At 43.4% G+C, this 221,506-nt stretch overlaps 1 protein-coding gene across 3 annotated transcripts; it reads right to left on the bottom strand.

Annotated features, from left to right (window-relative positions):
- Positions 1-44,733: 44,733 nt before the first annotated feature.
- ZNF518B (zinc finger protein 518B) lies at positions 44,734-178,811 on the bottom strand. Of its 3 annotated transcripts, none has more exons than XM_068267481.1 (4): positions 178,791-178,811; positions 139,599-139,652; positions 98,045-98,147; positions 44,734-47,213 (listed from the first exon to the last, which is right to left on the bottom strand). In XM_068267481.1, the coding sequence occupies exon 4, from the start codon at positions 47,144-47,146 to the stop codon at positions 45,341-45,343; it is 1,806 nt and encodes a 601-aa protein (XP_068123582.1). In that variant the 5' UTR covers positions 47,147-47,213; positions 98,045-98,147; positions 139,599-139,652; positions 178,791-178,811; the 3' UTR covers positions 44,734-45,340. The 3 variants fall into 3 exon arrangements, with proteins under 3 accessions (XP_068123582.1, XP_068123592.1, XP_068123602.1); XM_068267491.1 differs by having other exon boundaries at positions 98,075-98,147; XM_068267501.1 differs by lacking the exons at positions 98,045-98,147; positions 139,599-139,652; positions 178,791-178,811 and adding an exon at positions 74,480-74,641.
- Positions 178,812-221,506: the final 42,695 nt, after the last annotated feature.

The following is a 221,506-nucleotide window of genomic DNA, read 5'->3' as shown; positions in this document are numbered from 1 at the left end:
AGAAGCTACAAGTCCATATTAGACCAGAAATATATGTATTACTGATTTACTCACCAAAAAGGAGTTAATTGGCAATCCTAAAAAACAATTAAAAACAAGTAGTGCCCTGTTGGTCCATAGCAATAAACACATGCAGTACCTGCGCATGGCAGGAGGACAGTAATGGGGTCATAAATTAGCAAATAACTGATTCTACAAAGCAGTTTACAAGCTTGAATTTGCGATTTAATCTGAAAAACTATAATTATGTGGTCGCAAAGGTATAACTAAGCAAGTAGTTATTGCTCTATTGTCTCACAGGGCCAAACCTCAAATGTCCAGCCATCCTATTGGTGCATGGGTCCCTTGGGGGAATAGGGGATAACTGTCAATAGGCGAAGCCACTTCTCTTTTCTTCCCATTTGCATTCGGTATTTCTGCCGATACAAGGCTTTCTTGCAATGTTTATGATTATGTACTATGAGTGAATATCATTTCCAATAAATTGCCAGTGCATCTCAGAGGTTGACCTCTGGTATAGAGAGGATGATCATAAGTTCTATAGGCTAAATACATTCTTATGAGAAAATGTGAGATAAATGTATGTTGACTGCTTATGTAGGCTATCATGGATTATAGCTTTTGTGATAATCATACACACAGAGTATCATCACTTGTGTCTATGATGTTTTTAATGGTGATGACAATTAGTTAAATTTGCACTTACCGTATGTAAAATGTTCTGTGTATTGTTTGTGGCCATTTGTGCCACCTGAACTGCCTGTTTATCCTTTTTTTGTAATACTGAATATAGAATTGTTTGAAATAATGGATTTAATCTGAAAAAAAAAGTCTCTTCAGGCAATTTTGAGGACATTTACAAATGATCTTAGAGACCCTTCATAAGTACATTATGACACAAGAACCTGGGAAAATTCATGATCGGCTACAAGCTGGTTAAGTGAATGCTGGCATCAATTTCTTTACTTATGTTGTTCAAAGAACTATATTAGAATCAGCTGCTGTTACTCACTGAAGAACATCTCAAATCAAACATACCTTTATTCACATGACCAAGATTCATGCAGGCATTGCCAAAGCAAGGGGAAATAGGGGACATGGGAGCTATGATTAAGGGCAGATTGTAGGCCCGATACGCGTTAGCACTTTCTGTCTTTTTTATTGCACTGTTTGTGGAATTTTTCAAATAAATTTTTTTCAGCCTTTTTCATCTACCTGGTCTGGTCTGCGGATCCTTCTTCACATATTGACTGGTTTGGCTTCCCAGATCCTGCACCGACCGGTTGGAGGTGAGGGGGGTAGAGCGTATTTGAACTTTCCTACTTTACATGGGAGGGGGTGACATAGGGGAACAATGGGCAAGCAGTCTGTATGCCATTTTTAAGAGATACAGACTAACCAGCAAGCTCATGGTGACCCAGAACTTATTGAAGTGTGTAAGGGACTACAATGGTCCTAAAAGCCCCCTTACTAAGATGTTAAGAAAAACAAAAGTTTGCTTTCCTAAAACAGAAAGAATTTGCGATAATTCAGGTTGGAGTGAGCTCGAGATGTCTCCCAGAGCACCACTGCTGAATATATGCAAATTAACCATTGTACCCTTAGAAGCTAAACACACCTCCAGAACCGCTGGAATGCAATGATGTGTCAGCTTGTTAATATGTACAGAGCCATAATAATCCAACATGCATACAGACTGTTTCGGATTGTTTGATCCTCATCAGTGCATGGCATGGATTAATTTGGCTCTATGGAATAGGGCTTGTAAATCCGAGAGGCACAGACTAACCAGAAAGCTCATGGTGACCCAGAACTCATTGGAGTGTGTAAGGGACTACAATGGTCCTAAAAGCCCCCTTACTAAGATGTTAAGAAAAACAGTTCTTTTATGCTCCTCCCAGTCTGTGATGCACATAGTGTGCAGTGACTCTCACTGTGGATTCCTCTTCTCCCAGTAGAATGTAGTTTTCTCTCATCTTCTAATGTGTGAAAGTCTGGAAATACTATAGTTCCGTCCGTTTCTTAAAGGGGAACTGAAGTAAGAGGTATACGGAGGCTGCCATATTTATTTCCTTTTACTCAATACCAGTTGCCTGGCAACCCTGCTGATCCTCTGCCTCTAATACTATTAGCCATAGCCCCTGAACAAGCATGCAGCAGATCAGGTGTTTCAGACTTTAAAGTCAGATATGACAAGACTAGCTGCATGCTTGTTTCTGGTGTTATTCAGATACTACTGCAGATAAATAGACCAGCAGGGCTGCCAGGCAACTGGTATTGATTAAAAGGAAATAAATATGGCAGCCTCTGTATACCTCTTACTTCAGTTCCCCTTTAAATCATTTTCCCTTGTTGCAGTATATTTGGGATAGTGCAGCAGGAAGGGATTCTCATCCTTGAGAGTCTTCTGCTCACAGTGTTGGTATCTAGTTTTCATGTGTCTCCTGCAGATGTCCCTCTTGGACAATGCAGCCACTCAGGGGCTACATTTAGTGCCGATCACACCACTTTTCACTTTGCTAAAACAGGCGGGTTTCCTTGGATTTCTCCTTGTGTCATTGGTTTCTCTGCATCACATGATGCAGAAAGCTCGTAAGTAGGCAGCAGATACTGCAATGCTGATTGCATCATGCAGGGCAATTTTTGATCCTTATGCTGCATACACACTTGAGATAAAAGTCTTTGGAAAAGGCAAGATCACAGACCAATTTTACCCCCTTCCATGTAGTATGAGAGCCATACTCTACACAGTCTATTCTATTGAGCTGAACTCCCCATCAGATAAAATCTTTGCAAGATGCTGCACACAAAGATGCTGTACACATTCAAAAGATCATTATCTGCAAAAGATCTCTTCCTGCAAAAAATCCATTCCTGCAAAATGCATTCATAGTCTATGAGATCTGCAGATCCTCATACACACCTAGTTTAAAGGGGAACTGAAGAGAGAGGTATATGGAGGCTGTCATGTTTATTTCCTTTTAGACAATACCAGTTGCCTGGCAGCCCTGCTGATCCTCTGCCTCTAATACTATTAGCCATAGCCCCTGAACAAGCATGCAGCAGATCAGGTGTTTCAGTGGTTCAGACTTATAAGTCTGATCTGACAAGACTAGCTGCATGCTTGTTTCTGGTTTTAATCAGATACTACTGCAGAGAAATAGACCAGCAGGGCCGCCAGGTAACTGGTATTGATTAAAAGGAAATAAACATGACAGCCTCCATATACCTCTCTCTTCAGTTCCCCTTTAACAGACTTCATCTGCATATCTGGCAATCATCTGCAGATCTGAAAATCCATCCTGGTGGATCTGATCTGCAGATGATCTGCAGATGATTGCCTGTTAAACAAGGTGTGTATGATGATCTGCAGATATCATAGACTATGAATGCATTTTGCAGCAATGGATCTTTTGCAGGAACAGATCTTTTGCAGATAATGATCTGTTGAATGTGTACAGGCATCTTTGTGTGCAGCATCTTGCAAAGATTTTATCTGATAGGGAGTGCAGCTCCATAGAATAGACTGTGTAGAGTGTGGCTCTCATACTACATGGAATGGGGTAAAATTGGTCTGTGATATTGCCTTTTCCAAATACTTTTATCTCAAGTGTGTATGCAGCATTAGCAACAACAATTGATCAATGCGTTTGGAAAAGTTCATTCAATGGTATAATAGCACCCTGGTGACTCCAAGCTTCAGTGAACATTCACCATCACCAACACACACAGAGGCTTACCAGCCAGTCAGTGCCTGCATTACAAGTTTGCACAAATTGGAGAGGACGTGGGACTATGGGTAATCCAAATGAATGCAAATAGTATTATAATTCATAATATCAAAATTAACTTTATTAAATGCGCATTATAATCTTAAAACAATTAAAAATACCATGAAATGGTCATCCCACCACAATAGTACGTCCACACCAAACACACACTGGCCAGATAATCATGCACCACTAAGGGGAAACATCTGTAATAAAATATATAGCTAACAGTTCCATAATAATAATGATGCACTAGATCCGTGTTTACTCCAATGATAGAGTAAGTCACAATAAAGGATAGTCTCCGGCGATACACATAGGCAAGCAATAGCCAGTTCAGATGCATGCAGAGTCACACCATGCGCTGGAGATGCAGGCGGGAAGCAGAAAGCAGTTCATGCACACATGTAATTAGCCTGCACCACTTTATACTGAGCACAAACGCATCCAGCTGTGACCGCCCCGGGTCAATTCATGCAAAAGCTTCACAAGACCGCTAGCGGAGACAGCAGCAGATGGATATGGCAAATAATATACAGCCACTGGAGATATCCTCAAACATGTCTGGTATTGCAAAAGATGCCAGTGGGAGCGTGTGATACAGAGTGAGCTCGAGTAGCTCCACAGGGAAGTTCCTGGGCAAATTACTGCCATTTAGGAGCAGCAAGTCACTGAGGGCAACAGTAATACAACCACAGTCAGATAGGAATAGTGGACCGCTCACCATACAGATGTAGCGTTTCAATGGAGCAATGGATCCAGCTGGGTAGAATGCAGGTGAGGTTCAGGATGATAGAGAGCCAGAGAGGCAGTGTGGTGGCGGTGCAGGCTGCGTGGCGGGACGGCGTCTCATGAGGGTCACAGCCCTTACATGTTTTGCCGGCTTCTGGCGTCTTCAGAAGGCGTGTACCTGTACGCATGACATGCGTTCTTATCAGACTACGCGGCCAATCAGCCGCCGGAGGAGGCAGGGGCTGGAGATGGCGTTTGCGCTTCAGGGGAGGAGGAAGCAGGAAGCAACTCTCCCCTCCGCTGTTGCTATGCCGGGCCATTGGCACTCCAGGGGAGACTAAGCAACCGCACACATCATGCAACAGAACAATCATAACAAAATTTAACTATATATAATTACATCTGAGAAATAATACAACCATAAAGAAGAGGTGAGTGTCAAGAATCTAACTATAATAAATATTAATGGTGACTCCAGATAGAGGAATCACTCAATGCAATAGCAATCGCAACTATTAATTACGCTTCAAAAATAGAACACTCAGGTGCAGCCGTAGTGGGAGACAACCCGCCAATGAGGCAGAAAGCAAGAGGTCACCAAAACTAGGCGGGGAGCACAGCAAATTCCCATGTCTATAAGTATGAAAAACAAAATAAAATTAAATAAGCATAGAGAACTGAGAAACCAAAATACTGAATAACTAAAAACTATAAAAAACCGAAGCAGGGGTCCACTATAATGGCAGAAAGTGTGCAAAACCGAAAGACTCATTGAGTCCTGGAGATTGACAGGCTTTTAAGTCAAATATCCAGCATGTCTGGTGTTGTAATAGAAGGCGATCAAACTTGCCCCCTCATATGACGAGGCTGTATCTGCTGTATCTGGTGTGATAGAGATTCCCAGCATCTCCTTAAGGCGTCAACATTTGTTGATCCAATGGTCACCAGTCTTCGATAGCCAGGTCTTTATCCCTCCAATTAACACTCCAACAAGGGTATTCAATGTAGTGTATCAATGAGAGAGAATAAATAAAATGATCTACCGGTAAGTGCAAACTGTTTAATACAAAAAATTCCTTAAAACATTCCATAAAAAAAACAACTTACATTTGGGGCCCTACAGCATAGGGTGCCCCAGAAGTAGAACATGCTCTTTAACAAAGTATCCAGTGATCAGGAACAATAATGGTGCGGTTCATCTCCTTCCCAACTAGTTTCACGACCGGCGTCATCAGGGAATCCCCCCCCCCCAAAAAAAGAAAAAAAGATACACCAAAGTGTTATTTTACCATTGAATGAACTTTTCCTAACGCGCTGATCAATTGTTGCTATTGTCATTGGAACTTTGGACTGGTTTCTTTTTCAGCAGCTTTTTATGATTGCTGGCGCTAAATGATTGCTCGTTTTAATCTTTGATCCTTGATGAATGGCTGGAGGAAACCTAAAGAAGAGCTGTAGACAGTAGCAAAGAAACTGCAGGAAGCAGCCATGAAAAGAAAACCTATATAATACGGCAATAATAAATAAGCCCCATAGTGCCCCCAAAAAGAAGCAAAGCTAAATGACAAAGCAAAAAATGCTCACCTGACACCAGTTATTCACCAATGTATCATCAGTGTAAGCCCTCTATGCATTAACTGCACTTATAGAGGAAATATTTATAATTCCCTGTATACATTTTCTATATATTTTATATTACAGGAGTCCAATAAATCTGACTGGTATCTAAAAGAATTTGATCGCAGCAAAGCAGAACATGTTTTATACCAAGAATACAAAGTAAGATTTTTTTTTCCTATAATTAGAATACGGTGGCTGGAAGAGTATTTTCTTGATATTATTTCAGGCATGCCTTTTTTTGCATTAAAAGAATGGAAAATGAGTTACATAGCTAGTTATATCGGAAAAAGAACTATGTTCCTCAAAAGTGACAAAAAACCTAAAAAAAAAAAACAACAACTAAAAAACAATCTTGCACCCTCAGAAACCTCAGCTTATCAAAAAAAAAAAAAGCTAAAAAATAAACTCTTGAAAAATAATTTTTCAGTCTGTCTTAAAGGTTACCCTAAGTGGTATGAGACAGGATGTTTCATGTTTAAGTACAGTCCTAGACCTAGATAGAACTAGTATATGTTCCTTTTTTCTCACTGAAAGAGGAAAGAATCCAGGACTCTGCAGTTGGACTGTAGTCAAACCCTCATTAATAAATAATCAGAAGTTGTAAACAGGGATGAACACACAGATTTTGCAGATTTCCGAATTCTGACTTAAATATCAGAATTTTGCAATTTTAAGTTGGAATTCACTGATTTCCTACTTGTAAAATACGATTGTCACATGATATTACGTTTCTATAACATATTAATGTTTTTTCCAGCTTAGGCCCGGTTCACATTAGCGGTTGTTTGCCAAACGGACCGGATGACCTGACCGGATCCGGACCGGATCCGGATCGGAACCGTACGGTTCTGATCCGGATCCGGTCAGGTTGCATCAGGTGGCAATCAGGATGCGATCCGGATCCGTTTGGCAAAATATACGTAAAAAAAAAAAAAAAATGTTGGGGTCTGGGAGGTCAGCAGAAGGGGGACCTGTGGAATCAGGCCCTCTGCTGTTTAGCACTCACCTCCACCTCCGACATGCTGCCAACATCCTGCCAACACCTCCAGCTCGTGCTGCTCCACTCCAAAATGCTTGCCCATGTGTCCCCAGCCAATATCGCCGCAAAAATCCGCATAGGAAGTGGGGTAGAAGATCCGGATTTCTCAGCCAGTGTGTTGTGTGGCCTCCGGTTCCCATTTGTTTGTATTGGCCGGATGGTGCAGTCCGGCTCCGCCCCGGATACGGCTGCCGGAGGGGCCGGATGAAAAAATAGCGCATGTTGGAACGGAGGCCGGAGTCCGGATCCGGCCCGGATCCGGTCCGGCTCCGGTTCTGCAGAACGGACCCATGTGAACGGACGCATAGGCTTTAATTGCTATGCCGTGCGTCCGTTCCGTCCGTTCTGCAGGCGGTGCGGCTCCGGCACGGCGATTCCGGAGGGCCACCGCAAGTGTGAACCGGGCCTAAGTGAAGCTGCAACCCATTATGAACATATTTTCACAAATATAAACTAACCACAATTAATATTATGGGTAGCGTGAAAATGTATTTGCATTAAATTATAATTTTACAATGCAAACTCAGAATCCGCTAAATTCGTGAATTTGTTAGGGAATTCCAAAATTAAAATAAATTTTGTCAGATTTGGAATGCAGCAATTTTGACCAGAACTAATAGTAAACTGCTCCAGGGCTGAGAAAATTGCATCTGAGAGCAGAAATAGATAAACTCAATAGTTCAAGATTTGACTGTGTTTAGAGTTGGCCGTCTTTATGTACATGAGAAAGTCAAAACTTTAAATGTAGATTTTAATCTTTAAGTACAAAATAGAAAGAGTAAATTCTAGCAAAATCCTATTTGAGGATATGGACTATATATACAATTGTTTATTTTCATATCCAGTTTGCTTTAAAACTGAAAAATTCTATCCTGACCATTTGTAAGTTAGTTAAGATTCCGGGATCAGAGTTCTCATGTTTTGGATCATGAAAATATCCAGTGTTTTGTGCCAATGGCCCGGGCATAGCAACAGAGGAGGGGAGAGATGCTTCCTGCTTCCTCCTCCCCTGAAACACAAACGTCATCTCCGGCCCCTGCCTTCTCCGGTGGCTGATTGGCCGCTTAGTCTGAAAGTACGCATGTCATGCGTACAGGGACACGCCTTCTGAAGACGCCGGAAGCCGGCGAAACATGTAAGGGCTGTGACCCTCATGAGATGCCGTCCCGCCACGCGGCCTGCACCGCCACCACACTGCCTCTGCGGCTCTCTATTATCCTGAACCTCACCTGCATTCAACCCAGCTGAAGTGGCAGTTATTTGCCCAGAAATAAAAAAGGGCAGTTATTTGCCCTTTCAAAATATGCCAACATACCATACAGTTTTTTAATGAGGACATAAAGGAAGGTATTTACAAAACTTCCATGGTGAAGTACAAATCTGAGAAGGCTTAGAAGGGAGCCCAGTCCAAAATGGGGGAATACAAGAATACGTTGAAAGGTGTATTTTGGTGGAGAGGTAGTAATTTGGCTACTCCATAATAAAAATTCTGTGAAGAGACAAGGATAGATGGACACTCTTGGAGAAAAGCGTTTTGAAGAGATATAGATAATTTTTAACTAGAATTGCATTTCAAAAAGGGCCACCAGATGAATCAATGTCATGACAGTTCAGTAGATTTTTGTCTAAGTACTTGATTGACATGTATTTTAACAGGTCAAAGCTACAACTACAAGTTATTGAACCTCTTAATAAAACAGTTACGCTAAAAGATGTGTATAAAGGAAACAATTCACGTACTTACATGATGCCTAGAATTCCCATGCTTGATTGAAAGCTAAAATAATCTGGCATTGAATATGCAATTCACTTTTTCGTCTGCGTTTTCTCGTAGGAGATAATTTTTCATATTTGATTTAAAATAACTTTCCAGCACTTTTCAACTAAAAAAGTACCCAAAAGTAGGTGAAAAGGTACTATCGAAATTATTTCAAGTATTTTCTTGCTTTCTGGTAGCTTAAAAGGCATTTTATTAACAAGTTTAAAAATATCACCTAGGAGAAAACTCAGGAGAAAAAGTGAATTGCATATGGGCCAATGTCCCCTATTCAATCAACTTTTCTCCTGATTTTTCTCCCAAGAGATATCTTTACACCTTATCAATTAAGAACGTTTTAAACCACCATCAAGAAAGAAAATACTCAAAATAAGTTTGATATTACTTGTTTACCTTCTTTTGGTATTTTTTTTTTAATTGTCAGGTGTTAAAAAGTTACTTTGTAGAGAAAATGAAAATCATGTCCTGGGAAAAAACTCAAGAGTAAAAGTTAATTGAATATGGGGCTATGTATCTGCTATAAAATTACTACAGTGTGCCCGATCCAATCAACTTTTTCTCCAAGGCGATACTGTCACATCTTATCAATAAATGCCTTTTAGCTAACAGAAGGCAAGTAAATACATTTGACAGTACTTTTTCACCTTTGTTTTGGTACTTTTTCAGTTAGAGTGGCGAAAAGCTATTTTAATCAGAAGATGAAAATTATATCCTAGAAAAAAAATGTATGAATTGGATCAAGCCCTGGTAGCCAAACTTTTTGGCAACGCCATTCTATTATAAAATTAGCTCTAAACAGGCATTAGCAACTTATTGCTGTAGTCAAATTAGTACCATAGTGCATTCACTATAAAATGTTACAGTTAAAGTGGACCTGAACTCTTGCACAGGGCAGAAGTAAAACATAGAGAAATGCACTGTGTATGTATTTAGAGAGTTTAGCTTAATTCCCCCTAATATGTGCCTAATCACCACTGTAATTCGATCTCTCTGCTGTGTCAGCTCCAGAATCCCCTCTGCCTCGGCAGAGCTGCTAATTTGTAAACACAGGACTTTAATATGTCTGCTTCCATGAAAGCAGGAAGTAGACACACTGCAGATTTATATCAGCTGTAACAAAGAAATGCTTTTCTTTAAAGGTCATTATGCTGTTGCTTATCTTTTATAGCAGAGAGGAAGTTCTGAGTTCAGGGCCGTTTTAAAAAGTCTTAAAGGGAACCAGAGATGAACGATTCACACAAAATAAACATATCAGTTGATAGCTTGTAAAGAATAAATGCACTACCCGATAATTTCGCCACTCTGGTGTGCCTTTTTGAGTGCTTTTTATCCATTATTGCTCCAGGAAATATCCAATATGGCCGCCGGCTCATATTCCTTCTGCTTCCAGGTTATGAAGTGTTCTGGATGTGCTGTCTAGGCTATATGAGACTATAGACAAGCAGGGCTGCTGTAGGCTTTCATCTGTGTGCTTTCAACTTCATATTCTGGTATGCTTTGTGGCTGCCTGTAGGAAGTGCCTCTCATAGTAATGAAACTGCATACAGTAGATAATGATGACAGGCTGCACAGACAGAGCACACAGATCACACAGCCACACTTGTCTGTTAGACAGAGATTTTTCCTGCAGAAGCAGCCCCTCCCATGTCATCACAGCTCTCAGTATGTAAAGCATGAAATTTGAGCCAGGAGGGGGAAGGCTTGGGCTTGAAAAGACTCCACAGAAGAGTGACTCAGCTGTAATGATTCCAGGTCAAACCTCGACTGAATAGTCGGTGGATTCTTATCACAGTTGATAACAAATAGATTAGACTGAGAAGAATAAAACTAAAAGCAGGGTAGGTGTTTACTGTCATGTTCCCACTGATAAATGTAATAAAATACATGAGGTTGCTTTGTCTCTGGTTCTCTTTAAGTATTGTGAAAATTGTAATTTTTTATGGATTTGGTATTGCAGGATGGCGTTTTCTTGGTGAGAGATAACCATCATGACATGCTCTATGAACCTTATATTTTATCTGTCTTCTATGAAAATAAAGTTTACCACATAAAAATACGTTACCTAGAAGACAGTGAACAGTATGCCCTGGGGACAGGGCGAAGAGGAAACCACGTGAGTTACAATATAGCTTCTTGGAATTTTTGCTTAATACTTTATTACCTTATGTTGTAAGATAATCGTACCTTGGTATAATGTGCACAGAGGAAGGGGACTGCTTACTTTGCGGCTTCTGTACATTTTCAGTCCAGTTCACAATATAAAAAGGAGTGGAAACAACTTAAAAGCATAGCTTAAGTGACGTGACATAATGGCAAACATACAGTACATATAATGCCAAGCCTTGGGAGAAAAAAATACTTATGGCGGTCTACATTTTTTTTCTAAGATCTATTGTGGGCAGATGATATCGAGACGGCAAAGGAGTGATGGGGCCCAGTAGGTTTTTGCCCAGTATGAGGCCCCAAATATTTCTGCTGATGGCAGCAATCAGTAGTCAGGGAAAATCAGAAGCAGGAAACAGTTTTGACCATCTTAAAGGTGCCAGGCATCCTACTAGACATCCGAGTCACCTGGTATTTGGCCCCGCCCACAAGCTAGGGGAAGTACATTTTAGGTCCCTGTATTTAATTAGACCCCATTGCCATAGAACAGATGATTAGCTAGGGGAAATAAGTGACTCTATTGCTGCTAGGGGTTTTTAGGTGAGACCCCCGGGGCTTCATGTGAGATCTGATGTAATACTAAGTGGGGCAAGGTTAGAAACAATTAGTACCAGGTAGATATTAATCATTTGCCATATCTACTAATGTGTTCCTACTCCTTGCATTGTCTGACAAACAGGCGTGACCGTGAGAACCTTATGCCTTGAGCCTGGTCAGGCCCAAGTAGCCGGTGCACATAGCCGGTCCTCCTCTGGGTCCCCATTCCACACAACTTTCTGAGATTTGATAAATTAAAGTTTAAATAGCCTATTGGGTGCCTCCTTCTAATCGGAATATTGTCTGACAAAGCATGGTGGGCTTTTTCAGTTTCGGTTACACAGAGCCCAGAATGTCATGAGATTTATGGGGTGAGTGAGAGATGTAGGATATTAGTGATTGCATCAAGACGAGCTTATGTATAAGTAATAAATATAATACTCTTTCATTCTATAAGCCTTAAACTATTTCATCCATTATTACAAACATTAGTAAGTCGCACAGGGACTGTAATTGCTTAGCTCCATGCATCACACAACACTTTGGAGGAAACAGTACCCCATAAATCACAGGAGACTTTGGCAGCCAAAAGTAAACAGCAACAGAACGAATTACACGGGCTCAGTTATTAGAGAAACACTATAACTCAGCACAACTTCAATTTAAAAACTAATTTAACTGCACAAAACCAAATCAAAAACATGCAACCTATTGCCAGGCATCTTCTGAATAGCTCTGTACATGCTACATAACTTAATGTAGAAACATGTATTACACCTGGCCTTAAAGCCAGTCCGTTTATCTATGCAGACATATAAAGATTGTCTACACAGTATTTTAAAGTAACAATCACACTGGCAGTCTGGCACATGGATTACATAATGGTTCAGTGTTCATGAAACATTTTGAAATTGTAATGCCAATTAATGATTGGACCAGTTCCTTAGTGTATCTACGCACCTTAACAACCAATGAACCAGTGGCGTAGATATACGGATCTTCATATTTACAAGTAGTGCCAATAGTGAATGATCATCGGAATCCGTGAGATGCCTGTGGTCATTCACAAAATGAAAGTAAAAACACAGAGTGTGTGGGGAAATCTAGTGGCATAAAAGTAAACAGACATGTTACCTTCATTAAAATAAATTAAAAAATAAATCCCTCTTTTATCCCATAGTTATCAAAATAAAACACTTGTAAAAAAAAGTGACAGCATAAAAAGAAACAAGTAAACAAACAACCAAAAAAAACCTAAATAGTTAGTTTAGGGCCTTAGCGTTTTAATATGCAAGTCATGAGAGTATATTACTGTTATAAATAAGGGCTTGTAATTATTGATGTAGCGTAAAGAAACACAAAACAGAAAATACACATTTATTTAAAAACAAAATATTGTCAACATACTAGGAACACAATTTAAATATTGTAATAACTTGGACAAATGGATTAATAAAATGTGTGGAGTTTATCTAAAGTAGCACATTTTATTTTAAAACTATAATAGCTGAAAACGAAAAAACATTTTTTTTTCTATTTTTTCCTCTCATTCTCTTTAAAGTGCAGAAAAAAATAAAAACTTTTTAGTAAAAAGTACCACCCAAAGAAAACCTAATCTGTGACAAAACAAACAATGATCATTTAGCTGTAATAAAGTTATTGGTGAATGAATGGGGTGAGGACTTTACCCTCAATGCTAGGTACGCATGATAAGATTTTCTGGCAGATTTACTTTCAGATTGATTATTTCCAACATGTCCAATCTGATTTCGGATCATTTTCTGATCAATTTTCCATAGAAGTGAACGGAAAATGATCGGAAATCGATCAGAAAATGATTGGATATCGATCAGGAATCAGATCGGACATGTTGGAAATAATCGATCTGACAGTAAATCTGTCAGAAAATCTCATGTGTACCAGGCATGAAGCCTCATCTACACGGTACATGTTTCCATCAGATAGATGGATTTATTAGCTAGATCTAATAAGAAATTGCATCGTGTGTAGATGTCCAAATTGTTTCAGATCAATTTTGTGATAAGATTTTGCTTTGATAAGTACCCAAAATCTATTGAAAAATCTAACGTAATCCGATTGGATCAGGTGGTTATTAACGAATAGATCAGTCTAATAGATCAGATCTGATGGAAAATTGTACAGTGTAGATGAGGCTTAAGGCTCATACACACCTACCAACAATCTGTCCAACTATCTTCCAAACTTGTCTGTTGGAAGTTAAGTTAGGTGTGTACAGCTGACAAACAACCAGATGACCAACTGATAACATGCTGTTTTGCTAGATCCATCTGACCAACTATCAGGCAGGTTGGAAAGTGTGTACAAGTCTTTTGAACAACTTTATTGTTTTTTAATGTGGACATAATATTTAACAGAGTTGGTTGTTTAGTTGGCTGGCATGTGTGTACATTAGGTGAACAACTTCTTGTTTGGTTGGTCATGTTGTGCGGTTGGTTGTGCATTAAGGTGGACGTGTGCATGAGCCTTTAGAGGTGAAGTGGTTAAGGTCAAATTGGTAAAGTGGTTTAAGGACCCCCAGTACTCCAAAAGAGTTTTTCCATACTTCCCACAACCCCACTTCCAAAGGTCTTCATGTTCAGAGTCACTTGAATCCACCACCAGCCAGAAAGGCTCATAAGTAGAATCCACCCCAGCTGGTAAGGTCGTTGTTCTGATTTCAACTCATCACAAACGCCCAGCGTGACATTTCTGGAGCTTTTTTAGGGTTCCATTAAGCACAAAAAGGGAATTGTTTGGGGGGAAAGGAAGACTACTATTTAATTAGGAGGATTGGATTAAAAGAGGGAAATTGAAGTGTACATAGACTTTAAACCTGTCTGCAATTTTTAAGGCATAAATGGATCAGGGAAAATGTAAAGCAAATGGTTTCAACAGTATACACAATTATAATGTGCACACGGAGATTAAAAACAGGAAATAAGAAACAGAAACCAAAAATACCCAAATCTAGTGAGGCTTCATAAACACAGACAACACAGTTCCTTGCATCTTTAAGGGCTCGTTTCCACTATCGCGAATCCGCATGCGTCCAACGCATGCGGATTCGCACATGTAATGCAAGTGGATGGGCCTGTTTCCACTGTAGCATTGTTGAGGTGCATTTTTTCAGCGGTGAAAAAACGCACAAAAGAGCCGCAGAATTCGCCTGCGAGTGGAATGCATGCGAATCGCATGCAATGTATTTAATAGGGAAATCGCATTCATTTTCCCCATGCGTTTTTTGCCGCGAATTCGCATAGGTACCAATGTAAATTCACACAGGCAGTGACATGGTTAAAATCGCATATACCCTCACCTATGCGAAATCGAATGCAAATTCGCGGCAAAAACCGCATGGGGAATCGCATCCGAATGCGATTTCATCAGCGGTGGAATCCAGGCAATTCCGCACCGCAATAGTGGAAACGAGCCCTAAGGCAGTATTTTCCTTTAAACAGAATCGTTGGCAAGAAGCAGAAAGAAAACCGCTTTCTTTGCGGAAGAAATGAACACCTGAGTAGGAATGTATATTGGCCATACACATTGAGCTATACAGACAAGCACTATACTTATGTAACCTCCTAATAAAAGTAGCCCAAAATTTCAAAGTGAAAATCAGAAAGGTTATTTTTATAAACCCTCCTAAAGCGGATCCTGGTGTGGAGTAGTGTTGGGCGAACAGTGTTCGCCACTGTTCGGGTTCTGCAGAACATCACCCTGTTCGGGTGATGTTCGAGTTCGGCCGAACACCTGACGGTGCTCGGCCAAACCGTTCGGCCATATGGCCGAACTAAGAGCGCATGGCCGAACGTTCCCCGAACGTTCGGCTAGCGCTGTGATTGGCCGAACGGGTCACGTGGTTCGGACCCGAACGCGCTCTGATTGGCCGAACTGTCACGTGGTTCGGGTAAATAAATACCCGAACCACGTCATATCTCCGCCATTTGTCTGTGGGTTTAGCTTTGGGTAGGCAGGCAGGGTAGTTCGCGCTCCAGCCACGCTAGCCAGGGTCCCCCCCAGTCATTGTGTGTCGCTGCTGGGAATAGTAGTACACCGCTCGCTCAGCATTCTGTTTACTGCCACTCTGTGTACCTCGCTCAGCCACACTATATAGCATTCTGTTTACTGCCACTCTGTGTCTGCTGGGAATAGTAGTACACCGCTTGCACAGCCACACTATATAGCATTCTGTTTACTGCCACTCTGTGTACCTCGCTCAGCCACACTATATAGCATTCTGTTTACTGCCACTCTGTGTCTGCTGGGAATAGTGGTACACCGCTCGCTCAGCCACACTATATAGCATTCTGTTCACTGTTCTGTGTCTGCTTGGAATAGTGGTACACCGCTCGTTCAGCCACACTATATAGCATTCTGTGTACTGTTCTGTGTCTGCTGGGAACAGTAGTACACCGCTCGTTCAGCCACACTATATAGCATTCTGTGTACTGTTCTGTGTCTGCTGGGAACAGTAGTACACCGCTCGCTCAGCCACACTATATAGCATTCTGTTCACTGTTCTGTGTCTGCTGGGAATAGTGGTACACCGCTCGCTCAGCCACACTATATAGCATTCTGTTCACTGTTCTGTGTCTGCTGGGAATAGTGGTACACCGCTCGCTCAGCCACACTATATAGCATTCTGTTTACTGTTCTGTGTCTGCTGGGAATAGTGGTACACCGCTCGCTCATCCACACTATATAGCATTCTGTTCACTGTTCTGTGTCTGCTGGGAATAGTGGTACACCGCTCGCTCAGCCACACTATATAGCATTCTGTTCACTGTTCTGTGTCTGCTGGGAATAGTGGTACACCGCTCGCTCAGCCACACTATATAGCATTCTGTTTACTGCCACTCTGTGTACCTCGCTCAGCCACACTATATAGCATTCTGTTTACTGCCACTCTGTGTCTGCTGGGAATAGTGGTACACCGCTCGCTCAGCCACACTATATAGCATTCTGTTCACTGTTCTGTGTCTGCTTGGAATAGTGGTACACCGCTCGCTCAGCCACACTATATAGCATTCTGTTTACTGTTCTGTGTCTGCTGGGAATAGTGGTACACCGCTCGCTCAGCCACACTATATAGCATTCTGTTCACTGTTCTGTGTCTGCTGGGAATAGTGGTACACCGCTCGCTCAGCCACACTATATAGCATTCTGTTTACTGTTCTGTGTCTGCTGGGAACAGTAGTACACCGCTCGCTCAGCCAGAGTATATAGCATTGTGTTTACTGCCACTCTGTGTACACCGCTCAGCCAGACTATATACCATTGTTTACTGACACTCTGTGTACACCACTCAGCCACACTATATACCATTGTTTACTGACACTCTGTGTACACCGCTCAGCCAGACTATATACCATTGTTTACTGCCACTCTGATTCTGCTGGGAACAGTAGTACACCGCTCGCTCAGCCAGACTATATACCATTGTTTACTGACACTCTGTGTACACCGCTCAGCCAGACTATATACCATTGTTTACTGACACTCTGTGTACACCACTCAGCCACACTATATACCATTGTTTACTGACACTCTGTGTACACCGCTCAGCCAGACTATATACCATTGTTTACTGCCACTCTGATTCTGCTGGGAACAGTAGTACACCGCTCGCTCAGCCAGACTATATACCATTGTTTACTGACACTATATAGCAGACTATATAGCATTGTGTGTACACCGCTCAGCCAGACTATATACCATTGTTTACTGACACTCTGTGTACACCGCTCAGCCAGACTATATACCATTGTTTACTGCCACTCTGATTCTGCTGGGAACAGTAGTACACCGCTCGCTCAGCCAGACTATATACCATTGTTTACTGACACTCTGTGTACACCGCTCAGCCAGACTATATACCATTGTTTACTGACACTATATAGCAGACTATATAGCATTGTGTGTACACCGCTCAGCCAGACTATATACCATTGTTTACTGACACTCTGTGTACACCGCTCAGCCAGACTATATACCATTGTTTACTGCCACTCTGATTCTGCTGGGAACAGTAGTACACCGCTCGCTCAGCCAGACTATATACCATTGTTTACTGACACTCTATGTACACCGCTCAGCCAGACTATATACCATTGTTTACTGCCACTCTGATTCTGCTGGGAACAGTAGTACACCGCTCGCTCAGCCAGACTATATACCATTGTTTACTGACACTCTATGTACACCGCTCAGCCAGACTATATACCATTGTTTACTGCCACTCTGATTCTGCTGGGAACAGTAGTACACCGCTCGCTCAGCCAGACTATATAGCATTGTGTTTACTGCCACTCTGTGTACACCGCTCAGCCACACTATATAGCATTGCGTACTCTGCCAGTCAGTGTGTATATTGCTGGGATCAGTAATACTCCACTCACCGTCAACCACTATATGAGCTCAACATGAGTTCCCCAGAGACCTCCGCTGTGAGCAGCACTCCCAACAACAGCAACAGCCAACGCCCCACGCAAGCTATAACATCCACCCCAGCAGCCAGTGGTCAGCAGCAGCCCTCCCCGGAGGAGAACGTTGTGTCCATCAGTCCGTCGCCAGAGCGATTAATGAGGGCTGCCATTGAGGAGATGATGGGGCCTGATGTGGAGGAGGAGGTCTGGCTCAGGCCAGCATCCCAAGTTAATGTTGAGGACGATGAGGGGTCTGTGTCTGGGGATGTTGGGGTGGCAGAGGTGGTGGGTGGGTCAGACTCAGGAGAAGAGTTGTATGATGAGGATGATGATCGGGACCATCTGTATGTGCCTCAGAGTCCGACCCCGGAAAACATGTTGTATCGTGTGTTTAGGTACTAAAATCTGCGTTCCCTCCCAGTAGTGTTGGGCGAACAGTGTTTGCCACTGTTCGGGTTCTGCAGAACATCACCCTGTTCGGGGTGACTATATAGCAGACTATATAGCATTGTGTTTAATGCCACTCTGTGTACACGGCTCAGCCACACTATATAGCATTGTGTTTACTTCCACTCTGTGTCTGCTGGGAACAGTAGTACACCGCTCACCCGCCACTGTATAGCATTGTGCTCTGTGTCACTGCTGACAATAGTGGTACACCGCTCACCCACCACTGTATAGCATTTCTGTACTGCCACTGTACTGCTGCCAGTCAGCGTGTACTTTAAGGATAAGTGAAATGAGGAAGAAATCCGGTGAAAGAGGGAGGGGCAAGGGAAGAGGTGTTTCCCCTGACGGTTCACGTACAGGCCACAGGGGAGCACCCAAGAAAACCCACTCAATACTGCCCATGTTGTCCAGGACAACAACCCTCACAGATCCAAAAGAACAGGACCAGATAATTACTTGGATGACCTCTCAAGCGTCCAGCAGTGGGTTAAGCAGCACCAGCACATCACGCACGAGGTCCGAGTCCTCAGCCAGTTAAAGTCTGGGCTTTCTTTGAAGACTGCACTGAGGATGTTACCATGGCGATTTGCAAGGTGTGCAAGACCCGCCTGAGCAGGGGGAAAAGTATTAACAACCTCTCCACCACCAGCATGAGCCGCCACATTCTATCCAAACATCCCACTCTGTGGGCAAACGCGGCAGGACAGGGTACCACCAGCAACACTGCCTCCCTTGGGTTCACCAGACTCACCACCAGACCCGCCTCAGCAGCAGCAGTAGCCCAGCCATTGCGTGGTTCACAACATTCACAAACATCAGACGATGCTGACACTGTCACTTTCCGGACTAGTGCTCTTGAGGTCTCCCAGTGTTCATCAAACACAACAACCAACAGCCCTTCGGTGTGCAGCGCTACGGTTGAGTTGTCTGTTTCTGAGATGTTTGAGCACAAGAGGAAATTGCCAGCAAATGACCCCCGGGCCGTGGCAGTAACAGCCAGCCAGCATAGCCAAGCTTCTGGCCTGCGAAATGCTGCCATATCGAGTGGTGGAGACAAACAGCTTCAAGGGCATGATGTCAGTGGCCATCCCACGTTACGTGGTTCCCAGCCGCTACCACTTTGCGCGCTCTGCAGTGCCTGAGTTGCATGAGCACGTGGTCAGCTAAATAACCCGAAGCTTGAAGAATGCCGTTGCCTGCAAGGTTCACCTCACCACTGACACCTGGACGAGTGCGTTCGGCCAGGGTCGATACATCTCCCTTACCGCGCACTGGGTGAACCTTGTGGAGCCTGGCAGCGATTCCTCACCTGCTACGGCGCGGGTGTTGCCCACGCCGCAAACAGCTGGATAACAACAGCAGCACCTACCTCTCTGACTCCTTCTCCTCCAACGCATCTCAAAGCTGTACCTCATCCGGAAATGCTAACCCAGCACCAGCAGCAGTAGGATCGTGGAAGCAGTGCAGCACAGCTGTTGGCATGCGTCAGCAAGCGTTGCTGAAGCTGATCTGCCTTGGGGATAAGCAGCACACAGGGGAGGAAATTTGGAGGGGAATAAAGGAACAGACGGATTTGTGGCTGGCACCGCTGGACCTGAAACCGGGCATGAAGCTAGACACCTGGCACGAACTGGCAATGTACGCAATAGAGGTGCTGGCTTGCCCGGCAGCCAGCGTTATGTCGGAACGCTGTTTCAGTGCTGCCGGAGGCATCATCACAGATCGGCGTATCCGCCTCTCCACAGAAAATGCAGACCGTCTGACTCAAATTAAAATGAATCAATCCTGGATTGGAAACGACTACGCAACACTCCTGGACCCCAACCAAGTAACATGACCGATGAACATCTGGGATGGTTTAGCGTTTCCGGTCCCCGTTTATTGAACCTCTCATCTGTATTACATTTATGACTGCATGGCGGCAAAAAGCATTGCTGCTATATCCGCACGCTTTTTGTCCTCATGCAAGGCCTGGGTTGTTGTGTCTCACAAAGCGTGGCCTTCTCCTCCTGCGCCTCCTCCTGTTCCATCACGTGTGCTGCTGCTGCTGCTGCTGGGTTACCGTTGCCGCGTGGTCCCTGTTTATTGAACCTCTTATCTTTATTACATTTATGACTACATGGCGGTACAAAGCATGCTATCCGCACGCTTTTTGTCCTCATGCAAGGCCTGGGTTGTTGTGTCTCACAAAGCGTGGCCTTCTCCTCCTGCGCCTCCTCCTGTTCCATCACGTGTGCTGCTGCTGCTGCTGCTGCTGCTGGGTTACCGTTGCCGCGTGGTCCCTGTTTATTGAACCTCTTATCTTTATTACATTTATGACTACATGGCGGTACAAAGCATGCTATCCGCACGCTTTTTGTCCTCATGCAAGGCCTGGGTTGTTGTGTCTCACAAAGCGTGGCCTTCTCCTCCTGCGCCTCCTCCTGTTCCATCACGTGTGCTGCTGCTGCTGCTGGGTTACCGTTGCCGCGTGGTCACTGTTTATTGAACCTCTTATCTTTATTACATTTATGACTACATGGCGGTACAAAGCATGCTATCCGCACGCTTTTTGTCCTCATGCAAGGCCTGGGTTGTTGTGTCTCACAAAGCGTGGCCTTCTCCTCCTGCGCCTCCTCCTGTTCCATCACGTGTGCTGCTGCTGCTGCTGCTGCTGGGTTAGCGTTGCCGCGTGGTCCCTGTTTATTGAACCTCTTATCTTTATTACATTTATGACTACATGGCGGTACAAAGCATGCTATCCGCACGCTTTTTGTCCTCATGCAAGGCCTGGGTTGTTGTGTCTCACAAAGCGTGGCCTTCTCCTCCTGCGCCTCCTCCTGTTCCATCACGTGTGCTGCTGCTGGGTTAGCGTTGCCGCGTGGTCCCTGTTTATTGAACCACTTATCTTTATTACATTTATGACTGCATGGTGGTACAAAGCATGCTATCCGCACGCTTCTTGTCCTCATGCAAGGCCTGGGTTGTTGTGTCTCAAAGCGTGGCCTTCTCCTCCTGCGCCACCCTCCTCCTGTTCCATCACGTGTGCTGCTGCTGGGTTAGCATTACCGGTCCCTTTTCCTGGAACCTCTTATATGTATTACATTTATGACTGCATGCCGACAAAAAGCATGTTACCTGTGCAAAGAAAACAGACATTTCCCGCATTTAAAAGACAGTTTTCCCTTTGAAACTTTAAAATCGATTTTCTCAAAAACTATAAGCTCTTTTTGCTAAATTTTTTTTTCCTCTTGTACCCACTCCCAAGGTGCACATACCCTGTAAATTTGGGGTATGTAGCATATAAGGAGGCTTTACAAAGCACAAAAGTTCGGGTCCCCATTGACTTCCATTATGTTCGGAGTTCGGGTCGAACACCCGAACATCGCGGCCATGTTCGGCCTGTTCGGCCCGAACCCGAACATCTAGATGTTCGCCCAACACTAGTGTGGAGTTTCTGGGATACTTTACCTCTTATTGACTTGAAAAGACAAATAATAAGCCTCATATTCCATGACTCCTACTATGACCCAGGTGACATGCTTGACTTAAGGAGACACTGAAGAGAAAAAAAAAATATGATCTAATGATTTGTATGTGTAGTACAGCTAAGAAAAAAAAACATTAGCAGCAAAGACAAGTCTATATTGTTTCCAGTAAAGGAAGAGCTAAGAAACTCCAGTTATCTATGCAAATTAGCCATTGAGCTCCACGACTTTCAAAGTTGCAGAGAACTCTGCCAGACACTTGAGATAATAAGCTTTAAAGAGAGTCTGAAGCGAGAATAAATCTCGCTTCAGCTCTTATATATAGCAGGGGCATGTGTGCCCCTGCTAAAACGCCGCTATCCCGTGGCTAAACGGGGGTCCCTTACCCCTCGAGAAATCCCGGGGATCACTTCCTGATTGAGGCAGGGCTAACCACTGCAGCCCTGCCTCACGCGTGTCTGTCAGCGCGTATCTCCGCCTCTGCCACTCCCCTCTCAGTCTTCCTTCACTGAGAGGGGCGGAGGAGAGGCGGCGATGCGCCGCTGATAGACGCGCTGTGAGGCAGGGCTGCAGCCGTTAGCCCTGCCTCTAGGAGCAGCAAAATCTACGACCAAGTTGGTCGTAGATTTTGCAAGGGGGGATTTGGGGGGTAAGGGACCCCCGTTCAGCCGCGGGATAGCGGCGTTTTAGCAGGGGCACACATGCCCCTGCTATATATAAGCTCTGAAGCGAGATTTATTTTCGCTTCAGAGTCTCTTTAAAAGACAAAGACAATGTATCTTTTTTCCCTGTGCAGGGAAGATTTTCCACAGCAGGCTAGTAAACTTTTAAACCCATTTAGAATGCTGAGTAGTGTCTAAACTGCAAATATTAGAGAATGATGCAATGTTATAAAAACACTAGATTACTGAAAATAAAAATATTAGAATATTTTCTTTGCTACTAAAATTCTAGTAATTATCCGTATTATCATAATTTTTTTTCCGCTTCAGTGTCTCTTTAATATGCAAGACATGGGGCTCTATATTGGCAAGAAGTGGTTCCTTAGGTATTCTCTTATTATAATTAATAATGATGCAAATGTATTGGTTATTTTCTATATATGCTGGAATCTAGGATATCTGTTTTACATCTCTATGGTTCATTTCTTATGTCTAAAACTATTACTATGGAGGTGTGTTAAAGTGTACAAGAACTTGCTGAGTTCATCTTTTATCTTTTCAAAGCAAAGAGCAGTATTTGACATTAACTTGTTTCATAAAGTCAATACTGATGAAAAAAAAAAACGTCAGTGTGCGACCCGCAACCCACTTTTCGGCTGCCTAATGCAGTCATGCAGAGCGGGGGGCGGCGAGCTGTTATAGTTGCCTGTCCAGGCGGCTGGATCAGCTTCTGTTCTCTCCTCCACTCGTAGCAGCACTGCACTCCCAACATTCTCTTCTGGCTTTAGATCACATGATATGACATGATTATAACCCAGAGGATGATGTCAGCAGTGATTGAGTCTCTTCCATAACCCCTCTCCCACCTCTGGGCAGTGCTGTAATGCTGACACCATCCTCTGGTTTAAGATCATGTCATTTCATGTGATCGGAGGGCACAAGAGGATGTCAGGTTTGCAGCAATACTGCAGTGAAGGCGAGAAGCTGATCCAGCCGCCTAGACCAATAACAGCTCTCTGCTGCCCAGTCTACCCGTAACCAACCAGCACCTACAGCTCGCTACGCGTAACTCAACCCGCACACAGCGTAAAACAAAAAACGGGTACCCAAACCACATTTCGGGTAACCCGTGGATATTTGGGGGTGCCTGACCTGATGCAGGCCTCTACTTTGGTAGTACTCAAGGTAAAGAAGACTAAAATAACTTGGTCTTATGTATCAAGATTTTGCATGTGTGATATCACATTACTTTGTTCCTTAATCTGTTCATCATACACATATTTAACTTGAACAAGGAAATAACTTGGTTGAGGGTGGGAGGATCTTTAGACTTCCCATAACAAAAAAATGTGGTGCCTGATGGCGCAAAGCAATTGTGATATTTCAAGGCAATAATTAGGTGGTATATCATCTATACCTATATGTAAAATCACAAGTTGTGGTGAAACTTTAATATCAGCCCATATACGACTGGAAATATAATCTGAAATTTCCTGCCATAGGCCCTTAATATGGGGGCATTGCCAAAGGATATGTTGTAGCATCCCTGCTTCTCCACAATCTCTCCAACAGTTAGAAAAACCTGGTGAGAACTTGGATATGTTAAGTGATTTGACATAATCTCAATATTATTTTTTGGAAGGTTTAGCAAAACGGGAAATGTATGGCGAGGCTTGTCATATATATGTTCAAGTTATAGTTTTTTTTGCTTTTCTAGTGACCAGCTATTATACATTTGAAGCGGACAACCATTATTGCTTGTCAATTCCTCATTGCATAGGGGATGTTGGCGTTAAGAAATTGGAGTAGTCAGGCATATTTGGGAGCTAAAAACATTTTAGTGGGGCACTGCTCCAGTTAAGAAAAAATCCCACCTAAATGTTCAAATCAGTTTTTTTTACACATTGCCAATATTGGCCCTAACATGTACCAAACTTGGTGATGATAGCATGTATGAGGGATTTGCAATTACAGTAATCCTGAAAGTCGTCACCCTAGACTTTGATGAAAAATTTGCCTCATGGGGAATTTTGGCTTCAGATTTGCAAAAAAATTTAATCAAGTTCAGTTTGCCACGAATCTGACATCACAAATTTCACCTCCTCACCTCTAGTCAAAACTTTGTCAGAATTGTATTAAAATATAAGTATGCTTTTACTTGTAACCCAATGTTCATTTTAGATCAAAAGCATATCAAAGAAATATGCACAATTAAAAATATTAAATTCAAAATAAATGTTCAAATACAACTTTACAATTTAGGCAGGTCTTTATATAAAACTTCAAAAATATAAAATTTTAATGTGCATACTAGTTTAAATATTTGAGGTTTGATATTCATACTGCACATAGAGAAAACTGATACATCAGAAAAATGTCCCCTACAAAATAAGTAACTTGCAACGCTTGTAACTTTTTTTTTTTTCAGAAATTTAATTCAGTGGAAGACATTATTGAATGCCATAGGAAAGCTCCGCTAATGCTTGTAGATGGAAGAAGCAGAAGTGATAACGAGGGGAAAATGTGTTATCTTACTCGCCCACCTTTACAGATAAACTGAGGATTCAGAGATAATTTTTTTAAAATAGGAACCTTAATAAATGTAACCATGAATAAAATTGTTTATTTTTTTAATATTCCTTAATAAGTTAATTAGTCAATGTTTGCCCATTGATTTACATTGTTAAATGAATCACAGATGGTGGCATTTTTTTTTAACTGCTGGCAAGATGCATCACTGTGGGATGTTTGTTTGTTGTTGAATAAAGAAAAACAACAATGGCCCATAGGCAATTATTTTTTCTCCTGAGTTATCTCCTAGGAGATAATTTTCATATTCTCTTTCAATTAGCTTTTAAGCATTTTACAATAGGAAAAGTCCCCAAAGGTTGTTAAAAGAAAGTACTATTAAGATTATTCTGAGTATTTTCTTGCTTGCTGGTGGTTTAAAGAAAATCTGTAACTAAAAAAAAAAAAAAAAATTCCCCTGGGGGGTATTCACCTTGGGTGAGGGAAGCCTCCGGATCCTATCGAGGCTTCCTCCTTGATAGGACCTGTGTTTCACAGCGGCAACGATAAAGCTCCCCGAATGGCAGGGAAATATTTACCTTCCCGGCTCCAGCGCAGGCGCAGTATCGGCTCTCCGCTCAGAGATAGGCGGAAATAGCAGATTGCTGTCAGTCCGCTCTACTGCGCAGGCACAAGTCTCCTGTGCCTGCGTAATAGAACTGACAGAGATCTACTATTTCTGCCTATTTTCGAATGGAGAGCCCCAACAGCGCCCCCGCTGGAGCCAGAAAAGGTAAATATTGCACAGCCTGACAAATTGTCGGCTGTGTGATACATGGGCTGTAGTGAAACCGCTGTGGGACACAGGAGGACGGGGGAAGCCTCAATAGGATCCGGAGGCTTCCCCCTACCGAGGTGAGTTCCCCCCAGGGGAACTTTTTTTGTTACGGAGTCTCTTCAAAAGCATTTTATGACAAGGTGTGAAAAAAACCCCTAGGAGAAAGTGAATTGCATGAGCCCTGGTCTTTCAGAATGCTCTGAGGCAGAAGGCTGTGTGAAATAGCATCCCATCACTGGAAGAGTGGGATACATACCAAAATGCAGCAATAAAGATATAGGAAGTGTTTGATACTGAAATCCGTATAATTAACGTAACAATTAGTATCCTGAATTATGTATTACATTCTATTATAATAGTAAAAAGGCCCACCCGTAAAAAAAAAAAAAAAACGGGCACTAGGTCACAGCCGATACACCCCGCAATGCGCGCACATACGAGTCCCGCTTGCCCATTCCCCACCACTGTCCAAAGTATATGCGCACAGGGAGCTGCTTGCTGTAACGATCTGCGGGCGATTTCCAAAGTCAGCGCACGCCACGTGCGCTGAAACAGAAGGAAATCGCCACAGTCACAGAAGCAAAGTACCCAGTATAAGTTTGTATACTCCAACAAGCAGCTGGAGCTGTGGAGTACAGAGGGATAAGTCCTCTGTACAGCCACAGATGCCAGATTGGAATTGTACGATTAAGCAAGACTGTTAGGCCTCAGAAGAAGCACAGCAAAGCAGAATGGTCATCGGCTGTGCAGCATTGGCACCCACTGCCTTCCAAGCACCCCCAAATCTGCCATGATAAGTCTCCTTTCCCTGATGATGCAAGACTGCGAAACCGGTCGGGAAGGAGAGAGGCGGCACCTTTGATATTTTTCCTGGTTGAGGACCAGCATACACTCGCAAATTCATTTCGGGGTTCCCTGGTCCTGGGGCCCATATAACTGCCATTTGCTTGTTGTTTTATCTATACTAGCCCTCTGGATGTTATACCTGGTTGAAGTAGGGGAGTGGAGTACGTCTGGATGCTTGGGTGACCGTGGTCCGGCCCTTCTGCCACTGAATGCGATTCATACAACCTTATAATGATGGTTGTTGGCAGCTGGAAGTAAGCCGACACCTGGTTGGAGAGCGGTGAAACGCAGAGGGTGACGTCACTACCGGCGGATGTGGAGAGAGAAGGACGGAGTATCTCCGCGCGAGCTTTGAGCCCAGCTGCGCCATTGATCCTTCTCTTTTCTTCATATTCCGGAACGGATTACACCACAGGAGGAAAAGGCACCATCTTCGGTTGGGGTATTTGATCCAGTCTAGAGGTACTGTTACGAGACTTGTGTAAGACGGGCAATTCACTGTGGGTTGAGAGAGGCGTTGCCGCCCCTACAGTGCTTCCCCGCATTTGATGCTCGACTGATCAAATATTGTGACTGTCTACATTTTCTGCAGTAGTGTCTGAATCATGCTAGAAACAAGCCTGCAGCTAATATTGCCTGATTTGTTCAAGGTCTATGGCTAAAAGAATTAGATATAGAGTATCAGCAGGAAAGTCAGGCAACTGGCATTGCTTAAAAGGAAATAAATATGGCAGCCTCCATATGCCCCTCACCTTCAGTTGTCTTTTAAAAGGGAAAATGAGGCGAGAGGTCTGACTGATGCAAGTGTGGCTGGATTAGCCACACTACTTATGGCAGAAAGTTCAACAGGGCTGCCAGGCAACTGATATTGTTTAAACAAGAAATAAATATGGAAGCCTCCATATCACTCCAACCTCAGGTTTCCTTTAAAGGGAACCTAAACTGAGAAGGATATGGATTTTTCCTTTTTGCCTGACTCTCCTGCTGATCCTGTGTCTCTAATACAGTGGCTGGATGGTGTAATGGTTAAGGCTCTGCCTCTGACACAGGAGACCAGGGTTCGAATCTCGGCTCTGCCTCTGACACAGGAGACCAGGGTTCGAATCTCGGCTCTGCCTGTTCAGTAAGCCAGCACCTATTCAGTAGGAGACCTTGGGCAAGTCTCCCTAACACTGCTACCACCTATAGAGCGTGCCCTAGTGGCTGCAGCTCTGGCGGTTAGAGTCCGCAGAAGAAAAGCGCGATATAAATGTTATTTGTCTTGTACTAAGTTTTGGCCACAGCCCCTGAACAAGCATGCAGATCAGGTGCACTGACTGAAGTCAGACTGGATTAGCTGCATGCTTGTTTCAGGTGTGTGATTCAACCACTACTGCAGCCAAAGAGATCAGGACTGACAAGCAACTGGTATTGTTTAAAAGGAAACATCCATATCCCTCTCAGTTTAGGTTCCCTTAAAGTAAAAGACATAGGCCTCAATTCACTAAGATCATGCTAGAGATAATAAAGCAAGAGAAAACTTACCTCCACATGTGAGAGAGTTATCTTACCTCTTCATACCTTAAGTTACCTCTCCTGTAGTTAATTTACCTCCTCTGTAGTTATTTTCACACGCAGTTAATTAACAGCCTGTCTTTAACTCTGGAGTTATTTTAAGGATTGGAGAGTTAATTTAAAGACAGAAGAGTTAACTTTAGGCTTGCCTGAGGTAAAATGTTTCCTGAATACTGCATGCCTTATCACCATGGTAACAACTCTAGAAGAGTTATTAAAGACAGGAGATAAGCTTAGTGAATTGAGGCCATATTGAGATATACAGTGGTGTGAAAAACTATTTGCCCCCTTCCTGATTTCTTATTATTTTGCATGTTTGTCACACTTACATGTTTCTGCTCATCAAAAAACATTAATCATTAGTTAAAGATAACATAATTGAACACAAAATGCAGTTTTAAATGATGGTTTTTATTATTTAGTGAGAAAAAAAAAACTCAAAACCTACATGGCCCTGTGTGAAAAAGAAATTGCCCCCTGAACCTAATAACTGGTTGGGCCACCCTTAGCAGCAATAACTGCAATCAAGCGTTTGCGATAACTTGCAACAAGTCTTTTACAGCGCTCTGGAGGAATTTTGGCCCACTCATCTTTGCAGAATTTTTGTAATTCAGCTTTATTTGAGGGTTTTCTAGCATGAACTGCGTTTTTAAGGTCTTGCCACAAAATCTCAATAGGATTCAGGTCAGGGCTTTGACTAGGCCACTCCAAAGTCTTCATTTTGTTTTTCTTCAGCCATTCAGAGGTGGATTTGCTGGTGTCTTTTGGGTCATTGTCCTGCTGCAGCACCCAAGATTGCTTCAGCTTAAGTTGACGAACAGATGGCCGGACATTCTCCTTCAGGATTTTTTGGTAGACAGTAGAATTCATGGTTCCATCTATCACAGCAAGCCTTCCAGGTCCTGAAGCAGCAAAACAACCCCAGACCATCACACTACCACCACCATATTTTATTGTTGGTATGATGTTCTTTTGCTGAAATGCTGTGTTACTTCTACGACAGATTTAACAGGACACGCACCTTCCAAAAAGTTCAACTTTTGTCTTGGCAGTCCACAACGTATTTTCCCACAAGTCTTGGCAATCATTGAGATGTTTTTTTAGCAAAATTGAGACGAGCCTTAATGTTCTTTTTGCTTAATAGTGGTTTGCGCCTTGGATATCTTCCATGCAGGCCGTTTTTGCCCAGTCTCTTTCTTATGGTGGAGTTGTGAACACTGACCTTAATTGAGGCAAGTGAGACCTGCAGTTCTTTAGATGTTGTCCTGGGGCCTTTTGTGGCCTCTCAGATGAGTTTTCTCTGCGCTCTTGGGGTAATTTTGGTCGGCCAGCCACTCCTGGGAAAGTTCATCACTGTTCCGTGTGTTTGCCATTTGTGGATAATGGCTCTCACTGTGGTTCACTGGAGTCCCAAAGCTTTAGAAATGGCTTTATAACCTTTACCAGACTGATAGATCTCAATTACTTTTGTTCTCATTTGTTCCTGAATTTCTTTGGATCTTGGCATGATGTCTAGCTTTTGAGGTGCTTTTGGTCTACTTCTCTGTGTCAGATATCTCCTATTTAAGTGATTTCTTGATTGAAACAGGTGTGGCAGTAATCAGGCCTGGGGGTGACTACAGAAATTGAACTCAGGTGTAATAAACCACCTTTAAGTTATTTTTTAACAAGGGGGGCAATCACTTTTTCACACAGGGCCATGTAGATTTGGAGTTTTTTTTCTCACTAAATAATAAAAACCATCATTTAAAACTGCATTTTGTGTTCAATTATGTTATCTTTAACTAATGGTTAACGGTTTTTGATGAGCAGAAACATTTAAGTGTGACAAACATGCAAAAGAATAAGAAATCAGGAAGGGGGCAAATAGTTTTTCACACCACTGTAGATTTCCAAAGACATTAGCACATGCTTTATAAAAGTAAACAGAGGGGGGGGGGGGGGGAAAGTCCCTCAAAATATATATGTAAGAACACATTGAGCTTCATGGGCAAAATAAACCAAGCTTACTGTTGAAATAATTAAATGTGAGGACTTGTTAAATTACTCAAACATGACTTGTATATATACACACATATATTTACACATTAGTATACTTGGTAGCCCAATCTAGTTGTGTTTGGCTGGATCAGGAGATAATCACATGGATGTATCTATTCTCAAACACCCCTAACAAACAAAAGTACATTCCTTTTATAGCACCACTGTAATATATTGAGGATTCCTGAAAACAACCAAGCATCCACCCTTTTTGAAGGTATGGCATGTCCTTAAGCCAGTTAGTATACAATTAGGAATGCTCCTTACAAGAGGAAGGGCAAAAAGCAAACGCAGTCCTTTCATGGGTGATCTACCACACCCACCAATGAATACTTTTTAGAAAGGCCAGTCATTTTCAATTAAAGCACCATAGCAGTCTTGCAGTTCAAAACTTGATACAACTTTATTAGCATAAACACAAAAATGGCGTTTCCATAAAAACCTTTTTTGTGAAATTAATCTTCATGAATAGCAATATACCATGTCAAAAACAGACTTCCACGAGACTGTATGATCTGGCTTGACGTAATGAGCAGTTGTTTCAGGCAATGACACGTTCGTTTCGGGTGATTTATGCCCTTCATCAGGCCTCAGTATACGTAAACAAATTCTATTATGCCCAGTCAGCAACAAGCACCATATTTTCATGGTAAAGCATAACAAATGGCATCCGAACCAACCAGATGGAAATAAAACAATCCCACCAGCTGGCATATAGAGACAAGCCATGCAGCTAAACAGGGAGTGATGGTTCAGATGCCATGTTTTATGCTTTACCATGCAAATCTGGTGCATCAGAGCCCCTGATGAGTCCTAGCGACAAAACGTAGTGGGCAGAGCTTAGTGGCGGCACACTGAGGTGAACTATGTCGGATCCAAGACGTCTGTTTTAAATTGATATGCGCATTTTATCTGGTCACATGTGAGTGTAAACTCATTCTTTTAACCATATTAAAAACTTTATTACGCTATGGGAGCATCGGTTTAGTTTTAAGGATTCTGTCAATGTGGTGAACCTTATCAAGCTATGCTGGGAGTACCTGAGTAGATATCGAAGGAGTATATAAGCAGGCATTGCGGTTTGTAACTGAGCAGCCATTTATTCTGCTTAGCGCATTGCATTTATATTCTTGGTGGAGGAGACTGTTTTGAACTACTTGCTTCATACACAAGCTCAGTAGCTGTTTGTCACTAAACAGCCGATATTTCTGGTGAGCGGATTGCACATCTATGGTGAAGGCTTGGCCTCCGGATTACAAATAGTGCCATCACCATGGGAGAGGGGTGGAATACGATTTATATCAAGGGTATTGCACTGTGTTTATATGTTTGCTTTTGAGGAAAATTGCCAACCAATGATGATTGGAGCACCAACTGCGATTCAGATTGGGAAGAACACAGAGCCTGGGAAAGGATATTGAGCGTATCAGCTGTTTGTAGTTGAACAGCCTAAATATCTGGTGAGCCCATTCTCTGTAGTCAGTCAGTGGTGCTGGGCCTGTTGCATCCCATTTAATACACAAGGGGAGGTGAAAGTGTTGATATTTCTGAACATACTACACCATTATTCTCCCATTTTGTTTGATCTCCCTGAGGTATTCAGCTGGAATAGGGGTAGAAGAGGATTGAGCAAATAAGACTGTTAACTGTCTAAATACAAAAGAACTTTGGACTTTTTTGGAACATAGTGGTATTGTGTGGACCTTTTGGAACTGTATGAGCGTTAATACTTTGTTGATATTGTTTTAATTGTGCACAGTGTCAGGTAGTGTTTAAAGAGCAGGAGCGCAACATCTATAATTGATCAGACAAAATGTATACACCAACAATTGATGTTCCAGGATTCAACTTGTGGATGGGCCAATGAATACTCATTGTATGAATTAAAAACAATGGTGCACAAGCCAGCCTGGGGCCCCGGGAACTCTCACTGCCTGGGGCTCCAGAAGCAGCATGTAACACCATATGTGAGCGCAGTCAAGCCCTGGAGCTGCCACCCCCAAGAGCCTGTCCCCAACTGCTCTGAAACTTACCAAACACACAAAGGGAAATACTCACTTCCCAAACAGTTCTCTGCTGCTTATATAAAGCCTGCAGGCTGCTTGTAAGCCAATAAGAAGTGCACACACACGTTACACCTAGTCTGCAGTATTCAATTAAGCAGAGGCTGAGCAAATTCAGCCAGTCGGAGAGGGTTTCAGTTGCATATAGACTGTTTGGGAAGTGAGTATTTCCCTTTGTGTGTTTGGTAACACTCATTGTATGAAGAGATTTTTTTGATGGGACAATTTTTCTGGAAAGTTTTTTTTCCCAGGACAGTAGATTTTTTTTTAAATATATATTTTTTAACAAGCTTCTTCACTTTTTCTATAGCAGCCAATGCTAGCTGACCTTCTAGGATACATTGTGTTCCATTCTTAACATATGGGGTACTCCAGTCCTTGGTCAATATTTTGTATGTGCCAGCTCTTTTAGCACTATGGTGCAACATTTTAATGTTTACAGAATAAACGGAACCTGAGTGATCTTTTAGATTGCGTTAAGAGAATTCTTATTATACTCTGATTATTTTTAGCACTTGCATTAACTTGAGCCCTTTACATAGAGCATGGTAATGTCTCTAACTTTCCTTCAGAACTTACAATCTAATGTTCTTAAGTGCTGGTTCACAGTGAGCAATTGTGCTCAATTTGCCAATCGCAATTTGCCATAAACCCTATGGCAAGCAACAAAATATTTAAAAAAAAATACATTTTATGAGACTTTTAATCTTCATTTTAGTACTTTTTCACTCATGGAGTGGTAAAAAAGTTATTTTGTAGAGAAGATGGAAAAATAATCTAGGAAAAGCATCAGGAACAAAGTTAACTGAATCAAGGTCATTGAGTAACACATTTAGAAATTGAAAAAATTAGATGCTTTATTCTCCTGGTTTGCTTACAAATTTTACTGGAAAACTGTATGCTGTTTGGTATGCATATAATTTGCATGAAATGTTACATACAAGCTGGAAAAAAATAGCATCTCATTGACCAACTCTAGGATTCATCATACTCAACTTTAAAGAAAATTGTGCTAGCTTACAACATGGAGATTCTAAAGCCTTTAACAATGAACTTAATAGGAGGGCTTTTCGGTCTCTTTTATACCCCTATACATTCCTAGAGGTTTGGGTCACCCTGAGCTGCTCGGTTACTCTGTCACAATGAACTTCAGAAATTCTTATGATCTGACTTAGATAATTTCACAAATGTTGGCATAAAATCACTGAGACATTCCAGGGTTGTGGTAAATCATAAGCAGTTTGCTGCATAGAGTCAAGTAGGTGCCAACATTTTTGTTGATGAGAAGTCAAGTGGACATTTCTAAGTTACTTTTTTAGGCATTTTAGTGAGGATTGTTCTAGGGCGACTTGTCTCTATTGAAGAAACCTAGTTAAACCAGTAAGATTCTTACAACCAACAGTCCTTTCTAGCAATGGTGGCATTTGTGTTATGAACAGCCAATGGAATGTAAAACTCAAAAGTCAACATACTATCTTCACAGGAGCTGAAAAATTAATGCAAAACATGGCTTAAACCTACTGTGCTAATTAAGTCAGTATAAGAAAAACTGTGTTGCCTGTGATGTAGGATTTGAGTCTTTGACTAAAGTTTGAATCCCATCTCAAGTCAGTATTTAAAACATTAAAGCGGAATATAACCCTGCATTTCAACTTTGCTCTAAAACATTATTTACAGTATATTATATGCAACCAGCATTTTTTTTTTTACTAGACCAGCATTGGAAGGGTTATACAGGGCCTTAAAGTTCCTGGAGATTTCTGCAGACACATCCGAACTTGAGATAGATACATTTTGTTTACATAAATGTATCTAAGTGTTGAATGTGACTCATCTCTCTCACTGAGAAAGAGTTGGAGGACAGCCAAAGAGTGTGTAACATTTCTAAATAGATACATATAACTAAATAGAATGTAACTATCTGAACTTCTGCATATCTCTCCACGGAACTTAAAACCTCTGTGTTTAACCCTTCCAATGCTGGTCTAGTAAAAAAAAATGCTTTTTGCATATAATATGCCGTAAATAATGTTTTAGAGCAAAGTTGAAATGCAGGGTTATATTCCGCTTTAAGGAGTCTTTGGGCAAGGCTCCCTAATGCTCCTGGTTGCCTGTGCACCCCAAGTGGCTCCAACTCTGAAGCGCATTGAGTCTGCCAGGAGAAAAACACAGAATAAATGTTTGTTTTTTTTCACCCAATTCAAACTTTAAAAATACTATGAAGGTATTACAATTCTTGAATGACAGAGGAGCAGCTGAACAGTATTTCCATCAAGATTTTTTTTTTCTTGCAGCATTTAAGAAACTTGAGAAAAAAATGTGCCACGTGTTGAATTTTGGAGTCGATATGTGGAAAAGCATGAAAAGCTTAGGACTCTAGTTTATTCTCTTTCTGGTCAGGCATAAAATGTGTCAGATGGTATAGAAACATGTGTGTTAAGGTTACTGACCACAAACAAGAGAGTTTAAGACAGACATTCTTTTGTAGTTCAAAAAGTATTTTATTTCACAACTGAATTTTTTTCTAAAAATATTTTTTTTTTTTTACAATTTATTATCAGTCAAAGCAAAACCAAAAAACAACAGATGCCTTAAATAATTCAAAACAAAATGTTTTATCTACAAATAAAAAGTACTAAAGCAAAATCCATGAGGATCTATAATGTAACAGTATAACACTACAACTTGCCTGCAGTAGTATCACGCTATTTACTTATTTGGCAAATTAGTACAACCAATAAAATGTTCAATTTGAACAACTTCAATTTAAGTAATGTCAATAAACATTAACAGGAAACTACCATAACTTAACAAAATATTGTTGAATTTTTGCAATAGGTTCACTGGGTTTCCTCCTTTGAAATCCCCAATACATAGAAAGAATGTTTCCTTTTTCTTTTTTTTTGACTGGACTTCACAACTTGGAGAATTCTGAATTTGATAGTTTGATTCCAACACTACTGTGATAAGTACAGAAAATGAGGCAAAATGCCCCAAGACAGAAATTGGACACTGAATTTCCTTTTGCTGCTTGCTAATAAAATCAGATCTGACTGGAGTATTGACACGACAATGAAGAACACATCAGGGTTCCACAGCTTCCAGCGTCTTTACATATAAAAAAATAATAAACACAAGTGCTTGCTGTGGAAGTATGTTAAACTGGTCAGCTAACTATTGGTAAACACTGTGTACAGGATAAACTTATTAACTAAAATAAGGGGAGGTTAAATTTTTTTCTTGAAAGAGTCCAAGCATTATACAGTGACTGTTCTGCAAAATGTGTCTGTATCGCTTCAAAGTATCATGTTTTCTTTGAAAGATAAAAATACAGGAGGCAATATACTTTGAAAAACATTTCTTAATACCATTCTTGCATTGAAGATTATAAAAATTCAAACTACAACAGTTAATGACTTCTGGCAATAACAGCCCTCAGAGAACCAGCAATAGAGACATTTGCCTACATAAATTCTCTTACCGGTGAAGATGCATGTGATCAATTTTAAAGTATCAGGTTGGCTTTTGAACGATTTTAGCTTATTTAGGAAACGGAAGTATCACACGATTGCAGCTGGCCTTAGACTTAAAACTGATCACAAGATGAGGTTGCTTAAATCCTCTATCTACAAGAAATGAACCGTCTCTATAAAGCTTGTGCCTACTCTTTTCTGCCATACTCCATAAACAGATTATACTAGCAACTATGAGAACAGTAATTTAGAACAAAAAAAAAGTCCTGAGTATGAGTTTCCCTGCTCCATTTATGGGTATGCCTGCTCCAGGTATGAATGAAAAATGGAATAGCAGAAAAGCCAAAAGGCAACCCACTCTAGTGTTTACACCTTCAGATCAACTCAGTTGCTAATAAGTGGGGGCACAAGGCAGCACAACCGAGAAAGACATTAATAAGCTTGGTTTTGGTGCCTGAAAAATCTTGAAATATGTTAAAACTACATATCCATAACCTTACTATAAAGAATAATACAACATTTCCAGATTTCCAGGAAAATAGATATTGAAATAAACTGCCTACTAGAACTAAGTGTACATTTAACAGGTCCTTTAACACAAATGTATTGACAAGACAGATAGCCATACATGGAGAAATATGTTTACTCAAGCAAACAAAAAGTGACTGTCAAATCTATGGATTTTTCCTCATGTACAGAGCTGAGAGCTAAAGTATTATGAACTTTACCTAATCCCTATGACACTGTCCACTCGATCCTCAGACTTCAGTAGACATTTTTTGAGAATCTATTGACTTGCATGTGTGTCTCTCAATGCTATGAGGCCATCAACATGTCAGCTGATTGTCATCCACCCATTTGAGCTGAGATCTTACAACATATGTCATCAACATTCAAAAAAAATGACTAAAACCAATACAAAGTTGGGGGCTATGGTTTCTAGTCAGATTCAACCAAAAAGGTAAGTTTCAAATTATCCACTGAGGAAAAAAAAAAGTTGACTCCTATAGATGACCGATTAACAACCCAGCTCCAGACACTCCTATGGAATGATGGTTCAAGAGGATGGAATTAGAATCTCAGCATGTATGGCCAGTTTTAGAAACATTAGCAAAACTGTCTTTTAAAGGATATCTGTACTTTTAAACTATTCAAGAACAGATTCAAAAGTTAACTATTGATCAATAACACATGTTGTATTGCTGAAGGTTCTCCTACATGGAGATAAGCAGACAGCACAACCCATTCTATAAGCACTATAAACATAGAGCCCCCTTCTGCACCCATGGCAACCTGTCTTTTTAATAGTTTCCGGAGTGTATGATGTGGCAGCAGCAAAAGATTCTGGACAGGCTCTGTGTTTAAAATTTGCATACTACTACTTTCAGGGCAGAAATATTGAAAACATGCAGCTATGCTCTTATGAGAATACTTTCAGTATCACAGTTCTCTTTTCAATTATTTCATTTTTACATTTCTGAAGCTTGCCCAAATTAGCACATAGAATAGAACCTTATTAAAACTGGGGGAAACGTTTCTCTTTGACACTAAGGTGTTGGATGAATGGTGAACATAAAAGACCAATAGCACATACACAGACATGCAATACACAGGCATTAAATACTAATCTTTTAGTAAGGTACAGAATGCTTTAGGCACCCTAACTTATTTAAATGATAGTTTTAAGATGGATAGAAGGAAACCTATTCTTTGTGTCACATTTGAGCTATAAGTGGTGTGAATTGCTCAGCATTGCACCTATTGCAAACGAGCCCTTCCTAAGCCCTTTCTGTGGTGTCTCCTGATCAGCTAGTAATGTAAGGCATATGCTTTTCTTTACTTAAAAAAATAAATATGTTTAATACTGAGGCATCACTGACATATAGTCATTAGTCAATACTTTGATGGAGCCACAACTTGAGAACAACAACTCATGGAAGGCATTGACATGAATAAAAGCAATGTTCCTACTCAAGTACTGCTAAACATAGCCAATAGGCTTTAATTCAGGCAGCAGTGGAAAAGAAAGTCAAGGATCTTCACCAGTTTCCAATTCAGGAGTGGGCAAATTTGTGCTGAAGCGGGCCGCATTCCTCTAGAATGCCTCCCTCCCGAGTTTGTGCAGGCAAAGATAATTGGGTTTCACTCATACAATCGCGCATTTCAGCGACGATCTCCATGTCAACGGTGGAATCATGTGACAAGCTGGTACATACTGATGGCATGTCACATGATGCTCCTGTTGTCATGGAGATTGATGCTGGAACAAGCGACTGGGCGAGCTCCTTGTATTGTTGCGTGCTGCACGCAACTTTGAAAGGACGGCAGGAGGGAGAGGATGGGAGGAGGGAGAGTCCGGCCATCTAGCGGCAGGCCTGCTTTACGACCGCGGGCCATAGTTTGCCCAGGTCTAACTTATTTTTGGAAACACAGACAAGCCATAGTAGTGTGTAGTTTACAGCACCAAATTACGTAGTTTTCAAACCAATGACTATTCCGTTCAACCCTCTAAATGGTTCCCCTCTGAAAGTGCAATTTGTGATTTTTTTAAAAAAAAGTGAAATACATTCATTAGTGTAAGCATGTGTACAAATGGGATCAGAATTGACTAAGTGTGTTCCAGCTACTCTTATTTCAATTGACACTAACAAGGTTGTACAAAATGTATGCATGGACACCATTTCTCATGCATGTCTCAACCAGATATTAAAGTGTAACACTTTTTACTCTGCGTAAATACCATGTAGGTAGAGACGAGAGCATATATTTTCTCCGAAGTTTTCTCCTATGTGAGAATTTAAACCTGATCCATAAAATGCCTTTTAAGTCACCAGCAAGCAAGAAAATACCTTTGATAGTATTTTTCCACTCACTTTTTGGAGCTTTTTTAATTGCAGAATGCTGAAGAGTTATTTTAAACAAAAGTTGAAAAGTTATCTCCTAGGAGAAAACATAGGAGAAAAAGTAGAGAGAGTAAGGCCCAAATACTTAAAGGGACACTTAAGCCAGAAAACAAAAAGGAGTTTTACTCACCTGAGGCTTCTACCAGCCCCCTGCAGCAGTCCTGTGGCCTCGCAGCCACTCACTAATCCTCTGGTCCCCCGCTGCCAGCTAGTTTCGTTTTTGCCGTCAGGACTGGCCATGCGTAGCTTTTTCCGCATTCCCGACTGTAATTAGCGCTACTGCATTGTGTCCCGCAATAGTGCTAATTACAGTCGGGAATGCGGAAAAAGCTACGCATGGCCAGTCCTGACGGGCCTGTCGGCAAAAACGAAACTAGCTGGCAGCGGGGGACCAGAGGATTAGTTCGTGGCTGCGAGGGCACAGGACTGCTGCAAGGGGCTGGTAGAAGTCCCAGGTGAGTAAAACTCATTTTTTTCTGACTTCACTTTAAACTACCAGTAGCTTCTTGTCCTTAAAGTCATATAATTAAACATTTGTGAATATAGAATACATCTCCCTCTTATACTGGCCATACACATACGGTCTTGATTGAACGGTCTTACTTACTTACTGTTACTGTTACTGTTTCATGTAGTATGAAAGCTTACCTAAACAACCTGTTCACGGTATTCTCAATTTGCTGGGCCTTAAGCCCCATCTACACCACACAATTTTTTGTGCGATTCAATTCGATTAATTGATTTGATTCAATCCGACATGTCCAATCGGGATTCGATTCGATTCGATTCATTTTGCCATTGTTATGCAATGGCAAAATGAATCGAATCCCGATCGGACATGTCGGATTGAATCGAATTGATGAATCGAATCACACAGAAAATGTTATGGTGTAGATGGGGCTTTATACTACATAGATGTAGTATGATTGTTCAATCATGATTGTATGGTCACCATTAAACTGAAGCGGTAGTAATATCTAGTGTAGAGAGTGCATTCATGTGCTCAGCTAGGCAAGAGTTGTAACAACCACCTCTCTACAACTTCATGCAGCAACTGTGGTAGTTCTTTCAATTTTTGTTTGATCTGAAAATACTTAAATTTGTAAATCAACTTACTTTTTTTAAATAAGTGTTAGAGACTTAGACACTACAACACCAAACTGTGTTTGCTCCACACACCTCCAGCAGAAAGAGAGAGCACATCTTTTGTATGCAACACCACTAAGAGGTCGATAAGCAAAAGTGGCAGCTGAAGACCTGTCTGCTCCAAAGGTTTTCTCTTCTTCAGTTAAATATGCCACAATAGGACTCAACAGAAATTCAAGGTGGATGTGAGTCATTAAGATCCTACACAATGTGCTTACAGCAGGACATAGTCCCTTCTTCTACCGGCCCCCTGCAGTCGCCCTGTGCCCACGCTGGTACTCAACGATCCTTCAGTCCCCACGCTTTTGCCAACTGAGCCTGTCGATGGCCCCTGCGCGGCCATGGCCGCAAGCAGCGTCGATTGTGCTCCCATCATTGGGAATGTCCTGCGCAGGCACAGTATGAGAAAATCTCTACTGCGCCTGTGCAGGATGCTCCTGGCAATGGGAGCACAAACGAGGACAGGGCCATGCAGGCGCAGTGGTTGGTGACAGGCTCAGTTGCCAAAAGCAAAATTGAGCCACGGTGGGGGACCGGAGGATTGTTGCGTATTGGTGCAAGCTCTGGGCTACTGCAGGGGGCCAGTAGAAGCCACATGTAAGGAAAACTGCCTTTTTTATATATGACTTAAGTATCCCTTTTAAAGACTGTCAAATTACATTTCTGCCACAAGGGACTGGCAGACACATTTTTCACTTCTATATATGATCTGTGATGGCAAATTGAATTCCCCTAACACTTTTTTTTTTTTAATATCCCCATGTATAGTTCTGCTTTAACTAAATTGTACTGTCACAACTAATTTTAGTGCAATCCATGTTTTCCACTGTTAAAGAACACCTGAACTGAGTGGGATATGGAAGCGGACATTTCCTTTTGAACAATCTAGATTGCTTGGCTGTCCTGCTGATCCTCTGTCTCCAATAAATTTAGGTCCCTTTTCCAAAAGGATATTACATTTTAAATGAGTTTGTCTATATACAAATTTTTGCGTTTTTGAATGCAAATTTTTATAGAAATTTTTGCATGCTTTAGTGTAATTGACAATCATTAAATGGGAAACTGATGCATGGTGCAAAAATGTGCAGCAAGCTCTCTGATTTATTTTTCAAAGCAGAACAGACAATTAAAAAATGAATTAAATTGTAAAGATTGCTTTCAGTACGAATGTAAATTTTTACAATGCAAATTCGCACTCAGTGGAAATCGGCCCTTAGCCATAGACCCTAAACAAGCATGCATATTCAATGTTTCTGACTGAAGTCTGGATGCATTAGCCAGATTGCTCTTTTCCAGGTGTGTGATTCAGGCACTACTGATGCATAAAAAAATTATAAAATCAGCAGGACACCAGGCAACTGGTATTGTTTAAAGGCATATTCACAGTGGGGCGTGGCGGTTTAATGCAAAGTTTAAGTCGCAACACATCTGCGTTTAGAGGCAATGCACTGCTAGCAATGAGTTACAATAACACAACATTTTTCAACGCGGCGTTAACATCACACTGTGAACATTCCAAAGGTTCATTGCAGTGCGGAGAGCTGCGTTATAAGACTTTATAAAAAACGCAGCTCCGCAACATGCCACAGTGAATGCGACCTAAAAGGAATTAAATGTCAGGCACCATATCCCTTCTCACTTCAGGTGTGCTTTAAAGTTGCCACTGCCAGAAGGGTTAAAAAGTGGAGGTAAAAATCTGACCTAAAAGGTTTTGTTGCTTTAGTCTGATTGGACAATGTTCATCTCCAGTCTATACATAACTGAGGTTTCTTTCTCAAATGAAATACTTAAGGTCAAAGCATTCTCAGTAGTAATGGTCATGTCCAGGAGAAATCATGGAGAAGCATGTGATCAGTTTGGTCAGGTGACAGATATGTCTCTGATTTGCTAGTCATGCTTGTGTGCTAAAGCTGGATGTGATCACAGCAAATCAGAGCTTTGCAAATCTTTTAGGATATCAAACAAATCACATGCTTCTCTATGAGTTCTCTTAGACATGAGCACTAATACTCAGCTTATTAAGGCAGTTTAAATGAGAAATTAATGAGCTGTTAGAAGTTTAAAGTATTGGGTAAAGTGGGTAATAAATAAAAAGTTTTTAACGTACGCCAGTTAAAAACATTTTATCCTTCAAAAAATCCTTCAAAAATTAACAGATATAATGTCTGATATCCATCAAATTGTCTAGTCAATATTTAATCTCTTAAAGAGAAGTAAAAACATTTCCTCCCAAATATCTTTAATGAAACTTGGGAGATAATTTATTGCATCATTGAAACCCCACTGAGGCATTTAGAGAAAAAGTGGGAGGAAAATGTATTAAAAAGAGTACTTAAAGCGAACCTTAAGTCAAGTAAAAAAAAATGAGATTTACTCACCTGGGGCTTCCCTCAGCCCGCAGCAGCCGATCGGTGCCCTCGCAGCTCCGCTCCGATGTCCCAGGACCCGCCGGCGAGCACTTCCGGTTTGGCCGTCACCGGCCGACAGGCATGGGAACGCGAGTGATTGTTCGCGTTCCCAGCCTGTATATCGCCCCCTATGCTGCTATTGCGGCCAGGAGGTCGCAATAGCAGCATAGGGGGCGATATACAGGCTGGGAACGCGAACAATCACTCGCGTTCCCATGCCTGTCGGCCGGTGACGGCGAAACCGGAAGTCGTCGCCGGCGGGTCCTGGGACATCGGAGCGGAGCTGCGAGGGCACCGATCGGCTGCTGGGGGCTGAGGGAAGCCCCAGGTGAGTAAATCTCATTTTTTTTACTTGACTTAAGGTTCGCTTTAATGTATGACAGGCTCTGTCTTAATGATGGAGGAATGGGGGGAGGTCTCAGGGTTACTTGTTCTCTCGTAATCTCTCCAGATAGGTGATTGCTCTGCTGCCCCCCTCGTATTGCGGCCATGGTGTGTTTTTCTCCCAAATCCCTGTGAAGGTTCTGGCCATGTCCACCTATGTTGGCACGGCTCGCCTCCAGCTTACCAGCCATGGCCCAATTGGTGGCTGCCGAGCTGAAGGCCGGCTGCAGCAATGCAGGCAAAGGCTGTCAAAGAGCTTTTGCAGACTTCAGAAACATGGCCACAACATCTTTCCCGAGGAGGGGCAGAGTGTCACTTTAGTCCCAATGGCATCAGATCAGGTAAGTGTTTATAGGACAACTGTAGTGAGAAGAATATGGCGGTTGCCATATTTATTTCCTCTTAAACAATACCAGTTGCCTGGCAGCCCTGCTGATCTATTGGGCTGCAGAAGTGTCTGAATCACACCTGGAACAAGCATGCAGCTAATCTTGTCAAATCGGACAATGTCAGAAAAACCTGATCTGCTGCATGTTTGTTCAGTGTCTATGGATAAATGTATTAGAGGCAGAGCATCAGCAGGGCTGACAGGCAAATAGTATTGCATATAAGGAAATAAATATGGAAGTTCCACATACCTCCCACTTCAATTGTCCTTTTAGCCCGAGAGTTCACCCCACCACCAAACCATGGAAGTATTAAAGTAACTGTCGGGCATAAAATGAATTCTTTATTTTTATCTGGTAAACAAGTAATAAAGGATGCTAAGCAGGCAATCCAAAAGTTAAAATCTCTATTACCTTTCTTGTTTATAAATGATCATTCCCCAGTTTACCTGACTCTTATTTGGTACGTTGCCGCACAAAGGAAGTTGCAGGGCATACTGGGTTGTCTTTTTTTTTTCTTCTGTATTTCCCCTCAGACTTAAAGCGGAACTGTAAAGTGTTTTTAAACACATTGTTTCACTTACCTGGGGCTTCCCCAAGCCCCCAACAGCAATCCTGTCCCGCGCTGGTCCTGCCCAAGTCGCCGTTCTCCCACCGCCGCGCCGTCAACTTCTAAGTCGACGCCAGCGCAGCCCTGCCAAGCGTATCTTTTCATTGCGTTCCCCTCTGCAATAGCAGGGGACGCGAAGAAAGGATACGGGTGGCCAGAGCCACGCAGCCGCAGTGGCCCAGCGGCGAAACCGAAAGTAGCTGGCGGCGGGAGAACAGCAGCTCGGGCAGGACAGGACGGCTGTTGGGGGCTTGGGGAAGCCCCAGGTAAGTTAAACAATGTGTTTAAAAACACTTTACAGTTCCGCTTTAAGGGCTGGTGCACACCGAGCGGCTTTTTGGGCGTTTTCAGATCCGCTTGCGGCTGCGGATCTGCTTGGTCAATGTATCTCAATGGGGTGGTGCACACCAGAGCGGGGGGCGTTTTGCAGAAACGAAAAATGCCTGGGTGAGGCATTTTTTGGATTGCGGGTGCGTTTCTGCCTCAATGTTAAGTATAGGAAAAACGCAAACCGCTCTGAAAAACGGCACTTCAGAGCGGTTTTGCAGGCGTTTTTGTTACAGAAGCTGTTCAGTAACAGCTTTACTGTAACAATATATGAAATCTACTATACTGAAAACCGCAGCAGCAATCCGCAAAACGCTAGCAAAACGCCTCATAAAAATAAAAAAAAGCGTTTAAAAATCTGCTAGCATTTTGCGGATCTGCTAGCGGGTTTTGGTGTGCACCAGCCCTAACTAACGTACAGGAGCAAAAAAAGGAGAACCCAGCATGCCCTGCAACTTCATTTGTGTGGCAACGTACCAAATAAGTCAGGTAAACTGGGGAATGATCATTTATAAGCAAGAAAAGTAATAGTGATTTTAACTTTTGGATAGCCTGGTTAGCATACTTATTACTTGTTTACCAGATAAAAATAAAGAATTGATTTTTTATTTTATGCCCAACAGTTACACTTTAAAAGGAGTGATCAGGCAAATAAAATAAGTGCTACTTACCCAGGGCTTCCTCGAGCAGGTGCAGTACAGGCCTACCTGGAGGTTGTCCTGATGTCATCGCCGGGGACCGGGACGGAGCTGCGGCGAATGGCTGAAGGGAGAGCTGCGGCGAGGGACATGCTGAAAGATTGGGGCTGGAGGAAGCCCCGGGTAAGAAGCACGTATTTTATTTTATTTGCCTGATAACTCCTTTAAGACGGAGCCTGTTATGAGCCTCGTAAGGCTGGGAAATTGCTCCATTTTCCACCGCACTGGTCTTGATAAATCAGACTCAGAGTGCAGATGACAATATTTATGAATTTGTGTTACAGTGTATTTTATGCTTGTAAGAAGCAGGCTAAAGAACTCATTTACTTGCTAAAATAGGTCTACAGTACTGTATGCATAATGATCCTACATAAGAGACGATAAAGTAAATTGACCAATCTGTGCAAAAAAAAAAAAAAAAAAAATGTAAACAAAAATATAATGACCCATCTGTGCAGCCTACGTTATACCACTACTCCCTCCCCCACCCCACTTATTTTCGAATTAATCTCTTACGCATATGTTTAGGTAAAGTTACCCTTAAAACCTTGCCCTTAAACATGCTGATTGCATTCATTATAGAATAGATTTCTTTCGTATCCATTTCAGGATGGTTTAGAACAACCACTGGTTGGTCTTTACATGGCATTTCTATAAGCTGATTAGATTTAGCAGGATATAGTCGGAGCGTTTGCAATTTTGGATTTGCAAACCGTTTAGAAAGGAATTTGCTTTTAGTTTTGGCACTCTGAATTCTCACTTTAGGTGGGACATATTCGTTTTCTGCATTCATACCAACTCTTTGACCGGTTTGCATTACGCAGGACAGCGGCTGCATAACAATTCTTTTGTCACAGGACAAAAAGAGAGTCTGAGGCTTTACAAACAGATCAGTTTCCATTTCACTAAGGCGGTTTGTTTTACGTTCACCTCCCTTGTTACTCTGAGCCAAGGTAGACATCGGACTTTCAGCTTTCCTGCCATATGACAATAATGGCTTGTTAAGCGGCAAAGGTATTTCAGGATTTGTGTTTTTCATGGCCTCTAACCTGGGCAGTTCTGTTTGCTGTACAGTATTCTGATCATTTGACTTCTCCATATTAACCTGCTTGCTGGCTTCAGTTCCAAGGTCTACAGATCGACACTGACTTTCAGTGGCATTCAAAGCCATCATGGTATCCTTTGGAGCATTTGTGTCAATAGCAGGGGTGGAAGAATCCCACTGTATACCTTCAAAGACAGTTTGGTGAGAACTGAGAGAGAAAACAGATGAAATAATGGGTCCATCTGTAAAGTCTTCAATTTCCTCAGGAAGCTCATTGGGCACTGCACGTACAGTGTTCACATTTCCATTATTGATCAGTGGCCTGCTCGGGTCAATGTTGGCATTGTTCCCTGTTAAAGTGTCTGTATTCTGTTCACGCAACAGACTTTCAGTGCCACTGAGTAATGTACTCTCTTTTGTACATGGTCCATCTGAATTTCCTAAACCATTTTGTGATGGAACCATAGGTTCTGGCATTTTCTGTTCACTTTGGTTTTCCTTTGAAACGTCAACATTTCGCAAATTTGAATCGGTCACCTCTAAACACTTTAATACTAAATGACAGGTACTGTTAACAGATTTCACTTCTAGAACCCTAACAAGGCAGTTTTCAGGTACCTTAAATGATGTTGGTGCAACTACTTTTAATGGCATCCAAGAATAGAGTTGCTGGTCTACTGGTGAAATGACTTCAACTTCCACTTGCTCAGCAAGTGCATTACTCCCACCATTTCCATTCAAACAATGTCCATTACTGTTCGGAGTGGAGCTGTCCACTTCACTTGTAAGGTCTATGAAGTTTTTAGACGCAAAGGTAGTGTTATTTGGCAGAGTTTGGGTTTGCACTATATTAACGGAAGCATTTTTAGATTCATTCTCAATGGTGCTCACGGAACACTGTATCTTGCCATCACCATGAATTCTTTTGATGTGCTTCATGATGTAGTCATTTCTGATGGCTCCGTAGCCGCAATATCCACATTTAAATGGGAATGATCCAGTGTGTGTAACTAGATGTTTTTGAAACTCTGCTTTGGTATACGACTCAAAGTTGCAGTGTGAACATACATATTTCATTTCATTGTGAAGAGCAGCATGGATTTTAAACTTGTTGAGGTCCTTGGTGGAAAACCTGCATTTTTCGCAGTTGTATTTTTCCAAAATTGGAGTTTGTGGCACACTGTACATCATGTTTGTCGCAGCATTTGACCTCTCACTGTTGGCAAACGAAAAATGTGATTTTATGCCAATCATGAAGAGAAACTGTTACGTTTCTTTACATATGTGTTCTTCAGCTTCTTATACTAATTTTTCCAGGAACCTAAAGAAAAAAAAAAAAGTATATGTCAATTAAAAGTCTATGACATGTCTCAAATAAGCTGCATTAGAACTTCTACCTCAAAAATTCTAAATGTAAGCGCCCATAGGTATAGAAAAAACAAAACAAAAAAACATTTGTATATGCAAAATAAATTTAAAGGACATAAAAAGTAATAATAAAGTGTAAACAAATTATGAACAAACTAAAATCTCACATTAAAGTGTCATAAATGTATAATTCTGTAAGTTTGTAGATCTTCTTACAAAAACCTGTTAAATTAAAAAAAATCAAAAACCAGTTTTTAAAAAAACTGAAAGAATTTAAAAGAAAAAGGTTTTTAGGACTCAATTATAGGAGAGTTTGCAAAGCGTTAATTAAAAACACTCTTTATCTGGCCTCTATCAAACTAAAATGGTACATGAAATGATTAAAATCTCAACATTAACTTATCAAAACACCATACTAGCAGTGAGTAGCACACAGCTGTATTGTACAGAAACAATATACTTATGTCTGTCAAGTAAAAAAGGAAGATTCACAATAAAAGCTGCACCAATGCCAAGCAAAGAGTCTTTTTCTACTGTGTGCAGCTTCTCCTGAAAAAAAGACAACATAGAAATAGAAATTGTGTACGAACATTGTGGGTGGGCACACCATCGCTCAGAAGTTGGGTGCTTAATATTGTGGCAAATGCATGTTACAAACAATTCAAAAATCAAATGTATTAGCACGCCATTATATCCACAAAAGCTGCCAACAATTGTTTCTGGGGCCTTGCAGAGTCCCTCTTTATCAAGGTGTATGGTTACCCAACCACAAAACAATTGTTGGCAAAACAGAAGTTGGGTGCTTAATACTGTGGCGTAGGCGATGTCACAAACAATCCAGCAATCAAATGTATTAGCCCATCGTTGTTGAAGAAATCACACTTCTGATTGGATTTCCCATTTTTATTCGATAAAATTTGATCGGGAATGGTGAATTTTTCTGATCAATTTTCATGAAAACTGAATGGTGTGTCATTGGTGGTCAGTTTATTAATATATATACCCAAACAATTTTCTCTGAGTTTCCAATCATTTTTATCATAATTGGGGAAAAATTCAACATGTGCGGGGTACATGGTCAAATTTTTTTTTTATTGATTGTGATTTAATTGAACAGGTATTTAAAAAATTGTATGGTGTGTGTGGCCACTTTAAAGTGAACCTAAAGCCTCCTGGCCGCAATAGCAGCATAGGGGGCGATATACAGGCTGGGAACGCGAACAATCACTCACGTTCCCATGCCTGTCAGCCGGTGACGGCCAAACTGGAAGTCTTCGCCGGCGGGTCCTGGACCATCAGAGCGGGGCTGCGAGGGCACCGATCGGCTGCAGGGGGCTGAGGGAAGCCCCAGGTGAGTTAATCTCATTTTTTTTACTTGACTTTAGGTTCACTTTAATGGTGGCCATACATGGTACAATTTTTTCATCCAGTCTTACCATTTCTATGTAATAGAAGGGAACTGCCTAAATTATCCTTTCAGTATATTCACTTAATTTACACTTATACTACATAGAAATGGTTAGATTGGATGAAAAAAAGTGTACCATGTATGGCCACCATACGAGTGATTTTTAACTTTTGGATTTCCTGGTTAGCATCCTTAAATAAAAATAAAGAATTGTTTTTTTTATTCACATATGAGACAAATAATAAATCACCTTTTGGATTATGTGATCAAGGTAGCACTTATAATCCTGTCATTAGGTAACCTCTCAGCTCACAATTCTTTTAAGAGTCTTCCAAACATTTTGCTTTCACTTTTTTCTAAACTAGTTCCCCTTTAAATTCCCTAGAATTTTAAAACTACAAAATAAATTACCAAAATGTAATTCAAAATATTCTTCTTTCAAAATATGAATAATACAACAGACTTTTTTGAACCCATAAAATACAATACAAATTATAAATGCATAGAAAATTAGTATTTCGCAGTTCTAAGGATACAGAGAAAAACAAGCCCACCAACCAAATTATCTAGAAGCTGCTCCACTAAAAAGGATTTAAAAGCCACCATTTTAACAAAACCTATACTAAACTGTGACTACGTCAATAAGAGATTGGACAAAGGAGGAGATAATTACATTTTTATTCTTTTGCCCCCCCCCCCCCCCCTTACTGATAGAATCGTGCATTTGTTCAGCAATTCACATTGAACATTGTTAGTACCCAAAAAAGCCATGGAACAATAAAGAGGATTTCATCAAATTGACATTTCCGAAAAAATTTTAAGGGTTAAACAGAGCAATGGAAGCAATTCTGGACACAGGCCAGCTGTCAGCGAGCTTATCACAGCTCAGGCTAGAAAAACAAAGTCTGTCACCTAGAGTAATGGCTGTCCTTTGATTCATATGCAAATCAAGTGCAAATGCTGCACTTGGTATTTCTGAGTTTGAATACTGAGATGTGGTGATTTGAGGTAAGATTAAACTCCATCTTGATATGTAAATGTACCAGAACAATGCCACATTTATAGCTAAATACTCCAGACACCAGGGCATATGTAACCTAAACTAATGTCCAGCGCTACGTAATATGTTGGCGCTTTATAAAGGGGCCCATACACTCAGCCGATTTTCTGGCCGACCGATCGATCCCGATCGATCGATCGATTGAAAATCGGTTGGCCAATCGACCGATCGATGGCCGATTTCGATCGATTTAGATGGATTTCCATCGAACTGGCAGGGTGGGAAATTTAGGTCGATCTGATGAGATTGCTTATCAGTTTGCATTGGCCTTAATGGAAATCTGATGGCAAAAAAATGCCATCAGATCGAATTTCAATAGATTTCAAACTGAAATCTATTGGAATTCTATCCTGGTAAAAAATGTTCTTAAAACGCATCAGATAGATCATCAGATGCATTTCTTATCTATCTGCTGCCAATCTGACGAGTGTATGGGCACCTTAAGTACAATAAATGTTATTTTTCTTATACTGGGAATACACGGCTCGTTTTTAAGCCATTTATATGGCTCGATATTTTCAGACATGTCCGATCTCCCGCTTGATCGTTTCGCTGCTCGATTCCTGATAGCAATGAATGGAAAAAGATAAGAAAAACGAGTGGAAGATAAGAATTAACTGCAGAATCAAGCGGCGAAACGATCGAACAGGAGAATCGAGCGGCAAAAACGAGCCGTGTATTCTCAGCATTAAGGTGCCCATACACTCGTCAGATTGGCAGCAGATAGATAAGAAATGCATCTGATGATCTGATGCGTTTTTAGAACATTTTTTACCAGGATAGAATTCCAATAGATTTCAGTTTGAAATCTATTGAAATTCGATCTGATGGCATTTTTTTGCCATCAGATTTCCATTAAGGCCAATGCAAACTGATAAGCAATCTCATCAGATCGACCTAAATTTTCCACCCTGCCAGTTCGATGGAAATCCATAGAAATCGATCGAAATCGGCCGTCGATCGGTCAACCGATTTGCAATCGATTGATCGATCGATCGGGATCGATCGGTCGGCCAGAAAATCGGCTGAGTGTATGGGCTGCTTTATGCTAGGTACACACCATACAATTTTGTTTTAGATAGATGGTTCGATACATAATTTCCGACATGTCCGATCTTGTTTTCAATTGTTTTCTGATCCATTAGGTGAATAGAAATAGATAAGAAACGATAACAGAATCGAATCGGAAATTGATCAGAAAATCAAATCGGAAATCGATCGGACAGAAAATCGACTGAAAAAACGCATTGTGTGTACCCAGCATTACGCCTCGTTCACATTGAGTTCTGCTCGCGTTAGCGCTGGCCTTTTTTGACGCAACTTTTTTTCCCTGATTCCCAGTGCTTGGGTGGGCATTGTGTTTTGGTGCAAAGCGCTTTTCTAGGCGCTTTTTCTGAGCGTTTTTTTTATTCACTCCCTGACGGAAGTCAGGAAGTGAAGTCTTTGACCTGGAAAATAAATACAATGGGCTTGATTCACAAAGCGGTGCTAACAGTTAGCACGCTGGTGAAAAGCCCATTATCACGCCTAAACTCAGTTTAGGCGTGATAAAAAACTCGTGCGCAAAGTTTACGCGCGCAATGCCATTAAGCCCTATGCGACGTTTCGCGCGTGAGTTTTTCCCTTAAAGCGGTGCTGACCTACTTAGTGCAATGCTTATCACGCCCAAAAGTCTTTAGTGAATCAAGCCCAATGTATTTATTCTTAAAAACGCGAATGCAATCGCTGCACAAAGTGATTTTGTGAGCGTTTTGCATTTTCCCTGTGCCTTCCATTGAGGCAAAATAACCTCAAAAATGGTGCATGCACCGCTTTTCTGTGCGGATCGGAAACAAACCACTCAGATGTGAACTCTCTCATAGAGAACCATTGCACATGAGCATTCAGGGCAATTTTGAAAAACCGCCAGCACTTACAAAAAAAAAAAAAAAAATCACAAAGCGCCTCTATGAATGAGCCCTAAAGGAGTGTGCAGAACTAGCTAGGAACAATCATACAAGTTTTTTTTTTTTTTTTTTTTTTTTTTTTTTTTTTAACTGCTCCCATTAACTTGCATTAAAATCGTGGTAAAATATATTTTGACAAAGCTCCAATGGACAGAAAAGCACTCAGAAAGCGCTTACAGTAGGTCTACAGCCTCAGGGTCCGTTTCCACTTGTGCCGCACGCATCTGCGAGGCGGCACTTCCGGGGCTGCGGGTACGCAGACCATTAGCCATTCCATGCACGGCTATGAGATTCAGAGCCTCCCACACAACTTTGGATGGAAAAGCTGGGCAAATCGCTAGCGCAAGTGATTCAGCCAGCGGCTCTGTTAGTCCCTATGGAAGAGTTTCAACGCGCGATTTGCCTGCAGGGAAACTGCGGATTCGGTGCGGAAACAGTGCAAGTGGAAACGGGCCCTCAGAGTTGATGATCCCAATAGTGCATCCCTGGTCCTTTACAAAGTTGCTGCTTTCTAAACACTCTGTGATTCCAAAGCATCTAAAGATAAAATGTACTAATGACAGACAAGGAGAAAACTTCACGCGCTCATATACTTATTGATTTTCACATTCGATTCTAATGATCTGCTGGGAATTCTCCTCCCCCCCCCCTTCCCAAATGTCTGATCAACTGACTTTTGATCGATCAAGGGCCCATAGCGTTGCACTGAATCGAACAATGCAATGCAACAGTGGGATTCCCTACAGAAATCTATTGAATATCAATGTGCAGTGTGTGGTAGGAATAGATTCCTTTCTGAATTGAAGAATCAATTGTTTTGCCACATTAAATTGCAATCTATAACTGTATGGCCAGCAATTTTCCGATCAATTTCCATAAAAGTGAACGGAAATCGATCGGAAAATCAATCGAAATTCAGATCGGACGAGTTGGGTAACAAATTGATCAGGCAGGTAAATCTGCCAGAAAAGTGTATCATGTGTACCTAGCGTTGCACTAGAAAACCTTATAAACGCCCAGACATATCTGTTTTGATGCCTTTAATTATGGTCACAGATTTGCAGGTTAGCCTGGCAAATAATTATTACATCAATGGATGGCACAGAAGCATCCTGAATAGAACTCTTGTCTTACAGCAGCATGATTTCAGGTTCAAAACGGGGCCATCTCCATCAACACCAACTTCATAGAGTTTGTATGTTCTAACTATGGTAATGATTAGATTGTAGATCTAGTCTGAGGGACAATGGACTCTGAAAAGCACTGTATTTATCAGCACTATATGGGTAAGTAATACATTTGCTTAATTTTTGCAATTACTATTATGAGTACAATTCAAATGTAATGGGTAATCTTGATTTTGCTTAATTTTTAAGTAATTTCCATTATTTATGTGAAATTATGTTCATGGATTCAACTAACATATTTTAGCCTAACCTGTGAGAGCGATAGGCTACTGAGTAGCAGTAAGAAAATATGGCCATTTTAGTTTCAGCATAATTTTCATTAAAAAAGGTCACATTTTCACTGAGAAGAATACAGTATTTGTAAAAATATATTGTCATAAGAAAACATGTTTTCACCAAATGCATTGAAGGCTTTGGGCAAAATAAAACACATTTTCAATTAAGTTCTCATAAGTCATATAATCATAATTACAATTAAGCGCAAATCTAATTTAATTTTGGCATTTCACATTCAATCTTTGCACTGTAATTGCAAATTGTGATGCAAAATTATGACTATAGGCCTCAATTCACGGAGCATTATCAAACGTTTATCAAACACTTTATCAAACGTTTGATAATTTACCTCATGGGTAAAATCTCATTTTTAATTCACTAAGGTGTTATATATTTGTTGAACGTTTTATCGGTAAAACATTCGATAAATATATAACACCTTAGTGAATTTAAAATGAGATTTTACCCATGAGGTAAATTATCAAACGTTTGATAAAGTGTTTGATAAACGTTTGATAATGCTCCGTGAATTGAGGCCTATGTAAAATTTAAGCTCATCACTAATGATTTAACAGAAAAACAGAGAAGAAATGCAAATGCAGACTATACTTCAGAGTTATAATTTTAAAATATTAACTGTAATAAGGTTGCTAACCAGGCAATACAAAAGTTAAAATCCCTATTGCTTTTCTTGTTGATAAATGATCATTCCCCAGTTTATCTGACTTTTTTGGTACACACAAAATTTGGTATACAAAAAGGAAGTTGCAGGGCATGCTGGGTTGTCCTTTTTTGCTGCTCTACTTCCCCCTCAGGCTTAAAGGATACCCGAACTGACATGTTACATGAGGTAGATAAGAAATGTTCCTTTATATCTCTTTCTTGCTCTCAGAAGCCATTTTCTGCTAGGAAAGTGTTTTATAGTTGGAATTTCTTATCAGTGAGGGTCACACTGTAGTCACTTCCTGTCAGGACTGAGTCAGCTATTTACATACCTGATATTTAACTCTTTCAGGCAGAGAAAGAAAAAAAGGAACACAGCATAGCTATTTGTGTGCTAGACACTGTACATACCCATGTCTACCTCATGTCACATGTCAGTTCGGGTATCCTTTAACTAATGCAGCCTGATAGGCTGGAGCCTTTTTCCCTCATGTTTTCCTCTCCCTCACCTCTGTTCCTCTCCGATTGGCCAATATGTTTCATGGTGAGACAATGCACTATCTATAGTGAGGGGTGGGCAAATCAGGCAGAGGAGAGTAAGGGAGGAAATTACATCAGGATTGGCTTTAAAATAGCCACAGTTAATATGGAAAATGCTAAGATGGCTTTTCTCTTTTTTACTGTAGAAAAATCACTAAGATCAATACGTGAACAGTGCAATACATATGTTATGTTAGTAGAGCAAGTATTTATCTACTTATATGTTTTTTTTTTCCTGAGGTAGTATGGCTGACAGCTCCTCTTTAAGGTACTACGTTTTATTCAAAATCTATTTAATCTCTACAGTGTTTATAACTTAAAACTAAAAAATATATAAAGTGTTCAAGTTCATAAACTACTAAAAATTACCTATCTTTACAAGAGATTTTGTATTTAAAAATAAAAGTTAAAGAAATGTATTGCTCTGTTATATGCTGCTTTTTCCACTTCAAAAACAAAGTTTAGTCAATGCTAGTCACCAGATTAAAATGAAACTCAATTTTAGCTAAGAAAAAAAAAAAAAAAAAAAGTACAATCCTTATATGGTCAGCTATGTACATAGCAAAATATAAACATTTCAGAACCTCACCAGGTTTCTACATGCAAATGCAACCAGAAGAGGGTTTAATCCTGCTATAATCATTTAAAGGATAACAGAGTGACGTAACGAAACTAAACGGTGTACATACTTATTTCCATGCTATCATGACATGGACTGCGTCCTCCGTTTGCCCTCACATGGTTCCCTTCATTTGCAACTTGGCCCGAACTAGCCCCTGACCCCCTTGGGTCAGGACCTTTTCCCCGGATGCAATATTTGCTGCACGTGTGCAGTTTGGCCCCTTTCGGGTCATGATGCCAGTACTGTGAGTGCATGCACCACACCCAGGAGGCCTTCGGGAGTGTGGCCAGAAGTGTCCTGGAGGATAAAACTGCACTTACGCCTGAAGCAAAAGGGCCAAACTGTGCATGCGAAATGAATACTGCCTACAGTGAAAGGCAAAGGTCCCAACCCAAATGGTCTAGAAGTCTATCTGATCAAGCACTGAAGTTCCACTGTCCTCCAGGCTGCCACTGTCCCCTCCCTATGATCGCAGACCCCCAGCTGGGTTGTGAGTTTCTGCTTGTGCACATCTCATGTGGACAGAAGCATTTTGCACTTGTGCAGTTGAGCTGGATCAGACAGACTTCTAGGGACTGGAAGAAGCCCCACGTAAGTAAAGCATACTTTTTTTTTTTTTACCTTGGATATCCGTTAACCACCTGTGGACAAGCCTCTGCATTAAAACGTCCTGTTGGAGCCTTTTAACAGCTCGAGGACATTTTAATGCTGCACTCGCTCCCGCTGCCACGGTGTGCATGCGCCCCCTGCCGCTGTTACCCGTCGTCCCAATCAGTGGCCATATCCATTCATAAACCAGGAAGCAATAAGAAAAAAGTGAACACTTCTTGTAAAGCAAGAGAGTGTTTGCAGCATACCTAGTGGCCTAAAAGTTAAATTACACAAACATTTAGAATAATAAAATTATTCCCTTCCACTTCCAAAGCCCCCACGGGGCTCGTAAATAAACAAAATGTAAAAAAAAAAAAAAAAAAAAAAGTTTAAAAAAAAAATACATAGTTGCCTTAAAGAGTCTGCTTTTTTAATCTGTATTTTATGGGTATATTGCTATTATTTTACTACGTAGGGGTTTTTTAATTATGGACCGGAATAGAAGAACAAAAAAATAAAAGAAAAAATACACCTATATTTTCAAATAATATATTGTTGCCATACATTGTGATAGGGACATAAATTAAACCGTTTAATAACCGGGACAAATGGGCAAATAAAATGGTTGGGTTTTATCCACATAAAAATGTTTTATTTTAAAACTATAATGGCAAAAAACTGAGAAATGACCTTTTTCCATTTTTTTTATTTTTCCTGTTAAAATGCTTTTAGGATAAAATAATTCTTAGCAATATTTACTACTCACAGAAAGCCTAATTGGTGGTGAAAAACACAAGGTATAGATAAGTTTATTGTAATAAGTGGTAATATTGTTATTGGTGAATAAAAGGCATGATCGCTGACAGGTAAAAATTGCTCTGGTCCATTAGAGTAAAAATCCCTTGAGGATGAAGTGGTTAAGAATTGTGCACACACAAAAAAAAAAAAAAAAAAAAAAAAATTCCGGAAGGCAAAACAAAAAAATAAAAAAAAGTGGAATTTTATATATTTTTTTTTAATAAAAAATAAATCAACCAGCCTTTGGGGTGATGCATGAGCATAGGGATGGCCAATGAAATTAGAAGCATTCCAAGTTTACGCTGTTTTTTTATGATCATGTATATTAAGGCCTGGTGCCCACTGGTAGCGCTTTACGATAGATTGGAAAGCACCTGCGATTTCCAGAATTGAGGAGATACAAGATATAGATCAATTCATTGTGATAATTAGTGATAAATTATTGGTGAATGAATGGGAGGTGAAAATTGCTCAGATGCATAAGGTGAAAAACGACTGAAGGCTGAAGTGTTTAAGTAGACCATTTCATTTCAGGGTCAGTACTGTCACTTTGAAAATTAAAGGACTTCCGAGGCCAAATGTTAAAACATAAAAAAAAGTTATATACCTGTGTAACTTTGTAGGACACCGTCCACGCCCTCCGTGCCGTTCCGCCGGGTCCCCGCCGCTCATAGCCCCCCCCCCCCCGGACGGCTCCCGACCCCACGGCCAGGCTCTCTGCCTGTATCAAGATGGCTGCCGGCCCTGGTCGCGGCTGCGCACTCCCCATTGCCGCTAGTGCGGCTGCGCAGCTCCAGGGCCAGCCCCCCGATCCACGCATCCTGTTGCAACAGAGGCGCTATTCGTGACCTTGAGACTGTACTGTGTACTCCTATCTGTTTATTGCCTGAGGAAGCGACAATTTATTCACATACTCCATAAACAGAACCGCAACGCGTTTCCCGGGTATATTCCCGCTTCCTCGGGCAATAAACAGACAGGAGTACACAGTACAGTCTCAAGGTCACGAATAGCCATTGAGCGGCATTTTTCAAGTGCAGTTCATTTTTTTAAACGGAGAACTTGTTGCTGGCCAAACCAGGAGCAAGAGTGGTTGTTTTTTTCTGCCACCAATTAGGCTTTCTTTGGGTGGTACATTATGCTAAGAATGATTTTATTCTAAATGCATTTTAATGGGAATAATAAGAAAAATCATTATTTCTCAGGTTTCGGCCATTATAGTTTTAAAATAAAACGTTCTACTGTGGATTAAAACCACACATTTTATTTGCCCATTTATCCCAGTTATTGTAACGTTTAAATTATATCCCTAGTATAATGTATGGCAACAATATTTTATTTTTTCAGTTTTGCGTCAATCAGCAATTACAAGCACATCATTTAACTGTAATATACCCTCTTGACATACATATTCAATGTCAGCCCCCAATGTATGGAGGTATAATTTTACTATTTGGCCACAAGATGTCCTCATACATTATTTTCTATTAAGTATAGGAAGTAACGCTTAGCTATGTTACTTCGGAAGTGATGCAGGCATCTCATCGGCGATCACAGGGACTTAGAGTGTAGATGAATGAATGGGAACAAAGTTCCCATTCATTAATCTATCGGCGGCAGAAACGAGCGAGCAGGAGGGACCGCAGCGGCACCATTTGAGAATGATCACAGTTTTTTAATCATTTTCACTGCACAAGTACGGATTGGCTCATGGGACTTCTGTCCCCTGCCACCAATCCCCCCCCCTGTCACCAGGACCATCGCGATTGCGGGCTTCTGCACGATCGCACACACTGCTGCGCAAACTGTACAGACGCGAGTCTCATTTCCCTACGACTTTAGTAGCACCAGCCACGGAAGTAAAACTCACATCCGTGTGGCAGTAATGGTTAATGGCATCAACAATGCTGGTGTCAACTGCTCTATAAAAAAAAAAAAAAAAAAAAAAAAAGTGTTTTGTTTTGCAGTTTGCATCCCCGATTTACATTGTGAAATGCATCACCGGTGGGGACATCTGTAGTCCTGCCAGGTGATCTCTTTGGAATGTTCATTACTGAGGGTTCTATGCACAGAGCGAGATACTGCTTGCTTGGCCGTTGCAAAAAAAGCCATTTCCCACAATGCAACAAGGGTCACATACAGCAAACTGTCAGGACCTGACGCACGGATACAGGGGGGGCAGGAGTTTTATTCAATAGGAAATCTATCTACACACAGGCACAGACTAACCAGCAAGCTCATGGTGACCCAGAACTCACTGGAGTGTGTAAGGGACTACAATGGTCCTAAAAGCCCCCTTACTAAGATGTTAAGAAAAACAAAAGTTTGCTTTCCTAAAACAGAAAGAATTTGCGATAATTCAGGTTGGAGTGAGCTTGAGATGTCTCCTAGTGCATCACTGCTGAATATATGCAAATTAACCATTGTTACCCTTAGAAGCTAAACACACCTCCAGAACTGCTGGAATGCAATGATGTGTCAGCTTGTTAATTTGTACAGAGCCATAATAATCCAACATGCATACAGACTGTTTCTATCTACACACACACACACACACACACACACACACACACACACACACACACACACACACACACACACACACACACACACACAGAAAAAGGCAGAGGAAAGGATGGATTCTGACAACCATAGCCAAGGGAGTGAGAATGGTTTACAGCCAGCCAAAAAGCTCAAACTGATAAAGGGAGGGCTCTAAAACCAATCCTAAACATAGCTCAAATTCCACAGTGAGCTACTGCAAGGTGAAGGTTTCCGAATGACCCTCACAGGCTCCTCACTCTTATTTTAATAAACCGTGTTAGAACTTAAAACATGCTGTACAGGCTAGAGACTGAGGACAGGGAATAACTCGGCATTAAAAACTATCAGCAGGAAGTTAAGAGTGGGCAACATTTTTTAAGAGAACTAAAATATCCATAGCTAGAACAGTCATATCAAATTAAGGAATTTGCCTCAAATATCCGTTCACTCCTACAAACCCATGTCACACAGGCACTTCCAATGCTAGCAAGGTGATCACTCAAATTAACTTTTTTGCCAGCATAGGATCACTGGCAACAAAGTGGTGCACTGCACCATTGTTAGAATAAGTGCTGCTAACATTCAAATGCTGATTTGTGTCACTTTATTGCCATTGACAGATAATATTTACAAAAAAATATAAGGGCATGCAAAAATATTTCCACCTGGACTGAAGTCTATGGCCATGAGATAAGTAATTTTTGTATAAATGAGAATAGTAAAAAAAAAAAAATTAAGAGCATGTAAAAACATGCATTCGTTCAGAATTTGGCGCAGGATATCACCAATAATTACAATATCGGTAATATCTGCACAAACGTTAATCTAAAATGTGAACACTAACTTTGCGCCCCCCCACCCACCCACCCCAACACTTAACACTAACCTCCCTCTCCAACCAAAATACTAACCTCTGCCTTTTTTATTACTAACACTAACCTCCCTCCCAGCTACCTTATCAGCTACAACACTAAGACTCTGGGGCTTCGCTATATTACAGCCGAACCCAGATCCTGTCCCCTCTTACCAGCCTACCGGTCCTGGCCATATTTGATTTTGGTTACAGTGTAGCCCAACTCAATACAATGCCGCAGAATATGGTAGTACTTTGTAAATCAATAATAAATAAATACTGTTCCGTTTGGCTGGTCCAGCCACTCGGCTAGCCCTTAGCCAAGTGCCCACGCCTGTGGATCATGTGCCTTTTAATGTGGATTGCACATTCTCAATAGTACAGCCAATCAAACAATTATAGTATATACACAAATATTACCTACTATGCAGTGAATGACTGGTATGTTACTCAAATTACACCAGAAAATAAATCCATTTAAAAACACACTTAAAACGGAAATTACACAAAAATAGTTAAGTAAAAAGACATGATCTATTGGATAATAAAACTCATCTCGAGGTAAAACATTTGGCTATTGGAGGTATATAAATAGGAACCAAATATATACACAACTATTACACTCCAATCTGACAGAAGAAGAAATTGAGAGCAGGGAAAAGTCCAGGAACAAAAAGTAACGATTTCATCCAGTCCAATACTATTAGAACAATCGCGGTGTTCTCCCCTTAACTTATTTCCAGCCGGATGACATAAAAAAGTAGCTGTGGGGAACATTGGGGGAATGTAGGGCTGGTGCCACTCTGCTTACAGCACAGGAGGAGGACAGCCGTTGGCAGGCTAAAAGAGCCTGGTGAGAACACGGAATCAGTCAAAATGTTCAATCTGCCAGATGTCTTTACCAAGACAGAGAGCCAATATTGAAGTGAGGGTGTTCCTTTTCTACAGCAACTCACTCAACACAGCTGATCATTTAATAGACCAAGAAGCCTCTATACGAAAACTATTATTGTAAAGATAGTTTGCCAATAAAATCCATCCAATACTATTTCAGTAGTGGACACACTTCTCTCTCTCCAACTAAGATGGCAAATTTAGGTCACTACCCTCTATATAAAAAAAAAAAAAAAAAAAACATATCTTCACAGATCTAAGAAGGTAAATCTTCATGTATACCTATCTTAGGGGCGTACATCTAGAACTTTCAGGCTACGTTTACAGTGCTTAGTTGCATTGCAGAATAATTCTGCATGCCAACAGACTGCCTATACAATTTTATGGGCCTTTACCCAGTACTGCTTCGCAATGCATCACGTTATTCTAACTTCCTGCATGCAGGCTTTGTATTAAATTATATGTCCGGTCCCAATTGCAGTTCACACACATTTTATGCAACTGACCACTGTGAATTCAGCCTCAACAGCTTAATGATTGAAGACATATTGCAACTGAAACTAACCCTTATTTACCACATAAATGGAAAGTGGAAAGGAGGAAGGACAATGTGGAGTAGCTCCTGGTAGGTGGGGTAAGGAGAGTAACAATGCATCCAGCCATTGCCATTCAGTTTGGCATGAATGAGACTATAGACTACATTAAAATTGGACCGTGGATGCACACCCAGAAAGTCACTGGCAACTGCCAGAGCTGTGGAGTCGGAGCAATTTTTCATTCCCCACTATCCATGTCGGCCTGGAGGGGGAATAGTATTTAATACGGCCGGGACTTGTGCTGCAGCAGGATCAGCCATATACCGGCTGAATCCTGCACCCAAGTCTCCAGCACCGTTGTCTCTCGTACGCTTTCTGAAGGCCAGGTGCAACACAGCAAATTGTAGAGAGGCAGCATGAAAGAGCTAGCATCACAATCAATCAGTCCATGTACATAAAGTTAGGCGACAGACATAGGCCTCATGCGGTCTTAGATGCAACACTGCCCATTATCAAGCCAAGAAAACAGTGCAGATGTAAAGCGGTTACCTTCCTACAGCAACTTACTGGGAAAAATTGCTAAGTGGAATCTTGCCTTTATAGATATAAAGCATAGACTGTTAATAGGTTTGGATTAGTGATCCTTCAGCAAAAGCCAAATGACCATTGACCAACTGACTCTCGTGCCGTACAAATTACATTTCCAAAAAAAAGTTGTTCAAAAAGTGTAAAAAGTAAATAAACAATGTGCGATTATGTGCCATTCTGTAAATGCTACATGTGAAAGAAAATAGTCCAAAGCCAGCAAGTGTTGAAACAGCTTATGAAAAATAAGTTCTCATTTGGAAATTGATGACACAAATATGTTTTTAAAAAAAAGTTGGAATGGGGCATGATCATCCCTGGGTTGGCATCACCTCTTATTTTGATCAAACACTATATACATTTTAGGGAATTGACGAGTCTGAATGCCGTTGTTTTGAAAGTCAACCTGCCCCATTGTTCTACTCACTGAAATTCTGCACTCTCTACACCAGCTGCCCCAATGTGCTCGACCTGAACTGGTGCTAGAAGTCTACAGACAGCATGGATTCTATCCTTCAGTTACATGGCTCTAGAAATACTAATCAACATGGGCGCAAAAGTGAGGGTTATTTAATCCCTGGCTAACAATACATAGTGGTGATTGCTTGGAACATCCCCAGGGTATTCCATGTTATTTTCCCCGGCTTCCTCTGCCAGCCATTCCAAAACCCAACCTTGCTCTACTTCCCCTGACCTGTTTGTAAGTCCAGGTCCCAGCCTTGCTCCAGCTATCCTGTCTTGCCCATCTGTTTGGTCCAGTCTTTTACCCTGTACCCTGCCAGCCTGTGTAGCACATGAGCTGTCATTTTTCTACTGTCTTGCCAGCTGATCAGTCCAGTGAGCAATCTGTCATTCCTCTCTTTTGCCAACCAGACCAGTCCACAAACTGTTCTCCTCGTCCTGCCAGTCTATCAACCAGAAGGCAACTCGTTAGGCCATCCCTAACAAGTTGCCTTCTGGTTGATGGCAACTCGTTAGGCTTATCCCTGTCCTGCTAGCCTGTCAATCTAGTCCAATGTAGTCAGCCTTCACTTGTTTCTACTGTTTCTAATATCTACAGTTAGGTCCACTGTGTCCCATACTTAAACATAGGCCGATCAGTTTACAATTCCCTTGTCCAGGCCCTGGTCTCATCCTCTCCTGTTCTTCACCAGTGAGGGCAATTGAGAGTAGCGACCTGGTTGCCAGTTGCATCAAAGTATTCTGCTGCCTCCTATGAGTAGTTGCCAATCCAGAAATTGTATCTGATTAACCAGTGGTCATTTAAAATATGAGCTCCAGGGATGTGCCGCATTAGTGCCAAAATCAACAGGGCCCTGACAACTGTTCTTGTCTGATGCTGAATTTCAACTGCTCAACATTCTCCCTTGTCATATTCTTTGCTTTACAATGCACCGAATGGTGAAAGGTCAGGATTGCCAGGCATGTTTGGCACCTGGACTCTTACTATGGAGACATACTCTTGTAATACATGCAGAATGCTGTTTAGCATTATCTTGTCAGAAAAAAAAAAAGTAAAAAAAACGGTACATATTCTTGAGCATGACTTAAAGAGACTGAAGCGAGAATAAATCTCACTTCAGAGCTCATAGTTAGCAGGGGCATGTGTGCCCCTGCTAAGCCGCCGCTATCGCGCGGCTAAACGGGGGTCCCTTCACCCCCAAACCCACCCCAGCAAGACTTGGTCGCAAGTTGGTCGTAAATTATCTTCTTCCTGGAGGCAGGGCTAACTGCTGCAGCCCTGCCTCCAGTCGCGTCTATCAGACGCGCATCGCCGCCTCTCCCCCGCCCCTCTCAGTGAAGGAAGACAGAGGGGCGGGGGAGAGGCGGAGATACGCGTCTGACAGACGCGCGTGGGGCAGGGCTGCGGCGGTTAGCCCTGCTCCAACCAGGAAGCGCTCGCCCGCTGCACCGAAGGGATTTGGGGGTGAAGGGACCCCCGTTAAGCCGCGGGATAGCGGCGTTTTAGCAGGGGCACGCATGCCCCTGCTAACTATGAGCTCTGAAGCGAGATTTATTCTCGCTTCAGACTCTCTTTAAGACTTCCAATTAGTGTACTCTACAAACTTCATGTGCAGTAACCAAACCATCACAGATGCCAACAGATTCTCTATCTCTTTAATACAATAGATCTGCTGCCCATGATTTAGAAGAATAAAAATTGATTCAACATACCAAACTACAGTTTTACATTTCAGCTTCGGTGAGGGCAGCATAGTTTCTGAACCACATTCATACATATGGTTTCTTCTTTGCATGTTTCTTTTTTAACTGGAATTTCTAGGCACTTAGGCACAGGGACAAAAGATGGATACCCTCATATAGATGGGGACTATGAGCAGCCCCCACGCAGGTAAGTAAATGCATGCTGCCACCCCCCCCTTCTGCATCGCTTAACTTAGGTGCACCCAGGAACTCTTCATGCTGCTAGTTGACTGTGTGGTCCCTTCTGATCCCAATTCCTATTTTTAATAAATGGGCCTGCAGTTGAATCCTTTCCACAGAAAGCACCCATGGCTATGCATAAGTGGTTTCAAACTGGGCATGCACAAATTCTTACTGACGTATACCCACTAAAAAGAACCGCTAAAGCAGGGGTGGGCAAACTTTTTTAGGATTCGACCGTATTCCTCTAGAATGTGGCCCACTGCTACTGCAGCTCTGTCTGCCTCCCTCCCACTGGTAAAATGGCAGGGAGGGATTGGGTATAACTCTCGCAATCTCACTCTCCAGTGCCAATTTCCATGGCAATGTCAGCATCATGAGACACGCTGGTACAAAATGACAGCAGGTTACATGATGCCACTGTTGCCATGGAGATCACAGTGCAGAGTGTGATTAAACTGGTTATTTTTCTTGCACATGCTCTACACATATTTTTCTAAAGCTGGAGGGAGAAGGGAAGAGGAGCGGAAGCCAGCCATCTATCAATGGGCCGGCTTCATAGCGGTCGCGGGGTGAATCGGGCCTATGAGCTGTAGTTCGCCCACAGCTGAGCATAATGCATGAAAGACATATGATGTGCACATGCGCTTCCTTTTACTGGACATGCATTTTTTTGAAATGTATGCATGCTCAGTTCAAAAGTGCTCAAGCACGCCCACGGGAGCTTCCTGTAGAGAGGATTCAACCGCTGATCTGGTCAAATATTTAAAAGGACTAAAAAAAAAAAAAAATTAGATAATAGGAGGAGCCCTGAGGACAACTAGCAGCTAAAAAGTGTCAGGAATAAGTTTGTTTCTTTTACAGTGTACTTGAGGCTGGTTTCACAGTGGGACGTTACAGGCGCACGTTAGAGCAGCCTGTAAACGCACCGCACCGAAAAATCAATGGGCTGTTCACAGTGCCCACGTTGCGTTACATAGTAACGCTGCGCCACCAGACAACGTACTGCATGCAGTACTTTCTAAGCGGCAGAGCCGCGTTAGACTGCTTGCACATGCTCAGTAACGTTGGGGAGGAGCGGAGAGCGGCCAGGCACATGGCTAATTAATATTCACTGCACTCAGTGACGTGCAGTGTTTACTTCCTGGAGCGGCCGCTCTGTGCAGCGATTGGCCGGCGGGACCACGTGATGCCGCATGCGCACAAGAGTACGCATCACGGACGCCAGAGTGAGCTGCACAACGCGGCTCACTCTGACGTCCAAAGCAGGGAGCACCAGGCGTTGCGTTAGGGGCAAGTTATGCGACCATAACGTCCCCTAAAACGCAACGTCCTGGTGTGAAACCAGCCTAAAGCCTTGTGAACATGCAATATAAACCTCAGCCAAAAGTTTGTGTAATTTATTATTATTATTTTTTATTTATATAGCGCCAACATATTCCGCAGCGCTTTACAAAGCCCAATAAGACGACAAGGGGAACATGGATATACTAACAAATTGTAAAACAGAGTTCCAAGCAGCACAAATATTGTGACAAAAAACAGTAAACATTAGGAGGAGGACCCTGCCCTTGCGAGCTTACAATCTAGTGGGTAGTGGGGGACACATTAGGTAAGGGGGTGAAAGATGGATGAGGCAGTGACCCTTTGCCTCTGATTACATTGTGTCAAATAAGTAAATAAGGGCTATAGAATGTTATAAGCTTGTCTGAAAAGGTGTGTTTTAAGAGTGCGTTTGAAGATGTCCAGGTTTGGAGCATGACGTACAGGCTGTGGAAGAGAGTTCCAGATAAGAGATGATGCTCGTGTAAAGTCTTGGATGCGAGCATGAGAGGAGGTGATCAGCTTAGAGGCCAGGAGAATTTCTTGGGAGGAGCGGAGGTTGCGGGAGGGACAATATCTTGAGATTAGTGAGGAGATGTATGGAGGGCACAATTCATGGAGGGCTTTGTATGTTAGAGTCAGGAGTTAGAATTGGATCCTCTGGGTAATAGGTAACCAGTGGAGAGAACGGCATAGTGGGGCTGCATCGGAAGAGCGTGTGGAGAGGTTACTGAGGCGGGACGCTGAATTTAGAAGGGATTGGAGAGGTGCTAGCCTTTTTTGTGGTAGCCCACAGAGCATGGTGTTGCAGTAGTCTAGGCGGGAGAGGATTAAGGCATGTACAAGCATCTTGGTGGCCTCTTGTGTGAGGAAGGGACGGATACGGAATATATTTTTGAGCTGGAAATAATGCTGTAATGCTATCCCACAATGTAATTTAGTGATCTACCATAGCAAAACATGAACCTATTGTGCTTGTATTTATCAGCACAAAATGCTGCTCATTCACGCACTTGTCCAGACATACCTCCTGCCCTCTCCATTGAGCAATATACACTCTACCCAATCAGCGTATCTGTATAGTACTCATTCAAAGCAATGTAACCCTAATGATCAACCAATAATCATGTACACACCCATATACATCCCATAAGAAACTCAACCCTCAGTGGATTCTTATCCAACGTGCACTTTTATTTTTATCACATGGTGGTTATAGAGCATAACATGACAAGCACAATGTTTCGGTGGTGGTGCCCTTTTTCAAGTGCTCTGGAGCACATGAAAAAGGGCACCACGCCCAAAACGCTGTGCTTGTCATGTTATGCTGTATAACCCGCCATATGATAAAAATAAAAGTGCACATTGGATAAGAATCCACTGAGGGTTTAGTTTCTTATGGGATGTATATGGAATTGACTGGAATGGAGGTTTGATGACCCTCTTTGCTATAGGAACTCCCCGCACTACATTCATCACCTGAGGCCCGCAGTCTCTTTTTGTGTCGCTGCCTAGTACACACACACCTTAGATTGTTCTCTCTGCTGAGAATCTCGTGTGTGTGTATAGTTGCCGCCAACCATGCCCAATGTATGGTTGAGAGATCCAGCCTCGGTGAGAGATCTATAAACTGAGAAAAGCCTGACATGATTCACCCTACCGCTCTATTGTTTGCTGAACATCATCCCTCCATAGCAGCACAATGGCCTCAATTCACAAAGCCTAACCGCATTCCGTAACGCAAAAAACAGCTGAATTTACCAAACATTGCTCAAATTTCGATTCACTAAGGCTGTTGCTGCATAGAAATGTAAAATTACTGACTAGCGAGTTAAATTCACTTGTGCAGTAAACACCAACAAATGTCAGCGCTGCGTAATATGTTGGCACTTTATAAATACAATAAATAATGTCAATTCACAAAGATTAGAGCATGCCTGATGCTGTTGGTAAGATTCCAAATAGCCATTTGGTAAAATGTACAGGCAAAGGAGCTAGCCAATAAGAGGAGCCACCCTTATCAAACTATTCTCCCCACTGGTACCGATGCACTGCCAGGAGCCGGGACATCAAAAAAATAAAGCCCGAGATGCAGGAGCAGGCCACATTCAAAGAGAATTTCCCCTGTAACCCTTTAGATGAAAGACTGATGCACAAGAAAGACCTCTGGTGGCATGCATGCAGATCAAAAGAGATACAGAGTATGCCTTTTACTCTTATAGGACAGAAGCACCAACTTTCAAAGGAATGGATTTATGTTTTAAAGCAGACCATTTTTACCAAAAGAATTACCACAACCCTGCACAGAACTGGTAGAACATCACCGCAGAACACAGCTGGTTGCCAAGATCTACTGCACAGCTGGTTAGACTTCCAAACAGGTCTTATGCTGGGAATACACGTTTCGTTTTTGCCTTCATTTTAGCCTTCGATTTGTTCAGTAAACGAATCGAGTGTTGAAAACGTATGTGAAAATAGTCATAATCTCATTATAGTTTTGATTAATAGACCCCAAAAACGAACGACTAGTGATCGAACATGTTTGATATTATCTCTCTTTATCCATCTAATCGAGCCATTGGTAGGCTTGATGGCTGTTCAGATCGATTATATGTTCGTTTATGTTAGTCCGTCCCTGTAAAAAGGCATTTTCGTTTCGTTTCTTTGCAGCCTTCGATCATTGGAAAAACAAAACCATCAGAATCGAAAAAAAAAACGAAACCGTGGGTGGTGATATTAACCGTACGTTCGATTATTTCGGGAACGAAAAGGACAAAAGGCACAATCGAAACGAAGGCTAAAACGAAGGCCAAAACGAAACGTCTATTCCCAGCATTAGAGAATGGTCATACAGTTTTTTTTAGTAAATAGCCATACCATTACCACATGTGTGAAACTAAATTCGGAAAAGGTCTAAAATACAGAATGCAATATTTTACTGACCTTTTACTTAACAGGTCAGTTAATTGAAGGCATTGTGTCTCTAGGCTGTTGTACACATCTCGGCCCAAACAGTTAACCAAGGAATAGAGTACGGATTCCTACTGGTGACTGCAACTGAATGTGTGTGCTTAGCCTGACTAATAGTATGAGGATTTAGGAGCAGTCAGCTGAAATGGTTAATAACCATCTTGATGACTAATCCTTTCTAAAAATAGTTTTTCTTTTTACTTTTGGGAGAATCAGTTTTCATAACACTCATAGTTAGTTATTTGGGTTGAAAAAAAATAAATCATACGCCCATCGAGTTCAACCAGAGAATAAAGTACAACACCAGCCTGCACCCTCACATATCCTTGTTCATCCAGAGGAAGGCAAAAAACTCTTACAAGGCATGGTCCAATTAGCCCCAGAGGGAAAAAAATCCTTCCAGACTCCAGATGGCAATCAGATAAAATCCCTGAATCAACACCATCGGGCATCAACTAGTAGTTATAGCCATGGATGTTTTCCAACGCAAGGAAAGCATCTAAGCCCCCTTTAAACGCAGATATAGAATTTGCCATAACTTCATTCTGTGGTAATGCATTCCACATTTTGATCACTCTTACTGTTAAGAACCCTTACCTAAATAAATGGCTAACGTTTTTCTTCCATGCGCAGATCATGTCCCCTAGTCCTTTGTAAAATCTGCCAAGATTTTATATTGCCATCTGACATATTTATACATGTTAATTAGATCTCCTCTAAGACACCTTTTCTCCAGACTAAATAAACCCAGTTTATCTAACCTTTCTTGGTAAGATAGAACTTCCATCCCTCGTATCAATTTTGTTGCTCGTTTCTGCATCTGCTCTAAAACTGCAATATCTTTCCTGAAATGTGGTGCCCAGAACTGAATTCCATAAGTCGTGGCCTTACTAGAGAGTTGAACAGGGGTAATTTTATGCTAGTATTTCGAGTTTTTATTTCCCTTTTAATGCATCCCAAAATTGTATTTGCTTTAGCTGCAGCGGCTTGGCATTGAATAAGATTATTTAACATGTCGATGAGTACTCCTAAGTCCTTCTCCAAGTTTGATGTCCCCATCTGTATCCCGTTTATTTTGTATGGTGCTAGACCATTGGTACGACCAAAATGCATGACTTTACATTTTTCAACATTGAATTTAATCTGCCATTTGTGTCCATATAGCCATCCTATCCAGATCCTGTTGCAATATGTCACTATCCTCAACTCATATTTTACCAGTTTTATATTTGAAATTAACTACCTTATATCTCCAACGCATTCATTTTTAGTGGTACAAATGGCTTGTTATGTTATAGGTAACATTGTCAGCTCTCCTTTGCATGACCTAACAAATACTACAGCAGTAGCGTACTGTAATCCTTACATGATTTTTGATCATATGGACATTGTTAAATAAAATAAGTTTTACTAGAGGAAGTTTAATGTAGATCCTGCTACCTTGATTGCATTAAGCAGCTGGAACATTTTTGTAAGCATCTGCACTAGTGATGGTCATGTCTGTTTGATCAGCTGATAGATTTGCAAAGCTCTGATTTGATGTGATCACATCCTGCTTTAGCACATCATCATGACTTGCAAAACACAGACTTAGATATCTATCATAATTACTATTTAATGCTGGGAAAACATGCTGCAACTTCCCGTCCGACTGATGGGTAATTTGACATGAAGTTGTATTGTATGTACATGTCCAAACGTCTCTCGATTGATAAAGGGATCGATTTTCCTATAATAACATTGCAAAATCGATCCCTTTATTGATCAGAAACAGATCAGACATGTCTTAAATAATCGTCCGATTTCTGTTGATCGGACAGGAAGTTGCATCGTGTGTTCCCAGGATAACCCACCTCTCTCCAATGCCATCTTTCTGTTCACACTCAAAAAGGTTGTTGAGAAACCACTACTTAAAAAAAAACCATCTCTAGATACCACCACACTTGCCAACTACCGCCCTGTGTCACTTCTCCCATTTGCATCTAAATTAATTGAATATGCTGCACTAAGCCATTAACTCCCTGCTTGATCAGTTCTAATCTTTCACTGGAACCACGCCACAGAAACAACTCTTACTAAATTGGCCAATGATCTTCCAGCTAAATCCAAAGACCATTTATTCCCATACTCATCCCTCTTGATCTGCCATCAGCATTTGATACTGTTGACCACGCCTTACTTCTACAGATACTTTCATACATTGGCAAAATCAGGCCTCACTCTTTCCTGGACATCTCCCCCCGATCTCTCTGGAAGATCTTTCACAGCCTCCTACTTAGATCAGATCTCCACATCACTGTCTGTGGGTGTACCTCAAGGCTCTGTCCTTGGCCTCTTCCTCTCTTCAATCCACATGCACAGCCTTGGCAACATAATCATCTCATTTGGTTTTCAATCACGCGTATATGCAGATAATACTCAACTGTACCTCTCAGCCCCAGACCTCAACTCTCTCCTCCCACGTGTTCCTGACTGCATGTCTGCTATACACTTTTATGATCTCTCACTTCTTAAAAATGTTATAAGTAAAACCAAACAAATCATTTTTCCACCATCTCTATCCAGTGCTCTTCCTAATATAATAAATGAACACCCATATAACTTCAATTCCACTCCCTAACCAGCTCCTGTCATCTAACATCCAGCTTTTTCTCACTCAGGACACAACTAAAATGTTAGTATGTGCTCTTACATCTCATTTACACTATTGTTATATAATGCTTTGTGAACTACCAACAAACTGACTGGCACGGCTCCAATCTGTACTAAACTCAGCTGCTCATCTAATTCATCGTGCTCTTCCTCTGCTGCTCCTCTTTGTTAAGTTCTTCATTGGCTACCAATTACCAAGAAAATTCATTTCAAACTCTTAACCCTAACCTACAAAGTTCTCCATAATCTCCCCCCCCCCCTTTACACTTCCTTACTTATTATTATTAATTTATAAAGCGCCAACATTCTGTGGCGTTGTACAAAGTAAGAAACAAACATGGGGTACATAATACAGACAATGGTGTACACTAATATACAAGATACATAATTAGTGACAAAATACAAAAAATGATACAGCATACAGAATACAAAATACAGAAGTGGTAATGACAGTGATAAAAGTAACATGATGAATAAAATGTATAATGATTTCCAAGACACAAAAGGGGGAGAGAGTCCTGCCCTTGCGAGCTTACAATCTAAATGGAATGGGGGGGGGGGGGGACAAGTGGAGGGGTAGTATACGATAAAATATATAAAGGCAGTGTGTTTTAGGACAGTATTTCTCAACATTTTATTGGTATGTACCCCTTTTAAAACCCTGTACTCACCAAGTACCCCCTAGCATAGTAAACATTATCACAAGTACCCCTTGAATATATATTAAATCGTAGTACATGATAAGTGGTTCTTAACAATTTCCAAGCATTCTAAAACTCTAAATTTGTTATTCTTGGTTAAGTATATCAAGCCCTAGAACCCCCTGGAGCCATCAGAAGTACCCCCTGGGGTACGCGTACCACACGTTGAGAACCTAGGTTTTAGGAAACCTAGTAGGAGTGCAATTTGGTCTTAGGACAAAGGGAAGTGGCTTAGGGTAGCGCATATGCTTGTCGGAACAAATGAGTTTTTAGAGAGCGTTTAAAAGTAACAAAGGTTGGCGAGTGACGGATGTGTTGTGGGAGGGGATTCCAGAGAAGGTGTGAAGCGCATGCAAAATCTTGTAAGCGTGAATGTGAGGATCTGATTCTAGAGGAGGACAACAGAAGATAGTGTGCAGATCTGAGATTGCGATTGGGTTTATATCTGGAAATTAGTGAGGATATGTACCGGGGAGAGAGATTGTGGAGAGCTTGTAAATTAGGGTTAGGAGTTTGAACTGGATCCTCTGGTTAATTGGCAGCCAGTGAAGAGCTTGACAGAGAGGGTCAGCAGAGGAAGATCGAGAAGAAAGATGAATGAGACGAGCAGCTGAGTTCAGTACCGACTGGAGCGGGGCCAATTTGTTAGAAGGTAGTCCACAAAGTAGTACGTTGCAGTAGTCCAGACGAGAAATTATAAGAGCATGCATTAACATTTTGGTTGTGTCTTGAGTGAGAAAGGGACGGATGCGAGATATATTTTTGAGTTTGAGATGGCAGGAGCTGGTTATGGAGTTAAGATGAGGAATAAAAGAGAGAGAAGAGTCGACTATTACCCCCAAGCACCGTGCTTTGGGAACTGAAGTTATGGGAGTGTTATTAAAATTTATAGTTACTTCAGGCAGAAAGGCGGCCAGAGACGGTGGAAAAGTTATTAGTTCTGTTTTACTCATATTAAGTTTTAGGAAGCGAGAGGACAAGAAGGAGGATATAGCAGACAAGCAGTCAGGAACACGTTTGAGGAGGGAGTTAAGGTCTGGGTCCGAGAGGTACAGTTGCGTATCGCCTGCATACAGGTGGTATTGAAACCCGAATGAGTTGATTAAGTCACCAAGACCGTGCATGTAGATGGAAAAGAGGAGGGGACCAAGGACAGATCCCTGAGGAACCCCGACAGACAAAGCATGAGGAGAAGAGATCTGATCAGATACCAACCCAACTGCACTCACAGTTCTGCACACTAACTTCTAGAATCACCTTCTCGCATTTACGTATACACAATTTCTCACGTGCTTCACCTCTCCTCTGGAATGCCCTTCCACAACACATCAGTCACACTGTACGCTTTTTCTGACAAGCATACACTCCAACTTAGGCCATTCCCGCTTCGACCTCTGGCCAAGTCTAGGTATGACTATTGTATACTACCCCCCCCCCCCCCCCCATTCCTTTAGATTGTAAGCTTACATGGGCAGAGTCATCTCATCCTTTTGTGTCTAGGAATTTATTACATTTTGTATCTTGTAATTTCTTATATATTCCAGACATGTTCCATTTGTCACTGTATCTTCCAATTCTGTATTCGGTACCAGGGTCTATATTTGGTGTACATCAGTTTGTTTTATTATGTACCCCATGTTTGTGTCTTACTTGGTGTCTTTATAAATCAAAAATAACATCTCCTGACCAAACTGATCCCATACTTCATGAGTTCTAGACATGACCAATCCTATTCTGCACAAGTCATTGCACTTGCAACATTGTTGGCACTTAAAAAAGTTCACACATTGGTAACGGTTCAATATTGGATCACACTATTAACAGGTGGAATAGGTCTCCATTAAACCAGTAAGTTACAGCATGCCCCTCTGCAATGTAGCTGAAAAGTGAACTTACACACTTTGTCTGTTGCGTCACAACAGACAAAATCGCATTGCGACACAAATGCGATGATAGCTCTAAAGTCCTATCGCATTGCGTGCACTGCAGCGTTTGAACACAGTAAGTAACATTGCATGCAGTGTACAAGGTAATATGCACATTTACTTCAGCAGTGAGGCATACTTTCTTGGTACTGTATGCCTCACTGTAACATCGCATCACAGCATTAACGCATGGTGTGTCTTTTATGAAAGATTGCGGTGCAATTGAAAAGTTATAGCATCCCAACAATCAAAGTATGAAAGGAGGCCACCTCCTAATGAATATGATGATGATGATGATATGAAGCAGTTAATTTCAAATATAAAGCTGGTAAAATAAGCTATATAAAGAATAGCAATAATAAAATTGCAATTTGCAATACAACAACAAAAAAAATGAAAAAAACAAATAATGGAATCATGAAACCACAGCACCCAAAATCGTTTTAGAAGTTCAGCAGTTTTTCTATTGTAACAAAGAGTTAATGAAACTTCTCAGCAGGCTTGCCAGTTGCAGACATTATGCAGCAGCTGGCAGGATGACCAGCTCGGGCTAACGGGCAATGAGATGAGACGCGTGATCGCCGTGTGATGAGAGCAGGATTCAGGCAGGAATGCTGAGCTCAGCCATGCTTCCTCGCCTAGCTCTATAGGCAGATCTGCAGCCAGCTCCCCTCCCCCAGCCTCCTGCACACGGCTGTCATTATTAACACTTGTGTCCTCCCCATCCTCCATCCGCGGTCACGCTGCGAGCCGGACTTACCCGCTGTGCCTGCTGATCCTCTCTCCTCTCTCTCCCGCATTAACCAGCAGCAATCTCACACCGCGACCACCGCTCTCCGAGTCACCCGGCGCCAACGCGGCCCCCCTATACCCGAGCAGCGCGGCTCATGGCCGGGCTCGCCGTGACGTCACGCATTCCGTGCTCCGCCAGCTGATTGGCGCAGCGGCCCGATGTCTCCTGTAGAACTCTACAGCAGGCGTGGCGAGGGAGCTCCGATTCCACGGCGGAGGACGGGAGGCCGAGCGCCACCTGCTGGTCACCGAGGAGGTAGCGCCGTTACCTAACATAGCTCTGTACAGATCGGACGTGTTATTGTTACGTGTCATTATGGGAGCGCTGGTGGTTGATTCATTCTGAATGCAATGCCTGTGATAATCCAGTAGTTTGTGCTGTATGAAGAATACTCTTGGTACAGTAATACTCTGATGATATTTTGAAAAAAAAGGCAATTGTATGTCCTTAGCTATATAGATTGAAAAAAAAAACGAATTTCTGTTTTTAAATGATAGGTTTTAATGGCTCACAGCAGAAGTTTAGTTTACTAGTGTAAGCATTCCATATTAAAGCATATTGTAATGCAAATCTGTAATGATAACAAAAAAAAAGTCAGATATCAGTGGGGCAACTACAATCCATGGGGCCCCCCAGTGAAATTTTGATGGATCTCTGCCAATGTTCCACCATTTTCCTTGCCTCCCCTTGGTGCTCTTCACGGCCTTTGGGTCCATCTCACAAGGGTCATAAAACAAGTGTGGGTATTATGATTTTCACACCCGTAGCAAGTGTTTTTTTTTCCTATTTTTTATGCAATTTTATCATTTTTGATGTATGTACTCACTTTTACCTTGCATAAACTGGGTGGGAGGAGATTTTCTCTCTTTTGCACCCTAGGAGTACTCCGCCTTTCTAGGCGGAGTTTGAAGGATTAGGTGTAGAGACATCCCCCTATATATGGTAGATTTTACCATTACTCAATCAGCTATAATTAAGAGCTAGGACAGCTCGAAACATGTCAGCGATTGATGTGTGTGCCTATGTGTATTAAATTGGATATGTCCTAAATAAAGCATTGGAATCCAGGACTGGTGCGGACCTTTCTTCCTTCTTGCATAGCAAGTGTAGCCACAAAAAACACCTGATCTGAAGAAAAGTCCAATGTATGGAAGGAAGGGAAAGTTAGTAATTGGGGCCCTCCTACAATCGCAGGTGCTGCCCCCCTAAAGTTTCATCCCTGTCAGATACATGGAGACGGAAAGGCTCTGGGTCCTATTGAGCCTTGCCTGTCCCCTCTCGCATTATCATTCCCCTGCCGTCTACCGGTGAAGTTTTGCTGCCTCTGGGAGCCCTTGGAAGCCTTCAGAAGCACTCAGGCCCCCCAATGTTCCCGATACCTTCCAAGGGCCCCCGAAGGCGTATTTAACCACTTGGCCGGATACATACAACCAGAGCCAGATTATCCACAGGGCAAACCTAGGCAGTTGCCTAGGGCCCAGAGAAAGTCTAGGGGCCTGGTGGATGCTACCCCCACCAAATCTTATAAAAAAAAAAGCCAGGTGGCCATTAGCAGTGAGCAAAAACTGCTATCTTGCCTAGGGTCTCTTTTCATCTTAATCCTTTTCTGCATACAATGAGGGTGACAGTGCTGGACTGAAGGGACAGGGAAGGCTCAATAGGTTCCAGAGCCTTCCTTTCCATAGGTAAGTATCAGACTTAAAAAAAAAAACCTTTCAGTTGTACTTTAAGATGTGAGCTTAAAAGGTGAGCATGATATGGGGAAAAAGTAAAAGATATCTACCTAAGTAGAGGAAAGCCTCTTCATATCATGTAAGCTGTACAGTCTTGCAGGCTGTAGTGTATCCAACAGTTCTTGATAGGTGCGTTATGGTGGGTCCAGTCACTGAACATGTTGATTAAAATGGTCCCAATTTGACTGGGATTGGATTGACTGGGTTAAAGCAAACTCAAGATGGTGAAAAAAACAAGTTAGCAACTTACAGAAAAAGAGGATAGCCCCCAGAGGATCCAGGGGCTTCCCTCTTTTTTGGTAAGTTATTAACTTTTGTTTTTTTTCACTACATCGGGTTCTCTGACTGTAACCCAGTCAATAACATTTGGGACCACTTTATTCCCACATCCTCCTTAACCCCAGCACCATTTATTTCATGGCCATGCACCCCATTGTGTACAAACATGGCCATTTTGCACCCTGTTGAGTACGGCCACGCCTGTGCAGTAGCACAGAGCCGATCATGGATGAGTGACTTCAGCTTACCATGCAGCCATGCTTGTGCAGGTGCATGTATGGTGGAGTCGAGGAGGACACAGGAAGCCTCTTGACTATCTGAGGCTTTCCTCTACCTAGGCAAGTATGTAACCTTTTTTTTACCACCTCAGGTTCACATTAATGGGTTACTTAAAGAGGAACTCCAGTGAAAATAATGCAATAAAAAAGTGCCTCATTTTTACAATAATTATGTATAAAGGATTTAGTCAGTGTTTGCCCATTGTAAAATCTTTTAAATCCCTGATTTACATTCTGACATTTACAGTATTACATGGTGACATTTTTACTGTTGCTAGGTGATGTAGCTGCTGCATGTTTTTCTGGCAGTTGGAAACAGCTGTAAACAGCTATTTACCACAATGCAGCAAGGTTTACAGACACGAAACTGCCAAAAATACGTACTTTTCGTGTTTCTTGTGGGAGGGGTTTCACCACAATATCAGACATACAGTGCCCCCTCATGGTCTGTTTGTGAAAAGGCATAGATTTCTCATGTAAAAGGGGGTATCAGCTACTAATTGGGATAAAGTTCAATTCTTGGTCGAAGTTTCTCTTTAACCACTTGCCGACCGTCCACTGCACAGGGGCAGCCGGAAAGTGGATCCCGCAAGGACCGCCGCATGCACAGAGGCGGCGGTCCTTGTACGGGCATGGGCGGAGCAATCGCGTCATCCGTGACGCGATCCTCCACCGGGGATCGATGGCCAGGGATTTAGCCTCCAGCTCGCCGGCCACTTAGCAGCGCCGGCGGGCGGAGGAATACAAATCTCCACCGATCCATGCGTATAATAGGCTTTGTAATGTATACAAAGCCTATTATACAGTCTGCCTCCTGCCCTGGTGGTCCCAGTGTCCGAGGGACCACCAGGGCAGGCTGCAGCCACCCTAGTCTGCACCCAAGCACACTGATTTTCCCCCCCTGCCCCCTGATCGCCCACAGCACCCCTCAGACCCCCCCCCCCTGCCCACCCCCCAGACCCCTGTTTGCACCCAATCACCCCCCTAATCACCCATCAATCACTCCCTGTCACTATCTGTCGACACTATTTTTATTTTTATTCCCTAAACTGCCCCCTGCTCCCTCCTGATCACCCCCACCCCTCAGATTCTCCCCAGACCCCCCCCCCCTGTGTACTGTATGCCTCTATCCCCACTGTAATAACCCACTGATAACCTGTCAATCACCTGTCAATCACCCATTAATCACCCCCTGTCACTGCCACCCATCAATCAGCCCCTAACCAGCCCCTTGCGGGCAATCTGATCACCCACCCACACCAATAGATCGCCCGCAGATCCAACGTCAGATCACCTCCCAAGTGCATTGTTTACACCTGTTCTCTACCCTAAACACCCACTAATTACCCATCAATCACTCCCTGTCACTGCTACCCATCAGATTAGACCCCTATCTGCCCCTAGGGCACTCAATCACCCGCCCACGCCCTCAGAATGCCCTCAGACCCCAGCCCTGATCACCTTGCCAGTGCATTTCTTGCATCTATTCCCCCCTCTAATCACACCTTGAGACACCCATCAATCACCTCCTGTCACCCCCTAGCACAACTACCCATCAGATCAGGCCCTAATTTGCCCCGTGTGGGCTCCTGATCACTCGGCCAAACCCTCAGATCCCCCTCAGACCCCCTTCTGATCACCTCCCCAGTGCATTGATTGCATCTATTTTCCCCTCTAACCACCCCCTGAGACACCCATCAATCACCTCCTGTCACCCCTCTAGCACTCCTATCCATCAGATCAGGCTCAATACAACCTGTCATCTAAAAGGCCACCCTGCTTATGACCGTTTCCACAAAATTCGCCCCCTCATAGACCACCTATCATCAAAATTTGCAGATGCTTATACCCCTGAACAGTCATTTTGAGACATTTGGTTTCCAGACTACTCACGGTTTTGGGCCCGTAAAATACCAGGGCGGTATAGGAACCCCACAAGTAAACCCATTTTAGAAAAAAGACACCCCAAGGTATTCTGTTAGGTGTATGACGAGTTCATAGAAGATTTTATTCTTTGTCAAAAGTTAGCGGAAATTGATTTTTATTGTTTTTTTCACAAAGTGTCATTTTTCACTAACTTGTGGCAAAAAAAAAATCTTCTATGAACTCGCCATACACCTAACGGAATACCTTGGGGTGTCTTCTTTCTAAAATGGGGTGACTTGTGTGGTTCCTATACTGCCCTGGCATTTTAGGGGCCCTAAACCGTGAGGAGTAGTCTACAAAACAAATGCCTCAAAATGACCTGTGCATAGGACGTTGGGCCCCTTAGCGCACCTAGGCTGCAAAAAAGGGTCACACATGTGGTATCGCCGTGCTCAGGAGAAGTAGTATAATGTGTTTTGGGGTGTATTTTTACACATACCCATGCTGGGTGGGAGAAATCTCTCTGTAAATGGACAATTGTGTGTAAAAAAAATCAAACAATTGTCATTTACAGAGATATTTCTCCCACCCAGCATGGGTATGTGTAAAAATACACCACAAAACACAATATACTACTTCTCCTGAGTACCGCAGTGCCACATGTGTGGCACATTTTTACACCCTAAGTACGCTAAGGGGCCCAAAGTCCAATGAGTACCTTTAGGATTTCACAGGTCATTTTGCGACATTTGGTTTCAAGTCTACTCCTCACGGTTTAGGGCACCTAAAATGCCAGGGCAGTATAGGAACCCCACAAATGACCCCATTCTAGAAAGAAGACACCCAAAGGTATTCCGTTAGGAGTATGGTGAGTTCATAGAAGATTATATTTTTTGTCACAAGTTAGCGGAAAATGACACTTTGTGAAAAAAACAATTAAAATCAATTTCCGCTAACTTGTGACAAAAAATAAAATCTTCTATGAACTCACCATACTCCTAACGGAATACCTTGGGGTGTCTTCTTTCTAAAATGGGGTCATTAGTGGGGTTCCTAAACTGCCCTGGCATTTTAGGGGCCCTAAACCGTAAGGAGTAGTCTTGAAACAAAAATGACCTGTGAAATCCTAAAGGTACTCATTGGACTTTGGGCCCCTTAGCGCAGTTAGGGTGCAAAAAAGTGCCACACATGTGGTATCGCTGTACTCAGGAGAAGTAGTATAATGTGTTTTGGGGTGTATTTTTACACATACCCATGCTGAGTGGGAGAAATCTCTCTGTAAATGGACAATTGTGTGTAAAAAAATCAAACAATTGTCATTTACAGAGATATTTCTCCCACCCAGAATGGGTATGTGTAAAAATACACCCCAAAACACATTATACTACTTCTCCTGAGTACGGCAATACCACATGTGTGGCACTTTTTTGCAGCCTAACTGCGCTAAGGGGCCCAAAGTCCAATGAGCACCTTTAGGCTTTACAGGGGTGTTTACAATTAGGCACCCCCCAAAATGCCAGGACAGTAAACACACCCCACAAATTACCCCATTTTGGAAAGTAGACACTTCAAGGTATTCAGAGAGGAGCATAGTGAGTCCGTGGCAGATTTCATTTTTTTGGGGGTCGCAAGTTAGCAGAAATGGAAACTTTTTTTTTCTTTTTTGTCACAAAGTGTCATTTTCCGCTAACTTGTGACAAAAATAAAATCTTCTATGAACTCACCATGCCTCTCAGTGAATACTTTGGGATGTCTTCTTTCCAAAATGGGGTCATTTGGGGTGTATTTATACTATCCTGGAATTCTAGCCCCTCATGAAACATGACAGGTGGTCAGAAAAGTCATAGATGCTTCAAAATGGGAAAATTCACTTTTTGCACCATAGTTTGTAAACGCTATAACTTTTACCCAAACCAATCAATATAGGCTGAATGGGTTTCTTTTTATTAAAAACATGTTTTTCCACATTTCATTTAGGTGCCAAAATTCATTTAGGTGGTAGGTTGTATGTGCGAGCAATAAACCGTGAAAGCTGCAGTGGTCTGAATGGAAAAAAGGGGTCTGGTCCTTAAGGGGTGTAAAGCCTACGGTCCTCAAGTGGTTAAAGAGAACCTGAGGTTGGTTCTAAGAATCCTATTAGCACACAGAGGCTGGATCTGCATATAATACCCAGCCTCTGTTGCTATACTGTCTCTCCCCAGGCCACCCCTGCGCTCTGGGGCACCCATACCTGCTGCTGGCGCTTTGAGTTTGCCAGGAGAAAAGTGCAATATAAATGCTCTGAGCCTTGTCATGTTGGATTAGTTAGCTCTGTAATATTGAAAATTGCGCAAAAGGTGGATCAGCGCAACACCAGGCCGCCTCCGAATGGCCTCCATCAGAGATGCGCTGAGCATGCAAGCTGTTAATGGAAACCAACATCCTCCTCTAGTGGTAGACAGGTCATGTGTATGCTCGGTGTGTATTCGACCCCACAAGTGGGGCTTGCACTCTTTTGCAGGTAGGCACTAGTCTGTTTTTAAGTAGCACTGTTCATTTCCTTGCTATGTACTAATGTAATTCGTTTTTGGTCAGCTGCTCCCACTTAACAGCCATGCTTTTGGTGTATATGCAGAGCTTCTGTTTGGGTTCAAGGTGCGTTTGTAGTTCCTGGGGGGGCTCAGCGTATCTCTGATGGAGGCCATTCGGAGGCGGCCTGGTGTTGCGCTGATCCACCTTTTGCGCAATTTTCAATTTTCGATTTTATTTGATTAGCCGCACCCAGGCTATGCATATACATAGGTTAGGATTTAGTTAGTGTTAGGCCCCTCCCATGGAGGATTGACTTCTTCGCAGTGGGAGGGACGAGTACTTAATAGGTTGCATGCAAGCTGTTAATGGAAACCAACATCCTCCTCTAGTGGTAGACAGGTCATGTGTATGCTCGGTGTGTATTCGACCCCACAAGTGGGGCTTGCACTCTTTTGCAGGTAGGCACTAGTCTGTTTTTAAGTAGCGCTGCTCATTTCCTTGCTATGTACTAATGTAATTCGTTTTTGGTCAGCTGCTCCCACTTAACAGCCATGCTTTTGGTGTATATGCAGAGCTTCTGTTTGGGTTCGAGGTGCGTTTGTAGTTCCTGGTGGGGGGGCTCAGCGCATCTCTGATGGAGGCTATTCGGAGGCGGCCTGGTGTTGCGCTGATCCACCTTTTGCGCGATTTTCAATTTTCGATTTTATTTGATTAGCCGCACCCAGGCTATGCATATACATAGGTTAGGATTTAGTTAGTGTTAGGCCCCTCCCATGGAGGATTGACTTCTTCGCAGTGGGAGGGACGAGTACTTAATAGGTTGCATGCAAGCTGTTAATGGAAACCAACATCCTCCTCTAGTGGTAGACAGGTCATGTGTATGCTCGGTGTGTATTTGACCCCACAAGTGGGGCTTGCACTCTTTTGCAGGTAGGCACTAGTCTGTTTTTAAGTAGCGCTGCTCATTTCCTTGCTATGAGCTCTGTAATATTAACAAGCTAACACATCATTGCGTGCCAGCGGTTCTGGAGACGTATTTGGCTTTTAGAGACAATTTGCATATTCAGCAGTGATGCATTGTGGGAGACATTATATGCTTACCCAAACCTGACTAATCGCAAATACCTTCTGTTTTAAGAAAGCGAAAATCTGTTTGCATAGCTTTTTTAGTAAATGGCTTTTAGATCCTAGAAAAAAAGAGTGCTGGATGTAGCTGATAATTGTGATTTCGTTTAGAAAAGGACACCGAATGTAGCCAATAAACATGATTTTGTTTATATAAGGGCGCCAGATGTAGCCAATAAACATGATTTTGTTTATATAAGGGCGCCAGATGTAGCCAATAAACATGATTTTGTTTATATAAGGGCGCCAGATGTAGCCAATAAACATGATTTTGTTTATAAAAGGGCACTAGATACAGCTGATAAACATGATTTTGTTTATGTGACAGAAGAAGAAAAGCGTCGGCACTACAGTATTTGCGCTGAATTTGAAAGGATATAGCATATAACACACACCTCTTCATCCACACTTCTGGTTGATTAGAAGTTGCAATACGATAAAGGAGAAGAGAGGGAAACAATCGGCACATTTCACGCAAACTCTGTGCTTCTACGGAGGCTGCACTGTAGAAGCGCAGATTTTGCGTGAAACGGCCTTAAGGCTATCTGTGCCCAGCACCTACCACTACCACACCACCTCAGACAATGGTATGTTCATGCATGTTTACGTTGAATGAATACGTTTGATGCCACAATTTGAAGATACACTGTATTGGATTGTTTACTTGTGTTCCACGGTGGAACTTCCACCGCACTGTGGATTAAATTGCAGTAGAAGCAGTGCCGATTGTCTCCCTTTCCTCTCCTTTATCGTATTATGATTTTGTTTATAAAAGGGTAAATGAAAAAAACAGAGGCGCCAATAGAATAAAAATGATGCCAATTTAAAACAATTAAAATTGTGGGTGGCAATGGTGGACTTGCTCACCCTACAGGAAACAAAAGACCACTTTGTATGGTAAGATAAATTTAATCAATTTAGTACTCGAAATAAAAAAATTTTTTAGTTTTTTTATTTGTTGTTTTTTTATTTTTAGTACTAAATTGATTAAATTTATCTTACCATACAAAGTGGTCTTTTGTTTCCTGTAGGGTGGGCAAGTCCACCATTGCCACCCACAATTTTAATTGTTTTAAATTGGCATCATTTTTAATCTATTGGCGCCTCTGTTTTTTTCATTTACGCTATTATCCACCTGGTGGATGGGTGTGGACACCCTTTCTTCTTCACAGAGAGCGACTTCTTAACCTGAGCGGGGACAGGTCTAATCTCCCCGTCTGTGATACAAGTGGTTGCCTGATCTCGGCAACCCACACTTGTGAGTATAATCTATATTATTTTTTCATTTATATCAACCGATCTACAATAATACACTATTGTGAGCTCTCGATTGTTATTTTTTCTCTCTCCTTGTTTATAAAAGGGTTCCGGATGTAGCTGACAAACAAGATTTCATAAAAAGGCGCCTGTTTGTGGCCGATATGCGTGATTCAGTTTGCCAAGGGTGCAAGACTTAGCCGCTATTAGAATATAACCCTAACCTACCATGGTGGTGCTTAACTTTAAAACCCCCTGGAGCCTAACTTTAACCTGCCATGGTTGTGCCTAACTTTAACCCCCCCCCCCCCTTGATGATGCCTAACCTTATCCTCACTATGGTGGTGCCTAACCTTATCCTCCCTATGGTGGTGCCTAACCTTAACCCCCCCCCCCCCTTGGTGGTGCCTAACGTTATGCCCCCTATGTTGGTGCCTAACATTATCCCCCTATGATCGTGCTTAACCTTAACCTCTCCCGTGGTGGTGCCTAACCTTAAAGGGAACCTGAACTGAGAAAAATTATTTAAAATAAACACATTAGGTACATTTAAAGGAGCATTACATAGCTACCTAGCTACCTTGCCATCAGTTCCTCTCAGAAGCTCACCATTTTCTTCTGGCAATGATCCCTTCCAGTTCTGACAACATTTTGTTAGAACTGAAATATATCAGTTGCTGTCAGTTATGTATCAGTTGCTGTTAGTTATAGCTGAGAGGACAACTGATGTGCCAGTTAATATCCATGTTTCCCAATGGCTCAAGTGGGCAATTTTACAGTTTAACAGTGTGCTGACCAGAAAGCTGTTAGGGGGTAATGGCCATTTTCAAAATGGAGGACGGAGAATTCTCAGTGGACAGTGGACAAAAAGGACGTGGGACAGGAGAAGGAGATTGAGGATTAGACTACACAGGAAGTAAGTATGACCTGTGTATGTTTAACCAGTTCGGCCTATCAGGACAAGTAAGTTCCTCCAGATAGGCCAAACCGCTCCCGCCGCCCACCGCTAGCCCACCGATCAGTGAATGGGAATATAATTCCCATTCACCGATCTAACTTCCCCGCAGAAAAAAACGACGCTTTCTATTGAGAGAGTGTGGTATTTCTGCCCCCCCAGGAAACTTCTCCTTGTTCTTTTAGTTCCTGGATGCGAGATCGTTCGCATCCAGGACTTGTTTGACTGTGGCCATCTTGTGGCCAAATAGTAAACTGCACCCACATACATTTTTCAGTAAACAATTATCTTATTTTACATTTAAAATTGGCTGTTTCCCTCCCACACCAAAAATTACTCACATACATTTTTTATTAAGAAACAAAAATACAATAAAAAAAACAACAACAACATAAATAGTTACCCAAGGGTCTGAACTTTTTAAATATGCATGTCAAGAGAGTATGTTGTTATATTATTTTAAATTATAAGCTTGTGATGGACGCAAATTGAAAAAATGCACCTTAATTTCTAAATAAAATATCGGCGCCATAAATTGTGATAGGGACATCATTTAAATAGTGTAATAACCGGGACAGATGGGCAAATAAAATACATGAGTTTTAATTACGGTAGCGTATATTAATTTCAAACTATAATGCCCAAAAACTGAGAAATAATGAATTTTTTTCATTTCTTTCTTAATCTTCCTGTTAAAAAGGATTTAGAAAAAAATAATTCTTAGCAAAATGTACTACCCAAAGAAAGCCTAATTAGTGGCGGAAAAAACAAGATATAGTTCAATTCATTGTGATAAGTAGCAATAAAGTTATTGGTGAATGAATGGGAGGTGAACGTTGCCCGGATGCATGAGATTTTCGGCACTGCGGTGCTGAACCGGTTAATTTTCAGTTCTTTTAATTTTCAGTTCAGGTTTTCTTTAACCCCCCCCCCCCCTTGGTGGTGCCTAACCTTATCCCCCCTATGGTGGTGCCTAACCTTATCCCCCCTATGGTGGTGCCTAACCTTAACTTCTCCCATGGTGGTGCCTAACTTTAAACCCCCATGGTGGTGCCTAACCTTAACCCGCCCATGGTGGTGCCTAACCTTAAACTCCCCCCAGCACCTAAACTTAACCCCCCTTCCTACGGTGGTGCCTAACCTTAACCCCCCTTAGCACCTACCCCCTCCCCCCCATTATGGTACCTAACCTTAACCTCAGTATTCAGTGAGATTGTTGTAGCTGCAATTTTTAAGATATAACCGGTATTTGGCATTATCATTGTAGCCGCATTTTATATCAAAGATATAAACGTTATTTAGTGAGATTGTTGTCACCACAATTTTAGAAATATATATCCAGTATTTGGCATGATCGTTGTACATGCATTTTATATCAAACTGTATTCAATGAGATCATTGTAGCAGCACAATTAAGGGTTTATAGTGTAGAAATTAGGCCCTGTAATGTAGCCAAAAACATGTAACCACAAAATTAAGGGCATAAAGTGTAGAAATTAGGTCCTGTATTGTAGCCGCAAACATTTACATGATATACGGTAGCCATTATAAAATAAAGGGGCACCCTTTTCACCGCTTATAACCGCTAATTTCAGCAAATAATATGGAAGTCTATGGCAGCACCCTTTGTACACCCTGGCGCCATTTTCAACTGATACCCTTTTTAGCCCCTTATACACTCCTAGACATTCTGGTTCACTATGACCTAGCTGGGAAATGTCTAATTCCAGAGGCAATGATATACATTACATACATTGAATTCAAAAGAGGACATTTTAAAACAGTCTTTTCTTCAGTGTGTCACTTGTCAACACATCTTCTTTGTACAACCATAGTTAAAAAATAAATAATGAAATAAATAAATTATACAACTTACTTAGCGTACATCTGTACATTTGCTTAGCAGTGATGTGCCAAGCAAATGGGGTGCCCTGTGGTACTTTTTTACTTTTCAAGTTTCTTTATTGAAAAATAAACAATGTAAAGTCTAACATACATGTGTTACCCCATGCTATAACAATGGGGTGTTATAACAATGAGATAAAACTATACAAACTATACAAACGTAAGCGACCATTTACCCTGTATGATATAAGCGAACAAAAGTTACATGAATACAGGGATCAGTATGAGTCATTTAATAAGCTGGTGAGATGCTTGTTGGTGCATAAATTATTGATTTTATCTATAATCATACTCCAGTTTAAATCTTTGTTAAAGAACAAGTTACGCCCATGCTAACCTGGAAACAAAAAACACATATATAAGTAGATAAATACTAGGCAGATATAATGCACTGTCCATGATTCATGTGAATTTTATAAAGGAAAAGCAGAGAATCCTATTCTAGACTATTTCCATATTGGTTACCTTTGAATTAAGCTAACCCTGACATCATTTCCTCCCTCACTCTTTTTTTTCTCCTCTTGCTAATTGTGTATTCGTTACCCGCCCTCCTCCCAGAGTCTTCAGACATACTATAGTCTATACTAGGTCTTATGTCATTAGAAGGAGGGGGAAATAAAGGGAAGAGGAGGAATATACAGTACTATAGATAAAGAGACCCCCCCCCCCCCCCCCAGCATGCAACTGTTTTGCCAGCCGATGGCAATGGCAATTAAAGGGCCAGTGCTCCTAAGGTATGTGATAACTCCAATCCAAACAGCAGAAACAGTTGTGATAGTTTTGAATGCAGGATTAGCATCTTTATCACTTAATATACTCAGACCAGTTGCTGTTGAAATTAGATTTTTATGGTGACAATCCTGCTTTAAGCCATCTAGCTGCTATGTGGTTTCTAACTGCTGTGTGTTGAGTTTAGTCAGTAATCCAAGTGGATAATTGTGGGTGAGGCAGAATATATTCCTATACTTAACATTGAGGCAGAATTGCCTCAGAAGCCAGCCAAAAAATGCTGCAGAACCCGAGTTTGTATTTGGGGAAAAAAACAAACTGCTCCGGTGTGCACCATCCCATTGCAATTCATTAGCCAATCAGTTTTCAGCCCACAAGCATTTTTTTAAAAAACGCTCAGAACCGCTCTTGGTGTGCACCAGCCCTAAGTGCTGCAAAGGAATGGTGTCTCTGTTGAGAGTCCCAGAAATAACCACTAGTAATTCCATACCAGCATTTCCAGCATTAAGGAATCCCACAAATCTGTAAAATTATGGATTTTTATCATACCCATATTGCTTTCCATGCTGCAATAAATGGCCCAGCTCACATTTCCCAACAACTCCCCTCCTTCGATACTCCCCCAACCCCACCTTGCTTCAAACCTTGCCCTTAGATTGTAAGCCTATCCTTTAAATTGTAATTGACAGGGCCCTCCTCCCCATGTGCTCTCCTCCACCACCTTATGTACTCCATAGCTTTATTTATCCCCTCCTTGCAATCTGCTCACCATTGTTTATTGTTTCACTATTTTGTGTATCATTGTTTAAAACTGTAATATCTTGTGTTATATTGTTCAATGATTATCTCCGCTATCTATTGTACATAGCGGCGTAATATTTTAGCACTTTATAAATAAAGTTTAATGCAGGGAATAATGAGATTTTTCAGCAGTTTTACTGTATGATCGATTTTCCGATCTATTTTGCTGAACGATTTCCATTCACTTCTATTGATCAGAAAAACGATTGAAAATCAGATCGGACCTGAAATGATCTATCGAACCATCTATCTACCAAAAAATCTCATGGTGTATTCCCAGCGTAATAATAAATAAACTTGCTTTTAAGATTTTGTGAATCTGATATAGTGCATTATTATATGAGTTGGTAGTATTCCCTGCCCTGAAGCTTGAGGGTTGTTATCACTTGCATTGTAAAGCATTATTGTTAGAATCAGCTTTGCTGGCCGTGTTTCCCTGGACATATGGTTGGTTTCTTATGCAGGTTGCATAATGCAGTCCAGGGAAAAGAGGCCTTATTTGTCAGCTTGCTGCTGTGGACTGCTTTGCATCCACTTGTCATGCAAATTGCTTGTCTGCTTCCTTGGAAGGTTTTCAGTATATATGTCACTTCCTCCCAGAGTTCCTGGCTCGTCATAGGTTTTTGTTTGATAGACTCACCTTGAGCCTCAGCCTGTTTGGATCATATTGTGTATATTCTAGTGTAGTTATTCTTGAGGAGTGCATTCGGCATTCCTATTAGTGCAGTTAGTATTGTGTTATATTTGTACTGCCTAATCTTGTCTTGTCCTGACAAGGTGGCTGGTAGCGAATAGTTCTGTCAATCTTGTCTTGTCCTGAACTTGCGATTGCGCTGCCTCCAGCGGTGGCTGGTAGCGAATAGTTCTGTCAATCTTGTCTTGTCCTGAACTTGCGATTGCGCTGCCTCCAGCGGTGGCTGGTAGCGAGTCGTTCCATCTATCTTGTCTTGTCCCAAACTTGCAATTGCGCTGCCTCCAGCGGTGGCTGGTAGCGAATCGTTCTGTCTAGTTTTGTCTTGTCCTGTTGTTGCGATTGCACTACCTCCAGCGGTGGTTAATAGTGAATCGTTCAGTCCTGTTACTTGGTCGCAATTACCCTAGCGTTAGAGTTGGTGGACCTCCCTTGTTTGTGTCGTGGAGTATACCTTGGCTGCGGTTGCTACTGGTTACTCCATCTGTCTGTCTTGCAGAGAAGGAATGCTTGCTGTTGTCTGGTGTTAGTGTAACGATCGGTGTAGCAACACAGACGTCTGATTATGTGTGATCTGCAGAATCACCAATAATACAGATGCTATACCTGATTATGTGGTGATCTGCAGTATCACCAATAATGCACGTATAGCTGGCAAGATACAAGGTAAGTGTAGTGCTTGGTGCAACAATAGACTGGGCCTTACCAGAGGAGCTGGTAGGCACTATAAGAACTCAGCAACAATAAGTTTAGCAAGACCTCACCAGAGGAGCTGGTGGGTACTTATAGAACACAGTAACAATAAGTTTAGCAAGACCTCACCAGAGGAGCTGGTGGGTACTTATAGAACACAGTAACAATAAGTTTAGCAAGACCTCACCAGAGGAGCTGGTGGGTACTTATAGAACACAGAAACAATAAGTTTAGCAAGACTTCACCAGAGGAGCTGGTGGGTACTTATAGATCACAGTAACAATAAGTTTAGCAAGACCTCACCAGAGGAGCTGGTGGGTACTTATAGAACACAGTAACAAGAAGTTTAGCAAAGCCTTACCAGAGGAGCTGGTGGGCACTATTGAGAATACCTCACCAGTGGCGAGGGCCCACTGGTGAGTTGGAGTGTCAGACAGGCTAGGTTCGGTAACTAAGAGGCAGACACAGTACAGAGTCAGTAGGCAAAAGAGTAGTAGGTAATCAGGCAGGGATTCGGCAACTAGATCAGGTGGGCAGAAGTACAAAGATGAGTAGCAATAGCAGAGTCAGAGGTTAGCCAGAATCAAACACAGAATATCAATAATATACAGTAACAATCTCCTAGTCTTGTGTGAAACCCCTGGTTTCCTCCCAGATCAAAGCACACCGGATACTAGTCTAAGGTCTGAGCGCTAGCACATAAGTATTCGCAACCGCAGACGAGTTGCGAGTGAGCAGCGACGGCTTAAGAAGCAGAGTACACCTCTAAGCCGTGCCCACTCCAATCCGCCAATCCTGAGCGGCGAACGTCTGCTCTGATGTCAGACGACCAGCGGGTCAGCTGACGCGCCTCCTCCCAGCATAAAGGTTCCTTCTACGCGCGCGGCCGCGCGATACAGAAACCTTATGTGCAAATGACAATTCCGTCCTTGGCGTGCTAGACGCCGAGGGAACGGAAAAAGACTCTGAATAGGGAACCAAAGCAGCTGCGGAGACAACCTGCATGCCCGCAGCCGCATATGTTACAGTTAGACAACCGATTGGCAAGCGTTCTCACTGTCTGTCTTTGCTTTCTTTCCTCATTCGTTAGTCAGGGTTGGTACATTTTGTTACTGTTGCGCTTATCGTGCGGTGTCCGTGCAATTAACTTGTTTTGTCACTGTTGCGCATAACGTGCGGTGACCGCGTTCAGTTAGTGCTTTGTTATTTTCCTTGGCCTTTACATTGTACCTATTGCTGTATCTTCTGTCATGCTCTGTCTTTACTCAATCTTGTATCTCTGATAGCAATCACCTCTTGTGCGATTGGTTTTCACACTCTGGTCTGTTTCACATGTCTATCGTCGCCGGGGGGCGACTAGATTGGTAGAAATTCTTTGTCTGCATCTGTTCCTGTTCTCTACTATCTTGTTATCTTGTTTCTGTTTGCTCTGTTTTGTTTCAAGTCGTGCAATTCCAAGCTGACATCTGTGGTTGTACAGAGAACCTGCTTCTCTGTACTCCACAGCTCCACCTGCTGGTTGGAATTTCCCTCTGCATATGTGTTTGCACATACTGGGTACACTTCTTCCGTGATTGTGGGGATTTCCATCTGCTTCAGCGCAGCTGGAGTGTGCTGTCGGTGGAAATCGACCGCAGATCATTACAATTATGGATTACATTATTATAGATGTACATAGTAATGATTTGAACTTGATGAGGAGGTTTACATTCCTAGATATTGTGAATACAGATGTGGAACACATTTCTACTGGAAGTAGTTATGGCAAATTCTATATCTGCATTTAAAAGGGGCTTAGATGCTTTCCTTGCGATGAAAGACATCCATGGCTACAATTACTAGGTAATGCCCAGTGATGTTGATCCAGGGATTTTATCTGATTGCCATCTGGAGTCGGGAAGGAATTTTTTCCCTTTTGGAGCTAATTGGACCATGCCTTGTAAGGATTTTTCATCTTCCTCTGGATCAACAGGGAGATGTGAGGGAGCAGGCTGGTGTTGTACTTTGTTTTCTGGTTGAACTCGATGGACGTACAGTATGTCTTTTTTTAACCCAAATAACTAGGTTACTATGTAGATGCCAGTTTTGATTTTATTATAATAGAAGTGTAATTTTAAAAGTGGTACTGAGTGCCCATGAATGTTGCATACGCCCATGCTTTCCCAATGTTACTATGCTAGACTGTTTTTCACTAGCTATGGAGTTCATTATCTTAAGTGAAAAATTCCCTTAAAGGGACCCTGAGATCTCCATAAAATTGCAATATGGTACTTACCTGGGGCTTCCTCCAGCCCATCATAGCCCACGAGGTCCCCGGCATCTTCCTGGCTCGTCTCCCGGTCTCGCTGGCAGCTCCATTATTCGTCGACTTCGGACTGAAGTCACCCCTGCGCCGGCCAGCGTGAGATTCCTGCAAATGCGCGGTTCTCTAAGACTGAACTGCACAGGACTCTCACACCGGCTGGTGGCTCGAAGTCGCCAAATAACAGAGCCACCAGCGGGACCTGGAGAGGAGCCAGGAGGACGCTGGGGGACTCCGCGGGCTGGAGTAAGCCCCGAGTAAGTCCAAATTGCATTTTTACGGAGAGCTCAGGGTCCCTTTCATTCAAATTTTTAGAAGCTCAGCTCAGTTCATGCTATCGTTAAAAAATTTGCTAACTAGGTCAGGTCCAATTTTGGGAACATAAAATATTTTTTCAAAAAGAGCTTGTGGCTGGCTCTAGTGGGTTCTAGCACTAAGGCAGATCAGCAGAAGCACTTATCTCAGAAGCAGTTGGGAACCAAATGGCTATATTGTTAACATCCTGTGCTTTGAAATGAGCTTATCTGCCATCTCTGCCATGGCAGTCAGGTGACACAGGGGTGAGATAAAATTACATGTGATTAGAGACAAATGAGGAGGAATTAGACAGGCTAAACTCTTGACATACATGCAGGCTGCATTTCTCTGTTTACCTTCTGTGCTGTGCAAGAGATCTTGTTCAGATGGCAGATTAGGCAGGCTAAACTCTCTACATACATACAGGGTGCATTGCTCTCTGTTTACCTTCTGCCCTGTGCCAGAGATCAGGTCCATATGGGGGATTCGGTAGGCTAAACTCTCTACATACATACAGGGCGCATTGCTCTCTGTTTACCTTCTGCCCTGTGCAAGGAGATCAGGTCCAGATGGGGGATTAGGCAGGCTAAACTCTACATACATACAGGGCACATTTCTCTGTGATTACCTTCTGCCCTATGCCAGAGGTCAGGTCCAGATGGGGGATTCGGTAGGTTAAACTCTCTACATACATACAGGGCTGCATTTCTCTATGTTTACCTTCTGCCCTGTGCAAGGAGATCACGTCTAGATGGGGATTAGGCAGGCTAAACTCTCTACATACATACAGGGCACAATTCTCTAGGTTTTCCTTCTGTCTGTGCAAAAGTTCAGATCCACTTTAAATGTTTGTGCCACCCCCATGACATCACGTCACCCCAACGTCACGCCGCACCGACAGTCCGCCTTTCTGATTGGCCGCCAGGATCCCAGAACAAGAGCAAAGGTAAAGGTGGCTGGGGAGAGAAGCCTGGAGTCCCTGACCAGCGCTGATCGCATGACCCACGCAGACACAGAGAGCAGTGGTTTTAGCTAGCCTGAGCGTAGCTCGGGCTTACTGCTTTCCGTTCCTGCTTCCTTGCCCCAGCTTAGCTCGGGAATACCGCCAGCAGAGGGGTTAATTGTCTACAATAGTCTTTGGAACATGTTTGAGGGAAGGAAGGTGTATTTGATTATGTAGAAACCTATGAAAACCTATCCATCCCCTAACCCCCCCCCCCCCCACACACACACACACACACACACACACACACAAAAAACAGTAAATATTTGTAGTTTTATTTCTACTATTCTTTTTTATTACACAGCCTGAATAGGAACTCCACTAAAACAGCAATTAGAACTCCACTAAAAACTACAAAAAGCATACAAATTGAATTTACCACCAGGTACAGGCAGGTCTTAAACTGATCGGTAAGTTATGTGCTAACGTGCCCCCTAATTTACATAATAGTGATTTTTCGGTTAAATAAATGCAAATTACCACATAATTTACCGCATGCAGTAATTCATGACTAAATTTACTGCATGTGGTCAAACATAACTAAAATCTACCAGAATTGCTAAATTATCACATGCAGTAAATTACCGTACATGTGGCAATTTGCTCAAAAACCCTACCAGAATTGAGGCCATTGAGTTGAGCTTTTAACAGGTCCTGACTGGAGCTTTTAAAGAGAACCAGAGATGTTCGGGGGTAAAGCTTCCTCCAGCCCCATAAGCCTGGATCGCTCTCACTCCGCCGTCCTCCGCTGCCTGTATCCGCCGATACCGGGTCCCGTACTTACGGCCAGTCGGCGAAACCACGCGGCCAATTTTCCGCATCACAGGGGCTCCCTCCATATCCTTACACGTGCGGCTCCACACTACGCAGCCGCATGCATAAGGGTATACTATAGAGGGAGCACCTGTGTATGCGGAAATATGGTCGCATCTGCCGGAAGTGACGGTACCCGGTACCGGCGATAGAGGACGCGGAGGACGGCGGCGTGGGAGCAATCCAGGCTTATGGGGCTGGAGGAAGCCCCAGGTATGTATTAAAGCTTTTTCATTTTTTGTACTCTGTTCGTCTCTGGTTCCCTTTAAGGGGCAGAGTCTGCATGGTATTAAAAAATGGCGAAGAAGGATGACCTGCCTGGCACTCTTTGCATACATTAACCAGAGTTGCCTGGCAATTGCCAGCATTTTCACGGACTTTAACAGGCATTTCCACGAAACTTGTGGACATCAGATCACTAATCGTCACTACCAAAATGACTGCTGCCATGGGTGTAGCAATTACCCCTGCGACCCCTGCCATCACAGGGGGGCCCAGAAGCTTTGGGGGCCCCTCCTCCTCTCTCTGCCCAACCGCAAGTGTAGTTAATTAGCATATAAATCTCCCCATTCATTCACGAAAACCGTGTGCAGGAGCGTGTGTAGTTGTTTCCTGCTTCCAGATGCTGCTTTACAGCAGAACACTCTCTGCTGCCATTCGCTGACTCCCGATCACGTGACCTGCATGAGGTTCAGGGAACAAGGGGGCCCCATGCTATCATTTCTGCAGGGGGGCACTATTAAGTCTATTTAAAGAGAAACTCCGACCAAGAATTGAACTTTATCCCAATCAGTAGCTGATACCCCCTTTTACATGAGAAATCTATTCCTTTTCACAAACAGACCATCAGGGGGCGCTGTATGACTGATATTGTGGTGAAACCCTTCCCACAAGAAACTCTGAGGACCCTGGTACTCCTGGCAGTTTCCTGTCTGTGAACCTTGTTGCATTGTGGGAAATAGCTGTTTACAGCTGTTTCCAACTGCCAAAAAGCATGCAGCAGCTACATCACCTGCCAACAGTAAAAATGTCACCATGTAATAAATGTCAGAATGTAAATCAGGGATTTAAAAGATTTTACAATGGGAAACACTGACTAAATCATTTATACATAATTATTGTAAAAATTAAGCACTTTTTTCATACATTATTTTCACTGGAGTTCCTCTTTAAGCCCCTGACACTGTTGGATTTTTAGCAAAGCAGCCAGCACCAGGCTTGTAACGGGAAAAGACCTGAGTGACCACAGCGGAGTTTGCCTTTCCAAACAGTTTTCTATAGCTGAACAACAGAAAAAAAGAAAATGTAGTTTTAACATTTCAGAATGCAAACAATGCAAGGCTAGGAGCGCTGCTTTGTCAGTGGAAGACAACAGAGAGATATTCTTAGATCTTACTCTTCATAGTTCAAGGTTGTTTGATATGAATTGAGCACACAGCTATAGCTCAGGGTTTTTTTTGTTTTCTATTAAACAATTACAGCATGTCACCTATATATTGATAACATATGATTAACATTTACTTTAAATATACCTACTATACAATTAGAATACATAATACACTGATAATAATTTACAGTATAGTGCAGGATAGATTCAGCATTGGTACCTCTCGTGCCCCTACCTCTCCCTCTAGATTGTAAGCCTTTGGGCAGGGTCCTCCTCCTTTTGTGTCCTACCTGATCATGCACCTCCATTACTGTGAACCCATGCTATGCACTTGAGTGAACCTAACTTGCCTAATCTCCATGCTCCCATCCAAAGACTGACTAAGCATTACCTTATAGTCATACTGTGCGGTGTGATCTGGTTTTCTTGTATTCCTGTATTGTCATATTGCTGTATGTCACCCCTAAATATTGTCTGTCACCTAAATTAATGTCCAGCACTGCGTAATATGTTGGCGCTTTATAAATACAATAAATAATAATAATAATTGCTAGGGTTTCTAAAAACATAACTAAAATTAAATCAAACCAAATGAATAAGCTCAGACTAAAGCAAACTCACTTTAACCTCCTTAGCGGTAATCCCGAGTCCACAGTTTAGAGCGGTAATCCTGAGCTGGATCCATGGAAGGTGTGTAATGTGCAGGGCTGTCGCAGATCTATCTAGCGGTATGATTTTTAAGGATCTAATGCTGGGAATACACGGAGTGATCCGGCGGCTCGATTAGCCGCCGGATCGACTCCCACCGCGTCCCTGCTCGTCCCCGCGGCCCCCCGGATCGATTCCCGCTCGTCCCAGTGGGCGCTTCCTTATCTTCCGCTCGATTTCCCGCTATTGTCCGCCCGCAGGTATCGAGCCGGGAATCGATCCGTGCGGTCATCGGACCTGTCGGATATTATCAATCGAGCCATCAGCGGCTCGATTGATAAGGAACTATCCCTCTCTGTATGCCCAGCATAAAAGCTTGTGAAAAAATTGCACCGCTTTTAGTCTGAAAATAATCATACTGCAACTGAGGTTAGCCACCTTGGCGGTAATGACGAGCTCAGCTCGTCCATTACCGCCGCGGTGGATTTCTCAGGCCCTGGAGGGTCTTTTTGCACAAAATTTTTGGAGGGGGTGTGGCTAGCACTTGGCTACCTACATTACCCCTCCGATCACCTCCGGCCTGCTCTGATCCCCCCGATCGCCGCTGTTTTGACTTACTCCCCCTTCGAAACCCTCGCCAGCGCAGCCTTTCCATAGCCTCCAGGGGTGGCTATGGCGGCGATCGGAACTGTGCATGACATCAAAGACGTCAGACGTCATGTCCCATCGTCGCCATAGCATCGCCTGAAGGTATGCCGGAATTCTCGGCCATCGCGGGATCTCGGCCAGGTAAATATCGCCGGCGGCGAGTGGAGGGGGGGACACAGTGCCGGGGGACTTGGGGGGAGAGTGTAGCTAGCCTAGTGATAGCTACACTAAAAAATAACCATTTTTTTTTAAAAAGCCACCCGCTGTCTATTCAGGCAATGGCTTGCTGTCCAAAGTGCATCACGGTGCGATTCTGGATAGCATGCTGTAGTTAATAGCAGCACGCACGCAAATTCCTATAGATGTGCATGGCATGGTATGGCTACATGGATTCGGATGCATATTTACATCACTGCAAGTGCCGACTTACATCCTGGAAGATGCACACCGGCTCAGTAAAGACTGGCCTTAATTAGAATGTTTTAAAGGACATCCGAGGTGAAAATAAACTGATGAGAAAAACAATTGTATCTATTCTCAGTTTACTAAAAAAGAACTTTTTAAAATATCCCACAGTTTTATTTCATATTTAAATCTAGTTTTTACTGTTTCATTGTCTCTGCTCAATGACACCTTCATTGAATTATGTCAGAGCTTTCTGTTGGTGGGCTCTGATCACTCCTGCGATGTTTTTTTTTTATTATTAATATTTATTTGTTCAATTTTTTAAAATAAATTTTTCCATTTTCTTTATATTTTTTCCCCCTCCCTCCCTCCACCTGCCAGCCAATGACAACGATTGGCTGTCATAGGCATCAGCCTATGACAGCCGATCGCTCTTGTGCCTCTCCAAGGGACAGCCGAATGACACAGCTGTCCCCAGTACAGCACTGCAATAGACAGCGGTTTTGCCATCTAACAGTCTCCTAGCGGCGACCGCCACTAGGAGACTGATGACGTAGTGGAGCTCTGTCATTGAAGCGGGGATGCGCACACATTGGTGTGCGCAATCCCCTGCAATCTTCGCCCCCCGGATTTAACAACATTTGGCGTTAAGCGGTCCTGGGGGAGCCGCCGCATTCACACCAATCGGCATGACACATGAGTCTTATAGTAGTTAAAATAATTAATGTGTGTGTATGTGTGTAAATAAAACCCTAATCAGTTATACACTGACACACTTTGGGCTTGATTCACTAAACCGTGATAATTGATATCACGGTTGCAGTAGCGCTTTGTGCGTGTTATAACGTGCGTAACAGTTTTTACACACAATCACGAATTTTTGCACGAAAACATGCCGTTTGCGCACGAAAAATGTGCAATTGGGCGTGAAAAATCAGTTATCACGGTTTAGTGAATCAAGCCCTTGGTGTGATATCATGTGGGCTGCATTCAAGTTTAAAGGCAACCTGTAGTGAGAGGAGTTTTATAAATATTATAAACAACTAGTAGACCCAAGCTCGTTTAAAAACAGGCTCTAGGTCTTTTTTTACCGCCGCCAGTCACTGCGCATGCCCGCACCTGTAGCGCGCCCGTGCCCGCCGCGCATGCCCATCGCGCACACACACCCGCCACGCATGCAACTAATGTTTAAAGGGAAATAAATACCCCCAAATGCAATTTGTGTACAATACTGACTGTTGGATGCCTCACTCCTATATCCAGTCCATATTAGATGAAGCTCTTCTTCTTTCTTGCCACTAGTATCTCACTGCAAAAAAAACAACATTTATCATGATTAAAATACTTTACTAATATCTCCACTAATTGGTGGTGATGTGCCTATTTGCATTGCTACTTAGAAAATAGCGGTTCTAATTGAAAACTCTGGTGTATTTTTAACGTTCATAGATTTGGGAGTGAAATACGTCAGTTTAAACTGTAACTTCATTTGAGTACAAAAATTACATGTCATCTTTGTGTAAGGGCCTGTTTCCACTGCACGCAGACTGGATGCAGGAAAACTGACTCCAATGAATGCCTATGGGAAAATCTGCATCAGAAAAACTGCGTTTAGTGGAAACAGCCCCATAGGCTTTCATTGGAGTCAGTTTTTCTGCATCCATTCTGCATCCAATCTGCGTGCAGTGGAAACAGGCCCTAAGTAATTTTGTAACTGAATGTTATAAAACATAATGGGCCTCAGTGGTGCTCAAATACCCCTTTTTAAAATTCGAGTTTGGTCGAATTCGAATAGTAAATTATTCGAGGTCAGTCGAATATTCGAGTCGAATAATTTTTACTATTCGATTCGACCTCTGACTTCGAGCTCACTATTCGAGTCGGTATTCGAGCTCATTATTCGAGCTGACTATTCGAATTGGCCTTAAATAGCTTCCAACACTTGTTTTGAGGGTGAATGATGCAAGAAACATCTTTTTTTCCAAGTAACAACAGCAAGTGATTATGTGGGGATGTTCCTTTAAAAAAAAAAAGGTGAAAAGAGGAGTTGTGTCCAGAATTTTGTTCAGTACTGTATATACTTCTTCTTCTTCTTCTTCTTCTTCTTCTTCTTCTTTATCTTCTATCTTCTTCTTCTTCTATATCTTCTTCTTCTATATCTTCTTCTTCTATATCTTCTTCTATATCTTCTTCTATATCTTCTTCTTCTTCTATATTGTCTTCTTCTTCTTCATCTTCTTCTTCTTCATCTTCTTCATCTTCTTCATCATCATCTTCTTCATCTTCTTCATCATCATCTTCTTCTTCTTCATCTTCTTCTTCTTCATCTTCTTCATCTTCTTCTTCTTCATCTTCTTCTTCTTCATCTTCTTCTGCATCTTCTTCATCTTCTTCATCTTCTTCATCTTCTTCATCTTCTTCTTCATCTTCTTCATCTTCTTCATCTTCATCTTCTTCTTCTTCTTCATCATCTTCTTCTTCTTCTCCTTCTTCTTCTTCTTCTTCATCTTCTTCTTCTTCATCTTCTTCATCTTCTTCTTCATTTTCTTCTTCTTCATCTTCTTCTTCTTCTCCTTCTTCTTCTTCTTCTTCATCTTCTTCTTCTTCATCTTCTTCTTCTTCATCTTCTTCATCTTCTTCTATATCGTCTTCTTCTTCACTTATTTCTCTTTTCAATTTTTTTTTACAGAAATGCAGCTATTTTTGAGCGTAACAAATAGCTGGTGGCGCACGCATGTTGGAAGCGCCATTGTATGTGCTCCCTGGCAGTGGAAACACACAGACAGCAGGAGGTAAATTCAGCAGCAGGAGGAGGAGGATGAGTGTGCGGCAGCAGGCAGTCAATGAGGCAGGCAGCGTGACATAATAGCCCTGGTACCTAGCGGTGATACCAGGGCTGTAAATAAACACAACAGGAGGTCCCAGACAGCGGTCGTGCAGCCCACATCGTGTCCAATACACAACTGGGACAACACAGTTTTCAACCCGGGCACCTCAGAAAAATTAAACCTTTTTTTTTTTTTTTTATGGTTTTTTGGTTTTGTTTGTACAACCAATTACACAGATATATAGCTATTGTTTGACGTAATAGCTGGTGGCAGTGTGGCAGCAGAAGGTAATTCTGTGTACCCTGGCAGTGGGAAACACAGACAGACAGCAGCAGCAGCAGGAGGAATGGAGGAGTAATGTGAGCAGCTAATGTTTGACGTAATAGCTGGTGGCAGTGTGGCAGCAGAAGGTAATTCTGTGTACCCTGGCAGTGGGAAACACAGACAGACAGCAGCAGCAGGAGGAATGGAGGAGTAGTGTGAGTGTGGCAGCAGGCAGGCAGCGTGACATAATAGCCCTGGTACCTTGCGGTGATACCAGGGCTGTAAATAAACACAACAGGAGGTCCCAGACAGCGGTCGTGCAGCCCACATCGTGTCCAATACACAACTGGGACAACACAGTTTTCAACCCGGGCACCTCAGAAAAATTAAACCTTTTTTTTTTTTAATGGTTTGTTGGTTTTGTTTGTACAACCAATTACACAGATATATAGCTATTGTTTGACGTAATAGCTGGTGGCAGAGTGGCAGCAGAAGGTAATTCTGTGTACCCTGGCAGTGGGAAACACAAACAGACAGCAGCAGCAGCAGGAGGAATGGAGGAGTAATGTGAGCAGCTATTGTTTGACGTAATAGCTGGTGGCAGTGTGGCAGCAGAAGGTAATTCTGTGTACCCTGGCAGTGGGAAACACAGACAGACAGCAGCAGCAGGAGGAATGGAGGAGTAGTGTGAGTGTGGCAGCAGGCAGGCAGCGTGACATAATAGCCCTGGTACCTAGCGGTGATACCAGGGCTGTAAATAAACACAACAGGAGGTCCCAGACAGCGGTCGTGCAGCCCACATCGTGTCCAATACACAACTGGGACAACACAGTTTTCAACCCGGGCACCTCAGAAAAATTAAACCATTTTTTTTTTATGGTTTTTTGGTTTTGTTTGTACAACCAATTACACAGATATATAGCTATTGTTTGACGTAATAGCTGGTGGCAGAGTCGCAGCAGAATGTAATTCTGTGTACCCTGGCAGTGGGAAACACAGACCGACAGCAGCAGCAGCAGGAGGAATGGAGGAGTAATGTAAGCAGCTATTTTTTGACATAATAGCTGGTGGCAGTGTGGCAGCAGAAGGTAATTCTGTGTACCCTGGCAGTGGGAAACACAGACAGACAGCAGCAGCAGGAGGAATGGAGGAGTAGTGTGAGTGTGGCAGCAGGCAGGCAGCGTGACATAATAGCCCTGGTACCTAGCGGTGATACCAGGGCTGTAAATAAACACAACAGGAGGTCCCAGACAGCGGTCGTGCAGCCCACATCGTGTCCAATACACAACTGGGACAACACAGTTTTCAACCCGGGCACCTCAGAAAAATTAAACCTTTTTTTTTTTTAATGGTTTGTTGGTTTTGTTTGTACAACCAATTACACAGATATATAGCTATTGTTTGACGTAATAGCTGGTGGCAGAGTGGCAGCAGAATGTAATTCTGTGTACCCTGGCAGTGGGAAACACAGACAGACAGCAGAAGGGCAGTACACAGCAGCCCACTGTAGGTGTAAAATGTGTGGCTGCAGGCGACGTAATAGTCAAACTGAACCAGGCTGGCTTAGTGAGCAGGAGCCAGGAGGTGGTAAAGGGTGGTAAGGCACATTAACGATGGTTCTTAGCCAGTTCATGTCCCCCTCTCGCCGACAACAGGGGCCAGGAACTCGCCTTCCACCCACGCCTGGTTCATCTTGAGAAACGTCAGTCTGTCCACAGACTTGTGAGACAGACGTGAGCGTTTCTCGGTGACCACGCCACCAGCTGCACTGAAGCAGCGCTCGGACAGCACGCTGGAAGGGGGGCAGGACAGCACTTCCAGGGCGTACTGCGCCAGCTCGCTCCAGATCTCCAGGCGCTTGACCCAATACTCCATGGGATCAACAGGGGCATCGCTGTCAAGCCCGCTGTAGGACCCCATGTAGTCAGCCACCATGCGGGTCAGGCGCTGGCTGTGACCGGAGGAGGATGCTGCTGCATCATGCACCTCCTCTCTAGTCACTGCTGCCGGAGCCTCTACAGTCCTGTAGAGCTCGTGGCTGAGAGACAGCAGGTCTGTGGGGCGCTTGCTGCTGGATGCAGGCACCTGCTGCTGCCTCTGTGCTGGCTGCTGGACAGTGGGGGTGGAAGGCTGGGGGAAGGCTTCCTCCAAGCGCTCAACAAGGGCCTGCTGCAAGCTCCTTATTTGTTGCGCTGGGTCTCCTCCTGCAGGCGGCAGGAACTGGCTCAACTTCCCCTTGAGGCGTGGGTCCAACATCATGCTGATCCAGATGTCCTCCCTCTGCTTCATCTGGATCACCCTGGGGTCCTTGCGCAGGCACGCCAGCATGTGCGCTGCCATTGGGAAGAGGCGGGCCACGTGTGCTGGCACATCGACGGCAGTGCTGTCCGCCTCATCCTCCTCCTCTGCCGCCTCATCCTCTCTCCACCCCCGCACCAACTCAGCTGCGCTGTGCTGATCCCCCTAATCAGCAGCAAGGTCAGGGACCTCCACCAAGTCCTCCTCCTCCTCCCCCTCAGAGGTGGACTGTGCAGCTGCTTGCCGCTCCTGCTGGTCCAAGGCTGCCGCTCCCTGTTCCAGCAAAGCATCGAGGGCCCTGTTCAGCAGACAAACCAGGGGCACCCACTCGCAGACCATAGCATGGTCCCTGCTCACCATGTTAGTGGCCTGCAGAAAGGGAGCCAGCACTAAGCACACCTGCTGCATGTGCCTCCAGTCATCATCGGGGACGATGGACGGGATGTTGCTGGTCTTGTCCCTTCTCCGAGCGGCGGAAACAGTGGCCAGGGCAAGGTACTGGTTGACAGCGTGCTTCTGTTCAACCAGACGCTCCAACATCGCCAGGGTGGAGTTCCAGCGAGTCGGAACGTCAAGGATCAGCCGATGGCGTGGCAGCTCCAGCTCCTTTTGCACGTCTTCCAGGCTCGCACAGGCTGCAGCCGAGCGCCGGAAGTGACGCACAACGTTCCTTGCCGTTTCCAGCAGTTCGCCCATCCCCTGGTAGGTGCGCAAGAACTTTTGCACCACCAGGTTCAGCACGTGGGCAAGACAGGGGATGTGGGTCAGGTTTCCCCTGTCTATTGCGGCAACCAGATTGGCCCCATTGTCGGCCACCACCTCTCCGACTCTGAGGCCTCTGGGGGTCAGCCAAATCCTCTCCTGCTCCTGGAGTTTGGCCAACACATGGGTTGCCGTCAGCTTGGTCTTCCCAAGGCTGACCAAGTGCAGCAGCGCTTGGCAGTGGCGGGCCTTCACGCTGCTGCTGAGGCGGGGGGTTTGGCCATGTGTGCCGGAGGATGGCAGAGGATCGGAGGAACCTGCTGCAGTTCCCCTGACCCTGCGGGGGGGGCACCACCCACTGTGTTGCTGCTGCTGTGCCCGCTGCTGCTCTCCCATCCTCACCCCCTTCCACCAAGCTGACCCAGTGGACAGTGAAAGACAGGTAGCGGCCTGTCCCGAAGCGGCTGCTCCAGGAGTCCATGGTGACGTGGACCCTTTCACCAACCGCGTGCTCCAGCCCTCGCTCCACATTGGCCATCACAAAGCGGTGCAGTGCAGGAATGGCCTTGCGGGCGAAGAAGTGTCTGCTGGGGAGCTGCCAGTCTGGGGCTGCGCAAGCAAGCAGCGCACGCATGTCGCTCCCCTCCTGCACAAGCGTGTACGGCAGGAGTTGGGAGCACATGGCCTGTGCCAGCAAGCCGTTCAGCTGCCGCACGCGACGGCTGCTGGGAGGCAGAGCCCTAACCACCCCCTGGAAGGACTCGCTCAAAAGGCTCTGGCGTGGCCTTTTGCTGGCACGGGAATCAGCAGACACAGCAGAGGAGGCCACTGAGGACTGGCTGCCAGAACAGGCCTCAGTGTCGGCGGCAGGAGTTGCAGAGGGGGGAGGAGCAGTGCGTTTCCGCACTCCTGCTGGTGCTGCTGGAGGAGCAGGAGGGCGGGTGGCTGCTGTTGCTGCTGCTGCTGAAGGCTGTGCAGTGATGGGTGTGGTGCCACTGCCAGCACCAGATGCCTTCAGCCTCTGGAACTCCTCATGCTGGTGGAAATGTTTCGCAGCAAGGTGGTTGATGAGCGAGCTGGTGCTGAACTTTAAGGGGTCTGCACCTCTGCTCAACTTCCGCTGACAGTGGTTGCAAGTGGCGTACTTGCTGTACACTGTGGGCATGGTGAAAAAACGCCAGATTGGTGACAAAAACGACCCCCTACGGCATGGAACCGCTGCTGCCTGTCTCCCTGTGGTGGTTGGGGGGGGGGGGCTTGGGTGCGGCTGGTGGTGGTACTGGCAGATGCTGCTGCTGCTGCTGCTGAGCCTGAGACACCAGCAGGCTGTGGGACCTGCCTACTGCTGCCAATGCTTGCAATGATGCACCTCCTTGCAAGGCCCACAAGCGCATCCTCCTCCTCCTCCTCAGAGCTGCTGAGGACGACATCCCCTGGAGGTGGTGGCACCCAGTCTCTGTCTGTCACCGTGTCATCATCAGCCTCCCCCTCCTGAAACATGTCCTGCTGGGATGATGACCCCCCAAACTCCTCTCCTGATGCATGGATGGGCTGCTTGACTGTCGCCACAGTCTTGCTGTCCAATCCCTCATCCCCCAAAGTGCCCATCAGCATCTCCTCCTCCAAATCGCCAACAACAGCAGACAATTGACGCATCATGCCTGGGCTCAAAAGAGTGCTGAGTGACAGGTCGGCGACTGACGGTGAACTGGCCTCCTCCCCAGGCCCTGCTGGGTGGCTGCTGCGAACAGGGGTGGTGGTGGTGGTGGTGAGGGTGGAGGCCTCGGATGCAGAGCTGATGGCGGGCTGCTCATCCTCCGTCATCAGTTGCACCACAGTGTCTGCATCCTTTTCCTCAATGGGACGTTTCCGACCCGGCTGGAGGAAAATCGGAGCAGGTGCTACACGCTGCTGCTGCTGCTGTGTCTCTGCAGCGTGAGTTGCAGATGCTCCTGCTGGGCGGTGCCCAAGGCGTCCACGGCCAGTGGCTATGGGAGGAATGTTAGCCACTGACGCTGCTGCTGCTGCTGCGGAACTGTGCATGGTGGCGCGGCCGTGCCCGCGGCTTGCCACAATGCTGCTCCCTCTCCTCCTGATTCCCTTGCTGCCCTTCCCCTTGCCCAAACCGCGCTGGCTGCCACTTCCAGACATCTTCGATGTTTTGGGCGTAAACACAAAAGTTTTTGAAAAGGGGGGGTGAAAAGTGGGGTACTTTAATGGAGTGGGTTGGTGGGTGAGGTGACTGAGTGAGTGTCCCGACTCCCTAGTACAGTAAGTAAGTAGTAACAGTCAGGAAGTACAACTAGCAGTTACAATAATCAGTAGTAATCACAAGGAAATAGAGTGTGTGTACACTACAGACAGTGAGTGCACGCACGCGCAAACACGCGCAGGAGCTGGCCTATGAACAGAGAGTGAGTGAGTGTCCCTAGTACAGTAAGTAAGTAGTAACAGTCAGGAAGTACAACTAGAAGTTACAATAATCAGTAGTAATCACAAGGAAATAGAGTGTGTGTACACTACAGACAGTGAGTGCACGCACGCGCACACACGTGCAGGAGCTAGCCTATGAACAGTGACTGAGTGAGTGTCCCTACTACAGTAAGTAAGTAGTAACTGTCAGGAAGTAGAATTCACAATAATCAATCAGTAATCAGAAGGAAATAGAGTGTGTGTACAGTACACAGACAGTGAGTGCACACACACACGCAGGAGCTAGTAGCCTATGAACAGTGACAGTGAGTGTCCTAGTACAGTTACAGTATATAACTATTCAGAAGGAAATAGAGTGTGTGTACACAGACAGTGAGTGCAAGCACACGCAGGAGCTAGCCTATGAACAGTGACAGTCAGTGAGTGTCCTAGTACAGTTACAGTATATAACTATTCAGAAGGAAATAGAGTGTGTGTACAGTACACAGACAGTGAGTGCACACACACACGCAGGAGCTAGTAGCCTATGAACAGTGACAGTGAGTGTCCTAGTACAGTTACAGTATATAACTATTCAGAAGGAAATAGAGTGTGTGTACACAGACAGTGAGTGCAAGCACACGCAGGAGCTAGCCTATGAACAGTGACAGTCAGTGAGTGTCCTAGTACAGTTACAGTATATAACTATTCAGAAGGAAATAGAGTGTGTGTACAGTACACAGACAGTGAGTGCACACACACACACGCAGGAGCTAGTAGCCTATGAACAGTGACAGTGAGTGTCCTAGTACAGTTACAGTATATAACTATTCAGAAGGAAATAGAGTGTGTGTACACAGACAGTGAGTGCAAGGCAAGCACATGCAGGAGCTAGCCTATGAACAGTGACAGTCAGTGAGTGTCCTAGTACAGTTACAGTATATAACTATTCAGAAGGAAATAGAGTGTGTGTACAGTACACAGACAGTGAGTGCACACACACACGCAGGAGCTAGTAGCCTATGAACAGTGACAGTGAGTGTCCTAGTACAGTTACAGTATATAACTATTTAGAAGGAAATAGAGTGTGTGTACACAGACAGTGAGTGCAAACACACGCAGGAGCTAGCCTATGAACAGTGACAGTCAGTGAGTGTCCTAGTACAGTTACAGTATATAACTATTCAGAAGGAAATAGAGTGTGTGTACAGTACACAGACAGTGAGTGCACACACACACGCAGGAGCTAGTAGCCTATGAACAGTGACAGTGAGTGTCCTAGTACAGTTACAGTATATAACTATTCAGAAGGAAATAGAGTGTGTGTACACAGACAGTGAGTGCAAGCACACGCAGGAGCTAGCCTATGAACAGTGACAGTCAGTGAGTGTCCTAGTACAGTTACAGTATATAACTATTCAGAAGGAAATAGAGTGTGTGTACACAGACAGTGAGTGCAAGCACACGCAGGAGCTAGCCTATGAACAGTGACAGTCAGTGAGTGTCCTAGTACAGTTACAGTATATAACTACAATACAAAATACAATCACTAAGTAGTAAAGGACAGCAGAAATACTGTCTAATACTATCTAATACTGTCTAATACTGTCTAAATACTAATGAGAAATAAACTAACAGAGGACAGGAGGACAGCTGCCCACACAGGCAAGGCCCTGAGGCCTAAAGCTGTAAGCCTGCAGCAGCTGTCTGAGTCTCTCTCTATGTAACACAAAAGCTACTAACTAAAATACAATGTCTATCTAACTAACAACAATATAGGTGTGTATAGGAGGTGTATGTGAGCAAAAACGCTAGGTAAATGACCACAATAGAGCTCTTGCTAAGCCAAAGCACAAAGGAGCAACTCTCTCTCTATGCAAGTCTCAGGCAAGGACGGAGAAACGGAACATGGCGGCCGCTATTTATAGGGTAGGGGCTGGCCAGGGTCCCCCTCTGTGATTGGCTGCCGTCAGAGGGCCTGGGAGCCCTCTGATTGGCTCTAAGGACATCAATCTGGGCTATGACGCTATTCGAGCTCGGTATTCGAGCTCGAATAGCGCCGTTTGCTCGAATAGCTCGAATAGTGAATGGGCTATTCGCGTTTACTCGAATAGCCCATTCGAATAGCTGCAGCTATTCGGAGCTCGAATACCGAGCTCGAATAGCTGGAAAAGAGCTCGAATATTCGAGCTACTCGAATATTCGAGCTCTGCTGAGCATCACTGATGGGCCTAATCCAATTCACTTTTTTCCCAGGAGATGATGTTTAACTACTTCAACTGTGTGTTTTTTCACCTAATGCATCTGAGCAACTTTCACCTCCCATTTATTTGCCAATAACTTTATCACTACTTATCCAGACAAAATTATTTATATGTTTTTTTCACCACCATTCAGGCTTTCTTTGGGTGGTACATTTTGCTAAGAATTATTTTATTCTAAATGCATTTTAAAGGCAATATTAAGAAAAAAAAATCATCATTTCTCACTTTTCAGCCATTACAGTTTTAAAATAATACATGCTACCATAATTAAAACCCATGTGTTTTATTTGCCAATTTGTCCGGGTTATTGTAACGATTGTGTAATTATTCCCGTGGTCAGCGCACAGGATGCGCGCTGACACTATGGAAATCCTCCACTAGCGTATAATCTGAGAGAACCCTGCAATGGTGCTATGCACCTGTAGAGGGGAATTCCTGACGGCAGATGGAGCTGAACAGATCCTCTGCACTCCACAGATGCCAGATAGGAATTGTAAGAGAGGAAGCAATGTAGGGCATGAGAGCCCTTAAAGAGAGAGAGCGCAGAGACAGGGTGAATGTGTGTCCACGAAATCTAGTCGCCAGAGCGACGATGAACACACAACAGCGACACAAGACCGAATAAGCACAGGGAAGGAATGTATGTATGTCCACCAATCTAGTCGCCAACAAGCGACGGCGAACACACAACAGCAGAAACCAAGTGAGACCGCAATCGCAAGAGATGCGATTGCCAATGAGGATGAGCACAGGGACAGAATGTATGTGTGTGCACCAATCTAGTCGCCCACCAGCGACGGTGAACACACAACAGCAGAAACAAAGTAGGAACGCAATTGCAAGGGTGGCGATTGCCAATAGTGACACAAGACAGAGTAAAGGTTAAACACAGGAGCAGAGAGAAAGGCACAGCATAACATACAATGAGAATGTCAAGGAAAACAACAAACGCAATACCTAAACGCTGTCACCGCGCTAGGCGCAACAGCGACACGCGCGTTTACTGCACGGTCTGCGCACGTTAAGCGCAACAGATATAAGCACGCCACCCTGACTAACGAATGAACACAAATGGACAAATAACAGGAATGCTTGCTAAACGGCTGCCTCACTGCAGACAACCGCAGGCGTTTGCTCCAAACAGACAGACAAACGGAAAACAGGAATAGTTCAGATAAGATCCACCGCTCTTCCGCCAGAGCGAGTGCGATCCGGGTTAAGGGATAGGACAGGAAGGATCCACTGCTCTTTCTGCCAGAGCGAGTGTGAACCAAGTAGAGAAACAAAGCTAGCAGGATCCACTGCTCTTTTCCACCAGAGCAAGTGTGATCCAAGTACAGAAACAGAGCTAGTAGGATTCACTGCTCTTTTCCACCAGAGCAAGTGTGATCCGAGTACAGGAATAGGCCTAGCAGGATCCACTGCTCTTTCCGCCAGAGCGAGTGCGATCTACACGGTAAGACAGACAGAAGGAGAAACCAGTAGCAACCGCAGCTACTGTAAAACTCCAAGACATAGACTAGAGAGATCCACTGCCACTACCGCTAGAGCAAGTGAGATCCAGGTACTGGACTAAACGATTCACCATCACCAACCGCTGGCAACAGTGCAATCGCAAGGACAAGACAAGACAGGCAATACAGATAATACAACGTGACTGCACTAGAAGGATTGCTGTTATGATCGCTGCTGCAGCAGGGATTGCTGGCATTAGTAGTGCTGCAGCTCAGGCAGTTCTGATCTCTTTCCATGCAAGCTGCATAGCTTTTTCTGCCTTTCCCTGCTGTCAGCTTGTGACTGATTATCATTCACCTGTGTGGGAATGTGCATGTCTGCTCCCATTGGATGACCTCAGTATAAAGATCTGCTTCCTGCAGGGTTTCCTCGGGCTATCATAGTTTCAGTGTAGCTAGTCTTGCTGTTGCTTCAGCCCCAGACCGTGATTCTTGTTCAAAAGATACTTTGCTGGTCTTGCATCATATATTGGTTCATTGCCAATATATATGCATACCAGCACGTTTATTATTTTCCTTGTATTCGTGTTACGTTGATACATCAGTGTTGCTGATATATACGTACACGAACTGTTTATATCCTGTGTTCAGTTAGTCAGTTTTCCAGCACGTTTTGGTAGTTTGCGCGTATCGTGATCACCCGTGCTGAGCTAGTATCCTGCTCCTGGTCCTGTTTGTGGATTGCGTTCATCTCTGCGAGGAGATAACGAATCCTTCTGAATCCTGTCCTGTTACCGTTTGTGGATTGCGTTCATCTCTGCGAAGAGAGTCCTGTTCCCTGTATTGCTCCAGTGTGAGTCAGTGTTCCTGCTTATGTCATATATCGGTTCATTGCCGATATATACATATGTGTGAGGCTTGGTGGTGTATTCTCCACAGTCAACATGCAACGCATGAGCTGACGTGGAGGAGGTACACACACTAGCACAAGGAAACAGGCTATCCCTAGTATAGTGGAGGGGAGGACTGACTCCAATAGGAGATTGTGGCGCACAGAGCCGGTGCAGATCCGACAGCCACAAACAATACTTTCGCTATAACGTCTCAGCGCAAAGTAGCGCTGAGCGCATAAACCAGAACTGAGGAGATCAGGATAGGTAGACAGAATGAACGCTTGCTAGCTAGCCGCTACTTAGTGACAGCAAGCGTCCAAAACAAGACAGACTGGAATGAGGCAGCCAATGCGTTTGCAGCGATGGCGTGCCTCACAAAGACAGGACAGGATAGTCAGGAAATAGCAGGATCAAGATAGATGAACGTAACACAGACAAATATACAATAAGTATGTTTTCCTAGCGTATTACAATTACAGCTATCAATGAAACTATTTGTAACGTCTGACTAACATATGTATATATCGGCAATGAACCGATATATGACATAAGCAGGAAAACTGACTAGAACTGGAGCAATACAGGGAACAGGACTCAGAAGGATTCGCTATCTCTTCGCAGAGATGAACGCAATCCACAAACGGAAACAGGACAGGATTCAGAAGGATTCGCTATCTCTTCGCAGAGATGAACGCAATCCACAAACAGGACCAGGAACAGGATAACTAGCTCAGCACGGGTGATCACGATACGCGCAACCACCAAAACGTGCTGGAACTGACTAACTGAACACAGGATATAAACAGTTCGTGTACGTATATATCAGCGTCACTGATGTATCAACGTAACACGAATACAAGGAAAATAATAAACGTGCTGGTATGCATATATATGGGCAATGAACCAATATATGATGCAAAACCAGCAAAGTATCTTTAGAACAAGAAACAAGGTCTGGGGCTGAGCAACAGCAAGACAGGCTTAAACTGAAGCTATGAAAACCCGAGGAGTCCTGCAGGAAGCAGATCTTTATACTGAGGTCATCCAATGGGAGCAGACATGCAGATTCCCACACAGGTGAATGATAATCAGTCACAAGCTGACAGCAGGGAAAGGCAGACAAAGCTATGCAGCTTGCATGGAAAGAAATCAGAACTGCCTGAGCTGCAGCACTACTACTTCCAGCAATACCTACTGCAGCGGCAATCATGACAATACCCCCGCCCTTAAAAGCGGATTCCAGACGCTTTTCAAAACTGAAATTCCCAACAAAACAGTCTGACTGATAATTCATGATGACCGGGACAGCCCGGCAAGACCAAATTCCAGAATCAGTCCCCACAAGACTGGACCCATCAGTACCAGAACCCACAGAACCATGCCCATCAGCACTACAAGCCCCAGTGTGACACCCATCAGAACCATGATTTCCAGAAGAAAGCCCTCCGAAACTCCCTGAGCGATACCCACCACCTTCCAGGAACCGTTCAAAAACGCCAAAGCCTTTGCAATGCCCACCGGGACTGTCTTTACCAATACAAAACCCACTGTTGAACCAGTCCAAGGCACCAGGACAAGTTTCCTCAGAGATTTCCCAGAACACCTTGAAGCTCCAAAGAGATCCCCATAGGTCAGAACGCCCCTTAGGCTCACATGGAGAACCATCAAGAACCCCTATGGAACCTAGGGCAATTCCGGAGTCAGGGCCACAAGGACAAACATCAAGATCAGGGCTTTCAGGGACCAGAACCATCTCTGGGCATTAGTGTTGGGCGAACAGTGTTCGCCACTGTTCGGGTTCTGCAGAACATCACCCTGTTCGGGTGATGTTCGAGTTCGGCCGAACACCTGACGGTGCTCGGCCAAACCGTTCGGCCATATGGCCGAACTAAGAGCGCATGGCCGAACGTTCCCCGAACGTTCGGCTAGCGCTGTGATTGGCCGAACGGGTCACGTGGTTCGGACCCGAACGCGCTCTGATTGGCCGAACTGTCACGTGGTTCGGGTAAATAAATACCCGAACCACGTCATATCTCCGCCATTTGTCTGTGGGTTTAGCTTTGGGTAGGCAGGCAGGGTAGTTCGCGCTCCAGCCACGCTAGCCAGGGTCCCCCCCAGTCATTGTGTGTCACTGCTGGGAACAGTAGTACACCGCTCGTTCAGCCACACTATATAGCATTCTGTGTACTGTTCTGTGTCTGCTGGGAACAGTGGTACACCGCTCGTTCAGCCACACTATATAGCATTCTGTGTACTGTTCTGTGTCTGCTGGGAACAGTAGTACACCGCTCGTTCAGCCACACTATATAGCATTCTGTGTACTGTTCTGTGTCTGCTGGGAACAGTAGTACACCGCTCGTTCAGCCACACTATATAGCATTCTGTGTACTGTTCTGTGTCTGCTGGGAACAGTAGTACACCGCTCGTTCAGCCACACTATATAGCATTCTGTGTACTGTTCTGTGTCTGCTGGGAACAGTGGTACACCGCTCGTTCAGCCACACTATATAGCATTCTGTGTACTGTTCTGTGTCTGCTGGGAACAGTAGTACACCGCTCGTTCAGCCACACTATATAGCATTCTGTGTACTGTTCTGTGTCTGCTGGGAACAGTAGTACACCGCTCGTTCAGCCACACTATATAGCATTCTGTGTACTGTTCTGTGTCTGCTGGGAACAGTAGTACACCGCTCGTTCAGCCACACTATATAGCATTCTGTGTACTGTTCTGTGTCTGCTGGGAACAGTAGTACACCGCTCGTTCAGCCACACTATATAGCATTCTGTGTACTGTTCTGTGTCTGCTGGGAACAGTAGTACACCGCTCGTTCAGCCACACTATATAGCATTCTGTGTACTGTTCTGTGTCTGCTGGGAACAGTAGTACACCGCTCGTTCAGCCACACTATATAGCATTCTGTGTACTGTTCTGTGTCTGCTGGGAATAGTGGTACACCGCTCGTTCGCCACTGTATAGCATTGTGCTCTGTGTCGCTGCTGGGAATAGTGGTACACCGCTCACCCGTCACTGTATAGCATTGTGCTCTGTGTCGCTGCTGGGAATAGTGGTACACCGCTCACCCGTCACTGTATAGCATTGTGCTCTGTGTCGCTGCTGGGAATAGTGGTACACCGCTCACCCGTCACTGTATAGCATTGTGCTCTGTGTCGCTGCTGGGAATAGTGGTACTGTATAGCATTTCTGTACTGCCACTGTACTGCTGCCAGTCAGCGTGTACTGTAAGGATAAGTGAAATGAGGAAGAAATCCGGTGAAAGAGGGAGGGGCAAGGGAAGAGGTGTTTCCCCTGACGGTTCACGTACAGGCCACAGGGGAGCACCCAAGAAAACCCACTCAATACCGCCCATGTTGTCCAGGACAACAACCCTCACAAATCCAAAAGAACAGGACCACATAATTACTTGGATGACCTCTCAAGCGTCCAGCAGTGGGTTAAGCAGCACCAGCACATCACGCACGAGGTCCGAGTCCTCAGCCAGTTACAAGGAGCCAGTGGGCACAAAGCTGACACAACCGGCAGCGACACCACGCACACAACTGCCAGATAACCAGTCCGATGAATTACCTCAGGACACAATGGGGTATTCGCAGGAGCTATTCCCAGCCCAACAAACTTCCACCTTTCAAAGGTCAATGGAGGAACAGCCAGAAATGTTGTGCCTGGATTCACAACCGTTAACTGTGGGAAATGCACCGCGCACTGAAATACAAGGCGAGTCCGAAGAGGACTCGGAAACCCAAATCCCAGAGCAATTTGGGCAGGAGGGGTTGCAATTGCAGGAGGTCGGCCGACAAGATCTGGAAGACGACGTTGGAGTGTGCTGCGCAGAGGTTGTTGTGGGGAGCTCTACTCCACGGCGGTGGCCCACAATGACATATGACGAGTTTGAGGAGATGGAAGAGGAGGGTATGGACAATGTGGACAGAGACCCAGATTTTGTTTGTGAACGAGAACATCGCCGTCGTAGCAGCAGCACAGATGAGTCTGTTGAAGAACACACTGCTGCACGAGTTCGCCTTGTGCCACAAGGTAGGCGGCGCGCAATTTCAGGCACCACAAGCGTGGAAGTTCAAGTGAGAGGCAAAAGAGGAGCAAACAGAAATCGCCAGCAAGGAGGCAGGTGCTCCAAAGTCTGGGCTTTCTTTGAAGACTGCACTGAGGATGTTACCATGGCGATTTGCAAGGTGTGCAAGACCCGCCTGAGCAGGGGGAAAAATATTAACAACCTCTCCACCACCAGCATGAGCCGTCACATGCTATCCAAACATCCCACTCTTTGGGCAAACGCGTCAGGACAGGGTACCAGAAACAACACTGCCTCCCTTGGGTTCACCAGACCCGCCTCAGCAGCAGCAGTAGCCCAGCCATTGCGTGGTTCACAACATTCACAAACATCAGACGACGCTGACACTGTCACTTTCCGGAGTAGTGCTCTTGAGGTCTCCCAGTGTTCATCAAACACAACAACCAACAGCCCTTCCGTGTGCAGCGCTACGGTTCAGTTGTCTGTGTCGGAGATGTTTGAGCGCAAGAGGAAATTGCCAGCAAATGACCCCCGGGCCGTGGCAGTAACAGCCAGCATAGCCAAGCTTCTGGCCTGCGAAATGCTGCCATATCGATTGGTGGAGACAAACAGCTTCAAGGGCATGATGTCAGTGGCCATCCCACGTTACGTGGTTCCCAGCCGCTACCACTTTGCACGCTCTGCAGTGCCTGAGTTGCATGAGCACGTGGTCAGCAAAATAACCCGAAGCTTGAAGAATGCCGTTGCCTGCAAGGTTCACCTCACCACTGACACCTGGACGAGTGCGTTCGGCCAGGGTCGATACATCTCCCTTACCGCGCACTGGGTGAACCTTGTGGTGCCTGGCAGCGATTCCTCACCTGCTACGGCACGGGTGTTGCCCACGCCACAAACAGCTGCACCGCCGTCCCTCCCACTGGATAACAGCAGCACCTACCTCTCTGACTCCTTCTCCTCCAACGCATCTCAAAGCTGTACCTCATCCGGAAACGCTAACCCAGCAGCAGTAGGATCGTGGAAGCAGTGCAGCACAGCTGTTGGCATGCGTCAGCAAGCGTTGCTGAAGCTAATCTGCCTTGGGGATAAGCAGCACACAGGGGAGGAAATTTGAAGGGGAATAAAGGAACAGACGGATTTGTGGCTGGCACCGCTGGACCTGAAACCGGGCATGGTTGTGTGTGATAATGGGAGTAATCTCATTCGCGCTTTAAGGTTGGCTAAGCTGACACACATCCCTTGCCTGGCGCACGTGATGAACCTAGTAGTTCAGCGGTTCCTGAGGACATACCCAGGCGTGCCTGATCTGCTGTTGAAGGTGCGTCGAGTGTCCAAACATTGTAGAAATTCCAGTACTGCTTCGGGGGCACTCGCCAAGATGCAGGAGCGCTTCAATCTCCCCCACCATCGCTTGCTGTGTGATGTCCCTACGCGCTGGAATTCTACGCTGCACATGCTAGCCCGCTTTTGCGAGCAGAAGAGTGCAGTGGTCCAGTACATGACGGCGCAGTACCGAGGCGCATCCGGCCAGCTGCCAAGCTTCTGTGGATCCGATTGGGCCAACATGTTGGACCTCTGCCAAGTCCTCCAAAATTTTGAGCAATCCACGTTGCTTGTGAGCAGTGACAACTCTTCAGTCAGCATTACCATACCACTGCTGTGTTTACTGAAGAGGTCGATGTTAAAAATCAAGGAAACAGCTGTCATGATGCAACTGGGGGAATCTGAAGGAGAAAACGATCAGCGTGATGGTACCAACATCAGGCCATCCGCCTCAGGGAACGCTGGCCCCAGCAGCTATGAACGAAGAAGAGGAGGAGGAACAGCTGGAGTTGGAGCAGGAATTTCATGCCACCACTGACGAGGGCCAGAGCGGTGCACGTTGGACTTCCACAATTCAACGCGAATGGTCAGCAGAAGCAGACCAGGAGGAAGGTGATGACTATGATGCATCACAACAACTATCACAACGCTCACAAGAGGATGATGAGGATTCTGGTAGGACTCTGGCACACATGGCTCAATTCATGCTAGACTGCATTGAACGTGACCCACGCATTGTGCGCATTCTGGACAACACCAATTACTGGGTTTATACCCTTCTGGATCCACGGTACAAACACAATGTTCCAAAACTGCTTGAAGAAAGAGTCAGACAGGTCAAAATGGAAGAATACCAGCAGGCCCTTGTGGAGACTTTAGAGAGGAGATTGACATCCTCCCCCTCCTCTAGCCAGTTGTACGCAGACAGACTGACTTCCGCAAACCCAGGACGACCAGGAGGGCAGCAAACAACGCAAGCCGCAGCTAGTACCCAAAAGAGAATGGTATCGGCAGTGTCCTTGGAGTGGGAAAATTTTCTGACACCCATGCAGCCGCAGCCCACTGAACAGCAAGCGTGCAGATCCACCTCCAACACCGATCGCCTGGAGAAGATGGTCAAGGACTACATGTCAGATGGCGTAGCTGTGTCGAACCATCCATCTGCACCCTTCAACTATTGGGTATCGAAGCTAGACACCTGGCACGAACTGGCAATGTACGCAATAGAGGTGCTGGCTTGCCCGGCAGCCAGCGTTATGTCGGAACGCTGTTTCAGTGCTGCCGGAGGCATCGTCACAGATCGGCGTATCCGCCTCTCTACAGAAAATGCAGACCGTCTGACTCAAATTAAAATGAATCAATCCTGGATTGGAAATGACTACGCAACACTCCAGGACCCCAACCAAGTAACATGACCAATGAACATCTGGGATGGTGTTGCGTTTCCGGGCCCTGTTTATTGAACCTCTCATCTGTATTACATTTATGACTGCATGGCGGAAAAAAGCATTGCTGCTATATCCGCACGCTTTTTGTCCACATGCAAGGCCTGGGTTGTTGTGTCTCACAAAGCGTGGCCTTCTCCTCCTGCGCCTGCTCCTGTTCCATCACGTCTGCTGCTGCTGGGTTAGCGTTGCCGCGTGGTCCCTGTTTATTGAACCACTTATCTTTATTACATTTATGACTGCATGGCGGTACAAAGCATGCTATCCGCACGCTTCTTGCCCTCATGCAAGGCCTGGGTTGTTGTGTCTCACAAAGCGTGGCCTTCTCCTCCTGCGCCTGCTCCTGTTCCATCACGTCTGCTGCTGCTGGGTTAGCGTTGCCGCGTGGTCCCTGTTTATTGAACCACTTATCTTTATTACATTTATGACTGCATGCCGGTACAAAGCATGCTATCCGCACGCTTCTTGCCCTCATGCAAGGCCGGGGTTGTTGTGTCTCACAAAGCGTGGCCTTCTTCTCCTCCTGCGCCACCCTCCTCCTGTTCCATCACGTGTGCTGCTGCTGGGTTAGCGTTACCGGTCCCTTTTCCTGGAACCTCTTATATGTATTACATTTATGACTGCATGCCGACAAAAAACATGTTACCTGTGCAAAGAAAACAGACATTTCCCGCATTTAAAAGACAGTTTTCCCTTTGAAACTTTAAAATCGATTTTCTCAAAAACTATAAGCTCTTTTTGCTAATTTTTTTTTCCTCTTGTACCCACTCCCAAGGTGCACATACCCTGTAAATTTGGGGTATGTAGCATGTAAGGAGGCTTTACAAACCACAAAAGTTCGGGTCCCCATTGACTTCCATTATGTTCGGAGTTCGGGTCGAACACCCGAACATCGCGGCCATGTTCGGCCTGTTCGGCCCGAACCCGAACATCTAGATGTTCGCCCAACACTACTGGGCATGCAGGCAGACTGGCAACATCAGAACATGTTCCCACTAAGGAAGCATCAGAGCACGCTAGCACCTTAGACACACTTGGGCATTCTGGCACACAAAGAACATCTGGGCACACTGGCACAAGAGAAACCTCTGGGCACGTCAAGGAACTGTGAGCCTCAGGGTCAGCCAAGACAGGACCAAAACCAGGACCGGTCAAAAAAAAATCATCATGACTAGACTTCGCAACTACTGGACTTTCACACAAGTATGCAGGATCAGACTTAGATGTCGCTGATTCCAGCAAAGTCAGTAACAAATCAGATTCAGGGGCACTAACAAGACAGGACAAATTTTCTGATGTATGCACTGAACCAGATAGGGACTCCACAACTACCTCTGGACTGGACAGAGACTCATCTAATACACTGGATTGGAGCTCATGAGGGGCTGCAGAACAAGTCAGTATTGCAGCAGCCCCCACTGGACTAGGCAAAACTGAGGAATTCCCTGGACAGGAAGGGGACTCTGGAACCTCTGCTACAGCGGCCAGAGAACCAGAATCTTTCAGGATACAGGGCTGGGTTTCAGGAACACTCATCAGACCGGACTGAAATTCTGCGATTTCTATTATTTTGACCAGAGAATCAGAATTATCCATGTTACAGGGCAAGACTTCTGAAACATTCAGAGGACAGGGCTGGAGTTCCTCGGCTGTTACAACACTGGAGAGGGACTCAACAACATTGGTTAAATCAGACTGTGTACAGGGCAAGGTATCTAACACACTTGCTGACGAGGACAATATTTCAATGGCTTCTGCTTCGCTGGGCAGAAATTCATCAAGTTTTATTAGAGCAGACTGTAATTCCAAAACAGCTGCTAAACAAGTGAATATTACTGCAACACCAACTGAGGTAAGCAGTGCCTCAGACTCCTCTGCTAGAGGGTTTGAAGTATCCAAAGTACTGGGTGAAGCATAAGACTTTACGACCACAGCTTCACTGGACAGGATCACTGAACAGTCCATATTGCAGGGCAAAACCATGGAAGCACCTGCTGGACAGCATAATAATTCTGTGACCTGAGTTTCATTGGAGAGATCTATTGCACAATTCATGGTACAGGGCAAATTTACTAGAACATTTTCTGAACACGGTAATAATTCTGCGATTTCGGATTCACATAGCAGACGCTCTGAGTTATTCACGAAACTAGAGTGAGGTGTAGAAACAGGAAGATCAAAACACAATGTTTGCGCATCTGAATCACCATTCAATTGTAAAATTGGAAAATTCAGATGCTGGGGTTCTGAGGTTTCTGGACAGGATTGCTGGGACTCGGAAACTGATGTAGTGCATCTATTGGCATCTGCTGGATCAGACAGGAGTTGAACTTTATCAACACAGGTAATTTCTGCAGAAGTGTTTGCAGAGACAGGCAAGATTTTTCTGGTGTCTGTTTCACTGAACAAAGACTCATGAGTACTGGCTAGGCTGGACTCAGAAGTCAACAGGACCTCTGGATTCTCTGCTGAGAAATTTGTGCAGGGCAAGGTTAAGAAAGTATCAGTGGCTTCTGTTTTACTGGGAAGTAACACTGAGTTATCCATGGTACAGGGTGGAGTTACAGGAACATTCACAAGACATGGCAGGGACTCAGTAACTGGAGAAGTGGGACAGTCTCCAATTGACAGTGTGTCTTCCCTGGTATCAACTGATTGAATCGCATAAAAATCGTCCAAAATCATTTTCCACACATCGATCAATGGAGCCACAAAGTCATACCCACACACACCAGTTTTTATTAGGTTATAGGCAGACTTAATGCATGCATTCAATACTAATTCACTTTTTGCACTGTAAAATTGACAAAATGAACTTGAATTATTCTTCCATTCACAGACCAGGGCTTCCATCTCTCCCTTCTCGAATGGGGGATCCCATGCATACTTAGCTAAACATTCAGGCTGATCACAGTTTGCACATATGATTGTGGCAGGGACATATATTGGGTTAATTAGCAGGTGATTGGCAGATTCCTTATTCTTAAGAATCTCCAATACCTGTAGCAAGTGTTGAACTGTAGTGTATGCAAACTTTCCTTGCTTCACAAATAAGTTGATTTGTTCAATACTCTGTAATATCTCCTCATAATCATACTCAGATAATTCTTTTAAACAAAAATCTTTATTTTCCCTAGCCAGTGATGAAAGTTCATTAGTAGTTTCATAAGTCCATTTAACTCCCCTGAAAGACAATTGCATTTCATTATCTGTTAATGGCAGAATCTCATTATAGGTCTCAGTCGCTAAGGATAACGACTCTGCAGATCGGACACGTTTCTTAGAACGTTTGCGTTTTGCCTTAGACCCTGCTGCCTTTGGTGATTTATTCAAAGCTGCAGGAAAATTATCAGGAACACTCTCTGCTTGCTGATCATTTTTGCAAACAATTGAAGGAGCAGCTGATTGGCCTGCTGCCAGGAGTTCATTTAGAGGAAAAGGCAATGGATCTATGCGCAACCAGTTATGGATCACAAACGCTAGAAATTCCAGCGGTCTCTCATTCAAATCGGAATGATTGAGAACATCACATGCCCACTGAAACAATTGCCCTTTAAACAAAATATAAACTAGCTGGAGTGCCCAGGTTGAAACAGGAGTCGCTTGGAGATCAGGATTGGCCAGGAACCTGGCACATTCAGAGAAAAACTCATTTTCTGTTTCAGAGCTAAGTTCTTCAAATTTCTTAAAGGAACAGGAACCATAATTAACAGTGTCATACTTTCTGGGAATCCCCCCCACAATGGGGATTGGTAATGGGGTTTTCATAATGTGAGGCTTGGTGGTGTATTCTCCACAGTCAGCATGCAACGCATGAGCTGACGTGGAGGAGGTACACACACTAGCACAAGGAAACAGGCTATCCCTAGTATAGTGGAGGGGAGGACTGACTCCAATAGGAGATTGTGGCGCACAGAGCCGGTGCAGATCCGACAGCCACAAACAATACTTTCGCTATATAACGTCTCAGCGCAAAGTAGCGCTGAGCGCATAAACCAGAACTGAGGAGATCAGGATAGGTAGACAGAATGAACGCTTGCTAGCTAGCCGCTACATAGTGACAGCAAGCGTCCAAAACAAGACAGACTGGAATGAGGCAGCCAATGCGTTTGCAGCGATGGCGTGCCTCACAAAGACAGGACAGGATAGTCAGGAAATAGCAGGATCAAGATAGATGAACGTAACACAGACAAATATACAATAAGTATGTTTTCCTAGCGTATTACAATTACAGCTATCAATGAAACTATTTGTAACGTCTGACTAACATATGTATATATCGGCAATGAACCGATATATGACATAAGCAGGAAAACTGACTAGAACTGGAGCAGTACAGGGAACAGGACTCAGAAGGATTCGCTATCTCTTCGCAGAGATGAACGCAATCCACAAACGGAAACAGGACAGGATTCAGAAGGATTCGCTATCTCTTCGCAGAGATGAACGCAATCCACAAACAGGACCAGGAACAGGATAACTAGCTCAGCACGGGTGATCACGATACGCGCAACCACCAAAACGTGCTGGAACTGACTAACTGAACACAGGATATAAACAGTTCGTGTACGTATATATCAGCGTCACTGATGTATCAACGTAACACGAATACAAGGAAAATAATAAACGTGCTGGTATGCATATATATGGGCAATGAACCAATATATGATGCAAAACCAGCAAAGTATCTTTTGAACAAGAAACACGGTCTGGGGCTGAGCAACAGCAAGACAGGCTTAAACTGAAGCTATGAAAACCCGAGGAGTCCTGCAGGAAGCAGATCTTTATACTGAGGTCATCCAATGGGAGCAGACATGCAGATTCCCACACAGGTGAATGATAATCAGTCACAAGCTGACAGCAGGGAAAGGCAGACAAAGCTATGCAGCTTGCATGGAAAGAGATCAGAACTGCCTGAGCTGCAGCACTACTACTTCCAGCAATACCTGCTGCAGCGGCAATCATGACAATATGTTAGTCAGACGTTACAAATAGTTTCATTGATAGCTGTAATTGTAATACGCTAGGAAAACATACTTATTGTATATTTGTCTGTGTTACGTTCATCTATCTTGATCCTGCTATTTCCTGCCTATCCTGTCCTGTCTTTGTGAGGCACGCCATCGCTGTAAACGCATTGGCTGCCTCATTCCAGTCTGTCTTGTTGTGGACGCTTGCTGTCACTAAGTAGTGGCTAGTTAAGCAAGCGTTCATTCTGTCTACCTGCCCTGATCTCCTCAGTTCTGGTTTATGCGCTCAGCGCTATTTTGCGCTGAGACGTTATCACGAAAGTATTGTTTGTGGCTGTTCGGATCTGCACCGGCTCTGTGCGCCACAATCTCCTATTGGAGTCAGTCCTCTCCTTCACTAAACTGGGGATATCCTGATTCCTTGTGCTGGTGTGTGTACCTCCTTCACGTCAGCTTATGCATCACGTGCTGACCGTGGAGAATACACCTCCAAGCGTGACAATTGCCTAGTGCAGTCCCCAGGAATTACTCTAAGATAATCTTTAGCAAACAATAGCAAGGCTGACACTCCAGGAGTGTATTAACAAACCATCATGACCAGTAAAGGATTGTGGGATCACATGGTATTTATGCTGCAAGCCTTCAAAGGAGGCGGCTAGATAATTTGCATGACAAATGTATGCAAATTCCTCAGCAGCAGAGCAGGTCTGAAACTTGCAAAATGAAGACAGGTCTCTCTTTCAGAGACCTGCAGCCCACGGACTTGAGGAATGGTCAAACAGCTGTCTGCCTGTGCAGCCAGCTGAGCGGATCATTACAGTTATTACACCATTCCCTATCACAATGTATGGTGCCAATATTTTATTTGGAAATAAAGGTGCATTTTTTAAGTTTTGCATCCATCACTATTTACAAGCTCATACTTTAAAAAAAAAGAAATAGTAATATACCCTCTTGACATGCATATTCAAAGTTCAAAGCCTAAGGTAACTATTTATGTTTTTTTAACTGTAATGTTTTTAATGTGTGTTTTTTTTAACTGTAATGTTTTAAATGTTTTATTTTTTATTAAAACTCATATTTGGGTATTTATGGGAAATGGGGAAAGTAAGTAGTTCATTACAGATGTAATGGGGGTATGGTTATTAAAAAAAAAATGTGTGTAGGTGTAATTTTACTATTTGGCCACAAGATTGCCTTTTTTTAGGTGTCCTGTAAGTGTACTAATTACGCTTACAGGAAGTGAAGAGAGCATGTGTGACTCAGAACGATCGCGGCTTCTCATAGAAGCCAGCGATCATTCTAACAAGGACTTAGGTCAATGAATGGGAACACGATCACAAGGCTAACGGGCGACAGCGGGAGTACGCTCGATCGGCCGTGGCAGCGAGCAGCAGCAAGGGCAGCCATTTGGGTGTAGCAGCTACGTCCAAAAGGCTTAAAGAGACACTGAAGCGAAAAAAAATTATGATATAATGAACTGGTTGTGTAGTACAGATAATTACTAGAACATTAGTAGCAAAAAAAATATTCTCATATTTTTATTCTGAGTTATATAGTGTTTTTTATAACATTGCATCATTCTCTAATATTTGCAGTTTACACATTACTTCACATTCTAAATGATTTTACAGAGAAGGCCAGTGAACTTTTGAACTGTCCTCTGGAGAGAAAAAGAAAATACAATGACTGACAGTTGAGAAAACAAGCTTCAGAAGACAGAGCTCTCTGGGACTTTGAAAGTCCTGGAGCTCGATGGCTCTTTTGCATAGATAACAACTGGAGTTTTTTAACTCTTCCTGTACTGGAAACAATATTAGACTTATGTCTCTGCTCCTAATGTTTTATTTCTAATCTGTACTACACATACAAATCATTATATCATATTTTTTTTCGGCTTCAGTGTCACTTTAAGTAGTTAAAATAATTTTTCACCACTTTGCAAATGAAAAAGTACCAAAAAGAGGGTGAAAAAGTATTTTCTTATTTGCTGGTGGCTTAAAATGCATTTTACTGATACAATTTGAAAATATCATTTAGGAGAAAACTCAGGAGAAAAGGTAAATTGGATCAAGACCAATCTTTCAGATTCAGAGTGCAACTCCTAGTGTTGTTAAAACTTCCTGGAAACCATGGCAACACTATCCACTTTGGTGTACAGGACTTTCTACATACTGTATCTCTGTTTGCGCCATTGATTTATTTCTTCTCGAAGTCTGTACAAAGTGGTAAGTAAGATTTCTGACATTACTCTCCTTAGTTGTATTGTTGCCTGCTTTTGGGTAAACCTAAAATTTGTCAAAACTGAATATCTGCAGGGCCGGCGATTTCATAAAGGCAAAGGGGGCAATTGCCCCAGGGCCCCTGCATCCATAGGGGCCCCCAAGTGTCTCCCTTTGCCTCAAATCATTTGGCTGCTGGGCTGGCCAGATACCCTTGTGCGCTCCCCCGCAGCTGCTGCCGGCAAGATCCCCCCCAGCTCGCTTCCCCCCGCACGCTGCAGGAGCTGCACTGCCTGGATCGTTCGGCAGGTGAGTGTATCTGTCCCTTACTGGCTTTATTACAGTGTGGGAGGGGGGGCAGCATGGGTGGGAAAGGGGGGGAGCCAGCGAAGGGGGAATTTGGCCAGCGGCAGCTGTGGGGGGGAGGGGCTGTGGTGGGTATTGGTGTCGGGGGCCCCATATTACTTTTGCTCTGGGGCCCTATTTTAGCTAGAACCAGCCCTGAATATCTGTGATGTTCAAGGGCTAAATCTGGATGCATCAGTGGCCTATCCCTAAATGTCCTGGGCAAAACTGCACTAAACTAATAAAATAAGTATCTTTATCACTTTATCACAGACAGCAATGTAACAAGGTGGCTTCTTCAAGCAAAAAGTTTCTATTTAGAGCATTTCAGAGATTCAGCTTACTGATTTTTTAAAATTATTTTATTGAGAAGAGTGAAAAGTGCAAGAAACGTTCATAGAAAAATAGGGGGATTAAAATGTGAGAAGTGCAAAAATTAAGATACATTTAGTTTTTAGCACTGATCAAAGTTTAGATGTTTGAAAGATTACATCAAATCTGGTGCATCAAGAGTCACTTGGCCCTAAAAGTTACTCCCAGTAATTCCTTAAAGAAACTCAGAGATGAGTCTTCCTGCCTTCTCTTTTACTTACCCGGGGCTTCCTCCAGCCCTATAAGCATGGGTGTGTCCCTCGCCGTCCTCCTGCCATGGCCGAGGGACACATCCATGCTTATGGGGCTGGAAGAAGCCCCGGGTAAGTAAAAAAAGGCAGGATGTAACAAACTTACCTGGTGTTGTCTCTGGAGGCTGCTCTGAGCAGCTAGAGGAAGCTTCCTCTTCCTCTTTGGTCGGTTGCATCCCCAGCTCCCCTGTAGACGTAAGTCAGCATGTTTGCATCCCCGGCTCCCCTGTGTTGTTTCTGGTAGTCTCTCTAGGAGGACACGCACAGCTCAGAACTGCCTTTATAGGTCTGAAGTGTGTCAGCTGATTCCTGCAGTCAGCTGACACTTGCTGCAGGGATGTTGCTGATTGTTGAACGACTTGATACCAAAAAATACGGCAGATTTTCTACGGGTAGAGCATCCAAGGACACCATTGCTGTACTTGTTGCCCAAAATACATAAAAGTTTGCAAGATCCACCTGGACGACCCTTTGTGTCAGCCATTGGGTCTTTACTTTATCCACTGTCAAAAGTTGTTGATGTATACTTACAGGACTTAGTTAAAGGTATTCCTGTATGCCTCAAGGACCCAAACAGATCTGTTGCAGAGACTTCATAACTTGGGCCCCGTTTCAGAGGGTTTGGTGTTGGCCACAATAGACGTCCAGAGTTTGTTCACCTCAATCCCACATGAGGAGGGGATGGAGGTGATAGAAGATACATTGCTTGAAACCTCTATGAATCACCATCTGATTTATTTTGTCCTCGACTTCTTGGAGTTGGTTCTCAGGAACAATTACTTTAAATTTGCGGATGAGTTTTATTTGCAGAGACAGGGCACGAGTATGGGGTCCTCGGTGGCCCCTTCATTTGCCAATTTGTTCATGCATTGGCTGGAAAAACGCATGTATATTAGGAATGTGAAATATGTTGAATTCATTCAATGTTATTTGAGGTTTGTGGACGATATACTTATTTTGTGGAAAGGGCCTGTTGATGCACTGAAAGAAATGGTCAATGAAGCAAATCTAGCACATCCTACGATAAAATTTACACTTGAGTTTTCCACAGAGCTGATACACTATCTGAATGTTGCGATCTCGGTTTCCCCAGATAGGTTATGTACAGATTTGTACACGAAACCGACTGATCGCAACAGTTTGCTGAGAACTGACAGCTTTCACAACAAGGCAGTGGTTAGAAAAAGTGGAGAAAGAGTTGGCTCAGATGTCTACAGAATCCTTGCTTAGTGGGAATGGAGAAAGGAAAGGTACTCATACTAATCAGATCCCATTCGTGTAGACCTACTGCAAGCAGTCCAATATGGTTAAAGGGGTGGTGAAGTATTGGTCGATACTTCAACATGACCCCGCTTTTGGTGAATTGTTTGAAGAGCCACCTCTTTTTTCTTACAGGAGAGGTAAAACTATCAGGGACAGAGTGAGTAGGGTGGATTTGTCAGCTAGGGCTAGAGAGGTTAAAAATATGACAAAAAGAAGGGGGACCTTTCCTTGTATGGAATGTAATTGCTGTGATTCCATAATTAAGGGCACTTATGTTGAGCATCCACATACTGGGAGAAAGGTTGAGATTAGGTCAATGTACACCTGTAAGAGTGAATTTGTAGTTTATGCCTTGAAGTGCCCTTGTGGTATGCTGTACGTGGGTAAAACCACTAGACCAGTAAAATCGAGAAGGAACATAGACGGTACATTCGTGGTTTCAGGATGGTGGTGAAGGCCTACAACACCCCAGTGGCCAGACATTTTTTTGATCGTGGCCATGGGGTTTCGCAGCTTCGCTGGCTTGAGTTGGATCACGTTCCACCTCTTCAAAGAGGGGGAGATAGAGAAAAGATCTTACTACAAAAGGAGGCAAGGTGGATTCGTAGATTAGATACGATCTCCCCTAGGAGTTCAGTCTTAAATGCTTCCTGTGAGAATATGTGACTGATCTGTGTACATGTTATTTCTCCCCCTTTCCTCAGATCCTGATGGGAGAATGTTCAATCTGTTACTCTGGGGATATCAGTTTGAGGGTGGTAAGAGAAAAATTTACTGATAAAAGGAAACTGTTTTTCTGTAATGTTGTTGCAATTGATTATTAGGTAATTACCTATGGAATTTAGTGTACGTGATATGTAGTCAGGTTCTTGTAGTGCCCTGTATTTCTCCTGTGGGGGACTTGTGGATATAATTGTAATGACACTTGAGGGTTAATGGACTGTTGGCTTGGTCAGCTGACCAGGGAAAAGGCGGTCCAATGAGGGGTGTGGTATATTTGGTAATCTATTTAAAGAAAACCTGAACTGAAAATTAAAAGTCAAAATAAGCATACACATGTCATACTTACCTCCCATGTAGTCTACTCCTCAATCTCTTTTTCCTGTCCCACGTCCTGTTTGTCCACTGTGATCAAGAGAATTCTTCATCCTCCATTTTGAAAATGGCCATTACCCCATAACAGCTTTCTGGTCAGTACACTGTTAACCTGTAACATCGTCCACTTGAGCCATAGGGAAACATGGACATTACCGGGAACATCAGCAGTCCACTCAGCTATAACTGACAGCAACTGATATATAACTGACAACAACTGATATATTTCAGTTCTGACAAAATGTTGTCAGAACTGGAAGGGATCATTGTCAGAAGAAAATGGTAAGCTTCTGAGATTAACTGATGGCAAGGTAACTATTTAATGTTCATTTGAAGTTACCTCATGTGTTTATTTTAAATAATTTTAGTCAGTACAGGTTCCCTTTAAACACTGTGAACTGTTGTGAGCATGTACATCTGATGAAGGAAATTTCCCCCGAAACATGTCGTGTAATTGCTAAATGTGTTGATAAATGCAAGTTTGGAAGCCAGTTGAGTGCCTTCTCCTTATTGATAAAGATGTTGCTGATTGGTCTGATTTTCCTGGAGGCTTGGTCTGTGCTCTATTCCTGCTATATAAGCCCTGGGCATTCAGTTACTCGCTGTCTGTTATAGCTTTCAGTTCTCTGAGCGCTGGACCTTGCTTTACTACTTAGTCTAGTTAAAGTTCCGGAGAGCTACATTTCATATATTGCGCATCAGCGCGCTATATATGTACTCTAGTCAGTCAGTATTGTATTATTGTAATATTGTATATTGTTCTGTGTATCAACCTTTGCCTGCCTCTTGACCTCAAATCTGCCTACCCCCTCTTTATTACTGCCATCTGATATCTGTGTATGACTCGGACTGTCCCTGACTTTGCTCCTGTTTGATCCTTCCAATACGACTTTGTGTATGACTTCAGCCTGTATAATGTTTTCGCACCTGTCTTAGCCTACTGTACTTTAGCCATCTGATTACCAGTGTATGTGTAACGATCGGTGTAACACAGAGAGACTCTGATTATCGGTGATCTGCAGTATCACCGAGAATACAGATATATACCCGATTATTGATGATCTGCAGTATCACCGATAATCAGATATATCTCTAACCTCTGGACACCTGAGTAATAGGAGTGTTTGGTGCAACAGTAATACTTTGAGGAGAGCACCCGTCTCGAGGGTGCCAGGCAGTAAGAGATACTGCCCAAGAACAAGCTCCTTCCAATGGCCTGAGGCTCCCCAAGGGGAGGAGTCAGGCTGAGAGAGGGAAGGACAGAGTGTGAGTGACACCAATGGTGGAATGTCACTGACAGATCTGTGAACTATCTCTAAACAGAGGAGATAGTTCTCGAGGTCGGACAAGCCAGGTCGGCAACAGACAGACAGATGAGATACAGAGGAAAGAGACTGAATCAGAGTCCTAAGGCAAGCAAGGTTTGGCAACGGAGTATCAGATATAGCGAAGTACCAAATCAGAGATCAGAAGAGAGGTCAGGAAAGCAGAAGGTCATAACAAATAATCAACAATGTCTAGTCTATAGGTGTGAGCTCCTAGATCATCAACACCTTGGAACTAGTCTAAAGTATAACAGGATGGTAAAGCTAATTCCTAATCTTGGGTGTGAGCTCCGTAGTCATCAACACCCTGGAACTAGTCTGAAGTATAACACAGAAAATACACAGTATTCCTAGTCTTGGGTGTGGGCTCCGTAATAATCAACACCCTGGAACTAGTCTGAAGTATAACACAGAAGATACACAGTATTCCTAGTCTTGGGTGTGAGCTCCGTAATCATCAACACCCTGGAACTAGTCTGAAGTATAACACAGAAGATACACAGTATTCCTAGTCTTGGGTGTGAGCTCCGTAATCATCAACACCCTGGAACTAGTCTGAAGTATAACAGAGATTACACAGATTCTGACAATATGGTCTGAGTGCTTCCATGTAGTGATCGCAACGGCAGACAACCAGAGAATGACCAGCACCCAGTATATATAGCAAAGCGCCCTCCAGCGCCTCCCCTAAGTGCTGGACCAATGGGAAGTGGTTGAACCGTCAGCTGACCGGCCGGGTCAGCTGACTCCCTTCTGGCTGTCATATATATTTCCTCAAACGGAACTCTATACAATGATATTGCTATTAATTTGGCTGACTCTGCAGACATTGACACTGAAGTAAAATTAGACTCTGTTAAAAATAAAAATAAAAATAATAATGTTGGAGATGTATCAGGTACGAAAGCTCCCCAAAACTATGATTTTGATCCTTTGGCTAATGAGAATGTTTTTGGAGATTTGATGGCAGATTCTGAACGGAAGAGTAAGTTCGTGTCAGTTTTCTCTGGTAATCAGCATACCAGCAGTTTACAACCGGAGCTTACTCTGCATTCCATCTGCAACACCCTTGAATGTCTATTAGATAAAGAGGTGCGCCTGTGGTGGGATGTTACTAGTTTGAAACATTATGTCAGCAAGGGGATTGTGCCACGTGGTCTTCGAATAAAGAAAGTTCCTACTACTATTTTTTCAGACAAATTTGTCCTTGAGTGGAATCAGATCCTCTCGGATTGTTCTTTAAAATTAATGAAACTCATTGTCGTTTATGAGGAGCAAAAGCTTGTGGATCTTAAATTACAAATTGATAAAACCACTCAGGACTTTACGAGGCACAGTTCTCTTGCAGTTTATGATGATCTTAATGCTAAATTGAAACAAAACATAGGCAAATTGGAAACAATTATTATGGAAACTAAAAGAGTGAATTTTTTTGAGAGATACCAATGATTGCAAAAAAAATGTTGTTTATGAATGGGGAAGGTGGGAGTCTTTTCACAGGTCCCCAAAATCTATTCTCAAGAAGTTTACTCCTAGAAAAAATGTTAGTTTTGGCCCCCAGGACACCTCGGGGTCCCAATCCGACACATCGGATTTGTCTGACTGCTCACGCAGTACTTTACAAACTATCTTTCCGTCCTCTACTGATGTGCCGGGGGAACCCCGGGTGTCACAAACCTCCGGGGTACCCATACAGTCCCTGTCTTACTATCAAACCTCCAAAAAGAAATCGAGACAAAAGAAGAGACGTCCAAAATTAAGAAAACCAGGAGAGCAGGCAGAAAACACAGAAAATACCCGACCCAGATAGTTTCCGATATTCAAAATGTTGTTAATCTCTCCAGTAGAGTGCTCACTATTGACCAGACTGCGCTCCTTTCTAGGGGACTTTCCTTTGCACCCTCCAACCATTTCAATTTGTTTAGGACTATCTTAGATTTGAACAAATTTGTCAGAAATCTTGTAGTTAAAAACATTTTCTTGATGACACTGGGGTCCCTGACAACCAGGAGTCTCTGCCTATTAGTAAAATCAGTGATGTTCCTTCCTTTGTAGACATTAAAACCCTCATGACATTACAGTCATTAGATGATACTAAGCTACCAGGTATAAAGTTACAGGATGTGGTTCCCGTTCAGGTTTCCAATCCCTCCTTTTATCCTGTTAACGCCAGATCTCCTGTCATAGATACATTTCAGGATCTTGTAGAGAGGGAATTGAATAACCTGGCCAGGGTTCCCAGGGCCCCTTCCGACCTCACTTCCTCTGAGCGTCGGGCTCTTAACGAATTACATGGTGATCCCAGTATAGTCATACGCTCAGCAGATAAGGGTGGGGCGGTGGTGGTCCTGGATGCCACTGACTATAGAGCAGAGGCCCTGAGACAGCTGGGGGATGGGGGTGTGTATCTGCCCCTGACCCGCAACCCCACACAGGAGTTTCTCTGTGATCTTCGGGCGCTGTTGGAACGTGGGTTGAACACGGGGGTGCTTACTATGCGACTCTCTGAGTTTTTATGTCCATCGCACCCTGTTCTTCCTGTGTTCCACCATCTCCCAAAGATTCACAAACCGGGTGTTCCCCCAAGGGGCAGACCAATTGTTGCTGGCATTGGCTCCTTGGGTGAGCGCCTGGGCGAGTGGGTGGATGCACACCTCCAGCCCCTAGTGTCGAGACTTCCGGGTTATCTCCAAGATACCCGACACGTCCTTTCTAGCCTTGATAAGTTTAGGTGGAATTGCAATTTCCGGTGGGTGACCTTGGATGTCACTTTGCTATACTCCTCTATTCCTCATGCACTAGCCTTACAAGCACTAGATTTTCATCTAACCACTTACTCCTCTTTTGATTTTCCATTAAAGTCCTTTTTGCTCCTAGCAGTTGAGTACCTCCTCACACACAACTTTTTCGTCTTCGATTCTCAGTTTTATCTCCAGAGATGCGGAGCTTCTATGGGGGCAAAGTTTTCCCCCTCCCTGGCCAACCTATACATGGGCTGGTGGGAGGAGCTCCGCATCTTTGGGGATGACAATCCTTTTGCCTCCCATATACAATGGTATGGCAGGTATATAGACGATTTGTTGTTGGTGTGGGAGGGTCCTCCTGACACCTTGGAGCCCTTTTTGAATTACCTAAATGACAATCAATTAAATTTGATTTTCACTATGAACACCCATACAACTTCGATTGATTATCTAGATCTTACACTAACAGGCGATCCTGTGTCACATACAATTTCTACATGTACGTTTCGGAAACCTACATCAGGAAATTCTATTCTTTTAGCCAATTCCTGCCATCCCATACACACCATTAATGCCATACCGACAGGCGAATTTGTCAGAGCAATTCGCAATTGCTCTACTTTGGAGAGTGCCAATAAGGAGTGCAGTCTGGTTGAATGCAGGCTACGGCAGAGAGGATACACGGATAAGCACTTAAAAACTAGTCGCAATAGGGTGGCCAAAAAATCCAGGACAGAACTCTTAGATAGTAACAAGGGTAGACATAGACGAACAGGGAAGGGTGCTGTCACGTTTGTAACAGAATATAGTTTGGAATACAAAAATATTGTTAATACCATCAAAAAATACCTCCCAGTCTTACATTCAGATCTTAAACTAAAACAGGTACTGGACGCAGGGTGCCGTTTTTCATCTCATAAGACACGCACTCTAGGGTCTCTCCTGTCTCCCAGCCTTTTTAGGTCTCCGGCCTCTATACGTACCCCGACCTGGCTAAGAACAGTGGGATCTTACCCTTGTGGTTTCACTACATGCCATTACTGTGGATGTCATCATAAAGGAACTTCTATTTTTTCTTACACAACTAACAGGTCTTTTCCCATTTTGCAGTATATCAATTGTGATACTAAGCATACAATTTATGTAATCTCATGTACCAGCTGTCGCATCCAGTATGTGGGGTGCACCACCCGCAATCTTCGAGCGAGGATAGGTGAGCACTACTGTGCGACTAGCTGGAACACTTTTAAGAAATCTGCTGTATCTAAGCACTTTGAGAACTGCCATAATGGGAACATGACCTCTTTCAAATACCAAGGAGTGGAAAGAGTGGTCTCCCCATTTAGGGGAGGCGACCACCAGAGGCTTCTCCTCAAACGAGAAGCCTTCTGGATGCATCGTATGGGTACCCGCTCCCCTGATGGTTTAAACACCCGTTGGGACATCAGTCTAGTATATGACAGTTAAGAAAGATTCTTCTTTCTTTTATTTGCCAGTTTTTCTATTTATCTGTACTTTTTGCATGTAATTTTTAACATTCAGATGTTTTTTACAATTTTGCTATATCTTTGCACTTTTGTAATGATGCATTATTTCTATCTAGCTATTTAGCTGTTTTTTATTCCTCTTTAAGAGGTTGTGGATTTCTTCGGATCGAGTGGGTGTGGGATTTTTTCCCCTCCCCCATCTTTCTGCTATAAAGTCCCCGCCTCTTTTAGAATCTGTATGACTATGATTAAGGGCAGATCTTGAGCCCGACACGCGTCAGTCATTCTGTGGTCCTACATGTGTCATTTTTGTGGCGTTTTTCAATAAAGAATATCAGCTTTTATACTTCACTGTGACTGCGGATCCTCCTTTGCTTGATCTCACCTGCGGCCTGGCTCACCTGATCCTGCACCTTTGGAGTATCTGCCTCTTGGGGGTTTCAGAGCGTTTGGCCTTCCATTCCTGGCTGTCATATAAGTTCAGCCTCTCATCGCGCGTGCGCATCCTTCTGAACCTGTGTGGACTATCAGTCCCAGCCACACCAGACATGTGTTGTAAAGCACCCGCCGCACTGGATGCGGAATCCGCCGCACCGCTATCAAGGCATGCGGCGGTTTCTCCGCGTTTGGCCATACTACTAGATGTAGACCTACGCGTGCCAACCGCCGCATTGGACGCGGAATCAGCCGCCTTGTTCTGAGTTCATGCAGCGGCTTTTCCGCGTTTTCTCACAGTATGATCCTAGTCTGTTATTGACCTTGCTCTGCCTCAGTCCCTATGTACCGCATATCTCTGACTTCATGTATGACCTCAGTTGATGATCTGACCTCGATTATCGTTTATTTAGTGTACACTTCATAGCCTGCATCACAGCCAGCGTTACACAGGAAGACTCATTGTTGAGTCTCTTTAACACTTCTTATATTAGAACTAGCCCTGTCAGCTCTTGTTGTAGAGCTTTTTTTCTTGCCATTGGAGTAAGGTGGAACAGAGCATTACCATTAAATGAAATGCTTTCAAGAGGTGTTTGTTCTACGTGTGCTGGATGTTTTGTAATGCCCCAAAAATACCCTTTATGCCAGTTATCCTGAATTAAGGTGTGTACACACATCAGACAAAAGTCGTGGAAAACAAATGGATCATTAAAGGTGTAAACTTGGCAGCGGAGAGTGTTCTGCTGTGAAGCAGCGTCTGGAAACAGTAAAAATTACATATGCTCCCGTTACTTCCTACTCTGCATAGTGGGAGGATGGAGGTGGCAGGGACGGTTTTTGTAAGCAAATGGGGAGGTTTTTTTGCTAATTGGCTCCACATACGGTTGGGGAGAGGGAGGAAGAGAGGAGGCCCCCAAAGCCTCTGGGCCCCCCTGCGATGGCAAGGGTCACAGGGGTGATTGCTACATCCATGTTCCCATTGCATGCTTTGATCACTGGATACTGTATGTTCCCCACTCAGGTTCAAACCTGAACTTGGAGATCTTCAGACTGTGCAGTTCTGGCTAGTTGGATCAGTGCTGCTGAGAAGATAGTAAGCTACAACATTTTGGGGGTAAAGTGATATTAAAATTAAAGGGAACCTGAAGCATGATGTATATGGAGTCTGCCATATTTATTTCCTATAAAAGAATACCAATTGCCTGCCAGCCTTGCTGATCTGTTTGACTTCAGTAGTGTCTGAAACACACCAGAAACAAGCATGCAGCTAATCCTGTCAGATCTGAAAATAATGTCAGAAGCCCCTGATTTGCTGCATGCTTGTTTAGGGTCTATGGCTAAAAGTATTAGAGGCAGAAGATCAGCAGGACAGCCAGGCAACTGGTATTGCTTAAAAGGAGATACACACATTACTCGGTGTGCTCAGTGTTTCCCATGACTCATGTATAAGTCGACTCTATACTATACTTTTTTAAAGTCAGTCAGACCTAAATGTCTAGACTTATACTCGAGTATATACAGTAAATATGTCAGCCTCCACACTCCTCTTGCTTCAGGTTCCCTTTAAATATAGGTATGGAATTTCAATTTAGTGTAGATAAGAGGAATGTTTTAAAGCAGTAATCATGATTGCTGAATGTGGAGCTTATTATACTAGATTTGAAATTGCATATTTTACACCTGGGATTGAGTAGCACTGTTGGTTGCCTGCACATAATAGCCTTATCTAATGTTCCACTCTTATCAATACTCCATACTGTTATTTGGACTCCATTTTGTATGAATCTGTTCACTGGTGTTCAAGGATCACTTTAATACTTGTTTAGGGCTGGTTCACATTCAGCACTTCCGCAGCTTGCCCGCAATCGCATTTGTGTCCATGATCGCCATATCCATAGGGATACATTAGGAGCAGTGCTTTGCTGATCACTGGCCAACAGCAAGTCTGAACCAGCCCTTACTGCATATAGATACAGACTAGATAACAGGCTGCATGTATACACTAAAATGACTCATAAACCATTAACTTTTTATAGATCAGATAAGATATTGTTTCAGTGTATGAAAGCTTGTCTGTTTTAAAAGGATCTGTACTTGTGAATAGTCATAAATCTAGAAGAGAAGGGCCATGTGTCCAGGGCTTTATTAGATGAGGTCTTGTTTTAGTGAACAGTTACAAACCTGTATAGTGTTCCAATGAATACACTTGTTTAGCAAATTTTTCTGATGTGAGCTCATCAGTCCAAAATGAAGAATACGTTAGTTATAGTCAGGGGAGGAGGCGGCATCAAGAGTACTGGTCATTCTGTTGATGTCATCCTTCGTAGAATAGAACTTGGAAGAATGTTCCCCCACTGGCCCCCCCATTAGCAGTCTACGGCCCACAGGTCAGTGACTGCTCTCTTCCACTAAACTGGAGCTTCAGCAGTCTAAGGAAGCACTCAGGCTTCCGAAGATGGGCTTCTCCGTATTGCGCACACGAGCGTGGGTAGTACAGAGCCATCTGCCTTTGGAAGCCCAAGTGTTACCGAAGACTGCCGAAGTCTCCCACGGTGGAAGATTTAAACCAAGAAGCCTGTGTTGGAATGAGGGGTCCAGGAGGAGAACAGGAAGGCTCTATAGGACCCAGAGCCTTCCCTCGCCTTAGGTATCTGTTTTTTGTTGTTGTTGTTGTTTTCTTTTAAATTAGGCTTCAGACTCTCTTTAACTATTCATCATCATAATTGCTTTGGGCTGTTGGAGTTTTACCAGGTTAGCGGGTGAAACATACTACACCAGGCATTAAACATTACTGCTACTATTCTGCACATTATAACCTGAAACTATACTGTATATAGTGTTCATTATTATCAACACTACATTGTGCTGTCTGGCTTATTGTACTGTATTTACAGTAGGAGTATATTAGACCATGCAAAAAAGCAATGTTTTTCTCTTTATATTACAGCCATTTACTACCTTTAGGCCCCGTTTACATTACAAACGCGGATGGCCTTCCGCGTTTGTGTGCGTTGCGTGGGTGATCCCATCACTGAAAAGTGAATGGGACAGCCACGCGTTTTTGCAAAAAATGCGTGCAGCATGCGTTCCCGGACCGCACAGGTCCGGAACGCATGCAGTGTGAACATCAGACAGTGCAGTCTATGAACTGTCTGATGTCGTGCATATCGGCCTCCCGCACGCGTTTCCAAAACGTGGCTGGAAACGCGTGCAGTGTGAACGGGGCCTTACTGTTCACATTATTGATTTACTGTATGTTATGGGAGTTATTTTACTACATTAGAAATATACAGTAAGTCTTTATTATCATTGAGGGAAAAAAACACCAAAACTTAGTTTGTGTACAATTATTATCACAAACCCCATACCAGGTATACTGTAAAGGAAGTTTTTAATTTATTCGTCACAAAAAAAATAAATAAATAAATAATAATAATAATGCTAACATTTGTATAGCGTTTTTCTTCTGTCAGACTCAAAGTGCTTGAGAGCTGCAGCCACTAAGGGTGCACATAATAGGCCACACTGCAGTCTTGTCCAAAGACTCCTTAATGCATAGGTACTGTCTTAAGCCAGAATTCCAATCCTGGTTGCTTATGTCAGGGGTAGTGCCCTTAAAGCAAATCCGAAGCAAAAATACTTATGAGATAATGAATTGTATGTGTAGTATAAGTAATAAATAAAACATTAGTAGCAACAACAACAAAAGTCTTGTATTTTTTTTCCAGTGCAGGAAGAGTTAAACAACTTGAGTTGTTACTTGTGCAAAAGAGCTTCTCTGAACTCAGTCCTATTTTCTGAAGAGTTTAAACAGCCAAGAAACAGTGAGAGACAGCTTGAGATAAGGTTTTACTGCAGAAAAGTTCAAAGGGCCATTATTTCTGCTTACAGCTTAAAATACAGAGCTTGGATTCTAAACTGCAGCTGTAAATGTCTGATGCAATGTTATAGATAAAGCTATACAACTGAAAATAAAAATATGAGATTATTTTCTTTACTACTGATGTTATATTAATTATCTATACTAACATAAAATAATATATATATATATATATATATATATATATATATATATATATATATATATATATATATATATATATATATATATATATATATATATACTAGGCTACCTAAGCCCGTTTAAAAACAGGCTCTAGGTAGTGATTTAAAGAGAAACTCCAACCAAGAATTGAACTTTATCCCAATCAGTAGCTGATACCCCCTTTTACATGAGAAATAGAATGATTTTCACAAACAGACCATCAGGGGGCGCTGTGTGACTAATTTTGTGCTGAAACCCCTCCCACAAGAGGCTCTGAATACCGCGGTACTCTGGGCAAACTGCCACAATGTAACAATGTTCACAGACAGGAAATGGCTGTTTAAAGCTGTCTGTAACAGCCAGAGCAGCTAGAAACAGCTACATAACTTGCCCACAGTAACAATGTCACCATGTAATACATGTCAGAATGTGAATCTGGGAGAGGAAAGATTTTACAATGAGCAAACACTGACTAAATCATTTATACATAATTATTGTAAAAATGAAGCACTTTTTTTTACTACATTATTTTCACTGGAGTTCCTCTTTAACCGTGTGTGCCCGCCGCCCACCCCGCGCATGCACTCTCCCACCCGCCACGCGCGCGCACACGGCCGCCGTGCTCCCTGGCCTCACCTCCCGTCCCAACGGCTTTCTGTACTGCGCCCATGCGCAGTACAAAAAAGCTTCGGACAGACGGACAGACAGGGAAAGTGGTTGACGCAGGGACAGTTAGGTTTTATTGTATGGGATGCAGCACAGAGGCATAGTGGTTGGTACTCTCGCCTTGCAGCGCTGGGTCCCCAAGTGTTTGTATGTTCCCCCTCGTGTCCACGTAGGTTTCCTCCATGCACTCTGGTTTCCTCCCACATCCCAAAAACATGCAGATAAGTTTAAGATTTTCTTATTCATCCTTCAGCATCAAATTCTAAGCTGAATCGCTGCATCCCCATGGCAGAACGAGTTATTTATAGCCCTGAAATTGCCCTGCAAAGTTCCACGACTTTGCAGGTCGTAGATTTTGCTGCCTGGTAGAGGCAGAGCTTTGCGCAGTAGCTCTGCCTCTACTCCAGTCTTCTTTTACTGAAAGGGACAGAGAGAGGTGGAGATCGGCAGAGATTGACTGGAGTAGAGGCAGAGCTACTGAGCAAATCTCCGCTTCTACCAGGAAGCAGAATGATGCAACCTGTGGAACTTTGCAAGGCAATTTCAGGGCACTCGCTCTGCTGCGGGGATGCGGCGATTCAGCTTAGAACTTAATGCTGAAGAAGATTGAATAAGAAAAGAAGGTAAAAAACAAGACTTCAGTGTCTCTTTAATTGGCTTCCCCCTACATTAGCCCTAGACTGTGATACATACACTACACGATACATACATAGACATATGACTATGGTGGAGATTAGATTGTGAGCCCCTCTGAGGGACAGTTAAGTGACAAGACAATATACTCTTCTACAGCGCTGCAGGAGATGTTGCTATAGGAATACTAAATACAGTAATAATAATAATAATAAAGGTAATAATAATATATAAGTGAGTTAGGCCTCGTTCACACTATACGCACTGCTGTGTGCATTTCAGCAGCGCATAAAGTATGCGATCAGCAAGAACATCAGAAGTGCATAGTGAGCACTTCTGACGTTCAGACTACGCGTGCTGCACAGCAGTGCGATGCGCTATCACACTGCTGCATGCATTTTTGCAAAAGCGCATTACTGATCCCATTTGCTGTAATGAATGGGATCAGCAGCACAGCACACGGCAACATGGATAGCATGCGATCGGGTGCGCTTGCATGCCAAACACACAGCCATATGCGTTGCCTAATGTGAACGAGGCCTTAGAGACCCCTTTCTATCAACACTGAAAAAAGTGCTCTTTGCAAAGATTCGCTATGCAAGGTACCCATCTCATTGGTGAAAGGCATTTGGTCTGCTATAATTTGGTAGGCAGCTGGCTATATGCTTTGTTGTGCCAATTTCTTTGCTGTGTCTCTAGATATGGATCCGCGTGGAATAGTAAGTGGAAGCTCTTACTTATCACCTTCATAAGTGGAAGCCCATACTTATCACATTCATAAGTGGAAGCCCATACTTATCAACTTAATAAGTGGAAGCCCATACTTATCACCTTCATAAGTGGAAGCCCATACTTATCACCTTCATAAGTGGAAGCCCATACTTATCAACTTAATAAGTGGAAGCCCATACTTATCACCTTCATAAGTGGAAGCCCATGGTTATCCTCTTAAAAAAAACAACAAAATAATGATGATGTTACCTGGTTGGACATTAGTTGGTAAGTTCTGAAGAGGATCAGAGCTGCTCTCTGCTGCTGAAGATATAAGATATAAGATTACAGATGAAGACTTTGTGAAGATGCTAGAGGATTACAATTGGGGCACTTGTTATCATGCACATTATGATGTTAGGGCCGGTTCACACTCGGCACTTTGCCCGTGATCACGTTCGGCTCCGCGATCATAATTTGAATGCAAAATTTCACAATTCACAGCGATTTGTGCTTGTGATTTCTGTTCAATAGAACGGCAATCTTAGAGCAATTGCCCACAAAACGCTGCATGCAGCATGTTTTTGATTGATCGAAATCACAACCGCTGTAGTGTGAATGTAACCATAGGGATATATTGTAGCAGGGCTTTGCTGATCGCTGGTGATCAGCGAAGCGCTGAAGAATCGCCCCAATGTGAACCAGCCCTTAGACATAAAAAACAACAACTTTTATTTATCTGCAGATAACTCAAGTGGGGTGATCAAGATTTGCATATAATGATGGCGCCTGTTAAAAAAACGGCACCAGATATAGCAGATATTCAATTTATTGTCTAGTAAAATGGGCACCAGAAAATATTGTTTGTAATATCGATATTCTACTACTCCCCACTGTAACATTTATTTTGGCACCAGTAAAAGTGATAAAATATCATAAATGTACTGATATTCTACTACTTCACTCATATAGTAAATATTGGTAATATTTATCAATACTTTAATATGACTTAACCTCTCCTGTACCCCACCTCCCCCCCGCCTCCCTGTGGGCAACTAACCTTAACCCCACATGGTGGGCAACTAATCTTAACCAAGCCCCTCCTTCTGCTCCCTTCCCATGAGCAACTAACCAAAGTTGTAAATTAAATTTTAAGTCTTTAAAGCAGCTAACTAGAAGAGCTGTAAGGCCACATACAGACATCAGACCATAGTCTTTGGAAAATGAAAGATCACAGACCAATCTTACCACCCTTCCTGTAGTATAAGAGCCATACTCTACACAGTCTTTTTTATGGAGCTGAACTCCACATCAGAAAAAAATCTTTGCAAGATGCTGCACACACAGATGCTGTACAGACACAAAAGATCAGTATCTGCAAAAGATCTGTTCCTGCCAAAAATCCATTCCTGCAAATTGCAATGATAGTCTATGAGATCTGCAGATCATCATACACACATGATTTAACTGACATTCATCTGCAGATCTGCAGATCTGAAAATCCATCCTGGTGGATCTGATCTGCAGATGAATGTCAGTTAAATCATGTGTGTATGATGATGCAGATCTCATAGACTATCATTGCAATTTGCAGGAATGGATTTTTGGCCGGAACAGATCTTTTGCAGATACTGATCTTTTGTGTCTGTACAGCATCTGTGTGTGCAGCATCTTACAAAGATTTTTTTCTGATGTGGAGTTCAGCTCCATAGAAAAGACTGTGTAGAGTATGGCTCTTATACTACATGAAGGGTGGTAAGATTGGTATGTGATCTTTCATTTTCCAAAGACTAAAGTCTGATGTGTGTATGGGCCTTTAAGCCTTAACCACTAATTAACACTGTTCTAAAGCTGAAACCACAAAGTCCTTCCTATAAAGCAGTAATTTAACCAAAAAACATAAAAATAAAATAATAAATAATAAAATAAGCTTTTTATATGTAAAAAGTATAGGTATTGAAAACCGATAATTTGTAACATATGTTAGAATCGCGGAAGCTGCTTGTTGTGGTGCGAAAAGTTAAAATGTAAAGTATTTTTCTGAGAAAGCATAGGGAACAGTTTTAGAAATGTTTATTTGATAAATAATGGGTTATTGTAATTAATTAGGTTGGTATGGAAGTGAAAGGTAAAGATAACAAGCGATTTTTATACAGTTAGCGCCCATAGAGAAAAGGTTTGTATTGATGTGCTATATGTATTGAAGCGCTATACAGGTAGTCCCCGACTTACGAACGCACAACTTACAAGTGACCCACCCATACGAATGCCCGCCGATCCGCCGCGATGACATCATGATGTGGGGGACTACCTGTTCTGCTGTCTGTTCCTTGTGCAGAGTAGGCACAGTGGAAGCCGCATCAGCGACATCACACCTGTTACATGGTGGTGAAACGTCTAATCGTGCTGCCGGGAAGCTACGCGTCCCATCCTCTCTCCCTTAACTGTTCCCCGGGCAGCTTCTCTTGCGTCACATAATGACGCAATCTGTAGGAGCCGCCACTAGGGGGCTCCTCCTGTTTGTGTCATTACGCGATGCAAGAGGAGCCGCCAGGAGAACAGTGAAAGGAAAGAGGACGGGCCACGTAGCTCTGGCCAGCACAATTAGACGTTTCACCACCATGTAACAGGTGTGACGTCGCTGATGCGGCTTCTGCTGCACCTATTCTGCATAAGGGGACACAGCTGGACATAGGAGGCACAATAAGACACAATGAGGCACAAGGGAGACCTAGTGAGGCACAAGGGAGACCTAGTGAGGCACAAGGGAGACCTAAGGAGGCACAAGGGAGACCTAGTGAGGCACAAGGGAGACCTAAGGAGGCACAAGGGAGACAGGGGAGACACAGAGGGGGACAGAGATGAAACAGAGGTAGACACTGGAGGCACAAGGGACAGAGAGGGCACAGTGTTCCGACTTAAGAATGGATTCAGGTTAAGAACGGACCTACAGTTCCTAACTCGTTTGTTAACCGGGGACTACCTGTATATTACATGTTTCATGATCAAAACTGCTGCCCTTAGACTTCATAACACATTGGTAGAAGGTTGAAAAGTTGTATTTTAGCCGAGTTTTGAGAAAATTCTATAAACTGGGGTCAATTCCAAGTAAGGTAAATCTGAGCATCTCTACCTCTGGTCCAAATTTCTATTGTTTTTATCTCTTGCCTATTTACCGAGGTATTAAAGGCAAGAGAGAACAAGTACACTTTGGAATAAAATGTTAATCAAATAAAGCACACACAGCCTGCTTTTTAAATGATTTCCTTAAAAGTAGCATCATAATCCAGGCCTATTTTGCAAGTATTTATTTTTTCTGATCTTCATCTGTGTTCTTCTGGTCTTCATCAGTACCTCTCCTGGTTGCAGAATGCTGCCTTGTCTTCCTTCCTTGGGGCTCCCGCGACTCAAACTGGTTAGAAGGCCCGGTATTGGGATATTTGAATTTCTCACCAAGGTTTCCAACTGGTTGAAGCACATCTGAAGTGAGGGGAATACGGAGACTGACATATTTATTTTGTTTTAAACAATTCAAACTGCCTGTCTGTCCTGCTGATCCTCTTCCTCTAACACTTTCAGCCATCGACCTTGAACAAGCATGCAGATCAGGTGCTCTCACCCAAGTCTGACACATTTAGCTGCATGCTTGTTTCAGGCGTGTGATTCAGCAAGAATGTCAGGCAGCTGGTATTGTTTACAAGGAAACAAATATGACAGCCTCCATATAGCTCTCACGTAAGGACCAAAGGGAGTCCTTGGTGGTAAATTAAAACATGTGTTGACCGGAAATTCTGATTATCCATTAGATCTTAGAAATTTGGCAAAAAAAGCAATTCAGATTCAAATTTCCTATCGACATTTATTTTTATTCGCTAATGAGGATTCTGATTGGTCTGTTAATCTAGACCAGTGATCCTCAAACTAAGGCCCGCGAGCCGAATGTGGCCCCCTGAGGCTTTTTTACTGGCCCCCCACACAGAAAATGTATTACTTATAGATGCGGTAAGCTACATTTTTAAATATTTGTGGTCCGCACATAGAATAGCAGGGCTGGCACCACTCTTCCACATGGAAGCCAGAAAGCATTAATTTGCTGGATTCCAATCAAATTCCACATCAGGTGACACTGCTGTCCAATTGGCATGCAGGTTGTCACCTGGGAATGCTTCACTGTCTGGCCCGCAAAGACTTCTACATCATTTTATGTATACTCCGGCCCCCCAGTAGTCTGAAGTATGTTGACCTGGCCCTCGACCCAAAATGTTTGGGGACCCCTGATCTAGACAAATGGAAAGTCTCAATGAGAAATTGAAATATCACACGGAAGGATGGTGGGTGGTGCTCTGCAATCAAGCCTGAAGTACAGATGAAGAACAAAAGAAAATACTTGTAATATAGAAGCTTGTTACAATGCCATATTTTAATAAAATACTTGAGCTCCTTGGTAAATATCTAGGGGATGCTTAAATGACCGAATTATCTCTTTTAAAGGATTCATGAGGCAAATCAAATAAAATCAGGAACAGATGCGCCAAAAGGATAAAATATTCTAAAATGTTTAAAATGAGAGGAGGCAGAGGTGGACTTCGCTCCTCCAAGCAGACACACACAAGTGTTTTGTATATTCAAAACAACAAAAATGTATTTATATACTCCAGAAAGTGCAAGTGTGACGCGTTTTACAGGCATCTCCCACTTCATCAGGCAATAGAAACAGAGCATAAAACTCAAATAGATCTAACGCCAAGCGCCTCTGTGAAAAATCAGATTTACTTACCTGGAGCTTCTTCCAGCTCCTAGAAGCCTGTGTGTCCCTCGCCGCAGCTCAGCTTTCAGCCAGTCTCCTAGGTCCCCTTCGTAGCAGCCACCAGGTGGATGGCTTCTGCGCATGTGCAAGCGCGAGCCCGTTGCCGCTCATGCTCCCATGGTAGCGGTTGCTAAGGAGGGGTTGTAGAAGACTGGCTGACAGCAGAGCTGCGGCAGTGTTCTTAAAAAAATAAGTAATCTAAATAATTTTTACATCTCTGCATTAAAAACATATGGAATAATCAGTTTCTGAAAGTTTTACTGCTGCAGTTTGAGACCTTTACATATTTTGAATTTAAAAAAATCAGAACAAACGTTTTTTAAATTTTTTAGAGCATATTGTCTCTTAAGCACACAAACAAATTCCAGATTTATTATAATTAAATGGTATTAAAAGAAAGCCCTATTTGTCCTGAAAAAAACAACAACAAGTAAATGTGTTTGAGTTGACTAAGCAGTGCCTGAGATCTTTCAACTTAGGCTACAATTCCACTGTAATGTTAAATTTTCGCATCCAAATAATCGTTTTTCTGATTGGTGAAAATTCGCATGTAAATTTGTACGCGTTTTCATGCAAATTTCTGTATTAGAAAATTTGCATTAGTCAAATTTAACATAATCTGCCTCATAACAGCTTAGTCATGACTGCTGACAACTTCATGTAACCATGTATTTAATGTGAATTTTCATGCATAATAACGAGAAAATTCGCATTGCTATGCGATGACATTGCAAAACATTATACGCGAATCGTGGCCGATACACGTAAAATATCCAAAAAAAAGGCAAGACCTCAGATTTTTTTTTCGTATACGAACGCTAACGAAAATTCGCATTGCATTGAAACGGCCCCATTCACCATTGTGTGTTGTTAAACCAATATAAATTTCCTGAGCAAAAAATCTTTAACAAAAGGCACAAGTGGAAACCTAAAGCAAAGGCATAGGAGCAGAAGTATGAAAAATGGCTTGGTCCAAATGTATTGACTGGTCTGACAGGTCATGTGATCACATTTTTAAAACATAATTTTTAGCTAGTTTTGTTTCACACAAAAAGGTGGTATATTAGGATCTGTGGCTGGAAATGGGATTTTGATAAGAAGCAAAGGCTGTTTGTGTTGTGTGATTTTACATGAAGCGCAGGCTCATTCCTAATCAGCAGTATAAAGGAATCCTGTTTCATATTTGTAGCTGTATTTGTGCCATTATTATGGCGTTCAGGGAGACTTGCAAGGACACTGTTGTTTTTTTTTTGTTCCTTTTTACTGACTGGCTTATTCTGAAGTCTGGCTTCATCCAGCCAGACACCATCCCTTGGGGCCAGCAATATCTTTGTGGTCTGAAATTACCATTGCATTGACTTCTAATCACACAGACATTTTCTCTCACATTTAAACCAAACATTTTGATATTAAGATTATTCGAACAACCGTTCCCATTGTATGACATACACAAAAACAATGCAGCCATAAAAAAAAGAGAGATAGCAGCTTTAGGTTTTATTTTCCCTGTACCACAACCTGTGTAAATCAAAGCAGACAGCTAAGAGGACACAGCAGGATAGCGAACTCCCAGAATGCTTTGTTCCTTCAGCTGCAGTAACTCCTTCTATGCTGGAGATGTGGACATTCAAGCCACAGGGTGATAATGATTGTCTTCCCTACACCACAAACTGACTGCAGCAGCATTTAAAGCCGTTTACCCACTTACGATTTCAAAAAATAAAATGTTAAAATCATTGCATACCTTTTTTTGTTTCATACTTCATATTTATTATATTTTTTTAATTAATTGATTTTCTTTTGGGGTTAGGGAGGGTTTTTTAACTTACTGAGTTTTATAACTGACTATTTAATATATTTTTGTGCTGATTTGCATTAAATATTTTTTTTTATCATTAAACGTATAGTATGTCCATGTGGTATCCAACCAGTCTGTAAACTAAGCTTTAACAAATCTAGTGTATGCAGGTTTTGACATTCGCAGCAAAATATTTCTTCATTCTGAGCTTCTAACAATTCTAATTCAACAAATTCAACATTGCTGTGAATTATGTTTGTTGTGAAATGCATATGTAGTAGATTGAATTTACCTATAGTCATCGTTTCTCTCTTTTCTTTTTCATTTGAAAAGTTTTCTTTTTTCTCTTTACATAAGAGAATTAGGTTATATATACAGGGGTTGGACAAAATAATGGAAACACCTTGAAAATCAACAAAATATATTTGAATATGGTGTAGGTCCACCTTTTGCGGCAATTACAGCCTCAATTCTCCGAGGTATTGATTCATACAGATTGTGAATTGTTTCCAAAGGAATTTTAGCCTATTCTTCAGTTAAAACACCCTCCAGTTCTTTTAGAGACGATGGCGGCTGAAATCAACTTACTTGAATCTCTAATGACGACCATAAATGCTCAATAATGTTGATTGTCTGGTGATTGTGGTGGCCAGATGAGATGCTCAACTTCATTAGAATGTTCCTCGTGCCATTCTTTAACAATTCTAGCTGTATGGATTGGGGCATTATCATCTCGAAAGATGGCATTCCACTTCGGAAACAGTTCTTGAACCATAGGATAAACTTGGTCGCCCAAAATTCCTAAATACAGTCCTGGCCAAAAGTTTTGAGACTGTCAAAAATATTAGTTTTCACAAAGTTTGCTGCTGAACTGCTTTTAGATCTTTGTTTCAGTTGTTTATGTGATGTACTGAAATATAATTATGAGCACTTCATATCATGTTTCAAAGGCTTGTATTGACAATTACATTAGATGTATGCAAAGAGTCAGTATTTGCAGTGTTGGCCCTCCTTTTTCAGGACCTCTGCAATTTGACTGGGCATGCTCTCAATCAACTTCTGAACCAAATCCTGACTGATAGCAACCCATTCTTTCATAAACACTTCTTTGAGTTTCTCACAATTAGTAGGTTTTTGTTTGTCCACCCGCCTCTTGAGGAATGACCACAAGTTCTCAATGGGATTAAGATCTGGGGAGTTTCCAGGCCACGGACAGAAAATGTCAACGTTTTGGTCCACTAGCCACTTAGTTATCACTTTTGCCTTATGACATGGTGCTCCATCGTGCTGGAAAATGCATTGTTCTTCACCAAACTGTTGTTGCATTGTTGGAAGAAGTTGCTGTTGGAGGGTGTTTTGGTACCATTCTTTATTCATGGCTGTGTTTTTTGGCAAAATTATGAGTGAGCCCACTCCCTTGGATGAGAAGCAACCCCACACATAAATGGTCTCAGGATGCTTTACTGTTCGCATGACACAGGATTGATGGTAGCGCTCACCTTTTCTTCTCCTGACAAGCCTTTTTTTCAGATGCCCCAAATCGGAAAGGGGCTTCATCGGAGAATATGACTTTGCCACAGTCCTTAGCATTCCATTTACCATACTGATGTTTTTTTGGGAGAAAAGTGGCTTATTTGCTGCCCTTCTTGACACCAGGCCATCTTCCAAAAGTCTTCGCCTCACTGTGCATGCAGATGCGCTCACAGCTGCCTGCTGCCATTCCTGAGCAACCTCTGCACTGGTTGCACTCCGATCCCGCAGCTGAATCCTCTTTAGGAGACGATCCTGACGCTTGCTGGACTTTCTTGGACGCCCTGAAGCCTTCTTAACAAGAATTGAACCTCTTTTCTTGGAATTCTTGATGATCCTATAAATTGTTGATTTGGGTGCAATCTTAGTAGCCACAATATCCTTGCCTGTGAAGCCATTTTGCATGCAACGCAATGATGGCTGCATGCGTTTCTTTGCTGGTCACCATGGTTAACAATGGAAGATCAATGATTTCAAGCTTCACCCTCCTTTTAACATGTCAAGTCTGCCATTCTAACCCAATCAGCCTGACATAATGATTTCCAGCCTTGTGCTCGTAAACTTTCTTATATGAGTTAACAAGATGATTACTGAAATGATCTCAGCAGGTCCTTTAAAGAGAGTCTGAAGCCAGTTTAAAATTGGCTTTTTCCTTTTATTAACCCATTCGCGTTCCGTCGTTTTCACTTGAGAAATGTTCACCTCCCATTCATTAGCCTATAACTTTATCACTACTTATCACAATGAACTGATCTATATCTTGTTTTTTCCACCACCAATTAGGCTTTCTTTGGGGGGTACATTTTGCTAAGAGCCACTTTACTGTAAATGCATTTTAACAGGAAGAATAAGAAAAAAACGGAAAAAATAATTATTTCTCAGTTTTCAGCCATTATAGTTTTAAAATAATACATGCCTCCATAATTAAAAGTCACGTATTGTATTTGCCCATATGTCCCGGTTATTACACCATTAAAATTATGTCCCTATCACAATGTATGGCGACAATATTTTATTCGGAAATAAAGGTGATTTTTTTCCGTTTTGCATCTATCACTATTTACAAGTTTAAAATAAAAAAAATATAGAAATATATCATCTTTACATTGATATTTAAAAAGTTTAGACCCTTAGGTAAATATTTACATGTTTTTTTTTATTGTAATGTTTTTTGTTTCTTTAATATTAAACATTTTATTTGGGTAGTTTTGGGAGGGTGGGATGTAAACAATAGGTTTAAAATGTAAATGTGTGTTGATTTAATTTTTTTTTTACTTTTGGTTGTAGTATTACTTTTTGGCCACAAGATGGCGGCCATGAGTTTGTTTACATGACGTCACTCTGAGTTTGTTTACATGACGTCACTCTAAGCGTAACACACGCTTAGAGCGACGCATGGGGGAGGTAACAGCCAGAAAAGGCGAAGCTTCCGAGAGAAGCTGTCGCTTTTTCAGCGGGGGAGAGGAATCAGTGATTGGGCACCATAGCCCGATTCACTGATTGCCTGGCTAACGAACCGCGGGCCGGGAACCGCCGCGGAATCGGCTGCGGGAGCGCGCGGTAGCGCGCATGGTTCCTGGACGTAGTTTCTACGTCCAGGAACCAAAATAGGTTAATGTGAGGCATGTTTGCCTCTGCCATCTCGCAGCAGAACGAGGGGTCTTTACCCCCCAAATCCCCTGGGGCACACTGCGGGAGAGGGAGAGTTTTAATCTGCAGCTCTGCCTCTACACGCGTCTATCAGCGCGTATCTCCGTCTCCGCCCACCCGCCCCTCTCAGTGTTCCTTCACTAAGAGGGGCGGGGGAGAGGCGGAGATCCGCGGCTGATTGACGCGCATGGAGGCAGAGCTGCAGCCAAAAGTTCTGCCTCCATGAGCAGCAAAATCCATGACCAAGAAAGTCTTTTTTTTGCAGGGGGGATTTGGGGGGTAAAGACCCCTCGTTCTGCAGCGGGATAGCGGCGTTTTACTTTTCTAATTTCCAATATTTTTGACAGTCTCAAAACTTTTGGCCAGGACTGAAGTCTCGGCTGTTAATTCTTCCATTAAGGGAAATCATTGGCCCGGTGGATTTCCAAGAAATAGCACCCCAGATCATCACAGAATTAGGATGCTCATTCGGATTCCGCGGAAATGCAATTTCCGAAATTCCGATCGGAAATTGCATTTCCGCATCGGAATGCGGAAACCGGTAATACAAGTGCGGTAGGCGGATTTCCGCCGGAAATCACGGAAATTTCCGCCGGAAATCGCGGAAATTCCACCCGACTTTAACATCGATTTTCTCAAAAACTATAAGGTCTTTTTGAAAAAAAATTTTGCATCTTGTTCACAAGATTCAGTTTAATAAATCCTGAAAATTTGGTGTTTCTAGGACTTACGGGGGCTTTGCTATTAACCGCTAAAGTCGGCTGATTTTTACTGTAATGTAAAATGCAGAAAATAGGCAGATGCAGGTTTTCTGCATTTTACATTACAGTAAAAATCCGCCGACTTTAGTGGTTAATAGCAAAGCCCCCGTAAGTCCTAGAAACACCAAATTTTCAGGATTTATTAAACTGAATCTTGTGAACAAGATGCAAAAAAAGTTTTCAAAAAGATCTTACAGTTTTTGAGAAAATCGATGTTAAAGTTGGGCGGAATTTCCACGATTTCCGGCGGAAATTCCGCATTGGAATGCGGAAATTGGTAGCGGAAAGCGGAATCGGTATTTGGCAATGGCGGAATGCGGATTTACCGCAGAATCGGAAATTGGCATTTCCGACCATCCCTACACAGAACCCTCTCCATGTTTTATGGTTGGGAGAAAGCAGTCTGGATGAAATGCTTCTTTCAGCTGTCTCCCAACGTACACTCGTCCGGAGGTCGGAAATAAGGTTATTGCTCAGGGGACCAATTCTGGTGGTTTCTACACCACTCTAAACTCTTTGAAACATTTTCTTTGAGAACAGAGGTTTTCTAATTGCAGTTCTTCTGTGCAATCCAGATTTGTGCAGCTCCCAACGAACAGTTTTTGTGGAAACTGGGTTCTGTAGGTGTTCATTCAGCTCTGTAGTGATTTTAGGAGCCGTGGTCTTGCAAGCTTTTCTAACAATTCGATTTAGAGTCCAACGGTCTCTCTCAGACAACTTCGACTTTCGGCCACAACTGTACTTTGCTTAGATTGTTTTCCTTCTCTTTCAAAGGCAGTCATTACTTTTGAGACAGTACCTCTTGAAATGCCAAGCATTCGGGCAGTTTCTGTTACAGTAGCGCCTGCCATACGAGCATCAACAATTTGGCCTCTTTGAAAGTCTGATAGATCTGCCATTTTTATAAATTATAACCAACTTTGTTTTAACTATCTGTAAAAAAACAATTATTTTAATTAAACATATCAAATAACAAAAATAATAAACAAAAAATTGTAACGTATGTCAAGTTTTGATTGCTTAAAACATGTTCAAAGATTATGATGCCAAAATGTTAGGTGTTTCCATTATTTTGTCCAACCTCTGTATATATTATATATATATATATTTCTTTTTCTTTCACTTATTTTTTTTTAAATAATAAGAGCACATAGAATTCCATATTATATACAGTACATATGATATAATGTAGAGAAGTGCTTGTTAAGTTAAAAATAGTAGCATGTTGAACTCTGTACACTTAAAGAGACCCAGAGACGAACCACTTACCAGTTTTATACATACCTGGGGTTTCCTCCAGCTCCATAAGCCTGGATCGCTCCCACGCCACCGTCCTTCACTGCCTCTGTCCGCCGGTACCGGGTCCCGTCTTTTCGGCCAGTCAAGCTAGTCGACGCAAGCGCAGTGCGTTCCCTCCGTACTGCGCAGGCGCATGCGTACAAAGCCGGAGGGAGCCCCTGCGCATGCGTACAACTGGTCACGTCTGGCAGAAGTGACGGGACCCGGTACCAGTGATAGAGGCAGCGGAGGACGGCGACGTGGGAGCGATCCAGGCTTATGGGGCTGGAGGAAGCCTCAGGTATGTATAACATCTTTTTTCATTTTTCAGAGATCGTTCGTCTCTAGTTCCCTTTAAAGGACAACCCGAGGTGACATGTGACATGATGAGACATGTGTATGTACAGTGCCAAGCACACAAATAACTAGGCTGTGTTCCTTTTTTTCTTTATCTGCCTGAAAGTGTTAAACATCAGGTATGTAAGTGAAAGTTTCTATCTGGGTCGGACTGGATCAGATTTGAGCATAACCCTCACTGATTAGTAATCACAGCCATAAAATACTTTCCTGTCAGTAAATGGCTTCTGAGAGCAGGAAAGAGATACAAGCGTCAAAAATTCATAGATTTGAGCTCTAGCATACTTCAATGAAGGTGTCATTGAGCAGAGACAATGAAACAGTAAAATCTGAAAAACTAGATTTAAATATAAAATAAAATTGGGGGATATCTGAAAAAGTCATTTTTAGGAGAAGGAGGATACAATTGTTTTTCTCATCAGTTTAATTTCACCTTGGATGTCCTTTAAAAATACTTTTTTGTACCACAAATTACCACCTAATAAAATGTTTTGAAAACACAAGGTTTTGACATCAGTAATCTTTGCATTCAATCAGTAAAGTTCAATCATTAAAATTTGCATTCAGTTTCACTTAAAGTGGACCCAAATTAAAAATACAAGATTTCAGAAATAAAATATATTTTCTAAATTATAATAATAAATAGCAGCCTTTTTTCAGCTGCATGATGACAAATATAAAATATTTTACATTTATTGGAGGAAACCCTCCCTTCCTTTCAAATTGCCGGGATTTTTCCGGCAAACTGGTGGAGTAGATGGTGTCCTGCAATGAAGGAATTGCTAATGGCTGCCACCTGTATAACCCTAGCTATGATAAGAGAAGGGTGAAAAGCATGCACTGAAATGATCATAGGTTTGAAGGAGTGTTTATTTATCTTTGTATGTGTCAGAGTGGTGCAACTAAATATTTTTAATTAAAAAAATGTTTGGTTTGGGTCCGCTTTAAAGGCTGAGGTGACAGACAGGTATAAACACTGTACCTTCTGTGCTCCATAAAGCCATCATGCATATTCCATCCTCCCCTTGATCTTCACTTTTGACACGGAAGGAGTATTCACAACACATGCGCAGTTCGGCCCATCCTCACCACGCACATGTGCACTTTAAACCCAAGGAATGCTGCTGCTGCACTCCGGCCTCCTGAGCTTGTTGCATGATGCGCTTACAGAACTGGCGGGGTCCTGTAAATTCAAAGTGTACATGCATGTGGCGTGAGTGGGACAAACTGTGCATGCGTGGCAAATACTCCTTCTGGGCCACAGGTGCTGACCCAAGGGGGTAGGGGCTTCTTTGGGTACACTTACAAATGGTGCAGTGGGGGGGGAGGGGATGCAGGCCGCTTCATGACAGCCTCATGGAGCACAGCAGGTACAGTGTTTATACCTGTTTGTCACCTTGGATATTATGGCGTGAATGCGGCAGCAGCCTCAGGACCGCTCCACACCGATTGGCGTGAACGGCCTTCTATGGGACTAGCAGGAGAGCGAGCGAAGGTTGCACGCGCATCTCCTGCTTGGAAGGCGGAGCGGAGCTCCACCTTAAGTCTCCCAGCGACGATCGCCACTCGGAGACTGTTAGATGGTCGAACCGCCATCTAATTAGGGTGTATAGCGCTGCGATCTACAGCAGCGCTGTACTGGGGACAGTCGTGTGATCCGAAAGTGATGAAGCCTATGACAGTCGATCACGCTGATTGGCTGGTGGGGGGAGGGACAGAGGGAGGGGAAAAAATAGGCACATTTATTTATAAAATAAACATACAAATATTTATATTAAAAAAATAAACACAGGGGGAGCGATCAGACCCCACCAACAGAGAGCTCTGTTGGTGGGGAGAAAAGGGGGGGGGGATCACTTGTGTGCTGTGTTGTGCGGCCCTGCAGCTTGGCCTTAAAGCTGCAGAGGCCTATTTAACAAAAAATGGCCTGGTCTTTAGGAGGGGTTAACACTGCAGTCCTCAAGTGGTTAAGGTGCTCATACACTTATCAATTTCCCTGTGGATTCCCAGCAGATTCAATCACAGAGATGCCCCAACATGCCAAAATTGATTGAAGTTATTGGTTGCACCAGACAGATGATCTCACTGAATGTTCAACTTGTGCTGAAAGCTATTAAATATCTATTTGTAGTGTGTGGAAGGATTTGATCCCTCTCTGATCAGATTTTGATCTGAAAGGGATTGATCTTTTGACCACATTGGGTGGGCATCTATTAGCGTATGGTGGTTACCCTTGCAGCTGATGTCCTAGTTACATTAGTCAGTGGCCAACTGAGCCAAAGGCTCAACTGAGTTTGACTGGAAGTTGAGCTGAAGACAAATTGAAGAACTGAAATAAATGAATGAAAGTCAAACTGTGACAAACTGTCAATGGATCATTGCTGTACATGTGATATGAGAACCATTATTAAGAAAAACATTTAAATATATGTAAATACATATGTATAAGATGTACATTTCTCACAGAGTGAAATACACTATAAATTACTATTACTCCTGTTACTGTCACTATTGCTAGGTACACATGATGAGATTTTCTGGCAGATTTATTGTCAGATCAATTATTTCCAACATGTCCGATCTTATTTACGATCAATTTTCCGATTGATTTTCCATAGAAGTGAACGGAAAATTGTTCGGAAAAAAACGATCCGAAACCAGATCGGACATGTAGGAAATAATTGAAAATCTCATTGTGTGTACCTAGCATTGCAGTATTGTAAGTAGTAAAAATGTGACAGATATGGCTAGTTGAAGACTCATGGGGGGATTCTCAGTATTTACTTTTTTTATTTTACAAAATCAGGAAAGAATCTATACAGAGATGCTGGCCGGCCTGCTCATTTGCACACTATTTTGGAAATTGGACTGAGCAACTGCTATTCAGTTAGTACTTTTGAAAATTTGTTGAACATTTATGAAAATCCCCCATAAGGAAAGGACTACAAAACCTGTCTGAACTGTAAGATGTCTACTGCCTTCTGTAAGTGACAGCGAAATGGGGAAAAAGTAACAGTACATTTTACAAATATACATCATATATGTGTGTATTTTAAAGTTTACAATTTCAGACCACAGGTTGTTTTCACCTTCAGGACAGAAGCAATTTTCACATTCCAGTGCTCCTCCCATTCATTTGCCAATAATTGTATCACTACTTATTAAACCTAAATGATCTATATCTTGTTTTTTTTCCACCACAACAAATTAGGCATCTCCAGTTCCATCCCCTATAGTTCTAATACCAACAATGCTACTGTACAAAAATTGTACAATTTTTATTTGTCTATTCTGGCTATCACAACATTTAAATTATGTTCCTAGTACAATGTGTGGTGACCACATACTGTATTATGTTTTTTGTTTTCTTACTTGTTTTCTCACTGTACTCTATCAATGGTTACAAGCCTGTATTTGCTAAAATAACAGTAATACACCCTCATGGCATACATATTAAAAAAGTTCCTAAGGTAACACATTATGTATTTACTTTTTAATTCTGTACCTTTGTTTTCTTTTTACAAGTTTTTTATTTTGGTACAGAATATATGAAAATAATGATTGTATTGCTTTTGATTCCGTTTGTCACTAAAAATAATTCACATAAGATAGGCCTCAACCCTAAAGCCTCAGGGCTTGTTTCCACTGTTGCGACGCGATTTCGGCCGCATTCCGACGCTTGTAAAAACGCATGCGGATGCGTTTCCACATGCGTTTTTACCCGCGATTTCGCCTGCGATTTCGCATGGCAGGGTGCCATGCGAAATTAACCATGACACTGCCAGGGCTAAATAAAATTGAAAAAGGTGCGAAATCGCACGCGAAATCGCGGGTAAAAACGCATGTAACAAACGCATGCGTTTTTACTATTAAATACATTAGCGGCGATTCGCACGGATTCCCGACGCAGGCGAAATCGTTGGCTCTTTTGTGCGTTTTTTTCACGCTGAAAAAAACGCACCTCAACAACGCTACAGTGGAAACAGGCCCATCCACTTGTATTACATGTGCGGATCTGCATGCGTTGGACGCATGCAGATTCGCGATAGTGGAAACGAGCCCTAAAGCACGCTAAAATCCATACTACAATTTATCCCGGCTAAAATGATATCACATATGCCTCAATTGATAGCAAGCTGGGCATTTACCAGGTCATTGACTCCAAAATGTGCATGTGACTTTCTAATGGCCATTTTTTGCTCAGTATTTTAGAGCCATTCTTTGTTTGCATAGCTCGTGTAGTTGTGATGAAACTTTCCCAAGTGTGACCATAATTTGAAAATTACATTTTTTTATTGTTGTTGGACTGAGTTTGCCCCTACCTATTTTTTGTGATATAGGTCCAAGCTGTAAGACGCATCAGAATTTATTTTACGACATGTCATGGGTAACATTACACCACATTTGCAGCATTTTGTAACAAACTGGTGCAGTTAGGGCTTTTTGCATTTCATTTTTCCATACTAATTGCTACAGCAACATTCGTTGTTTGCATACCCCTAGAAGAATCTGACCAGCAGAAAAAGGCCACATGTGTCACCTTTATGGAAAGCCAAGAGCCAGGGCTAATCAAAAGTGTGTGTGTTTTGTGAGCTACTGAGTCCTGTAGTTGCGCTGAACTTTCCCAAGTGTAATTATAATTTGAGCATTAGTTTTTCTTTTTTGATTGATGGACTGAGTTTGTTCCTACCTATTTTATTTGTGACATAGGCCTTAGCTTTAAATCCTTCCAAAATATATTCTCAAACTTGTCCCAGCTAAAACGTAGACAAATATGGCCAATTTGAATATAATATCACCTCTCTTAACAGTGATGACAAATACATTGGAACTTACCATTGGAAGTCTAGCATTCTTAGAGAAATGCCAGGGGTCAGAAGCTAGGGGCCAGAAGCCAAGACAAATCCAAGGGTCAGAAAATGGGAAATGGTCTGCAGAGTAAAGTCTAAGCATGAGGCTAAAGGCCCATACACACGTCGGATTTCCGCGAACAACGGGTCGTTTGAACGTCCCGTCGTTCCGTCGTTCGCCCGCTAAATCGGGCATGTGTACAGACTGTCGTTCGCTTGATAAGAGTGAGTTTGAGCGATCCGCCAACAACCCAAAAACATAGTGGCAGGCCAAATGTGAGCTCCTTTGAGGGACAGTAAGTGACATAAATAAAAAAGAAAGGGGAAAAGGCCAGTAAAATAGGTCAGGGTTATGAAAATAAACAAATAAGGAAGAATAAAGAAATCTAATTGGTGAGAGTGTGGTATGCCTAAAAGCACTTGCTAATGCACAGTGCTTGCTTTGATGGGCATTTTGGGCAAAAGTACCTTGAGTCCTTCCTTCTCTTGTGTTTGGCACATACTCTGCATCTTCTCTCGGGTTTTAGTTTCACTTCATTTGGGGGGATTTTGACAGGAAAATTACTTTCTTTCAATCTTATCACGTTTTCTAAATGAATTAGATCATGTTGTGCTGTTTGGACAGGGTTAAAAATTAGGAACTCGAGGACCTCCTCCTGGAACTGAAAATAGGTGTCCTGTTGGCCTGTTTTTTGGTAGATAATAAATGTGTTATGCATTGCCATCTGGAACAGGTAAAACACCATCTTTTTATACCAGGCCCTCCGCTTTCTCTTCAGCAAATAAGGAGCCAGCCTCTGATCTGCCAAGTCCACTGCTCCCTTGTTGTAATCAACAATTGCCTCTGGCTTTTCAGTCCACTCTCTTCTTGACGTGACAGGAATCGTGGCATCAGTGTGGATTTATGTCAACATCATCATGTCCCTCTTGTCTTGACTTTTCAATGCAAGAAGCTTGTTGAATCTGAGACCATATAACTCTCCTCTATGCAATTTTTTATTTACCACCTATTGTAGGCGGCCTAAACAGTTTGACCTCACCATCCCACACCACCAGTCTGGGTTGATCACCGGAATTTGAATAAAGTTATGCTTGAGTAATAATTGTCCATGTACAGGCGTAGCCTTAGTGGGTTTATCAGCTCCACAATGATTTTCCCACTAGTACTAATGTATTGTGGGCACCCAGCTGGCAGTAAAAAGCTGTGTTTGCCTTTATAGTTTTTGAAGGTGTACATGAAGCCAGCTCCGCTCTTGCATGATGGGTGATTGCTGAGCCCTGAAACACCTTACATTAAACCTCCTAACCTTGTTAACATAAACTTAGTTGTAAACGCCTTAAAATAATACACAGGCTGCTGAGGTTGGATCAATGGGTCAAGACAGCCCTTTTAATTATAAAATACTTTAACAATCATAATAAAACAACTTGAGTCAACAACTAAAAACTCAAGACCCGTTAATATGGCATAAGAGGCAGGGATTCCGTAGGTCACTCAAATGCTTAAAACTGCACAGCCACAGCCCCCAGCCATAGGCACCAACTCGTGGAAAGCTGTAAGCAGTTACACACAAGGTCCTACCTTGAATGCAGCAGCAATATTCAACCGGAGGAAAATAAAACAGGGCGTATCCTATCCATAATCACTGACCAATCGAAGGCCTTCAACAGTGGCGTAGCAATAGGGGGTGCAGAGGTAGCGACCGCATCGGGGCCCTTGGGCCAAAGGGGCCCCGGGAGGCCCTCCCCCACCCACAGTATAAGCTCTTTATTGGTCCTGTACTGATAATAATCACTTCTATACATGATTCGAATGATAATAATCATTAACAAACTGTTCTCCAGCCCCCTTTTGCACCTCTGATACTGTGGTTGTCTTTTATTGGTTTTAGTATGCGTTGTTATGTATATAGCACTTGGGGGGCACTGGGGACAACAGCTTCCAACTTATACTCAAGCCAAAAACCATTGCTGTATACCATGCTCGACACGCAAGGCCCACAAATCTATCCCTACTGCATTCAGGTGATCCCCGTCCTGCCACAGGAACAGATCAGCCTTAGATTCAAGATCTAAGTGCCGGATGGCCACTACACCAACCCTGACCATAAACCATCCCATGGCCTTATTACATTTTATCCTGGTCTTGTTGACTCTAGCAATGCACCAAGCCCTGTATCAGGTTCGGCAGGCCATGATGTCGGACCAAACTAACACCATGTCTGGAAATTCAGTACGCAACCTCAAGACATCAAAATTAATGTCTTGAGTAAGCTCCTTGGTGGACCTAAGGGCCAAATCATTACCACTGGTGTGTATGACCAGGACGTCGGGTAGCCGGTTTAGTCTACAATAACGATGAAACTCAGATAATATCCTGGACCATTGTATGCCGGACAACCTAATTCAGTGCACACAAACCTCCTTTCTGGGAAAAACCCAGCTACCAGCCATCTGGATGGACATCCGCTCTCCTGGCCCTCCACATCATGTAGGAATTGCCATGGCCCAAAATCTACACAAGGCAGGTTTTACGAGCTGCAACACACAAAGGACAAGGAAATAGCATGCAAATGCACACTGTCTGCTGAACAAAGCAAAAGGAAAACCAGCAGATTACACCAGATGCAGACAGATGTATGAAGCAAACTTGGCAGATTTCCACCGACCAATGCATTTGGCCTCGATAGCAACAACTAATCAAGGCCTCCATGGTGGCTCCAATCCAGAAGGAGGGAGATGAATATTGGTCTGCAGGATGCAGATGACTTTATGACCTTTTGGAGCTGGCTCTAACAACAAAATATTTCTGATTTAGAGGAAGGTACTACCACCAGGTGGCAGGAACATCCATGGGAGCGGTGTGTGAGCCTGCGTACGCCTGTCTGCATCTAGCAATGTGGGAGCGACAGAACGTGTATGTCATTGATGCTTTCATGCGCCACGTCACCTTGTGGCAAAGATATATTAATGATGTGCTGGTTGTGTGGAGGGGAGGTAGGAACTCGACAGGTTTATTGAAGGATTGAACATCAATAGATGGAATATTAAGTTGACATATACATGTAGTGACCATGAAATAACATTTTGTGATCTGAAAATTACAATTGCCAATGTGGGCCTGCCGAGTTCCTCTTCCAGGAAACCCACAGCAGGTAATACCCTCCTCCATACATTTAGCCATCATTCCCGCCACCTGGTGGACAACATTCCCTATGGGCTGTTCCTAGGACTGCGATGGAACAGCCTTTCCTGAAGAGTCCAAAGCACTCTATGATGGACTGTGGCAGAGAGGCTATGCGCATCGAACCATGTTTAAATAGGATAGAAAAGATCTATTGGTTTCCACAATAGGATAAAGCTATGGGTTCACTGGAGCCAAGCGACACCCTGACAAAACTCTATAATAGGTTGAAATGCGTAGGCAGGCAGAGCTAAGGACGGTTCAGTGTGAGATGCCACTGGAGCCATTGTTGATCCCCGCCAGGTGCTGAATTGTGTGGGGGTGGATGGCGAACTTGCCAGCAGCACTAAGATGCCAGCCCAGGATGCGTAACAGGGCCTAGTTCACTGTATGTGTGACAGGACTTGAGCAGGAGAAGCAGTGACAATTCCTTATGATCCGGGCAGTGGTTATACCACAATTGGCGTTATCCACACTGGATTGTATATCATGCCTATGCTGTCAAGTACCCAAATTGGGGGAGAACTGCCTCATATTGAGTGCCTATCATCTGCACCAAAATGCTAATGACTGCATGCTGAGAACGGTCAGCCCACCCACAGAATCAGATGAAAGTCTGACTACAGTTTGAGGAGTAGAGTAGTGTCTTAAAGGGGCTTATCTTCATACTGTATGTCTATAAGGACAAAAGGGAGTTTGAACACTCTCCAGTCAAATATCACAACCAAAAATGTGCAGGAATATATTTATGTGGTGGCCTGTTTGGCAGTTAAAAGGTGTAGTTAGATACGGCCGTGGATGCATGGTGGTGGTGTGAATAAAAGCATGCAATTTCAGGTGGTCCAACCCTGACTAATCCAGTCCTATGTTTTTCTTGTTTTTGGTCAGATTTGGTGTAACTTTTTGAGTATAAAGAAAATAAAGGCTTTCTGCAAACAGATTTGAATCAGTACTGATTGTGGCCAGCCTCTTTTTGTTTTTCTTGTCAAGTATTTCCAATTTTTCCAAACACTTGCAGAATACTAAAGAGAACTGATACCTGTCCTTGATAGAGGGGAGCCTGTGAAACTACATAATAACGGAGAGCTGACCTGCAGGCTTGCCAACAAAAATGCTCTGACCACTGCCTCCTGACAAAAAACAATCAGCAATTCCGAATAGGTCGAATCAAGAAACTGCAACATGCCTGGTCTGTTTTTGACCGGATGAGCCAAATATCTAATGTTTATATCGCCCCAAGTGAACATTTTTGAAGTTAACACCTCTTGGCTTGAACTTTCTGGTGCTCACGAGCTCGCTCACCCATAAGGCCCCCAAAAAAGCCAGCACATAGGCTGCAGAAACAACAAGACCTCATACTGAGATAAGAAAAAAAAATGGAAAAGATCCCAATAATTTAACGCAAAAGAGCATCCGTAACTGGCCACCTAGTATCCAGTACCTTGTGTCCCTTCAGTGCCTGACTCAACAGGAAGGCCTTCGTAAAATCCCTTATCCCTAACAACTTAAACCCAAATGCCAAACCCACCAACTTCCTATTCATGGCTGAGACTGACACCCCTGTGGAAAAATTAAAACCAATAAAATAAAGAAATGCTGATAAAAGCTCCAACCATATATATATGACCTCACGATGGAACTTGAAAAAAAAACAATGACCATGTTCCAATCCACTCAAAGGGGATCTTCCAAAGCCAGTCGGGCAGGGCACTTCACATCCGGTGCTCGAAACCTGTCCCACTGTTAATGAGAAAGGGAGTTAGCCACAATATTCTCAGACTTGGGCAGATGCACTGCAAAATAAACAGATTACAAAGTAAACACATCAAGACCAAATAATGAAGAAGGCCTGGGTGTCCTGAGGAGGCGTGGCTTACACGTGAAACAGATGTCGACACAGGCGGCCTTTTAATCTGCTGTTGTATCATACCAAGCTTTAATAAAGTATTGTTTTGTATCAAGTGCCGGAATCCGCATATCTTCATTTATCAAATAATGAAGAAGCCTCACCAAAGGAAGAGAAGAAGCTGACTGCGGAGAACATCCCCGAGTTATCACAGTTGATTCATAAATGTATTTCATGATGTTCAGTGTGAGATACATTAATGCCCATGAATTAAATGTAATGTGTGCACGCTACGCATGCTGGTGGCAGCGTAGCATGCGCTCTTAAGGTGCACATGCTCCTTGTAAAGTACGCGTGCTAATGACTAGTGCAAATGCTAGTACGTGCGGCCGCGGTCCTGCACTAGCTTGTGTACTTTACAAGGCGCGTGGGCACCTTAAGAGCACACGCTACGCTGCCGCCAGTGTTTGTAGCGTGCCCACGTTTCATTTAACTCATGGTCATCAATGTATCTCACGCTGAGCAGCGCAAAATACATTGATGAATCAATCTCAACATGAACCATCCCAAAAACAACCGAGCAGATGCAAGCTGCGGAGATAAACTGGCGGGAGTCGAATCGTGGATTCAATGTTCTGTCTTTGCAAGCAAGGATCCCCAGTCATAGCGGCTTACCCAGGAAATAGCTGCATTGAAAGATGTGTAGACCACCAAAGACACTTCAGGGTCAAGGAAATCATTAAGCGAGTGACCTTTGATAAAAGACAGATGATGTATTATCCAAAACTTCTCAAGTTCCTTTATAGGAACCAAGCCGAGGGGGGAAACAATCACATTTTCCAGAGGTATCTCACAAAATGGTCCGGCGGCCATGTGACCCAGCTGGATTTCCTTCTCTATCTTCTCCAAAACTATATCAGGATGCTCCCAATTTTTGTGACAAAGGTCACACGGAGCAGAACACTGAGACTGAGAATACCAAAACAACTCATGCAAAAATTAAGCTACTGCCAGGTCCCTACAATGCCTTAGGAATGGCTGCATCTTTCCATGGTCACCAGAGTCCTCTCCCTTGTTTGCAGAGTCAACGGAACAAGTCTTGTGTGGACAGAAGCAACAAAAGGCTGGATGCAAACCTCCGCAATGTAAGCAATCATGCTTGAAACACCTTCATTGTACTGTCAACACAAACCCTTCTTTTTATTGGCCAGCTGTCCAGGGGTTGTTGAGCCACTGCCCAAGGAAATGTCCACCCCTGTCTGCGCCTCACTCCCCTCTAACCACTGCTGCTAGCTGCAGTGGTGTTGCCCACGGAGCCCCTTGCTATGGCCACTCAGGATCCCTCAAGCAGTCAGACAGAGGCCGTGCTGATTCTGAACTTCCAGTTTCTGAATCAGAGTCAGTTGCTAGCAGCCATTTACTACCTGAATCATCCCCATGGCTGCTCTGCTGGAGAATGGTGACTGCCTCCTCCGCATAATACAGCCTCCCCGCCATACTACACAAAGGGGATATATACAGTGGGATGCAAAAGTTTGGGCAACCTTGTTAATCGTCATGATTTTCCTGTACAAATCATTGGTTGTTACGATAAAAAATGTCAGTTAAATATATCATGTTGTAAAAGACACACACAGTGATATTTGAGAAGTGAAATTAAGTTTATTGGATTTACAGAAAGTGTGCAAAAATTGTTTAAACAAAATTAGGCAGGGGCATAAATATGGGCACCACAAAAAAGAAATGAAGTCAATACTTGGTAGATCCTCCTTTTGCAGAAATTACAGCCTCTAAACCAGGGGTCTCAAACTCAATTTACCTGGGGGCCGCAGGAGGCAAAGTCAGGATGAGGCTGGGCCGCATAAGGGATTTCATGTGTCCCTGCCGCGAAACGAGGGCTGCAGAGCCCCCAAATCGCCCGGGGGGCAATCCACCGGCATTTCCTGGAAGGGGCAGAGCTTTCAGCTTCAGCTCTGCCACTCCTGACGTCAATCGCGGCGGATTGCCGCCTCTGCCCGCCCCTCCCACTCTTCCTTCACAGAGAAGGGCGGAGAGAGGCAGCAATCCGTGCGGCGATTGACGTCAGGAGGGGTAGAGCTACATCTGGAAGCTCTGCCCCTCAGTGCATTCGTGGATGTTTGCCCGGGGGATTTGGGGGCTTTGCAGCCCTCGTTTAGCGGTGGGGATGCGGCGGATTACTTGGGAGCACTGAAGCGAACTATAAGGTAAAATAGGCAAAAATAGTTCGCTTCCGTGTCTCTTTTACTTTTGCCAGCGAGGGCCACAAAATATTGTATCGAGGGCCGCAAATGGCCCGCGGGCCGCGAGTTTAAGGCCCCTGCTCTAAACGCTTCCTGTAGGTTCCAATGAGAGTCTGGATTCTGGTTGAAGGTATTTTGGACCATTCCTCTTTACAAAACATCTCTAGTTCATTCAGGTTTGATGGCTTCCAAGCATGGACAGCTTTTTTTAACACATACCTGCTCCTGATAAAGCACCTGCTGACCAGATAAAGGTAGGAACTTGCTTAAACTGGTAGTGAACAATTGTGTGTGTTGCTTTTAACACACACCACAGATTTTATACCTGAGTTATATTCAAGTCTGGGGACTGAGATGGCCATTCCAGGTGGTTGTACTTGTTCCTCTGCATGAATGCCTTAGTGGATTTTGATTAGTGTTTAGGATCGTTGTCTTGTTGAAAGACCCAGCTCCAGCACAGCTTCAGCTTTGTCACTGATTCCTGGACATTGGTCTCCAGAATCTGCTGATACTGAGTGGAATCCATGTGTCCCTCGACTTTGACAAGATTCCCAGTCATTGCACTGGCCACACAGCCCCAGAGCATGATGCAACCACCACCAGATTTTACTGTAGGTAGCAGGTGTTTTTCTTGCAATGCTGTGTTGTTTTTCCCCATGCATAACGCCCCTTGTTATGCCCAAATAACTCAATTTTAGTTTTATCAGTTCACAGCACCTTATTCTAAAATGAAGCTGGCTTGTCAAAATGTGCTTTAGCATACCTCAAGCGGCTCTGTTTGTGCTGTGGGCGGAGAAAAGGCTTCCTCTGCATCACTCTCACATACAGCATCTCGTTGTGTAAAGTGCGCCAAATGGTTGAACGATGCACAGTGACTCCATCTGCAGCAAGATGATGTTGTAGGTCTTTGGTGCTGGTCTGTGGGATGACTCTGACTGTTCTCACCATTTGTCACTTCTGTCTATCTGAGATTTTTCTTGGTCTGCCACTTCGAGCCTTAATTTCAACTGAGCCTGTGGTCTTCCATTTCCTCGATATCTTCCTAACCGTGGAAACAGACAGCTGAAATCTCTGAGACAGCTTTCTGTATCCGTCCCCTAAACCATGATGTTGAGCAATTTTTGTCTTCAGGTCATTTGAGAGTTGTTTTGAGACCCTCATGTTGCTACTCTTCAGAGAAAATTAAAAGAGGAGGTAAACTTACAATCGACCACATTAAATAATCTTTCTCATAATTGGATGTAGGTCAGGGGTCACTGAGCTTACCTAGCCAATTTGAGTTCCAATAATTAGTTCTAAAGGTTTTGGAATCAATAAAATGAGAATAGTGCCCAAATTTATGCACCTGCCTAATTTTATTAAAACAATTATTGCGCACTTCCTGTAAATCCAATAAACATCATTTCACTTCTCAAATATCACTGTGTGTGTCTCCTATATGATATATTTAACTGACATTTTTTATCATAACAACCAGCGATTTATGCAGGAAAATAATGACAATTAACAAGGTTGCCCAAACTTTTGCTTCCCACTGTAGATGTAGTGGAAAGACCCCAAGGGATCAGAAAGACCCCAAGGGCTAGTTAGCTAGGGAGGGAGATAGATGATCAAGGGTTAATGGGCTAAGTATGGGGTTAATTAGATAGGCAAATTTTAACTAAAAAAAATCACAAAAAGGCCTACTTGTAATGGTCTCTGGAGATGCAGCTGCGGGCAGTCAGAGTGCCTCCGCAGCTGCTTTGGTTGCCTTGTCGGGCAGTTCGCCCATTCCTCCGGCGTCTAGCACGCAGAGAACGGGCTTGTCAGTGGCTCATAGGGTTGCTGTATAACGCGCGTGCATAGACAGGACCTTTATGCTGGGAGGAGGCACGTCAGCTGACCTGCCGGTTGGCTGACGCCAGGGGAGACTCGCGGCGCTTCTGATTGGTTGATGGGAGTGGACGCAGCTGTAGGGTCTCCTCTGCTTCTTAAGCCCTTGGTGTTCACTTGCAAACTGTCTGCTGTCATAAATACTTAGTGTTAGCGCTCAGACCTTAGTCAGTATCCAGTGTACTTTGATCCGGGAGGAAACCGGGGATTTCACACAAGACTAGGATTGTTATATATTGTTATTACTTGATATTCCGTGTACGACTCTGGCTCACTTCTGACTTTGCTCTTGCTTATCGATTCTGTACTTCTGCCCATCTGATTCTGTTGCTGACTCTGCCTGAATTTCCTCTACCCTCTTGCCTGCCGAATTTGTACTGTACCTGCCTGTCTGTTACCGAACCTAGCCTGTCAGACCACTCCACTCACCAGTGAGCCCTTGTCACTGGTGAGGTTCTACTGATAGTACCCACCAGCTCCTCTGGTGAGATCTAGTTAAACTATCAGTTATCCAGTTGCACCAAGCACTATACACTCCTGTTATCTGTTAGCTATACTTGTATTATTGGTGATACTGCAGATCACACAATAACCAGACGTCTGTGTTGCTACACCAATCGTTACAGAACAGCAGACCAAGAATGTCCATGGAGACACTGTGCAATCGGGTCGAACTTATGACCACGACCGTTAACAATCTCATCAGAACGGTTAACACACAACAGATGCAAATTGATCACCTGTCTGAGATAGTTAACCGTCTTAAAGACCCTAATGCTCAAGTGTCATCCCCTCTTGTTAGTGACCCCAGGGTGCCTCATCCTGAAAGATTTTCAGGGCACCAGTCTGATTTCCGGAATTTTAAGCATCGTTGCTTATCTTATTTTGAGTTACGCCCGATATCATCAGGTACTGAGCGTCAGAGAGTCATCTTTATAAAAACTTTATTGTCTGGTGACTCGCAGTCTTGGCCTTCCAGTCTCCCTGATGGTCATGAGGCACTAGCATCTGTTCAGGAATTCTTTAAAGCTATGGCAGTTATATATGATGATCCTGATTTAGCTATGACAGCAGAGAGGAAACTCAAAACCCTCAGTCAGGGGCATAACATTGTAGAAACTTACGCAGCTGAGTTTAGAAGGTGGGCAGTGTCAGCCAGATGGGGCAGTATGCTCTATTAGACTGTTTTTTATCAGGGTTATCCGATGCTGTTGCTGATTTGATGCTTAGTCATCCAGAACCTAAATCTATGGATGAGGCGATCTCTTTAGCAATTAAAATTGATCGTCGAGTCCGGTATCAAAGGCAGACTCGGGGTAGAGCCCCAGGGAAGCTGCCTCCTATTACTTCTTCTACTCCTGCTCTTCTTTCTTCCCCTCAGGATGAGCCGATGCAAATCGGACAGGTCAGGCTCTATGAGGTTGAGAAAAACAGGAGACGTTCTTAGGGACTCTGTCTATATTGTGCAGAGAAGGGGCATATGGTACACAATTGTCCTAAGAAGACGGAAAATTCTATCGCCTAGGTGTAGTTGGGGGTACTACCCTAGGTGATCCTGTCTTACCTCCAGGGAACAATCGCTTACTTCTCCCATGTTCTATTACCTGGGAAGATCAAGTCCAATCTACCCAGGCCTGTATAGACTCGGGTTCTGCTGCTAATTTGATAGATTATGATTTTGCTATTAAATTTGGTTTTCCTCTCATTTCTTTGGGACAGCGGATTGTTCTTACTGCAGTGGATGATTCACCACTGCAGGAGAATCAACCTCCTTCTCAGACTCCTGTATTGTTATGTCAGGTGGGGGCCCTGCATTAGGAACAAATACAGTTCTTGGTACTCAAGATGTCTATCTCCAATGTGATCCTTGGTATGCCGTGGCTTGAAAAACACTCCCCTCAGATTGACTGGAGTTCCAGGTAATTGTTACACTGGTCCTCATATTGCCATCATCATTGTATGGAGAAAATCAAGATGTGTGCTACCAAGGTTCATACGGAGAAGGTACCTACGCAGTGTCCTAAGTCTACTGCAGTCCTGGAGTGGCCACGACCTTTGGGGGTGAAGGCACTTCAGCGATTCCTTGGCTTTGCCAACTGCTACAGAAAGTTGATCAAGGGTTTTTCCTCTGTGGTGTCACCTCTCATTGAGCTCACCAAAAAGGGGGCAGATAACTACAATTGGTCATCAGAAGCACAGTCTGCATTTTCCTCACTGAGACAATTGCTTTGCTCCACCCCCATTTTGAGACAGGTGAATGCTGCTCTCCCTTTTGTTGTTGAGGTGGGTGCTTCAGAGATCGGGGTGTGGGCCGTGCTGTCTTAGCACTCTGGTCTGCGGGGCAGATTGCATCCCTGTGCATATTTCTCTCGGGAATTTTCCTCCACTGAGAGAACTTATGATAGCAGGAGTCGAGAACTGCTGGCCATCAGACTTGCACTGGAGGAATGGCGACAGTGGCTTGAGGGGGCTGATCATACTATTACCTCCACATCAGGTAGTAGAAACACTAAGGCAGATGCTTTAGCTAGAAGTTTTAAGTCCAAGACAGTGCAGACCTCTACCCCTGTAGACACCTTCCCCGAGAGAGTGGTCCTTGCTGCTACTGAGACTGGGGAGGACTGGGCATCTATCTTGGGCCCATATCAGCTGGAGGTTCCAGAAGGGAAACCAGATGAGGTTCTGTTTGTGCCACTTCAGTTCCGACTAAAGGTTCTCCATGTATTTCATTCTCATAAAAATGCAGGTCACCCAGGGGTTGCCAGAACGCAGGAGTTGCTGGATAGATGTGTTTGGTGGCCATCTATCGTATCTGACTGTAGGGACTTTGTCGGTAATTGTTCTGTCTGTGCCAGGAGCAAACCATCCAGACGAGCTGCTGTGGGTACTCTACAGTCCCTACCGGTACCAGATCAGCCATGGACTCACTTGTCCATGGACTTTGTGGGTGAACTGCCCAAGTCTGAGGGGAAGACGGTCATATGGGTGGTAGTCGATAGGTTCAGTAAGATGGACCATTTCATTCCCTTGGACGGACTCCCCTCTGCACAAGAACTGGCAGAACTCTTCATTCACCACATTTTCCGGTTGCATGATATTCCGGAGAATGTGGTGTCAGACAGGGGAGTCCAGTTTGTATCCAAGTTTTGGAGGGCCTTCTGTCATCATCTGGGTATGAACCTGTCATTTTCCTCCGGCTACCATCCACAGACTTCAAAAAATACTTATGCGTTTAGGATCAGACAAGTACTTAATTGCATACGTGGTTCGCGTTCCACTATTGCTGTGTTAAACAATGTAATCCACCAGAATGTTCAAAAGGTCCGCACTCAAAAACATAGGCTATAGAATAAAGAAAGTCTCACGTCCCTTATTCAAATCCTCAGCAGACAATCCGAGGTGAGGTTTGGGTTAGACCATCCACTTTAGTTCATATGAGCCATGAATTCACGTTACATGCAAAAAACAGAAACACAAATATAGTGCATAACTGCTGGATTGATAAAAATTCTAACACCTCTCCGCAGTGCTCCTCCTTCACCTCACATACACCATCTGTGCTGGGACACCCCCCCCCCCCCCTAAGTGCCCGCACTCACCCAGATGCCCTCCAAAGTATCCGGAGGTTGGAATTATAGCTTTTGGGGTTTGGAACCATCAATACTCCAAGCAGTCCACTCCTGCTTCCTAATAACCACTTTGTTCCTCAGTGTCACTAGAACTTAACACAGGCTTACAAATGATAAGGAGGAATTTGAAGGCCAGGTGGAAGAGATCAGGCGAGGAGGATGTATCCTGTATCCAGCAGTAACTCCAACATCCACCCTTCAGGAATGCTCTTCACACCAGACTGATGGTCTGTGGTCAGAAAACAGCTTACAGGCTGAGCTAAGGAGCCCACCCACCAGTGTGCAGGGGGCAGGAACTCCCACAATGCAGTAGTAGGGAGGGGCAATGAGATGCAAATACTACGAGTATTGCCATGCATGCGGAGGAACTTAAGGAAAAGTTTCATGAATTGCACCCTGAGAGACCAGGTAGACCGTGTCCGGAGTCCACGCCTCAAGGGGGGTACTGTAATGGTCTCTGGAGATGCAGCTACGGCCGGTCAGAGTGCCTCCGCAGCTGCTTCGGTTGCCTTGTCGGGCAGTTCGCCCGTTCCTCCGGTGTCTAGCACGCCGAGAACGGGCTTGACAGTGGCTCATAGGGATGCTGTATCACGCGCGCGTGCATAGACAGGACCTTTTTGCTGGGAGGAGGCGCGTTAGCTGACCTGCTGGTCAGCTGACATCAGGGGAGACTTGCGACGCTTCTGATTGGTTGATGGGAGTGGGCGCGGCTGTAGGGTCTCCTCTGCTTCTTAAGCCCTTGGTGTTCACTTGCAAACTGTCTGCTGTCATGAATACTTAGTGTTAGCGCTCAGACCTTAGTCAGTATCCGGTGTGCTTTGATCCGGGAGGAAACCGGGGATTTCACACAAGACTAGGATTGTTATATATTGTTATTACTTGAAATTCTGTGTACGACTCTGGCTCACTTCTGACTTTGCTCTTGCTTATCGATTCTGTACTTCTGCCCATCTGATTCTGTTGATGACTCTACCTGAATTTCCTCTACCCTCTTGCCTGCCGAATTTGTACTGTACCTGCCTGTCTGTTACCGAACCTAGCCTGTCAGACCACTCCACTCACCAGTGAGCCATTGTCACTGGTGAGGTTCTAACTGATAGTACCCACCAGCTCCTCTGGTGAGGTCTAGTTAAACTATCAGTTATCCAGTTGCACCAAGCACTATACACTCCTGTTATCTGTTAGCTATACTTGTATTATTGGTGATTCTGCAGATCACCACATAATCAGGTATAGTGTCTGGATTATTGGTGATACTGCAGATCACACAATAACCAGAATTCTGTGTTGCTACACCAATCGTTACACTACTACTTTCCTGTGTTAGTCTCTCTCCCAGCTCCTGTCACCACAGAACACTAATTGTCAGCAATCTGTGGTGATAGATAGAGCTGGGGAAGAGAAAAACATTTTATTTACTACATTTTTTTTATTTAGTTAATTACATGAAAAGTATTAAACTGCTGCAGGAAACGGTTTGTTGAAAACACTTTATTTGGAAATGTTTATAGTTAATTTTTATTTAATGAACTTTAAAACACAAGGACAAATCCATTAGTAATTGTGCAATGTGCAAAAATTCAAGCAGCCAAGTATGTCAAGCATAAGTAACACCCCCAATGGCACATACCACAGCTTGTAAACAATGTTTGTTTTCTCTTCCATGTAGGTTTGCTGATATTATTGGGCCTTCTTGGGCACTGCATGTTTAAAGAATCAATATTGCTAAAAAAAAAAAAAAAAAGAAGAAAGTAAACGTGACCAGGAAGGCTGGTCAGCATCTTTGTATAAATCTTTTTCAAGGAGGGTCTTTATAAAGAACTAGCAAACCTAAGCCCGCTTCAGTCTGTGTTTCTTGCCGCACGCGCGCCCACCAACCGCCGCGCGAGCACCCGCCGCCCTCTGTGGCATGCGCCCGCAGTGCACGCACCCGTCACACACCCGGCCGCCCACTCGCCCCGCGCACACTCAGCCGCCCGCTCACCTGCCGCACACCCAGCCGCCCGCTCACACGCCGCCCGCTCAGCTCCCTTGCCCCGTCCCCGTCCTCTTGTCTCTGTGAGGCTGGGTCCGTGCTGCGCACATGCGCAGTAGCAAAAAGCACGGACCAGCTACACAGAGACAGCACACGCAGCACACAACACACGCAGGGACACAGGGGTTTTATTATAGAGGCTAAAGGCCATGTTGAGAATCCCCTATAGAGAGATTGACTAGCCCAAAATCGGTAACATGATTCATAATATTTGGGAGGCCCTCTGCAAACGGGTGGTAATAATGCAAGTGGGAGGGGGAGGGAAACTGATGGGCATCATCCTATACAATAAAATGCAAGTGTCCCTGCATCATCATGTCCATGTGTCCCTGCTTCCAGACCTGACAGTATGCTGTCTGAGAACCTCATTGCATTGTGGGAAATAACAGCTTTTTTCAACTGCCAAGCAAGCAAAATCTCCCTGTGTGTATATACTTCGGACAGTGGTGGGAGACGGGTGAGCAGGACTCATCGGTATGCGCGTTGCCATGGTTAATCGGCCGTGGCCTAGCGCCCGTTTTTTAACGAGCGGGCCTTTTTACTAGTCATGATATAAATGTCAAACAAATAAGAGCTAGCTTATGCTGATATGCTCTCTACAAAAGTAATTTAGTGGCACAGGGTGACAAGTGTGCACTGACTATGGACATCTATCAGGAGGCTCTTCAGTTGACTTAAGTGGTACCAAATTTTTAATAATAAAAGCTGCGTGGCTACTGTTAAACTATTCTGCCACTGGGTGAGTTGTCATGCTGAAGATGAGGTGTTTGCTGTTAGCCAGGCAGCCAGCAGATGAGCAGGGCTGAAGGGGAGTCATCCTATATAATAATCCCAGTGTCCCTGCATTCACTCCTGTCCCTGTGTTCTGTGTTTGTGCTACTGCGCATGTGCCACAGGGACAGCCGCTGGGACAGGAGCAGGATGGGCCAGGAGGCCTGCAGGGTCGGCGGGCGTGTGTATGTGCGTGGCGGCGGACGCATTATGTCTCATATGAAATACCAGTGTAGCTTGCAGTGGGAGCAAAGTTGCAAGGGAGTAGGGCTGGCAGACCTCTTGCTTCCCTCATCCTCATTATTTTCAAGAACATTCAAAGCCCCCCCCCCCCCCCCCTCAACAAGTTGTACAAGTAAGTTACGTCTGCGAAACATCTTCTGTACTTCTAGGTCTGCATCTCAAGACAGATCAGATCATGTGGCCTAATATCTTTGGGAATTCCTAGCCAGCATATACAAAAGCCCACTATACAGGTGATCCTGGGGCTACATATGAATGGATCGCTGATACAAATGGATTATAACTATATACAGGATCTTCTCAAAAAATTAGCAAATTGTGATAAAGTTCATTATTTTCTGAAATGTACTGATAAACATTAGACTTTCATATATTTTAGATTCATTACACTACAACTGAAGTAGTTCAAGCCTTTTATTGTTTTAATATTGATGATTTTGGCATACAGCTCATGAAAACCCAAGTTTCCTATCTCAAAAAATTAGCATATTTTATCCGACCAATAAAAGAAAAGTGTTTTTAAAACAAAAAAAGTCAGCCTTCAAATAATTATGTTCAGTTATGCACTCAATACTTGGTCGGGAATCCTTTTGCAGAAAGGACTGCTTCAATGCGGCGTGGCATGGAGACAATCAGCCTGTGGCACTGATCAGGTGTTATGGAGGCCCAGGATGCTTCAATAGCAGCCTTAAGCTCATCCAGAGTGTTGGGTCTTGCGTCTCTCAACTTTCTCTTCACAATATCCCACAGATTCTCTATGGGGTTCAGGTCAGGAGAGTTTGCAGGCCAATTGAGCACAGTAATACCATGGTCAGTAAACCATTTACCAGTGGTTTTGGCACTGTGAGCAGGTGCCAGGTCATGCTGAAAAATGAAATCTTCATCTCCATGAAGCTTTTCAGCAGATCATGGAAGTATGAACCCACTTTTGAACCAGAATCAGCGGCAGAGGCGCCTGACCTGGGCTACAGAGGAGCAGCACTGGACTGTTGCTCAGTGGTCCAAAGTACTTTTTTCGGATGAAAGCAACTTTTACATGTCATTCGGAAATCAAGGTGCCAGAGTCTGGAGGAGGACTGGGGAGAGGGAAATGCCAAAATGCCTGAAGTCCAGTGTCAAGTACCCACAGTCAGTGATGGTCTGGGGTGCCATGTCAGCTGCTGGTGTTGGTCCACTGTGTTTTATCAAGGGCAGGGTCAATGCAGCTAGCTATCAGGAGATTTTGGAGCACTTCATGCTTCCATCTGCTGAAAAGCTTTATGGAGATGAAGATTTCATTTTTCAGCATGACCTGGCACCTGCTCACAGTGCCAAAACTACTGGTAAATGGTTTACTGACCATGGTATTACTGTGCTCAATTGGCCTGCAAACTCTCCTGACCTGAACCCCATAGAGAATCTGTGGGATATTGTGAAGAGAAAGTTGAGAGACGCAAGACCCAACACTCTGGATGAGCTTAAGGCCGCTATCGAAGCATCCTGGGCCTCCATAACACCTGAGCAGTGCCACAGGCTGATTGCCTCCATGCCACGCCGCATTGAAGCAGTCATTTCTGCAAAAGGATTCCCGACCAAGTATTGAGTGCATAACTGAACATAATTATTTGAAGGTTGACTTTTTTTGTTTTAAAAACACTTTGCTTTTATTGGTCGGATGAAATATGCTAATTTTTTGAGATAGGAATTTTGGGTTTTCATGAGCTGTATGCCAAAATCATCAATATTAAAACAATAAAAGGCTTGAACTACTTCAGTTGTAGTGTAATGAATCTAAAATATATGAAAGTCTAATGTTTATCAGTACATTACAGAAAATAATGAACTTTATCACAATATGCTAATTTTTGAGAAGATCCTATATAAATTCATAAATTCAATCTTATTTTCACTGGGTGTAAATATTCTTAAAGGGAATCTGAGGTGAAAATAAACTGATAAGATAAACAATTGTATTTATCATCCTCTTATCATCCCATTTCTGATCATTTTCCGACCATTTCCTTTAAGTGACTTATTTCCCAAATCTCTCGTGGCTAATCTGTCAACAACTGCTCAGAAACTCTTTTTGTGCATTATGTCTCACCGTGTTGCCACATGTGAACTCACTGGGTACGTTTTCATCTCTGCGTTGTAACGGACCAGTGACCATGTTATCCTAATGCACTTTCTACAGTGTGTTTCTGGATAACGTGCAAAAGCGCACACATCACATAGCAATTCATTCTATGAAAAAGAGTACGGGGGAATTATGCATGTGTTTTTCAATGCATCCATAGCGCAAAGCACATTGTATGAAGTAAGAGTCAATTTTGGGGATTCGATTTTAAAAAATTCCATGGAACTCTAGGACTACTGTATTTTTCGGACCATAAGACTATTTATCCCCCAAATGTGTGTGTGGGGGGAGGGGGAGTCAATGCGTCTTATGGTCTGAATAATACAATTCACTTTGGTTTCCTCCCACATCCAATAACATACACATAAGTTAATTGGTTTCTCCCTAAAATTGGCCTAGACTATGATGGACATATGAATATATGGCAGGGATTAGATTGGGAGCGTCTATGAGGGACATTTAGTGACAAACCTATACACTTTAAAAAATGATATCAGTGCTATATAAATAACAATAATAAGTGGTACCACTGCAGCATTGTGATCTCAGAGCAATCACAAAATCGCTGCATGCAGCATTTTAAGAGCGATCCCTGGAGCAATCACATTCAAGGGAAGCAGGACCAGGCTTTCCTGCTGTAGGTAGAAACCCACCAGACACAGGGAAACATACACAATCTGTGCAGATAGTGCAATGGCTGGCATTCGAGCCATGGACCCAGTGCTGCAAGGTGAGAGTGCTATCCCCTGTGCCCCCCACTATCATAGAGTGCCACTGTTGCATTGCTTTGCCAGCAATCGGCAAGTGCTGCAGGAAACGCTTAATTGCAGCACAGCCCCTAGGCCTGGTTTACAGTGACTGTGCTGTGTCAGCACATCAGTTGCCTCCCAGAAGTGGTGCCAATCCAATGTAATTACAACCCATACAAGCAGCGCAGAATACCACTGCTTCATTCATTTTCAGCTCACAGCAGATCCATCACCATTACACTGAGCCAGACATGGAATCTACCTGGCAACAGGTGTGCTTGCACGTAGGGGCGGGTCTCCCATGACGCAGCCTGAAGCACCTGCTTGAAGGGAAGGTCCAGGGTAAAAAATAAACAAAAATCAACTTACCTCGGGCTTCCTCCAGCCCCTGGCAGCCGTCCTGTGCCCTCGCCGCAGCTCTGGTGGCTCCCTGGGCTCCTCCGGTGCAGATGCCAACCTCGCCAGGTCGGCATCTACTTGTACTCCAGCGTGCGGCTCACTGAGTCACACTGACATCATCCGGATTGTACTGCTCAGGCGCAGAACTACTGCACCTGCACTGTACAGTCCGGAAGATGTCAGTACAAATACAAGAGACGCAGGGTGGAGCGCAACAGGCCTCTGATACCGGAGAGGAGCCCGGGCCACCGGCGGGGAGTGGAGCTGCTGTGAGTGCACAGTGTGGCTGCCAGGGACTGGAGGAAGCCCGAGGTAAGTTGAGTTTTGTTTATTTTTTACCCTGGATGTGTCCTTTAAAGAGAAACTCCAATCTAGAATTGAACTTTATCCCAATCAGTAGCTGATACCCCCTTTTACATGAGAAATATAATGATTTTCACAAACAGACCATCAGGGGGCGCTGTATGACTGATTTTGTGCTGAAACCCCTCCCACAAGAAGCTCTGAGTACCGCGGTACTCTGGGCAAACTGCCACAATGTAACAATGTTCACAGACAGGAATTAGCTGTTTACAGCTGTCTCTAACAGCCAAAACAGCTAGGAGCAGCTACATAACCTGCCCACAGTAACAATGTCACCATGTAATAAATGTCAGAATGTAAATCGGGGAGAGAAAAGATTTTACAATGAGCAAACACTGACTAAATCATTTATACATAATTATGGTAAAAAATGAAGCACTTTTTTACTACATTATTTTCACTGGAGTTCCTCTTTAAGACAGCGTTTACCTGGCGGCGGCGGGAAGAATTGTCGGGGACCAGGGTGCTGTCTTGGGGACCGGGGTGCCCGGCAGAAGTGGGGAGAGTGGCCGACATCATTCCTCCCTCCCCATGGGTCCCACTCCTGTCCCTCTGCAGAGCTGGTGCAGCAGCATTTTGTAAATGACTTGTCCTGCTCCATGCGACGTGTCCATCCTTCTCGGCAGCCGGCTCCTATCTACTAGAGTTGGGCGAACAGTTTGGCTGTGTTAGCCGAACTGCAGCCGAACTGTTCGGCTGCCCAACCTGTCATTTTGATGTGGCTCTTACTACTTCCGGGTCGCAATGACCCGGAGTAGTACGTCTGCGCTGGCCCGGCGGAGCGCGTCCTAGATCGCGCTCCCGTTGCCGGGCACTCTCTGCGCATGTGTGTGGCGTCACTCATGACGTCACACACATGCGCAGAGAGTGCCCGGCAACGGGAGCGCGATCTAGGACGCGCTCCGCCGGGCCAGCGCAGACGTACTACTCCGGGTCATTGCGACCCGGAAGTAGTAAGAGCCACATCAAAATGACAGGTTGGGCAGCCGAACAGTTCGGCTGCAGTTCGGCTAACACAGCCGAACTGTTCGCCCAACTCTACTATCTACATCCTGTTACCCTGCATGGCGAGTGATACACGCATCATACAGAGATCAGACAGCCAGAGAGAAGCCGGCTGCCGAGAAGGATGGACGTGATGCATGGATCAGGTGAGTTATTTACAAAACGCTGCTGCTCCAGCTCTGTAGCGGGCACACGAGGCGGCCTATGGGGGGAAGAGGGAGGAAAACTCATAAGATTGCTTCAGGCAGCAAAAAGTCTAGAACCGGCCCTGTGTATTCACTGTATACCCGGAAGTTAGGGCCCATTTCCAGTTGTGACGCACGCATTTGCGAGATGCGTGGCGTCACTTCCTGGTGTGCCGAAACACAGACGAATCCCATCAGCCGTGCCATTCACATCCAAGGGATTCGCAGCCTCCCGCACCATTTCGGATGGAAATTTCGGCTGAAATGCTAGCGCAAGTGATTTGGCCGGCGGCGCCATTGTGCCCTATGGCCTAACCCTAACCACCCCCCTGGTGGTGCCTAACCCTAACACCCCCCCGGTGGTGCCTAACCCTAAGACCTCCCTGGTGGTGCCTAACCCTAAATCTCCCCTGGTGGTGCCTAATCCTAACCACTCACCTGGTGGTGCCTAACCCTAACGATCTCCACGGCACAAACACCCTTACACACATATAAACAATAATACATTTAATCCTTAAAATACTTCACTATAAATAACATGAATAGAATAATTTATATATTTGTAATAGAATAAAAAGCCTTAAAATCATATATATATATATATATATATATATATATATATATATATATATATATATATACATATATATATATACATATATATATATATATATATATATATATATATATATATATATATATATAATATTAGAATAAATAGCCTTACAATCACGTACACATTACAAATCTTAAAATAACGGTAATATTAAAAGCAATATATTAGTAAGTAAATAAATCTGAATACTATAATCTACGCGTTATAAGTGTAAAAAACAAAGTTAATACCAAAAGTGATGTATTTCTAATAGAATAAGGTTGAAAACGATATTTCAGCATTATACGTATGAAAACGAATTTTAAAATGATAATATACGGTAAGTGTAAACGAAAATTTACTTGTTACAGTCCTGAAAGCGAAATTTAAAAACGAAAAATAAGTAAAACCTCCTATAAGCGAAATTTAAAAACTAAAAAATAAGTATAACACAAAGTCAAAACGAATTTGTAAACGATATTGTAATAAGCCTTATTCTGTAAACGAAAACTTTTGTTAACACGATCCCTGCAACCGCTATTTCTCGGGCGCCCAAATTTCCTGTTGGGCGCCCAATAGCCGATATTTTGCATTGCAGTCTATGGCGGAGCCCTTTTTTGTCCATTAGCCATATGCGTCCTTTTTTACTGCTTCCGGGAGAGTTTCCGTGCGATTTGCCTGTGGGGAAACACTACGGATTCGGTGGAAACAGGCCCTAACTGTGGGCATAACCAGAAATTTGCATAGGGCTAATCAGTTTCAGAAATTATTGATGAATTACCTGCCAGCTGATTGATCAATCAAGCTGACAGATATCATTCATTCATCTTCTATTTGTGATTAGTCTTCTGAAAAGATTGGGTTCAGCCTGGCGGAGTTCACACTCATTGCACAGCAAGAGAAACTGTCTTCATACCAGTTTATTTCAAGAGAGGTACTTGAAAGGAATATTTTTTTTTTTTAAAGGAAAAAAAATAAAATAAAATTGGGAATATCCTGTTCTATGGATCAAATCCCAGCTTCTCCATCCCAGATTCCCAGAGGAGCACATCTTCAAACATTCACTCATCTTTATTCATGGAGAATTATCTTACATGTCTTACATCAAACACTTACACATTTGATAAAATGTGAAAAGACTGTACTATGAGGAGAGAGCGTGGGATGCACATACTTACAGGCTGCTTCCTCCCTCAGCTCCACGGCCTTCATTCAGGAGAAGAGCTGCTGTCATGGCAACCAGCAGTGTGACGATAACCTCTGACTCCTACAACAGCCAATCACATTACAGGATGCATGTGTCCACTGCTGACTGAAAACTAGACACTGATGCATGGCTTTGAGCAAGAAAAATGTTTTCCATTCCCCCTGCCCCACAGAAAGCGACAGTTACAGAGTCCATAGAACATTTACACTGCAGCATGTAGTGGCCTAGCAACAAAGCCATAGACCGCATTGCTAATGCTAATGTAACACCAGCACTCCATATATTATTTATTATGATTATTTATATAGCGCCAACATCATCCGCAGCGCTGTACAGACTATATTGTCTTGTCACTTAACTGTCCCTCTGAGGGGCTCACAATCTAATTCCTACCATAGTCATATGTCTATGTACTGTATGTATTGTGTAGTGTGTGTATTGTAGTCTAGGGACAATTTAGGAGAAGTTAATTAACTTATCTGTATGTTTTGGGGATGTGGGGGGAAACCGGAGTACCCAGAGGAAACCCACGCAGACATGGGAAGAACATACAAACTCCTTGCAGATGTTGACCTGGCTGGGATTTGAACCGGGGACCCAGCGCTGCAAGGCGAGAGCGCTAACCACTACGCCACCATGCTGCTCTATATAACACTGGCAGTGGCCAATTTTACAACTTACCATATGGGAGTGGTAACATTGGGCAGTTATATGAAGATTAAAATTGGATGTGTGTATGGAGCCTTATGGTGCTCATACAAGGTACAAAAAACCATTTGATTTTAAAATGTATTCGACCAAAACGATTTAATCGAATGAAAGACGAAAATATTTTTTTTTCCGATAAAGATAAAGGAACGATTATCCAGTTTTTTCAATGAAAATCCAATCGGACGTGTGGGAAATCTCTTTAGATTCGATCTAATGGAATGATCAAACAAAATTATCTAATTGAAAAAAATGAAAACATTGTACCATGAGGAAAGTCTCTGAAATAGCTGAAGAGAAAGCAGCATACTTGTTCTTGTGCTCACTGAATTATAACCACCATAGCCCTTATACCATTCACTTTTTCTCTAAAGTTTTCTCCTAGGAGATAATTTTTCAACTTCTTTTAAAATAATTTTTCTGCACTCTGCATTTGAAAAAGTACCAAAAATTATGTGAAAAAGTGCTTTCAAAATAATAATAATAATAATTATTATTATTATTTTGCTTGCTGATGGCTTAAAGGGCCTTCATTGATTAGGTGTGAAAAAAATACCACCATGGAGAAAACTTAAGAGAAAGTAGATTGAATAAGGGCCTATAATAAGTTAAAAGATTTTTTTTTTCCTGCTTTCCTTGTTTCTTTCTGACCACTAGCAGGTATAGTTAATTGCACACAGCACCTTTATTAGTGTGTTTTATGGATGTGATGATATATGAAGGAAGTTTAGTCTCTGAAGAGAATTACTTGTAAAGGTGTAATCACCAAGTAAGTACGGTAATTAACTTTCAATATGTGCAACTTGGAGGTGCCAATACAGCTTGGGCCTGTTGCTGAAGATCTGTCTGGTTCACAAATGGTTAACCATCATTAAAAGGACCACTATGGCAAAAAAATGTAAAAATGTAAAATGCCTACATATATACAGGTCCTTCTAAAAAAATTAGCATATTGTGACAAAGTTCATTATTTTCTGTAATGTACTGATAAACATTAGACTTTCATATATTTTAGATTATTTACACACAACTGAAGTAGTTCAAGCCTTTTATTGTTTTAATATTGATGATTTTGGCATACAGCTCATGAAAACCCAAAATTCCTATCTCAAAAAATCAGCCTGTGGCACTGCTCAGGTGTTATGGAGGCCCAGGATGCTTCAATAGCGGCCTTAAGCTCATCCAGAGTGTTGGGTCTTGCGTCTCTCAACTTTCTCCTCACAATATCCCACAGATTCTCTATGGGGTTCAGGTCAGGAGAGTTGGCAGGCCAATTGAGCACAATAATACCATGGTCAGTAAACCATTTACCAGTGGTTTTGGCACTGTGAGCAGGTGCCAGGTCATGCTGAAAAATGAAATCTTCATCTCCATAATGCTTTTCAGCAGATGGAAGCATGAAGTGCTCCAAAATATCCTGATAGCTAGCTGCATTGACCCTGCCCTTGATAAAACACAGTGGACCAACACCAGCAGCTGACATGGCACCCCAGACCATCACTGACTGTGGGTACTTGACACTAGACTTCAGTCATTTTGGCATTTTCCTCTCCCCAGTCTTCCTCCAGACTCTGGCACCTTGATTTCCAAATGACATGCAAAAGTTGCTTTCATCCAAAAAAAAAGTACTTTGGACCACTGAGCAACAGTCCAGTGCTGCTTCTCTGTGCCCAGGTCAGGCGCTTCTGCCGCTGTTTCTGGTTCAAAAGTGGCTTGACCTGGGGAATGCGGCGCCTGTAGCCCATTTCCTGCACACACCTGTACACGGTGGCTCTGGATGTTTCTACTCCAGACTCAGTCCACTGCTTCTGCAGGTCCCCCAAGGTCCTTCTCCACAATCTTCCTCAGGGTCCGGTCACCTCTTCTCGTTGTGCAGCGTTTTCTGCCACACTTTTTCCTTCCCACAGACTTCCCACTGAGGTGCCTTGATACAGCACTCTGGGAACAGCCTATTCATTCAGAAATGTCTTTCTGTGTCTTACCCTCAATGATGGCCTTCTGGACAGCAGTCAGGTCGTCAGTCTTACCCATGATTGCGATTTTGAGTAATGAACCAGGCTGGGAGTTTTTAAAAGCCTCATGAATCTTTTGCAGGTGTTTAGAGTTAATTAGTTGGTTCAGATGATTAATAGCTCGTTTAGAGAACCTTTTCATGATATGCTAATTTTTTGAGATAGGAATTTTGGGTTTTCATGAGCTGTATGCCAAAATCATCAATGTTAAAACAATAAAAGGCTTCAACTACTTCAGTTGTGTGTAATGAATCTAAAATATATGAAAGTCTAATGTTTATCAGTACATTACAGAAAATAATGTATTTTATCACAATATGCTAATTTTTTGAGAAGGGCCTCTATAACATGCTTATTTTTTCCCAGAGAAATGTTTTATAAATTATTTTTCCTATGTTGCTGGCACTTGAAGCTAGTTAAAATCTGACAGGTTTTTGACTAGTCTATCTGCTCATGGGGGATTCTCAGTCATTTATGTATGTACAAAAGCACCTACTGACATTGCTCAGTCCAAATTCCAAAATAGTGTGTGAGTAGGGAGGCTGGCTGACATCTTCGTATAGATCATTTCCAGGGAAGCTTTTGTGAAGAATAAAGGAAATACTGAGAATCTCCCATGAGGAGATAGGCTAGTACAAAACCTGTCAGATTTGTCAGCTTTTTACCACCTACTGTAAATGACAGCAACATAGGAGAAAAGGTAATTTATGGTGCATTTTACTCTGGGAGAAATGTGCATTTTATATGTATGTTTTTAGATTTGATAATTTTTTGCAATAGTGGTCCTTAAAGCCAGAAAACTGTGGCTCGTGGGTCGCAGTTATGCCTATACAGTCTGCCTATACAGCCCAGCCTCTGTTGCTATGTAGTGTCCCCCCAGGCCCCCCTGCGCTCTGCTATGCCCCCATAAATCACAGCCACACTGTCTGTAAGGAACCGGCCCGCGGCACACCTGCGTATACGGTTCCCGACTGCAGGTTTGACCAGATCGTGAGGGGAAGCAGCCTTAGTCAAGCTAAAACAAGGCTGGGACCCCTCAGAACACCTCTTACTGCCACTACTAGCGGTTTGCTAGACACTTCCACTCTGCTGTCGAGTCCTCAGCGCGCAATCTGCGTTTTCGTATTCGGGTCAGCTTTGCGCTTAGGCCAAATACGGGAACGCCACGCACCCACACACACACAGTTGCAATCTTACACTGTAGTGAAGCAAAACCACTAACAGTCATTCCAAACGATACTGTTAGCCACTCAGCTGTTGAGCTATTCGCACTGGCGTTTACGCACGTTGGGTCAGCTGCGCGCTTTAGGCCAACGTATGACAAACGCCCCACACACAATACAATTACAATCTTATATGGTAGTGTCGCACAATCATACAATCAGGCACGGACTTATACACACTTCAATCTCTTGTAGGCTATGAGTGTTAGTTTAGTACAGCAGTGGTCAAGCTTATTAACCACTTCACCCCCCCAGTGCTAAATTTCTCCGTCCCTCTGCGCACCGCTTCACCCCCAGGGACGGAGAAAGGCGCACTTGTTTATTTACTTGCTGGGAGTGGGCGGGGAACTCTCGCGCGCACTCCAGCCAGCCCGCACAGCAGGTGACTAATTGGATGTTAGGAACGAGCGTTCCTAAATCCAATTAGCCTCGCCGATTGCGAGTAGAATGAAGACGGCTTTAAACAAAAGCCGTCTTCATTCAAAACAATGTAATGTAAACAAATGTGCAGCGCGCGATCGCGCGCCCCCGCGACCCTCGCGCGCACACACACCCCGGCTCTGCAGTACAATGATTGGTTATGGAGACTCTCCAGTCCCCAATAACCAATCATAGTACATAAATACTACAATGGAGGCAGCGCTGAAAGGTAAAAATAGCGCTGGTGTTTCAGGGGTAAAACCCCTCAGTTGTGAAATGGTTAAATAATAATTTAATATTCCAGGGAAAAAAGTGGAACAATGCAGAACAGAATATATACAAAAGATTACAAAAACAAAGTAAAAAGTTACAAAGATAAAAGTTACAAAAATACACACAAAGCGATTTGCTTACCAAAATAAACGGGGAAATAAACGTACCAGCGTATCGTTCTGGCGTTGTTGCGGGAGTACGCACTTTCTGGTCAGGAACCAGGTTAGTTCTAGCCGTTTGTGCTATCTCCAAGAACTACAAGTTGTGGCTATCCTAGCTGCTGTTTTATACTGTGAGATACGCCTGGAGGCTGCAACTTCCTTGGGGAGGGCAGGAACTAGTTTTTAATTAAATCTCAGACATAATTCTATTTCCAGGTAAAAGTCTATACATCAAAAGATTGTGAAGTGAGGCTTTTCAACTCCAGGTGAAAACTTGATTAAGGCTTTTTCCTGTCTCCGTTTTTAAAGTTTGCAGACTTCCAACCCCTTCCAATAGATGTAATTTACAGGGTATAGTTTGCACCTCCACCAATAATTCAATTTCCTCACAATGAAATAGTGTTTAACACATATGTCAACTTTTGGTGAAGAGACTCTTCCTGACTAGTCTAGAGTTCTTCACAATGCTTTAACAGCCTTCCTCAACAGAAGTGAAAATGTTTCAAGTGTCAATGACTTCAACACTTCACTTCTGCCATTGTCTGATTACCCCAGCTCTATTCACTGAATACCTCTTTAGATGCAAATGTAGGTCTATTGACCCACACACACAATCACATGAACAGTCCATGAATCTAGCCTGGCATATCTACACCTTTGACATAACATAGCAGATATAAAAATGGGAAAATGAAAGAAATATGTTCCTGTATTCCTAACATCATCAGCCTCATAACTAGCTGCTATATTCCTGACACTGTCGACACGGAGCGTGTCGCAGCGGGCTGTGTTTACCTATGTAGTGTCACTCTCGCCGCTCCCCCATCTTCTGCATAGCTCCTGTCCCCGCCCGCGTCCCTTCCCTCCCCGCTGATTGGAGGGAAAGGATGCGGGCGGGGACCGGAGCTATGCAGGAGGCAGGGGGAGAGGCGAGAGTGACACTATAGAGGTAAACACAGCCTGCTGCGACACGCTGCGTGTCGACAGTGCAGATGTGATTTATGGGGGCATAGCAGAGCGCAGGGGGGCCTGGGGGGACACTACATAGAAACAGAGGTTGGGCTGTATAGGCAGACCCAGCCTCTGTGTGGATATCATTCTTTAGAACCCCACCTTGGGTTCTCTTTAAAGTGGACCCAAATTAAAAATACAAGATTTCAGAAATAAAATCTATTTTCTAAATTATAATAATAAATAGCAGCCTTTTTTCAGCTGCATGATGATATATATAAAATATATAAATATTTATAGGAGGAACCCCCCCCCCCCCTCCTTTCATATTGCCAGAACAGAATCCGGCAAACTGGTGGAGTAGGTGGTGTCCAGCAAAGGAGGAATTGCTAATGGCTGCCACCTGTATAACCCTAGCTATGCAAAGAGAAAGGTGAAAAGCATGCACTGAAATGCTCATAGGCTTGAAGGAGTGTTTATTTATCTTTGTATGTGTCAGAGTGGTGCAAATAAATATTTTGAATTAAAAAAAATGTTTGGTTTGGGTCCATTTTAAGGTGTCCACGGTCCAATTTCTAGTGAAAAAACGTTTAAACGATCAGAAATTCTGATTGGATTGGTTGTAAATAATTTCTGTTGATGGGCACAATCGATTATGAACGACTTTAAAAACAGTTGTCCGATTGGATTTTCATTGAACCAAAATTTGGATTTTGTTATCGGTTGTGATAGATAGGAAGCAAAGACTGGTTCGTTGATGGTGTCGTGCGATTTCACTTCCAATCAGAACATCTGATCGCTCGAATGATTTTGCACTAGAAATTGGATCATTGGCCCTTTCTGTTATCTACCAAGATATTATCTTGGTCACGGACCCACATGTGTCTGTATTTAAAAATAAATGGCTTGCTCTCCTCCCTGACCTAGATGACGAAGAATAGGAAGATATGTGGATTAGGTCCTTTGCCTATCCTATTGCCACACGAGATAAACTGATTCAATTCAAGATTATGCATAAAGCTTTATTTACACCAGACAGGCTATCAAAGATGGATCCTTCCAAACCTATTGGAGTCGTAATACCTGTTGGAGTTGTAATACCCTTTTGCTAATTTTGATCTTGACTTCTGGTATTGCCCTAAGCTGATCTCAATATGACAGCAAGTCTGTAACCTAATTACTAAAATAACTAAAGTTAATGTTTCTTCTCATCCGACCTGGTGTGGTCTTACAGAAGGGTTGGCCAGGACCAGACACCAGAGAGCCTTAATAGGGTTACTCCTATTTTATTATCGGAAAGCTATTGTTTTGCAGTGGAAAAATAATGATCCACATGGAGTACAATATTGAGAGAAATTAATAAACAGCTCAATTCATTTGTATAAGGCTGCATATATAGCTAGAGGGTGTATTACTAAATTCGAGAAAGTATGGAATGTGTGAATCAAATCCAAAGAAACTGCTTAAAGGGAACCAGAGAGGATTCAATATACATACCTGGGGCTTCCTCCAGCCCCATACGCACGGATCGCTCCCACGCCGCCGTCCTCCGCTGCCTGGATCCGCCGCCACCGGGTCCCGTCATTGCCGCGAGTCGGCAAGTCGGCCGGCGGACGCGGCCAATTCTCCGCATTACAGGGTGCTCTCTCTCCATACAGATACGCATGTGGCTGCTTACTGCGCTGCCGCATGCGTACATGTATGGAGGGAGCCCCTGTGATGCGGACAATTGGCCGCGTCCGCCGGAAGTGACGGGCCCGGTACCGGCGGATCCAGGAAGCTGAGGACGGCGGCGTGGGAGCGATTCAGGCTTATGGAGCTGGAAGAAGCCCCAGGTATGTATAAAATCATTTTCTTTTTTCAACCCCCCGTTCCTCTCTGGTTCCCTTTAAACCCAACTGTTATTTATGTGATCTATTTACCAATGAAGTTGATACTGTTCCTTCTAATTGTAATTATTCATTATCATTAATATGTAATGCTTGCTTGATCTTAAACGACTTAACAGCATTTTGGACCAATATCACGATAACATGCTCTGTTTATATTGGATAGGGGAGGGGGTGGAGGGAGGCGGGATGGGAATGTGCTAGCTTGACAACAGTATGTAAGTTTTTTTGTCTGCCGCACACCTGCGTGTGTATTTGGCAGAAATGTGTTATGTTTTTTTTTGTTAACTATTTCATTTTGAAAACCAATAAAAAAGAATAAAAAAAAAAAAAAAAGAAATTGGATCGTTAGTGGCCACCTTTAAGGAAGATTATGAGGATTCTCATTGCTTTAATCAAGGGACCAATGGGAACTTCATGATGGCAGCAGTGGTGGCCTCCCAATTTAGATTTTGGAAGATTATGGACTCAAGAATTTTTTCTGAAATCAACTCATGTCTCCATGAGACATGTCTTGATTGCATTAAGCTGCAGGTAAGGATAAGCAGGCAGAGTCCATAGAACTGATTCTGCAACATAATCTGTGCCTTCATCATAGCAGGAATTCCTCATAATATTTATTTAATTACAGATTGCCATATGTAACGATTGGGGAATTATTTCCATGGTCAGCGCACAAGATGTGCGCTGACACTGCGGAAATCCTCCACAAGTGTATAAAATAACAGAACCCAGCTTTGCGTGCAATGCACCTGTAGAGGGAAATTCCCACCGGCAGATGGAGCTGTGGAGTGCAGAGGAATAACCCTCTGCACTGCCACAGATGCCAGATGGGAATTGTACGAGGTGAAGCAATACAGGGCAAGATAGCCCTTAGAGAGAGAGCGTGAGCACAGGGACAGAATGTATGCGTGTCCACCAATCTGGTCGCCACCTGGCGATGGTGAACACACAACAGCGAAGACCAAGTGGGAACGCAATCGCAAGAATTGCGATTGCTATAAGCGACACAAGACTGATTAAGACAGAGCAAAGGAAGAATACAGACAGAACTGATAACAAACTGTAATCCAACACACAGGAGCAGACAGGACTAACTACACGCGGTCACCACACGTTACGCGCAATAGCAGCAAAGCGCATGAACGGCACGGTCGCCACACGAGAAGCGCAATAGCGACAAAGCGTACCAACCCTGACTAATCAAAGAAACACGAAAACAAAAGAGAACGCGAACGCTTGCTAAACGGTTACCTCACCGAGATGACAGCAAGTGTTCGCGACAGACAGACAGACAGATGGAGCAACCAGTAGCAACCGCTGCTCTGGCTACACTCCTAAGGCAGAATACAGAAGGAACCACCGCCTCTACCGCTAGGGCGAATGCGATCCAAACAGACAGACAGATGGAGCAACCAGTAGCAACCGCTGCTCTGGCTACAGTCCCAGACAGAGTACAGAAGGAACCACCGCCTCTACCGCTAGGGCGAATGCGATCCCAACAGACAGAACGATTTCCTGTCGACCGCCGTTGGCGACAAGACAATCGCAACAGATAGACAGTACAAAGCAATACAGGTAACAAACAACCTGACTATGCTAACAGGAATGCTAGGGCACTCCCAAGGAACTACTCTAAGATAACAATATTAGCAAACAGTAAGCAAAGGGCTGAGACACCAGGTAAGTTAGCAGGAACAAATCATCATGACCAGCAATCAATTCTGGGAGGAAATGGTATTTATACTGCAAGTCATCAGAGGAAGCAGCTAAACAATTTGCATGACAAGTGGATGCAAATTCCTCACCAGAACAGCAACTCTGCAGCTTGCAGAGTGGAGACAGGTCTCTTTTCCAGGGACCTGCAGCACTCAGACCTAACAAATGGTCAAAAAGCTGTCTGCCTGTGCAGACAGCAGAGCAGATTTACACCATATCTTTGTTTTTCTTAAAAGTAGTCATCTGATTACACTAAAGTGGTGATTGATTCACAGCTTTATTCACTTGAATGGAGCCTCATATTGAAAGTGGTAATGTAAGATCTCGCCGCATATGGCGGCGGAACGCTGAGATCCACACTGAGGCGCAAGCCTCTGGGTCTCGGCAAAGCTCCGATGTCAGTGGAGCGCATGGCGCTTCTCCCTTATTGGCCAAGCAACGGATGTGTCCTCAATACATGCTCCGCCGCTGTAAACACTAGCAGCATGCATATCAGCGTGTCAGCTTACTTGCTGACCCGCCACACTCTGATTGGTTGTTTTGGATTCTGTTACTTGTGATTGGTTTATGCTGATATAAAAGAAAGGTGAGCGCCCTCAGTCTTCGCCCGTGATAGCCTATGCTGAGCTTGTAGTTGAGATTGCGCTCACACCAAGTGCCTTGTCTTGCTGCAGATTGTGTCTGTCTCTTGACCAAGCTTCTTGCAGATCTGATACCTCATTGCCGACCCGGATTGAACCTGACTACTCTTCTTCTGATCTTCTGTTAACGACCCGGCTTGTACCTGACCCTGCATCTACTGGATTCCGTGTTGCCAAACCTCAGATTGTTATAGGACCTTGCATGAATGTTGCCTGCCCTGATCCTGGCCTGTCTGACCTTGCATCTATATTGTGATTATACTTTTGTCTGGATTGCCTCAGTCCATAGGCCTCAGGTGATTATTCAATTACTGCACCTGCTTTTCCTTGCTGTGTTTGGTGAATCTTATATGCCAGGTTGTATGCTACATCTACCTGCAGCAGGGTTGTGGAGTTTGTTTGCTAGGCAGGAGTGTCCGCAGGTGTTAGGGCTGGGTAATAGGTCAGTCACATGAGCATACAGTCTAACCTATAGCAATAGCAGGTAAATTACCCATATTAACTGCTGTTAATATACTGTAAGTAGAAGTCACCACCAGAGTCGGGACAAGGTCCTCCAGCACCCAAGGCTGTGACACTGAAGTGCACCCCCCCATCCCTCCCACCCCAGCTGTCATACACTGATTGCTATTAGACTAAGAGGTGCTCCAGGGCCCCCAACACCTTAATCTCTAGTTATCTGGCAAGCAGTCACTGCCATGTATCCCCTGTTCTTATTTCTCTCTGCTGTCAAACACAAAAGGGGAATGATAGCTGAGTGAGCTGTGCGCCCCCTCCAACACTGCGCCATGAGGCTGGAGCCTCTCCCTCCTCTGCCTCGGCCCAACCCTGATCACCACTTTTAAGGTGCCTAACAATATTTGACCCTTTATAGATATGATGATCATCACTCAAATAATGATTAATATATCCAAAATTAGCAAACAGAATCAGGAAAACTCTCCTAATAAGAAGCGGAACTGGATATGGAGGCTGCCATACTTATTTCCTTCTAATACCAGTTGCCTGGCTGTCCTGCTAATCTCTTTGGCTGCAATAATGTCTGTATGACACACCTGAAACATGCAGCTAATCCAGTCAGACTTCAGTCAGAAACATCTGATTTGCATGCTTGTTCAGGGTCTGTGGCTTAAAGAGACTCTGTAACAAAATTTTCAGCCTCAGTTCTTTATCCTATAAGTTCCTATGCCTGTTCTAATGTGCTTGGGCTTACTGCAGCCTTTCCTAATTGCACTGTGGCTGTGTTATCTCTGTTATATGATCTAATCTGTTTTGTTCTGTTTTGTTTTGTTTCCAGCCAGAGCTCTGTCGGCTCTGGCTGGAAAGTGTGGAATGTGCATGGCTGCTTGTGATTGGTAAAAGCTATACACACCCCCTCCAGGCCCCTTGTAGGCTTTGTATGACTCACACACTCTGCTTATGTGAGCCTATCACAAGCTGGTTAGTTTGTTTGTAAACACTGCCTAAAACTGGCAATTACAAGCCAGGTTTGCAGCAGAGAGTGGCAGAAACAGCACAGAGGGGCCCAGGAGAACATAATGAATAGAATGGTATGCTTTTTGCTGTAAAAATGTTAGAGTACAGATTCTCTTTACAGTATAAGAGGCAGAAGATCAGCAGGACAGCCAGGCAATCTGCATTGCTTAAAAGTAAATACATGTCAGCCTCCATTTCTCTCTCAGTTCAGGGTTGCTTCAATTTATTCAGACAGTCACTTTTATTAATATTGTCAATCTGTAGATCTCCAGAAAAGCGTTGGTATTTCTGCAGTAATAATGGTACCTCTCTGGAACTCTGCAGATGCCACCATTATAAGCAGGCCGGTAACTATTTAAAGGACTTTGCTAATTTACCTAAATTCAGAGCAACAAGGCCTTGTAATAGCGCTTGTAGGTGGAGCTTTAGGTTCAGTGCTTAACCACTTCAGCCTTCAGTCGTTTTCACTTTATGCTTCCGAGCAATGTTCACCTCCCATTCATTAGCCTATAACTTTATCACTACTTATCACAATGAACTGATCTATGTCTCGTTTTTTCCGCCACCAATTAGGCTTTGTTTGGGGGGTACATTTTGCTAAGAGCCACTTTACTATAAAACATATATAAAAGCCACTTTATATAAAACAGAAAAAATGCATTATTTCTCAGTTTTCGGCCATTATAGTTTTAAAATAATACATGCCTCCACAATTAAAACTCACGTATTGTATGTGCCCATTTCTCCCTGTTATTACACCGTTTAAATTATGTCCCTATCACAATGTATGGCGACAATATTTTACTTGGAAATAAAAGTGTATTTTTTTCATTCTGCATCCATCACTATTTACAAGCTTATAATTAAAAAAATATATAAATATTTCATGTTTACATAGATATTTAAAAAGTTTAGACCCTTAGGTAAATAGTTATGTGTTTTTTTTTTAATTGTAATGTTTTTGTTTTTGTTTATTAGTAAACATTTTATGTGGGTATTTTTGGGAGGGTTGGATGCAAATAAATTTTTTTAGGACATATTGGTCTATTTTTTAATTTTTTTTTGCATTTTCCTGCAGTTAGCTTTTTGGCCACAAGATGGCAGCCATGAGTTTGTTTACAATGACGTCACTCTAAGCATAACACGGACGCTTAGAGTGACGTCGGGGGAAATAAGAACAGAAAAACCTCAGCTTCCGTGCCAAGCTGACGGTTTTTCTCGGGAGGAGAGCAATCAGTGATCGGGCACCATAGCCCGATTCACTGATTGCCTGGCTAGCGAACCGCGGGCCGGAAGTGCACGTGCACGCGCACGATCGGCCACAGGGGCGCGCGGCAGCGCACATGGCCTCCTGGGCGTAGCTAGTACGTCCAGGAGGCCAAAGTAGTTAAAGAGGAACTCCAGTGAAAAGAATGCAATGAAAAAAAGTGCTTCATTTTTACAATAATTAAGTATAAATGATTTAGTCAGTGATTGCCCATTGTAAAATATTTTAAATCCCTGATTTATATTCTGACATTTATCACATGGTGACATTTTTACTGCTGGCAAGTTATGTAGCTGCTGCTTGCTGTTTTGGCAGTTGGAAACAGCTAAAAACCGCTATTTCCCACAATGCAACAGGGTTCACAGACAGGAAACTGCCAAGAGTATGTACTCAGAATTTCTTTGTGGGAGGGGTTCCACCACAATATCAGCCATACAGCGCCCCCTGATGGTCTGTTTGTGAAAAAGAATAGATTTCTCATGTAAAAGGGGGTATCCGCTACTGATTGGGATGAAGTTTAATTCTTGGTCGGAGTTTCTCTTTAAAGGATACCAGAGCCAAAAGGCTCTGGTAAAAAGTGAAGGTGCAGTGGGTAGAGGTGCATAAGCAAATACTTATCACGCCTCGTGTTCCCCTCCGTCACTCGCTGTTCTCCTACACTCAGTACCGTTCTTCTCTGCAACTCCAAACTCGGACATACTGCATCGTGCGAGCGCAGTATGTCCGTTCTGCTTCCCTGTGGCCTAATTGATGTCACAGGACAGGAGTGAGCTTGCTCCCCCGTGTCTCCATTCAACATGATATGCTCCTGTCCTGTGACATCACTGTGTGGCCACAGGGGAGCAGAAGGGGCATACTGCGCATGTGTGGTGCAGTATGTCCGGGTTTGGAGTTGCAGAGTTGGAGAACAGCGAGTAACAGAGGGCAACAAGAGGCACGGTAAGTATTAGCTAATACACTGTGGCGTAGCAATAGGGGATGCAGAGGTTACGACCTCACCAGGGCCCTTGGGCCAGAGGAGCCTCGTAGGAGCCTCCCTCAACCACAGTATTAGCCCTCTATTGCTCCTGTGCTGGTAATAATCACTTCTATAGATGCTATGAGTAGTAGTGATCAGAAACAGATCTGACAAAGGCGTAGAGCGCCGAAACGCGTCATGACATAACAGGCGCAGGGCAGCTGCCGATACTTCCCGTGTTCCTGGCCCCGCTGGCGCTACCGGACCTCCGGATTCCCGCTGCTACTGGCCATAGAGTGGAGGCGAACGAGCGGGCGACACCACCTCCGGGACATGGTGACATACACCTTGAGTGTGACAAGTTTTATTGATATTTAATTTGTGTACGTTTTATTTTATATCTTGCGAAAAGGAGAAAGATTAAAAAGGTTAATGCACCAGAGAGCGCTCTTTCTCTTCTCTTGTTCTATTTTTTACTAGCATTATACTTTGGTCCCAGAGTACACTGGAGCAGCTCCTGGTGGACGACCTGACGCATCATTGTGGTTGGATCATTGTTTGAGCGCAGTGGAATTACGTTTTTGTTTGTGATCAGTAACAAGCTGTTCCCCATCCCCTTCTTGCACCTCTGACACTGTGGTTGTCCTTGGCAGGTTTTGGTGCACTGTATCAATTGTTATGTTGAGAGTGCTTGGGAGGGCCCCATGTAAAACTTGCACTGGGGTCCAGAGATCCTTAGCTACGTCACTGCTAATACACCCCCTATCCACTGCACCATCACTTTTTACAATCCTTTAAAATTTCAAGCTATATAATAATAATTCCAGTACTTTTACATTACTTTTCTCCTGTCAAGCGCAAAGCTTGAGCTGCAGCCACTAGGGGGCACTCTGTTGACAGCAGGGCCGGATTTCTGGCAAGGCCACGTAGGCCATGGCCTAGGGCACCAGAAATTTAGGGGCGGCACAGTGAGGAGCAGTAAAGCTATTCTATCTATCTACAAGGACAGATTTAACCTTCGAACTCCCTGTCTGTACTTCTGTCGTCCCTGCAAGACCTGTAAGCTCTATCCTGCAGGTACACATCAGCCTAACTCTCATAGTGACACAATGGTTCCATCATTAATGAGATAGCAAACATAACATAAAATTTCTAAAGAAAAACATAACTTATAATCTATACGCATATTACTAAAATAGTCATTGTCTGTGACAACTGACATCCAATAATGGAAAATAAGTAGAATTCCAATTGGGGCACACAGAGATAACAACCAAACAGATGGTATAGTTGGCCTTGGGCGGTGAAAAGTACAAATCCGGCCCTGGTTGACAGTAGCAGTGTTAGGGAGTTCTTTAGCCCAAGAACTTCCTATTGAATAGGAGCTGGCTTACTGAACAGAAAGAGCTGAGGTTTGAACCCAGATCTCCTGTGTCAGAGGCAGATACACTATTCAGCCATTTCAGCAATACAGAAGAGAATATTGTAGCTGCAATTTTATAACATCCAAATTTGAAGGATGAAATTATACTCTTCCTGGATTTCTGTTTTGAAGACCGAAAACTCCAAACCAAATCTTTTATTTTAGTTTTTGAGTGGTGTAGTGTTATGATCTCTTTCAAATTTTGATTGCTGTCTTTTGATTGCTGTCCCTCACACCCTCACAGTGACACCTTGGGGACCAGGAAGTGAAGAGTTACCTTTTTAAATGTGAGAGGCTCAAAGAACTTGTAACCTTTGTTCGACCTACTCAAAATGTTACATAAATGTTTCCTCTGGACATGGGCTTTAAAAACAATGGACATGAAAATCAATGCAAAGACATGTATTATAAGTGCACATTACTGCATGAGCATACATGTGAGAAAATCCCTAATCAATATTGTATATTTTTGTTCTCTATGGAATGGTTAGAACAGTACTACTTATAAGTAGACTTTCCACTGCAGACTTTCACTGCACATACAAACACTAAACAGCAGAGGTCAGTATACAGTAAGATATAAACCAACTGTTTGTGTGGCTAAGATTAGAATATATGCTTGATAAACTCTGAAACTGTAATGTGAAGTGCCTTATTGTTTCAGTTGCACAAGTTTTTTTTCAAATTGAACTTTTTATTGGTACTTGTTAAAAGACAATTACAACATATGCGTTGCATCTCAGCCACATTGGTTCCTGGTGTTTGCCAAGCATTTGTAGAGTGTTTGGAATCACTTCTGTTTGATTGCAGGTTTTTCATACATGAAAAAAGGTGCCTGGAAAAAGGGCGCAGGGTTTGCTGCTAGTAGAATCTTGCTATAATTAGGGATATTCTACTACTGAATTTCTATCGTATATATTGGTAATATGTACCAATATTTTACTATGGCTAAACCTAACCCTACATTCACACAGAACCCTCCCTCTGATGAAGCCTAGCCCTAAGACATGCCCCCCCTCCCCCCCCCCCCCCCCCCAGGTGTTGCCTTACCCTAAACAAAGCCATGATGTGCGCAATTAAAGTAAATTTCGAACCCTGGAGGCACCTGATTAGCGGTAGTAATTTAAAATAATACCAGTCGCTTGGGCTTGCAGAAATGCTACTAGCAGAATTGCATTGTGGAATATAGCGGCATTGCATTGCAGAAATACTTGTGGAAATGCAAATAGTGGCCGTGCATTTCGGAATAACGGCATTGCATTGCGGAATAGCGACACTACATTGTAAAAATACTTGCGGAAATGCAAATAGTGCATTGCAAAATAGCAGCATTGCATTGTAGAAATACTTGCATTTCCACAAGCCCCAGCACAGATATTTCAAGCCACTACCGCTAATCTAAATTTACTTTGATTGCCGCATATCACTACCCTTATAAAAGCTACAATTTGTGGCAAAGAAGGAACATTTTTCGGATTTTATAATAGGTGCCTATGACTACACATTTTTCCCAAAAAGGCCTCCTGCACCCTTTTTTTCCTGCTTCAGGTGTTCACAGTTTGGAAGACACTGCATGGAAGGTGTTCACTACACAAAAAATGCATTTCTGAACATACCCTGCTAGAAATGTTCAGCATAAATACACCTAAAGTTCTCATTCATTATTCAGAGCCGGGACAAGGTCCTCCAGCACCCAAGGCTGAGACACCAAAGTGCGCCCCTCCATCCCTGCCACCCCTGCCATCTTACACTGATTGCTATTAGACTAAGAGGCGCCACAGGGCCCACAACCAGAGCCGGGACAAGGTCCTCCAGCACCCAAGGCTGAGACACGAAAGTGCGCCCCTCCATCCCTCCCACCCCAGCCATCACACACTGATTGCTATTAGACTAAGAGGCGCCACAGGGCCCACAACCTCCCCAACACCTTAATATCTAGTTATCTGGCTTGCAGTCACTGCTATGTATCCCCTTTTCTTATTTCTTTCTGCTTCATACACAATTAGGAATGACAGCTGAATGAATTCTGTGCCCCCTCCTACACTGCGCCCTGAGCTGGAGCCTCTCCAGCCTATGCCTCGGCCCGGCCCTGTTCATTATTACTATGGGTGCTAGGTATGGAAGTAGGAAAGCTCATGAGGGGAGGCACAGAGCATGATTGTGGTCACAAAATAGACATAGGGCCTGATTCACAAAGCGGTGCTAACCCAGTTAGCACACCTAAAAGACTTTAGGCGTGATAACCATTGCACCATGCTGGTGAAAAGCCAGTTTAGGCGTGATAAGTTTAGGCATGATAAGTTTAGATAAGTTTAGATTGCACGCAAAGTCCCGCACGCAAAGGAGCGCCATTAAACTATATGCAAAGTGCACCAGACTTTGCTAGCGCAAAACTTTCGATCAACTGTGCACTGCGGTGCTAACCCAGTTGGTGCTTAAACTTATCATGCCTAAACTTATCACACCTAAACTTATCATGCCTAAACTTATCACACCTAAACTTATCACACCTAAACTTATCATGCCTAAACTGAGTTTAGGCATGATAAAGGGCTTTTCACCAGCGTGCTAACTGTTAGCACCGCTTTGTGAATCAGGCCCATAGTCAAGAAATGGGTGCGGTATTATCTATAATAATAATTTCCAAGTTGGCCAATGTGTGTCTGTAATTCCTTCCATCCCACACATGCTCTGTTGACTACAAAAGGGACAATTTTCAAATTGCTGCCACTGACACAGTTTTAAAGCTACGGTTACCAAGCTTGGACCAATATTCTTGAGGTCAACCCAAATTAAAAAGGGGGAAACCCAAAGTGGTGGAATCTAAAAACACCCAATCAAAATGTAGCTATTTTCTTTACGTTTCTCTTACACATTTAGGAGAACAGTTATGAAACTTTGCAATGCTAACTTTAGTTATGTGGCCTTAGCCTTCCCTACCACTAACTCTCCTGATCAATGCCTAAACCTTACTGACACCTTCCATTGCCCATTTTGGCTTCAGCATTATTGGCTACAGGCACCCAAAGCAATCACTATAAACTGATATTCCAATGCCTAAATCAACTCCTTCAGATCAGTAAGTGTGGGCCTACTGTGCCTAACCTCACCAACAGAATATAACAAAGCATACATGCAAAAAATGTCACCAGGAAATTTGGGTGCAGGGTGAAACCAAAAAATGGCTCACCCTGCTATAGCAAATTTCCTGGCAGCGTTAATTATTATTCCCCCCCCCCAGGCCACCATGAACTCAGGGGTAAGATGCAATTCAGCGCCCATCTATTGCTGGCGGCTGAATTGTACTGTATTTTTCGTAAATTGGACTCCGTCTTTTCACGGCACCCAAATTACCTTCTAAGTGCTGCTGTAACTGTAATTCACGTTACAGACTATGGCGGCGACCAAATGTCTGATGGTTTTTTGCTCGATTCGTGTGACAAAACCTCTTGCTTCCCAGAGCAGCTTACTAAATAAAGCCTATAAAAATCTAAAATGATGTAGATTAGCTTGGTGAACCTGCCTAAAATTTGCAACTAGGCAAATAAGGTGAAGTAGCACGATCTGAGTAGAAACTTGGCTTCTGTGAATCAGTTTCCTCTTCTGTCGTGAAGAGCTTTATCAGAAAGTCTGTTTCCTGATAAGGTAAAGACATGCTACGCACTATAATTTTTTACTGCTTTTGTCATCCTTCTCTGCTTTTTTAATTATACGTTTCCAGCAATTATTCGCTACAACTGCTGATAACCAAGTATCTTGTGCTGACTTGCCTTCTCCGGTTTTATTGCTGCTCACAGTATGTGGCCTTCTATTGCTGTGTGCCGTAAACAACACACCATGGTGACTCAATGCAAGCAAGTGGTTTCAGCTGGTCTAATTTAATCTTTACGAAGAAGCTTTTTTTAAGTTTTGACCTGCAAATAGGTGCCAGCTTACCAGTATGCAAGTTCAAGAGTGTGCGTTATAGAAATATATTTTTAATGCCTGAAAACTGTCTTAGGAGATAATTTAATACAGTTATATCTTTGATATGTTTATAAAGATTGTCATTATGCCCTAAACTGGATATTGCAGTGTGCCCTTGGGAAATAAAGGGATTTGTGAGCAGAGATGGCCAATAAGATGCTAATTATCCTACTTACATGCAATTTTAACGTAGCTTGAATGTAGGTCAGTCAAAATCAACAGGAAGTAGATGTGATCCCAAACCACATACTATTTGCATGCATGTCAGAAAAAATAGCATGTCTGTTTAAAGGGAACCGAGCGTCATTTTTAACTCCCAGGGAAGCTCAATAGCAAATTAAAAATACATACTAAAATGTGGTCCATTATAAAAAAAATGTTTTATCTTTTAATTTTTTTACATTTCAGGGTTAATTACAGGCAGAATCCTTCTACTTCCTGTACTTTCTCTGTCCCCTGGTTGGGCTCAGGCCACAGAAGATGTAAGGCAGATAAGACTCACCTAATTAGACTTAATTACCCACAAGCTTACAGTTCCCATTCATTAAGCTGTGTCTCCCTATGAAAAACCAATGGCTTCTCTGAAAAGCTGCGAAGTTTCACGTCACCCCTTCAGTTCCTGTGAGCGAGAGCTCTTGCTTACAGGATGAAAAACCCAAAAATGACTGTGGCCATCTTGTGGCGAAATAGTAAAGCTATATCTACATAAAAATTTTTTTAAATATACACAATCAACAATTACATTTAAAATTACCAGTTTATCTCCCCATTCCAAAAAAAACCAAATAAATGTTTTCATTAAAAAAAAAAAATATATAATTGAAAAAAACAACATAAATAGTAATCTAAGGGTCTGAACTTTTTTAATATGCATGTCAAGACAGTATATTACTATATTTTTTCAATTATAAGCTTGTAAATAGCGATGGACGCCAATTGAAAAAATGCACCTTTATTTCCAAATAAAATATTGACGCCATACATTGTGATAGGGACATAATTTAAACGGTGTAATAACCGGGACAAATGGGCAAATAAGATACGTGGGTTTTAATTATGGTAGCATGTCTTATTTTAAAGCTATAATGGCTAAAAACTGAGAAATAATGAATTGTTTCCATTTTTTCTTAATATTCCCATTAAAATGCATTTAGAAAAAATAATTCTTAGCAAAATGTACCACCCAAAGAAAGCCTAACTGGTGGCGGAATAAACAAGATATAGATCAATTAATTGTGATAAGTAGTGATAAAGTTATTGGCGAATGAATGGGAGGTGAAAATTGCTCGGATGCATAAGGTAAAACGACACTGAAGGCTGAAGTGGTTAAACAAACCCATTAAGCATTAGACTGTGCTTCAAACAGATAACATTAGTGACACTTGATGAATTTCACTGAAAAGGGAGAAGGGGTGTTAATTTTTCAAACATGGCAGCCCTTTCGGCTATTTAAAACCAGGAGCTGCTAAGATCCCTCTAAGACCTAGGACAGCAACTCACTGAGCATCTCTGTTTAAGATCTAGTACAGCAACATGTTTGATTGACCTTCAACACTCTATGCTCATGGTATGCTTCTTGTAACCATAAATACGAATTGTTTGTAAGAGTACAATTTTAAAGGGGAACTGAAGAGAGAGGTATATGGAGGCTGCCGTGTTTATTTCCTTTTAGGCAATACCAGTTGCCTGGCAGCCCTGCTGATCCTCTGCCTCTAATACTATTAGCCATAGCCCCTGAACAAGCATGCAGCAGATGAGGTGTTTCAGACTTTAAAGTCAGATCTGACAAGACTAGCTGCATGCTTGTTTCTGGTGTTATTCAGATACTACTGCAGAGAAATGGAACAGCAGGGCTGCCAGGCAACTGGTATTGCTTAAAAGGAAATAAACATGGCAGCCTCCATATACCTCTCTCTTCAGTTCCCCTTTAACCACTTCGCCATATCTGGACGCATATATCCGTCCAGATAGGCAGTGGTGCTGCAGCCGTGTGGTGCGCGCGATCGGGCGCGCGCCCGTGCGCGCTCCCGCTACCTCCCGCTGCCCCCCCGATCAGTGAATGGGAATATAATTCCCATTCACCGATCTAAGTCCCCGGCAGAAATACCGACGCTTTCTCATCAGAGAGCGTGGTATTTCTGCCTCCAGGAAACTTCTTCTCTTCATTTTAGTTCCTAGATGCGACATTGTTCGCATCCAGGAATTTTTTGAATGTGGCCATCTTGTGGCCAAATAGTAAACTGCACCCACATACCTGTATTGAATAAAAAATACATTATATTACATCTAAAATTGGCTATTTACCTCCCAAACTAAAATTACCCAAATACATTTTTCTATTAAAAAAAAATAAAAAAAATTACAATTAAAAAAAAAAAAAACTACATAAATAGTTACCTAAGGGTCTGAACTTTTTAAATATACATGTCAAGAGAGTATCTTATTAAATTTTTTAAAATTATAAGCTTGTAAATAGTGATGGACGCAAATTGAAAAAATGCACCTTTATTTCTAAATAAAATATCGGCGCCATAAATTGTGATAGGGACGTAATTTAAATGGTGTAATAAGCGGGAGAAATGGGCACATAAAATGCATGGGTTTTAATTACTGTAGCATGTATTAATTTTAAACTATAATGGCCAAAAACTGAGAAATAATGATTTTTTTCCATTTCTATCTTAATCTTCCTGTTAAAATGTATTTACAGTAAAGTGGCTCTTAGAAAAATGTACTACCTAAAGAAAGCCTAATTAGTGGTGGAAAAAACGAGATATAGATCAATTAATTTTGATAAGTAGCGATAAAGTTATTAGCGAATGAATGGGAGGTGAACATTGCTCGGATGCATAAGATTTTCGAAGCTGTAGGCTGAAGTGGTTAAGTTTGGTGCCATTACAAATATTTGTGGAATTTTCTATCCTCCATTATGAAAATGGCCATTACCCCATAACAGCTTCCTGGTCAGCACACTGTTAACCACTTGAGGACTGCAGTATTAACACCCCCTAAAGACCAGGCCCTTTTTCTTGATATTGGCCACTGCAGCTTTAATGCCAAGCTGCAGGGCCATACAACTCAGCACACAAGTGACCCCCCCCCCTTTTTCTCCTCACCAACAGAGCTCTCTGTTGGTGGGGTCTGATCGCCCCGCTCCCCCCAATGTTTTTTTTTTTTTTAATAAATATTTATTTGATTATTTTTAACATTTATTTTTCTTTTTTTTTTGTTCCCTGCTCTCTCCCTCCATCCCCCCACCAGTCAATCAGCATGATCGGCTGTCATAGGCTTCAGCCTATGACAGCGGATCACTTCCGCACTGGCAGAGGGGACAGCCGTGACACACATTATTTAGTATTTTTATAGCGCCGACATCTTCTGCAGCGCTGTACAGAGTGTATATAGTCTTGTTACTAACTGTCCCTCGGAGGGGCTCACAATCTAATCCCTACCATAGTCATATGTCTATATCGTGTAGTACGTGTATTGTAGTCTAGGGCCAATTGAGGCGGAAGCCAATTAACTTATCTGTATGTTTTTGGGATATGGGAGGAAACTGGAGTGCCCCGAGGGCTTCAGTTGCATATATACAATGGCTATATGACCAGCAGGGGGCACCAGCAGGGCCCCAGGCTGGCTTGTGCACCATTGTTTTTAATTTTATTGTAGATTCCCATGCAGTTTAGTTAGAAGGGGGGCAGATGAGAGGGAATATCCTGCACGCTGGTGCCCCCTGCTGGTCATATAGCCATTGTCTATATGCAACTGAAGCCCTCTCCAACGATTGGCTGACCTGCTCAGCTTCTGCTTGATTAATCACTGCAGACTAGGTGTAACGTGTGTGTGCACTTCTTATTGGCTTATAAGCAGCCTGCAGGCTTTATAAAGCAGCAGAGGACTGTTTGGGAGTGAGTATTTCCCTCTTTGTGTGTTTGGTAAGTTTCAGAGCAGTTGGGGACAGGCTCTTGGGGGTGGCAGCTCCAGGGCTTGACTGCGAACACATATGGTGTTACATGCTGGTTCTGGGGCCCCGGGCAGTGAGAGTTCCCGGGGCCCCAGGCTGGCTTGTGCACCATTGTTTTTAATTTTATTGTAGATTCCCATGCAGTTTAGTTAGGAGGGGGGCAGATGAGAGGGAATATCCTGCACGCTGGTGCCCCCTGCTGGTCATATAGCCATTGTCTATATGCAACTGAAGCCCTCTCCAACGATTGGCTGACCTGCTCAGCTTCTGCTTGATTAATCACTGCAGACTAGGTGTAACGTGTGTGTGCACTTCTTATTGGCTTATAAGCAGCCTGCAGGCTTTATAAAGCAGCAGAGGACTGTTTGGGAGTGAGTATTTCCCTCTTTGTGTGTTTGGTAAGTTTCAGAGCAGTTGGGGACAGGTTCTTGGGGGTGGCAGCTCCAGGGCTTGACTGCGAACACATATGGTGTTACATGCTGGTTCTGGGGCCCCGGGCAGTGAGAGTTCCCGGGGCCCCAGGCTGGCTTGTGCACCATTGTTTTTAATTTTATTGTAGATTCCCATGCAGTTTAGTTAGGAGGGGGGCAGATGAGAGGGAATATCCTGCACGCTGGTGCCCCCTGCTGGTCATATAGCCATTGTCTATATGCAACTGAAGCCCTCTCCAACGATTGGCTGACCTGCTCAGCTTCTGCTTGATTAATCACTGCAGACTAGGTGTAACGTGTGTGTGCTCTTCTTATTGGTTATAAGCAGCCTGCAGGCTTTATAAAGCAGCAGAGGACTGTTTGGGAGTGAGTATTTCCCTCTTTGTGTGTTTGGTAAGCCTTTTAAAGTACTCATCTGTAGTCATAATGCAGTAAACAAGTGTGTACATGTGTGCTTTCAGCAGACAAATGGGTTAACAATGTTTTCTAGTCAGGAACCAATTAAGTCTTGTAACATAATTTCCTGGATTCCACGTTGTCAACATTTTAAGAATTAGATTGGAAGACATAAGAAGGATGTTTGCTAGCTGATACACACGAGAGAAAGTCTGAACTGAAGCGTCCTTGTTGTACCACTACTAATCAGAGCATATTCTGTACTTGTGCACCTACCAATAAACCAATTTTTAACTCAAGAAGTGACGTTTGTGGTGTACATTAAAGTGGCACTATGAGGAAAACTGTAACACAGTTGGTGCTCTGGCCAGTGTGAGGAAGAAACAGAGATATAAGGCTATTTTACCTGTTTGTTTTCCTTGGGAGGTTGAGCACCAGGACAATATCACACAGCTTTTGGTTTTCTAATCTCTCCTGATCCAGGAATCTCACATTGTTCAAGGCAGGTACAAAAATCATCCAAATTCAACTCCGACTCCTCAGTTTATGAAACCACCGTCTCTGATGCCAAGTACCCAAAATTGTTCCAACTTTGACTCCACGCCCCTGCAGGGCTATGGAGTGTGTACAAAAATCATCTGACTCCAACTCTAACACCTCAGTTTATGAAACCACCGACTCTGACGCCAAGTACCCAAAATTGTTCCAACTTTGACTCCACGCCCCTGCCCTTGCAGGGCTATGGAGTGTGTACAAAAATCATCTGACTCCAACTCTAACACCTCAGTTTATGAAACCACCGTCTCTGATGCCAAGTACCCAAAATTGTTCCAACTTTGACTCCACGCCCCTGCAGGGCTATGGAGTGTGTACAAAAATCATCTGACTCCAACTCTAACACCTCAGTTTATGAAACCACCGACTCTGACTCCAAGTACCCAATGCCAAATTCTCAACTCCAAATCCACAGCCCTGGTTCAAGGACATGGAAACAGGAGACATTTTTAAACATGCCTTTAGCTGTATTGTAGTATACTTAATTTTATTATTATCTTATTAATCAAATTAATTTTGTATAACTGTTAATATGAAGAACATTTAATTTGACTTTAGACTTTGAATTTTAGTTAAGGGTCCTCATTTTATTTGTAAAATTCAGTGGCACTGGCAGAACAGAGAGTGTATTCAGAATTCTGTGGCAGAGTCAATTAAATTAAGTGAGACTGGGTAATGGAGAGAATACAACTATGACTCTTGTCATAGCTGGGTTAGTTGTGTGCAGAGAGTGCAAAGCATTGGGATCATGTTTTAAAACTATAAGCCTCATAGGAAGCACAGCTCAGTGCGAAACGGCCCCCAGGCTCTCCGGTGCTCGCACACCCACTGTCCACTTCTCTCCTCCTGCTCAACATTATGCACTTTACCTGTATTCATTATTGATTGATGTCTGCAGTCTGCATGCTTGCCATAGGTCTACGATCCACTGATTAGTAAATTGCAAGCATTAATAATTTTGCAGTAGTGCCAGGTTGCCTTTTGTTTTTATAAAAATATAAGCTGACACTACTCCTTTGTATTTACCATACTAACATACTAATTTCTGAACTGTATATTTCACTATGCTATGAGACTTTTATGGGATTTTTAATAAAAAAACAAGCCTCCTGTGATTTAAACTAAGAGAGAGGGTAGATATAGTTTAGATTTTGGGGCTACATTAAAGGAATCCAAACAGTTCAATTGTTATTGTTAAGTCAGCTGAAAGGGCATGGACAAAGTTTCTATGGAAAAATAAAAAAAAACCTTGAATAGCATTGTATAAACTGCAATTGTTAAAGATATCAAGAGGAATGAATCTGCCAAGAATAAGGGACTAAAATATGGCATCCTTGTTGAGACGTGTATTGGATTGGATAAAAGGTACAAGTTATTTCTCAAACTTGGATTTAGAGCAAGAAGCAGCTAAGCCATGGAATCTAGCCTGGCTAACAGATGCGAGATTTTCAAAATTAGAGGAGAGAATTTTAAAAATAGTTTTCTTTATCAGGATACAATTATGTGTTATTATTATTATTATTTATTATTATTTAGTATTTATATAGCGCCGACATATTACGCAGCGCTGTACAGTGTATATATATATTGTCTTGTCACTAACTGTCCCTCAAAGGAGCTCACAATCTAATCCCTACCATTGCCATATGTCTATATTATGTAGTGTAAGTACTGTAGTCTAGGGCCAATTTTTTAGGGGGAGCCAATTAACTTATCTGTATGTTTATGTGTTGGAGAATACTGCTAGAAAAATATGAACTTTCATGTATAGCGTCTACATACCTCCCAGTTTGGGGTAACCCAGATTATCAACCTAGTATTCATCATAATATAAATAAATTAAAAAAAATGGGAAAACAAAGTAATAAAGAACTTAGGTGACCTCCTTGATATAAATAAAGGCAAGTGGTTAAAATCCAATGAAGTAAGAGCTTAATTTGGTATACAAGAAGGTAACTTTTTGACCTATGAACAAATAAAGTCATAGGTGTTCTCTAAGGTATTGAACATAAAAGCAATCACAAATGTGACAGTTTTTGACCGATTGATAAACTCTAGTGTTCATATAGGGGGTCTGTCCTGCATTTATGATTATCTGCGAGAATGAAGTCCCCGTTATAGAGAACTCAGGAAACCGGCATGCCTTAAGAGGGATAACGCGGTTGCTCAAGCAACAGGCAAGCACACGTATCCGGCATCAGGCAATCCCGCAAGCTATTTACCAAGCCATGGATACATGGGAAAAACACTTCCCAAGTGTAGAAATAGGGGAAAACATCCTTCAAGGGAATATGATGGTACGTTTATATATCAAGAATGAACTGTGGAGTACATTGTATTTAATGTTGGTGCATAGAGCAAATTATGCCTTGATATAAAATTTAGAAACCCTACCCCACATTATATTCCCTTTTGCCCCAAATGCAGATTGCAGGGCTGGATCATTGCCAATGGGAATATTCTTATGTTAAAGGACACCCGAGGTGAAAATACACTAATGAAATAAACATTTGTATCTATCCTCCTTCTCCTAAAAATGACATTTTAAGATATTCCACAGTTTTAATTTATATTTAAATCTACATTTTAATTTTTTACAGTCTTATTGTTTTTGCTCAATGACACATTCATTAAAGTATGCCAGAGCTAAAATCTATGAACTATTGACCCTTTTTATCTCTTTCCTGCTCTCAGAAGCCATTTCAGAGAGAGTCACACTGTAGCCTGACCCAGTCCTGACTGAGACAGGAACTGATTCTAATGGCTGGTACACACGGGGTACCTCTGTAGCTTGTTGCTAGCACACCGGGGACGTATGCGCGACAGCTGATGTTTATCTCTTTCAGGCAGAGAAAGAAAAAAAGGAACACAGCCTAGTTATTTGTGTGCTAGGCATTGTACATACCCATGTCTATCTCATCAAGTCACATGTCACCTCAGGTATCCTTTAAGCATTATTAGGGAAGAACTATAAGGTACGCTAATAAGCTATGCAAGAAGGATCTACAATTAGATAGAGAGTTATGCATATTTAATTATTCCTCAAGCGAGATTAGAGACAGTAGAAAAAAAAACCCCTCAGATATGTTACACATTATCCTGGCTATAGCCCGACGTGCCTGTTCCTGAAATGTTTGGAAAACTAACCATCGAGTGTGAGCTTCGTGTGGAAAGAATTAGTCCAGGTTTTTATAATGGAAAAAATGTGTATATCACAAGATAGGAATAATAACAAAATATCCAAACCTTTTTTGGAAGGGTGGATAAGTTTTATCATTGATTTTCTTTACCAGAAACAGAGGCTGAACGTCTAATTCAGTGCTGTCCGACTTCATGGGCATGGAGGGCCAGTTTTTTTTCAGACCCCATGGTGGAGGGCCGAAGGTTCTTGCTAGAGTCGCAGACGACCCCCCTCCCCCCCCCCCCCCCCCCCCAGGAAAAATGCAATTAAAGGACAATTAGATTGGCAGCACTTTCCACAAAATGCAATTTAAGATGTTGGTGAAGTTGTGTGGCGCGTAGCGCGCCAAAAACCACGAGGGTTCTGTTGTGCGTGGAGCGGCGCGCGTAGCCGAAAAATGGGTGTGGCCATGGACCAGAATGCGGGTGTGGCCACGGGTGGAGACAAATTTACATGAATTTAGCAATGTGGGACATTAGATTAGGACAGTGGTGGCGAACCTCTTGGAGGCCGAGTGTCCAAACTGCAACCCAAAAGTCACTTATCTATCGCAAAGTGGCAACAGCAATTTAAACTACATACAAAGGTTTTAACTCATACATGAACATTATGGAAAATCCAAGTTGAAAATAAACTGTGAAGATAAACAATTTCATTCATCTACTCCTGAAAAATTTGGTTTTTTTTTTAGAACCTCCCAGTTTTATTTTCCGTTTAAAAAGCTAAAAAAGTAGGTTTAACGCTATTGTTTCATGATGACGATTCAGCTTTTCCATAGTCTCGCAGTTCGCAATCATGTGACCCCCAACAAGACAAATTCAGCAATCATGAGGCCCCCAACAAATCATGAGGCCCCCAACAAGACAAATTCAGCAATCATGAGGCCCCCAACAAGACACATTCAGCAATCATGATGCCCCCAACAAGACAAATTTAGCAATCATGAGGCCCCCAAAAAATCATGAGGCCCCTAACAAGACACATTCAGCAATCTTGAGGCCCCCAACAAGACAAATTCAGCAATCGTGATGCCCCCAACAAATCATGAGGCCCCCAACAAGACAAATTCAGCAGTCATGAGGCACATAAATAGACAGCATTTCACATAAATAAGCAGAATGCCCCTTAAATATGGTAGACACCTATCACCTGGCTTCTAAATTCTCCTCTACTCTACTGGCTGCCGTGCCTGGCTGGCCTGGCAATAGTGTTTTGGGCCGGATTGGGGATGATGTGTGGGCTGAAATGCCTTGCGGTGCTGCTGTGGCCGGGCTGGCGGTGATGCTGTGGCCGGATGAGGTAGTGACAGGTGCCCCCCCAGTTAGAGACAGGTGTCCCCCCCCCTCAGCTGAGGTAGTGACAGGTGCCCCCCCAGCTAGATTGTGACAGGAGCCCCCCCAGCTAGATAGACAGGTGCCCTCCCAGCTAGTGACAGGTGCCCCCCCAGCTAGATAGTGACAGGCGCCCCCCAGCTAGATAGTGACAGGTGCCCCCCCAGCTAGCAAGTGACAGGTGCCCCCCCCAGCTAGATAGTGACATGTGCCCCCCCAGTTAGATAGTGACAGGTGCCCCCCCAGTTAGATAGACAGGTGCCCCCCCAGTTAGATAGTGACAGGTGCCCCCCCAGTTAGATAGTGACAGGTGCCCCTCCAGTTAGATAGACAGGTGCCCCCCAGTTAGATAGTGACAGGTGCCCCCCCAGTTAGATAGTGACAGGTGCCCCCCCAGTTAGACAGGTGCCCCCCCAGTTAGATAGTGACAGGTGCCCCCCCAGCTAGATAGACAGGTGCCCTCCCAGTTAGTGACAGGTGCCCCCCCAGTTAGATAGTGACAGGTGCCCCCCCAGCTAGATAGACAGGTGCCCCCCCAGTTAGTGACAGGTGCCCCCCCAGTTAGATAGTGACAGGTGCCCCCCCCAGTTAGACAGGTGCCCCCCCAGTTAGACAGGTGCCCCCCCAGCTAGATAGACAGGTGCCCCCCAGCTAGATAGACAGGTGCCCCCACCAGTGAGCGAGCCCGTTACCTCTCTCTCCTGTGTCCCCGCTGGCCTCTCCTATGTCCCCGCTGCCGCCCCACAGCTCAGACCTCACAGATCGCGGCGACTGAAGCAAGCAGAGCGCGCGCATGACACCCGCGCGGCAGAACGTCACATGCAGGAGTGACTAATGATTCACTTCCGCATGTGACGTACTCCGTGCGGGTACCATGCGCACTCTGTTTACCTCAGTCGCCGCGATCTGAGGTCTGAGCTGTGGGGCAGCAGCGGGGACATAGGAGAGGCCAGCGGGGACACAGGAGGCCACAATACGAGGGAGCAGGCATGGCGCCCATAGCGCAAGCCATGCCTGCATCCCAGGAAGACTAGAGGGCCGCAGCAGGTGGCCTGGCGGGCCGGATGCGGCCCGCGGGCCGCCAGTTGGACAGCACTGGTCTAATTAATGAATGTACAGCATCATGACCTTTCTCTCCTTAAATTATAAAATATCATAATTGAGGAAAGGAGAGAAAATGTTTTTTATTACAATTTATCATATTAGAAAAATGAATAGGAATTTGAAGCACATGAAGAGAAGGCAGGTAGGGAAGGGTGGGAGGTGATATTCTTCTTTTTCTTTGAAAACACAATTATATTAGAGTGCAAAAGAAAATAATGGCCACAATTCACTAAGCTCATCTCCTGTCTGACTCTGTAACAAAAAAAAAGGTCCCCTGGGGGGGTTCTCACCTTAGTAGGGGGAAGCCTCAGGGTCCCAATGAGGATTCCCCATTCCTGTAGCTGCAGGCAAATCCAGCGCTGGCTCCCCCGAAGTGTCCCGGAATCCTCCCTCGACGAGCCTGACAAGCGCTGATTTATTTACCTTTCCTGACTCCAGCGGGGGTGCTGTTGTGGCAAACCGTATGGAGATAGACGGAATTACCCGATCTCTGTCGGGTATGCTCTACCACAGAGGGGCAGGAGACTTGCGCCTGTGCAGTAGAGCAGCCCAACAGCGATCGGGTATTTCCGCATATCTCCGAGCGGAGAGCCAATACTGCGCCTGCGCTGGAACCGGGGAGGTAAATATTCACATGCTCGCTGTTCGGAGGGGCACAGCAAGACCGCCATGGGACACAGGAGGCGGGGGAAGCCTTGATCAGATCCGGAGACTTCCCCCACCCGAGGTGAGTACCCCCTAGGGGAACTTTGTCATTGCAGGTTTTCTTTAATAACAATTCTGTGCTGTTTTTACTGTTATAACCATGGTGATAAAGCATTTAATATTCACTAAGCAATTTACCTCAGGCAAGCCTTAAAATAAGGATTCTATACTTAAGTTAAGGCGTGTTTTCTAAAGCTAAGGTTTCAATCTTTAAAATAAAGATATAATTCAAAAGTTAAAGACAGGAGTTAATTCACAGAGGGGAATGCAAGTGATAACAACTGTAAAGTGTGTGAGGAATTATCACCTGTAAAGTGAAGCATTCTGAGCTGTCTGCTTTATTTTTTACAAGTTTATGCAGAAGGGGATAAATATATACAGCAGGCACACAGAGAGGGAGGGAGGGAAAGACAGTAAGCATACACACACAGATAAAGAAAAAAAACACACACAGACCCAACCACTTAAATACAACGACGACCCCTCTCTCTCCTTCCCTGGAGGTGATAACTTAAGGACTGATGTGATAAGACAACACTCTCACTGTAAAATATTATCACTACATGTTAGTAAGGCAAGCAGCTTTAGTATATTAACACTAAAAATACTGATTGATGTGTGGTGATAAGTTTTCATCTGTCTTATCACTAGTATGATCTAAATGAATTGTAGTCATTGACTGTTAAGGCTACAGTGTCGTGACAAGCACATAAGATTTAAATAAAATCTATTATGATGTAATTGTAAAATTATACGATGTAAAAGTGTTATTAGAGGAATATATGGCAAAGAAAATAAATACAAAAATGTTTGAAAGATAATAAAACTAGAGCTACCCATTGTTTAAAGAAATGTTTTAGGCAATGCTTGAACTATTTTTTATATATCAATTTTGAAAGCAAATATGTGCTATACGTTTACAGTATTTATGTAATATTGTAGCCATTACATTTTTTAAACTGTGGGAAAAGCCAGCCAACATAGTATTAGACGAACACAAGTTCGTACACAGTATTAGAGCCATCATTCACATAAACCATAAAGCTGCTCATATTTATTTGTACCATTCATTTCTTTCTTTGGTTGAGTATTTGGTTTATTATATTTTTATTCTACTGTGCCAGTGATTTTTCTCTTTTATTTTTTCTGGTACATTGGCTAGCATTGAGAATGTTTATATTACTATAACTGCAACTACTTTCTGGTCAACCTGTCGAGCATTCTTTATTATCTTTTAGCTGGCTGGAAGAATTGAAATCAATGTTGTATAATGGCGAGTGTTATTCATTATTGTGAACATGAATGTGTTCCTGAAAAAACGAATTTCCTGTATCATGTTTCTACTACCATTTGTAAATAATTCTGATTTTAATTCGCTAAAAGCACCCCTGTGTTTATTACTGTCTGCTTCTAAATACATTGTACATGCTAATTCTAATGTTGTCTCCCCAGAAAATAATCTAGTAAACAACATTTTCTGTTTCACTGTGAAACACATACATACACCAATCCATTCAATTAAGGTTTCAATGGATGCAATATTTACAGAAATTGCATAGGCATAAACAATTCATCATTAATATATGTCTTTTACTTTCTTTTGAAGTTAAAGTATACTAAGCACCTGGGTGCTCCAAAGTGCAAAAGTGAGGTATATTAATTGTGTGCACTTTTGGGGGGCAGCGTACTTTTATCTACCTATGGAGGGCTTCTCCATAGACCCCCGATCTATACGGCAGTCTCCATTTTCTGCATTCCTTTGCCACAGGTTGAAGATCCTGCAGTGATATCCATTGTTCCTTGACTTCTGCAATGCATTCCAGGGACATGCGATGCATACCAAGAGATATTGATGTTGTGTTACATCTACTGGCCCGGAGATGGAATCACATCAATGGCAACTACATCTCATGGCATGAATCACCCGTCTTCGTTATGCATTGCAGCTGCCAGGGACACAGGACAGGGCATCACCGCAGGAACCTGCGGTTCTGCAGCACAGGGACATAGAAAATGGAAGCCTCCATATAGACAGGGGCTAGTGAGCAGCTCCCTGTAGGCAATGCCTGCTGTACCCCCAAAAGCCCATACTATTAACAGACTTCCCATAAGGGTTGTGCAAAGTTCATATCAAGAGATTGGATATACAGTTCCACCATAATAAAGTCTGTTATTCATGCTCCAAGGTGTGTATCCACTACTTTACCTTACAGACTAACGTACATTTCACATCTCTTAGTCAGCTTCATCAGAGGCAAAAGTCTTGTCACTGTATATTATTTACATCCAAAGACCATATAACTGGATCATCCAGTTTGTGCATGTCAAGCCATAAGTCCAGTATCTAACTCCATCACACTGAGGCAAAAATTCACTTTCCACCCTGTGTATAAAGGGCAATGTAAACTGTCGGTCTGTTTGGCATCCCACATAAAACCTGATTGGTTTGGTGTATGTAATAATCTAGTAAACCAGGTGAAGAAATAAAAGCCATTTTGGAACCTGCTATAAACTTAGCTTGTCTGGTTGTAGAACTGCATCGCCACCCTCCCTTTTCTAAATTAATTACAGATCACATGGTGGAATACTACAATGGGATGTTTGCATTTGGAACAGGTTAAACAGATTCATGCTGTACCTGATAATTTGGGCAATGTCATAGGCTGCAATCAAAGAGAGTGTTGGCACACCTCCTACTGCAATATTGGGTGCTCGTAGCCAAGAAGAGTGGGTAGCACCGTCTAAATGAACCTAAGTCCAATGATTGGCCAGCTCACCTAACTGCTATACCAAACCGTTTATACTATTACCATGCTAATAACCCATTAGCATGGCAATAGAATAAATGGCTTGATATAGCAGTTTGGTGTGCTGGCCATTCTTTGGTTTTACGTGAGTAATTTAGGCGCAGAAGTGCACCACTGCATACAAACTTTGGCTAGCTGATTTGAGCAGCTTAATAGCCTCTTGAGTGAATTGCCAGGCTGCAGTGGGCTTCCTACTGGGAGTACTAGTGTTCCGGAGTTCGGCACTGAAGCTGAACTCTGGCTTTTTAATTATCGTCCTGTGGTGGGTTAGTGTTAGGCATATATAATGGAGAGGTTAGTGTTAGGTGTTGGTGGGAGAAGGTTACAGTTAGGAGTAAACAGTAGGACAGTAGGAGGTTAGTGTTAGGAGGGTCCTCAGGGGAAATTGTTGACTATGGACAAAGTCTGAAAAAGTTTATAACCTTGGCTCAATGCCAAGAAAATCAAGTGAAATTTATATTGCAACATGCAAACTCTGTTCTCTGTTGTAGAGAGAGTAAAGGCCTCCGAGTACAGACAGGAGTAACACACAGTCTCAAACCAGTTGACTGGGTTCTGACTAAAGCATTGAGAAGTTAACTATACAGATACATGGAGACGAGTAATCTGTAACCAAGTTCTCATGGCAATCCCTGTGCCCTTCCAAATGCCAACAGCTAGTCCTATATAATAAAACCGCAGGTGTCCCTGTGTCATCAGTGTTGTGTGTCCTGGGATAGGAGCAGGACGTTCCAGGGGGCTGGCCGGGTGGGCGGGTGTGTGCATGTGTGGCAGGCGGGTCCGCACATGGTGGGCGGGTGCGCACATGCGCGCTGGCGTGTGTTGGCGATGACTAGAGCCCATGTTTAAACAGGTATTAGGCCTAGCATGTTTATAAGTCTGGATAACTGGTGGCTGGATAATGTAATGGTTAAGGGCTCTGCCTCTGACAAGAGATCTGGGTTCTAATCTCGTCTTTTCCTGTTTGGTAAGCCAGCACCTGTTCAGTAAGGAGACCTTTGGCAAGACTCACTAACACTGCTACTGCCTATAGAGTGTGCCCTAATAATAATCTGAACATTTGTACAGCACTTTTCTCCTGTTGGACTCAATGCGCTCAAGAGCTGCAGCCACTGGGATGTGCTCAAGAGGCCACCCTGCAGTGTTAGGAAGTCTTGCCTTGAACTCCTTACTGAATAGTAGGTACTGACCCTAGCCAGGATTTGAACCCTGGTCTCTCATGTCAAAGGCGGTGTCCTTAAAGGGAACCTTAACCCAGTGGGGAAAAAGTTTCACTTACCCGGGGCTTCCCCAAGTCCCCTGCAGCCATCCTGTGCCCTCGCAGCTTCTCAAGTGTCCTCCAGTCCCCGCCGCCGGTTAGTTTCGTTTTCAGCTGCAGGATTTGACTGCGGGGAAGGTGAAGAAGAGTACGCATTGCCGGGTAGGCCGAAAACGAAACTTACCCGCAGCGGGGACCAGAGGACACTTGAGGAGCTGCAAGGGCACAGGACGGCTGCAGGGGGCTTGGGGAAGCCCCAGGTAAGTAAAACTTTTTTTCCCCTTGGGTTAAGATTCCCTTTAACCAGTACACTATCCAGCCACTAATGGCTGCAGCTCTGACACAAAGCGTGATATCAATGTTCTGTGTCTTCTCTTGTCTGGGCCCTCATACAGAGAAGGGATTGTGGGATGTAAACTGGATTACAATGTAAACAGTAAGTGCTGCCTGCTTGTGAGACCCAGTACCCTGGGATCTACTGTATACTACATATATATTCAATAGTACCATGGTAATCACTTCACCTCTTTGTTATTCTCAACAATGAGAAGTATTCCTGGGAATTATATGAAGATACAAACTTCAATCTTCAAACAGAAACCATAGCAACCCAGACATATTCAGAAAAAGCCACTTAGGTTCCATGAGCAATAATGAGAGCACTGACACACGCTACATTTATTTTATTAGAAGGAGGGCTGAGCTGTGCATGGGATTCTATTTGCAGATAATGCCAAGGTAACACAATTGAAATAATATGATAAATCCCATGTGATGTACACATCGTAACTGAGTGAACTGGGTTTTTTATCAACAAGAATGAAATTTCACTTTAATCAGAGCAGAATTGTTAAATGTGTATAGTGGAGGTGTGACCGTAACAAAGTTTAGCCACACATACTCCTATTTAAAAGTCCGTTCTGCCTCATTATCTTATTTAGACAAAAAGTGTTCTGAATAGTGATCCAGAAATGAATAACTATGTGGGTGGAGTAAGATCATTTGCCGTAAATGAGGTAAAGCACAGAGCAAAGTTGGAGTGAACTTCCCCATAGTTAGAACATCTCTGGAAGATAATAACGCTACTCCTACACTAAATATTTATACAATAACTGAACAGTGGTTGGATTTTTAAATGATCCTTCAGCCAATGACATGTGCTTGCTGGACAAGCTGTCACTTCTCCCCTACTTCCCTTGCCCGCCATAGGTAGCTACAGGTGTCCCTTAGTATTAGGTACCCCGAAGTACTCTCAGTATTAAGTAGCTATTGGTGCCCCTGACTGAAGGGAGATCTTATCAGTGGAATGCTGAGACCCGGGGAGTAACCTCTCATTTACACTCCGCTCGGGACTCTGCATAGGGAAGAAGGGAGGGAGACACTAGGGCAGAGGAGTGAGCTGCCTTTCTATCATCAGGCACCTGTAGGCACATTCCTGCAGTGCCTTATGGTAAATCCAGCCCTGCCTGTGTTTGAAGCTTTTGACATTTTATGGGTGCTCAAAAGAAGAGAAAGCACTTGGCATTACTGACAAGTGTTTATTGCTGCTAAAAGGCGCACAGCAGTCCATCGTAAATATATTCATGTGTGATCAGATGATACATCTTGTGCTCAGCAGTGAAGGGATGTCTGGGGTAGTGGTGGGCAAAGCAGATGGTTTCGGCGCATGTGAGCTTTTTATCAGCAATAAACACTTAGTTGTCAGTAGTGCCAAGCAATTTCTCTTCTTTTGAGCATCCACTGAGGTCCTGTACTTTGAGCAAACTGACTTTGTGACAAGAGAGGCACAACACATCTTGTGTCATACACCTGGCAGCTAGCGTCTATGTGTGCCTGCCTACTTTCTATTGTGCTCATTTTATGGGTTATACAACTCACAGGTCACATTAGTGGTAGGACAGGTCTGGGGACTAGCTGCCCCTGCTATCACATTACAATTAGAAACTACAGTCCTGGCCAAAAGTTTTGAGACTGTCAAAAATATTAGTTTTCACAAAGTTTGCTGCTAAACTGCTTTTAGATCTTTGTGTCAGTTGTTTATATGATGTACTGAAATGAAATATAATTTTAAGCACTTCATACATTTCAAAAGCTTTTATTGACAATTACATGAGATTTATGCAAAGAGTCAGTATTTGCAGTGTAGGCCCTTCTTTTCAGATTCTCTGCAATTCGACTGGGCATGCTCTCAATTAACTTCTGGGCCAAATCCTGACTGATAGCAATCCATTCTTTCATAATCACTTCTTTAAGTTTCTCAGCATTAGTTGGTTTTTGTTTGTCCACCCACCTCTTGAGGAATGACCAAAAGTTCTCAATGGAATTAAGATCTGGGGAGTTTCCAGGCCATGGACCCAAAATTTAAATGTTTTGGTCCCCGAGCCACTTAGTTATCACTTTTGCCTTATGACACAGTGCTCCATCATGTTGGAAAATCCATTGTTCTTCACCAAACTGTTGTTGGATTGTTGAAAGAAGTTGCTGTTGGGGGGTGTTTTGGTACCATTCTTTATTCATGGCTGTGTTTTTTGGCAAAATTGTGAGTGAGCCCACTCCCTTGGATGAGAAGCAACCACACACCAGAATGGTCTCAGGATGCTTTACTGTTGGCATGACACAGGACTGATGGTAGCACTCACCTTTTCTTCTCCTGACAAACCTTTTTCCGGATGCCCCAAACAATCGGAAAGTGGCTTCATCTGAGAATATGACTTTGAACCAGTCCTCAGCAGTCCATTCACCATACTTTCTGCAGAAGATCAATCTGTCCCTGTTTTTTTGGAGAGAAGTGGCTTCTTTGCTGCCCTTTTTGACACCAGGCCATCTTCCAAAAGTCTTCGCCTCACTGTGCGTGCAGATGCGCTCACACCTGCCTGCTGCCATTCCTGAGCAACCTCTGCACTGGTTGCACTACGATCCCACAGCTGAATCCTTTTTAGGAAACGATCCTGACGCTTGCTGGATTTTCTTGGATGACCTGAAGCCTTCTTAACAAGAATTGAACTTCTTTCCTTGAAGTTCTTGATGATCCTATAAATTGTTGATTTAGGTGCAATCTTAGTAGCCACAATATCCTTGCCTGTGAAGCATTTTTATACAATGCAATTATGTCTGCGTGCGTTTATTTGCTGGTCACCATGGTTAACAATGGAAGATCAATGATTTCAAGCATCACCCTCCTTTTAACATGTCTCGTCTGCCATTCTAACCCAATCAGCCTGATATAATGATCTCCAGCCTTGTGCTCGTCAACATTCTCACCTGAGTTAACAAGACGATTACTGAAATTATCTCAGCAGGTCCTTTAATGACAGCAATGAAATGCAGTGGAAATGTTTTTTTGGGATTCAGTTAATTTTCATGGCAAAGAAGGACTATGCAATTCATCTGAACACCCTTTATAACATTCTGGAGTATATGCAAATTGCTATTATAAAAACTTAAGCACCAACTTTTCTAATTTCCAATATTTTTGACAGTCTCAAAACTTTTGCCCAGGACTGTAAAGGTCTCCTTCTAGCATAGGGGAGGTAGTGAATTTTGTTCAGCCCATGCATACATCGATACTGCAGATCTGGACAACATATACAGTGTCTTTTAATTGGCTGACCAGATTAATTGCAGGTGTTTTTTGGTGAGTTAGTATTGCATACCCATGTGTGTCTTTGGCATCATCTATGACTATCTGGTTTGGCTCATGCTACGTATGAGAAAAGTTTAGACTGCAGCGCATTATCTGATCAGCAGAAAGAATAATTGGCTGCAACTTACCATCCGTGTAGGATCTTTACACTAGCAGGTGCAGAAAGAGAGTGACCAAGACTGCCTCTGACCCCGCTCACTCCATCAAGACCGTCCCCTAGCATGGTTTTCCTCCTACCTCTCAAATCGCTCCTTCAAGACCTCCTTCAATGGTTCCTCCTCAACCTCCTTCCCACTTTCAGTTGGGGTCCCCCAAGGCTCTGTTCTTGGTCCCCTGCTGTTCTCCATTTACACCGCCTCCATCGGAAAACTCATCTCCTATCTGGGTTTCAACTATCACCTATATGCAGATGACACCCAGATTTACCTCCATACCACTGACCTCTCCACCACCACCATGGAGAAGGTATCCTCTGGTCTCTCAGCTATTTCATCGTGGATGTCTGCCAGGTTCCTAAAATTAAACCTGGATAAGACTGAGCTCCTAATCTTCCCGCCCCGTGCTGCTTCACCCCCCACTGACCTCTATGTCACTGTCAATGGCACAATCATTCATCCAACCACACAAGCCCGCTGCCTGGGTGTCACCCTAGACTCGGCCCTCTCCTTCACCTCCCACATCCAAACCGTAGCTAGAGCCTGCTATTTCCACTTACGCAACATCTCCAAGATCCGGTCTTTCCTGACCCCAGACACTACCAAACTCCTTGTCCATGCCCTCATCATCTCCCGCCTGGACTACTGCAACTCCCTCTTGTCAGGCCTTCCTCAAAACCGCATCGCCCCCCTAAAATCCATCATGAACGCAGCAGCCAGACTCATCTACTCCTCCCACCGCTCTGTCTCCACAACTCCCCTACGCAAATCCCTTCATTGGCTTCCAATTCACTTCAGAATCAGCTTCAAGATCCTATGTTTGGCATACAAATCCTTACACAAGTCCTGCCCAACCTACATCTCTGACCTGGTCAGCAGATATACACCTGGCCGCCCACTTCGCTCCTCCAACGACCTCCTCTTAACCACCCCACGCATCTCGCACTCCCATGCCAGACTGCAGGACTTCACTAGAGCTGCCCCTATCCTGTGGAACTCTCTCCCGCTGCCCATCAGGCTCGCTCCCACCTTCAAAAAAGCACTCAAAACTCACTTCTTCAAGGAGGCCTACATCAACTCAACACTACCCTAATCCTTTCTGCCAATAACTTCTTGATGCACCCCCTCCTTTTGTGTCACCAGCCCCTCCCTCTAGATTGTAAGCCTTTAGCAGGGCCCTCTTCCCTTGTGTATCATACTTGACTATGTGCACTTTACCCAGAATTTGGAACTGGTAATTTTTTACCACTACCATTCCCGTTTATGATCTGGCATTGTACTATTATCTGCATTGTGTTGCATATCTTATTGCTATTACCTGTATTGTTGTATCTATGGTCTGTTACCTGTATTGTTCTGTCAACCCTGTTATGATTGTCTGTAATCCTATTTATTGTACAGCGCTGCGTAATATGTTGGCGCTATATAAATCTAATAAATAATAATAATAATAATAATAATAATAATCTTTCAGCTCTTGTCTTCAGGAGTAAGATTCCGGTCAGTCGCAAAAAAAACTTCCAGGCACAGGGACAGCTTCTTCCCTCAGGCAATAGTTATGCTTAAAGGGATACTGTAGGGGGTCGGGGGAAAATGAGTTAAAGTTACCCGGGGCTTCTAATGGTCCCCCACAGACATCCTGTGCCCACACAGCCACTCACCAATGCTCCGGCCCGCCTCTGGATCACTTCTGGTATTTCAGACTTAAAAGTCTGAAAACCACTTCGCCTGCGTTGCCGTGTTCTAACTGCTGCTGATGTCACCAGGAGGGTACTGTGCATGCCCAGTATGGTCTGTGCCTGCGCCATACGTTCCTGGTGACATCAGGGGGAGAGAGGACACGGCAACGCAAGCACAGTGGTTTTCAGACTTTAAAGTCTGAAATTCCAGAAGTGAACCGGAGGCGGGGCCGGAGCATTGGGGAGTGGCTGCGTGGGCACAGGATGTCTACGGGGAACCATTAGAAGCCCCAGGTAAGTTCAACTCATTTTCCCCCGACCCCCCCCCTACAGTATACCTTTAAAAAGAGCCCGATGTGGGCTCAAAAAATAAAAAAAGTAGGCTACCCGATCCGCAGGGCGGAGCGGATCAGGTAGCCGCAAAAAACGCCGCTCCCCGGCACTCCTGTGGCCCGCAATGGCCCACTTTCACTTGCGTGACCCCTGGGTCACGACGCTGCACTGAGAGACTGTGTTGTCTCTCATAGCGTGCAGGGAGGTGGGGGAGCTGCAGGAGGCACGGCCAGTTATCATATTTGCTTTTGTGCACACGTAATATTGTCTGTTTACAAATTACAAGTTTCCAAAGTGTAGTTTATCTTACCCTGAAATCTGGCATTGCATTTTATTCAAACTGCTTTTTATTATACTGTATATTAACTAGAGGTGGCTCGAACCTCCGATTTTAGGTTCGCGAACTGTCGCAAAAGGTTCGGTTCGCATGAACTTTCGTGAACCGCAATAGACTTCAATGGGGATGCGAACTTTGAAAACTAGAAACATTTATGCTGGCCATAAAAGTGATGTAAAAGATGTTTCAAGGGGTCTAACATGAGTTTTTGCATAGATGAGTGGGATAGACACCAAAAGTCCCGGGGAAAAATCTGGATTTGACTCAAAGTTTTAAGGGCAGAGATCACATTGAATGCTAATTGCAGGCCGAAAGTGCTTTAAAACATCTTGCATGTGTATACATCAATCAGGGAGTGTAATTAGAGTACTGCTTCACACTGACACACCAAACTCACTGTATAACGCACCGCAAACAGCTGTTTGCGTAGTGACGGACGTGCTGGACTGGTGTGCACCGTGGCGATAGCGGTTTTCAAGCCCATATGGTCGCCGGGCTGTGGTAGCTTAATGATAGAACAACAGTGATTGTCCAGCTGATCAAATTTGGTCTGTCCACAATGAAGCAATGACCTTATTATCTTCTTGTAGGTAGATAGGCATAGGTAGGTGCCCCAGTAGTTAGCTAGGCATAGGTAGGAGTCCCAGTATAGGTAGGTAGGCATAGGTAGGAGTCCCAGTATAGGTAGATAGGCATAGGTAGGTGCCCTAGTAGTTAGCTAGGCATAGGTAGGAGTCCCGGTATAGGCAGGTAGGCATATGTAGGTGCCCCTGTAGTTACCTAGGCATAGGTAGGACTCCCAGTATTGGTAGGTAGGCATAGGTAGGTGTCCCAGTATAGGTAGGTAGTCATAGGTAGGTGTCCCAGTATAGGTAGATAGGCATAGGTAGATGCCCCAGTAGTTAGCTAAGCATAGGTAGGAGTCCCAGTATAGGTAGGTAGGCATAGGTTGGTGCCCTAGCATAGGTAGATAGGCATAGGTAGGTGCCCCAGAAGTTAGCTAGGTATAGGTAGGAGTCCTAGTATAGGTAGGTAGGCATAGGTATGTGTCCCAGTATAGGTAGATAGGCATAGGTAGGTGCCCCAGTAGTTAGCTAGGCATAGGTAGGAGTCCCAGTATAGGTAGGTAGGCATAGGTAGGTAGGTGCCCTAGTAGTTAGCTAGGCATAGGTAGAAGTCCCAGTATAGGTAGGAAGGCATAGATAGGTGTCCCAGTATAGGTAGATAGGCATAGGTAGGTGCCCCAGTAGTTAGCTAGGCATAGGTAGGAGACCCAGTATAGGTAGGTAGGCATAGGTAGGTGCCCTAGTATAGGCAGGTAGGTAGGCATAGGTAGCTCGCAAGGGCAGGGCTCTCACCCTTTTGTGTCATGGAATGTTATTCATTTAATAGCTTGCACTCTGTTAGACATTTATACATTTTAGTCATCATGTTAAATTTGCAATTGTAATCAGCAGTGCTGTATTTTGTATCAGTGTTCATATTTGATGTATATCATTGTCTGTATCATTATGTATCCCTTGTTTGTTTTCTTACATTGTACAGCGCCACGGAATATGTTGGCGCTTTATAAATAAATAATAATAGGTAAGTAGGTGCCCCAGTAGTTAGGTAGGCATAGGTAGGTGTCCCAGTATAGATAGTTAGGCAGGGCCTGGCTGGCACAGTAATAGCAATTACCAAGGTCCAGCTGCAACAGATAGGGCTGTATAATGCAGTGT

The sequence above is a fragment of the Hyperolius riggenbachi genome, chromosome 1 (assembly GCF_040937935.1).
Source record: "Hyperolius riggenbachi isolate aHypRig1 chromosome 1, aHypRig1.pri, whole genome shotgun sequence".
NCBI classification, from domain to species: domain Eukaryota; kingdom Metazoa; phylum Chordata; class Amphibia; order Anura; family Hyperoliidae; genus Hyperolius; species Hyperolius riggenbachi.
The sequence above is the reverse complement of the archived record's forward strand: the minus strand, read 5'-3'. Positions and strand labels throughout refer to the sequence as shown.

Bases quoted from the DNA above. Each gene is read 5' to 3' on its own strand.
- ZNF518B (XM_068267481.1), bottom strand. From the start codon at position 47,146: ATGATTGGCATAAAATCACATTTTTCGTTTGCCAACAGTGAGAGGTCA.